The following is a 265,314-nucleotide window of genomic DNA, read 5'->3' as shown; positions in this document are numbered from 1 at the left end:
GGATTTTAAGGGCATTTTGAATTGGGGGGGTATAGAAATTCAGGTGAAAAGCCAGTGAGAAAGAAGCAAAGCTCTCTTAGGACAGCACCTTCCGAGATCAAACAACACATTTTCGCAGCAATTAACCATGAGAGATAATGACAGCAAGAATTGGATCAGTTAATTAACTGATCTTTTAACCTCTATTTCTGTCTGTCATTATTCATTGAAAACCACAGCTGACTATGTTTAAAAGTGTGAGTCAGTGCTTCACAAACTCTCATTGTGACCAGAAACTTTATTTGTTGATAAGAAATCATACATTGAACAAAGATATTCATCAGAGTAAAGGCCAATAAATTATTAACCAAACAAAACTCATGGTCAGCTCTTCCTAACTGAGCTGTGGGTTCAGACACTCTGCTCCGTGAGAACTTGTCTGTTTTGCCAAAGTGAAATTTGTCTTTCTGTTGTTCCACTTTGGTTTTGTTACTGATACGATTAAAGTAGGCGCTTTCCAATTGGAAGTAATGGTTATGGGTGATGTTCTGCAGACTCTCAGTCACGGAGCAGCTCCCCTTGTACACCGGAGTGAGATTTACTCACTGCTTTGATGATCATCACATCAGATTTTCCATTAGATTGGGGATAGTGTGTGGATGATGTTTGGGATTGAATTTCTCAGTCTTTACTATGTGTACATTTGCCTTCATCCCGATTGTTGGAATGCTGGAGCAGCTGAAGTTGTGTTTTCTCAGGCAGCCTACAGTCCCATTGGTATTTGCTGAAGTCAGTGAATCGAGCTCCCAGTTCCTCTGGATCGACATCACTGGGACCATGAGAGATTGAAGAGGTTTACTCCCAGTTTCATCTGTGCTCTCTCTAGATTTGCGTGGGCCTCTTTAGTTTCCTGAGTCAAGTCTTCACAGTCACTGGCTGATGGGCTGTTTATTGCTTGTGTTTGGTCAGTAGAGCTTCCCTCAGACTAGACTCAATCCCCAATGGCTCAGTTGGAGATGTTTCAGTATCTCTCTTCTCATCTCCTTAAGGATAATGACTATTTCCTTTCTACAGAACATCACCTCAGGTTATTCCTTCTGCCATGCTGCCCAGTCTAGTGGAGTTATCCCTTCCTTGATTATTCTTTTTCAGCTCATGTTCAGGCTGAGCAATGTTGGAATCTTCCTCAGGTGGTACCATGGTGCTCTCACTCTCATCGACTTAGAGTCATAGAGTCATAGAGAGGTACAGCACGGAAACAGACCCTTTGGTCCAACCCGTCCATGCCGACCAGATAACCCAATCGAATTTAGTCCCACCTGCCAGCACCCAGCCCATATACCTCCAAACCCTTCCTATTCATATACCCATCCAAATGCCTCTTCAATGCTGTAATTGTACCAGCCTTGTCCATTTCCTCTGGCAGCTCATTCCATACACGCACCCATTCCATACATACTTTCCCCTCTCACCCTAAACCTATGCCCTTTAGTTCTGGACTCCCCACAGCATAGACAGAGAACACAGGGGGCCAACACCTTCAACATATTGTCTAGCTATCACCATTGTTAACAGCTAACCCGAGAATGCAACTTTTTAAAAAAAAGGTTTTGTGATTTACACATGAAAGAAGTGAAACTATCACTGTATTCTAACAGGTGAAAGGCTTAACAGACAATCAGTTTTTCAATGTATAATTTCAGTTACATTACACTGTAAATGTTTGCTATAAATTCTGTGTTACGATCGAGCCCTCCACAATCACCTGATGAAGGAGCATCGCTCCGAAAGCTAGTGTGCTTCCAATTAAACCTGTTGGACTATAACCTGGTGCTGTGTGATTTTTAACTGTGTACACCCCAGTCCAACACTGGCATCTCCAAATCGTAATAAGTCAGTTTCCAGTTGTTCAAACTGGCCGGATTGTGCTATTAGTGCAGACACCTGGTCAATAGCCTCCTTCTCCCCTTATGTTCTGACATTGAACACACAGCTCTCATAAGCAAGATTAAAATGGGCTTTAAAGGATGTTTTTAACACTTTCAAAATCTCTCCTGTTTCATTAATTTGATCTGAATTTGAAGCACTCATTCCCTTGCACTGAAATGAGGCTGGATACTCTTGTTTTATTTAAATCTGTAACTAGTTCATAGATTTGCTATTGAGAGTAGAAAAACTTCTAATTCTGTCTGACACTTTCTTTACCACATAAATAGGGGGCGGAAAGTTCAGACCTATTCTGACATCCACAGACACTTACAGTTGTAGATTTAGCTTAGATAGTTAGACTGTGCTGTTACTAACACATGTCATGGGTTCAATCCCCACCCTAACCAGGTGTATCACTGGGGTCTGCATGTTGTGTGTTCATACGTGAAGGATGTATGTGTTTCTTTACTCAGAGAGTAGTAGGGATATGGAACACCCTGCCTGCAACAGGAGTAGACTCACCAACTTTAAGGGCATTTAAATGGTCATTGGATAAACATGTGGATGAGAATGGAACAGTGTAGGATGGATGGGCTTCAGATTGGTTACACAAGTTGGTGTAGCATCAAGGGTCGAAGGGCCTGTACTGCGCTGTAATGTTCTATGTTTATTTTGTTTTATTTCACAATAGCTGGTTCTGACGTTTCACACAATCTCAGTTGCACATTTCTGACATCATGTGACATACAATGTGTTTAATGGATTCCCATAATGCTAAGTTGCAGACAGGGAGAGCTCATGGGCTAACAACAAGGCAATGATCTATAAAAGCCAGGGTGACTGCTCTCCCGAGTACAGCAGCTGAGACTCTCCCCAGGTTCAAACCTATCCCAGGGAGAGCTGCCAGCATCTGGATGAGCATGAGATAGGTCCCCAGGCTGTCAGCGACTGGCAGCCAATCAGAGGTCTTCCAGGTTCAGAGAGGGCAGCTGGCTGTGAGGGAGGTAAGTATCAGAGAGGGACTTTAACAAGTGCGATGCTCCCTCCCAACTCCTTGTAAATGTGATTAAAATAGACAACAAATTACCATTGCTGCCTTGGGTGGAGGCAGCTCTCTACAGAATGGCCTTTAGCCGCACTCAGACCCAAAGAGCCTGGGGGCAGGGGGGTCCCTCTCTGTCCCCCACATCCCCACCCGAGGCAGTAAAACCATCCCCCGACAAGTGGAGCGACTGCAGGCTGATTGGGACATCACACTGAACAGAGATCTTCACGAGTCTGCTTCGTGGTTTGTTGAAGTCAGTCTGGAATTTCTGAGCTACCGTCACCTTGTCCACACTTTCCACAGTCTGGGTCATTGACTAAATCAGAAACAGTTGTTTCCTGTTGTGACTCACAAAACCATACCAGTCAACAAGAATAATCGCCTGTAAGGAAGTGAAGCACTTTTTTAAAAAAAATCAATGAATCAATTAATATTAATGCTTCAGCATCAGGGCAGATGGTGTTGTTATGACAATGTCACTGGAGGAGTAATGCTGAACCCCAGACTAATATCCTGGGGTACATGGGTTCACATCTTACTCAGGCAAATTGTGAAATTGGAATTCAGTTAGAAATCTGAAATAAAAAGATAGTCAAATGGTGAACATGAAACCATTATCAACTTTTGTAAAAACTCACCTGGTTCACAAATGTCCTTTAGGGAAGGAAATTACCATCCTCACCCAGTACCACGGGGCTGTGACTCCAGACTCTCAGTAATGTGGTTAATTCTGAATCTTCCTCTAAGACAGCCCAGAAAATTCAAGGGGCAATTAGGGACAGATAATATACGCTGGCTGAGCCCATATCTAGAACATAGAACATTACAGCGCAGCACAGGCCCTTCGGCCCTCGATGTTGCGCCGCCCTGTCATACCAGTCTGAAGCCCATCCCACCTACACTATTCCATGTACGTCCATTTGCCTGTCCAATGACGACTTAAATGCACTTAAACTTGGCAAATCTACTACTGTTGCAAGCAAAGCATTCCATACCCTTACTACTCTCTGAGTAAAGATACTACCTCTGACATCTGTCTTATACCTACTGCCCCTCACTTTAAAGTTGTGTCCCTTTGTGGTCGCCGTCCTCATACTTGGAAAAAGGCTCTCCCTGTCCACCCTATCTAATCCTCTGATTATCTTAAATGTCTCTATTAAGTCACCTCTCAACCTTCTTCTCTCTAACGAGAACAGCCTCAAGGCCCTCAGCCTTTCCTCATAAGACATTCCTTCAATACCAGGCAACATCCCAGTAAATCTCCTCTGTACCCTTTCCAAAGCTTCCACATCCTTCCTATAATGCAGTGACCAGAACTGTACACAATTCTCCAAGTGTGGCCATACCAGAGTTTTGTACAGTTGCAGCATAACCTCCTGGTTCTGGAACTCAATCCCTCTATTAATAAAGGCCAAAACACTCTACGCCTTCTTAACAACCCTGTCAATCTGGGTGGCAACTTTCGGGGATCTGTGTACACGGACACCGAGATCTCTCTGCTCTCCCAAGAATCTTACCATTAGCCCAGTACTTTGCATTCCGATTACTACATCCAAATTGTATCACCTCATACTTGTCCACATTAAACTCCATTTGCCACCTCTCAGCCCAGCTCTGCATCCTATCTATGTCTCTCTGCAACCTACTACATCCTTTGTCACTATCCACAACTCCACCGGCCTTAGTGTCATCTGCAAATTTACTAACCCACCCTTCTACACCCTCATCCAGGCCATTTATAAAAATGACAAACAGCAGTGGACCTAACACCGACCCTTGCGGTACACCACTGGTAACTGGACTCCAGGATGAACATTCCCCATCAACCACCACCTTCTGTCTTCTTTCAGCAAGCCAATTACTGATCCAAACTGCTATATCTCCCACAATCCCATTCCTCTGCATTTTGTACAATAGCCTACTGTGGGGAACCTTATTGAACGCCTTGCTGAAATCCATATACACCACATCAACCGGTTTACTCTCATCTACCTGTTTGCTCACTTTGTCAAAAAACTCAATAAGATTCATGAGGCACGACCTACCCTTCACAAAACCATGATGACTGTCCCTGATCAGATTATTCTTTTCTAAATGGTTATAAATCCTATCTCTTATAACCTTTTCCAACACTTTACCAACAACTGAAGTGAGACTCACTGGTCTGTAATTCCCAGGGTTGTCTCTACTACCCTTTTTGAACAAGGGAACCACATTTGCTATCCTCCAGTCCTCAGGCACTATTCCTGTAGACAATGATGATTTGAAGATCAATACCAAAGGCTCGGCAATCTCTTCCCTTGCTTCCCAGAGGATCCTAGGATAGATCCCATCCGGCCCAGGGGACTTGTCTATTTTCACACTCTGCAGTATTTCTAATACCTCTTCCTTGTGAACCTCAATCTCTTCTAGTCTAGATGCAAGGATCTCTGTATCTTCCTCGCCAACATTTTCATTTTCTATAGTGAACATTGTCGAAAAATATTTATTTAGTGCTTCCCCTATCTCCTCTGACTCCACACACAACTTCCCACTATTATCCTTGATTGGCCCTAATTTTTTTTAATAGATATTTTTATTGGAAATTTAACATTTTGACAAATTTACAAAAATAAGCAGAATTTTCAAGCGCAAACATTAATATAAAAATAGATCTTAAATATATAATCATCAAAATTCAACTAATCCACAATCATCCAGAGTGTATAGTTGAGTCGCTTACATCCTTCAAATAAGAGACAATGTTCTCTAATACACTCATAACAATATGATAAAAAGGAAGTTATTTCCAAACAATAAGAACAAAAAATTAAACATGTTTGAATGGAGATCTTCCCCCTTGTTCTCAGGGGGCCTTACTACCTTTCCAACGTTCCACCATATCCTCTCCCAAACAGTGTCCCACCCTCGACCCGGGCGCTCCTTAATAGGATTTAGATATAATACCGAGCTAGAGTTAACAGTGAGCGCCGCACCCCCACCCCTCCCCACCCATACCTGAGTATATCTGATAGCATCAATGCCACGTACAAACACACATAACTATAAAATTACAACTCCAACAGATTACAGTTAAGTATAATAACATAAGATAGCAAGGAAGACAACCCCGCTCCCAGAGGCAAAAGTAAAGTAGAATAAAGTATCCATTTCTCCCCACGGAGTGTGGGAGAGGCAAGCCAACATAAATTGTCTCTTACGATTTATTTAACCGAGTCTAAAAGTTTCTTGGCCTGTTCTGGTGATCTAAAATTATACTCGGATCCTTCGTGGGTAAAGCATAACGTCGCTGGGTAGCGTAAGGTGTATTGAATATTTAAGTTCCTGAGACATTTCTTCACCTCATCAAACGCCTTCCTTCTTCGTGCCAAAGCCAGGGAGAAGTCCTGAAATAACATAATCTTGGATCCTTCATGAATCATAGCTTTAGGATCCTTTCCAAGCTTTCTGGAGGCATCCAGAAGTATCTGCCTCTCCCGATAACTCTGCAGCCGGAACAGGACCGGGCGTGGGCGCTGGTTTGGGCCAGATCCACGTACTGCGACCCGGTGGGCCCACTCCACCCTTACCCGGTCAGTTTCAGCCCGCAGGTTTAAAAGCTGGGGCAGCCATCGCTCCAGAAATGCTGCTAGCTGTCCCTTCCCTTCTTGCTCGGGAAGGCCCAGCAACCGAATATTCTTTCTCCGATTTCTGTTGTCAATATCATCGATGTAAATTTCAAAGGCCCTGATTCTCTGCTCCAGAGCTCGCACCTGTTCTGCAGCTGTTTGTGCTGCAGCCTCGGAGGTCGTGGCCTTTAGTTCCGCCCCCTCCACTCGGCCCTGTAGTTCCCCGATGGTTTGATTCTGTTTTTGCAGCTTTTCTTCGAATGCATTCCACCTCTGTCGGGATTCTGCGATGAAATTGACGAGTGTCGATTCCAATCTGGCAATCATCTCTATAAGGCCTGTTTTTACATCAGCTGCAGCCGGAGGAGAGGAGGGTGGGGGAGGGGTCTTTGTTTTCTGAGAGCTGTGGGGTCCCTTTGATTTACTCATTATCCACTCAGTATTAGACTGTTTAAATATAATATTCAGCAGCTAATTAAGATTAAAGAAATTTTTTGGGTGGTTTGGCAAGTGTGGTGGGGGCAGGTAACCCACTTTGTCCAGGTTTTGGGAAGGGCTCTGTAGACTCAGACTTGCTGAGTCACCGCCGTCTTGGATCTCCTCCGATTGGCCCTAATTTAACTCTCGTCATTCTTTTATTCCTGACATACCTATGAAAAGCCTTAGGGTTAACCCTGATCCTATCCACCAACAACTTCTCATGTCTCCTCCTGGCTCTTTTGAGCTCTCTTTTTAGGTCTTTCCTGACTTCCTTGTAACCCTCAAGAGCCCAACTGAGTTTTCACATTTTGTCCTAACATAAGCCGCCTTCTTCTTCTTGATCAGGGATTCCACTTCCTTAGTAAACCACAGCTCACACGTTCTATATCTTCCTCCCTGTCTGACAGGTGCATACTTATCTAGGACTCACAGGAGCTTTTCCTTGAATAAGCTCCACATTTTTAATGTGCTCATCCCCTGCAGTTACCTTCCCCATTCTACGCTTCCTAAATCTTTCCTAATTGCATCGTAATTTCCCTTCCCCCAGCTGTAACTCTTGCTCGGTGGAGTACACCTATCCCTTTCCATCACTAAAATAAACCTGACAGAATTGTGATCACTGTCTCCAAAGTGTTCACCTAATTCCAAATCTAACACCTGGCCAGGCTCGTTACCCAGTACTAAATCTAAAGTGGTTTCGCCCCTTGTTGGCCTCTCTACATACTGTGTCAGGAAGCCCTCCTGCACACACCGGACAAAAACTGACCCATCTATAGTACTCGTACTGTAGTGATCCCAGTCAGTATTTGGATTGTTGAAGTTCCCTGTGATAACTACCCTGCCTCTCTCACTCTTATCGAGAATCATCTTTGCTATCCTTTCCTCTACATCTCTGGGACTATTCGGAGGCCTATAGAAAACTCCCAGCATGGTGACTTCTCTTTTCCTGTTTCTAACCTCAGCCCATACTCCTCAGTTAACGAGTCCCCAAACATCCTTTCTACAACTGTAATATTGTCCCTGATCAACAATGCCACACCTCCCCCTCTTTTACCATCTTTTCTGTTCTTACTGAAACATCTGAATCCCAGAACCTGCAACAGCCATTCCTGTCCCTGCTCTATCCATGTCTCTGTAATGGCCACAACATCGAAGTCCCAGGTACCAGCCCACGCTGCCAGTTCACCCACTTTATTTCAGATGCTCCTCACGTTGAAATACACACACTTCAAACCAGGTCCCCCCTTGCCAGTGTCAGATACTTGATTTTGGAACTCCCTACTCTCATCCTCTTCTGTACCTGTCCTACAATTTTGGTTCCCACCCTCCTACTGTATTAGTTTAAATCCACCTTAATAGCTGTAGTGAATTTCCCCCCCAGGATATTGGTGCCCCTCTGGTTTAGATGAAGACCATCCTGCTTGTAGAGGTCCCACCCACCCCAGAAAGAGCTCCAATTATCCAAAAACCCGAAACCCTCCCTCCTGCACCATCTCTGTAGCCATGTGTTCAACTCCTTTCCTATTCCCCACCTCACTGGCACGTGGCACGGGCAGCAAACCAGAGAAAACAACTCTGTTTGTCCTAGCTCTAAGCTTCCATCCTAGCTCCCTGAATTTCTGCCTCAAGTCCCCACCTCTCTTCCGACCTATGTCGTTGGTGCCAATGTGGACCACAACTTGGGGCTGCTCTTCCCCCCCCCCCACCCACCGAGGATCCCAAAAACACGATCAGGGACATCACGGACCGTGGCACCCATGAGGCAACACACCAACCGTGAGTCTCTTTTGTCCCCACAGAACCTCCTATCTGTCCCTCTAACTATTGAGTCCCTAATGACTACTGCTCTGCTCCTCTTCCCCCTTCCCTCTGAGCAATCATGCAAATATAAACTGTTCTACTTACCCTTCCCAGAAGTCCTTTGTTCGCTCCTCCCTCGCTGGCCTGAAGTAAGAAGTTTAAATGTACTGACCGGCCTTCCCGACAATCACCTCGCTCCAACGTCACCTCCTCCCGGCTCCCGCCTCTCGCTGTTCCTCAAAGATTTTTTTGAAAATGCCAGCCTGATCCCTCACTGATACTTTTTGATTGTATTTGTAGTTTCTGTGGGATGGAGTGGGATTGCTGACTGTGTTATCCAGGACAGACTGTATCAGCCATTGCTCTGGAACTGAAACTGGATCCAGCCAGCTCAGTCAATACACTGCTGTCTCATTCAGCTGAGCTGGCTTGATTAATGCTTTGGATGGTTAGCTGAGGGATGTCCTCTCCCACTCACCCCATGGTTCCAGTGAATAAACATCAGGCCTGAGCTACCTCAGAGAAACACAAACAACGTGAACAAGTAAGACAAGCCTTGGGCACAGCTGCTTTGGGAAGACTCTGTGATTTGGATCCATGTCAGTGCCTGTGAGGGTGTGGTTCACTTTTCTGCCCTTTCACATTTCCTGCTGTACATTATCACTTCTTTTAGTTCACGGGATTTGAGCATTTATTGCCCGTCCCTAGTTGCCCCTTGAGAAAGTGGGGTTCCACTGCAGTCCGTGTGCTGTGGGTAGACCCACAATGCCCTTAGGGAGGGAATTCCAGGATTCTGACCCAGTGACAGTGAAGGAACAGTGATATATTTCCAAGTCAGGATGGTGAGTGGCTCGGAGGGGAACTTGCAGGGGGTGGTGTTCCCATGGATCTGCTGCTCTGGTCCTTCAAGATGGAAGTGGTCGGGGGTTTGGAAGATTCTGTCTGAGGAAACTACAAAGTACAGTTTGAGGAGACTTTGAGAAGGAGAAAATATTTCAAAACACTCCACTATATTGTGAATTCAGCATGAACCATCAATGCAGCTGTGTTTGATAGCATTTGTTACTTTTACTTCCCCTTTTGCAGTGACTGCGGTGATGGTAACTGACCACCAGTGTCATCAGCAGAGATTCCAGTACAGGAATTCAGTGACAGTGGCCTCATTGTCTACGATACCATTGGCAGTTCCTCAAATACTGAAACAGTCCATGTCCACACCCAGGCTTGGTCAGACAAGTGGCAAATAAAATCCCAACAGTACAGATAGAGGCGGTTTAGACCTTTGGGTCTGCACTGACCTTGCACAGAGCATCCCATCCAGACCCAGACCCAGACCCAGACCCAGACCCCTACCCTGACCGATCCACCCAACCTGCACACCTTTGGATCGTGGGAGGAAATAGTTCTTGGATAATGGAACTCTTTCAGGGGAAGGTGGGACCTCTCCAGGATGGTCTACACCTGAACCAGAGGGGTACCAATATCCTGGGGGATGAAATTTTTAATGCTCTTCGGATGGGTTTAAGCAAATGCAGCGGGGGATAGGAATCTGAATTGCAGTTCCAGTGTACAGGAGGTTGAGGATAGTGAGGTCAGGGATAGGTTTACAAGGTCACGAGAGGGCACCGGCAATTAGGATGTTGGTTTGAAATGTGTGTGCGTCAATGCCAGGAGCGTCCGGAATAAGGTGGGTGAACCTTCAGCATGAGTTGGTACCTGGGATTTTGATTAGATTAGATTACTTACAGTATGGAAACAGGCCCTTCGGCCCAACAAGCCCACACCAACCCGCCGATGCGCAACCCACCCATACCCCTACATTTACCCCTTTTACCTAACACTGCAGGCAATTTATCCTGGCCAATTCACCTAACCTGCACATCTTTGGACTGTGGGAGGAAACCGGAGCACCCGGAGGAAACCCACACAGACACGGGGAGAATGTGCAAACTCCACACAGTCAGTCGCCTGAGTCGGGAATTGAACTTGGGTCCCCGGCGCTGTGAGGCAGCAGTGCTAACCACTGTGCCACCGTGCCACCCATGGTGGCCATTTCAGAGACATGGCTAGAGGGACAGGAATGGTTGTTGCAGATTCCAGGATTTAGATGTTTCAGTAAGAGCAGAGAAGATGGTAAAAGAGGTGGGGGTGTGGCGCTGTTAATCAAGGGTAGTATTACAGCAGCTGAGAGAATGTTTGAGGACTCAGCCACTGAGGGAGTTTGGGCTGAGGTTAGAAACAGGAAAGGAGAAGTCACCCTGTTGAGAGTTTTCTATAGGCCTCTGAATTGTTCCAGGGATGTAGAGGAAAGGATAGTAAAGATGATTCTTGATAGGAGTGAGAGTAACAGGGTAGTTGTTATGGGGGACTTTAACATCCCCAATATTGACTGGGAATACTATAGTAGAAGTAGTTTAGATGGGTCAGTTTTTGCTCAATGTGTGCAGGAGGGTTTTCTGACACAGTATGTAGACAGGCCACTAAAGGGTGACATCATATTGGATTTGGTGCTGGAGAACAAATGCAACCAGGTGTTAGATTTGGAGGTAGGGGAGCACTTTGGCAATAGTGACCATAATTTGGTTATGTTTACAATAGCAATGGGCAGGGATAGGTGTATACTGCAGGGTAAGAGGTATAACTGGGGAAAGGCAATTATGATGTGATTAGGCAAGATTTAGGATGCATTGGATGGGGAAGGAAACTCCAGGGGATGGACACTCTTGTAACGTGGAGCTTACTGAAGGAACAACTACTGCAGGTCCTTGATAAGTATATACCTATCAGACAGGGAGGTAGTTGTCGAGAGAGAGAGAGAGAGAGACAGCTGTGGTTTACTAAAGAGGTTGAAGCTCTTGTCAAGAGGAAGAGGAAAGCTTATGTGAGGATGAGGCATGAAGGCTCAGTTAGGGGGCTTGAGAGTTATAAGTTAGCCAGAAAAGATCTAAAGAGAGGGCTAAGAAGAGCCAGGAGGGGACATGAGAAGTTATTGGCAGATAGAATCAAGTAAAACCCTAAAGCCTTATAGGTATATCAGGAATCAAAGAATGACTAGAGTAAGATTCGGGCTAATCAAAGATAGTGGTGCAAAGTTGTGTGTGGAATCTGAGGACATTGGGGAAGTGCTTAATGAATACTTTTCATCAGTATTCACATCGGAAAAGGGCAATGTTAGTGAGAATACAGAGATACAGGCTACTAGATTAGATGGGATTGAGGTTCACAGAGAGGAGGCTTTAGCAATTTTGAAAGATCTGAAAATAGATAAGACCCCTGGGCTGGATGGGATTTATCCTCGGATTCTCCGGGAGGTTAGGGAGGAGATTGCAGAGGCTTTGACTTTGATCTTTATGTCATCATTGTCAACAGGAGTAGTGCCAGAAGACTGGAAGGTAGCAAATGTTGTTCCCTTGTTTAAGAAGGGGAGTCAGGACAACCCTGGTAATTATAGACCAGTGAGCCGTACTTCAGTTGTGGGTAAGGTGTTGGAAGAGGTTATAAGAGATAGGATTTATAATCATCTGGAAAGGAATAATTTGATTAGGGGATAGTCAACATGGTTTTGTGAAGGGTAGGTCGTGCCTCACTAACCTTATTGAGCTCTGCGAGAAGGTGATAAAACAGGTGGATGAAGGTAAGGTGGTTGATGTGGTGTATATGGACCTCAGTAAGACATTTGATAAAATTCCACATAGTGGGCTATTGTACAAAATAGAGAGTTTCAGGATTGAAGGTGATTTAGCGGTTTGGATCAGAAATTGGCTAACTGAAACAAGACAGAGGGTGGTGGTTGATGGAAGATCAAGATTAAATGGTGCTGGAAAAGCACAGCAGGTCAGGCAGCATCCAAGGAGCAGGAAAATCAACATTTTGGGCAGGCGTCCTTCATCAGGAATGAGGCAGGGAGCCTTTGGGGTGGAGAGATTTATGGTATCAGATTATTTTCACTGGTCAGCACAACAATAAGGGCTGAAGGGCCTGTTCTGTGCTTTTCCAGCATCTGCAGTCCTCACTTTCACCTGGTTGATGGGAGTTGTTCATCCTGGAGTTTAGTTCCTAGTGGCGTACCACAAGGATCTGTTTTGGGGCCACTGTGGTTTGTCATTTTTATAAATGATTTGGATGTGGATGTAGAAGGATGGGTTAGTCAATTTGCGAATGATACTAAGGTAGGCAGAGTTGAGGATAGTGTTGAAGGAAGTTGTGGGTTACAAAGGGACGTAGATAAGATGCAGAGCTGGGCTGAGAAGTGGTAAATGGGGTTTAATGCAGAAAAGTGTGAGGTAGTTCACTTCGGAACAAGTAACAATGAGAACGTCTAGAGCCTTAAAACTTGTTTTTAAACATTCAGACTAAAATGTAATGATGAATTATAGAGCTCATTTACTACTTTAATAGACAGGCTCATAAAAAGGGGGGAACTTGAGGAATGCAGAAGATAGGGATATCTGGGCTCACCGAGTGAGAACAGGATGCTGTAAGGCAATGAAGAACATTTGCCTCAGCATCGGTGGATCTGTGTGAACAGGACACCGAGTGATAACATTCACAGCCGGTCCCTTGTGAAATTAATGACAGTGTCTGATTCTGACCCTGAAATGAAACTCAGTATTATCAAAAGCTTTGGAATTAATGGTCAGATGATGTCAATTATAATGGATTCTTATTACTCCTTGCAAGCGGGCAGACACAGAGAGAAAAAACTTTGCTGTTACAAAACCCTGACGTGAGAGTTCAAAAGGACATTAGAGAGAGAGAGACCATTTTAGTGCTGACGCTGTTGGAGCCAATAGAAAATTAACTCTTAGTGCTTATCTTAGCTCTTAGTGGATTGAATTTAATTGCATTTTGGGACTTTATGATGATATTGAGTAGCCATTACCGATTATTAAATACAAACTCCGTAAAAGGTAATATTAATGAAGCCTTAACTTACTTGCTGTACTTACCGACCACTCTACAGACCGCCCCTCTGTTAATTCTAACCAATCAGATCTTATTTGGATTTGACTCACAACCCTGAAAAGAAAGCATGTTTAATTCAAAGGCTAATGAGTCAGTTTAAATGTAACCTGACAATAACATCTCAGCCTCAGGTACAAAATGATTCAGGGCTTAAAAAGCAGGAGTCTGCTCCTAGCTTAGAAATTATTCTCGGCCAAACATTGAAGAGATTCTGGCACAATGTGTCAGGGAGCCATTTTATGGTCAAATGTTTGTGCTCTTTACTAAGAAGCCATTTTGTAAAATAATTATATCAGACATGTGAGCTGTGCAAGGATACCTTATGAACTCTCCAATTAGCTCAGACTGGTACCTCTTTATGCTAGGAGTTTATCTCGCCAGCAGGCACCGGACTCGGCTGGGTATGTTTTTCCCACCTGATGAATGGCTTAGGCCTGTAGGAGTGACACAGACCTGTCAGTTCACTTTTCTTGTCTTTCACTGTTATCTGTCTAATTAAGAACACGCAATGTTTTAGTAAACTTTTCTATAAAGGAAGGCACTTTGTATCAGTACGTCAGAGTAACCTGCTGGGGCACCTGAACAGCTGCTACCCTCCTCTCCGAGGTTATCAGAACCTAGTTAGTTTAGCTTATAGGTATCAGTGTTATGTTGTAACAGTGATGCTATAGGTAAATAAAGGAGGTGACTAAAATTAAACTAAACTGTCTGTAAGAGGCTTTTATTCCAGACTTCCAAAGAGTACGATCTCGAGATGAACCAAGAGAGAGGTTTTACAGGTCTGATTACACAAGGGATTCCCTGGGCCGCCTCAAATATTCACTTTAACAACAGGAATGCAGAGTACTGGGCTAATGGTAAAACTCTTGGTCGTGTAGATGAACAGAGAGATCTCGGTGTCCAGGTGCATAAGACCCTGAAAGGTGCCACCCAGACAGATAGGGTTGTTAAGAAGGCATATGGTGTTTATTAGTAGGGAGATTGTTCGGCCGCACCTGGAGTATTGTGTACAGTTCTGGTCACCGCATTATAAGAAGGATGTGGAAGCTTTGGCAAGGGTTCAGAGGAGATTTACTGGGATGTTCCCTGGTATGGAAGGAAGGTCTTATGAGGAAAGGCTGAAGGACTTGAGGCTGTTTTGTTAGAGAGAAGAAGGTTGAGAGGTGACTTAATCGAGACGTATAACATAATCAGAGGGTTAGATAGGGTGGACAGGGAGGGCCTTTTTCCTTGGATGGTGATGGCGAGCACGAGGGGGCATAGCTTTAAATTGATAGATTTAGCACAGATATCAGAGTTAGTTTCTTCACTCAGAGTAGTAGGGGTGTGGAACGGCCTGCCTGCAAAAGTAGTAGACTCATCGACATTAAGGGCATTTAAATGGGCATTGGACATAGATATGTATAATAATGGAATGGTACAGATTAGATGGGCATCAGATTATTTTCACAAGTCGGTGCAACATCGAGGGCTGAAGGGCCTGTTCTGGGCATGAGGAGAATGTGTAAACTCCGCACAAACGGTGGTCTGAGGGTGGACTTGAACCTGAGTCCCTGCGGCTGTGAGGTAATAGTGCTAACCACTGAGCCACCGTGCCGCCCAAATAACAAGAAGACAAAGTCGTGAATGAGGAAGGAACAAAAGGAAAAGCCAAGGGGGTGAGATGAGACTGACATCAGCAACAGACACACAAATGTCAGGCAATGATCATCTCCAGCAAGAGAGAATCTATCATCCCTTGACATTCAATGGTGTTAAAATCACTGAACCCCCCCACCATCAACATCCTGAGGGTTATTATTGACCAGAAACTGAAACATTATAGCCCAAGGTCCTCTGACAGAACATAACTTGGACATGTTCTGAAATGCTGGCCTCTGCTTTGGTAGGTGAGTTCACCTTGTACACGAATTCTCAGATGGTTTTCAGATATTGCTGATGGCAATGGGAGCTATTGTAAAGTCAGCCACTTGCAGATGTCGCTACCTGTCCACAGTCACTTCACACATATAACCTTCCTCGAGCAGTGGGGTCACCTTTCAGAAAGGCTTGGTCAGTTTAGAAACAATGAGCAGTTTCAGCAGCTTTTAGTGAAATTAGATTCCTGTCAAATTCCATTCGGCATCTTTGCATCGAGTTCTGTGACTGAACTATTTGGAATTTTCACCTGCTATTGACAGGATGACATCAACGCAAGCCCGAGATTCCTGAAACTCCGGCTAAAACCTGCTCTTCTAGGTTTTGGAACATTCCTTCAGGATCTTTACAGCAATCACTGGAAACTTCAAGAGATTTTGTTTTTCTTAACCCCTCGTTTCTCAATGGGATCAGCTGTGGCCTCCTTTTATTTAAAGAGAAAGAGTTGATGCAATGTGGGATTGGATATAGAAAGACAATCACAGTCTTACCAAATTGTGGAACATGCTCAAGGGTCCAAATGGCCCACTTTTACTTGTAATTCATATGTTTGAGATCTTTACAGAAAACAGAAGCTTGAGTAACTTGCCACCATCCAGGATAAAGCAGCCCACCTGGTTGGAACTGCATCCATTCCCTCCACCACCAATGCTCAGGAGTAGCAGTGTGCACCATCTACAAGATGCGCTGCAGAAATGTGTCAATGTTCCTGTACCATCTCAAAGGGACTACTGCAGAGATGCTCAGTCATTGATTTTTATCTGACAGAGCTCAGTGGATCAAAACAGAAATTGCTGGAGAAACTCTGCAGGTCTGGAAGCATCTGTGGTGAGAGAAAAACTGTTAATGTTTTGAGTCTGGTGATATTTCTTCAGGATGGATGGTAGCTGGGAAAAGTTTGCTGAAGGTAGGGGGGAGACAGAGAGAAGGAAAGTATAGGTCAAGATAGAGCCCAGAGACAGAATAGCATTTGGATAGACAAAGGAGTGAGTAAAGGTCAGAATGGGGACGATTAGGGGCTGACTATGGATTGATTGTGGGAGCAGCCCATGTGATGACAGGGCTTGGTTTGTGGGAGTTGGGCTAACAACATGGAAGAAGGTACTCAGCCTTAAAATTATTGAAACAAAAACAGAAATTGATGGAAAGGTTCAGCAGGTCTGGCAGCATTAGATTAGATTACTTATAGTGTGGAAACAGGCCCTTCGGCCCAACAAGTCCACACCGACCCACCGAAGATCAACCCACCCAGACCCATTCCCCTTTATTTAGCATGGCTAATTCACCTAACCTGAACATCTTTGGACTGTGGGAAGAAACCCACGCTAACACGGGGAGAACGTGCAAACTCCACACAGACAGTTGCCTGAGCCGGGTATTGAACCCAGGTCTCTGGCGCTGTGAGGCAGCAGTGCTAACCACTGTGCCACCATGCTGGGGAGAAATCAAAGTTAATATTTTCAGGTAAGTGACCCTACCTCAGAAGTAAAATGATATTGGGTCTAGAAGGTTGCAGGGTCTCTAAGCAGAAAACAAGTTGGTGTTCCTCCCACTTGCACTAAGCTTCACTGGAGCACTGCAGCAACCCTGAGCCAGGGATGATGGCCTGGGAACAGGGCAGAGTTAAAGTAGCAGCAACTGGACATTCAGGATCATTTGACCTCAGTAGATCTTTAATCTCAGGGGAATCAAGGGATGTGGAGCTGAATAGCAAGGTGAAGATCATGTAGAGGATCAGCCGTGATTGTAGTGAATATTGGAACAGATTCGAGGTGACAAACGGCTGGCTCCAGTTTCTAAATATTATGGACTAAATATCCTGGATTTGAGCCTTTGGCGACTCTCGATAGGCAGAGACTGAGAATTTCTTGACCTGCAGCCATCTTGCTGAAGACTATTACAGTCAGACTGCTCCACACATCTCAAAGCCAGACAATCCTTTAATTTGGGGCCAGTCTATTCTTCATAAATTTGCAATGAACACTTTATACTCTGCAATGCCAATGAATCAGAATAATCTTTTTAAATGTAAGCTTCTTGAAGTCAAGTTAATTATCCAAAGTTTATAGAAAGAGATGAACTGTACAATTTGAAAAAAGTCCCAAGAGCTATAGGAAGAATATTATTAAATTAGAGAGGATTCAGAAAAGGTTTACCACAACGTTCCTGGAATGGAGGTTTCGAGTTTAGGGAGAGGCTGTATAGGCTGGGATGTTTTTCCATTGGAATGTAGGAGGTTGAGGGGTGACCTTATAGAGGTTTATAGAATCATGAGAGGGTTAGATAAGGTGCATAGCATTTGTCTTTTCCCTACGGTGGGGCATTTCAAGACTGGGGGATATATCTTTAAGGTCAAGAGGAGAAAGATTTTAAAAAGACAGGAGAGGCAATTTTTTTTTACACAAAGAGTAGTTTGTGAGTGGGATGAACTTCCAGAGGAAGTGTTGGATATGAACACAGTTACAATGTTTAAAAGACATTTAGATAAGTTCATGAACAGGAAAGGTTTGGAGGGATAGGGACTACGCACAGGGGTTTAGTTTGGGATTACAGTCGGCATGAACTGGTTGGACCGAAAAGCCTACTCTAGACTTGATACAAATTGATCTTCTTTGTTTTGGAAATACCCATGACAGTAAATGTTTGTTGAGGTTTGCTCTAACCTCTTTGACCAGTTGCTCAAAAGGCTGTGGTGTGTGCAGAGTTGTGGTTTTGAACTGAGTTACAGACTCATTGCCTCCAGATCTCTGTCACAGACGCAGCCTGGAAATGAAGTCTCTACGAATAATCGTACTGTTTGTTCTGGTCAGTTGTTTGACAAACTGCTTGGCCACCGAAGGTACCAAAGGTAAAGAAAAGATTTTTGTTTCAAGAAAGATCTGTGAACTATTTTTGCAACTTCTTAATCAATAAAAGTTACATTGTGGAGATGTGTAATTCCAACAGTCCAAGTCCAAGTCTAGAATGTTCCATCTCCAGAATCAATGTTGAGAAACTCCGTACAGATCAATAATTTGATATGAACTATTCTGTTGCTATTTTATTTAGAATATCAAATCCAGAGTCTTTTGTCTTATGATGAGGTTTGAATTTATGTCATTACTTTGTGTGATTCATGGAAATATGAGAGAGCTCGGAAAATTGACATTATTAAAATAATTGATCCATAGAAAGTTCCGAAGCAGATACTGTCACTTGGTCACTTATCGGACAGGAGTAGCAATATTAAAATCAGTCCTTTAATTGTCAGTAATATTTCATTCTGAGCAGTTAAGTAATCACTGTGGTAAAAGATGGTTGTGGAACTGAAAGTTGTCCCTAGTCTGAGCTCCACATCAGCTTCAATGAGGAGCTCTCAGTCCAGGAAGCAGCTGCAGCCCACCATTCCCTGCTGTCTGCTGATGTCAGCAAAGAGGAACTCAGTGTAAATAAGGCATTGTGACATTGTCCACAAAAACAGTCACTATGTTGTAGCCTTTTACCAGAATCATATGACCTTTCACTTGGCAACAGGAGATGATTCAGCTCCTCAAATCTGTTCCAGAATTCAATGAGGTTTTTTCATTCACTTCTGGGATGTGGGTGTCGCTGACTGGGCCAGCGGTTACTCCCCTTCCCTAATTGCCCTTGAGAAGGTGGGGATGACCTGCCTCTTGAACCGTGGCAGTCCATGTGCTGTAGGTTGACCCACAACACCTTTAAGGAGGGAATTCCAGGATTTTGACCCAGCGATACTGAAGGAATGATGATATGTTTCCAAGTCAGAATGGTGAGGGTCTTGGAGGGGAACTTACAGAGGGTGGTATTCCCAGGTGTCTGCTCCCTTGTCTTTCCAAATGGAAGTGGTCATGGGTTTGGAAGGTGCTACCTGAGTATGTTTGGTGAATGTTTGCAGTGCAACTTGTACCATTTACTGCAGCTACTGAGCGTTGATGGTGAAGGGTGTGGGTGTTTGTGGTTGTGGTACCAATCAAGTGGGCTGCTTTATCCTGGATGGCTTCTTGAATATTGTTGGAGCTACATCCATCCAGGCAAGTGGGGAGTATTCCATAACACTCCTGACTTAGAGTCATAGAGATATACAGCACGGAAACAAACCTTTCAGTCCAACTCGTCCATGCTGACCAGATATCCTAAACTAATCTAGTCCCATTTGCCAGCACTTGGCCCATATCCCTCTAACCCCCTCCTATTCATATACCCATCCAGATGCCTTTCTGTCGGTATAACAGGAATAAAAGGATAACAAGAGTAAGATTAGGGCCAATTGAGGACAGGAGTGGGAAGCTGTGCGTGGAGGTCTGAGGAGACAGGGGAAGCACTAAATGAATATTTTTCATCAGTATTCACCCAGGGAAAAAACAATGTTATTGAGGAGAATACTGATTTACAGGCTACTAGACTAGATGGGATTCAGATTCACAAGGAGGAGATGTTAGCAATTCTGGAAAGTGTGAAAATAAGTAGGTCCCCTGGGCCGGATGGGATTTATCCTTGGATTCTCTGGGAAGCCAGGGAGGAGATTCCAGAGCCTTTGGCTTTGATCTTTATGTCATCATTGTCGACAGGAATACTGTCAGGAGACTGAAGGATAGCAAATGTTGTTCCCTTGTTCAAGAAGGGGAGTAGGGACAACCCTGGTAATTATAGACCTGTGAGCTTTACTTCAGTTGTTGGTAAAGTATTGGAAAAGGTTATAAGAGATAGGATTTATAATCATCTAGAAAGAAATAAGCTGATTAGGGATAGTCAACATGGTTTTGTGAAGGGTAGGTTGTGCTTCACAAACCTTATTGAGATCTTAGAGAAAGTGACCAAACAGGTGGATGGGGGTAAAGCGGTTGATGTGGTGGATATGGATTTCAGTACGGTGTATGATAAGGTTCCCCACGGTAGGCTGTGGAACAAAATACGGAGACATGGGATTGAGGGTGATTTAGCGGTTTGGATCAGAAGTTGACTAGCTGAAAGAAGACAGAGGGTGGTGATTGATAGGAATTGTTTATCTTGGGGTTAAGTGACTAGTGGTGTACAACAAGGGTCTGTTTTGGGACCACTGCTGTTTGTCATTTTTATAAATGACCTGGATGAGGACGTAGAAGGGTGAGTTAGTAAATTTGCAGATGACACTAAGGTCGATGGAGTTGTGAATAGTGCTGAAGGATAATTTAGGTTAAAGAGAGACATAGATAAGCTGCAGAACTACATATGTGTGCACATACAGCCCCACATGCACACATACACATATACGTTTGTGGGGTGGATTTGTACTTGCAGAGTTACATTGTACTTTGCTCAAAAACTACATGAATCGATGTAAGACTCTGTTATCTCACCTTTTAGATTAGAATCAGTCTAAACATTATGGCACAGACAGGGAACACAGGGGGCTAACACCTTCAACATACTGTCTGGCTAACACCAATTGTTACAGTTAACCTGAGAATTTAACTTTTTAAAAACGTTTTGTGATTTACACATGAAAGAAGTGAAGCTATCATGGTCATTCTAACAAATGAGAGACTCTACAAACAATCAAGGTATTTTTCAATGTATAATTTCAGTTACATCACATTGTAAACTTTTGCTATAAATTCTGTGTCTTACACTTGTGTCCTCCACAACCACCTGAAGGAGCAGCGCTCCGAAAGCTACTGTTTCCAAATAAACCTGTTGGACTATAACCTGGTGTTGGGGGATTTGTAACTTTGTACACCCCAGTCCAACACTGACATCTCTAAATCAGAGCTAGTAGTAAGATCCTTTGTAATGTGGATGAGCAGAGAGATCTCGGTGTCCATGTATAAAGATCCCTGAAAGTTGACACCCAGGTTGATAGGGTGGTTAAGAAGATATATGGTGTGCTTTTATTGATAGAGGGATTGAGTTTCAGAGCCATGAGGTCATGCTATAGTTCTGGTTACTGCATTATAGGAAGGATGTGGAAACTTTGGAAACGGTTCAAAGGAGATTTACTGGATGTTGCCTGGTATGGAGGGAAGGTCTTATGAGGAAAGGCTGAGGGACTTGAGGCTGTTTTCATTAGAGAGAAGAAGGTTGAGAGGTGACTTAGTTGAGACATATAAGATAATCAGAGGGTTAGATAGGGTGGACAGTGAGAGCCTTTTTCCAAGTATGGGGACGGCAAACAGAGGGGACATAGCTTTAAATTGAGGAGTGATAGATATAGGACAGATGTCAGAGGTAGTTTCTTTACTTAGAGTGTAGTAAGGGTATGGAATGCTTTGCCTGCAACGGTAGTAGATTCGCCAACTTTAAGGGCATTTAAATGGGCATTGGATAAAAATATGGATGAAAACGGAATAGTGTCAGAGAGATGGGCTTCAAATTGGTTCCACAGGTTGTTGCAACATTGAGGCCCTGTACTGTGCTATAATGTTCTATGTTTTATATGCTCTATGTTCTAAATGTTGTAATCGTACCAGCCTCCACCACTTCCTCTGGCAGCTCATTACATACATGCACCACCCTCTGTGTGAAAATCTTGCCCCTTAGGTTCCTCTTTGATCTTTCCCCTCTCACCTTAAACCAATGCTCTCTAGTTTTGGACTCCCCTACCATTTAGGGAAAATAACTTGACCATTCACACTACTCATGCCCCTCACGTTTTCATAAACCTCTGTAATGTCACCCCTCAGCCTCTGACTCTCCAGGGAATACAGCCCTAGCCTATTCAGCCTCTCCCTAATGCTCAAATCCTCCAACCCCAGTAAATCCGTGTAAATCATTTCTGAACTCTTTCAAGGTTTACAATATCCTTCCTAAAGGCGGGAGACCAGAATTGCAGACAGTATTCCAAAAGTGGCCTAACCCATGTCCAAACTCAGTGCATTGACCAATAAAGGAAAGCATACCAAACGCCTTCTTCACTATCCCATCTACCTGCGACTCCACTTTCAATAAACTATGAACCTGCACTCCAAGGTCTCTTTGTTCAGCAACACTCCCGAGGACCTTACCATTAAGTGTATAAGTCCTGCCCTGAATGCCTTTCCAAAATGCAGCACCTCGTATTTATCTAAACGAAACTCCATCTGCCACTCCTCATCCCATTGGCCCATCTGATCAGGATCCTGTTATACTCTGAGGTAACCTTCTTTGCTGTCCACTACACTTCCAAATTTGGTATCATCAGCAAACTTATTAACTGCACCCCCTATGTTCACAACCAAATCATTTATATAAATGATGAAAAGTACTGGACCCAGCACCAATCCTTGTAGCACTCCACTGGTCACAGGCCTCCAGTCTGAAAAACAACCCTCCACCACCACCCTCTGTCTTCTACCTTTGAGCCAGTTCTGTATCCAAATGGCTATTTCTCCCTTTATTTCATGAGATCTAACCTTGCTAATCAGTCTCCCATGGGGAACCTTGTTGAATGCCTTACTGAAGTCCATATAGATCACATCTACCGCTCTGCCCTCATCAATCCTCTTTGTTACTTCCTCAAAAAACTCAATCAAGTCAGTGAGACACGATTTTCCATACACAAAGCCATGCTGACTATCCCTAATCAGTTCTTGCTTTTCCAAATACATGTAAATCCTGTCCCACAGAATCCCCTCCAACAACTTACCCACCAACGACAACACTCCCTGGTGGACTTGTGCCTTGTAGATGATGGACAGGCTCTGGGGAGTCAGGAGGTGAGTTACTTGCCGGAGTATTCCGAGCCTCTGACCTGCTCTTGTAGCCACCGTGTTTATGTGGCAAATCCAATTAGGTTTCTGGTCAATGTAACTCTCAGGATGTTGATGGTGGGGGATTCAATGACAGTAACACCATTCAAGAGATGTCCTTTATCCTAAGTTAATTTGTATGCCACCATCCACCCCAGGGTTTACTGTCCTACATCTGCTAATGGCAGCAATATGCATTGTATAGGGCTAAGCAATCCCATGGATCTGAGTAGAATTTTAGATATAACTTTACAATACAGAAGGCCATTTGGCCCACTGTGTCTGTACTAGCTCCTGAAAGAGTACACAGCTAATCCCATTCCCCAGCACTATCTCCATTGCTCTCTAACTTTACCCCTTTCAAATAAAGATGCAACTCTGTTTTGAAACCTTCAGTGGAATCTGCCTCCACCCCTCTCCCAGGCAGTGCCTTCCAAATCCTAACAACTCTCTAAGTAAAGATGTTTCTCATCTCACTCCTAGCTTTCTTGCTGACAATCTTGAAGTTGTGAGCCCTAATTACTGATATACCAACCAGCGAAACAGAATATCCTTCTTTACCCTGTTCAAAATGATGAACAATTTTAACACCTCAATAAGGTCAGTTTTTAATCTTCTCTGCTCCAAGGAGAATAAGTCCAATCTCTCTAATCTTTTCTCATTCCTGGGATCATTCTAGTAAATCTCCTTTCAACTCTCTCCAGGGCTTTAACAAGCTTTCTTACCTAAAGTGCTCAGAACTGAACACAATGCTCCAAATGTGATCTGACCAATAATTTGTAGAGGTGTAGCATCACTTCCTTTCTTTTATATTCTATGCCCCTATTTATAAACCGAAGGATCCAACAAGCATTCTTAACAACTGTTTCAACTTGTTGGCCACCTTCGAGAATCATCCACACGAACCCTGAGGTCCCTCTGCTCCAGTACTCCCCTCAGAGTTGTCCCATTGAGGCCTGTATGATCTCTCTGTGTGTCTTCCAACAAAATGTATTCCCTCACATTTCCCTACATTGTAATTCATCTGCCAGGTCACCCTGTCAATGTCCCTCTGAAGTCACTCGGCATTCTCATCACAATCACATTCTCCAGAGTTTAGTACCATCTGCCCGTTTAAGGATTTTGCCCTAAACACCAGTCTCCAATTAATGTATCTAATTTAGAAAAAGCAGGGTCCAAATGTGAATCCCTGGGGAACACCACTTTCAACTCTGCAACAAATAAATGGTGATGGGCAATTAAATGATTAACTGGAGGTCGTGTCTCAGTGTAAAAGATAAGGCTAAAACATTGCAATAAGGTCTAACCTGAAGTGGTGACTGGATGATCTATCTCGGCCATCTCCAGTAGTTCCCAGCATCACAAACCTTCAGCGATTTCGGTCCACTCCACATCTCATAAAATGGCTGAAAGCTGAAAGCTGAAGCCAGGAGACGTGGCAATATTCTGGCAATTGTACTGGATCGGTAAAGACAGTGTTTAAAACGTGTTGGGGGTTTGTCACTTTTATTTGTGAACAAATTCAACAAGATGATCTCAGTGATATTGCCCTGGGCTGTACATTCCCACCAGCCTCACCCTAAAGTAAAGCCAAATGCTCAGGGACAAGGATCATCAATTTATTTTCTCTATTTCACATTTCCTGATTGTCCGACAGATTCAAACTTGAAATGTTTTGGCTAATCCAGTCAATTTCTAAAATCCTGGAATTCCATTTGTTGGGAAAATTGAACTTTCTATCTTGTAACACAATGACACTTGGTGTTAGGGCCACCAGCTCTGTACACCGTTCCATACACTAACCTTACTCCCTGTAAACGTTCCTCTGCCCTTCCTTTTTCCTATCTGTGTTTCATTTATCATTAAACTCTCGATTAGACAGAGGGACTGTGGGTTGAAAATTCACTCATTGTTGGATGGATTAGTAATTACTGCCCGTCCCTAGTTACCCCTTGAGAAGGTGGGGGTGAGCAGTCTTCTTGAACCGCTGCAGCCCACGTGATGTGGGTTAACCCACAATGCCCTGAGGGAGGGAATTCCAGGATTTTGACCCAGTGGCACTGAAGGCATGGCGATATATTTCCAAGTCAGAATGGTAGTGGATTGGAGGGGAACTTGTAGATGGTGATATTCCCATGTATTTGCTGCCCTTGTCCTTCTGGACTATGGGGGTGGTGGGTTTGATATTATCACAGGAGTCTTGGGGAGTTTCTATGATGTAATCTGTGGATCAAGCTTGTCCAGCCTCTTCACACAGGGACCGAACACACAGAGGGCATAACTCTGTGACTATATAGACACAGGGACTGTACTCACACAGGGACCGTATATGCACATGGACTGCACTCACAGAGGGACCGTACACACAGAGGGACTGTTTCTGCGCACAGAGACTGTACGCACACAGGGACTTTATACACACACAGACCGTATACACACAGGGACTATGTTTTCAGATTTCACTTCAGATGCTGGTTGCAAATTTCAGAAAACTAAGAGTTGCCAAACAGTGAACATGAATTGTTGGTGAAAAACAATAGATTTATAGCTTAGGGGGATCATTCATAAAAATTGCACATTGAAAAATTCCAGGCATCAGACCTAACAAGTCAAACTTCTTTCTTCCTTTTCAGGTTATGGAACAGACTACAATACTGAGGGGACTTGAATATAAAAGCAGGAATGTATTTCTGAGGCTCTATAAGGCTCTAGTCAGACCACATTTGGAGTGTTGCGCACAGTTTTCAGGCCCATACCTCAGGAAGGATGTACTGGCCGTGGACTGTGTTCAGAGGAGGTTCATGAGAATGGTGCCAGGAATGAAAAACTTAACATATGAGGAATGTTTGAAGAACTGTGGGTCGAAATTTGATGGAGTTTAGAAAGATGAGGGGTATGGTACTTTCAGAATACTGAATGGCCTGGACAGAGTAGTTGTTGGAAAGATGTTTCCTTTGGTAGGAGAGACTTACAGTAAAGGGAAGACATTTTGGAACACAGATAAGGATAAACTTCTTCACCCCTGGTTAAAAATGGAATTCACTGCCACAGAAGGCTGTGGAGGCGAGGTCATCGAGTATATTTAAGGCGGAGATAGATAGGTTCTTGAGTATCAAGGGGATCAAAGGTTACGGGGGGAAAGTGGGAGAATGAGATTGATAAACTTACCAGCCATGATTGAATGGCGGAGCAGACTCGATGGGCTGAATGGCCTAACTTCTGCTCCAAAATCTAATGGCCTTACAAGGAAGAGACAGATGGGGCCCCAAGTCAAGATCTTGGGGCCTACTTCCACCTAGGAACCCTCCAACCACATGAGATGAACTCAGATTTCTCCAGTTTCCTCATTTCCCCTCCCCCCACCTTGTCTCAGTCCCAACCCTCGAACTCAGCACCACCTTCCTAACCTGCAATCTTCTTCCTGACCTCTCCGCCCCCACCCCCACCCCCACCCCGGCCTATCACCCTCACCTTAACCTCCTTCCACCCATTGCATTTTCAATGCCCCTCCCCCAAGTCCCTCCTCCCTCCCTTTTATCTTAGCCTGATGGACACACTCTCCTCATTCATGAAGAAGGGCTCATGCCCGAAACGTCGATTCTCCTGTTCCTTGGATGCTGCCTGACCTGCTGCACTTTTCCAGCAACACATTTTCAGCTCCGATCTCCAGCATCTGCAGACCTCACTTTTGCCCAAGTCAAGATCATCAGGGAAGGGGATGAGTGAAGTCTTACCCTCTGGTGGGACACACACTCAACTGGAGGGCAGGCCTGGACCTGCAGGTGACTGTGTCCTGTTAAGCTGACACTCACCACCACCACCATACCCCCACACCCCCACCCCTCCCCCGACACTCACTCTACCGGCCCTCCAAGTTAGGAAGAAAATTGGTGGGGCCCCTTGTAGAAATATTTGTATCATCTATAACTACGGGTGAGGTGCCAAGTGATTGCAGAGTGGTTGACGTAGTGCCTTTGTTCGAGAACAGATGTGAGGAGAAGCCTGGAAACTATAGGCCTATGAGCCTGACCTCAGTGGTGGGTAGGTTATTAGAAGTGATTCTGAAAGCTAGGATTTATATGTATTTGGAGAAGTGGGGAGTGATTATTGGCATGGTTGTGTGTGAGAAATCGTATCTCACAAACTTGATTCAATCTTTTGAGGAAGTAACCAAGGAGATTGATGGAGGTCAGAGAGGTAGACATAGAACATTACAGCGCAGTACAGGCCCTTCGGCCCTCGATGTTGCACCGCCCTGTCATACTAATCTGAAGCCCATCCCACCTACACTACTTCATGTACGTCAAGTTGTCTGTCCAATGACGACTTAAATGCACTTAAACTTGGCGAATCTACTACCGTTGCAGGCAAAGCATTCCATAGGAGAAAGTGAGGACTGCAGATGCTGGAGATCAGAGCTGAAAATGTGTTGCTGGAAAAGCACAGCAGGCCAGGCCGCATCCAAGGAGCAGGAGAATCGACGCCCCGGGCACGAGCCCCTCCCCAGGAACGAAGAAGCCCTTCTTCATTTCTGAAGAAGGGACCATGCCCGAAACGTCAACCCCCCCCCGCTCCCCAAATGCTCCCCGACGCGCTGTGCCTCTCCAGCAACACATCCCCAGCAAAGCATTCCATACCCTTATTACTCTGAGTAAAGAAACTACCTTTGACATCTGTCTTACACCTATCTACCCTCACTTTTTAAAGTTGTGTCCCCTCGTGTTTGCCGTCCCCATACTTGGGAAAAGGCTCTCCCTGTCCACCCTATCTAACCCTCTAATTATCTTATATGTCTCTATTACGTTATCTCTCAACCTTCTTCTCTCTAATGAGAACAGCTTCAAGGCCCTCAGCCTTTCCTCGTCAGACATTCCTTCCATACTAGGCAGCATCCTTGTAAATCTCCTCTGCACCCTATCCAGGGTGCTGAGGGAGGATATTCCCAGGAGAGATAGGTATATCGTTGGTTCCAATGTGGACAACGACCTCCTGCTGGCCCCTCTCCCCGTGAGAACATTCTGCACCCTCTCGGAGACATCCTTGATCCTGGCACCAGGGAAACAACACACCATTCTGCTTTTTCTCTGCTGGCCACAGAAACGTCTGTCTGTACCTTGGACTACAGAATCCTCTAACACAGTTGATCTCTTGAAAGCCGACATATCCCTCGTTGCATTACAGCCAGTCTCAATACCAGAAACTTGGCTGTTCGTGCTGTGTTCTCCTGAGAATCCATCACCCCCTACATTTCATTAGGGACATTTAAGCGACTGCTGGACATGCACATGGATAGCAGTGAAATGAGGGGTGCGTAGGTTAAGTTATTATATTTTATATTAGGATTAATCCTCAGCACAACATCGTGAGCCAAAGGGCCTGTTCTGCACTGTATTGTTCTATGTTCTGTGTGCTAATATGACATTGCTGCAGCCTTGAGTTACTTTGTATCCTGAGGCCAGTTCAAACTTGTTGGAGATACTCATGAGTCTGCTCTTGGAGGCACAGTACTTATATGGCCAGCAGTGTTCACTTCCGTTTCTGATCAATAGTAACCCCAGGATAGTGATTGGGAGGTGGGCTTCAATGATGCTGAGTCAAAGAAGGTGGTGCTGAAAAAGCACAGACGGTCAGGCAGCATCCAAGGAGCAGGGGAATCGACGTGTTGAGTATTAGCTCTTCATCAGCTTATGCTTGATTCTCCTACTCCCCGGATGCTGCCCGACCTGCTGCGCTTTTCCAGCATCACACTCTTCGACTCTGATCTCCAGCATCTGCAGTCTTCACTTTCACCCCCTTTAATGATGCAACCATCAAATGCCAAAGGTCAACATATTGTCAAACATTGTATACTTTGACTTTAGTAAACCCTTTCACAAGGTTTGGCATGATAAAGTAATTAGTAAAGTTAGATCACATGGGATTGTCAATTGGATACAAAATTGGCTTGTTAGTAGAAGACAAAGAGTGTGGTGGCGGTGGGTTGCTTTTCAGACTGGAGGCCTGTGACCAGCAGGATTCCCCAGGGATCAATATTGTGTCCAGTTTTGACTGTAATTTATATAAATAATTTGGATGAGAATGTAAAAAGCATGGTTAATAAATTTGCAAGTGACACCAAGATTTGATAGTATTGTGGGCAGTGAAAAAGGTTATTTATGATTGTAAAGAAAGCTTGGATCAATGGGCTGAAGAGTGGCAGATTGAGTTTAATTTGGATAAATGTGAGGTGTTGCAGACAAAGGCCAGGCTTATACAATTAAAAGTAGGGCTTTGGTAATGGTGTAACACAGAGAGACCCAGAGGTTCAGGTTAATAATTCATTGATATTTGCATCACACAGAGGCAGAGTGGTTTAGAAGGCATTTAGCACACGCCTTTATTATTCAAGCCTTTTGAGTATAGGAGTTAGGACATTATGTTTAGGTTATACAGGATATTGGTGAGGCCTCTTCAGGAGTACAGTGTCCAGTTCTGGTCTCCCTGATACAGGAAGGATATTATTAAGCTGGAGAGGGTTCAGAAGACATTTACCAGGATGTAGCAGTGAATGGAGGTTTGAGTTATAAGGAAAGGCTGGAACTTTTACCACTGAAGCTTAGGAGGTTGAGAGGTGACCATAGATATTTATAAAATCATAAGGGGTATAGATAAGGTGAATGACAGGTCCTTTCCCGAGGATGGGGAATTTCAAGACTAGGAGGCTATTTTTTAAGGTGAGAGGAGAAAGATTTACTCAAGATACGTGGTTAGCGTGTGGAATGAACTTCCAGGGAAAGTGGCAAAAGTGAGGACTGCAGATGCTGGAAACCAGAGTTTAAATCAGAGTGGTGCTGGAAAAGCACAGCAGGTTCCTGCTCCTCGGAGGCTGCCTTACCTGCTGTGCCTTTCCAGCACCATGCTGGTCTAAACTTCCAGAGAAAGTGGCAGATGTGAGTACCATTACGGTGCTTAAAAGACATTTAGATAAGTATATGAGGAAGTAACATTTGGAAGGCATTGGGCCTAGCACAGGCAGTGGAACTAGTTTAGTTTACGTTCGGCATGGACTGGTTGGACCAAAGTGTTTGTTTCCGTGCTGTAGGACTCTGACTGCAGCCCTGATGCTCTCTTGGACAACATCCCCATCTCATTCCCAGGAGGTTTGCTGACCAGGTGAAACAGTTGAGTTGCCAATAGCTGCTCCCTTTCCACTGATGCACACTCACGTCAGTGGGTACACTCTGCTGCCATTGAGGAGATACTGATCTCATGTCCACAGTTTAAACTCTTCAGTCTTATCAATTCTCAATGAAACAAAATGTAGACCAGGGCCTGCCAATCTTTCCCCTTGTAATCTATCCTCATTGTTGGTAACATGTTTTCTTGCTTAAATCACAGAGTGTATAAGGAAGAAAGATGCAAGTGGCAGCCGAAGATTCCCCATCATTCAGGAGCAAAACAAAACAATCAACACCTTCAAAGATTCAACTCCAATGTACCTGAAAAGTGCACTCACCACAGTCCTGCTCCCCTGCCTTTACCTCTTGGTGCTCAGCATTGGCCTTCCAGCCAACGCCTTGGCTCTCTGGGTCCTGCTCACTCGAATTAAAAAGCTGCCCTCTACCATCTTCCTGTTGAACCTGGCATTGGCTGACCTCCTCCTGACCCTTTCCCTTCCTTTCAGAGTTTCCTACTATCTACTGGGAAACAACTGGCTCTTTGGAGAGCTGTTGTGTCGGGCCTGCACTGTGCTGTTCTATGGAAATGTCTACAGTTCCATTCTGTTCCTAACTTGCATCAGTGTTGACCGGTACCTGGCTGTTGTACATCCCTTCCTCTCAAAGGAAGTCCGGAGGACACGCTCTGCATATTGCGTCAGTGCCACAGTCTGGCTCCTGGTCATTCTCGGCCTGCTGCCTTTTTACATTAACCAGCAGGCCTATCGGATCCACACTCTCAATATCACCACCTGTAATGATGCACTCCCAGATGACGCACTGTCTGGTTATTACTTCTATTACACTGCTTGTCAGGTGGTTTTAGGTTTTGCAATTCCCTGTTTAATCACTGTCTTTTGCTATGTGTCAGTCATTGCCACACTGGTGTCAAATGGCAAGCAATATGCCCAAGCAATAAAGGTCACACTGTTGGTTCTGCTAGTATTCCTGCTGTGCCTTACTCCATTTCACGTGATCTTGTTAGTCCAGTCCAACACACGCAACAGTGACACTTATGCTTACACCATGATCTGCCAAGTGCTCAGCACCTTCAATAACTGCATTGATCCATTCATCTACTATTACATCTCTGAGGAGTTCAGAAATAAACTGAGAACAGCAATCTCTACCCTGAGAAATGAAACAAGCTCTGGAAAGTCATCTCAGAGTCTCATTCAGAGCAACCAGAAACCATAAGAATTATTGTGGAACATACAGGCTCATCAGATTCAAAACCTTTCTACTTTTTTGAAACTTCAATTGGATGATCTTAAATGCTTCTGCAGTTTTAAGTGCATCATCTGCCAGAGTAACATCAGCCCTTTTGGAAGTTAAACCTTTGACCCTGCCATTTCAGAGAGCACACCTTAGATCACAATCAGTCACTGTTGCACACTTACATAACAGAAAAAAGGCCCTTTAGATTCCATGCTGTTCAAAAGCAATTGTAATCTCATTTCCCAGCATTTAGCCCACAGCCTCCTATACCTTGACATCCAACGTGCACCATCTAAATACTGAACTGTTGAGGGCTCCTGCCTCTAGCACCCTCTGGTGGGAGGAGTTTTTTCTCCTCATGTCTCTGTGAAACGTTCTAGCTCTTACCTCAACATTATGCACCCTGGTCACTGATCCCCTCGACAAGGTCTGTACTGATCAATTTTGTAAATTTCAATCGTATACCACTAATTCGCAACCATCGGATTCCTTTTGCCACTACTCTGCTTCACCATTAAAGAAGAGTCAAGACTTCAATAAAGAGAAGCAGCTTCTGCTGGAGGGAATCTACCGAAGGAGAATCACATCAAAATCCAAGCTCAGTCATTCGGACAATTACCCCACAAAGCTGGGAATTGGGTACACAACTGAAACTAGAAGGATGGAGGAGTTGCTGGGTCAGGGAGCTATCCCCATGATGGATTGGACAATTTTTAACCAGGGAAAGATATGAACAATGTTGATTATGAGAACATTGCTGGGTTTGAGGGGGTTTAATTGCCTTTAATACTGCAAAGTCTGGTTGTGAAGAGCCGGAGTTTGTGCTGACTGTTAACAAGCGACCCTGCCTGGACACATTGTTTCACAAACCCAGGATATCATGAGAAAGAAAAGGTGACACTGCAATTCTCTCGGTTAAAATAATTGAAAAGCTGAGTTTCCACATCTCATTTCTTGCTAATGAACTGTGATATTTTCATAAAACTGGGAACCGATCGGATTTCAATTAGAACTGAATCTTAGATCATCCATCTGCTTTGCACTAGAATTAAGGGGAACAGTCTTCAATTGGTTTACAGGTAGGGAAATAGATGGTGACATCTTGCAAAATATCCAGATTACAGAGGAGGAAGTGCTGGATGCCTTGAAATTGTTAAAGGTGGATAAATCCCCAGGACCTGATCAGGTGTACCCGAGAACTCTGTGGGAAGCTAGAGAAGTGATTGCTGGTCCTTGTGCTGAGATATTTGTATCATCGATAGTCACAGGTGAGGTGCCGGAAGACTGGAGGTTGGCAAACATGGTGCCACTGTTTAAGAAGGGTGGTAAGTACGAGCCAGGGAACTATAGACCAGTGAGCCTAACCTCGGTGGTGGACAAGTTGTTGGAGGGAATCCTGAGGGCTAGGATATACATGCATTTGGAAAGCCAAGGACTGATTCAGGACAGTCAACGTGGCTTTGTGCGTGGGAAATCATGTCTCACAAACTTGATTGAGTTTTTTTGAAGTAACAAAGAAGATTGAGGAGGGCAGAGCAGTAGATGTGATGTAAATGGACTTCAGTAAGGCGTTCGACAATGTTCCCATGGGAGACTGATTAGCAAGGTTAGATCTCATGGAATACAGGGAGAACTAGCCATTTGGATACAGAACTGGCTCAAAGGTAGAAGACAGAGGGTGGTCGTGGTGGGGAGTTGTTTTTCAGACTGGAGGCCTGTGACCAGTGGAGTGCCACAAGGATCGGTGCTGGGCCCTCTACTTTTTATTATTTACATAAATGATTTGGATGCAAGCATAAGAGGTACAGTTAGTAAGTTTGCAGATGACACCAAAATTGGAGATGTAGTGGACAACAAAGAGGGTTACCGCAGATTACAACAGGATCTGGACCAAATGGGCCAATAGGCTGAGAAGTGGCAGGTAGAGTTTAATTCAGATAAATGCAAGGTGCTGCATTTTGAGAAAGCAAATCTTAGCAGGACTTATACACTTAATGGTAAGGTCCCAGGGAGTGTTGCTGAACAAAGAGACCTTTGAGTGCAGGTTCATAGCTCCTTGAAAGTGGAGTCACAGGTAGGTAGGATAGTGAAGGCATTTGGTATGCTTTCCTTTATTGGTCAGAGTATTGAGCACAGGAGTTGGGAGGTCATATTGCGGCTGTACAGGACATTGGTTAGGCCACTGTTGGAATATTGCGTGCAATTCTGGTCTCCTTCCTATCAGAAAGATGTTGTGAAACTTGAAAGGGTTCAGAAAAGATTTACAAGAATGTTGCCAGGGTTGGAGGATTTGAGCTACAGGGAGAGGCTGAACAGGCTGGGGCTGTTTTCCCTGGAGCATCAGAGGCTGAGGGGTGACTTTATAGAGGTTTCCAAAATCATGAGGGGCATGGATAGGATAAACAGACAAAGTCTTTTCCCTGGGGTTGAGGAATCCAAAACTAGAGGGCATAGGTTTAGGGTGAGTTGAAAGATATAAGAGAGACCTAAGGGGCAACTTCACACAGAGGGTGGTACATGTGTGAATTGAGCTGCCAGAGGAAGTGGTGGAGGCTGGCACAATTGCAACATTTAAGAGGCATTTGGATGGGTATATGAATAGGAAGGGTTTGGAGGGATATGGGCCAGGTGCTGGCGGGTGGGACTGGATTGGGTTGGGATATCTGGTTTGCACGGACAGGTTGGACCAAAGGATCTGTTTCCGTGCTGTACATCTCCAGGACACTATATTAACCTAGTTGTCACTTGCCTCAGTTTTGGATTGTAATAAAATCAATTTAGTTAAACAGCCTCATGAAATTATTTTATTCTGGATAGCCCAGAGCCCCCACACCATAACACCCTCCCAGTCAGACTGATGCACAAAGATACAGCAACTGAGTGATGCAACGCACACTTTTATTGGAGATTTAGCTCAAACACAAACATGCCGAGGACACCATCCCCAACAGTTACTTCAGCTTCTTCTTCGGGCGCAGGTTGTTTGTGTGGCCACATTTTTTTTTACGACAATTTGATGCGCGAGGGTGGAGGCGTGCATAGCACCTGTTTGGGACAGGGGGGAAAAAGCAGACAGTTAGAGATTAAATAAGCAAAGCTTCACCTGTTACATTCCTCAGAGTGGTCGTTTCTCCCAAACTAAAGCCTACAGCTTTCACTAACTGGCAGCACATCTTTGATTGGTGACTTTGTACTGCTAGATCCTTTCCTTCTGCTACTTCACAGACTTGAGCTTCCACATAATGTGACCTCTGGTTTTAAAACAAAACAATCCATTTTTCTGTGCAGAAATTCTTTTCCCACTGTGCCCATTCTGCAAGCTTATGATCATCCTTAATTTACTGCATGCTTGCTCTGCACAGATTCATCAATAGTATACGATTTCCAATTCAAACGTCTGTCAGAAATTATTAAATGAGATTGGGGGAACATTGTTGATCCCCCTCAATTTCAGACTGGGCAAGTGAAGGATACTCAAGATACACAAGAGGCAAACCCGGAAATGCAGATACGAAGGCCTGACTGCGCATTTGAAGTTTGTCATATTTGACTCTAATTAGAGTCACATTGAGCTCAAAACACCCGAGTTACTCACTTCCTGCTGTTTTGTTTCATGATCTCCATATTCAATTGGAAAGGGTGCAGAATAGATGACCAGGCACGTCACCAAGACTGGAGGGTTTGTGTGAGAAGGTGAGCTGAAGAGGCTGGGACTTTTTCCAGTTGAGCATAAGGGATTGAGGGGTGACCTTATAGAGGTCACCTTATGAGTGATACAAGGTGAACAGTAAAAGGTCTTTTCCCCAGGGTCAGGAGAGTTCAAATCTAGAGAGGGCACAGGTTTAAGGTGAGGGGGAAGATTTAATGAAACCTCTGGCAATGTTTTCCACATTGCATGGTTCATATGAATGAACTGCCAGAGAAGGTGGCAGATGCAGGTTCAGTTTAAAGGCATTTGGACAGGTGCATGAATGGTAAAGGTTTAGAGGGATATGGAACAAACAAGCAAATGGGCCTTGTTTGGGAAACCTGGCTAGCATGGCAGAGTTGGGCTGAAGGGTCGGTTTGTGCTCGAAGACCATTTTTGTTTTTCTAATAGGCAGCTGAACGCAGACGGAATCAGAATTCACCCACAAGGGGAAAACCCAAGGGGTGATCCAAATCAGGGACTTTAGGGGATTAGTCAGTCAATGAATTCATCACCTGGATTTTCAGAGGGGGCCTGAGGGGTGTAAGAAAGGATGCAAAACAAGGAGGCAGAGCCTTTTCCTAAAAAAAAACCACCCAGGCTGCTCATAGGCAATGTCAAAAACATCAGCCCTTACAAAAGGCAGTGGAAGTCTAAGTGACAGCATGTTAGTGCAGGTTAGGGGCTGCGTGAATCCCCTCCTTTTCCTCTTGCAGCTAGGGAACCACCTCCACTCCACAACCCCCCCCCCCCAAAATCCTGCATAACCTTTTCCTTCAAAGGAAAGAATCGACCACATCACTGAGCAAGTCTCTCCAGCTACTCACTTGCGGCAGATCATCTTGTCACAGTTATATTTCTGAGCGAGAATGCGGAGGGACGGGTCCAAAACACCACCTCGCAGACGCAGCACCAGATGGAGAGTGGACTCTGAATGGAAATTTAAACAATGCCAATGGAGTCAGATAAAACTAACATTGTGCTGTCAAGTTGAACCCAACAGCCACAGCCCCTAATTGGAGCAAACCCCCCGGTGAACTGACCTTTCTGGATGTTGTAATCAGACAGGGTGCGGCCATCCTCCAGTTGCTTCCCAGCGAAGATTAAACGCTGTTGATCCGGGGGGATCCCTACACAAACATGGGGTTAATGACCAAATGCACAAACACCCCAATAAAATCCTGGTCACTGACAAATTCACTACACCTTTAAAACACTCAGGTTCCCCTTTGTTAACCTGTTGTTCACATCCTGTTCTTCCCTGAATTCGACATCCTCAATTAATGCCTTTAAATCCCAGACAACCTGGCTGTTTATCTTATGGCTGCCAACCAGGCAGGTTTCACTCTGGCTGAGAGAGAGGGTAATGTCCCTTGAGCTACACTGTTGCACTGCTCCAATTCTTTCCACTAATGAGCTCAAATCAACAATCTTGTAAATGCCTGACTCACTGTACACCATCTTCAATTTAACACTTTGCAGCTTCAGTTTTATTCTGGAGAGAGAGTGTTTTGCTTCTCCTTCCTGAGGAAGGCAATGGAAACCAGTGAGTCTCCAGTCCCCACTATCCCCACACACAATACCCAAATCACCCTCAATAAATCAGGGGGGGGCATCAGCAGCACAAAGCTGCGGTACCTCACCCTCAGACAGAACCCCCAGAGGTGCCCCCAGCCCACCTGTTCCCCAACCATGCCCCCCCGCACCCACCTGTCTCACAGCCCATCAGACAAGAGCAGAAATTCCACTGAATGGTGGAACAGGCTCAATTATGGCTGATGTGTTTCTCAAACCCCATTCTCCTGCTTTCTCCCCATAATCCTTGATCTCCTTGATACTCAAGAACCTCTCAGTCTTAAATATACTCCATGACCTGGCCTCCACAGCTGTCTGTGGTAATGATTTCCATAGATTGACCACACTGGCTGAAGTTTCTCCTTATCTCCACTCTAAAGGATCTTCCCTTTACTCTCAGGCTGTGCCCTTGGGTCCTAGTCTCTCTGACCAATGGGGAGATCTTCCCAACATCCTCTCTGTTCCAGCCATTTTGAATGTTTCAATTAGATTCTACTACCCCACCCCCAAATCCTTCAAGTCTGACTGTCTACTCTATCTATTCCCCTGATCTTATAAACCTCAATCAAGTCACCCCTCATCCTTCACCATTCCAATGAGAAAAGGCCTAGCACTTTCAACCTATCCTTGTACGACCTATTCTCCATTCCAGGCAACATCCTGGTAAATCTCCTCTGCATCCTCCCCAAAGCTTCCACATCTTTCCTGAAGTGAGGGGACAAGAACTGTACATAGTACTCCAAATGTGGCCTTACCAAGGTCCTGAACAGCTAGCTGAAAATGCAATAGGGAGATGAAGGTGAGGGAGAAGGTGATAGGTCAGAGGGGAGGATGGAGCAGAGATGGGAAAGGTGATCAACAGGTCAGGAGGGTGGTGCAGAGTTGGAGGTTTGGGACCAGGATAATGTAGGGGGAGTAGAATGGAGGAAACTGTTTAAATCCACGTTGTTGCCACACGGTTGCAGGGTCCCAAGGCAGAATGAGACATCCTTCCTCCAGACGTCAGGTGGTTAGGATTTGGCAGTGGATGAAGCTCAGGACCTGCATGTTTCTGATTTGGGGGGGGGGGGGGGGGGGGGGGAGGAGAGGAGAGAGGAGGAGGAGATTAAGTGTTCAGCCACAGGGCAGAGGGGTTGGTTGGTGCAAGAGTCTCATCTCAGAGATGATCTCCAATGGGCAAGTAGGCATCCTGTCCTCCCCAGTGAGAGGGGATCTGGGCGAAGGTTTTTGCATAACAGGGGAAGGTGCTGGAAATCAGGCATGGAACTGACAAGGGAGCTGGAGGGAATGGTCTCTCCAGAACACTGATACAGACGGGGAAGGAAAAATATATGGTGGTAGGGTCTGTTTGTAGGTGACAGAAACGGAAGAGGCTGAAGCGATATTTGCAAATGTTGGTGGGGTGGAAGGTGAGGGCTGGTGGTGGTGGGTGTCCTTATTGGGAGGGGTGGGGTTCAAAGGCAGTGGTGTAGGAAGTGGAGATGTGCTGGAGGGCATCATCAACCATGTGGGAAGGGAAATTGTGATCTTGGAAGGAGACGACCACCTGGGATTTTCTACGGTGGAACTGGTCATCCTGGGAACAGATGTGGCAGAGTAATTGGGAATAAAGGGTGGCGAAGGTGGTAGCCGGTGGGCTTGCATTAAATGCCCGTGGTTAGTCGGTCGCTAGAGATGGAAGTGTCCAGGAAGGGAAGGAAGGTGTCCAAAACAGTCAAGGTGAATTTGAGGTCAGGGGGAAAGGAGCTGGTGAAGTTGATGAACTGTTCAACCTTCCTGTGGGAGCACAAGATAGCACCAATACATCACGTGGCAGAGGAACAGATGGCAGGTGGGGCCAGTGTAACTGCAGAAGATGGACAGTTCCACATACCTGACAAAGATGCAGACATAGCCAGGTCCCACAAGGGTGGTCATCACTGCCTGTTAAGGATTCCTTCACCGTAAGCTCCTTTATTAAGTTTGCTTCATTGCGCAACACTAAATCCAGTATTGCTGTTCCCTAATGGGCTCCACTACAAACTGCTCGAGTTTTCCCAGTCCACCTGCATATTGAAATCCCCCATGATCACTAACTTTGCCTTCCCTTCATATCTATTCATCTTGGGCCCCAGCTCCTAACTACTACGGGGAGCCCTATGTAACTCCAACCATAGTTTTTACTCACCCATGCAGTTCCTCAATTCTATCCACACAGATTCTATACCACCTGAAATTTTGTTTTTTTACTATGATTTAATTTCATTTCTTGAGAATGGCAACACCACCTCCTCTACCCACCTGCCCTTCTTTTCAATAGGACGTACACCCTTTAATATTCAGCTCCCAATCCTGATCCCCTTGCAATCAGGTCTGAATTCCCACCATGTCATACCTGGTGGGCAATTCCAGTCTGCGCCACAAGCTCCTTTACCTTATTCCTTATACCGTATGCATTCACATAACACATTCAGTCCTGTAGTAACCATCCCCCTTCACACTGTCATTAGTTTATCCAGCATACTTTGCTTGCTAACCCTTTCCCTACACCACTGTCTGTATTTGAGATTTTAACCACCTCAAACTCTGCACTCCTACCCCTCTTCATTCAGGTTTTCTAATTTTCCCCGATAACAGGAGCTCCCCCACCCACCTCCAGCCCCACTCATGCACTTCATTAAGACCCTGGTCCCAAAACAATTTGAGTAAAAAATGAGGTCTGCAGATGCTGGAGATCACAGCTACAAATGTGTTGCTGGTCAAAGCACAGCAGGCCAGGCAGCATCTCAGGAATAGAGAATTCGACGTTTTGAGCATAAGCCCTTCATCAGGAATCATTCCTGATGAAGGGCTTATGCTCGAAACGTCGAATTCTCTATTCCTGAGATGCTGCCTGGCCTGCTGTGCTTTGACCAGCAACACATTTGCAGCCCAAAACAATTTGGATGAGGATCATTCCATCAAAACAGGTCCTTTCTTGCTCAGTACTGGGGCCAATGCCCCCACCCTCACCCTCCTTATCCTGGATCTTGGCTTTCACATTCTCGATCGTGTCGCTGGGTTCCACCTCCAAAGTGATGGTCTTCCCGGTCAGAGTCTTCACAAAAATCTGCATCGTGCCTGCAACAGGGACACAGGGTCAGAGGGTGAAGGGGGGCACAGGGCCAGGGTCAGAGGGTGAAGGGCCAGGGTCAGAGGGTGAGGGGGGGGGGGGGGGGGGGGGGGGGAAGAGAAGAGAAGAGAGAGACACAGGGCTAGGGTCAGAGGGTGAGGGGCCAGGGTCAGAGGGTGAGGGGGGCACAGGGCCAGGGTCAGAGGGTGAGGGGGGCACAGGGCCAGGGTCAGAGGGTAAGGGGGGCACAGGGCCAGGGTCAGAGGGTGAGGGCCAGGGTCAGAGGGTGAGGGGAGGGGGGGGACACAGGGCCAGAGGGTGAAGGGGGGGGTGAAGAAGACACAGGGCCAGGGTCAGAGGGTGAAGGGCCAGGGTCAGAGGGTAAGGGGGACACAGGGCCAGGGTCAGGGTCAGGGTCAGAGGGTGAGGGTGAGGGGTCATCCCCTGGGGCTCGCGCCGCCGCCGGAAAGGCCCAGATTAAAGGCCGCTGCCGCGTGTCCGCCATCGGCCCCGGGAGGGGGCTACCTATACTCAGAGGTGGCGGTGGTTGTTGTTGTAGTCACCGCCGCGCGCTCTCACCGTGGGACAAGGGGCGGGTTATTAATGGGGTAGCGGTTATACCGGGGGACGGGGTGGGGGTTATTCATATTCGGAGGTTGTTGTTGTACTCACCACCGCGCGAGACGCCGTATCAGAAAGAGAGAAGATGGCGGCCGGGCGGAAGCGGAAATATAGGGCAAGAGCACGTGCTATTGTGTCATCATTTCCGGCGGCGCGCGGCCCGCCTCCGGGGGCCATCTTTGAGACTGGCGCTGCATCCGGGTCTTCCCTCCCCCCCTCCCCGGGGGAGGAGCAAACAAAGGCAGAAAAACCAATAAAACTCTGCACAGGATCCAGCCTGTAACTTTATAAAAGCAGCAAACACGGACTGCACCCTAAACCAGCCGGGGCCTGCACCCACAGCCGGGGCCTGCACCCACAGCCGGGGCCTGCACCCACAGCCGGGGCCTGGGCCCTGTAACAGCCGGGGCCTGCACCCACAGCCGGGGCCCGGGCCCTGTAACAGCCGGGGCCTGCACCCACAGCCGGGGCCTGCACCCACAGCCGGGGCCTTGATCATGTGACAGCCCCATCACTAACCCAGCTCATGGGGGGGAACTAAAACAGACATTGGGCAGAGAATCAGACCCAGGGACCCTCCCTCAGAATTGGAGCCAGGGTTAACATTCACCTGGTTAACAATCACATCACCAGGTTATAGTCCCACAGGTTTATTTGGAAACACTAGCTTTCAGAGCGCTGCTCCATCCGGTGGCTGTGGAGCAGAATCATAAGACACAGAATTTATAGCAAAAGCTGACAGTGTCATGGAATGAAATAGAATCTAATTTTAAACTAATTTAACTTAAGTCTTTCATCTTTTAGAATGATCATATTAGTTTTGGCTCCTTCATACATAAATTCCAGAACTTTTTTAAAGTTACATTCTCAGGATAGCTTTTAACAATAAATGCCATCTCAGCTCAGATAATGTACTGAAGGTGTGAGGTTAAAGTCTGTCTGTGTCCCAATGTTGGGTCAGACTGATTCTATTTCTAAAGTGGGATTTACAGAATCTTATGTGGATTTATGCAGTTTTTGAGCAAAATAAAATGTAATTATGCAAGTACAACTTCACCCCACAAACTTATATGTGTGTGTGCAAGGGATACCATGTGAGTGTGAGTGATCTGTGTGAGAGTGTGTATCTGTGTGTGTGTAATGGAGTATAAGTCTGTGAGAGGGTGTGTGTGTGGTTGTGACTAGGGGGAGGGTGTATGAGAGAGGGTCTGCGTGTGGGTCTGTAAGACTGTGTGTATCTGTGTGTGTGTAATGGAGTATACGTCTGTGAGACTGTGTGTGTGTGTGTGTGTGTGTAGTGCAATGAGGTCACCTGTAGTGTGACATGAACCCAAGGTCCTGGTTGAGGCCCTCCCCATGGATACCGAACTTGGCTATCAGCCTCTGCTCGGCCACTTTGCATTGTTGCCTGTCCCGAAGTCCACCTTGAAGGTCACCCAAAGGTCCAAGGCCGAATGTCACAGACAGCTGTAGTGTTCCCTGACTGTGAAAGAACACTCCTGTCTGTTGATTGTCGTGCGGTGTCCATTCATCCATTGCCGCAGACTCTGCTCAGTCACGGCAGAAGCTGCAAAACATGTCAGAGTGTTGACATGGATACCACCATTACACGTGGAGAGACCACCATGTATGCGGCAGGTACTCATGTGACTCGGTTAATATTGTCTATCTCATTTGTTGCAGGCAAGGATGCCCTGAGGCCTGGTACATTGGCGACACCAAGCCTAATAAGCTCACTCTGTTTTATCACTTGCTGCAAAGTCTCAATAAAGAAATAAAACGGTATGGACAACTTGACATTGATCTAAGCACCGGAAAAGACAATGACATAAAACAGCCCTGATGACCCTACAAAGTTCTCCTTACTAACATCTGGGAGTTAGTGCCAAACTTGGGAAAGCTGTCTCATAGATAACCTGGCACAGTCATACTCATGGAATCAAACCTTAGAGACAATGTCCCAGACACCACCACTCCTGAATATGGCAGGATAGACCCAGCAGAGGTGGCGGCACAGTGGGATACAGTAAGGAGGGAGTTGCCCTGGGTATCCTCAACATTGACTGCTGACCCCATGAGGGCTTCAGGTTAACATGGGCATGGAAACCTCCTGCTGATCACCCCGTACTGTCCTCCCTCAGCTGATATATCTTTACTCCTCCATGTGCAACAACACTGGGAGGAAACACTGAGGATGGTAAGGCCATAGAACATACTCTATGGGGGATTTCCATGCTCATCAGCAAGAGTGGCTGGGCAGCAGCATTACTGATGGAGTTGGTCAGGTCCTAAAGGACATCACTGCTAGACCGGGTCTGCAGCAGGTGGTGGGGGAACCAAAAGACAGAGAAACATACCTGACCTCATCGTCACCAATCTTCCGGCTGCAGATGCATCTGTCCGTGACTGTATCGGTAAGAGTGACTGCCACACTGCCCTCGTGGAGATGAAGTCCCAATTTCACAGAGAGAATAACCTCCATCATGTTGTGTGGCATTATTACATGCTCAATGGGGCAGACTTCAAACAGATCTGGGAACCGAAAACTGAAGCACTGTGAGCCATTGACAGCAGCAAAATTATACTGCAGCACAGCCCGGAACTGACCAGCGGGAACTGACCACTGGAACTGACCAGCGGGAACTGGCCCGGAACTGACCAGCGGGAGCTGGCCTGGAACTGACCAGCGGGCCGAAGCGGTGACAGCAGTAAACAGCGGCCTCATGTATTCTGGATTGTGACTCTCTGCTGTAGAGAGCCCTTGGACCGAGAGTGCGATGTTTGTCTTTTTAACTTGCTTCTTGTTTTTCTGTCCTATGGTTATACTGTGCTGTATGTTATTTTCTTCATTTCTCTGTTCTGAAACTAAGATTGTACCTAGGTACCCCATACCTAAGATGGTGCTGTAAATGGTGAATTATAAACATGTGTATATGTGACAATAAACTAATTCAATTCAACTCACGCCCAGCATGTCAACCATTGCTATCAAACCAGAGCATCCACCCTGGTTCAATGGAGAGCACAGGAGGGCATGCCAGCAGCTGCACTAGGCACATGTGAAAGTGAGATGTCAGCCTGGTGAAGCCACCAAACAGGACTACTTGTGTGGCAAATAGCATAAACAGCAAGTGATAGACTGAGCAAAACGATCCCACAACCAATGGATCAGATCCAAGTTCTGCAGTCCTATCACATCCAGTTGTGAATGCCGGTGGAGAATTAGAAAACTCACTGGAAGGTGAGCCTCTACAAATGTCCCAACTCTCAATGATGGAGGAGCCCAGCACATCAGTGCAAAAGATAAGGCTGAAGCATTTGCAACAATATTCAGCCAGAAGTGCCAAATGGATGATCCATCTTGGCCGCCTCCAATAGTCCCTAACATTAGTCTTCAGCCAATTTGATTCACTGCACGTGATATCCAGTCATGGTTGGAGGCACTGGATACTTCCTGACAATAGTACTGAAGACTTGTGTTCCAGAACATGCTCCTCCTAGCCAAGCTTTGAGTACAGCTACAACACACACCTTATTGGCTGGGCCAGCATGTAAAGAACAATACAGCACAGGAACAGATCCTTCAGCCCTCCGAGCCTGCACTGACACATTTTGCCCTTCCATTCTAAAACTGTCTTCACGTGCTGGATCCGTATCCCTCTATTCCCTTCCTATTCATCCAGGTGCTTCTTGAATGCTGCTGTCGTGTCTGCTTCCAACACCTCCTCCTCTGGCACTCATCACCTTTTGTGTGAAAAACATGCCTCACACATCTCTTTTAAATGTTCCCCCTTGTACCTTGAATATGTGTTCCCTAGTAATTGACCCCTCCACCCTGGGAAAAAGCCTCATATTTTCCACTCTATCTATGTCATTCACTATCTTATAAACATCTATCAGGTCTTCCCGCAATCTCCTGTGATCCAGTGAAAACAAACCCAGTAAATCCAGCCTTTTTTTCATTGCTACAATCCCCCAGACCAGGCAACATCCTGGTAAACCTTTCCTCTACCCTCTCCAAAATGTCCACATCCTTCTGGGAGTGTGGTGACCAGAACTGTACACAATATTCCAAGTGCGGCCTAACTAAAGTTCTATGAAGCCGCAGCGTAGCTTGTCTATGAAAGCAAGCATGCCATAGGCCTTTTTAACTACCTTATTTACCTGATCTGCCAACTTCAGAGATCTGTGCACCTGCATATCCAGGTCTCTCTGCACATCAATATTCCTAAGGGTTCTACCCTAATACTTTTTAAGATGCACATCTTTGGGCCGCACGGTGGTACAGTGGTTAGCACTGCTGCCTCACAGCGCCAGGGACCTGGGTTCAACTCCTGCCTCAGGCGACTGACTGTGTGGAGTTTGCACATTCTCCCCATGACTGCGTGGGTTTGCTCCGGGTGCTCCGGTTTCCTCCCACAGTCCAAAGATGTGCGGGTCAGGTGAATTGGCCAAGCTAAATTGCCCGTAGTGTTAGGTAAGGGGTATATGTAGGGGTACGGGTGGGTTGCGCGTCGGTATGGACTTGTTGGGCCGAAGGACCTGTTTCCACACTGTAAGAAATCTAATCTAATCTCTTCCTTTTCAACAACAATTTGGCTTAGAAATTCGACCTACCCTTTCCCTGAGATCGTTCTCCACCAAGTCCTTCTGTTTGGTGAATACTGACACCCAAAAGTATTTGTTAAGGATTTTGCCTTCTCTTCGGGCTCCCCACATGGATTCCCACCTTTGTCCTTGAGTGGGTCAGCCCTTTCCCTGGCTACCCTCTTGCTTTTTATATTTGTATAAAAAGCCTTGGGATTCTCCTTAATCTTGTTTGCTAATGACTTTTCATGAGCCCTTTTGTCCTTCTAATTTCTTGTTTAAGATCTTTCCCACTTTTCTTATATACTTCAACGGCTTTGTCAGTTCCCATATTCCAAGAGCTTACATATGCTTCCTTTTTCTTTTTGACCAAGTTTATAACATTCCTGGTGGTTTCAGAAGGGCATTGGGAAAAGGTGTTTTCACTGCCAGCAGGTGGGGCACATAAAAACACAGGGCTGGTCGTTAAGGAAAGGCGCTGTGGGAAAAGAAGCAAAGCCAGTGGCATTGTGAAAGTGATAAAGGAGACCCCCCAAGAAGAGCCGAGGAGCTGCAGGAGAGTGTACAGCCCAGGCAGGGGCAGGGTATGGAGTTAGTACCTGATCTCTACAAAGAATTTGCCTCTATGATAAAGAACAGGGGGAGAAAGACAGAATTTGAAAGATACAGGATCTAACCAGTCACTGATAGTAAGGGATGAATGAATTTGCATTCTTTCTGATCTGTTACCCGAGAGTGTGGTAATTTGAGGGATAGATAGACAGAAATTTAGCGTTCCCCTTTGTAAGGTCAGGTTGGAGAACCAACTCAAGACTGAGGAAGTTACAGTGGGAGTGATTGACAGAGTGTCAGTTCCAGGAATACAGTTTGTTCTTGGGAATGATTTGGCAGGATCCAAGGTGGGAGTGATACCCTTGTTGTGGAGAAACCCAAGGAAGACCAAGAAACTGAGGAGTTAAAACAGAAATATCCTGGTATTTCCCCAGACTGTGTGGTAACCAGATCCCACTGTCATAAGTCACAGCATGAAGTGAAAAGTAAAGAGAAAGATGAAGGAGTTGAGGTTCAGTTAGCGGACACCCTGCTTGACGGAATGGTGCAGGAAAAACCCTGAACAGGCAGAGGGTCAGACAGAGGTATTTACTCCTGACAGGCTAAGGGACTTGCAACGGCAAGACAAGACGATAAAAGATATATCTGTGGGTGTGTACTCCGAAAAGGAGGCAGAGAATATTCCTGAGGGTTATTTTTCAGGGTATAATTTAAACTGATTGGTCTAATTCAAATCTGTTTTGTTGTTTCCAGGCAATCAGCTAATCAAGTTGTTCGATCAAACGTTACATTTTATTTTAGAACACTTGATTCTGTCAGGTAGTTCTGTTGCTTTGAGCTCTCTTAAAGGTACAGTACACCCACATCTTCATAACTCCTTTCCAGCACCACACTGTTTAACCCAATGTAACCCCTTCCCTGGTTAGACTGGTTACTTCTGTGTCAAGAATCCCTCCTGAATGGTCCTTACAAATTCTGCTTCATCCAACTCTCCAGCACAAAGTGAGTCCCAGTCAACACATGGCAAATTAAAATCAGCCACCACAACAACCCTGCGGTTTTTACATCTTTCCATAATCTGTCTACATCTTCTCTCCTCTCTCTCTCCCTCTGGTTGTTGGGAGGCCTGTAGTATATCCCCAGCATTGTGATTTCACCTGTCCTACTCCTGAATTCTACCCACATTGTTTCACTACAGGAGCCCTCTGATGAATTTTCATTCAGTACAGCTGTAAGCTATTCCTTTTTCAGTAATACAACTCCCCCAGCCCTTTTACCCTCCCCCCCCCTCCTTTGTATCATACAAATCCTGGAACTGTCAGTCCTGTCCCATTTTCACTGGTCTCCATAATTGCAATAACGTCATTGTTCCAAGTACGAACCAATGCTCTGAGTTCATCTACCTTGTCTATTATACTTCTCGCAGTGAAACACTTGTATTTCAAAGACCACCACCCCAGTTCCATTCAGCAGTGTTTTCCTGTCTGTTCTTGTTCTTAGTCATGTTTTCTTTGGTTTCTACCTCTCCCCCGATTTCTGTACCTACTGCCCTACTCTCCTAGTTCTCATCCTGCTGCTGCCATACCAGTTTAATCCCTCTCCAAACACTGCACCATGTATCCTGCAAAGGACATCAGTCCTGATCTGCCTCCGTGTAACCCGTCCAGTTTGTACGGGTCTCACCTCCAGAACCAGTCCCATTGCCCCACGAATCTGCAACTCTACCTCCTCACCACCTTTCAGCTACATGTTCATCCAATATATCCTGTTGTTTTGACTCTGACTAGTTTGTGGCACTGGTAGTAATCCTGAGATGACTTTGAGGTCCTACATTTCAATTTTCTTCCTAGTTCTCCATTCTCTGCTTTCAGGACCTCATCCCTTTTTTTTAAACGTATGTTGTTAGTACCAACGTGTACCAGGACTGTGGGCTGTTCACCCTCCCCCTCCAGATGCCCTGCAACTGCTCAGAGTCATAGAGTCATAGAGATGTACAGCACAGAAACAGATCCTTCGGTCTAACCCGTCCATGCCAACCAGATATCCCAAACCAAATTAGTCCCACCAGCCAGCAACTGGCCCATATCCCTCCAAACCCTTCCTATTTATATACTCATCCAAATGCCTTTTAAATGTTGCAATTGTACCAGCCTCCACCACATCCTCTGGCAGCTCATTCCATACACGTACCACCCTCTCATCCAGGACCTAGCCCCAGGGAATCAACACACTATCCTGGACACTTCTTTCTGGCTCCTTGAAAATGATTCACAGATGGATAGGATTGTGAAGAAGGTGTTTGGTATGTTTGCCTTTATTGGTCAGAGTGTTGAGTACAGGAGTTGGAAGGTCATTTTGTGGCTGTACAGGACATTGGTTAGGCCACTTTTGGAATATTGTGTGCAATTCTGATCTCTCTACTATAGGAACGATGTTGTGAAGCTTGAAAGGGTTCAGAAAAGATTTACAAGGATGTTGCCAGGGTTGGAAGGTTTGAGCTATAGGGAGAGGCTGAACAGGCTGGGGCTGTTTTCCCTGGAGCATCGGAGGCTAAGGGGTGACTTTATAGAGGTTTATAAAATCATGAGGGGCATGGATAGGATAAATAGCCAAGGACATTTCCCAGGGTCGGGGAGTCCAAAACTAGAGGGCATAGATTCAAGGTGAGAGGGCAAAGATTTAAAAGGGACCTAAGAGACAATGTTTTCACACAGAGGGTGGTGCAGTGTATGGAACGAGCTGCCAGAGGAAGTGGTGGAGGCTGGTACAATTACAGCATTTAAAAGGCATCTGGATGGGTATATGAATCGGAAGGGTTTGGAGGGATATGGTCCAAATACTGGCAAATGGGGCTAGATTTATTTCGGATATCTGGTTGGCATGGACGAGTTGGATTTAAGGGTCTGTTTCTGTTCGGTATATCTCTCAGACTCTATCACTACTGTATTTCTATGCCTAATCCTCCCACTCTCTGCAGCAAAGCCATGCTGTTGCTGTTATCCCGAGAGACCATTCCCCTCAACAGTATCCAAAACGGAATATCTGTTTTCCAGGGGATAAGCCACAGGAGGTCCCTGCACTGCCTGCGTAGCCCTCCTGCTCTTCCTGATGATTATGCTTTCCCTTCCTGCCGGTGGAGTCTGATCTGCGGTGTGACCACCTCTCTGTACGTGCTGCCCACGATACTGTCTTGCCTCGCAGCTGCTCCACAGTGTCCCCAGACACCGCCCCTACTCTGAAACACGGCCTTCCAGGAGCTGCTGCTGGAAGACACTTGCTGCACACATGTAGGTTCCAGGCTCTGGAAATGTGCCCGGCTTCCCACATCGAGCAAGAGGAGCAGACTATGATTTGGAGCTCTCCTGCCATGGCTGACCCTGTGACCTTCATTAATCCTCACAATGTCAGTGACATTTAATACGAACTAGAAGCTGCTGATGCTCTCTGCTCCAACAACAATTCCTTGAAATGTATCCATTTCTCACCAACAATGGTTTCAAGAATCAGTTTAGGCTCATGCTCATTTACCCCCTGGTACTCTCACTGTCAACCTTCCTCACACACTGTTCTATATCTTCCTCTCTGAATTTATTATCTGCCATGAGTTAATGATGGTGATGATGATTTATATATACAATAAAAAACAATGAAAAGCTTCAACACTCACCAAAATCTGGTGTCATTCTGAATAATTCCAGAATAAATAGGATAAATGATATAACGGAAAGAGAATAGTTGCCTCTTGAGATGGCGGGGGTGATCTAGTTGCCCCTTGACAGGGTAGAAGTGACCTGCAGTCCATGTACTGTGGGTTGACCCACAATGTCCCTTGAGGGGGATTTCCATGACTTTGACCCAGTGACACTGAAGGAATGGTGACCTATTTCCAAGTCAAGATGGTGAGTGGCTCAGAGGGGAACTTGCAGCTGGTGATGTATTTACTGCCCTTGTCCTTCTAGATGGAAGTGGACATGGGTTAAATTGATCTGTTATAGATAAAATAGTGAAGTGAGGGAAAAGCTTTTCACTCAGCAAGTAATTAGAGTCCATCATGTACTGCCTGGAAATGTGGCAGGGAATAGGTTCAATTACAGCATTCAAGAGGAGCAATGGATGACTATTTGGATAAAAATATTATGGAAGGAGATGGGGAGAAACAGGAGATTAGCACTGGGTAATTGTTTAATAAGCTGGTGCTGGATCAATTGCCAAATGGTCTCCTCCAGTATTGTCGAGAGTGAGGTACTGGAGGAGCACAGACAGTCAGGCAGCATCGGAGGAGCAGGAGAATTGACATTTCAGGCATAAGTCCTTCATCAGGAATGAGGCTGTGAGCCGAGGGAGTGGAGAAATAAATGGGAGGGGGGTGGGGCTGGGAGCAAGGTAGCTGAGAGTGTGATAGGTGGATGGAGGTGGGGTAATAGTGATAGGCCGGAGAGGAGGGTGGAACGGATAGGTGGGAAGGACAATGGACAGGTAGGACAGTTCAAGAGGGTGGTGCCCAGTTGGAAAGTTGGAACTGGGATAAAGGCAGAGGGAGGGGAAATGATGAAACTGGTGAAATCCACATGGATCTCATGTGGTTGCAGGGTCCCAACCTCAACCTCTGACCTGCTCTTGCTGCTTCGGATCAGGGTAATAGTGGAGAAGTTAACTTTGTCTTTTACTCATTATGGAAGACCAATTGAGGTGCAGTTGATCAAGGAACTAATTTTATAGAGTCATAGAGTCCTACAGCACGGAGACAGGCCCTTCGGCCCAAACTGATCCATGCTGACCAAAATGTCCATAACACTAACCTCATTTCCCTGCATTTGGCCCATATCCTTTTAAACCTTTCCTATTCATGCATTTGTCCAAATGTCTTCTCAATGTTGTTAATGGTATTACCTCAATCACTTCCACCTGTCTAAAGTTTTCCAGGAAATCATCAACAGCTTGGGAATAAATCAATTTAATTCAGCTGCATATTATCCAGAAACAGGGGGAGGTTCAGACAGACACCATCTGACTCTCAAAACTATGACGAAGCCAAATTGTCACAAATATCCATATGACTGGGGGAAGGGATTAGATTTTTTTTATTGCGCTGCCAGGGACTCCCCAAGTGAATCACAGATTAGTTACGGCACAGAAGGAGACCATTTGGCCCATCATGTCTGCACTGCCTCTTCAAATGAGCAATATTCCATTGTGCCAGTCTCCCGCCTTGTCCTGTGTCCCTGTACATTATATCTAAATAATCAGCAAGTAATCATTGCATGTCCCTCTTGAATGCCGTTGTCGAACCTGAGGCCATTGGTTCCCAGGCTATGAATTCCAGACCCTCACTCCTTGCTTCATTTACATCATTTTAAATTCACTAAATCTCCATTTGTTTGTTCTTTTTTGGAATCTCCATTTGATTAACTCCATTTGAATTGATTGACGGCCATGAGATTAGAGATCCATTAAAATTGATTACGGGAATGTTTGAGACAAAAAAATGTAATCTCCAAAGTTGGATTATGTATCCGTATTTTGAGAGAAGTGACCATAAGACCATAAGATAAAGGAGCAGACTTAGACCATTTGGCCCATCAATTCTGCTCCACCATTCAATCATGGCTGATATGTTTCTCAACCCCATTCTCCTGCCTTCTCCCCATAACCCTTGATCCCCTTATTCATCAAGAAACTATCTACCTCTGTCTTAAATACACACAATGACGTGGCCTCCACAGCCCTCTGTGCCAATGAGTTCCATTAATCCCCACCCTCTGGCTGAAGAAAACAGAAATTGCTGGGAAGGCTGAGCAGGTCTGGCAGAGTCTGTGGAGAGAAACCCCAGTTAACCATTTGGGTCGAGTGACCCTCCCTCAGAATTGATAGTAGCTGGAAAATGCCGGTTTTTATACAGAAGATAGGGTGGGGGAGGGGCTAAGGAGTAAGTGATAGATGGGGATAGAGCCCAAAGAGAGAGATGACAGTTGGACAGACACAGGGGTTGATAACAATTTGGCTGGAAGGGTGAATAGCTGTTCATAGGAAGTGTTAGAGGCTAATAGAATAGCTATTAATAGCTATTTACCCTCCTAGCCAGATCATGATCCATCTTGGCCTCCTCCAATGGTACCCAAATGAATTAAGCCTCCATTCCTTCCACCACTGACGGTCAGTAGCAGTAGTGTGTGCTATCTACAAGATGTACTGCAGAAATTCACCAAAGATCCTCAGACAGCACCTTCCAAACCCACAACCACTTCCCTCTGGAAGAACAAGGGCAGCAGATACATGGGAACACCACTCCCTGCAAGTTCCCTTCCAAGCCACTCCCCATCCTTATGTGGAAATGTATCGTTATTCCTTCAGCTTTGCTGGGTCAGAATCCTGGAATTCCCTCCCTAAGGGCATTGTGGGTCAACCCACAGCAGGTAGTGGTTCAGGAAGGCAGCTCACCCCCACCTTCTCAAGGGCACGTGAGGGATGGGTGACAAATGCTGGCATTGCCAGCGATGCCTACATCCCACAAATGAATCAAAACTAGTCCCCAAATCCACTCGATGCAACACAGACTACAGAAAAATAAATGCAATAATGAAAACAGATTCCAATCGAAATCCTGGGTGGGAACATTGTAATGGCAGTATTGGCAATGCCTCATTTCTTATTAAAATTGCTGTGTGGTAGGGATATGGACAAGTACCACAAACATCACAAGCTAAAGGAGCAGCCAGCTTGGTTACACTGAGAGGATTATATTGATGCCAAATGGTGCCATTTTGGTTTAAATGTGCACCAGCTACATTCCAAAGACTAATGAATCAAGAGTTTGCTGAAATATCTAACTATGTAATTTATTTACAAAAAGGCATAATATACAGTAACACATGGGAAAAGCAAAAGACCTGTCTAAACAATTGCAGTTGCCAGCGTTAGTAATAAATCTGAGGAATAGAGGTTCTGGATGGCAGCAGAGTCGGGCTCCTGAACCCCAGAGCTCATCCACACCACTGGCTTTTCTTTATTTTCCTCTCTATTTTCTCTTTTTGCTTCTTCTTTTATTTATCCTCTTGTGAAGAGCTCAATGATGGTGATGGGATCAGCGGTGGTGAGGTGGGCCCAGTGCAGACTCATGGAGCTGGTGGCAGAGATGAGCTTAGGCCCAGGATGAGGCCTGGCAGCATCAGCAATGGATGGATTAGTGAGGTCCAGTGATCCCTCATGGTGGTGGCAGTGCCAGTGAGGTGAGATGGCACCAGACAGTGATGATTCTTGTTCCAGTGACACAGCGAGAGCACACATGGCTGCTCCATGCCCAGGGCTGAGCTCCTAACAAGAAGAGCCACTGTTGAACTTTAGGTCTGTACTTTTCTGACTTTATATTTGATGTTTTGGTTTCTTTTTCTGGGATTTTAAGATGGCGCCAGAGAGTGGCAACACTATGTGACACTCACGTAAAATAATACACGTGACAATAAAAAATCAAATCAAATCAAAATCAAAGTCTGGCCAAACGTGAATGAACAGAAGAAAAGGTAACTTACCTGGGACAGGGGAAGGATTGCTAAAAACAGCAACAGTGAGGGCTCTGACTGAATTCCCTGTTCCTAACACCAAGTGGGAAATTATGAGATGTTTAGCAATGTGTGGGTTTTATTGGAAATTTGTGCCTAACTTAGCACAATAACTTGAACAGATGAGTTACAGAAATTAGGCGAGGCTACTCTGGTCAGCAGAATGTCAAGCAGCCCTTGAGAAGCTGTAGGAATCCAAATAAATGACCCCGTTTTGGCTGCTCCTGACTTTTCCAAACCTTTCAAAGTAGCAACTGAAAGACTCTGGTGATTCTCCTTCCCCGAACACACACACACACACACACACACACACACACAATACTTATCTCTCTAAATATCTGTTTGTATATGTATGGGAATGTTTAAAAAGGGGTAAAGTTTACATTATCATGTTATAAATGAGAAACTTATACTTCTTTCTTGTCAGTGCTTGAATGGCTTAAAATAAGTAGCTATTTCCTGGTTAATAGGGAAAAAAAGCAATTTTTAAAATTCAGTTATTGAGTGTGGGTGTCGCTGGCTGGGCCCAGTATTTATTGCCCGTCCCTAGTTTCCTTGAGAAGGTGGGGGTGAGCTGGCTTCTTGAACTGCTGCTCTCTACCTGTGTAATTTTTTTTAACTTTAATTAGATGGTAAAGTAAAATTGGGGCAATTTGGTGATTTAATTAAATGTTCACATTTGTGACGACTCCAGAATTATTGGAAATTGACTTCCTACAGATTATCACAATGTGCCGTGTCCAGGGAGATGGTTAGATTGTCTCTTATTGGAAATGCCTGGATTTGTGTGGCTCAAATTTTACTTCTCATTTGTTAGCCCATATCTGGATAGTGGCCAGTTCTTGCTGCATTTGGGCACAGACTCCTTCAGTATCCGAGGAGTGGCGAATGGTGCTGAACACTGCAATCATCAGTGAACATCCCCACTACTGGGTGAAAGTGAGGTCTGCAGATACTGGAGATCAGAGTCAAGATCAGAGTGGTGCTGGAAAAGCACAGCAGGTCAGGCAGCATCCGAGGAGCAGGAAAATCAAAGTTTCAGGCCAAAACCCTTCATCAGGAATGAGGCTGGGATCCTCGGGGGTGGAGAGAAAAATGGGAGGGAGGTGGAGGTGGGGAAAAGGTAGCTACGAGTGCAATAGGTGGATGGAGGTGGGGGTATTGGGGATAGGTCAGAGAGAAGGTGGAGTGGATAGGTGGGAAGGAAGATTGACAGGTGGAACAGGTCATGAGGGCGGTGCTGAGCTGGATGGTTGGAACTGGGGTAAGGTGGGGGAGGGGAAATGAGGAAACTGGTGAAGTCCACATTGATGCCCTGGGGTTGAAGGATTCTGAGGCGGAAGATGAGGCATTCTTCCTACATGCGTCGGGTGGTGAGGGAGCGGTGGTGGAGGAGGCCCAGGACCTCCATGTCCTCGGCAGAGTGGGAGAGGGAGTTGAAATGTTGAGACACAGGGTAGTGGGGTTGATTGGTGCGGGTGTCCCAGAGATGTTCCCTAACGTGCTCTGCTTAAGAGGCGTCCAGTCTCTGTACAGGAGACTGCATCGGGAGCAATGGATATAATCAATGATATTAGTGGATGTGCAGGTAAAACTTTGATGGATGTGGAAGGCTCCTTTAGGGCCTTGGATGGAGGTGAGGGAGGAGGTGTGGGCACAGGTTTTACAGTTCCTGCGGTGGCAGGGGAAGGTGCCAGGATGGGAGGGTGGGTTGTTCGGGGGGCGTGGACCTGACCAGGTAGTCACAGAGGGAATGGTCTTTGCGGAAGGCGGAAAGGGGTGGGGAGGGAAATATATCTCTGGTGGTGAGGTCTGTTTGGAGGTGGCGGAAATGGTGGAGGATGATGCGATGTATACGGGGATTGGTGGGGTGGAAGGTGAGGACCAGGGGGTTCTGTCTTTGTTACAGTTGGAGGGGTGAGGTTTGTGGGCTGAGGTGCAGGATGTGGATGAGATGCGTTGGAGGGCATCTTTAACCACGGGGGGGGTGGGGGGGGGGGGGGGGGGAAATTGCGGTATCTGGTGTGTCCTGTGGTGGAACTGGTCCTCCTGGGAGCAGATACGGCGGAGGCGGAGGAAATGGGAATACAGGATCGTATTTTTGCAGGAGGCAGGTGGGAGGAGGTGTAATCCAGGTAGCTGTGGGAGTCAGTGGGTTTGTAAAAAATGTCAGTGTTGAGTCGGTCACCGTTGATGGAAATGGAGTGGTCCCGCAAGGGGAGAGAGGTGTCAGAGATGGTCCAGGTGAACTTAAGGTGGGGATGGAAAGCGTTATGATGTTGATGAACTGTTCAACCTTCTCGCGGGAGCACGAGGTGGCGCTGATGCAGTCATCAATGTAGCAGAAGAAGAGGTGGGGAGTGGTGCTGGTGTAACTATGGAAGATGGACTGTTCTATGTAGCCAATAAAGAGACAGGCATAGCTGGGGCCCATATGGGTGCCCATGGCTACCACTTTGGCCTGGAGGAAGTGGGAGGATTTGAAAGAGAAATTGTTGAGGGTGAGGACCAGTTCAGCCAAACAAATGAGTGTCGGTGGAAGGGTACTGTTGGGGACATCGGGAGAGGAAGAAACGGAGGGCTTGGGGATCCTGGTCATGGCGGATGGAGGTGTAGCGGGACTGGGTATCCATGATGAAGATGAGGCTTTAGAGGCCGGGGAAATGGAAGTCTTGGAGGAGGTGCCCCTACTGCTTCCTTGACCATGATTTCACCCCCTATCACCAAACCATCACCTCCCAGACCGTACACAATCACATCACCTCAGGAGATCTCCCACCCACAGCTTCCAACCTCATAGTCCAGGAACCCCACACTGCCTGATTCTACCACCTTCCCAAGATCCACAAGCCTGCCCGGCCGACCCATTGTCTCAGCATGCTCCTACCCCACTGAACTCATCTCTACCTACCTTGACACTGTCCTTTCCCCCCCTAGTCCAGGAACTCCCCACATATGTTCGAGACACCACCCACATCCTCCACCTCCTCCAAGACTTCCGTTTCCCCTGTCCCCAATACCTCATCTTCACCATGGACATCCAATCCCTCTACACTTCTATCCGCCATGACCAGGGCCTCCAAGCTCTCTGTTTCTTCCTCTCCCAACATCCCCAACAGTACCCTTCCACCGACACTCTAATTCTGGAGGTGTACAGGGAATGTAGGGGTTTACTGAAGAAGGACATCAGGAGGGTGAAAAGAGGGCATGAGATAGCTTTGGCTGAGAAGATTAGGGTGAATCCAAAGAGGTTCTTTAAGTATGTTAAAGGAAAAAGAATAGGATCCCCTCAAGGACCAAAGGGGACATGCATGTGTGGAATCGCAAGGAGATAGGTGAGGTCCTTAATGAATATTTCTCCTCTTTGTTTACTGTGGAGAATGACATGAAGACTTGGGAACTTGGGGAAATTAGTGCTGATATCTTGAGAACAGTCCATATCACAGTACGGGAGGTGTTGGATGTATTAGAATGTATGAAGGTGGATAAAACTCCTGCTCCTGATCAGATATATCCAAGCACCCTGCAAGAGGCAAGAGAAGGAATTACAGGAGCCCTGGTTGAGATTCTTGCATCATCGTTAACCATGGATGAGGTCCCGGAAGACTGGAAGGTAGCAAATGTTGTGCCCTTATTCAAGAAGGGCTGCAAAGAAAGCTTGGAAACTATAGACCAGTAAACCCAGCATCTGTGATGGGTAAGTTACTTGAGAAGATGCTGAGAGATAAGAGATACATGCATTTGGAAAGATAGGGTTTGATTAGGAGCAGTCAGTATGGCTTTGTGTGTGGGAGATCATGCCTCATAAATTTGGTAGAGTTCTTTGATGAAGTGACTAGGAAGATTGATGAGGGCAAGGTGGTAGACATGGATTTCAGTAAGGCCTTTGATAAGGTTCCACATGGTAGGCTGCTCTGGAAGGTTAGATCCCATGGAATCCAGGGGAAGCTGGTAAATTGGATACAAAATTGGCTTGATGGTAGGAAGCAGAGGGTAATAGTGGAAGGATGTTTGTTGGACTGGAGGCCTGTGACTAGTGGAGTGCCTCAGGGGTCGGTGCTGGGCCCATTACTGTTTGTTGACTACATCAATGATTTGGATGAGAATGTACAAGGCATGATTAGTAAGTTTGGAGGTGCTACTGAAATAGGAGGCATTGTGAGCAGTGAGAATGGTCATCGGAAATTATAGCAGGATGTTGATCAGCTGGGAGAGTGGGCCGAGAAATGGCAAATGGAGTTTAATGTAGATAAGTGTGAGGTCTTGCATTTTGGAAAGTCAAATCAAGGCAGGAATTTCCTGGTGAATGGTAGGGTCTTAAGGATGTAGTGATACAGCGGGACCTTGGAGTTCAGGTTCACAGTTTTCTGAAAGTGGAGTCACAGGTTGACAGGGCAATGAAGAAGGCATTTCGCCTACTGGCCTTCATCAATCAGGGCATTGAGTATAGAAGTTGGGAAGTTATATTGCAGTTATACAGGACATTGGTGAGGCCAAACTTGGAATATTGTGTTCGAGAAAAGCACAGTAGGTCAGGCAGCATCCAAAGAGCTGGAGAGTCAATGTTTTGAGCATAAGCCCTTCATCAGGAATCCTGATGATTAGCGGAGTGCCTCAGGGGTCGGTGCTGATTCACCTGCTCCTCGGATGCTGCCTGACCTGCTGTGCTTTTCCAGCTAAAAACAATGACTGCAGATGCTGGAAACCAGATTCTGGATTAGTGTGGTGTTGGAAAAGCACAGCAGTTCAGGCAGCATCCAAGGAGCAGGAAAATCGAGAAAAATCCTTCATCAGGAATACAGACAGAGTGCCTGAAGGGTGGAGAGATAAATGAGAGGAGGGTGGGGGTGGAGAGAAAGTAGCCTGCCTTGAAGAAGTTTTTCTCCTCACTGTACAAGTTCCTCTCCCACTACAACTCCCAGGTCATCTATTGTACTCTATGCTACTTGCTCCCCACCCCACCTTCCTCTCATTTATCTCTCCACTTTGCAGGCACTCTGATAAAGGGCTTTTGCCCGAAACGTCAATTTTCCTGCTCCTCAGATGCTGCCTGAACTGCTGTGCTTTTCCAGCACCACTCTAATCCAGAATATGCTTTTCTAGCACCACACTCTCGACTCTGATCTCCAGCATCTGCAGTCCTCACTTTCAATACACTTGAAATTTGGTCACCTTGCTATAGGAAGGATGTTATTAAACTGGAAAGAGTTCAGAAGAAATTTACGATGATGTTGCCTGGACTCAATGGTCTGAATTATAGGGAGAGGTTGGACAAGTTAGGACATATTTCTTTAGAGCATAGGAGACTGAGGGAGGGGGGGGGACCTCACAGAGAAGTATAAGATCATGAGATGCATGGATAGGGTGAATGCACTCAATCTTTTTCCCAGGGTTGGGAAATCCAGGACTAGAGGGCATCAGTTTAAGGTTAGAGAGGAAAAAGGGAACCTGAGGGGCAACATTTTTACACTAAGGGTATTATGCATACGGAATGAGTTGCCAGTGGAAGTGGTTGAGGCGGGTACATTAACAACATTTAAAAGGCATTCGGACAAATACATGGATAGGAAAGGATTAGAAGGATATGGGCCATGTGCAGGGAAATGGGTTAGTGTGGATGGATATTTTGATTGGCATGGACCAATTTGGGCCAATGGGCCTGTCTCTGTGCTGTAGGACTCTATGACTGTATGATATGCAGGGCTAGAGTTTGCAGATTGGGTGGAGTATAATTTTGCTGCAGTTGATGACCCACAGTTCCTCATGGATGGAGAGTTAAAAATCACACAACACGAGGTTATAGTCCAACAGATTTATTTGGAAGCACAAGCTTTTGAAGTGCTGCTCCTTTATCATGTAGCTGTGGAACAGGATCATAAGACACAGAATCTATAGCAAAAGATCACAGGGTCACGCAACTGAAATGAGATATTGAATAAATCTAGATTGCTTCCAATTAAACCTGTTGGACTCTAACCTGGTATTACGTGATTTTTAACTTTGTACACACTAGTCCAACACTGCCATGTCAGTCTAACATCAGATGTTAGACCTGTTCCAAGTCTGACCTATTTAACACAGTGATGGTGCTACCTGGGTCTGAGAGGTTGCTATACCTTCGATGGGACATACCTCGGTCTTTCCCTCTGTTCAATTTCAAGTTGTGGATTGGATTGTACACTAAAGGAGTAGAGAATCCAGAAGCATTTATGTTAGTTAAGGTTATTGATAAGCAACATGCTGCATCTTTCCATTCCATTGCTGTTTTTGAAATGTTGGGGGTGAATATTGGCTTGGAAAGCAAAATGGACCATTTCTCAAAAGTAATTCATTGGCTGAAAATGTTTTTAGGTGTCCCTGTGGAATTCTCTTCCCAGTGAAGCAGTTGACGCTACCTGGTTGAATGTTTTAAGGTAATGTCAGACAGATGTTTGAACAGGAAAGGAATGAAAGGCTCTGGTGAGTGGAGCTGAGTCCACAACAAGATCAGGCCTGATCTTATTGAATGATGGAACAGACTCGACAGGCCAGATGGCCCTCTCCCGCTCCTATTTCTGATGTTACTCTGTCTCGAGCATGTGAATGGTGATACAGAAATGCAGGTTCCTGTTATATCAAACAGATGTTCCCCCTTGTGGGACAGTCTTGAACAAGAGGTCATGGGTATAGGGTGAGAGGAGGTCAGTTCAAACCTGAGAATAAGAGAAACTCTTTCTCCCAGAGGGTTGTGAATCAGTGACCTCACTGGGCCCAGAGTGCACTGGGGGCAGAATCAAACAACACATTAAAGAAAGAAATAGATATGTTTCTGATGAAAAGTGGGATAGAGGGCTACGGGGAGCAGGCAGGAAAGTGGAGTTGAGACCAGGATAAAATGAGCCAAGATCATGTTCAATGGTAGAGCAGGGCTTGAAGGGCTGAATTGCCTACTTCCCCTTTTCATTCCCGTGTTCGTTACATTCACTCCAGCAGGTGCCAAACTTTGCTGCATGTGAGAAGCATTTTAAATTATTTCAACACGTGGTAACCAGTGACACCATCAAAGGGGAGCCCTAGACTGTTCCACAGATTCCCAACCCTCTGAGAGAAGTAGTTTCTCCTCATCTCAGTTTTGAAGCTACCTCCTCTCTCTCTATATCTATGACCTCTTGTCCAAGATTGTCCAGGATCAGTATTGAAGAATACCACACTGTTGAAAGGTCAGTGCTGAGCAAGTGTTGCACTATCACAGGATCTGTGCTGAGGGAGTGCTGCACTGTCAGAGGGTCAGTGCTAAGGAAGTGCCGCACTACCAGAGAGTCAGTACTGAGTGACTGCTGGACTGTCAGAGAGTCATTGCTAAGGGAATGCTGCACTGTCAGAAAGTCAGTGCTAAGGGAGTGCTGCACTGTTAGAGGGTCAGTACTGAGGGAGAGCTGCACTGTTGGAGTAAGATCAGTACTGCACTGTTTGATGAGCCATATATAAAATGAGACATTGAAGTGGAGTTATTCTGCCGTTCCAGGTGAATCAAATTGATGTCATGTCTATATTCAATAATTGTGGTGGTCAATTAGCTTGGACAGCTGGTTTGTGATATACAGTGACACTGACAGCTTGGGTTTAATTCCTGTACTGGCTAAAGTTACCATCAATGATTCTCCTTCCCAACCTCTCCCTCACCCTCAGGTTAAACCACCACCCACTGTCTCCCTATAATGAGAGAGCAGCCCTATGGTCCACTTACAGAATGGGGACTTTGCTGATTCAAATAATGACTGGCAGATTTATTTTGTGTCCTAGCCAATATTTATGAATAAAATTTTAAAACACAGGACCTATTCCTCTTTGCTGTTCGTGTGAGTATGCTATGCAGAGTCTGATTGTGACTTTACCATGTTAAAAATCACACAACACCAGGGTTATAGTCCAACAGGTTTAATAGGAAGCACTAGCTTTCGGAGCGTTGCTCCTTCATCAGGTGGTTGTGGAGTACAAGATCGTAAGACGCAGAATTTATAGCAAAAGTTTACAGTGATGTAACTGAAATTATATATTGTAAAAGAGCTGAACTATTTGTTAAGTCTCTCATCTTTTAGAATGAACACGTTGGTTTCAGTTCTTTCATATGTAAGTCACAGAACATTTAAAAGTTACATTCTCAAGCAAACTTTAACAATTGGTGTCATGTCTGCCCAGATCAGAATCAGTCTGACCATTGTGGCACAGACAGCCTCACACAGGGCACCTCACACCTTCAATGCATTATCTGGGATGACATAGCACCAATTGTTAAAGTTCGTTTGAGAACGTAACTTTTAAATGTTTTGCAACTTACGTATGAAAGAACTGAAACTAACGTGTTCATTCTAAAAGATGAGAGACTTAACAAACAATTCATGTCCTTTTCAATGTATAATTTCAGTTATATCACACTGTAAACTTTTGCTTTAAATTCAATGTCTAATGATCTTGTACTCCACAACCACCTGATGTAGGAGCAGCGCTCCGAAAGCTAGTGCTTCCAAATAAACCTGTTGGACAATAGTGTGATTTTTAACATTGTCCACCCCAGTCCAACACCGGCATGTCCACATCATGCTACTTTACCTACATTTCAACAGTGACTGCATCTCACTGTCCCACTTGGGTTGCAAAGCAACTTGGAAAGTCCTGAGTGTGTGAAAGGTGCTATAGAAACTCAAATTTCACTTTCCTGTGCAGACACAGTTGAATCTGCCCTGACCCAAAATACAGCAGAGTAATGGGGTTTGGGAGACTCTGGGCCTAAGTGTCATTGGCTTGAATGTGCTGCGATATAGAATGGATTTACCCCCCAGCCCAATGTATGCCCACTATCCCAGGGCAGGACCTCACTTGCAGTTACTGAAGGTTTGCTGTGATTTTTTATTTTTCTACATGAACTCAGATAAAATGTAGCTACTTGAGCCTCAGCTACATTGCTGGCTGGGCTGTGCACAGTCAGTTTTCAGCACTCTGCCAAACCACTGACCGATAACTTGTTTGCTGGATGAACAGCACCGAGAGCAGCTGGACAGGAAGAGGGTTGTTCAGATCCTGCCAGTCGATTGTGATGTTCCTGCACTGTGGGTGTGTTTCATGGGGGTTCAGAAAGTTTTCACTCTCTGTAGGTTTGGTTGTCAGAGTAACTGAGAACAGACACTGTTTTTATTGACTGCCACACCCTGTAAGAAAATGAGTAACGATCACGATCTCTTGCACTATCTCAGTAATTTCCCCGCTCAAAACTAATGTCAATGTTGAGAATGCAACATTGCTTTTTCTAAAAAGTAATCATTGATTTAACTTGGTGTTTAACCTTCTTCCCTGTAAAAAAAAACTTAGTGTTAGCACGCCATTTTAATTCTGCATTTGTTGAAACTTGCCAACTTGGATAGGGGCCTATGCTGGAAGCTCTGACTCATTCCATTCTTTAGACAGAATGTTCCATTTTTTTAAGGGGAAGCAGATTTTCAGCAACTCAAAGCAACTTCATCAAACTCTTTACAATAAAATCCCGAAACTTGGACTTAAACAGGTCACTAACTCCATTTGTTCAAGTCTGGAGGCTTGAGCATGAATCTTATCAAATCTGTATGAAAATCTCACAGTGACAATATTAATCCCATTCTTGGGGGGATTATGGAACCATTGTGTCTAATTTAATTAAGCCTTTGACTGTAACTGAGAAATGACTGGAATGGAACTGAGGCAGGGAGAGACCTTGTCCAAGGAGTTTGTGACTAACCATTTGCCCTGGGTGTGATTAATGAGGGACAATGTAGAAAGAGCTTTACTCTGTATGTACACCCTGTGGTCCCTGTCCTGGGAAGGTTTGATGGAGGGACAGTATCGAGAGAGCTTTACTTTGTATCTAAACCCATGCTGTCCCTGTACCGGGAGTATTTGATGGGGGGGACAGTGTAGAAGGACCTTTACTCTGTACCTAAACCTGTGCTATCTCTGTCCTAGGAGTATTTGATGGGACAATGTAGAGAGAGCTTTACTTTGTACCTAACCATGTGTTGGCCCTGTCTTGGGAGAATTTGCATGGTGGACAGTGTAGAAGGAGCTTTGCTCTGTATCCAATCCTATGCTGTCCCTGTTCCTGGAAGTGTTTAATGGGGACGGTGTATAGTTAGATTTACTCTGTATCTAACCACGCTATATGTATGAGGCTCTGTCATTTTGCCATGAGCTGGGAGTGAAGTTGTACTATGTACAAATCTTTGGCACTAACCGTCCACAGTCAGTGATGCAATGAAACTGACCTAACAGGGAATTGGCATATTATATTGATTGCACAATTTGAATTTGGGATTTTCAGGCAGTTTGAGTAATGGGCTGTGTCCTTGCTGATTTCCCCTGTGTGTGAATGTTCATCCATCAATCATAGCTTCATTTTTGTCTTTGTCTTGTGAAGAAAATGTTGATAAGAAGATTTGTGCTTCTCTCGATCTGTTGCTTCCAAATGGGTTGTACAGATTTTGCTTTTTCTTTGCAGGAAAAGTTGGAGATTAAACTCTGCAAATTCTTTCAGCCATGAGTCAGGTTTAGGGAGGGCAGAACCAGTGAGGAGCCTCCTGTCTGAGTGACAAAGCAGCCAGGGCTGGGCTGGGCTGAGATGGGCTGGGCTCCCTATAAACTCAGCAACTGCTGCACATCTGGGTAAGAAACTGGAAAGCCAGCAGCTCCGAGCCGGGTTCCGTGCGGATATTATTCTTTCAGAAGGCAATTTCACCCCAGATTCGATATTGTCCTGCGATCTGCCGCTGAAGTTTGTTCATTTTCTTTGCCTGTTATTGGAGATTCTGCCCTGGGGTTTGACTCGGAATTGCGGGAGAAAAATGGGGGTTTATTATGGGCTGTTGGGGGTTGTTTCTGAGTTGGGGGTTTATTATGGGCTGTGGGGGGTTTGTTTCTGAGTTGGGGGTTTATTATGGGCTGTTGGGGGTTGTTTCTGAGTTGGGGGTTTATTATGGGCTGTGGGCTGTGGGAACTGCACACGCTTGGTCAAAGTTACGGGAGTTTATGTTAGTTTTCGATGAAGTTCAATGCGACTGAAATCACGGACTGGAAATGTACCCCCCCCCCCCCCCCCGAGTCTGACCAGCTCAGGGATTGGGGGGGGGGGAGGTCGGAGGGAGGGGTGAAGTCTGACCAGCTCCAGGTTTGGAGGGTGGGATGGAATTTGTTTAGCGCCGGGTTTGGGGGGGAGGGGATGGAATTTGCCTAGCGCCGGGTTTGGCGGGGGTGGGTGGGGTGGAGTTTGCCTAGCGCCGGGTTTGGGGGAAGGAATGGAATTTGACTAGCGCCGGGTTTGGTGGGGGTGGGTGGGGTGGAGTTTGCCTAGCGCCGGGTTGGGGGGTGGGGGGGGAAGAGGGGGTGGAGTTTGCCTAGCGCCAGATTTACTAACCCCAGTCTCTCTGCCTCCAGCAGCATCCTTCATCATGACGGTTCCAAGTAAAACCGAGGTGGCCATGCAGAACCTGATAGAAGTTTTCCATCATTTTGCCAAAAATGATAAACACACCCTGAACAAACCCCAGATGAAACAGTTCATGGAAGCAGAGCTCAGTGGGCTGTGTAAGGTAGGCACACTGAAACTTCATTCCCCATGCCCAGCCTCACCCCTCACCCCTGCCACAGTCCCAATCCTACCAAGCATCTAACCTACCCTAACCTCACACCAACATCTACAAAACCGTCACGCTTTCATCTGCTCACACCCTCCTCCTGGCCCACCCACACCCCTTGCCCCAACACACACACAATCAGTGTGAACAGGCTGAACTGTAGGCTGGGTCTGATGATTCAGAATGCTCTATTTGTTCAGACAGCAAACTCTCAATGATCTCATCATTTTTAGAAAGGAAAGCTCCCAAACAGATCATTGGGTGATTGTTTAACATATTCCTGCCCTCCGGATCCAGATCAATCCTCCCAGAATTACACAGAACATTAATCGCAATTCGCTTTTTAAAAAAAAACCATCGGTGGCACATTGCTGCCTCACAGCGCCTGAGACCCGGGTTCAATTCCCGCCTCAGGCGACTGACTGTGTGGAGTTTGCACGTTCTCCCCTGTCTGCGTGGGTTTCCTCCGGGTGCTCTGGTTCCCTACCACAGTCCAAAGATGTATGGGGTTATGTGAAATGGCCATGCTAAATTACTTGTACTGTTAGGTAAGGGGTAAACGTAGGGGTATGGGTGGGTTGCGGGTCGGTGTGGACTTGTTGGGCCGAAGGGCCTGTTTCCACACTGTAAGTAATCTAATCAATAATTCCATGGTCACCACCCCAAGACTAGTTTTATACTTCAGATTTATTAACTGTAATCCAAAATCTCCCAGCTGAGTCTGTGGGATTTGAACCTGCCTTTGTGGAGTAGGAATGGATTACAACCTCACCACTATCTCCCTTCTGCTATTCAGTTATTGCTGGTCTTTAAGGAGTCCTTTGAAGGATGAAAGATGACCAAAGTTTGTGCGAAGATTTGTAGCTCGGGTGCTTGTTGTTGTGGTTCTGTTCGCCAAGCTGGAAGTTTTTGTTGCAAACGTTTCATCCCCTGGCTAGGAGACATCATCAGTGCTCTGGAGCCTCCTGAGAAGCGCTTCTTTGATGTTTCTTCCGGTATTTATAGTGGTGGAATAAATACCGCTGTAAATGCCGGAAGAAACATCAAAGCAGCGCTTCTCAGGAGGCTCCAGAGCACTGATGATGTCTCCTAGCCAGGGGACGAAACGTTTGCAACAAAAACTTCCAGCTCGGCGAACAGAACCACTACGATGAAAGATGATGTTGAGACATTTTGGGATGGAGTTGCAGCAGTTAGGCTGCAGTTGGTTTCAGGTATTACTGCCAATGATCAAGCAATTTAAAAATGACCGATGTCGCAGGGGCTTGGGAAGGATATAGGGCTGGAAGAAATGACAGGGGTGGTTAGAATGATGGGTTTGAAAGAAACAGATGGACTGGGAACCAGTGTCAGTCAGTGCACGGTCAGGGTTAAACAGCACTTGATGTCAATCAAGACATGTGGGAAGCAGAGGTTTGGATGTCATGCAGATTACAGAACTTGAATGTGGCAATAGGCCAGGCATATGTTGGAGGAATCGAGTCCAGAGGTAACAGGGTTTCAGCAGCAGAGCAACCAATGGGTGTGGCGAGGTGATGTGATGGAGGGGGAAACAATTGAGAGACGTGCAGGGCTTGTGATCAGTAATCTGTCACAGTATTAAATATTAAGGTTGTGAACAATCTTATTATGTGTCTGACAATTGCCAACGGGGTTGGAGTTTAGACCATAAGAAGACCATAAGACATAGGAGTGGAAGTAAGGCCATTCGGCCCATCGAATCCACTCTGCCATTCAATCATGGCTGATGGGCATTTCAACTTCACTTACCAGCGTTCTCCCCGTAGCCCTAATTCCTCGAGACAACAAGAATCTATCAATCTCAGCCTTGAAGACATTTAGCGTCCCGTCTTCCACTGCACTCTGCGGCAATGAATTCCACAGGCCCACCACCCTCTGGCTGAAGAAATGCCTCCGCATTTCTGTTCTGAATTGACCCCCTCTAATTCTAAGGCTGTGTCCACGGGTCCTAGTCTCCTCGCCTAATGGAAACAATTTCCTAGCGTACACCCTTTCCAAGCCAAGTTTGTGACAGGCCTGAAGACAATGACTTCACTGGCCTTAACATCCTGTCCTGGTTGTCGGACAAGCAGACTTTTAAAATAATGAACAAAGGCAGATTGAGGTTGTGATGAGAAAGAGGTTCTGGGTGTTGGACATGTGGAAACTAACATTGTACTTTTAGATGATGTTGTTGAGAGGTAGAGTGTGGCTGAAAAATGAGGCCACGGGCAGATTAGATTCCCTACAGTGTGGAAACAGGCCCTTTGGCCTAACAAGTCCACACCGACCCGCCGAAGCGCAACCCACCCATACCCCTACATTTACCCCTTACCTAACACTACGGGCAATTTAGCATGGCCAATTCACCCTAATCTGCACATCTTTGGACTGTGGGAGGAAACCGGAGCACCCGGAGGAAACCCACGCAGACACGGGGAGAACGTGCAAACTCCACACAGTCAGTTGTCTGAGTCGGGAATTGAACCCAGGTCTCAGGCGCTTGTGAGGCAGCAGTGCTAACCCCTGTGCCACCGTGCTGCTCACTACCACCGTGCCGCCCACAATGTAGCAGTGCCAACCACTGAGCCACTGTGCCACCCCCTGGGGAATACCAGAATATATGTATCATTCCCAAGGGTAAATAATGGTATGGTTCTGTGTTGAGGTTGTATGGGCAGAATGACCATTAGTTAAATTAACTGTATCCTGAAAATAGTCACCTCTGCATTTTGGAGCTGACTCCAGTGCTAAGTGCAGGAATAGGTAGTAATTTGGGTCCAACTTGCAAATCAGGGTGAATGTACAGAGCAGGCATTTCACAAGTAGTTCGATCTGTGGTAGAAGAATTAATATTCAATAGGTTTGGGAATGTTTAGAATGAGGGTGTGGTTTCTAGGAAAGAAGCCAAGACTGAACAATGAGAAACACTGAGTAGTAGTTCAGTCAGGCCAATCCAAACAAATCCACAGCAGCACAGCAGGACGCTTCGTATCTGGACTTGCCTGACTCCATTCCAGCAGTGTGTTGTAGACAGACAAAACCTCTCAGCACTTTGGGTCCTGGGGGGTGGGGGTGCTGGTTGGTTTTAATGTCCTGACCAGCGTCGACTGTGACCAATTAAGATGAAACAGTTTGCACCTCCTGTGATCCTCTGCTCCCAGTATCCAATTTAACCCCGTCCTTGGAGAGGTGGGGCTATGGAGAAAAAAGCTCAAGGATAGAGCCTCTGTGGAATCATGAAACTGTTATGGCATGGAATGGGCCCATGATATCTGTGCTGGCTCTCTGTTCATCCTGTCCTGCTTCCTTTCCCTGTATCCTTGCAATTTAGATTAGATTACTTACAGTGTGAAAACAGGCCCTTCGGCCCAACAAGTCCACACCAACCCTCCGAAGAGCAACCCACCCAGACCCATTCCCCTACATTTACTTCACCTGACACTATGGGCAATTTAGTATGGCCAATTCACCTAACCTGCACGTTTTTGGACTCTGGGAGGAAACTGGAGCACCCAGAGGAAACCCGCACAAACACGGGGAGAACGTGCAAATTCCACACAGACAGTTGCCTGAGGTGGGAATTGAACCTGGATCTTTGCTGCTGTGAAGCAGCAGTGCTAACCAATGTACCACCGTGCTACCCACAATGTTTTTCTTCAGTGTCGAACGGTCCCATCTTCACCCACTTCAGGCTGTGCATTCCTGATCCCACCCATTCGTGTTGTCATCGCTTTTCTGTTTGCCAATGACCTTAAATCAATATCCTCTCTCTTTCTTTTTCAACTTTTACACCAATAGGAATATTTTGTCCCTAACCATTCTGTCCAGAACCTGCATGGTTTAGAAAACCTCAATCAATTAATCTTTCTTCTCCATGGAAAACAGTCCCAACTTATTTAATTTATCCACTAAGCTGAAGTCTCTTATTCCCTGGAACCATTCTTGTATTTCTTTTCTACATCTTCTTACATCCCTCCTAAGTCCAGTGTCCGGCAAGACACAGTACTCCATACACATCTCACAGAACTGCCCCTGTACAGTATGCCTCTGTAAAGTCCAGGTTACTGTCTGATTCACTAACTGTGCTAAACAGTCAGGGACCACTGCTCCTACACCCCCTATAGAGTTAAATATCTTATGTGGTTTCTCTTTCCATTGATCGTAAAAATAAGGATGTAACACTTCAGTAGCACAGGGTATTGTCCTAATTTAAGGAAGAAAGTAAATACATTGAAGGCAGTCCACTGGATTGATACCTGAAATGACTGTTGTCTTAGGAGGACAGGTTGGGCAGACTGGGCTTGTTCCCCTAGAGTTTGGAAGAGTGGGGGTGACCTGATTAAACTGTGTAAGATCCTGAATCATCTTGACAAAGTTGACATGGAAAGACTGTTTCCTTTTGTAGGTCATACTAGACTCTGGGTACTGTCTCAAAAGTATACGTCACTTTTTTAAGGTACAGTCATACAGTTGACAGTGTGGTGCTGGAAAAGCACAGCAGATTTGACAGCATCTGAGGGCAGGAGAATTAATATTTCAGACATAAGCTCTTCCTGATGAAGGCCATATTGCAGAAACATCGATTCTCCTGCTCCTCGGATGCTGCCTGACCTGCTGTGCTTTTCCAGCATCACACTCTCAACTCCGATCTCCAGCATCTGCAGTCCTCATTTTCTCCTTCAGACTCAAACAGTCATCCAGCACAGAAACAGACCCTTCTATCCAACTTGGTCATGAGGAATTATATTCTCTTAAAACTTTGGAATTCTGTGCCCAGGATGGGTGAAGGCTGAGGTAGATAGGTTCTCATTAGGTAGGGGAGTCAGGGAATGTGGAATTTGAAACACAAAACAGATCAGCAGTGATCTCATTGAATTGCAGAGCAGCTATGAAGTGCTGAATGGATTCTTTCAGCTCCTATGTTGAATGTTCATTCTTTCCACTAAATCGGAATAACTTTCCACCTCCTTATATTTTTGCTTTTCTTCCATCTCTTCGCAGAATCAGAAGAACATTGAATCTTTTGACAAAATGATGAAAGATCTAGATTTTGACGGTGATGGGCAACTGAATTTTGAAGAGTTTGTGTCGTTCGTTGCTGGTGTGATGTTTTCCTGTAATGAAATTTATGTCAAAAGGAGGGAGCAACAAGCAAAAGGAGGAACCTGCCAAGTCACAAAATGAACAGTGACTGGTTCCTAAACCATGTGACAATATGTGAGAATGATCAGCTTACAATCCAAGCAGCATCCTTGCTTGCTTCTCATCTTTTTGTAAAATACAAATTAATGAAATAAAAATGGTTCAACCAACTGTTTTAAATGTCATGTCCTTTTTAAATCTTTCTTCTCTCACCTTAAAAACATGCTACCTAGTTTTGAACTCCTCAACCCTAGAGAAAAGACCATTGCTATTCACCTTATCTATACCCCTTATGATTTTATAAACCTCTAAGGTCACCCCTTAACCTCCTACTCTAAAGTGAAGAGTCACAATCTATTTTTATAGTTCAAGCTCTCTATTCCCGCTACATCCTGGTAAATCTTTTCTGAACGCAATTTAAGTTGCTGATGATACAGACCAACCTCTGGGTGAAAGATTTTTACAAAAAAAACCTCCTGACCTTTCACCTTAAAATTATGCCCCCTTGTTATTGACCGTTCAACTAAGGGGAACAGTCACTTCCTTTCCAAAATTAGCTGCTTTCCTGATGTATGAGCCTTGGTGACTTGTTGTGGTACATCTTATAGAGGTACACTGTTGCCATGATAACTGATGGGGAAGGCTGTGAATGTCCAAGATGGTGTTTGGAGTCCAATCAAGCAATCTACTTTGTTGTGGATGGTGCCTAGTTTTTTGTGAGCATTGTTGGAGCTGCACTCATTCAGTGGAGGTTGGAGATCGGCTTTAGCAGTCAGCAGGAGATTCTTTGCTGCAGGATTCCTAGCCTCTGACCTGCTCTTGTAGTCACAGTATTTATATGGCTAGTCCAGTTCTGGTCAACAATAACCCCCATGATACTGAAAATGGGGAATTCAATCGTGATAATTTCATTGAGTGTCAAGAGGTGATTGTTAGATTTTTCTCTTTAACTCCCCCTCCCACTCCACCGAGGAAATGCAGGTCCTTGGACTCCTCCACCGGCAGAACACAACTACACGACGGCTGGAGGAGGAGCGCCTCATCTTCCGCCTGGGAACCCTCCAACCACAAGGTATGAATTCAGATTTCTCCAGTTTCCTCATTTCCCCTCCCCTCACCTTGTCTCAGTCGGTTCCCTCAACTCAGCACCGCCCTCCTAACCTGCAATCCTCTTCCTGACCTCTCCGCCCCCCACCCCACTCCGGCCTATCACCCTCACCTTGACCTCCTTCCACCTATCCCACCTCCATCGCCCCTCCCCCTAGTCCCTCCTCCCTACCTTTTATCTTAGCCTGCTTGGCTCTCTCTCTCTTATTCCTGATGAAGGGCTTATGCTCGAAACGTCAAATTCTCTATTCCTGAGATGCTGCCTGGCCTGCTGTGCTTTGACCAGCAACACATTTGCAGCTGTGATCTCCAGCATCTGCAGACCTCATTTTTTACTCGAAGATTTTTCTCTTGTTGGAGATGGTCATTGTTTGACAGTGTATGGTGCAAATGTAACTTCTCAGCCCAAGCCTGGATATTGTCCAGGTTTCACTGCATTTGGACCTGGAGACTTTATAGAATCAAGTGCATCAGTTGTTTTTTGATATCAGGTGCAGTGAATAGAATGTGTAGAAGACTGGTATCCATGAAGCTAGAATGCTAAGGAGGATCTGAGATTGACCAGCACTTCTGACTGAAGATAAATGCAAATACTTCAGCCATATCTTTTGCCCAGATGTATCATTGAGAATGGGGTTTATGCATGGAGCTTCCTCCCCTCATGAATTGCTTAGTTGACAACTAGCATTCACGACCAGTTGTGGCAGGACTGCAGAGCTAGATGTGATCTGGTGAGTGTGGGACAGCCTGGCCCCAGTTATCACTTGCTGGTTTTGCTGCTGGGGTGTGTCAGTGGTTCTGTAGCTTCACTGATTGTCAAACTCATTTTTAGAATGCCTGTGGCTGTGATGAGAGACTGGGTAATTACTGTCTATATTTTCTGGATAGTAAAAGAGAGAGAGTTTTTCCTCAGTAATGCGTAATGGTAGACCATGCAAGGTTGTTTCGTTGACTGTGGAATCTATACATAGCTGCAAATGTGTTGCTGGTCAAAGCACAGCAGGTTAGGCAGCATCTCAGGAATAGAGAATTCGACGTTTCGAGCATAAGCCCTTCATCAGGAATAAGAGAGAGAGAGCCAAGCCGGCTGAGATAAAAGGTAGGGAGGAGGGACTAGGGGGAGGGGCGATGGAGGTGGGATAGGTGGAAGGAGGTCAAGGTGAGGGTGATAGGCCGGAGTGGGGTGGGGGCGGAGAGGTCAGGAAGAGGATTGCAGGTTAGGAGGGCGGTGCTGAGTTGAGGGAACCGACTGAGACAAGGTGGGGGGAGGGGAAATGAGGAAGCTGGAGAAATCTGAATTCATACCTTGTGGTTGGAGGGTTCCCAGGCGGAAGATGAGGCGCTCCTCCTCCAGCCGTCGTGTAGTTGTGTTCTGCCGGTGGAGGAGTCCAAGGACCTGCATGTCCTCGGTGGAGTGGGAGGGGGAGTTAAAGTGTTGAGCCACGGGGTGATTGGGTTGGTTGGTTCGGGCGGCCCAGAGGTGTTCTCTGAAGCGTTCCGCAAGTAAGCGGCCTGTCTCACCAATATAGAGGAGGCCACATCGGGTGCAGCGGATGCAATAGATGATGTGTGTGGAGGTACAGGTGAACTTGTGGCGGATATGGAAGGATCCCTTGGGGCCTTGGAGGGAAGTGAGTGTGGAGGTGTGGGCGCAAGTTTTACATTTCCTGCGGTTGCAGGGGAAGGTGCCGGGGGTGGAGGTTGGGTTGGTGGGGGGTGTGGATCTGACAAGGGAGTCACGAAGGGAGTGGTCCTTGCGGAACGCTGATAGGGGAGGGGAGGGAAATATATCCTTGGTGGTGGGGTCCGTTTGGAGGTGGCGGAAATGGCGGCGGATAATACGTTGTATGCGCAGGTTGGTGGGGTGGTAGGTGAGAATTTCCGCCACCTCCAAACGGACCCCACCACCAAGGAATTTCCGCCACCTCCAAACGGACCCCACCACCAAGGAATTTCCGCCACCTCCAAACGGACCCCACCACCAAGGAATTTCCGCCACCTCCAAACGGACCCCACCACCAAGGATATATTTCCCTCCCCTCCCCTATCAGCGTTCCGCAAGGACCACTCCCTTCGTGACTCCCTTGTCAGATCCACACCCCCCACCAACCCAACCTCCACCCCCGGCACCTTCCCCTGCAACCGCAGGAAATGTAAAACTTGCGCCCACACCTCCACACTCACTTCCCTCCAAGGCCCCAAGGGATCCTTCCATATCCGCCACAAGTTCACCTGTACCTCCACACACATCATCTATTGCATCCGCTGCACCCGATGTGGCCTCCTCTATATTGGTGAGACAGGCCGCTTACTTGCGGAACGCTTCAGAGAACACCTCTGGGCCGCCCGAACCAACCAACCCAATCACCCCGTGGCTCAACACTTTAACTCCCCCTCCCACTCCACCGAGGACATGCAGGTCCTTGGACTCCTCCACCGGCAGAACACAACTACACGACGGCTGGAGGAGGAGCGCCTCATCTTCCGCCTGGGAACCCTCCAACCACAAGGTATGAATTCAGATTTCTCCAGCTTCCTCATTTCCCCTCCCCCCACCTTGTCTCAGTCGGTTCCCTCAACTCAGCACCGCCCTCCTAACCTGCAATCCTCTTCCTGACCTCTCCGCCCCCACCCCACTCCGGCCTATCACCCTCACCTTGACCTCCTTCCACCTATCCCACCTCCATCGCCCCTCCCCCTAGTCCCTCCTCCCTACCTTTTATCTCAGCCGGCTTGGCTCTCTCTCTCTTATTCCTGATGAAGGGCTTATGCTCGAAACGTCGAATTCTCTATTCCTGAGATGCTGCCTAACCTGCTGTGCTTTGACCAGCAACACATTTGCAGCTGTGATCTCCAGCATCTGCAGACCTCATTTTTTACTCGAATCTATACATAGGTCTTTTTGGGAGGAGGGCAAGAAACTAGACGAGGAGAAATATCTAATCCCAGTGAGTTGGAAACCCCTGCTTCAGAGAATTGGGGATGCTCCATTGTTAAATCTATCTAAGGCATGGACAGAGAGATTTTTGAGGATATGCAGACTGAGAGGAGAAGTGGAACTGAATGCAAAGATCAGCTCTAATGCATTGAGGATTGGAGCAGCCTCAATGGGCTGAATGGTCTGCTCCGACTCAGACTTCATGTGCCACATTCTGACTAAAGATAGCAGCCAAGAAGTTGAAGTATTTCAAAGGTGGTCCATTGGGAGAGTTTTCCATTTAAGACTACAGCCGTCTCCATGGTCACTGTCTCAGCTTGAATCAGGTTATTCCTGACTACACGATCCTGAATAGGCCCAAACTGAATTTTCAACTTGATATAACTCTCCTTTACTCAGACCACCCTCTGCCATTGCTGTCATATCATCTGCTTCAACTCCTGCCCGTGGTCAGCCACGAATGAAACCTCAGCTCATCAAAACACAGACCAATCCCATTCACTCACAGCCCTACGGTCATTAGTCAAAAGGTGTAGTGCTGGAAAAGCACAGCCAGTCAGGCAGCATCCAAACAGCAGGAGTATCGATGTTTCAAACATAAGCTCTTCATCAGGAATTCCTGAAGAGCCTATGCTTGAAACATTGATTCTCCTGCTCCTCGGATGCTGCCTGACTGGCTGTGCTTTTCCTGCGCCACACTTTTTGACTTTGATCTCCAGCATTTGCAGTCGCCACTTTCGCCTTCCCTGAGTTCACTAACCTACACTACTGTCCAGCTCACCAACATCTCAAATCTTAAATTCTCTTCACTCATCTGTAACTTCCTCCAATCCTAAAACCTCCCAACATCTTGCCACGCCTCCAGCTTTGGAAACCTGAGCACCTTTGAGATGAATTCTGAGATTTTAACTGCTCCACTGATGCCGGTCTTGGCTTCAGTTGCCTGGGTCCTAAACTCTGGAATTCATGCCTGAAACCTCCTGGCCTCTACTGCATTTCCTACATTACAATATTGGCTACACTGCAGAAGTGCTATACTGTGCAAGTTGCCATATATATTAAAAAAAGAGTCCTTCCTTTATCTCTTTTCCCACCTTTAAGATACTCTATAATATGCAATTCTTTGACCATGATATTGATTACCTGTCCTAACATCTACATGAATAAAAATGGAAAGAAATGTAGATGCTGAAAATCAGGAACAGAAACAGAAATCAGCAGGTCTGGCAGCATCCGTGGAGAGAAATCAAAGTTCACATTCTGCGTCCAGTGACCCTTCCTCAGAACATCTACGTGGTTTGGTTCGTTTTGACAATTGCTCATGTGAAGTGCTTGAGGATATTTCACTGCACTATGTCAAAATGTAATGCATTCTGTTCTCATCAAGTTAGTGCAGTGATGGATGGGAGCAGCCCAGCTTTGGACAAAGGTGAGCAATTCCTCTTCCAGAAACTTCTGTGTTGAGAAAGCAATGAAAACCAAACTTCTTAATGAGAGTGCCAAAAACAAGTAAGAGTATAATTAACAAGCAGTAATGTAACAACAACTAGCAGCAGTTTACCAACTGGCAGTGTAAACATAACCAGTAACTTTAACATTCTTCTTCCTGGATAGGAGTGGGCAAGCTTAGGACCAAAGCAGAGTTAAGGAAACAGATCATGTAGACTCCCCATCAAGCTAGAATCCTGTGCACAGTGAGAGTTCAGCCTTGGAATAGTCTTCACACCCTGCTTTCCCCTTTTCCACTCACACTGGCAGGAATTCCCAACTGTTTGGGAGTCTTGTCATTCCTGAGGATTATCATAATGATTGTTAATTATTGCCAGTTCCTGTTTCATAAAGAGAGAATTCAAATTACATTGCTAACCAGCTGCTCTAGTTGTCACAGCATCCCATCATTCCTCGAGTGGACATGCTGAGGGGTTTAAGGAATGACTGGTCAATAAATCCTTGATGTTCTGACTGCGACAGTCTTCACAGATCAACAAAGAACCATCCCACCCCACGTTTCATCCCATCAGCTGCAGTGATGTTGACGTTTTATTTTCTCACATTTTACATTTTAACATAAATCCAAATTGTGCAAATCCTACAGTAACAGAGTGAACATGTCACAGCATGTTTCACCATTAAACCCCTAGGATCACACAGTGAGTGGGGTTCACCGAATGTTGTGGGAAAGAGTAATCCACACTGCAATAAAAAAAACAAAAGAAAACAGGAAATGTTTGAAGACAGTTCATGTTTCCTTAGGCATTTGCCTCAGTGTCTGCTCTAACAGCAACAGGTAAGAGTTTCATCAAAGAAAGCCCGTCCAGCTCCTTGGGCCTGGTCTCAGGCTGTTTTCACCCTCCCACTCTGAGGAGACATTTTATCCAGGTGCAGTTTGAAGATTATTCTTCCCCATCTTCTCTGACAGGCTGCTCATGCCCATCAATCTGTCCCTGAATCGGCAGGGCATCTGCGAGTCCCCGTGATGCATCTTCCGAATCCCCACTTGCTCCAGTAGACAATAAAGTTGGGCTGGTATTACTGGAGTCAGAACTCAGCTCCAAAGTGGAGGACAGTGGCAACGAACCCTTTGGGATTGAATCAAAATCCTCGTCGTCATCTGCAACCAGGGAATTGTAGGTACCTATCCCCCAAAAACAGAATCATGTATCAGTAAGATCCGGTTACATGTTAACCCCGCCAATATACTTCAGTTATCGACCACTGCACTTTATACAAGGTATAACTCATCCAGCTCTAACTCATTCTATCCCCACCCAAGTCATTCCTACTTCCATCTTGCAACTCCAACATCTATTCCCCCCATTTCCCAGCTTTCCTCCATATCTGACTCCATCAGAGTTCTCTCCTACTCACCACTCAGTAAACACTGTTGGGGTCAAGAAACATTCCCTGGCAAGTCCAAGGGTGTTAACTCAGGCCCAACCATCCCATAGCACACTATCGCATACAATGCTGCTCAGGTTAATCAGATACATCACAAATGCAGCATTTCACAGCCTGTTGAATAACTGAAGAGAACTCTTTCAAGCTGATATCTTCAGGCATTGTTGGCCTTTCCTTCCTCTGGGTATGTGTTGTTTCCTCCATATCCCCAGCAATTCTCTACTTAATGTGGGCATTCCTCGAGCAGCAGGTCATATGCTGGCAAATTGCCCAGAATCACATGGAGTCTTACAACAAGCTTTCAGCACAGAAACATGCCATTTCATCTAACTAGTCCACACACTGCCTATGTTCCACAATACCCCCCCTTTCACCCTATTAGCATATTCTTCTAGTCCTAATAACATAATCGAAATAGGGGTTGCAAAAGGCTAGAGAATGACCTTTTCTCTCAAAGGGTTGTTGGAGAACAGTACAGGCTGACAAGAGAGCTGAGAATTATGGGCATGACAGAAAAGTAGTGTTAAGGTAATAACTAGATCATTCCTGATCTTATTGAATGGTGAAGGAGGTTCGAGGGCCTGAACAGCCTAACCCTGCTCTTATGTTTCAGTATTCCATCTCCCTTCTGACTTCAATATTGGAGTTATGATTGCAGTTTTCTCATCAACTGGGGCTCTTACACTGTCCCATTTTGCTTGTTTCTGACCATTATTTGCCAAGTTTCTCCCTTTAAGCGACCAACATTCACTTCAGATTCTTTCTTTTTATACATTTGTAGAAGCTTTAACTGACAGTTTTTATTCTCCTTTGCTCCAATTCTTCTTTTCTTTTTCAATGGAAAGTATCTGGAAAACAGTTTGTCTTTCACCATCAGAACAATTCTCAAGAAATACCAATAAAGGGAAAAACAATCCTTATTCTTGTTGTGGTTCTGTTCGCCGAGCTGGAAGTTTTTGCTGCAAACGTTTCGTTCCCTGGCTAGGGAACATCATCAGTGCTATTGGAGCCTCCTGTGAAGTGCTGCTTCGATGTTTCTTCCGGTATTTATAGTGGTTTGTTCTTGCCGCTTCCGGGTGTCAGTTTCAGCTGTAGTAGTTTGTATGTGGGGTCCAGGTCGATGTGTCTGTTGATGGATCTTCTTGCCGTTTCCGGGTGTCAGTTTCAGCTGTAGTGGTTTGTATATGGGGTCCAGGTCCATGTGTCTGTTAATGGAGTTTGTGGACGAATGCCATGCCTCTAGGAATTCCCTGGCTGTTCTCTGTCTGGCTTGTCCTATGATGGTAGTGTTTTCCCAGTCAAATTCATGTTCCTGGTTGTCTGAGTGTATGGCTACTAGGGATAGCTGGTCGTGTCGTTTTGTGGCTAGCTGATGTTCGTGGATGCGGATTGTTAGCTGTCTTCCTGTTTGTCCTATATAGTGTTTTGTGCAGTCCTTGCATGGTATTTTGTAGACTACGTTAGTTTGGCTCGTGCTGGCTATTGGGTCCTTTGTTCTAGTGAGTTGTTGTCTGAGTGTGGAAGTTGGCTTGTGGGCTGTTATGAGTCCTAAGGGTCGCAGTAGTCTGGCTGTCAGTTCTGAGACGCTCCTGACGTATGGTAGTGTGGCTAATCCTTTTGGTTGTGGCATGTCCTCGTTCCGTGGTCTATCTCTTAGGCATCTGGTGATAAAGTTGCGTGGGTATCCGTTTTTGGCGAATACCTTGTATAGGTGTTCCTCTTCCTCTTTTCGCAGTTCTGGTGTACTGCAGTGTATTGTGGCTCTTTTGAATAGTGTCCTGATGCAGCTTCGTTTGTGTGTGTTGGGGTGGTTACTTTCATAGTTTAGGACTTGGTCTGTGTGTGTTGGTTTCCTGTGTACCCTTGTGGTGAATTCTCCGTTGGGTGTTCTCTCTACTAACACGTCTAGGAATGGGAGTTGGCTATCCTATTCCTCTTCTCTCATGGATCGTATTCCTGTGAGTGTGGCGTTGATGATTCGGTGTGGTTTTTCTATGTCTGTGTTTTTGATGATTACAAAGGTGTCATCGACGTATCTGATCCAGAGTTTGGGTTGGATTTGTGGTAGGGCTGTATGTTCTAACCTTTGCATAACTGCCTCTGCTATGAGTCCCGAGATTGGTGATCCCATGGGTGTTCCGTTGATTTGTTCGTATATCTGATTGTTGAATGTAAAGTGTGTGGTGAGGCACAGGTCTAGTAGTTTAAGTATGCCGTCCTTGTTGATAGGTTCGGCCTCCTGTGTTCTGTTATGTATGTCCAGTAGGTTGGCTATTGTTTCTCTGGCTAGGGTTTTGTCAATTGATGTGAACAGTGCCGTCACGTCGAATGATACCATGGTTTCTTCTTTGACGGCACTGTTCACATCAATTGACAAAACCCTAGCCAGAGAAACAATAGCCAACCTACTGGACATACATAACAGAACACAGGAGGCCGAACCTATCAACAAGGACGGCATACTTAAACTACTGGACCTGTGCCTCACCACACACTTTACATTCAACAATCAGATATACGAACAAATCAACGGAACACCCATGGGATCACCAATCTCGGGACTCATAGCAGAGGCAGTTATGCAAAGGTTAGAACATACAGCCCTACCACAAATCCAACCCAAACTCTGGATCAGATACGTCGATGACACCTTTGTAATCATCAAAAACACAGACATAGAAAAAACACACCGAATCATCAACGCCACACTCACAGGAATACGATTCACGAGAGAAGAGGAAAAGGATAGCCAACTCCCATTCCTAGACGTGTTAGTAGAGAGAACACCCAACGGAGAATTCACCACAAGGGTACACAGGAAACCAACACACACAGACCAAGTCCTAAACTATGAAAGTAACCACCCCAACACACACAAACGAAGCTGCATCAGGACACTATTCAAAAGAGCCACAACACACTGCAGTACACCAGAACTGCGAAAAGAGGAAGAGGAACACCTATACAAGGTATTCGCCAAAAACGGATACCCACACAACTTCATCACCAGATGCCTAAGAGATAGACCACGGAACGAGGACATGCCACAACCAAAAGGATTAGCCACTCTACCATATGTCAGGAGCGTCTCAGAACTGACAGCCAGACTACTGCGACCCTTAGGACTCATAACAGCACACAAGCCAACATCCACGCTCAGACAACAACTCACTAGAACAAAGGACCCAATAGCCAGCACGAGCCAAATTAACGTAGTCTACAAAATACCATGCAAGGACTGCACAAAACACTATATAGGACAAACAGGAAGACAGCTAACAATCCGCATCCACGAACATCAGCTAGCCACAAAACGACACGACCAGCTATCCCTAGTAGCCATACATTCAGACAACCAGGAACATGAATTTGACTGGGAAAACACTACCATCATAGGACAAGCCAGACAGAGAACAGCCAGGGAATTCCTAGAGGCATGGCATTCATCCACAAACTCCATTAACAGACACATAGACCTGGACCCAATATACAAACCAGTACAGCTGAAACTGACACCCGGAAACGGCAAGAAGATCCATCAACAGACACATCAACCTGGACCCCACATACAAACTACTACAGCTGAAACTGACACCCGGAAGCGGCAAGAACAAACCACTATAAATACCGGAAGAAACATCAAAGCAGCGCTTCACACGAGGCTCCAATAGCACTGATGATGTTCCCTAGCCAGGGAACGAAACGTTTGCAGCAAAAACTTCCAGCTCGGCGAACAGAACCACAACAACGGACACCCGAGCTACAAATCTTCAACCAGACTTTAAATCCTTATTCTGTATGAGAAAACGTGTGCTGATTGATTGGACTCTGATTGGTAGGAATGTTGCCATGGAAAATGCAGCAGTTAATGATGGTTGACAGTTAACTGTCAAGTTTAACGGTTAGACTTCAAACCAGCTCAGTTGACTCTGCTTGGTCATTTCTTAGGACAATGTCCTAACCAGCAAATGGCTGTCATCTATTTGGTTGAGATTTTAAAAAATGTGTTATAATGTGGGCATGCCAGACAAAGCCAACATTCATTGCCCATTCCTAATTGCCCTTGAAACGTGTGGCTTATTGAACCATCTCAGAGGGCCATTATGAATCAACCAAACTGGTGTGGATTTTGAGTCACATGCAAGCCAGACCAACTAAGGACAGCAGATTTCTTTCTTTAAAAGGATATTAGTGAACCAGATGGGTTTTCATGACAATCACAATGGTTATATGGCCATCTTTAGGTAATCTAGATTTTAAAATATTATTGAATTCAAATTTCATCATGTTCCATGTTGGATTTGAACCAAGTCCCAGAACATTAGCCTGCTTTACTAATCCAGTGATATTACTATATACACCACTCCTTTTGGTCTGCACAGAACAGGGCCCTGTTTATTATTACATGTAGCTTCCTGTACATTCAAACATATCAATAATCCCTAAATTGGTTATCACTGTAATTCAGAGTCAGAGAAATGTACAGCACAATAACAGACCCTTCAGTCCAACTTGTCCAGGCTGACCAGATATCCTAATCTAATCTAGTCCCATTTGCCAGCACTTGGTCCATATCTCTCTAAACCCTTCCTATTCATATGCCCATCCAGATGCCTTTTATATGCTACAATTGTACACTTCCTCTGGCAGCTCATTCCATACACGCACCACTCTCTGCATGTTAACCCTTGGGTCCTTTTTAGATCGTTCCCCTCTCACCCTAAACCTATGCCCTCTAGCTCTGGACTCCCTCAACACAGGGAAAAGACTTTGTCTGCTTGTCCTATTGTCCTACCCATGCCCCTCATGATTTATAAACCTCTAGAAGTCAACACTCAGCCTCAGATGCTCAAGGGAAAACAGCCCCAACCTATTCAGTCTTTCCCTATAGCTCAAATCCACCTTCCCTAGCATCATTTAGAGATGCCGGTGTTGGACTGGGGTGTACAAAGCTAAAAATCACACAACATCAGGTTATAGTCCAACAGGTTTAATTGGAAGCACACTAGCTTTCGGAGCGATGCTTTTCATCAGGTGATTGTGGAGGGATCGATCGTAATACAGAATTTATAGCAAAAATTTGCAGTGTGATGTAACTGAAATTATACATTGAAAAACTGATTGTCTGTGAAGCCTTTCATCTGTTAGAATACAGTGATAGCTTCACTTCTTTCATGTAAACCACAAAACCTTTCTTTTTAAAGTTGCATTCTTGGGTTAGCTGCTAACAATGGTGATAGCTAGGCAATATATTGAAGGTGTTAGCCCCGTGTTCTCTGTCCATGACCTGATGTTTAGATTGATTCTCATCTAATAAGTGAGATAAAAGTTTTACATACATTCCTGCAGGTTTTGAGCAAAGTGCAATGTAACTCTGCAATACAAATTCACCACACACAATATGTATGTGCATGTGTGTGTCTGTCTGTCTCTGGGGTGGGGGCTGAGAGTGTGAGAATGTGTGTGTGTGTGTGTGTGTGTGTGTGTGTGTGTGTGTATTGTGCGTTCAGAGTGTTTTAAGTCTGCAAGGGGGTGCATGTGTGAGCGTGGGAGTGTGTGTGTGGGTGTCTGTGTGTACCTGTGTCCATGTGTATGTGAGTGTGTGTGTGTAGAAGTGTGTGTGTGTGTGTGTGTAGAAGTGTGTGTGTGTGTGTAGAAGTGTGTGTGTGTGTGTGTGTGTGTGTGAGAGTGAGAGAGAGAGAGAGAGTGTGTGTAGTGCAATGGTGATCACCTGTAATGTGAAATGAACCCAAGATCCCGGTTGAGGCTCTCCCTATGGGTACCTATGCTTACAATTCTGGTCTTAGTCTTGTGAATCTTTTTTGCACTTTTACAAGTGCTCCTATATATTTTTTCTTGGATAGACTAGCGTGATATAATTAAGGTTGTCTATAAGTTTAAAATAATTTCTCAGCTTTTCAATTGTATGCTTTGGTATTTTAAAAAAATTATTAGGTAGCGACATTACTTTTAATGATTCATGGCTTAGGTGAAGATAGCAAGGGCACAGGAGCTAAATTCAAAGAAGTAACTAAGACAGGTGGGAGAATGTGTTGTGAAGACGACATAATGAGTTTGCAGGTGGATACAGACGGGTGAAGCGAGTTAACAAAAGTCTGGCAGATGGAATATAATGGGGGAAGAATTAAGAAAGCAAAAATCACTTCATGGAGATTAAATTCTGAAATGCAGAGGAGTTAGATGTTCTAGTGCATGAGTCACAAAAGATTAGCGTGCAAGCACAGCACGGAATCAAGAAGGCTAATGAGAGGCTCTTTTATGATGACAGAAATTGAACATAAAAGTAGGGATGCTATGTTTCAGTTATACAGAGCATTGGGGAGACCACATCTTGAGCAACGCAGACAATGTCAGTCTCCTTATTCGAGGAAGAATGTAAAATGCACCGGAGCTGGTTCAGAGGGAGTTTATGAGACTAAATGCTGGAATGAAAACATTGACTTCTGAGGATAGGTTGGACAAAGTTAAAAATCACAACACCAGGTTCTAGTCCAACAGGTTTATTCAGAAGCACTAGCTTTTGAGGCACTGATCCCTTCTTTGTCCACCTAGCTAGAACACCACGTGACTTTACTTTCTCGATTAGATTACCATGGCGAACCTTATCAAACACCTTACTAAAGTCTATGTATATGACATCAACAGCCCTTCCTTCATCTATCAACTTGGTCACTTCCTCAAAGAGTCTGGTTGGGCAGGGCAATAAAGGGTTATTGAGGGTAGATAAGAATGTGGAATTTTAAAACACAAACAGGTCAGCCAATATCTTTCTGAATGGTGCAGCAGGCTTAAGGGGCTGAATGGTCTACTCCTGCTCCTATTTCATACGATCGCAAATATCTGCAGTTCCCTGATTCCTGTTACTCTCTGTACCATTTAGACTCCGAATTCCCAGGCAGTTTGCAATTTCCTTTTGCTTCCTACCACAAGGTACAGCCTCACACTTCTCTGTGTTGCAAGTCATTTGCCAATTACACAGGGTAAAGAGAAGGGCTGCAGATGCTGGAAACCAGAGTCTAAATTAGAGTGGTGCTGGAAAAGCACAGCAGGTCAGGCAGCATCAGGAATCCTGATGAAGGGTTTTTACCCGAAACATCGATTTTCCTGTTCCTTGGAATGCCTGACCTGCTGTGCTTTTCCAGCAACACTCTAATCTTGACATTTGCCAATTAAATATCCGTTCTATTTATTCATTAACATTTTTCTGAATTTTGCCACATTGTTCCCCCAGATTAACGTACAGGCAGAGAATTACAAATATCCATAACCCACTAATGAAAATATTTAGAAACATAGACACTGAGAGCAAGAGTTGGTCCTTTGGACCTTTGAGCCTGCTCCACCTTCAATAAGACATTGGCTGATCAGTTTGATTTCAAATTCCACATTCCAATCTCTCAAAGTAGAAGATTTCGGTGTCCTACCTGATAAAGGTCAATGGGCTTCTCTGACAAGTCTCATAGCTAGACAAACGACACTAATCTGAGAAAAATGTACATCCCACCTGAAGATACTTACTGCTGAATGCTTCTGGATGTTGTTTTGCAAGCTTGTCCTTCAGAATCCTAAAGGGAAAAACAAACGATCAAGTGATCAAGACTCTAGAAGCCACATTCAGAAATATTCTCCTTCGGTTAGACCTTTGTTGGTGCCAGTTGATAAGACTTTCTTCATCTCAGATTATCTGCATCCTCTTGTAACTTACACATGACAATACTGTGCATCAGGACACTCAGACATGGAAACCGTTTATACCTGACAAAAATATTGCATGCACATACAAACAGTGATATCATACAAACCTACTTACAATGTACTCTCCAACTTGAGACTTCATCTGGAGGACCGGGTGACCAAGACTCCGCTCAAGACACCAACTCCAAGTCCGGAGACATAGAACATAAAACAGTGCAGCACAGTACAGGTCCTTCAGCCCTTGATGTTGGGCCGACTTTTTATGATACTCTAAGATCAAACTAACCTACATATCCTTCATTTTACTACCCTCCATGAGCCTATCCAAGAGTCACTTAAATGTCCCTAATGTATCTGACTCTACTCCCACTGCTGGAAGTGCATTCTGTGCACCTACCACTCTGTGTAAAGAACTGACCTCTGACATCACCCCTAAACTTACCTTCAATTACATTAAAATTATGCTCCCTTGTTATAGCATTTCCACCCTGGGAAAATGTCTCTGGCTATCCACTCTATCTATGCCTCTCATTATCCTGTGCACCTCTATCAAGTCACATCTCATCCTTCCTCGCTCCAATGAGAAAAGCCCTAGCTCCCTCAACCTTTCTTCATAAGACATGCCCTCCAGTCCAGGCAGATCCTGGTAAATCTCCTCTGGACCCTCTCTGAAGCTTCCACATCCTTCCTGTAATGAGCCGACCAGAACTGAACACAATATTCCAACTGTGGTCTCATCATGGTTCTACACTGCTGCAACGTAACCTCGCGGCTCTTAAATTCAATCCCCCTGCTATCGAAAGACAACACACCATACGCCTTCTTAACAACTATCACCTTGGGTGGCAGCTTTGAGGGATCTATTGATGTGTACCCCAAGATCTCTCTGTTCCTCCACAATGCCAAGAATCCTGCCTTTAACCCTGTATTCTGCATTCAAATTCAACCTTTCAAAATGAATCACTTCACACTTTTCCAGGTTGAACTCCATCTGCCACTTCTCAGCCCAGCTCCGGATCCTGTCAATGTCCCGTTGCAATCTACAACAGCCCTCCATTTTATCCACAACTCCACCAAACTTCATGTCATCAGCAAACTTCCACTTCCTCAACCAAGTCATTTATAAAGGTCACAAAGAGCAGAGATCCCAGAACACCACTGGTTACTGAACACCAGGCTGAATATTTTCCATCTACCACCACCCTCTGTCTTCTATGGGCCAGTCAATTCTGTATCCAGACAGTCAGGTTTCCTATATCCCATGCCTCCTTACTTTCTGAATGAGCCTACCATGGGGAACCTTATCAAACGCCTTGCTAAATCCATAAATCACATCCACTCCTCTACTTTCATCAATGCGTTTTGTCACATCCTCAAAGAATTGAATAAGGCTTGTGAGGCATGACCTGCCCCTCACAAAGCCATGCTGACTATCTCTAATCAAACTATGCTTTTCCAAATAATCATGAATCCTGTCTCTCAGAATCCTCTCTAAAGATTTGTCCACTACTGACCTAAGACTGACTGGCCTGTAATTCTCAGGGTTATCCCTATTTCCTTTCTTGGACAAGGGAAAACATTAGTCATCCTCCAATCATCTGGTAGTACTCCAGTCGACAGTGAGGGTGCAAAGATCATCATCAAAAGTGCAGCAATCTCCTCCCTTGCTTCCCGCCGTTACCTTGGGTATATCCCTTCTGGCTCAGTGGACTTATCTATCCTCATGTTTTTCAAAATTTCCAGCTCATCCTCCTTAACATCAACCTGTTCGGGAGTATCAGCCTGTTTCACACTGTCCTCACAAATGAGAAGATCCCACTCACGAGTGAATATTAAAGCAAAGTTAGCAGGTTTTGAGAAGATTTGTAGCTCAAGTTGAGGTTCTGGATGTAGCTTTGCTCACTGGGCTGGAAGGTTAATTTCCAGACGTTGCGTCACCCTACTAGGTAACATCTTCAGTGAGTCAGGCAGCATCCGAGGAGCAGGAAAATTGATGCTCGAAGATACCTCCTCCTACTGCACCCTCGACCATGACCTCAGCCCCCATCACCAAACCATCATCTTCAGACCATACACAACCTCACCATCTCAGGAGATCTCCCATCCACAGCTTCCAACCTCATAGTCCGGAACCCCGCACCGCCCAATTCTACCTCCTTCCTAAGATCCACAAGCCTGACCACCCTGACTGACCCACTGTCTCAGCCTGCTCCTGCCCCACCGAACTCATCTCCACCTATCTCGATACTGTCCCTTCCCCCCACTAGTCCAGGAACTCCCCACATACGTTCGAGACACCATCCATGCCCTCCACCTCCTCCAAGACTCCCGTTTCCCCAGCCCCCAACACCTCTTCTTCACCATGGACATCCAATCCCTCTGTGCCTCCATGACCAGGGCCTCCAAGCCCTCCGTTTCTTCCTCTCCCGTCATCCCCAACAGTACCCTTCCACCGACACTCTCATTCGTTTGGCCGAACTGGTCCTCACCCTTAGCAATTTCTCCTTCGAATCCTCCCACTTCCTCCAGAGCAAAGGGGTAGCCATGGGCACCCGTATGGGCCCCAGCTATGCCTGTCTCTTTGTCGGCTAAGTAGAACAGCTCATCTTTCGTAGTTACACTGGCACCACTCCTCACCTCTTCCTCTGCTACATCGATGACTGCATCAGTGCCACCTCGTGCTCCCACAAAGAGCTTGAGCAGTTCATCAACTTCACCAACACATTCCACCCACACCTTAAGTTCACCTGGACCATCTCTGACTCCTCCCTCCCGTTCCTGGACCTCTCCATCTCCAACAATGACAACCAACTTGACACTGACTTCTTTTTAACAAACCCACCGACTCCCACAACTACCTGGATTACACCTCTTCCCACCCTACCTCCTGCAAAAATGTTATCCTGTATTCCCAATTCCTCTGCCTCCGCCGTATCTGCTCCCAGGAGGACCAGTTCCACCACAGATGGCCTCCTTCTTTCAAGACCGCAATTTCCATTCCCGAGTGGTTGAAGATGTCCTCCAATGCATCTCATTCATATCCCGCACCTCCGCCCTCAGACCCCACCCCTCCAACCATAACAAGGACAGACTCCCCTGGTCTTCACCTTCCACCCTACCAACCTTCGCATTAACCGCCTCATCCACCGACATTTCCACCATCTCCAAACAGACCCCACCACCAGGGATATATTTCTCTCCCCACCCTGCTCTCGTTCCTTGCCACACTAGCCTGTGGCACCAGTAGCAATCTTGAGATTACTACTCTGCTCATCCTGTCTTTTAACTTCAAACCTTCCCTATATTCATTTTTCACCAATATCAGACCCAGAGACATCAAGACAACGAGACTGGGCCTCCGGACAGAGTAGTTGAGCACTGACAGTCGGTGAGGAAAGGAATTGGGGAAAGTGGGGAACAAGGTCCATCTTTACCTGTCTTCAATTTTTTCACCCTGTATGATTGGTTCTTAACCTACTACAGGAAAGAAGCTAGCTGCTGGTAATTATTTAAGGTAGACAGGCAGGAGGCTGGAGGAACACAGCAAGCCAGGCAGCATCAGGAAGTGGAGAAGTCAATGTTTCAGGTGTATCCCTTCTTCAGGAGTGGGGGTGGGTGTTGAGGGGAGCTGCAGATAAAGGGGGTAATGGGGGTAGATGAGGTGAGGATAGGTGGAGACAGGTAGAGGGTACAACCTGATTGGTCAATGGGCGGAATGAATCCAGAAGGTGGCTGGGAGGAGTGGAAGGGAGAAGGAGGGGCTGGGAAGGGAGTCAGGGGATGGGAAGGGTGGTTATTTGAAATTAGAGACCTCATTATTGAATCCTCTGGGTTATAGGCTGCCCAGGCGGAAGATGAGATGTTGTTCCTCCAATTTGTGGTTTAATTCAATCTGGCAAGGGAGGAGGCCAAGGATGGTCATGTCAGAAAGGGAGTAGGAAGGGGAATTAAAGAGGGTGGTGACTGGGATGTCCGGTAGGCCCCTGCAGGCCTGCCTGTGATGCTCGGTGAAACGTTCCCTTAGTTTAAGTTTGGTCTCCCCAACGTAGAGTGTTTAAGGTTTATTTTACGCCTACCATTCAAAATAGTATAGGAACTGGTGATAAGGTTAACAAAACTAAACAATTGAGTAAATTAATTACATAATAATTAAAACACATTGGAGATGGCAGGTCAGGTGATGTGTCACAGCTATAGCATGAGGAAGCTCCTGGATGCTGGTGCAAACTTGGGCAAATACACCTGCAATCAGTGCTTGCAACTCAAGAAGCTTCAGTTGCTATGATCTGGAAGCTGAACTACAGACACGACACCACAATCCATCAGTGAGGGGAAAGTTTCCTAGATGCTTTGCGCAAGGAAGCAGTCACACTTCTTGGAATAGACCTTTTTGAATTAGTCAGTGCTTGGGGACAGGAGTGTGCAACTGCAAGGAAGGCAGATATGGTTCCTGGAGGGCAGAGGTGCAAGAGTCTCAGCCTTCACAATTGCCCAACAGATTTCAGGCCATGTCATGTTTGGGTGAAAGTGTATGCACATGATAGTATAGTTAAAAGGGTTAACACTGTTCTCTGCAGAAGGTTGCATTGCATGCACGGTGTCAAAATTTGGTAATTCAGAGCTTCAAAAAAAATAGACAGATGGAGGGGTGGAACCAATTCTCACAGTCCATGTCGGCAGGATGAAGGAGGAGGTTCTGAATAGCCAGTAGGAGGACCTCACTACCAGATTACACAGTAGACTCTCAAATGATAATATTGTGTACACCATTACCTGAGTGACATACAAACTGCAATACTGCAAATCAAATCAGAAAGGTGATTGCATGGCTCAAAGACTGGTATGGGAGAATTGGGCTCCATTTCACAAGCCAATGGTATTGGGAGGATGCCAATTGTCCTGTTGGGATTGTCCACACCTGATCTATACTGGGGCTCATATTGTAGTGAGCCATGTAACTGCAGAAGCCAAGAGGATTTAAAATAAATCGGTGGCAGATGGAATTTAACTCAGAAAACTGGAGGTGATGTACTTTGGAAGAAGTAACAAGACAAGGGAGTACTCAGTGAATGGCAGGACATCCGGAAGCTCAGAGGAACAGAGGGAGCTTGGAGTGCTTGTCCACAGTTCCCTGAAGGCAGCACACAGGTTAACAGGGTTGGAAAAAGAAATATGGGACACTTGTCTCTATCCATCATGGCAAAGTTTATAAAAGCAGGGAGGTTATTTTGGAGCTATACAAAACTCTGGTGAGGCCATGGCTGGCCATGTGCAGTTCTGGTTGGTCACTTCACTCTTGGAAGGATGTGATTGTACTGAAGAGAGCGCAAAGGAGATTCACCAGGATATTGCCAGAGGTGGAGCATTTTAGTGATGGGGAGAGGCTGGATAAGCTTCTTTACATTGGAGAAGTTGAGGCAGGCAGGCTGGGATCTAGTGGGGCTGCATAAGATTATGACAGGGTGGATAGGAAGCAACTGTTTCCCTTAGATGAGGAGTCAATAATGAGGGGGCATAACTTTAAGGTTTAGAGAGGATTTGAGGAAAAGCATTTTTTCACCAAGACAGTGATGAGGAATCTGGAAAGCACTGCCTGGTAGGGTAGATGAAGTGGGAAACCTCCCAATCTGTACAAAGGTACATGGCTACAAGGATGAGAATAGATTGGAGAAGTTAGGAGACAATGGCCCAGTGGTACTATTGCTGGACTATTAATCGAGAAACCCAGGAACGTACTGGGGACCTGGGTTCAAATCTCGCCATGGCAGTTGGGTTGAGAGTGGAAAAAGGTTTGAAACAATTATTAAATACGTTATAGAAAAAGTCTGAGATAATCAAACAGAGTCAACATGGTTTTGTGAAATGGAAATCATGTTTAACCAATTTATTGGAGTTCTTAGTGGAAGTAAAATGATGTACTGTAGATGTCCAGAAGGGATTGAATAAGGTACCACATCAATGGTTACTGAAGAAGATAAAGGCTTGTGGTATAGGGGTGGCATCGTGGATAGACAATTGGCTGGACAACAGGAAACAAAGTAGGCAAAAATTGGTCTCCTTTTGGTTGACAAGATGGAAGAAGTGGTGTGCCACAGGGATCAGTGCCAGGACCTCAACTATTACATAGAACGTTACAGTGCTGTACAGGCCCTTCGGCACTCGATGTGACACCAACTTGTAAAATTAATCTGATGCCCATCTAACCTATACCATTCCATTATTATTCATATGTATATCCAATGCCCATTTAAATGCCCTTAACGTCGGTGAGTCTACTACTGTTCCAGGCAGGCCGTTCCATGTCCCTACTTCTCTCTGAGTAAAGAGACTACCTAGATAAGTATCCTAAATCTATCAATATAAAGCTAAGTCCCCTAATGTTAGCCTTCACCATCCCTGTCCACATTATCTAACCTCCTGATTATCTTATATGTCTCAATAAGTCACCTCTCAACCTTCTTCTCTCCGACGAAAACAGCCTCAGTTCCCTCAGCCTTTCCTCGTAAGAGCTTCCCTCCATATCAGGCAATGACCTAGCACATCTCCTCTGAACCCTTTCCAAAGCTTCCATATCCTTCCTATAATGCGGTGACCAGAACTGTACACAATACTCCAGGAGTGGCCGAATCAGTGTCTTGTACAGCTGAAGCATGACATCATGGCTCCAAAACTCAATCCCCCTACCGATAAACGCCAACACACCACATGCCTTTTTAACAACCCGATCAACCTGGGTGGCAACTTTCAGGGATTTATGCACCTGGACAGAGATTTCTCTGTTCATCTATACGGCCAAGAATTTTACCATTAACCCAGTACTCTGCATTCCTGTTACTGCTTCTGAAGTGAACTACCTCACTTTTCTGCATTAAACTCCAGTTGCCACTTCTCAGCCCAGCTCTGCATCTATGTCTCTCTGAAACCTGCAACATTCTTCGGTATTATCCACAAATCTACTGACCTTAGCGTCATCTGCAAATTGACTAACTGACCCTTCTACACCCACAACCAAATCATTTATAAAAATGACAAATAGCAGTGGCCCCAAAACAGATCCTTGCGGCACACCACTGGTAACTGAGCTCCAGGATGAACACTTCCATCAACCACCACCCTGTCTTCTTTCAGCTCGCCAATTTCTGATCCAAACCACTAAATCACCTTCAATCCCAAAACTCTATTTTGTGCAATAGCCAACCATGTGGAACCTTATCAAACACCTTACTGAAGCCCATATACACCACATCAACCTCTTTACCTTCATCCACCTGTTTTGTCACCTTCTCAATAAGGTTAGAACTCAATAAAATTAGTTAGGCATGACCTACCCTTCACAAACTGTTAATTTATATCAATGACATGAATGAAGAGATAGAAGGCATTGTTGCTAAATTTGAAGACACAAAAATAGGTTTAAAAATTGTGAAGAGCATCTAAGGAGGTTACAAAATGATATAGATAGGTTAGGTGAGCGAGCAGAGAGCTGGTAAATGCAATATAATAGAAAAATGTGAAACTGACTATTTTGACACCATGGAGAAAGTGAGAACTGCAGATACTGGAGGTCAGAGTCGAGAGTATGGTGCTGGAAAAGCACAGCAGGTCAGGCAGCATCCGAGGAACAGGAGAATCGACATTTTGGGCATAACCTCTTCATCAGGAATGAGGCCACTATGTTATCTAAACAGAGAGAGATTGCAGAGTTCTGAAATTCTGAGTGACCCAATTGTTTTGAGTATGAATTGAAAAAGATTAGTTTGTAGGTACAGCAAGAAATCAGAATAATTAATAGAATGTTATTTTTTTATTGCAAGAGGAACCGAACACAAAAAAAGGGAGGTGATCCTTCAATTATACTGGGCATGAGTGAGAAGCATCTGGAGTACTGTGTACATTATTGGTCTCCGTATTTAAGGAAGGATATATGTGCTTTGATACTATGATAAGCCTCAAGATGAAAATTCTGCAACGATTTGATATTTGTATTTGCCTCAAGCACCTGCTCCCTCCAGTGGCACAATACCTCAATACAGGAGCTGAAAGAAATTCCTTAATGGCATGAGAATATTTTGGCAGAGAACAAGATTTCCTTTATTCCCATTTCAAACAATAAATCAAGACAAAATGAATATTCCTGATATATGTTAATGAGCTTGGGATCAGGGTACATATTTCAAACGTTGCAGATGATACAAAACTTGGAACATTGTGAACTGTGTGGAGGGCAGTGTAGAGTTTCAGAAAAATAAACAGGTGAAATGAGCAGAGAAATGTCAGATTCTGGATCAGTGGTGCTGGAAGAGCACAGCAGGTCAGGCAGCATCCAACATGCAGCGAAATCGACGTTTCGGGCAAAAGCCCTTCATCAGGAATAAAGGCAGTGAGCCTGACGCGTGGAGAGATAAGCGAGAGGAGGGTGGGGGTGGGGAGCCTCCGAGCTTACTTTCACAATCAGGACTCCTGCCCACCTTCCGAGGACCCCTTCACCCACCTCCAACACACTGCATCCACCTGGACACCCCGCGCTGGCCTATTACCTGCCCTCGACCTCTTCATTTCCAACTGCCGCCGGGACATTAACCGCCTCAACCTGTCTCCCCCCCTCCCCCACTCTAACCTCTCACTCTCATGACGCGTAGCCCTCCAATCCCTCTGCTCCAATCCCAACCTCACCATCAAGCCAGCGGATAAAGGAGGCGCAGTGGTAGTCTGGCGCACTGACCTCTACACCGCTGAAGCCAAACGCCAACTCAAGGACACCTCTTCCTACTGCCCCCTCGACCATGACCCCACCCCCCATCACCAAACCATCATCTCCCAGACCATACAGAAGCTCATCACCTCAGGAGATCTCCCACCCACAGCTTCCAACCTCATAGTCCGGGAACCCCGCACTGCCCGGTTCTACCTCCTTCCCAAGATCCACAAGCCTGACCACCCTGGCCGATCCATTGTCTCAGCATGCTCCTGCCCCACTGAACTCATCTCTACCTACCTCAACACTGCCCTATCCCCCTAGTCCAGGAACTCCCCACATACGTTCGAGACACCACCCACGCCCTCCACCTCCTCCAAGACTTCCGTTTCCCCGGCCCCCAACGCCTCATCTTCACCATGGATATCCAATCCCTCTACACCTCCATCCACCATGACCAGGGCCTCTAAGCCCTCTGCTTTTTCCTCTCCAGACGTCCCCAACAGTACCCTTCCACCGACACTCTCATTCGTTTGGCCGAACTGGTCCTCACCCTTAACAATTTCTCCTTTGAATCCTCCCACTTCCTCCAGACCAAAGGGGTAGCCATGGGCACACGTATGGGCCCCAGCTATGCCTGTCTCTTTGTTGGCTACGGAGAACAGTTGATCTTCCGTAATTACACCGGCACCACTCCCCACCTCTTCCTCCGCTACATTGATGACTGCATTGGCGCCACCTCATGCTCCCGCGAGGAGGTTGAGCAATTCATCAACGTCACCAACACATTCCACCCTGACCTTAAATTTACCTGGACCATCTCTGACACCTCCCTCCCCTTCCTGGACCTCTCCATCTCCATTAATGACGACCGACTTGACACTGACATTTTTTTTTACAAACCCACCGACTCCCACAGCTACCTGGATTATACCTCTTCCCATCCTACCTCTTGCAAAAAATGCCATCCCGTATTCCCAATTCCTCTGCCTCCACCGTATCTGCTCCCAGGAGGACCAGTTCCACCACAGAACACACCAGATGGCTTCCTTCTTTAGAGACCGCAATTTCCCTTCCCACATGGTTAAAGATGCCCTCCAATGCATCTCATCCACATCCCCACCTCCGCCCTCAGACCCCACCCCTCCAACTGTAACAAGGACAGAACGCCCCTGGTGCTCACCTTCCACCCTACCAACCTTCGCATAAACCAAGTCATCCGCCAACACTTCCGCCACCTCCAAAAAGACCCCACCACCAGGGATATATTTCCCTCCCCACCCCTTTCCGCCTTCCACAAAGACCGTTCCCTCCGTGACTACCTGGTCAGGTCCATGCCCCCCTACGACCCACCCTCCCATCCTGGCACTTTCCCCTGCCACCGCAGGAACTGTAAACCCTGTGCCCACACCTCCTCCCTCACCTCTATCCAAGGCCCTAAAGGAGCCTTCCACATCCAAAGTTTTACCTGCACATCCACTAATATCATTTATTGTATCCGTTGCTCCCGATGCGGTCTCCTCTACATTGGGGAGACTGGGCGCCTCCTAGCAGAGTGCTTTAGGTAACATGTTCGAGACACCCGCACCAATCAACCACACCGCCCTGTGGCCCAACATTTCAACTCCCCCTCCCACTCTGCCAAGGACATGGAAGCCCTGGGCCTCCTTCACCGCCGCTCCCTCACCACCAGACACCTGGAGGAAGAACGCCTCATCTTCCGCTTCGGAACACTTCAACCCCAGGGCATCAATGTGGACTTCAACAGCTTCCTCAATTCCCCTTCACCCACCTCATCCGAGTTCCAAACTTCCGGCTCAGCACTGTCCCCATGACTTGTCCTGACCTGCCTAGCTCCTTTTCCACCTATCCACTCCACCCTCTCCTCCCTGACCTATCACCTTCATCCCCTCTCCCACTCACCCATTGTACTCTATGCTACTTTCTCCCCACCCCCACCCTCCTCTAGCTTATCCCTCCATGCTTCAGGCTCACTGCCTTTATGTAGTGGTTCTGTTCGCCGAGCTGGAAGTTTTTGTTGCAAACGTTTCGTCCCCTGGCTAGGAGACATCATCAGTGCTCTGGAGCCTCCTGCGAAGCGCTTCTTTGATGTTTCTTCCGGTATTTATAGTGGTCTGTCCTCGCCGCTTCCGGGTGTCAGTTTCAGCTGTCCGCTGTAGTGGTTGGTATATTGGGTCCAGGTCGATGTGTTTGTTGATGGAGTTTGTGGATGAATGCCATGCCTCTAGGAATTCTCTGGCTGTTCTGTGTCTGGCTTGCCCTATGATAGTAGTGTTTTCCCAGTCGAATTCATGTTGCTTGTTGTCTGAGTGTGTGGCTACTATAGGACAAACAGGAAGACAGCTAACAATCCGCATACATGAACACCAACTAGCCACGAAACGACACAACCAGCTATCCCTAGTAGCCACACACTCAGACAACAAGCAACATGAATTCGACTGGGAAAACACTACTATCATAGGGCAAGCCAGACAGAGAACAGCCAGGGAATTCCTAGAGGCATGGCATTCATTCACAAACTCCATCAACAAACACATCGACCTGGACCCAATATACCAACCACTACAGCGGACAGCTGAAACTGACACCCGGAAGCAGCAAGGACAGACCACTATAAATGCCGGAAGAAACATCAAAGAAGCGCTTCGCAGGAGGCTCCAGAGCATTGATGATGTCTCCTAGCCAGGGGACGAAACGTTTGCAACAAAAACTTCCAGCTCGGCGAACAGAACCACTACAACAAGCACCCGAGCTACAAATCTTCGCACAAACTTTGATCACTGCCTTTATTCCTGATGAAGGATTTTTGCCCGAAACGTCGATTTCACTGCACTTTGGATGCTGAATGAACTGCTGTGCTCTTCCAGCACCACTGATCCAGAATCTGGTTTCCAGCATCTGCAGTCACTGTTTTTACCCAGAGAAATGTCAACTGCAATTCAATGCAGAGAAGTGTGAAATGAGGAAAATTCCTATTCAGAGAGCCAGCACAGGCATGACAGTTTAAATGGCCTCCTTTTGTGCCGTACCTATTCTGTGATTCTAGGAAATCTGTTCTTATCCCTAAAGGGCACTTTATGGTATATTCCTCCAGGGGAGCTCCCCACTGATAACTCATCACGTTTCCCTATTGGCAACAACTGCTGTCAGTTTGTCCAACTACAGGGAGATAGTCCTGTCGTCAATGACTGGGATCAGGATTGCAAACTCCAGCTGACCTGCTCACTCAACTGGAGATAAAGGTGAGAAGAGGAGGATTTTAGGGAGTTGTTGATAGAAGGAGTTAGAGAGGAAACCACAAAATGCAGTGGAATATGCCCGAAGGCTCTGCCATTGAGCTGATGCAGAGGATGCATTGAGGAGATCAGAATTGGAAAGACAGGAGAGAGTGTTACAGTTTGGAGGTAGTGACGACAGAGAAAGCTGTAAACAAGGTTAAGATTTTGAAATCATTGTGATAAGGAACAGTGGCAACAAAGTTGGCAAGGGTGAGGGTCAGTGAGTGTACAGCCATTTCTCTACCGAAGCATAACACGCGATCATTTGCTAACAATGTACCTTATTCGCCGAAAGATGTTGTCAAGATCCTTCTTCATGTCCACAAGTGCCCTGGTATGATGCTGGTATCGTTCTGTCATCTGGTTTAGCCTCACATTCGACAGATTATTGAAATTCAGTAACATCTCATTTGTCTTCTCAAAACGGTCCAACCTGAAGGAGGACAAATGTTGGTAAGTGTTGGGCCCTGACCTGTGGTACTGAGATTCTGCTACATTTATTCAGAGGTTCAAATATGGAACAACCAAATGCAATAACTTTCAAACACCTCTCCAGCTGCATTGAAACCTCTCTCTTCATACAGTGAAATATAAACAGCAAATCCAGCGAGAGTCAGCGTGTATAGAACTTGTACAACAGTGGGAGTCAGTGTGCATGGGAGCCATTCCCCAGTGAGAGGGTGTGAGTGTGTGTTTGGGTGGATGGGGGTGGGGGAGGGGAAAGAAACCCTGTCCCCAAGCGAGAGTCAGTGTGTGGCAGGAGAGGGAGAGGGAGAGGGAGAGACCCATACCCCAGTGAGAGTCAGCGTCTGCATACCATTTCCCAGAAACAAGTCAGTGTTGGTATGGGACTCCTATTCCACTGAGAATCTGTTTGTGTGGGAACAATTGTGACATTGCGTTTGGAAACCCATTGCCCAGTAACAAGTCTATGTCTTAATCTTGACCGTAGTAAGGGTCAGTCTGAGTGAAATCCATATCCATTGAGACTCAGTGTGTAAAATTGCTGAGAGTCTATGTGTGGACCCTGTCCCCAGTGAGAATTACCTGGCTGACAGTAACACTAGACAATTCAGAATTCCAGAGTGAGATCTGGCTTGAAAAATCAAATTAAAAAAAAAACTATTTGGGTAATAGCGGTCAGACACTTAAGATTTTCTTAAGAGTCTGCCAATGTACTTTCAACAAAAAAAAGATTATTCAACAAAGGGGTAAAAGCATAAACTTTTCTACACTGTGCAGGAACTAGTTATTACACCAATTAGAAGTAAAGATTCAATGCTTTTCTACTCAAAAATAATCCTACAGATACTCAAACCTCAGTGAAAGCACACCCTATTTCCACTCTAAAGTTCCTTCTTCAGGGCAACAGCTGATTTTGGTTTCTTTTCAATCAAGTTCAGCATTCACTTCTTCAGCTAGTGTCTCTTCATGAGACTCAAACTACGACCGCAATTCACTTTCTTAACAAGGATTCCTTAATCTCCTCTTTCATAATCTTCTGTTTTTAGATCTTTCTCTTCTACTCACAAAAATCACACAGGACTTCAGTTCTTGCACCCTGGCTACTCTGGAGGTTGCTAAGCTAGCCACAGTTCTGCACATTCACTCAAAAAAACTGTCTGATGACTGTCTATTTAAAAAGAATGATTTTTGTGTCTGTCCTCAATTCCCACCCCCGTGCCATAAGACACTTAGCCCAATATTCTTTCTTTTTACTCTTTGTTTCCTTAAATGTTATTAAATTATTCACTGTCGGTTTTAACAGCCTCACTTAAATACATATAAACCCATTTCGAGACACCCTATCACCACTACAGACTTGGTAGTCATTACAACTTTCAAGATGTCAAAGGCACTCTGGTATTCTTTTGTCCATTCAAATTTCAGATCTGTTTTGAAAAAAACCTTGTCAAAGGAGCAATTAAAGTTTTGAAATTTGGAAACCTGATAAAATTGCCTTGTTCCAATATACCAAGATGATTCTCTTTTTGTTAAAGGAATGGGAAGATCCAAGTTAACTTTATTTTTGGCTTTTCTTGGTATTGTGCCTTGTAACACAGTGTGCCCACTTAATGCACTTTCCCTTTGAAAATTCAAATTCAAATCAGTTTAATTTTCATTCAAATTGATGACCAAATTGGCTTTTTGTAACCAAGCAAACGATTAAAGAGTTGGACTTGTTCTTTGCAAGTTTGTCTAAACACAAACCAAGTTGTCAAATTTACAACTTCCGTAAAAATTTAAAATTATAATTTTTCAAGCACCTCTGTGTTAACTAATCTGATTTTGAGGAGGGTTAACTTTTTAATTTTCAATTTCTGATTTATTCTTTTATCATTCTGACATTTTAACTTCACTCCCCATTTCTTTTACCGTTGTAAATATACTTCTCTCCATTACCGTGACACTTTAACAAATGACCCAATTCCTATTAGAACACAGAACAGGCCCTTTGGCCCACGATGTTGTGCAGAGGTTTAATCTTCGTGTAAAATATAGTAACTTAACCTCTGCACCCCTCAACCCACTGCTGTCCATGTGCATATCCAGCAGTTGCTTAAACGTCTCCAATGACTCTGCTTCCACCACCACCACTGACCACGCATTCCATGCATTTACAACTTTCTGCATAAGAACCTACCTCTGATGTCTCCTCTATACCTTCCTCCTAATATCTTCAAACTATGACCCCTCATATCAGTCAATCCTGCCTTGGGGAGAAGTCTCTGGCTACTGGCTCTATTCCTCACACTATCTTGTATACCTCGATCAGGTCACCTCTCCTCCTCCTCCTCTCCAGAGAGGAAAGTCCAAGCTTAGTCAACCTTTCTTCCTAAGGCAAGCCCTCCAGTCCAGGCAGCATCCTGGTAAACCTTCTTTGCACCCTCTCCAAAGCCTCTGTATCTTTCCTATCGTAGGGCAACCAGAACTGGACACAATATTCCAAGTGTGGTCTCACCAGGGATTTGTAGAGCTGCAGCAAAACCTCGCGGCTCTTAAACTCAACCCCCTGTTAATGAAAGCCAAAACACCATATGCTTTCTTAACAACCCTATTGGCTTGGGTGGCAACTTTGAGGGATCTATGTACCTGCACACCCAGAACCTGCTGTTCCTCCACACTGCCAAGAATCCTGTCTTGAATCCTATATTCAGCATTCGAGTTCAACCTTCCAAAATGCATCACTTCACATTTATCCAGGTTGAACTCCACCTGCCATTTCTCAGTCCAGCTCTACATCCTGTCTATGTAACGCTGCAGCCTGCAACGATCCTTGTTACTATCAACGGCACCTCCAACCTTTGTGTCATCTGCAAATTTACTAACCCACCCCTCAACCCCCTCATCCAAGTCATTTACAAAAACTACAAAGAGCAGAGGCCCAAGAACAGAGCCCTGCGGGACCCCACTCATCACTGACCTCCAGGCAGAATACTTTCCATCTCCAACCAATTCTGAATCCAGATAGCCAAATCTCCCTGTATCCCATACTTCCTGACTTTATGAATGAGCCTACTATGGGGAATCTTATCAAATGCCTTTATCAAATGCCTTGCTGAAGTCCATATACACCACATCCACTGCTTAATCTGTCTTGACACTTCCTCAAATAACTCAATAATATTTGTGAGGCATGCCCTGTCCCTCACAAAGCCATGCTGACTGCCTTTAATCTCACTATGCTTTGCCAAATAGTCATAAATTCTATTCCTCAGAATTCTTTCCAAAACTTTGCTGACCACAGACGCAAGACTGACTGGTCTGTAATTGCCAGGGATTTCCCTATTACCTTTCTTGAAAAGAGGAACAACATTTGCCTCCTTCTAATCCTCCAGTACGACTCCCGTAGAGAGTGAGGAGGCAAAGATCCTCGCCAGCAGCTTAGCAACCTCCTTTCTCGCTTCCTGGAGCAGCCTAGAATAAATGTGGTCTGGCCCTGGGGACTTATCAATCTTAAAGTTTTCTAAAATTTCCAGCACATCAACTTCATCAATCCTGATCTGGTCAAGCCTGTATCCCAGCTCCTCAAAGTTTTCATTCACAACAAGGTCCTATTCCTTAGTGAAAACAGAAGCAAAAAACTCAGTTGGGGTTCCCTATCTGCTCAGACTCTGCTCTTCCTGTCTGAAGTGCAGATTACATTATTAAATCAAAAAGAGACACAATGATATGAATTATGTCCAGTGAACTTTGCTTCCCACGGTTCCAGATAACTGTACTAGATAACCTTCTCTGCAATGATAAAAGTCTGAGTTTTGGTCTTTTTATCTGTTCTAACTTTCATGGTTTGTTTTACATTCTTCATGTGGTTTTTGGCCAACTCACAGTGGTTAGTTTTTCTCAGAAACTTGACACATAGACTGGGCATGTAGTCTGAGAGTTTTGGTTCATACATTTTCTTTAATTAATTTAACAGATCTTCTCAACCCACATCTGTATATCAGTTCAAAAAGACTAAATCCTGTGGACTCTTCAGAAGCACCCCTAACTGAAAAATGTTGTGTCTTTCACATAAGACACGTCTGACAATAAACTCTAATGGTGCTCTTTAAAGTTTGATGCTATCTTTCTGACACTCCTTAAGATTGTTGATAAAAAGCTGAATACGTAAAATATTTTATTTGAAAATTATTCATTATTTCTTTTAAGCTTTGTAACATAAAATTGTATCGTAATCCCATGGTCTTTAGAACATAGAACATATAACAGTGCAGCATAGTATAGGCCCTTCGGCTTTCAATGTTGTGCCGGCTTAGATCAGACTAACCTACATACCCTGCGTTGTACTATCTTCCACGTGCCTATCCAAGAGTTGCTTAAATGTCCCTAATGTATCTGTGGACATGGACCCCAAGATCCCTCCATTCCTCCACACTGCCAAGAATCCTACCTTTAACCCTGTAACCTGCATTCAAATTAAACTCCATCTGCCACTTCGCAGCCCAGCTTTGCATCCTGTCAATGTCCCGTTGCAACGTACAACAGATGTCTACACTATCCACAACTCCACCAACCATTGTGTCAACTTACTAGCGCACACTTGCAATTTCTTTGTGTAATCCATGTCTTGTAAAAAGTTGAACTAACTTCACCACTATGATTTTTGCCATAATTTCCCCCAAAGGCACTGCTTCAGAAAGTCTCTTATAAACTTCTATAACTATTAAAAGAAATAAATCCCATTCTTGCTTTTAGATAAGGGGCTCTTATAAATGAAGATGGTTCTTGGAAAGCTGGTAGCAAAATGAAAGGTGTAGTTTTAACTGATGGTTAGGTTATTTCCACAACTCCACTATGTTGTTAAGTTATCCCGAGGCAATTGAAATATTACAGTTTTTAACCTGCTTTCTTCTAAATGCCCTGCCAGCGGAACTTTATGAGCCACTTGTAAAGTCTCATTCTGGTACTCAGGAGGAACAACCATCTGCTGGATGAGTGCATGTTACTCCTTGACTGGAATTTTTGAGGTGGTCTCCATTTACTTAGTAATTCTTTGTCACAGGTATTGGTTCTGATACAATTTTTGAGTATGCTGTTTGATACGGTTCATAATTCAGCATCTACATGTTGCATTTCTATTAAAGATGATGGACTAAGCATGTCAGGTTCATTCTTATATCCATCCTTTGTCAATTAGGTTTTCAAAAAAAACGTCAGATAATTAAATTTCCAAATCAAACACTTTCACAGAAATGTAGGTGATAGGAGCAGGAGTTCAGCCCCTCTAGCCTGCTCCGCCATTCAATCATTGATCATCATTGAGCTCAATACCCTAATCCTACTCTCCCCTGAAACTCCGTGGTCCCTTTTGACTCAAGGGACATATCTACCACTTCCTGGAAATCACATTTTGCCCTCAACAACTTTTTGTGGTCGTGAATTTCACCCATCCCTGGATGAAGAACTTTCTCCTCTTTTCAGTCTGATTAAAGTTTACCCTTTATTCTTAAACTGAGACCCCTGGTTCTGGAGTCCCCCTACCATCAGGAACATCTTCCCAGCATCTAACCTGTCTAGACCAGTTGGAATTTTATTAGGTTTTGATGAGATTCCCCTCCCCCTCCACACCCCCCAACTTATTCTTCCAACTTCCAGTGACTACAATCCTAACTGAATCAATTGCTCATTTATCATCCTGCCATTCCCTGGAATCAATTTGGTAAACTTTCACTGCACTCCCTTTATCACAAAAACATCAATCCTCAGAAAAGACCAAAACTGCACACAAGACTCCACACGTGGCCTCACCAATGCCCTGTATAACTGCAACAAGAAATCTCTGTTTCTGTCCTCGAACCCTCTCGCTATGGAGGCCAATGTACAGTTTCTCTTCTTTACTGCCTGCTGCTTACTTTCAACAACTCTTGTACAATATACCCAGGTCTCAGGGAACACTCTCCTTTCTCAATTTACAGCCAAACATAATCTGCCTTCCTATTTTTGCCACTAAACAGCATAACTTCACATTTATTCACATTGTACTGCATCTACCGTAAATCTGCCCAGTCCCTCACCCTGTCCAAATCACACTGCAAAATATCTGCATTCTGCTCACAGCTCTCCCCATCATCCAGCTTTGTGTCATCGGCAAATTTTGTGACATCACACTTAGTTCCCTCATCTAAATCATTAAATTATATTGTGAACAGCTGGGGTCCTAATATCAATCCTACTATAGTCCACATCACTGCCTGCCATTCAGGGGAAAAAAAATTAAATCCTACTGTTTCTGGTCTGCTAACTAATTCTCTATTTATTTCAATACACTATCCCTAATCCCATGTGCTTTAATTTTACACATTAATCTCTTATGAGAGAGCAAACTATTCCTGTTCCTGTTTAATTCTATGAGTTTGTAATATAGTTACAACACAATCAGGAAACAATCCAAGACATTATTCCTGTATCTTCTCATTTTCTTTTACTTCTGCTGCTTATTCCAATATTCTCAGCAAAGTCAATATATTTGAATCCACCAGATCATTCCCCAAAGTAAAATTATTTCTTCATTCGGAATTTTTTGTTATCCCTACAACAAATGTTGCTGTTAGGGTGGCACGGTGGCTCAGTGGTTAGCACTGCTGCCTCACAGCACCAGGGTCCCAGATCCAATTCCAGTCCCTGGTGACTGTCTGTGTGGTATTTGCACATTCTCCCCGTGTCTGCATGGGTTTCCTCCAGGAGCTCCATTTTCCTCCCACAGTCCAAAAATATGCAGGTCAGGTGAACTGGCCATGCTAAATTGCCCATTGTGTTAGGTGCATTAGTCAGAGGGAAATGGCTCTGGGTGGGTTACTCGTCGGAGGATTGGTGTGAACTTGTTGGGCCGAAGGGCCTGTTTCCACACTATAGGGAATCTAATCCAATACAAAAGGCATGGTAGCTACAATTTTTATTTGACTCAAAGACAGATTGGAATGTATGTTGTGAAGAAGCAAAGAGCTTGCAGAAAGACAAACAGGTTGAGTGAGTGGGCAACAATCTGGCAGATAGACCATAATGTGGACTTACGCGAAGTTAAAATAAATCACACAGCACCAGGTTATAGTCCAACAGGTTTAATTGGAAGCACTAGCTTTTGGAGCGCCTCTCCTTCACCAGGTGATTGTGGAGGACAGAGTTGTAAGGCACAGAATTTATAGCAAAACTTTACAGTGTGATGTAACTGAAATTATATATTGTAAAATACCTTGATTGTCTGTTGAGTTCTTTCATCTGTTTGAATACCATGTTGGCTTCACTTCTTTCATGTGTAAATCACAAAACCTTTTTTTTTTACCTACCATGTACATGGTGGGAGGTGTCCCCATGTGTAATGGTGGTATCCAGGTCCACACTCTGACTCGCCTTGCAGCACCTACTGTGACAGGGTTGTATGGAGTTGTCCTGAGAGCCGGGCAGCTTGCTATGAACAATGATTTGTTTGAGGTTTGACGGTTGTTTAAAGGCAAGTAGTGGAGGTGTGAGGAAGGTCTTGGTGAGGTGCTCATCCTCATTGATAATGTGTTGCAGGCCGCGAAGAACATGGTGTAGTGTTTCAGCTCCTGGGAAGTACTGAACAATAAGGGGTACCTTGTCGGTTGCAGCACGTGTCTGTCTCCTGAGGAGGTCATTAAGGTTCCTTGCCGAGGCATGTCGGAACTGGCAGTCGATGAGTTGAGCATCGTATCCAGTTCTTGTGAGGGCATCCCTGAGCACTTCCAGGTGCCCGTCACGTTCCTCTTCATCTGAGCAGATCCGGTGTACACGTAGGGCTTGTCCATAGGAGATGGCTGTTTCAATATGTTTTGGGTGAAAGCTGGAGAAGTGTAGCATTGTGAGGTTATCCGAGGGTTTATGGTAGAGTGTGGTGCTGAGGTATCCATCCTTGATGGAGATGCATGTGTCCATGAATGAGACAGATAGTAGAGAGTAGTCCATGGTGGGTTTGATGGTGGGATGAAACTCGTTGATATCACTGTGTAGTTTTATCAGTGACTCCTCGCCATGGGTCCAGAAGTCTTGTTCGAACCTGTGAATGAAGATGTTGGCATATTGGGGTGCAAATTTAGTCCCCACGGCTCTTCCATGTGTCTGGATGAAGAACTGGTTGTCAAAGTGAAGACATGGTGATCGAGGATAAAGTGGATGAGTTGTAGGACGGTGTTTGGAGTTTGGCAGTTGCTGGTGTTGAGGACTTAGGCTTTTGCCGTGATGCAGTCATTGTGGGGGATGCTGGTGTAGAGTGCTGAAACATCCATTGTGACAAGGAATGTTCCTATCATGGTATTTGAACAGATGAAAGAACTCAACAAACAATCAAGGTATTTTTCAATATATAATTTCAGTTACATCACACTGTAAAGTTTTGCTATAAATTCTGTGCCTTACAATTGTGTCCTCCACAACCACCTGATGAAGGAGCGGCGCTCCAAAAGCTAGTGCTTCCAATTAAACCGGTTGGACTATAACCTGGTATTGTGTGATTTTTAACTTTGTACACCCCAGCCCAACACCGGCATCTCCAAACCATTACGTGAAGTTGTTCACTTTGTCAAGAAGAAATTTAAAAAATAGTATTGTTTTAATGCAGAATGACGGTGGAAATCTGAGGTGCCGAGGGATTTAGATATTCTTGTTCATGAATCACAAAAAGTTAGTAGACAGTTAAAGTATGTAATCAAGAAGGCTAATGGGAATGCTTACCTTTACTGAGAGAAATTAAAACTAAAAGGACGTTTCTCAGTTATGCAGGTTATTGATGAGGCAATATCTTGAATACCATATACATTTTAGGTCTCCTTATTGAAGGAAGGATGTAAAGTAGTTTAGAGGATATTTGCTAGCTTGATACCTGGAATGAGTGGCTCATCTTAGGAGAAAGATTGGACAGATTGAGCTTATTTCCATTGCAGAAAAATGAAGAGTGACTTGACTGAAGTTTAAAAGTGAGGTCCTGAAGATCCTGAAGTGTTTTTGGCAAGGTACATATGGAGAGGATGTTTGCTCTTGTGGGTAAAAAAAAGTTAGGGGTTGCCCTTACAGGACAGTGGTAAGGAGAATTTCTTTTTCTCTCAGAGAGTTGTATAACTTTAGAATGTTTGCCTCAGAAAGCAGTGAAGAGAGCACTGCTGAATATTTTTAAGACAGAGGCAGATAGACTCTCCTTACACAGGAGAATCGAGGGCTGAAGAAGGCAGATGAGAAGTGGAATTCAAAATACAAACAGATCAGCAATAATCTTATTGATTGGGGAGCAGTTTCAAAGGGTCAAACTTTGGGATCTACTTTTGTTTTTATTTCCTAAGTTCATAATTGCTACTTCTTAGATCTTTGATGCTCATCAATGGAGGCCTTAAGGGTTACTGGAATACAATTTATGAACTTTTCCGCAGTCACGATTTTCCACCAATTCCCAAATTTTAATTTCAATGATCAAAACTATAAATCCTACAGCATTTGTTTTCTTCTTGAAAATTCTACAAATGTCTGCTTAGGTTTATTTCTTGGAGTTTAAATTTAATTAATACGCATGGAGTATTACTTTGTTAACAGCTTCATAGTTTGCAGATTGTTCTTCGGATAAACTGGTGTATGTAACACCTAGCTTACATATTAGGGTACTCTGGAACATTAAGGAACAAACATTTCTTGGCCACTTCAATTTTGCAGCGACCTTTACAAATAATGTGAAATATATTTAACTCCATCCTCTGTATATTTATGTACTGAATATAGATTTCAAGTAAAAATCAAATCCCCCAATGAGACAAGAACTAAACTACTACTTTTTTCTTCTTTCACTCCAACCAAGTAACATAGTCTGAGTTCCCTACTTGGAGTTTAGGCTTTTTAAAATTCCTGTGTGATGGAAAACTCTCCACTAGCCTGGATGGATGCAGTTCCAACAACACTCAGGAAGCTTGACACCATTCAGGACAAAGCAGCCCACCTGAAGTGTAACACATCCACAAACATCCACTTACTCCACCACCCAAGCTCAGTAGCAGCAGTGAGTATTACCTACAATGCGCACTGCAGAACTCACCAAAGATTCTTGGGGAGCACCTTCTAAAACCAAGACCACTTCCATCTGGAAGGATAAGCACAGCAGATACATGGGAATACCACCCCCTGAAAGTTCCCATCTAAGCCACTCACCATCCCGACTGTTTCATCACTGTTTCTTCACTGTTGCTGTGTCAAAATCCTGGAACTCCCTCCCTAACAGTATTATGCGGCACATGGGCTGAGCAGTTCAAGAAGGCAGCTCACCACCACCTTCTCAAGGGCAACTAGGGATGATCAGCCAGCAATGCCTACATTCCACAAGAAAAGAAATATTTTCTTTTCTTTCTCCTCTATTGCCAACCAAAACCTTTTCTTTTACTAACATTAAACAACTCAGCACTTATTTTCTCTTGGCCTGCTCTGGAGGCTTCTAAGCTAACACTATCTTTTTTTTTGTCAGTACAGCAAACTCCCTGAAAAAAGTTTCTGGATGGTTCGTTCTTTTGAAAAGTGATTTTTCTTTCTCTCAGGCAGAGGCATTGGACACCTTCTTGCCAGACAAGAGACGAATTTGTTCTCTCTCATCTGTATTTTGTTCTCAAAGCACTGAACCATTCATGTAAAGGCTTTTAATAGCCTCACATAAATGCATGCAAATATCCTGGGGTTTATCATTGCAATGACACACCAAATCTCCTTCAATGAAAAGTAAAAAACTATGACCATCTAGAAGGACAAGGGCAGCAGATACGTGGGAAGACCACTGCCTGCAAGTTCCCCTCCAAACCACTCACCATCCTGACTTGGAAACATATCACTGTACCTTCACTGTCACTGGGTCAAAAAACCTGGAATTCCCTCCCTAAGGGCATTGTGGGTCAACCCACAGCACATGCACTGCTGCAGTTCAAGAAGGCAGCTCACCCCCACCTTCTCATGCAGAGTGGGCGATAAATACTGCCCAAACTAATCACACCCACATTCCTTGAACAAATAAAAAAGTTAGATTTTGTTGGCTTGTTCTTTGAAACTGGCTATCTTTGCTTTCTCATTGCCTCAGGCCTGTTACTGCTTTAAGTCCTTTGCAGACTCGCACTGGGCCTTCTCTAAGCTTTTCATTTATTTATTTATACATTTCCAAACTTCAGCTGTAATTTGCTGAAGTTTACTTTCATTAGATCAACAAAGCATGTCAGTGATAAATCACAGTAAAAGACTGGCAAAAAGCTAAATGTTTTCAGTGCAACAGAAATCTTTAATCAATAACAAACAAACAGTGTAATAGATGACGGAGCATTGTTGGCATTGCTACCTTTGTCCAGTTGGTAACTCATTGACGAGTAAAAGTTAATTAGATTGAGTAACTAGTTAGACGTTGGATGAAGATTAAACACTCTTCACTGTTCCCAGGGCCCAGCAAGCAACTGAGAAATTGACTTCATGAAGCCTTCAAAGCTAATGTTTTCTCATTCAGTCTGCTGCAACTGTCAGTGTGGAGTCTGCACATTCTCCCAGTGTCTATGTGAATTTCCTCCGGGTGCTCTGGTTTCCTCCCACAATCCAAAGATGCGCAGGTCAGGTGAATTGGCCATGCTAAATTGCCCATAGTGATGGGTGCATTAGTCAGAGGTAAATGGGTTTGGGTGGGTTACTCTTTGGAAGGTCAGTGAGGACTTGTTGGGCCAAAGGACCTGTTTCCACACTGTAGGGAATCTAATCTAATCTAAACTACTTCCAGATATGACATTGCTGCTCTCAAACTCAAAAATGCACCTATATCCACATTTCTTAACCCACACAATGTAAAATCATACATCAAACCTTAAGCTATACATAGTTCTGTCCAAATGACAACCCAAGTTTCCAAATAGAGAAGTGTAATATTTCTCATGACCATTCTTCACAGTACTCCAATAAGAGTCAGGTTATCTGGAACCCAAACCCCACTGATAGTCAGCATCGCACGACTGCATTGAAAGTAAATGTTCTCAAAAGTACATAGTGAAGGACACCTGTGAAGCCAGGGCCTGCATCAACCTGGTACTTACATGTGTCTTTGTGCCTGTACAATAGCATTAACATCCTCACGGTTCACCATACTCAGCATCCTGCTGCAGAACACAGCGGAGGCAGAGGCCTCCATTCTGGGTGAACCTGAAAAACACACATTTTATTACATAGAATTGATCACTCAATGCTGGAGTACATACCAACCCTGGCATTATTCTGTTACAGTGACAGATCTGTCCACATGAGTACTGTAATCCAGTGTTAGACTGCGATGGACCCGCCCCACCAATACTATAGCCATTTGCTAGATAGTGCCAAACCCGACCCCACCAGAACTGTAGCCCCATGTTACACTGCAACAGATACGTCTCACCAGTGCTACAATCCAGTGTTGCATAGTACCAGATCTGTGCCCACTAGTACTGTATCCCATTTTTATACAGTGATGTACCTGTTCCCACTAGTACCACAGCCATATGCTATAATGCGACAGATCTGTCCCCAACAGTACTATAATCCAGAAGAAAATTAGGACTACAGATGCTAGAGATCAGAGTTGAGAATGCAGTGCTGGAAAAGCACAGCAGGTCAGGCAGCATCCGAGGGGCAGGAGAATTGACTTCTCGGGCAGAAGACCATTCCTGATAAGGGCTTATGCCCGAAACATTGATTCTCCTGCTCCTCGGATGCTGCCTGACATGCTGTGGTTTTCCGGCACCACACTCAGCACTGTAAGCCAGTGTTACATACTGACAGATCTGTCTCCACTCGAACTATACCCAGTGTTATATACTAACAATACTGTACTCCAGTGTCATACATTAACAGACCGGTCCCAACCAGTACTGTACCCCAGGGTTATAAAGAGACAGTCCTTCTCCACCAGTACTGTACCCCAGTGACATACAGAGACAGACCTGTCCCCATCAGTACTGTACCCCATACAGACCTGTCCCCATCAGTACTGTACCCCAGTGTTATCAATGTGTAGATGCTCCGGCTAGAGGAGCAAATATAGACCTTCTTTTGTGCAATAAGGCAGGGTAGGTGACGGAAGTAAAAGTGTGGGAATACTATGGGTCATAATTCTTAGTTTCAAAATAGTAATAGAGTCATAGAGATATACAGCATATACATACAGCATACCCTTCAGTCCAACCCGTCTATGCCGACCAGATATCCCAACCCAATATAGTCCCACCTGCCAGCACCCGGCCCATATCCCTCCAAACCCTTCCTATTCATATACCCATCCAAATGCCTCTTAAATGTTGCAATTGTACCAGCCTCCACCATATCCTCTGGCAGCTTATTCCATACACGTACCACCCTCTGCGTGAAAAAGTTTCCCCTTAGGTCTCTTTTATATCTTTCCCCTCTCTCCCTAAACCTAAGCCCTCAAGTTCTGGACTCCCCGACCCCAGGGAGTAGACTTGGTCTATTTATCCTATCCTTGCCCCTCATAATTTTGTAAATCTCTATAAGGTCACCCCTCAGCCTCTGACACTCCAGGGAAAACAGCCCCAGTCTGTTCAGCCTCCTCTGTAGCTCAGATCCTCCAACCCTGGCAACATCTATGTAAATCTTTTCTGAACCCTTTCAAGTTTCATAACATCTTTCCGATAGGAAGGAGACCAGAATTACATGCAACATTCCAACAGTGGCCTAACCAATGTCCTGTATAGCCGCAACATGACCTCCCAACTCCTGTACTCAATACTCTGACCAATAAAGGAAAGCATACCAAATACCGCCTTCACTATCCTATCTACCTGCGACTCCACTTTCAAGGAGCTATGAACCTGCACTCCAAGGTCTCTTTGTTCAGCAACACTCCATAAGACCTTACCATTAAGTGCATCAGTCCTGCTAAGATTTGCTTTCCCAAAATGCAGCACCTCACATTTATCTGAATTAAACTCCATCTGCCACCTCTCAGCCCATTGGCCCATCTGGTCCAGATCCTGTTGTCATCTGAGGTAACCCTCTTCGCTGTCCACTCCACCTCCAATTTTGGTGTCATCTGCAAACTTACTAACTGTACCTCTTATGCTCGCATCCAAATCATTTATGTAAATGACAAAAAGTAGAAGGCCCAGCACCGATCCTTGTGGCACTCCTCTGATCACAGGCCTCCAGTCTGAAAAACAACCCTCCACCACCACCCTCTGTCTTCTACCTTTGAGCCAGTTCTGTATCCAAATGGCTAGTTCTCCCTGTATTCCATGAGTTCTAACCTTGCTAATCAGTCTCCCGTGGGGAACCTTGTCAAACGCCTCACTGAAGTCCACATAGATCACATCTAATGCTCTGCCCTCATCAATCCTCTTTGTAACTTCTCAAAAAACTCAACCGAGTTTGAGACATGATTTCCCATGCACAAAGCCATGTTGGCTAACCCTAATCAGTCCTTGCCTTTCCAAATACATGGACATCCTGTCCCTCAGGATTCCCGCCAACAACTTGCCCACCACAGAGGTCAGGCTCACTGGTCTATAGTTCCCTGGCTTGTCTTTACCACCCTTCTTAAACAGTGGCACCACGTTTGCCAACCTCCAGTCTTCCGGCACCTCACCTGTGACTATCGATGATACAAATATCTCAGCAAGAGGCCCAGCAATCACTTCTCTAGCTTCCCACAGAGTTCTCAGGTACACCTGATCAGTTCCTGGCGATTTATCCACCTTTAACCGTTTCAAGACATCCAGCACTTCCTCCTCTGTAATCTGGACATTTTTCAAGATGTCACCATCTATTTCCCTACAGTCTAGATCTTCCATATCCTTTTCCACAGTAAATATGGATGCAAAATATTCATTTAGTATCTCCCTCATTTTCTGTGGCTCCACATAAAGGCCACCTTGCTGATCTTTGAGGGGACCTATTCTCCCCCTAGTTACACTTTTGTTCTTAATATATTTGTTAAGACGCTTTGGACTCTCCTTAATTCTATTTGCCAAAGCTATGTCCCCGTTTTGACCTCCTGATTTCCCTCTTAAGTATACTCCTACTGCCTTTATGTTCTTCTAAGGATTCACTCGATCTATCCTGTCTGTACCTGACATATGCTTCCTTTTTTTTCTTAACCAAACCCTCAATTTCTTTAGTCATCCAGCATTCTCTATACCTACCAGCCTTCCTTTTCACCCTGATAGGAATATATTTCTCTGGATTCTTGTTATCTCATTTCTGAAGGCTTCCCATTTCCCAGCCGTCCCTTTACCTGCGAACATCTGCCTCCAATCAGCTTTCGAAAGTTCTTGCCTAATACCGTCAAAATTGGCCTTTCTACAATTTAGAACTTCAACTTTTAGATCTGATCTATCCTTTTCCATCACTATTTTAAAACTAATAGAATTATGATCGCTGGCCCCAAAGTGCTCCCCCACTGACACCTCAGTCACCTGCCCTGCCTTATTTCCCAAGAGTAGGTCAAGTTTTGCACCTTCTCTAGTAGGTACATCCACATACTGAATCAGAAAGTTTTCTTGTACACACTTAACAAATTCTTCACCATCTAAACCTTTAACACTATGGCAGTCCCAGTCGATGTTTGGAAAGTTAAAATCCTCTACCATAACTACCCTATTATTCTTACAGATAGCTGAGATCTCCTTACAAGTTTGTTTCTCAATTTCCCTCTGACTATTGGGGGGTCTATAATACAGTCCCAATAAGGTGATCATCCCTTTCTTATTTCTCAGTTCCACTCAGTTCAACTTCCCTGGATATATTTCCAGGAATATCCTCCCTCAGCACAGCTGTAATGCTATCCCTTATCAAAAATGCCACTCCCCCTCCTCTCTTGCCTCCCTTTCTGTCCTTCCTGTAGCATTTGTATCCTGGAAAATTAAGCTGCCAGTCCTGCCCATCCCTGAGCCATGTTTCTGTAATTGCTATGATATCCCAGTCCCATGATCCTAACTATGCCCTGAGTTCATCTGCCTTCCCTGTTAGGCCCATTGCATTGAAATAAATGCAGTTTAATTTAGTAGTCCCATTTTGTCCCTGCCTGCCCTGACTGTTTGACTCACTTCTGTTCTCAGCTGCACCCGTCTCAGATCGATCTCTTTCCTCACTATCTCCCTGGGTCCCACCCTCCTGTCTTACTAGTTTAGATCCTCCCAAGCAGTTCTAGCAAATCTCCCTGCCAGTATATTAGTCCCCTTCCAATTTAGGTGCAATCCATCCTTCTTGTACAGGTCACTTCTACCCCAAAAGAGATTCCAATGATCCAAAAAGTGAATCCTTCTCCCATACACCAGCTCCTCAGCCATGCATTCATCTGCTCTATCCTCCTATTCCTGTCCTCACTTGCTCGTAGCACGGGGAGTAATCCAGATATTACTACCCTTGAGGACCTCTTTTTTAAATTTCTGCCTAACTCTCTGTAATCTCCCTTCAGAATCTCAACCTTTTCCCTTCCAATAACGGTGGTTCCAATGTGGACAATGACCTCCCGCTGGCCCCTCTCCCCCGTGAGAACATTCTGCACCCTCTCTGAGACATCCTTGATCCTGGCACCAGGGAAATAACACACCATTCTGCTTTTTCTCTGCTGGCCACAGAAACATCTGTCTGTACCTCTGACTACAGAATCCCCAAACACAGTTGATCTCTTGGAAGCCGACGTACCCCTCGTTGCATTAGAACCAGTCTCAATACCAGAAACTTGGCTGTTTGTGCTACGTTGTGAAAAGATTCCTGATGAAGGGCTTATGCCCGAAACATCGAATTTCCTATTCCTTGGATGCTGCCTAACCTGCTGTGCTTTAACCAGCAACACATTTTCAGCTCTGATCTCCAGCATCTGCAGACCTCATTTTTTACCCTGTTTGTGCTACGTTCCCCTGAGAATCCATCACCCTCTAAATTTTCCAAAACAGCGTACCTGTTTGAAATAGGTATATCCACAAAAGACTCCTGCACTAGCTGCCTACCTCTCTTACCTTTCCTGGAGTTAACCCATCTATGTGACTGTATCTGAGACTTTCCCCTCTTCCTGTAACTGCCATCCGTCAAATAATGTTGCTGCTGCAAATTCCTCATCGCTTCTATCTGTCTCTCCAACTGATCCACTCAATCTGGCAAGATTTGCATCCAACAGCATTTAGGGCAGATATAATCCGCAGTAACCCTTAAACTCTCTTTAAACTCCCACATCTGACAAGAAGTGCATATCACTTCACAATCTACAGACCCAGAAAATAACGTCGTCTTATTCCTCTACAAACACTGCCCCAGGTTAAATTAATAGCTATGGCTTATATTTTAAGTTTAATCAAGAGAGACTTATCTCCAAAAACATATAATCAAGAAAGAATCCACTACACTCACTACTGCAGCCTCTCTCTTGGACAGACTTAAAACAACAAGTAACTTATCTGATTCTGAGCTGTGAACTTCGCCCAACAGTTCCTCCAAGATTAGTTGTAAAATTTCACTGTTTGTTAATTTTCCCAGATGCACTCCGATGTCCCAGCGATACACGAATTCAAACAGCAAAGGCGGGAACTGTGCAGGTTCTCTCTCCTCTCTCCCCTGCACTGCCCTCACCATGTGCTTCCTTTGTCTGCTCTTCTCCCTTTTAAACTGCTGTTGATTTGACTTTTTTTCCCAAAGTTCCAAAACAAACAGTAATTGCTGCTCCTGGAATTTGAGGAAATCACCTCCAACACCTAAAATACCTCAAAAAAAAGGAGCAGCTCTTAAAACCAGAAATGCTTCCCGTCCTCCATCTTGGATTACCCAGAATCATGAAAAGCATAAACCTTCCATTAAAGTTATTAATTTTAAGGCAAATTTTAATGATGCAAGACTTTCAAATGTTGATTAGAGTAGACTGTTCACAGATAGAAGGATGTCTGACAAGTGAGTATTAGAGAGTGTGATGAGGAGTGTTCAGAGGCATTTTGTTCCTGTTTGAGTGAAGGGAAGGTTGGTGACATTAAGAAACAATGGATGAATAAAGATGTTGAGGTTCTCGTCAAGAATAAAGGACGATCAACTTGGTTCAAGTGAATCTGTTAATCAATATAAAGAGGGGAGGGGCATTCATAAGAGAGAAGTGAGGAAGGCAAAGAGGGGATCTGAGATAATATTGGCAGATAAGGCGAAGGATAATCCAAAGAGATTCTACAAGAAGAAGCAAGAGCAAGAGGTTAACTAGAGAGAGGGTAGGGCCTCTTAACATAACCTATACCTCCACCAAGACTTCAGTTTTCCCGGCCCCCAACGTCTCATCTTCACCATGGATATCCAGTCCCTCTAAACCTCCACCTGCCATGACCAGGGCCTCCATGCCTTCCATTTCTTCCTCTCCCGACATCCCCAACAGTACCCTTCCAGTGACACTCATTTGTTTGGCTGAACTGGTCCTCACCCTCAACAATTTCTCCTTCGAATCCTCCCACCTTCTCCAGACCAAAGGGGTAGCCATGGGCACACGTATGCGCCCCAGCTATGCCTGTCTCTTTGTTGGCTACATAGAACAGTCCATCTTCTGTAGTTACACCGGCACCACTCCCCACCTCTTCCTCCGCTACATTGATGAGTGCATCGGCACCACCACGTGCTCCCGCGAGGAGGTTGAGCAGTTCATCAACTTTACCAACACATTCCACCCTGACCTTAAGTTCACCTGGACCATCTCTGACACCTCCCTCCCTTTCCTGGACCTCTCCATCTCCATTAATGACGACCGACAGGACACTGATTTTTTTTATTACAAACCCACCGACTCACACAGCTACCTGGATTACACCTCTTCCCACCCTACCTCCTGCAAAAATGCCATCCGGTATTCCCAATTCCTCCACCTCTGCCGTATCTGCTCCCAGGAGGACCAGTTCCACCACAGAACACACCAGATGGCCTCCTTTTAAGCCCACAATTTCCCTTCCCAAGTGGTTGAAGATGCCCTCCAACGCATCTCATCCACATTCCACACCTCCGTTCTCCAACCGTAACAAGGACTGAACCCCCCGGTCCTCAACTTCTACCTCACCAACCTTCGCATAAACCACACTGACATTTCCACCACCTCAAACAGACCCACCAACACAGATATATGTCCCTCCCTACCCCTTTCCGTTTTCCGCAAAGACCGTTCCCTCCGTGACTACGTGGTCAGGACCATGCCCCCCTACAACCCACCCTCTCTTCCTGGCATCCTCCCTTGCCACCGCAGTAATTGCAAAACCTGCGCCCACACCTCCTCCCTCACCTCCATCCAAGGCCCTAAAGGAGCCTTCCACATCCATCCCGTTTTACCTGCACATCCACCAATGTCATTTAATGTATCCGTTGTTCCCGATGCGGTCTCCTCTACATTGGGGAGACTGGATGCCCCCTCGCAGAGTGCTTTAGGGAACATCTCTGGGACACCCGCACCAATCAACCCCACCACCCCGTGGCCCAACGTTTCAACTCCCACTCCCACTCTGCCGAGGACATGCAGATCCTGGGCCTCCTCCACTGCCACTCCCACACCACCTGACGCCTGGGAGGAAGAACGCCTCATCTTCTGCCTCGGAACACTTCAAGCCCAGGGCATCAATGTGGACTTCACCAGTTTCCCAATTTCCCTTCCCCCAACCTTACCCCAGTTCCTAACTTCCAGCTCAGCACCACCCTCATCACCTGTCCTACCTGCCAAACTCCCTTCCCATCTATCCGTCCCATCCTCCCCTCTGACCTATCACCTCCATCCACCCACTGTACTCTTTGCTACCTTCTCCCCAGCACCCCCCTCCCCCATTTCTCTCTCCACCCTGGAGGCTCCCTGCCTCCATTCCTGATGAAGGGCTTTTGCCCAAAACATCATTTTCCTGCTCCATGGATGCTGCCTGACCTGCTGTGCTTTTCCAGCACCACTCTAACCTAGACTCTGGTTTCCAGCATCTGCAGTCCTCACTTTTGCCTCTTAATGATCAAGGAGGTCATCTTTGTGTTGAACCTCAGGAGATGGGAGAGTCACTAAATGAATAATTCATCTCAGTTTTTACTGTGGAAAAAGAAATGGTGTCTGCAGAACGCAGAGAAATAAACTTTGATGTTTTAAAACAGTTCATATTACAGAAGACAAAGTTTATAAGGTTTAGAGAATATCAAGGTCAATAAACTTCCGGAACATTGTGGGAAGTAAGGGAGGAAATTACAAGATCCCTTGCAGAAATATTTGCATCATCCATAACTATTGTCAAGAGAAAAATTGTCAAGAGAAACCAGGGAACAATAGACCTGAGAGTCTGACTTTGGTCGTGGGTAAATTGTTGGAGGTGATAATAAAAGACAAGATTTATGAACATTTAGAGAGGCAAAAAAAATTAGGAATAGAAAGCATGGTTTTGTGTGAGGAAAATCATGCCTCACAACTTGATTGAGTTTTTTCAGGAAGTTACTAAAAAAGTTGATGATGGCAGAGCAGCAGACATTGTTTATTTGGATTTTTGTAAAGCCTTTGACAAGGTTCCGCATGGTAGACTAATTAGTAAACTTAGTTCACATGGAATTCAGGGTGAGCTTGCCAATTGGCTAAACAGCAGAAGACAGAGTAATGGTGGAGGGTTGGTTATTGGACGGGAGGCCTGTGACAAGCTGTATTTCACAAGAGATTGTTCTGGGTCCTCTTTTATATAAATGATTTGGATGAGAATAAAGGCGGCCTGGTTAGTAAGCTTGGACTCTGGCTCGATTCCAGCCTCGGGCGACTGTCTGTGTGGAGTTGCACATTCTCCCCGTGTCTGCGTGGGTTTTCTCCAGGTACTCCGGATTCCTCCCACAGTCCAAAGTGGTGCAGGTTAGGTGAATCGGCCATGCTAAACTGCCCGTAGTGTTAGGTGCATCAGTCAGAGGGAAATGGGCCTCTCTCGGAGGGTCGGTGTGAACTTCTTAGGCCGAAGAGCCTGTTTCCACACGGTAGGGAATGTAATCTAATCACCACCAGTACTGTAGCCCACTGTTATATAGTGACAGATCTGTCCACACCAGTACTGTACCACAGTGTTATATGGTAACAGACCTGTCCCCACCAGTATTGTACCCCAGGGTAATACAGGGACAGACCTGTCCCCACCAGAACGGTACCCCAGTGTTACACAGGGACAGACCTGTCCCCACCAGTACTGTATCCCAGTGATAAAAAGTGAATGACCTGTCCCAACCAGTACCGTACCCCAGTGTTATATAGGGACAGACCTGTCCCCACAGTCCTGTACCCCAGTGTTATACAGTAACTGACCTGTCCGCACCAGTACTGTACCCCAGTGTTATACAGAGACAGACCAGTCCCCACCAGTACTGCACCCCAGTGTTATACAGGGACAGACTTGTCCCCACCAGTACTGTACCCCAGTGTTATACAGGGACAGCCCTTTCCGCACAAGTACTGTACCCCAGTGTTATACAGGGACAGCCCTTTCCGCACAAGTACTGTACCCCAGTGTTATACAGAGACAGACCAGTCCCCACCAGTACCGTACCCCAGTGTTATATAGGGACAGACCTGTCCCCACAGTCCTGTACCCCAGTGTTATACAGTAACTGACCTGTCCGCACCAGTACTGTACCACAGTGTTATACAGGGACAGACCTGGCCCCACCAGTACTGTACCCCAGTGTTATACAGAGACAGACCAGTCCCCACCAGTACTGCACCCCAGTGTTATACAGGGACAGACTTGTCCCCACCAGTACTGTACCCCAGTGTTATACAGGGACAGCCCTTTCCGCACAAGTACTGTACCCCAGTGTTATACAGGGACAGCCCTTTCCGCACAAGTACTGTACCCCAGTGTTATACAGAGACAGACCAGTCCCCACCAGTACTGTGCCCCAGTGTTATACATGGCAGACCTGTCCCCACCAGTACTGTACCCCAGTGTTATACAGCGACAGACCTGTCCAAACCAGTACTGTACCCCAGTGTTATACAAGGACAGACCGTTCCCCATCAGTACTGTACCCCAGTGTTACACAGGGACAGCCCTGTCCCCACCAGTCCTGTACCCCAGTGTTACACAGCGACAGACCTGTCCCCACCAGTACTGTACCCCAGTGTTATACAGAGACAGACATGTCCCCACCAGTACTGTGCCCCAGTGTTATACAGGGACAGACCTGTCCCCACCAGTACTGTACCCCAGTGTTCTACAGAGACAGACCTGTCCCCACCAGTACTGTACCCCAGTGTTCTACAGAGACAGACCTGTCCCCACCAGTACTGTACCCCAGTGTTATACAGGGACAGACCTGTCCCCACCAGTACTGTACCCCAGTGTTATACAGGGACAGACCTGTCCCGACCAGTACTGTACCCCAGTGTTATACAGTGACAGACCTGTCCCCACAGTACTGTACCCCAGTGTTATACAGTGACAGACCTGTCCCCACCAGTACTGTACCCCAGTGTTATACAGTGACAGACCTGTCCCCACAGTACTGTACCCCAGTGTTACACAGTGACAGACCTGTCCCCACAGTACTGTACCCCAGTGTTATACAGTGACAGACCAGTCCCCACCAGTACTGTACCCCAGAGTTATACAGGGACAGACCTGTCCCCACCAGTATGGTACCCCAGTGTTATACAGTGACAGACCTGTCCCCACAGTACTGTACCCGTGTTATACAGTGACAGACCTGTCCCCACCAGTACTGTACCCCAGTGTTATACAGGGACAGACCTGTCCCCACAGTCCTGTGCCCCAGTGTTATACAGTAACTGACCTGTCCCCACCAGTACTGTACCTCCGTGTTACACAGGGACAGACCTGTCCCCACCAGTACTGAACCAAAGTGTTAGACAGTGACAAACTCCTGTCCCGACCAGTACTGTACCCCAGTGTTATACAGCGATAGACCTGTCCCAACCAGTACTATACCCCAGTGTTATACAGGGACAGACCTGTCCCCACCAGTACTGTGTACCCCAGTGTTATACAGGGACAAACCTGTCCCCACCAGTACTGTACCCCAGTGTTATACAGGGACAGACCTGTCCCCACAGTCCTGTGCCCCAGTGTTATACAGGGACAGACCTGTCCCCACCAGTACTGTACCTCCGTGTTATACAGGGACAGACCTGTCCCCACCAGTACTGTACCTCCGTGTTACACAGGGACAGGCCTGTCCCGACCAGTACTGCACCCCAGTGTTATACAGTGACAGACCTGTCCCCACAGTACTGTACCCCAGTGTTACACAGTGACAGACCTGTCCCCACCAGTACTGTACCCCAGTGTTATACAGTGACAAACTCCTGTCCCCACCAGTACTGTACCCCAGTGTTATACAGGGACAGACCTGTCCCCACAGTCCTGTGCCCCAGTGTTATACAGTAACTGACCTGTCCCCACCAGTACTGTACCTCCGTGTTACACAGGGACAGACCTGTCCCCACCAGTACTGTACCCCAGTGTTATACAGCGACAGACCTGTCCCAACCAGTACTGTACCCCAGTGTTATACAAGGACAGACCTGTCCCCATCAGTACTGAACCAAAGTGTTATACAGGGACAGACCTGTCCCCATCAGTACTGAACCAAAGTGTTAGACAGTGACAAACTCCTGTCCCGACCAGTACTGTACCCCAGTGTTATACAGCGATAGACCTGTCCCAACCAGTACTATACCCCAGTGTTATACAGGGACAGACCTGTCCCCACCAGTACTGTGCCCCAGTGTTATACAGGGACAAACCTGTCCCCACCAGTACTGTACCCCAGTGTTATACAGGGACAGACCTGTCCCCACAGTCCTGTGCCCCAGTGTTATACAGGGACAGACCTGTCCCCACCAGTACTGTACCTCCGTGTTATACAGGGACAGACCTGTCCCCACCAGTACTGTACCTCCGTGTTACACAGGGACAGGCCTGTCCCGACCAGTACTGCACCCCAGTGTTATACAGTGACAGACCTGTCCCCACAGTACTGTACCCCAGTGTTACACAGTGACAGACCTGTCCCCACCAGTACTGTACCCCAGTGTTATACAGTGACAGACCTGTCCCCACCAGTACTGTACCCCAGTGTTATACAGTGACAGACCTGTCCCCTCCAGTACTGTACCCCACTGTTATACAGGGACAGACCTGTCCCCACAGTACTGTACCCGTGTTATACAGTGACAGACCTGTCCCCACCAGTACTGTACCCCAGTGTTATACAGGGACAGACTTGTCCCCACCAGTACTGTACCCCAGTGTTACACAGGGACAGACCTGTCCCGACCAGTACTGCACCCCAGTGTTATACAGTGACAGACCTGTCCCCACAGTACTGTACCCCAGTGTTACACAGTGACAGACCTGTCCCCACCAGTACTGTACCCCAGTGTTATACAGTGACAGCCCTTTCCGCACAAGTACTGTACCCCAGTGTTATACAGGGACAGCCCTTTCCGCACAAGTACTGTACCCCAGTGTTATACAGAGACAGACCAGTCCCCACCAGTACTGCACCCCAGTGTTATACACGGCAGACCTGTCCCGACCAGTACTGTACCCTAGTGTTATACAGCGATAGACCTGTCCCAACCAGTACTGTGCCCCAGTGTTATACAGGGACAGACCTGTCCCCACCAGTACTGTACCCCAGTGTTCTACAGGGACAAACCTGTCCCCACCAGTACTGTACCCCAGTGTTATACAGGGACAGACCTGTCCCCACAGTCCTGTGCCCCAGTGTTATACAGGGACAAACCTGTCCCCACCGGTACTGTACCTCCGTGTTATACAGGGACAGACCTGTCCCCACCAGTACTGTACCCCAGTGTTATACAGCGACAGACCTGTCCACACCAATACTGTACCCCAGTGTTACACAGCGACAGACCTATCCCCACCAGTACTGTACCCCAGTGTTACACAGGGACAGGCCTGTCCCCACCAGTACTGTACCTCAGTGTTATACAGGGACAGACTTGCCCCCACCAGTACTGTACCCCAGTGTTATACAGGGACAGACTTGTCCCCACCAGTACTGTACCCCAGTGTTATACAGGGACAGCCCTTTCCGCACAAGTACTGTACACCAGTGTTATACAGAGACAGACCAGTCCCCACCAGTACTGCACCCCAGTGTTATACATGGCAGACCTGTCCCCATCAGTACTGTACCCCAGTGTTATACAGGGACAGCCCTGTCCCCACCAGTACTATACCCCAGTGTTATACAGGGACAGACCTGTCCCCACCAGTACTGTGCCCCAGTGTTATACAGGGACAGACCTGTCCCCACCAGTACTGTACCCCAGTGTTATACAGGGACAGACCTGTCCCCACCAGTACTGTACCCCAGTGTTATACACAGACAGACCTGTCCCCACCAGTACTGTGCCCCAGTGTTATACAGGGACAGACCTGTCCCCACCAGTACTGTACCCCAGTGTTATACAAGGACAGACCTGTCCCCATCAGTACTGAACCAAAGTGTTATACAAGGACAGACCTGTCCCGATCAGTACTGAACCAAAGTGTTACACAGTGACAAACTCCTGTCCCGACCAGCACTGTACCCCAGTGTTATACAGGGACAGACCTGTCCCCACCAGTACTGTACCCCAGTGTTATACAGGGACAGACCTGTCCCCACCAGTACTGTACCCCAGTGTTATACAGAGACAGACCTGTCCCCACCAGTACTGTACCCCAGTGTTACACAGGGACAGACCTGTCCCCATCAGTACTGAACCAAAGTGTTATACAGTGACAAACTCCTGTCCCGACCAGTACTGTACCACAGTGTTATACAGGGACAGACCTGGCCCCACCAGTACTGTACCCCAGTGTTATACAGAGACAGACCAGTCCCCACCAGTACTGCACCCCAGTGTTATACAGGGACAGACTTGTCCCCACCAGTACTGTACCCCAGTGTTATACAGGGACAGCCCTTTCCGCACAAGTACTGTACACCAGTGTTATACAGGGACAGCCCTTTCCGCACAAGTACTGTACCCCAGTGTTATACAGAGACAGACCAGTCCCCACCAGTACTGCACCCCAGTGTTATACATGGCAGACCTGTCCCCACCAGTACTGTACCCCAGTGTTATACAGCGACAGACCTGTCCCAACCAGTACTGTACCCCAGTGTTATACAAGGACAGACATGTCCCCATCAGTACTGTACCCCAGTGTTACACAGGGACAGCCCTGTCCCCACCAGTCCTGTACCCCAGTGTTACACAGCGACAGACCTGTCCCCACCAGTACTGTACCCCAGTGTTATACAGAGACAGACATGTCCCCACCAGTACTGTACCCCAGTGTTATACAAGGACAGACATGTCCCCATCAGTACTGTACCCCAGTGTTACACAGGGACAGCCCTGTCCCCACCAGTCCTGTACCCCAGTGTTACACAGCGACAGACCTGTCCCCACCAGTACTGTACCCCAGTGTTATACAGAGACAGACATGTCCCCACCAGTACTGTGCCCCAGTGTTATACAGGGACAGACCTGTCCCCACCAGTACTGTACCCCAGTGTTCTACAGAGACAGACCTGTCCCCACAGTACTGTACCCCAGTGTTACACAGTGACAGACCTGTCCCCACAGTACTGTACCCCAGTGTTATACAGTGACAGACCAGTCCCCACCAGTACTGTACCCCAGAGTTATACAGGGACAGAACTGTCCCCACCAGTACGGTACCCCAGTGTTATACAGTGACAGACCTGTCCCCACAGTACTGTACCCGTGTTATACAGTGACAGACCTGTCCCCACCAGTACTGTACCCCAGTGTTATACAGTGACAAACTCCTGTCCCCACCAGTACTGTACCCCAGTGTTATACAGGGACAGACCTGTCCCGACCAGTACTGTACCCCAGTGTTATACAGTGACAGACCTGTCCCCACAGTACTGTAACCCAGTGTTACACAGTGACAGACCTGTCCCCTCCAGTACTGTACCCCAGTGTTATACAGGGACAGACCTGTCCCCACAGTACTGTACCCGTGTTATACAGTGACAGACCTGTCCCCACCAGTACTGTACCCCAGTGTTATCCAGGGACAGACTTGTCCCCACCAGTACTGTACCCCAGTGTTATACAGGGACAGCCCTTTCCGCACAAGTACTGTACCCCAGTGTTATACAGGGACAGCCCTTTCCGCACAAGTACTGTACCCCAGTGTTATACAGAGACAGACCAGTCCCCACCAGTACTGCACCCCAGTGTTATACACGGCAGACCTGTCCCCACCAGTACTGTACCCCAGTGTTATACAGCGACAGACCTGTCCCAACCAGTACTGTACCCCAGTGTTATACAAGGACAGACCTGTCCCCATCAGTACTGAACCAAAGTGTTATACAGGGACAGACCTGTCCCCATCAGTACTGAACCAAAGTGTTAGACAGTGACAAACTCCTGTCCCGACCAGTACTGTACCCCAGTGTTATACAGGGACAGACCTGTCCCGACCAGTACTGTACCCCAGTGTTATACAGGGACAGACCTGTCCCCACAGTACTGTACCCCAGTGTTATACAGTGACAGACCTGTCCCCACAGTACTGTACCCCAGTGTTATACAGTGACAGACCTGTCCCCACCAGTACTGTACCCCAGTGTTATACAGTGACAGACCTGTCCCCACAGCACTGTACCCCAGTGTTACACAGTGACAGACCTGTCCCCACAGTACTGTACCCCAGTGTTATACAGTGACAGACCAGTCCCCACCAGTACTGTACCCCAGAGTTATACAGGGACAGACCTGTCCCCACCAGTACGGTACCCCAGTGTTATACAGTGACAGACCTGTCCCCACAGTACTGTACCCGTGTTATACAGTGACAGACCTGTCCCCACCAGTACTGTACCCCAGTGTTATACAGGGACAGACCTGTCCCCACAGTCCTGTGCCCCAGTGTTATACAGTAACTGACCTGTCCCCACCAGTACTGTACCTCCGTGTTACACAGGGACAGGCATGTCCCCACCAGTACTGCACCCCAGTGTTATACAGGGACAGCCCTTTCCGCACAAGTACTGTACCCCAGTGTTATACAGGGACAGCCCTTTCCGCACAAGTACTGTACCCCAGTGTTATACAGAGACAGACCAGTCCCCACCAGTACTGCACCCCAGTGTTATACACGGCAGACCTGTCCCCACCAGTACTGTACCCCAGTGTTATACAGCGACAGACCTGTCCCAACCAGTACTGTACCCCAGTGTTATACAAGGACAGACCTGTCCCCATCAGTACTGAACCAAAGTGTTATACAGGGACAGACCTGTCCCCATCAGTACTGAACCAAAGTGTTAGACAGTGACAAACTCCTGTCCCGACCAGTACTGTACCCCAGTGTTATACAGCGATAGACCTGTCCCAACCAGTACTATACCCCAGTGTTATACAGGGACAGACCTGTCCCCACCAGTACTGTGCCCCAGTGTTATACAGGGACAGACCTGTCCCCACCAGTACTGTACCTCCGTGTTACACAGGGACAGGCCTGTCCCGACCAGTACTGCACCCCAGTGTTATACAGTGACAGACCTGTCCCCACAGTACTGTACCCCAGTGTTACACAGTGACAGACCTGTCCCCACCAGTACTGTACCCCAGTGTTATACAGTGACAGACCTGTCCCCACCAGTACTGTACCCCAGTGTTATACAGTGACAGACCTGTCCCCACCAGTACTGTGCCCCAGTGTTATACAGGGACAGACCTGTCCCCACCAGTACTGTACCCCAGTGTTCTACAGGGACAGACCTGTCCCCACAGTCCTGTGCCCCAGTGTTATACAGGGACAAACCTGTCCCCACCAGTACTGTACCTCCGTGTTATACAGGGACAGACCTGTCCCCACCAGTACTGTACCCCAGTGTTATACAGCGACAGACCTGTCCACACCAATACTGTACCCCAGTGTTACACAGCGACAGACCTATCCCCACCAGTACTGTACCCCAGTGTTACACAGGGACAGGCCTGTCCCCACCAGTACTGTACCCCAGTGTTACACAGCGACAGACCTGTCCCCACCAGTACTGTACCCCAGTGTTATACAGGGACAGACTTGCCCCCACCAGTACTGTACCCCAGTGTTATACAGGGACAGACTTGTCCCCACCAGTACTGTACCCCAGTGTTATACAGGGACAGCCCTTTCCGCACAAGTACTGTACCCCAGTGTTATACAGAGACAGACCAGTCCCCACCAGTACTGCACCCCAGTGTTATACATGGCAGACCTGTCCCCACCAGTACTGTACCCCTGTGTTATACAGTGACAGACCTGTCCCCATCAGTACTGTACCCCAGTGTTATACAGGGACAGCCCTGTCCCCACCAGTACTATACCCCAGTGTTATACAGAGACAGACCTGTCCCCACCAGTACTGTGCCCCAGTGTTATACAGGGACAGACCTGTCCCCACCAGTACTGTACCCCAATGTTATACAGGGACAGACCTGTCCCCACCAGTACTGTACCCCAGTGTTATACAGAGACAGACCTGTCCCCACCAGTACTGTACCCCAGTGTTACACAGGGACAGACCTGTCCCCATCAGTACTGAACCAAAGTGTTATACAGTGACAAACTCCTGTCCCGACCAGTACTGTACCCCAGTGTTACACAGCGACAGACCCTGTCCCCACCAGTACTGTACCCCAGTGTTATACAGGGACAGACTTGCCCCCACCAGTACTGTACCCCAGTGTTATACAGGGACAGACTTGTCCCCACCAGTACTGTACCCCAGTGTTATACAGTGACAGACATGTCCCCACAGTCCTGTACCCCAGTGTTATACAGTGACAGACCTGTTCCCACAGTCCTGGACCCCAGTGTTATACAGTGACAGACATGTCCCCACCAGTACTGTACCCCAGTGTTATACAGTGACAGACATGTCCCCACCAGTACTGTACCCCAGTGTTATACAGTGACAGACCTGTCCCCACAGTCCTGTACCCCAGTGTTATACAGGGACAGACTTGCCCCCACCAGTACTGTACCCCAGTGTTATACAGGGACAGCCCTGTCCCCACCAGTACTATACCCCAGTGTTATACAGGGACAGACCTGTCCCCACCAGTACTGTGCCCCAGTGTTATACAGGGACAGACCTGTCCCCACCAGTACTGTACCCCAGTGTTATACAGGGACAGACCTGTCCCCATCAGTACTGAACCAAAGTGTTATACAAGGACAGACCTGTCCCGATCAGTACTGAACCAAAGTGTTACACAGTGACAAACTCCTGTCCCGACCAGTACTGTACCCCAGTGTTATACAGGGACAGACCTGTCCCCACCAGTACTGTACCCCAGTGTTATACAGAGACAGACCTGTCCCCACCAGTACTGTGCCCCAGTGTTATACAGGGACAGACCTGTCCCCACCAGTACTGTACCCCAATGTTATACAGGGACAGACCTGTCCCCACCAGTACTGTACCCCAGTGTTATACAGAGACAGACCTGTCCCCACCAGTACTGTACCCCAGTGTTACACAGGGACAGACCTGTCCCCATCAGTACTGAACCAAAGTGTTATACAGTGACAAACTCCTGTCCCGACCAGTACTGTACCCCAGTGTTACACAGGGACAGACCTGTCCCCACAGTCCTGTACCCCAGTGTTATACAGTGACAGACCTGTCCCCACAGTCCTGTACCCCAGTGTTATACAGTGACAGACATGTCCCCACAGTCCTGTACCCCAGTGTTATACAGTGACAGACCTGTCCCCACAGTCCTGGACCCCAGTGTTATACAGTGACAGACATGTCCCCACCAGTACTGTACCCCAGTGTTATACAGTGACAGACATGTCCCCACCAGTACTGTACCCCAGTGTTATACAGTGACAGACATGTCCCCACAGTCCTGTACCCCACTGTTATACAGTGACAGACATGTCCCCACCAGTATTGTACCCCAGTGTTATACAGTGACAGACATGTCCCCACCAGTACTGTACACTACTGTTATACAGTGACAGACATGTCCCCACCAGTACTGTACCCCACTGTTATACAGTGACAGACCTGTCCCCATCAGTACTGTACCCCAGTGTTATACAGGGACAGACCTGTCCCCACCAGTACTGTACCCCAGTGTCATACAGTGACAGACCTGTCCCCACCAGTACTGTACCCCAGTGTTATACAGTGACAGACCTGTCCCCACAGTCCTGTAGCCCAGTGTTATACAGTGACAGACATGTCCCCACCAGTACTGTACCCCAGTGTTATACAGGGACAGACCTGTCCCCACCAGTACTGTACACCAGTGTTATACAGTGACAGACCTGTCCCCATCAGTACTGTACCCCAGTGTTATACAGTGACAGACCTGTCCCCACCAGTACTGTACCCCAGTGTTATACAGTGACAGACCTGTCCCCACCAGTACTGTACCCCAGTGTTATACAGTGACAGACATGTCCCCACCAGTACTGTACACCACTGTTATACAGTGACAGACATGTCCCCACCAGTACTGTACCCCACTGTTATACAGTGACAGACCTGTCCCCATCAGTACTGTACCCCAGTGTTATACAGGGACAGACCTGTCCCCATCAGTACTGTACCCTAGTGTTATACAGTGACAGACCTGTCCCCACCAGTACTGTACACCAGTGTCATACAGTGACAGACCTGTCCCCACCAGTACTGTACCCCAGTGTTATACAGTGACAGACCTGTCCCCACAGTCCTGTACCCCAGTGTTATACAGTGACAGACATATCCCCACCAATACTGTACCCCAGTGTTATACAGTGACAGACCTGTCCCCACCAGTACTGTACCCCAGTGTTATACAGGGACAGACCTGTCCCCACCAGTACTGTACCCCAGTGTTACACAGTGACAGACATGTCCCCACCAGTACTGTACACCAGTGTTATACAGTGACTGACCTGTCCTCACCAGTACTGTACCCCAGTGTTATACAGTGACAGACCTGTCCCCACAGTCCTGTACCCCACTGTTATACAGTGACAGACATGTCCCCACCAGTACTGTACCCCAGTGTTATACAGTGACAGACATGTCCCCACCAGTCCTGTACACCAGTGTTATACAGTGACTGACCTGTCCCCACCAGTACTGTACCCCAGTGTTATACAGTGACAGACATGTCCCCACAGTCCTGTACCCCACTGTTACACAGTGACAGACATGTCCCCACCAGTACTGTACCCCAGTGTTATACAGTGACAGACATGTCCCCACCAGTCCTGAACCCCAGTGTTATACAGTGACAGACATGTCCCCACCAGTCCTGTACCCCAGTGTTATACAGTGATAGACATGTCCCCACAGTCCTGTACCACACTGTTATACAGTGACAGACATGTCCCCACCAGTACTGTACCCCAGTGTTATACAGTGACAGACATGTCCCCACCAGTACTGTACCCCACTGTTATACAGTGACAGACATGTCCCCACCAGTACTGTACCCCAGTGTTATACAGTGACAGACATGTCCCCACCAGTACTGTACCCCAGTGTTATACAGTGACAGACATGTCCCCACCAGTACTGTACCCCAGTGTTATACCGGGACAGACCTGTCCCCACCAGTACTGTACCCCAGTGTTACACAGTGACAGACCTGTACCCACCAGTACTGTACCCCAGGGTTATACAGTGACAGACCTGTCCCCACCAGTACTGTACCCCAATGTTATACAGTGACAGACCTGTCCCCACCAGTACTGTACCCCAGTGTTATACAGGGACAGACATGTCCCCACCAGTACTGTACCCCAGTGTTATACAGTGACAGACATGTCCCCACCAGTACTGTACCCCAGTGTTATACAGGGACAGACCTGTCCCCATCAGTACTGAACCAAAGTGTTATACAAGGACAGACCTGTCCCGATCAGTACTGAACCAAAGTGTTACACAGTGACAAACTCCTGTCCCGACCAGTACTGTACCCCAGTGTTATACAGGGACAGACCTGTCCCCACCAGTACTGTACCCCAGTGTTATACAGAGACAGACCTGTCCCCACCAGTACTGTACCCCAGTGTTATACAGTGACAGACCTGTCCCCACAGTCCTGTACCCCAGTGTTATACAGTGACAGACATGTCCCCACCAGTACTGTACCCCAGTGTTATACAGGGACAGACCTGTCCCCACCAGTACTGTACCCCAGTGTTATACAGTGACAGACCTGTCCCCATCAGTACTGTACCCTAGTGTTATACAGTGACAGACCTGTCCCCACCAGTACTGTACACCAGTGTCATACAGTGACAGACCTGTCCCCACCAGTACTGTACCCCAGTGTTATACAGTGACAGACCTGTCCCCACAGTCCTGTACCCCAGTGTTATACAGTGACAGACATGTCCCCACCAGTACTATACCCCAGTGTTATACAGGGACAGACCTGTCCCCACCAGTACTGTACACCAGTGTTATACAGTGACAGACCTGTCCCCATCAGTACTGTACCCCAGTGTTATACAGGGACACACCTGTCCCCACCAGTACTGTACCCCAGTGTTATACAGTGACAGACCTGTCCCCACCAGTACTGTACCCCAGTGTTATACAGGGACAGACCTGTCCCCACAGTCCTGTACCCCATTGTTATACAGTGACAGACATGTCCCCACCAGTACTGTACCCCAGTGTTATACAGGGACAGACCTGTCCCCACCAGTACTGTACACCAGTCTTATACAGTGACAGACATGTCCCCACCAGTACTGTACCCCAGTGTTACACAGTGACAGACATGTCCCCACCAGTACTGTACACCAGTGTTATACAGTGACTGACCTGTCCCCACCAGTACTGTACCCCAGTGTTATACAGTGACAGACCTGTCCCCACAGTCCTGTACCCCACTGTTATACAGTGACAGACATGTCCCCACCAGTACTGTACCCCAGTGTTATACAGTGACAGACATGTCCCCACCAGTCCTGTACACCAGTGTTATACAGTGACTGACCTGTCCCCACCAGTACTGTACCCCAGTGTTATACAGTGACAGACATGTCCCCACAGTCCTGTACCCCACTGTTATACAGTGACAGACATGTCCCCACCAGTACTGTATCCCAGTGTTATACAGTGACAGACATGTCCCCACCAGTCCTGTACCCCAGTGTTATACAGTGACAGACATGTCCCCACCAGTCCTGTACCACACTGTTATACAGTGACAGACATGTCCCCACCAGTACTGTACCCCAGTGTTATACAGTGACAGACATGTCCCCACCAGTACTGTACCCCAGTGTTATACAGTGACAGACATGTCCCCACCAGTACTGTACCCCAGTGTTATACAGGGACAGACCTGTCCCCACCAGTACTGTACCCCAGTGTTACACAGTGACAGACCTGTACCCACCAGTACTGTACCCCAGGGTTATACAGTGACAGACCTGTCCCCAACAGTACTGTACACCAGTGTTATACAGTGACAGACATGTCCCCACCAGTACTGTACCCCAGTGTTATACAGGGACAGACCTGTCCCCACCAGTACTGTACCCCAGTGTTATACAGTGACAGACCTGTCCCCACCAGTACTGTACCCCAGTGTTATACAGGGACAGACATGTCCCCACCAGTACTGTACCCCAGTGTTATACAGTGACAGACCTGTCCCCATCAGTACTGTACCCCAGTGTTATACAGTGACTGACCTGTCCCCACCAGTACTGTACCCCAGTGTTATACAGTGACAGACCTGTCCCCACAGTCCTGTACCCCAGTGTTATACAGTGACAGACATGTCCCCACCAGTCCTGTACCCCAGTGTTATACAGTGACAGACATGTCCCCACCAGTCCTGTACCCCAGTGTTATACAGTGACAGACATGTCCCCACCAGTCCTGTACCCCAGTGTTATACAGTGACAGACATGTCCCCACAGTCCTGTACCCCACTGTTATACAGGGACAGACATGTCCCCACCAGTACTGTACCCCAGTGTTATACAGTGACAGACATGTCCCCACCAGTACTGTACCCCAGTGATATACAGTGACAGACCTGTCCCCACAGTACTGTACCCCAGTGTTATACAGTGACAGACCAGTCCCCACCAGTACTGAACCAAAGTGTTATACAAGGACAGACCTGTCCCGATCAGTACTGAACCAAAGTGTTACACAGTGACAAACTCCTGTCCCGACCAGTACTGTACCCCAGTGTTATACAGGGACAGACCTGTCCCCACCAGTACTGTACCCCAGTGTTATACAGAGACAGACCTGTCCCCACCAGTACTGTGCCCCAGTGTTATACAGGGACAGACCTGTCCCCACCAGTACTGTACCCCAATGTTATACAGGGACAGACCTGTCCCCACCAGTACTGTACCCCAGTGTTATACAGTGACAAACTCCTGTCCCGACCAGTACTGTACCCCAGTGTTACACAGGGACAGACCTGTCCCCACAGTCCTGTACCCCCAGTGTTGTACAGTGACAGACCTGCCCCCACAGTCCTGTACCCCAGTGTTATACAGTGATAGACATGTCCCCACCAGTACTGTACCCCAGTGTTATACAGTGACAGACCTGTCCCCACAGTCCTGTACCCCAGTGTTATACAGTGACAGACATGTCCCCACCAGTCCTGTACCCCAGTGTTATACAGTGACAGACATGTCCCCACAGTCCTGTACCCCAGTGTTATACAGTGACAGACATGTCCCCACAGTCCTGTACCCCACTGTTATACAGTGACAGACATGTCCCCACAGTCCTGTACCCCACTGTTATACAGTGACAGACATGTCCCCACCAGTACTGTACACCAGTGTTATACAGTGACAGACATGTCCCCACCAGTACTGTACCCCACTGTTATACAGTGACAGACATGTCCCCACCAGTACTGTACCCCACTGTTACACAGGGACAGACCTGTCCCCATCAGTACTGTACCCCAGTGTTATACAGGGACAGACCTGTCCCCATCAGTACTGTACCCCAGTGTTATACAGGGACAGACCTGTCCCCACCAGTACTGTACCCCAGTGTTACACAGGGACAGACCTGTCCCCATCAGTACTGAACCAAAGTGTTATACAGTGACAAACTCCTGTCCCGAACAGTACTGTACCCCAGTGTTATACAGGGACAGACCTGTCCCCATCAGTACTGTACCCCAGTGTTATACAGTGACAGACCTGTCCCCACCAGTCCTGTACCCCAGTGTTATACAGTGACAGACATGTCCCCACCAGTCCTGTACCCCAGTGTTATACAGGGACAGACATGTCCCCACCAGTACTGTACCCCACTGTTATACAGTGACAGACATGTCCCCACCAGTACTGTACCCCAGTGTTATACAGTGACAGACATGTCCCCACCAGTACTGTACCCCACTGTTATACAGAGACAGACCTGTCCCCATCAGTACTGTACCCCAGTGTTATACAGGGACAGACCTGTCCCCATCAGTACTGTACCCCAGTGTTATACAGGGACAGACCTGTCCCCATCAGTACTGTACCCCAGTGTTATACAGTGACAGACCTGTCCCCACCAGTACTGTACCCCAGTGTTATACAGTGACAGACCTGTCCCCACCAGTACTGTACCCCAGTGTTATACAGTGACAGACATGTCCCCACCAGTACTGTACCCCAGTGTTATACAGGGACAGACCTGTCCCCACCAGTACTGTACACCAGTCTTATACAGTGACAGACCTGTCCCCATCAGTACTGTACCCCAGTGTTATACAGTGACAGACCTGTCCCCACCAGTACTGTACCCCAGTGTTATACAGTGACAGACCTGTCCCCACCAGTACTGTACCCCAGTGTTATACAGTGACAGACCTGTCCCCACAGTCCTGTACCCCAGTGTTATACAGTGACAGACATGTCCCCACCAGTACTGTACCCCAGTGTTATACAGGGACAGACCTGTCCCCACCAGTACTGTACACCAGTCTTATACAGTGACAGACCTGTCCCCACCAGTACTGTACCCCAGTGTTATACAGTGACAGACCTGTCCCCACCAGTACTGTACACCAGTGTTATACAGTGACAGACATGTCCCCACCAGTCCTGTACACCAGTGTTATACAGTGACTGACCTGTCCCCACCAGTACTGTACCCCAGTGTTATACAGTGACAGACCTGTCCCCACAGTCCTGTACCCCACTGTTATACAGTGACAGACATGTCCCCACCAGTACTGTACCCCAGTGTTATACAGTGACAGACATGTCCCCACCAGTCCTGTACCCCAGTGTTATACAGTGACAGACATGTCCCCACCAGTACTGTACACCAGTCTTATACAGTGACAGACATGTCCCCACCAGTACTGTACCCCAGTGTTATACAGTGACAGACCTGTCCCCACCAGTACTGTACCCCAGTGTTATACAGTGACAGACCTGTCCCCACAGTCCTGTACCCCAGTGTTATACAGGGACAGACCTGTCCCCACCAGTACTGTACACCAGTCTTATACAGTGACAGACCTGTCCCCACCAGTACTGTACCCCAGTGTTATACAGTGACAGACCTGTCCCCACCAGTACTGTACACCAGTGTTATACAGTGACAGACATGTCCCCACCAGTCCTGTACACCAGTGTTATACAGTGACTGACCTGTCCCCACCAGTACTGTACCCCAGTGTTATACAGTGACAGACATGTCCCCACCAGTACTGTACCCCAGTGTTATACAGGGACAGACATGTCCCCACCAGTACTGTACCCCAGTGTTATACAGGGACACACCTGTCCCCACCAGTACTGTACACCAGTCTTATACAGTGACAGACATGTCCCCACCAGTACTGTACCCCAGTGTTATACAGTGACAGACCTGTCCCCACCAGTACTGTACCCCAGTGTTATACAGTGACAGACCTGTCCCCACAGTCCTGTACCCCAGTGTTATACAGTGACAGACATGTCCCCACCAGTACTGTACCCCAGTGTTATACAGTGACAGACATGTCCCCACCAGTAATGTACCCCAGTGTTATACAGTGACAGACATGTCCCCACCAGTACTGTACCCCAGTGTTATACAGTGACAGACATGTCCCCACCAGTACTGTACCCCAGTGTTATACAGGGACAGACATGTCCCCACCAGTACTGTACCCCAGTGTTATACAGGGACACACCTGTCCCCACCAGTACTGTACACCAGTCTTATACAGTGACAGACCTGTCCCCATCAGTACTGTACCCCAGTGTTATACAGTGACAGACCTGTCCCCACCAGTACTGTACCCCAGTGTTATACAGTGACAGACCTGTCCCCACAGTCCTGTACCCCAGTGTTATACAGTGACAGACATGTCCCCACCAGTACTGTACCCCAGTGTTATACAGGGACAGACCTGTCCCCACCAGTCCTGTACCCCAGTGTTATACAGTGACAGACCTGTCCCCACAGTCCTGTACCCCAGTGTTATACAGTGACAGACATGTCCCCACCAGTACTGTACCCCAGTGTTATACAGTGACAGACATGTCCCTACCAGACCTGTACACCAGTGTTATACAGTGACAGACATGTCCCCACCAGTCCTGTACACCAGTGTTATACAGTGACAGACCTGTCCCCACCAGTCCTGTACCCCAGTGTTATACAGTGACAGACCTGTCCCCACAGTACTGTACCCCAGTGTTATACAGTGACAGACATGTCCCCACCAGTACTGTACCCCAGTGTTATACAGTGACAGACATGTCCCTACCAATCCTGTACACCAGTGTTATACAGTGACAGACATGTCCCCACCAGTCCTGTACACCAGTGTTATACAGTGACTGACCTGTCCCCACCAGTACTGTACCCCAGTGTTATACAGTGACAGACATGTCCCCACAGTCCTGTACCCCAGTGTTATACAGTGACAGACATGTCCCCACCAGTACTGTACCCCAGTGTTATACAGTGACAGACATGTCCCCACAGTACTGTACCCCACTGTTATACAGTGACAGACATGTCCCCACCAGTACTGTACCCCAGTGTTATACAGTGACAGACATGTCCCCACCAGTACTGTACCCCAGTGTTATACAGTGACAGACATGTCCCCACCAGTACTGTACCCCAGTGTTATACAGTGACAGACATGTCCCCACCAGTACTGTACCCCACTGTTATACAGTGACAGACATGTCCCCACCAGTACTGTACCCCACTGTTATACAGTGACAGACATGTCCCCACCAGTACTGTACCCCAGTGTTATACAGAGACAGACCTGTCCCCACCAGTACTGTACCCCAGTGTTATACAGGGACAGACCTGTCCCCACCAGTACTGTACCCCAGTGTTATACAGGGACAGACCTGTCCCCATCAGTACTGTACCCCAGTGTTATACAGTGACAGACCTGTCCCCACCAGTACTGTACCCCAGTGTTATACAGTGACAGACATGTCCCCACCAGTACTGTACCCCAGTGTTATACAGGGACAGACCTGTCCCCACCAGTACTGTACACCAGTCTTATACAGTGACAGACCTGTCCCCACCAGTACTGTACCCCAGTGTTATACAGTGACAGACCTGTCCCCACCAGTACTGTACCCCAGTGTTATACAGTGACAGACCTGTCCCCACAGTCCTGTACCCCAGTGTTATACAGTGACAGACATGTCCCCACCAGTACTGTACCCCAGTGTTATACAGGGACAGACCTGTCCCCACCAGTACTGTACACCAGTCTTATACAGTGACAGACATGTCCCCACCAGTACTGTACCCCAGTGTTATACAGTGACAGACCTGTCCCCACCAGTACTGTACACCAGTGTTATACAGTGACAGACATGTCCCCACCAGTACTGTACACCAGTGTTATACAGTGACTGACCTGTCCCCACCAGTACTGTACCCCAGTGTTATACAGTGACAGACCTGTCCCCACAGTACTGTACCCCACTGTTATACAGTGACAGACATGTCCCCACCAGTACTGTACCCCAGTGTTATACAGTGACAGACATGTCCCCACCAGTACTGTACCCCAGTGTTATACAGTGACAGACATGTCCCCACCAGTACTGTACCCCAGTGTTATACAGTGACAGACATGTCCCCACCAGTACTGTACCCCAGTGTTATACAGGGACAGACCTGTCCCCACCAGTACTGTACCCCAGTGTTATACAGTGACAGACCTGTCCCCACCAGTACTATACCCCAGTGTTATACAGCGACAGACCTGTCCCCACCAGTACTGTACCCCAGTGTTATACAGGGACAGACCTGTCCCCACCAGTACTGTACCCCAGTGTTATACAGGGACAGACATGTCCCCACCAGTACTGTACCCCAGTGTTATACAGTGACAGACCTGTCCCCACCAGTACTGTACCCCAGTGTTATACAGCGACAGACCTGTCCCCACCAGTACTGTACCCCAGTGTTATACAGGGAAAGACATGTCCCCACCACAACTGTACCCCAGTGTTATACAGTGACAGACATGTCCCCACCAGTACTGTACCCCAGTGTTATACAGTGACAGACATGTCCCCACCAGTACTGTACCCCAGTGTTATACAGTGACAGACATGTCCCCACCAGTACTGTACCCCAGTGTTATACAGGGAAAGACATGTCCCCACCAGAACTGTACCCCACTGTTATACAGTGACAGACATGTCCCCACCAGTACTGTACCCCAGTGTTATACAGTGACAGACATGTCCCCACCAGTACTGTACCCCAGTGTTATACAGTGACAGACATGTCCCCACCAGTACTGTACCCCAGTGTTATACAGGGACAGACATGTCCCCACCAGTACTGTACCCCAGTGTTATACAGGGACAGACCTGTCCCCACCAGTACTGTACCCCAGTGTTATACAGGGACAGACATGTCCCCACCAGTACTGTACCCCAGTGTTATACAGCGACAGACCTGTCCCCACCAGTACTGTACACCAGTGTTATACAGGGACAGACATGTCCCCACCAGTACTGTACCCCAGTGTTATACAGTGACAGACATGTCCCCACCAGTACTGTACCCCAGTGTTATACAGTGACAGACATGTCCCCACCAGTACTGTACCCCAGTGTTATACAGGGACAGACCTGTCCCCACCAGTACTGTACCCCAGTGTTATACAGTGACAGACCTGTCCCCACCAGTACTGTACCCCAGTGTTATACAGGGACAGACATGTCCCCACCAGTACAGTACCCCAGTGTTATACAGTGACAGACATGTCCCCACCAGTACAGTACCCCAGTGTTATACAGTGACAGACCTGTCCCCACCAGTACTGTACCCCAGTGTTATACAGCGACAGACCTGTCCCCACCAGTACTGTACCCCAGTGTTATACAGGGACAGACCTGTCCCCACCAGTACTGTACCCCAGTGTTATACAGGGACAGACATGTCCCCACCAGTACTGTACCCCAGTGTTATACAGGGACAGACCTGTCCCCACCAGTACTGTACCCCAGTGTTATACAGGGACAGACATGTCCCCACCAGTACTGTACCCCAGTGTTATACAGTGACAGACCTGTCCCCACAGTACTGTACCCCAGTGTTATACAGTGACAGACATGTCCCCACCAGTACTGTACCCCAGTGTTATACAGGGACAGACCTGTCCCCACCAGTACTGTACACCAGTCTTATACAGTGACAGACATGTCCCCACCAGTACTGTACCCCAGTGTTATACAGTGACAGACCTGTCCCCACCAGTACTGTACCCCAGTGTTATACAGTGACAGACCTGTCCCCACAGTACTGTACCCCAGTGTTATACAGTGACAGACATGCCCCCACCAGTACTGTACCCCAGTGTTATACAGTGACAGACCTGTCCCCACCAGTACTGTACCCCAGTGTTATACAGTGACAGACATGTCCCCACCAGTACTGTACCCCAGTGTTATACAGTGACAGACATGTCCCCACCAGTACTGTACCCCAGTGTTATACAGTGACAGACCTGTCCCCACCAGTACTGTACCCCAGTGTTATACAGTGACAGACCTGTCCCCACCAGTACTGTACCCCAGTGTTATACAGTGACAGACCTGTCCCCACCAGTACTGTACCCCAGTGTTATACAGTGACAGACCTGTCCCCACCAGTACTGTACCCCAGTGTTATACAGTGACAGACATGTCCCCACCAGTACTGTACCCCAGTGTTATACAGTGACAGACCTGTCCCCACAGTACTGTACCCCAGTGTTATACAGGGACAGACCTGTCCCCACCAGTACTGTACACCAGTGTTATACAGTGACAGACCTGTCCCCACCAGTACTGTACCCCAGTGTTATACAGTGACAGACCTGTCCCCACCAGTACTGTACCCAGTGTTATACAGTGACAGACATGTCCCCACCAGTCCTGTACACCAGTGTTATACAGTGACAGACATGTCCCCACCAGTACTGTACCCCAGTGTTATACAGTGACAGACATGTCCCCACCAGTACTGTACCCCAGTGTTATACAGTGACAGACCTGTCCCCACCAGTACTGTACCCCAGTGTTATACAGGGACAGACCTGTCCCCACCAGTACTGTACCCCAGTGTTATACAGGGACAGACATGTCCCCACCAGTACTGTACCCCAGTGTTATACAGGGACAGACCTGTCCCCACCAGTACTGTACCCCAGTGTTATACAGTGACAGACCTGTCCCCACCAGTACTGTACCCCAGTGTTATACAGTGACAGACCTGTCCCCACCAGTACTGTACCCCAGTGTTATACAGTGACAGACCTGTCCCCACAGTACTGTACCCCAGTGTTATACAGTGACAGACATGTCCCCACCAGTACTGTACCCCAGTGTTATACAGTGACAGACATGTCCCCACCAGTACTGTACCCCAGTGTTATACAGTGACAGACCTGTCCCCACCAGTACTGTACCCCAGTGTTATACAGTGACAGACCTGTCCCCACCAGTACTGTACCCCAGTGTTATACAGTGACAGACCTGTCCCCACCAGTACTGTACCCCAGTGTTATACAGTGACAGACCTGTCCCCACCAGTACTGTACCCCAGTGTTATACAGTGACAGACCTGTCCCCACAGTACTGTACCCCAGTGTTATACAGTGACAGACCTGTCCCCACCAGTACTGTACCCCAGTGTTATACAGGGACAGACCTGTCCCCACCAGTACTGTACACCAGTGTTATACAGTGACAGACCTGTCCCCACCAGTACTGTACCCCAGTGTTATACAGTGACAGACCTGTCCCCACCAGTACTGTACCCCAGTGTTATACAGTGACAGACCTGTCCCCACCAGTACTGTACCCCAGTGTTATACAGTGACAGACCTGTCCCCACCAGTACTGTACCCCAGTGTTATACAGTGACAGACCTGTCCCCACCAGTACTGTACCCCAGTGTTATACAGTGACAGACATGTCCCCACCAGTACTGTACCCCAGTGTTATACAGGGACAGACCTGTCCCCACCAGTACTGTACCCCAGTGTTATACAGGGACAGACCTGTCCCCACCAGTACTGTACACCAGTGTTATACAGTGACAGACCTGTCCCCACCAGTACTGTACCCCAGTGTTATACAGTGACAGACCTGTCCCCACCAGTACTGTACCCCAGTGTTATACAGTGACAGACCTGTCCCCACAGTACTGTACACCAGTGTTATACAGTGACAGACATGTCCCCACCAGTACTGTACCCCAGTGTTATACAGGGACAGACCTGTCCCCACCAGTACTGTACACCAGTGTTATACAGTGACAGACCTGTCCCCACCAGTACTGTACCCCAGTGTTATACAGTGACAGACCTGTCCCCACCAGTACTGTACCCCAGTGTTATACAGTGACAGACCTGTCCCCACCAGTACTGTACCCCAGTGTTATACAGTGACAGACCTGTCCCCACCAGTACTGTACCCCAGTGTTATACAGTGACAGACCTGTCCCCACCAGTACTGTACCCCAGTGTTATACAGTGACAGACCTGTCCCCACCAGTACTGTACCCCAGTGTTATACAGGGACAGACCTGTCCCCACCAGTACTGTACCCCAGTGTTATACAGGGACAGACCTGTCCCCACCAGTACTGTACACCAGTGTTATACAGTGACAGACCTGTCCCCACCAGTACTGTACCCCAGTGTTATACAGTGACAGACCTGTCCCCACCAGTACTGTACCCCAGTGTTATACAGTGACAGACCTGTCCCCACCAGTACTGTACCCCAGTGTTATACAGTGACAGACCTGTCCCCACCAGTACTGTACCCCAGTGTTATAGTGACAGACCTGTCCCCACCAGTACTGTACCCCAGTGTTATACAGGGACAGACCTGTCCCCACCAGTACTGTACCCCAGTGTTATACAGTGACAGACCTGTCCCCACCAGTACTGTACCCCAGTGTTATACAGTGACAGACCTGTCCCCACCAGTACTGTACCCCAGTGTTATACAGTGACAGACCTGTCCCCACAGTACTGTACCCCAGTGTTATACAGTGACAGACCTGTCCCCACCAGTACTGTACCCCAGTGTTATACAGTGACAGACCTGTCCCCACCAGTCCTGTACCCAGTGTTATACAGTGACAGACATGTCCCCACCAGTCCTGTACCCCAGTGTTATACAGTGACAGACCTGTCCCCACCAGTACTGTACCCCAGTGTTATACAGTGACAGACCTGTCCCCACCAGTACTGTAACCCAGTGTTATACAGTGACAGACCTGTCCCCACCAGTACTGTACCCCAGTGTTATACAGTGACAGACATGTCCCCACAGTACTGTACCCCACTGTTATACAGTGACAGACATGTCCCCACCAGTACTGTACCCCAGTGTTATACAGTGACAGACCTGTCCCCACCAGTACTGTACCCCAGTGTTATACAGTGACAGACTGTCCCCACCAGTACTGTACCCCAGTGTTATACAGGACAGACCTGTCCCCACCAGTACTGTACCCCAGTGTTATACAGGGACAGACCTGTCCCCACCAGTACTGTACCCCAGTGTTATACAGGGACAGACCTGTCCCCACCAGTACTGTACCCCAGTGTTATACAGGGACAGACCTGTCCCCACCAGTACTGTACCCCAGTGTTATACAGGGACAGACCTGTCCCCACCAGTACTGTACCCCAGTGTTATACAGTGACAGACTGTCCCCACCAGTACTGTACCCCAGTGTTATACAGTGACAGACCTGTCCCCACCAGTACTGTACCCCAGTGTTATACAGGGACAGACCTGTCCCCACCAGTACTGTACACCAGTGTTATACAGGGAAAGACCTGTCCCCACCAGTACTGTACCCCACTGTTATACAGTGACAGACATGTCCCCACCAGTACTGTACCCCAGTGTTATACAGTGACAGACCTGTCCCCACCAGTACTGTACCCCAGTGTTATACAGTGACAGACCTGTCCCCACCAGTACTGTACCCCAGTGTTATACAGGGACAGACCTGTCCCCACCAGTACTGTACCCCAGTGTTATACAGGGACAGACCTGTCCCCACCAGTACTGTACCCCAGTGTTATACAGGGACAGACCTGTCCCCACCAGTACTGTACCCCAGTGTTATACAGTGACAGACCTGTCCCCACCAGTACTGTACCCCAGTGTTATACAGGACAGACCTGTCCCCACCAGTACTGTACCCCAGTGTTATACAGTGACAGACCTGTCCCCACCAGTACTGTACCCCAGTGTTATACAGTGACAGACCTGTCCCCACCAGTACTGTACCCCAGTGTTATACAGGGACAGACCTGTCCCCACCAGTACTGTACCCCAGTGTTATACAGTGACAGACCTGTCCCCACCAGTACTGTACCCCAGTGTTATACAGTGACAGACCTGTCCCCACCAGTACTGTACCCCAGTGTTATACAGGGACAGACCTGTCCCCACCAGTACTGTACCCCAGTGTTATACAGGGACAGACCTGTCCCCACCAGTACTGTACCCCAGTGTTATACAGTGACAGACCTGTCCCCACCAGTACTGTACACCAGTGTTATACAGGGACAGACATGTCCCCACCAGTACTGTACCCCACTGTTACACAGTGACAGACCTGTCACCCCCAGTACTGTACCCCAGTGTTATACAGTGACAGACATGTCCCCACCAGTACTGTACCCCAGTGTTATACAGTGACAGACCTGTCCCCACCAGTACTGTACCCCAGTGTTATACAGGGACAGACCTGTCCCCACCAGTACTGTACCCCAGTGTTATACAGTGACAGACCTGTCCCCACCAGTACTGTACCCCAGTGTTATACAGGGACAGACCTGTCCCCACCAGTACTGTACACCAGTCTTATACAGTGACAGACCTGTCCCCACCAGTACTGTACGCCAGTGTTATACAGGGACAGACCTGTCCCCACCAGTACTGTACACCAGTGTTATACAGTGACAGACCTGTCCCCACCAGTACTGTACCCCAGTGTTATACAGTGACAGACCTGTCCCCACCAGTACTGTACCCCAGTGTTATACAGTGACAGACCTGTCCCCACCAGTACTGTACCCCAGTGTTATACAGTGACAGACCTGTCCCCACCAGTACTGTACCCCAGTGTTATACAGTGACAGACCTGTCCCCACAGTACTGTACCCCAGTGTTATACAGTGACAGACCTGTCCCCACCAGTACTGTACCCCAGTGTTATACAGTGACAGACCTGTCCCCACCAGTACTGTACCCCAGTGTTATACAGGGACAGACCTGTCCCCACCAGTACTGTACCCCAGTGTTATACAGGGACAGACCTGTCCCCACCAGTACTGTACACCAGTCTTATACAGTGACAGACCTGTCCCCACCAGTACTGTACCCCAGTGTTATACAGTGACAGACCTGTCCCCACCAGTACTGTACCCCAGTGTTATACAGTGACAGACCTGTCCCCACAGTACTGTACCCCAGTGTTATACAGTGACAGACCTGTCCCCACCAGTACTGTACCCCAGTGTTATACAGTGACAGACCTGTCCCCACCAGTACTGTACACCAGTGTTATACAGGGACAGACCTGTCCCCACCAGTACTGTACACCAGTGTTATACAGTGACAGACCTGTCCCCACCAGTACTGTACCCCAGTGTTATACAGTGACAGACATGTCCCCACCAGTACTGTACCCAGTGTTATACAGTGACTGACCTGTCCCCACCAGTCCTGTACCCCAGTGTTATACAGTGACAGACCTGTCCCCACAGTACTGTACCCCAGTGTTATACAGTGACAGACCTGTCCCCACCAGTACTGTACCCCAGTGTTATACAGTGACAGACCTGTCCCCACCAGTACTGTACCCCAGTGTTATACAGTGACAGACCTGTCCCCACCAGTACTGTACCCCAGTGTTATACAGTGACAGACCTGTCCCCACCAGTACTGTACCCCAGTGTTATACAGTGACAGACCTGTCCCCACCAGTACTGTAACCCAGTGTTATACAGTGACAGACCTGTCCCCACCAGTACTGTACCCCAGTGTTATACAGTGACAGACCTGTCCCCACCAGTACTGTACCCCAGTGTTATACAGTGACAGACCTGTCCCCACCAGTACTGTACCCCAGTGTTATACAGGGACAGACCTGTCCCCACCAGTACTGTACCCCAGTGTTATACAGTGACAGACCTGTCCCCACCAGTACTGTACCCCAGTGTTATACAGGGACAGACCTGTCCCCACCAGTACTGTACCCCAGTGTTATACAGTGACAGACCTGTCCCCACCAGTACTGTACCCCAGTGTTATACAGTGACAGACCTGTCCCCACCAGTACTGTACCCCAGTGTTATACAGTGACAGACCTGTCCCCACCAGTACTGTACCCCAGTGTTATACAGGGACAGACCTGTCCCCACCAGTACTGTACCCCAGTGTTATAGAGGGACAGACCTGTCCCCACCAGTACTGTACCCCAGTGTTATACAGTGACAGACCTGTCCCCACCAGAACTGTACCCCAGTGTTATACAGTGACAGACCTGTCCCCACCAGTACTGTACCCCAGTGTTATACAGTGACAGACCTGTCCCCACCAGTACTGTACCCCAGTGTTATACAGTGACAGACCTGTCCCCACCAGTACTGTACCCCAGTGTTATACAGGGACAGACCTGTCCCCACCAGTACTGTACCCCAGTGTTATACAGTGACAGACCTGTCCCCACCAGTACTGTACCCCAGTGTTATACAGGGACAGACCTGTCCCCACCAGTACTGTACCCCAGTGTTATACAGGGACAGACCTGTCCCCACCAGTACTGTACCCCAGTGTTATACAGGGTCAGACCTGTCCCCACCAGTACTGTACCCCAGTGTTATACAGGGACAGACCTGTCCCCACCAGTACTGTACCCCAGTGTTATACAGTGACAGACCTGTCCCCACCAGTACTGTACCCCAGTGTTATACAGTGACAGACCTGTCCCCACCAGTACTGTACCCCAGTGTTATACAGGGACAGACCTGTCCCCACCAGTACTGTACCCCAGTGTTATACAGGGACAGACCTGTCCCCACCAGTACTGTACCCCAGTGTTATACAGGGACAGACCTGTCCCCACCAGTACTGTACCCCAGTGTTATACAGTGACAGACCTGTCCCCACCAGTACTGTACCCCAGTGTTATACAGGGACAGACCTGTCCCCACCAGTACTGTACCCCAGTGTTATACAGTGACAGACCTGTCCCCACCAGTACTGTACCCCAGTGTTATACAGTGACAGACCTGTCCCCACCAGTACTGTACCCCAGTGTTATACAGTGACAGACCTGTCCCCACCAGTACTGTACCCCAGTGTTATACAGTGACAGACCTGTCCCCACCAGTACTGTACCCCAGTGTTATACAGTGACAGACCTGTCCCCACCAGTACTGTACCCCAGTGTTATACAGTGACAGACCTGTCCCCACCAGTACTGTACCCCAGTGTTATACAGTGACAGACCTGTCCCCACCAGTACTGTACCCCAGTGTTATACAGTGACAGACATGTCCCCACCAGTACTGTACCCCAGTGTTATACAGTGACAGACCTGTCCCCACCAGTACTGTACCCCAGTGTTATACAGGGACAGACCTGTCCCCACCAGTACTGTACCCCAGTGTTATACAGGGACAGACCTGTCCCCACCAGTACTGTACACCAGTCTTATACAGTGACAGACCTGTCCCCACCAGTACTGTACCCCAGTGTTATACAGTGACAGACCTGTCCCCACCAGTACTGTACCCCAGTGTTATACAGTGACAGACCTGTCCCCACAGTACTGTACCCCAGTGTTATACAGTGACAGACTGTCCCCACCAGTACTGTACCCCAGTGTTATACAGTGACAGACCTGTCCCCACCAGTACTGTACCCCAGTGTTATACAGGGACAGACCTGTCCCCACCAGTACTGTACACCAGTGTTATACAGTGACAGACCAGTCCCCACCAGTACTGTACCCCAGTGTTATACAGTGACAGACCTGTCCCCACCAGTACTGTACCCCAGTGTTATACAGTGACAGACCTGTCCCCACCAGTACTGTACCCCAGTGTTATACAGTGACAGACCTGTCCCCACAGTACTGGACCCCAGTGTTATACAGTGACAGACATGTCCCCACCAGTACTGTACCCCAGTGTTATACAGTGACAGACCTGTCCCCACCAGTACTGTACCCCAGTGTTATACAGTGACAGACCTGTCCCCACCAGTACTGTACCCCAGTGTTATACAGTGACAGACCTGTCCCCACCAGTACTGTACCCCAGTGTTATACAGTGACAGACCTGTCCCCACCAGTACTGTAACCCAGTGTTATACAGTGACAGACCTGTCCCCACCAGTACTGTACACCAGTGTTATACAGTGACAGACATGTCCCCACAGTACTGTACCCCACTGATATACAGTGACAGACATGTCCCCACCAGTACTGTACCCCAGTGTTATACAGGGAAAGACCTGTCCCCACCAGTACTGTACCCCACTGTTACACAGTGACAGACATGTCACCACCAGTACTGTACCCCAGTGTTATACAGTGACAGACCTGTCCCCACCAGTACTGTACCCCAGTGTTATACAGTGACAGACCTGTCCCCACCAGTACTGTACCCCAGTGTTATACAGGGACAGACCTGTCCCCACCAGTACTGTACCCCAGTGTTATACAGGGACAGACCTGTCCCCACCAGTACTGTACCCCAGTGTTATACAGTGACAGACCTGTCCCCACCAGTACTGTACCCCAGTGTTATACAGGGACAGACCTGTCCCCACCAGTACTGTACCCCAGTGTTATACAGTGACAGACCTGTCCCCACCAGTACTGTACCCCAGTGTTATACAGGGACAGACCTGTCCCCACCAGTACTGTACACCAGTCTTATACAGTGACAGACCTGTCCCCACCAGTACTGTACGCCAGTGTTATACAGGGACAGACCTGTCCCCACCAGTACTGTACACCAGTGTTATACAGTGACAGACCTGTCCCCACCAGTACTGTACCCCAGTGTTATACAGTGACAGACCTGTCCCCACCAGTACTGTACCCCAGTGTTATACAGTGACAGACCTGTCCCCACCAGTACTGTACACCAGTGTTATACAGTGACAGACCTGTCCCCACCAGTACTGTACCCCAGTGTTATACAGTGACAGACCTGTCCCCACCAGTACTGTACCCCAGTGTTATACAGTGACAGACCTGTCCCCACCAGTACTGTACCCCAGTGTTATACAGTGACAGACATGTCCCCACCAGTACTGTACCCCAGTGTTATACAGGGACAGACCTGTCCCCACCAGTACTGTACCCCAGTGTTATACAGGGACAGACCTGTCCCCACCAGTACTGTACACCAGTCTTATACAGTGACAGACCTGTCCCCACCAGTACTGTACCCCAGTGTTATACAGTGACAGACCTGTCCCCACCAGTACTGTACCCCAGTGTTATACAGTGACAGACCTGTCCCCACAGTACTGTACCCCAGTGTTATACAGTGACAGACCTGTCCCCACCAGTACTGTACCCCAGTGTTATACAGTGACAGACCTGTCCCCACCAGTACTGTACCCCAGTGTTATACAGGGACAGACCTGTCCCCACCAGTACTGTACACCAGTGTTATACAGTGACAGACATGTCCCCACCAGTAATGTACCCCAGTGTTATACAGTGACTGACCTGTCCCCACCAGTCCTGTACCCCAGTGTTATACAGTGACAGACCTGTCCCCACAGTACTGTACCCCAGTGTTATACAGTGACAGACCTGTCCCCACCAGTACTGTACCCCAGTGTTATACAGTGACAGACCTGTCCCCACCAGTACTGTACCCCAGTGTTATACAGTGACAGACATGTCCCCACCAGTACTGTACCCCAGTGTTATACAGTGACAGACCTGTCCCCACCAGTACTGTACCCCAGTGTTATACAGTGACAGACCTGTCCCCACCAGTACTGTAACCCAGTGTTATACAGTGACAGACCTGTCCCCACCAGTACTGTACCCCAGTGTTATACAGTGACAGACCTGTCCCCACCAGTACTGTACCCCAGTGTTATACAGTGACAGACCTGTCCCCACCAGTACTGTACCCCAGTGTTATACAGGGACAGACCTGTCCCCACCAGTACTGTACCCCAGTGTTATACAGTGACAGACCTGTCCCCACCAGTACTGTACCCCAGTGTTATACAGGGACAGACCTGTCCCCACCAGTACTGTACCCCAGTGTTATACAGTGACAGACCTGTCCCCACCAGTACTGTACCCCAGTGTTATACAGTGACAGACCTGTCCCCACCAGTACTGTACCCCAGTGTTATACAGTGACAGACCTGTCCCCACCAGTACTGTACCCCAGTGTTATACAGTGACAGACCTGTCCCCACCAGTACTGTACCCCAGTGTTATACAGTGACAGACCTGTCCCCACCAGTACTGTACCCCAGTGTTATACAGGGACAGACCTGTCCCCACCAGTACTGTACCCCAGTGTTATACAGTGACAGACCTGTCCCCACCAGTACTGTACCCCAGTGTTATACAGGGACAGACCTGTCCCCACCAGTACTGTACCCAAATGTTTACAGTGACAGACCTGTCCCCACCAGTACTGTACCCCAGTGTTATACAGCGACAGACCTGTCCCCACCAGTACTGTACACCAGTGTTATACAGGGACAGACATGTCCCCACCAGTACTGTACCCCACTGTTATACAGTGACAGACATGTCCCCACCAGTACTGTACCCCAGTGTTATACAGTGACAGACATGTCCCCACCAGTACTGTACCCCAGTGTTATACAGGACAGACCTGTCCCCACCAGTACTGTACCCCAGTGTTATACAGGGACAGACCTGTCCCCACCAGTACTGTACCCCAGTGTTATACAGGGACAGACCTGTCCCCACCAGTACTGTACCCCAGTGTTATACAGTGACAGACCTGTCCCCACCAGTACTGTACCCCAGTGTTATACAGGGACAGACCTGTCCCCACCAGTACTGTACCCCAGTGTTATACAGTGACAGACCTGTCCCCACCAGTACTGTACCCCAGTGTTATACAGTGACAGACATGTCCCCACCAGTACTGTACACCAGTGTTATACAGTGACAGACATGTCCCCACCAGTACTGTACCCCAGTGTTATACAGTGACAGACCTGTCCCCACCAGTACTGTACCCCAGTGTTATACAGTGACAGACCTGTCCCCACCAGTACTGTACCCCAGTGTTATACAGTGACAGACATGTCCCCACCAGTACTGTACCCCAGTGTTATACAGTGACAGACATGTCCCCACCAGTACTGTACCCCAGTGTTATACAGTGACAGACCTGTCCCCACCAGTACTGTACCCCAGTGTTATACAGTGACAGACATGTCCCCACCAGTACTGTACCCCAGTGTTATACAGGGACAGACCTGTCCCCACCAGTACTGTACCCCAGTGTTATACAGGGACAGACCTGTCCCCACCAGTACTGTACCCCAGTGTTATACAGTGACAGACCTGTCCCCACCAGTACTGTACCCCAGTGTTATACAGTGACAGACCTGTCCCCACCAGTACTGTACACCAGTGTTATACAGTGACAGACCTGTCCCCACCAGTACTGTACCCCAGTGTTATACAGGGACAGACCTGTCCCCACCAGTACTGTACACCAGTGTTATACAGTGACAGACCTGTCCCCACCAGTACTGTACCCCAGTGTTATACAGTGACAGACATGTCCCCACCAGTACTGTACCCAGTGTTATACAGTGACAGACCTGTCCCCACCAGTCCTGTACCCCAGTGTTATACAGTGACAGACCTGTCCCCACCAGTACTGGACCCCAGTGTTATACAGTGACAGACCTGTCCCCACCAGTACTGTACCCCAGTGTTATACAGTGACAGACCTGTCCCCACCAGTACTGTACACCAGTGTTATACAGTGACAGACATGTCCCCACCAGTACTGTACACCAGTGTTATACAGTGACAGACCTGTCCCCACCAGTACTGTACCCCAGTGTTATACAGTGACAGACATGTCCCCACCAGTCCTGTACCCAGTGTTATACAGTGACAGACATGTCCCCACCAGTCCTGTACCCAGTGTTATACAGTGACAGACATGTCCCCACCAGTCCTGTACCCCACTGTTATACAGTGACAGACCTGTCCCCACCAGTACTGTACCCCAGTGTTATACAGTGACAGACATGTCCCCACCAGTACTGTACCCCAGTGTTATACAGGGACAGACCTGTCCCCACCAGTACTGTACACCAGTGTTATACAGTGACAGACCTGTCCCCACCAGTACTGTACCCCAGTGTTATACAGTGACAGACCTGTCCCCACCAGTACTGTACCCAGTGTTATACAGGGAAAGACCTGTCCCCACCAGTACTGTACCCCAGTGTTATACAGTGACAGACCTGTCCCCACCAGTACTGTACCCCAGTGTTATACAGTGACAGACCTGTCCCCACCAGTACTGTACCCCAGTGTTATACAGGGACAGACCTGTCCCCACCAGTACTGTACCCCAGTGTTATACAGGGACAGACATGTCCCCACCAGTACTGTACCCCAGTGTTATACAGTGACAGACCTGTCCCCACCAGTACTGTACCCCAGTGTTATACAGCGACAGACCCGACCCCACCAGTACTGCACCCCAGTGTTATACAGGACAGACCCGTCCCCACCAGTACTGTACCCCAGTGTTATACAGTGACAGACCTGTCCCCACCAGTACTGTACCCCAGTGTTATACAGTGACAGACCTGTCCCCACCAGTACTGTACCCCAGTGTTATACAGGGACAGACCTGTCCCCACCAGTACTGTACCCCAGTGTTATACAGGACAGACCTGTCCCCACCAGTACTGTACCCCAGTGTTATACAGTGACAGACCTGTCCCCACCAGTACTGTACCCCAGTGTTATACAGGGACAGACCTGTCCCCACCAGTACTGTACCCCAGTGTTATACAGGGACAGACCTGTCCCCACCAGTACTGTACCCCAGTGTTATACAGTGACAGACCTGTCCCCACCAGTACTGTACCCCAGTGTTATACAGTGACAGACCTGTCCCCACCAGTACTGTACCCCAGTGTTATACAGGGACAGACCTGTCCCCACCAGTACTGTACCCCAGTGTTATACAGTGACAGACCTGTCCCCACCAGTACTGTACCCCAGTGTTATACAGTGACAGACCTGTCCCCACCAGTACTGTACCCCAGTGTTATACAGTGACAGACATGTCCCCACCAGTAATGTACCCCAGTGTTATACAGTGACTGACCTGTCCCCACCAGTCCTGTACCCCAGTGTTATACAGTGACAGACCTGTCCCCACCAGTACTGGACCCCAGTGTTATACAGTGACAGACCTGTCCCCACCAGTACTGTACCCCAGTGTTATACAGTGACAGACCTGTCCCCACCAGTCCTGTACCCCAGTGTTATACAGTGACAGACATGTCCCCACCAGTACTGTACACCAGTGTTATACAGTGACAGACCTGTCCCCACCAGTACCCCAGTGTTATACAGTGACAGACCTGTCCCCACCAGTACTGTACACCAGTGTTATACAGGGAAAGACCTGTCCCCACCAGTACTGTACCCCAGTGTTATACAGTGACAGACATGTCCCCACCAGTACTGTACCCCAGTGTTATACAGTGACAGACCTGTCCCCACCAGTACTGTACCCCAGTGTTATACAGGGACAGACATGTCCCCACCAGTACTGTACCCCAGTGTTATACAGGGACAGACATGTCCCCACCAGTACTGTACCCCAGTGTTATACAGTGACAGACATGTCCCCACCAGTACTGTACCCCAGTGTTATACAGTGACAGACCTGTCCCCACCAGTACTGTACCCCAGTGTTATACAGGGACAGACCTGTCCCCACCAGTACTGTACCCCAGTGTTATACAGCGACAGACCTGTCCCCACCAGTACTGTACCCCAGTGTTATACAGTGACAGACATGTCCCCACCAGTACTGTACCCCAGTGTTATACAGGGACAGACCTGTCCCCACCAGTACTGTACACCAGTGTTATACAGTGACAGACCTGTCCCCACCAGTACTGTACCCCAGTGTTATACAGTGACAGACATGTCCCCACCAGTACTGTACACCAGTGTTATACAGTGACAGACCTGTCCCCACCAGTACTGTACATGAGAGTTATACAGTGACAGACCTGTCCCCACAGTACTGGACCCCAGTGTTATACAGTGACAGACCTGTCCCCACCAGTACTGTACCCCAGTGTTATACAGTGACAGACCTGTCCCCACCAGTACTGTACCCCAGTGTTATACAGTGACAGACATGTCCCCACCAGTACTGTACACCAGTGTTATACAGTGACAGACCTGTCCCCACCAGTACTGTACCCCAGTGTTATACAGTGACAGACATGTCCCCACCAGTACTGTAACCCAGTGTTATACAGTGACAGACATGTCCCCACCAGTACTGTACACCAGTGTTATACAGTGACAGACATGTCCCCACAGTACTGTACCCCACTGTTATACAGTGACAGACATGTCCCCACCAGTACTGTACCCCAGTGTTATACAGTGACAGACATGTCCCCACCAGTACTGTACCCCAGTGTTATACAGTAACAGACATGTCCCCACCAGTACTGTACCCCAGTGTTATACAGTGACAGACATGTCCCCACCAGTACTGTACCCCAGTGTTATACAGGGACAGACCTGTCCCCACCAGTACTGTACCCCAGTGTTACACAGTGACAGACCTGTCCCCACCAGTACTGTACCCCAGTGTTATACAGTGACAGACCTGTCCCCACCAGTACTGTACCCCAGTGTTATACAGGGACAGACCTGTCCCCACCAGTACTGTACCCCAGTGTTATACAGCGACAGACCTGTCCCCACCAGTACTGTACCCCAGTGTTATACAGGGACAGACCTGTCCCCACCAGTACTGTACCCCAGTGTTATACAGGGACAGACATGTCCCCACCAGTACTGTACACCAGTGTTATACAGTGACAGACCTGTCCCCACCAGTACTGTACCCCAGTGTTATACAGCGACAGACCTGTCCCCACCAGTACTGTACCCAGTGTTATACAGGGAAAGACATGTCCCCACCAGTACTGTACCCCAGTGTTATACAGTGACAGACATGTCCCCACCAGTACTGTACCCCAGTGTTATACAGTGACAGACCTGTCCCCACCAGTACTGTACCCCAGTGTTATACAGGGACAGACATGTCCCCACCAGTACTGTACCCCAGTGTTATACAGGGACAGACATGTCCCCACCAGTACTGTACCCCAGTGTTATACAGTGACAGACCTGTCCCCACCAGTACTGTACCCCAGTGTTATACAGCGACAGACCTGTCCCCACCAGTACTGTACACCAGTGTTATACAGGGACAGACATGTCCCCACCAGTACTGTACCCCAGTGTTATACAGTGACAGACATGTCCCCACCAGTACTGTACCCCAGTGTTATACAGTGACAGACATGTCCCCACCAGTACTGTACCCCAGTGTTATACAGGGACAGACCTGTCCCCACCAGTACTGTACCCCAGTGTTATACAGCGACAGACCTGTCCCCACCAGTACTGTACCCCAGTGTTATACAGCGACAGACCTGTCCCCACCAGTACTGTACCCCAGTGTTATACAGGGACAGACCTGTCCCCACCAGTACTGTACCCCAGTGTTATACAGGGACAGACATGTCCCCACCAGTACTGTACCCCAGTGTTATACAGTGACAGACATGTCCCCACCAGTACTGTACCCCAGTGTTATACAGTGACAGACATGTCCCCACCAGTACTGTACCCCAGTGTTATACAGGGACAGACCTGTCCCCACCAGTACTGTACACCAGTGTTATACAGTGACAGACCTGTCCCCACCAGTACTGTACCCCAGTGTTATACAGTGACAGACATGTCCCCACCAGTACTGTACACCAGTGTTATACAGTGACAGACCTGTCCCCACCAGTACTGTACCCCAGTGTTATACAGTGACAGACCTGTCCCCACCAGTACTGTACACCAGTGTTATACAGTGACAGACATGTCCCCACCAGTACTGTACACCAGTGTTATACAGTGACAGACCTGTCCCCACCAGTACTGTACCCCAGTGTTATACAGTGACAGACATGTCCCCACCAGTACTGTAACCCAGTGTTATACAGTGACAGACATGTCCCCACCAGTACTGTACACCAGTGTTATACAGTGACAGACATGTCCCCACAGTACTGTACCCCACTGTTATACAGTGACAGACATGTCCCCACCAGTACTGTAACCCAGTGTTATACAGTGACAGACATGTCCCCACCAGTACTGTACCCCAGTGTTATACAGTAACAGACATGTCCCCACCAGTACTGTACCCCAGTGTTATACAGTGACAGACATGTCCCCACCAGTACTGTACCCCAGTGTTATACAGGGACAGACCTGTCCCCACCAGTACTGTACCCCAGTGTTACACAGTGACAGACCTGTCCCCACCAGTACTGTACCCCAGGGTTATACAGTGACAGACCTGTCCCCACCAGTACTGTACCCCAGTGTTATACAGCGACAGACCTGTCCCCACCAGTACTGTACCCCAGTGTTATACAGGGACAGACATGTCCCCACCAGTACTGTACCCCAGTGTTATACAGGGACAGACATGTCCCCACCAGTACTGTACCCCAGTGTTATACAGTGACAGACCTGTCCCCACCAGTACTGTACCCCAGTGTTATACAGCGACAGACCTGTCCCCACCAGTACTGTACACCAGTGTTATACAGGGAAAGACATGTCCCCACCAGTACTGTACCCCAGTGTTATACAGTGACAGACATGTCCCCACCAGTACTGTACCCCAGTGTTATACAGTGACAGACATGTCCCCACCAGTACTGTACCCCAGTGTTATACAGGGACACACCTGTCCCCACCAGTACTGTACCCCAGTGTTATACAGTGACAGACCTGTCCTCACCAGTACTGTACACCAGTGTTATACAGTGACAGACATGTCCCCACCAGTACTGTACCCCAGTGTTATACAGTGACAGACCTGTCCCCACCAGTACTGTACCCCAGTGTTATACAGCGACAGACCTGTCCCCACCAGTACTGTACCCCAGTGTTATACAGGGACAGACATGTCCCCACCAGTACTGTACCCCAGTGTTATACAGGGACAGACATGTCCCCACCAGTACTGTACCCCAGTGTTATACAGTGACAGACCTGTCCCCACCAGTACTGTACCCCAGTGTTATACAGCGACAGACCTGTCCCCACCAGTACTGTACACCAGTGTTATACAGGGAAAGACATGTCCCCACCAGTACTGTACCCCAGTGTTATACAGTGACAGACATGTCCCCACCAGTACTGTACCCCAGTGTTATACAGTGACAGACATGTCCCCACCAGTACTGTACCCCAGTGTTATACAGGGACAGACCTGTCCCCACCAGTACTGTACCCCAGTGTTATACAGGGACAGACATGTCCCCACCAGTACTGTACCCCAGTGTTATACAGTGACAGACCTGTCCCCACCAGTACTGTATCCCAGTGTTATACAGCGACAGACCTGTCCCCACCAGTACTGTACACCAGTGTTATACAGGGACAGACATGTCCCCACCAGTACTGTACCCCACTGTTATACAGTGACAGACATGTCCCCACCAGTACTGTACCCCAGTGTTATACAGTGACAGACATGTCCCCACCAGTACTGTACCCCACTGTTATACAGGGACAGACATGTCCCCACCAGTACTGTACCCCAGTGTTATACAGGGACAGACCTGTCCCCACCAGTACTGTACCCCAGTGTTACACAGTGACAGACCTGTCCCCACCAGTACTGTACCCCAGTGTTATACAGTGACAGACCTGTCCCCACCAGTACTGTACACCAGTGTTATACAGTGACAGACATGTCCCCACCAGTACTGTACCCCAGTGTTATACAGTGACAGACCTGTCCCCACCAGTACTGTACCCCAGTGTTATACAGTGACAGACATGTCCCCACCAGTACTGTACCCCAGTGTTATACAGTGACAGACATGTCCCCACCAGTACTGTACCCCAGTGTTATACAGTGACAGACATGTCCCCACCAGTACTGTACCCCAGTGTTACACAGTGACAGACCTGTCCCCACCAGTACTGTACACCAGTGTTATACAATGACAGACCTGTCCCCACCAGTACTGTACACCAGTGTTATACAGTGACAGACATGTCCCCACCAGTACTGTACCCCAGTGTTATACAGCGACAGACCTGTCCCCACCAGTACTGTACCCCAGTGTTATACAGGGACACACCTGTCCCCACCAGTACTGTACCCCAGTGTTATACAGGGACAGACCTGTCCCCACCAGTACTGTACCCCAGTGTTATACAGCGACAGACCTGTCCCCACCAGTACTGTACACCAGTGTTATACAGGGACAGACATGTCCCCACCAGTACTGTACCCCACTGTTATACAGTGACAGACATGTCCCCACCAGTACTGTACCCCAGTGTTATACAGTGACAGACATGTCCCCACCAGTACTGTACCCCAGTGTTATACAGGGACACACCTGTCCCCACCAGTACTGTACCCCACTGTTATACAGTGACAGACCTGTCCCCACCAGTACTGTACCCCAGCGTTATACAGGGACAGACATGTCCCCACCAGTACTGTACCCCAGTGTTATACAGTGACAGACATGTCCCCACCAGTACTGTACCCCAGTGTTATACAGTGACAGACCTGTCCCCACCAGTACTATACCCCAGTGTTATACAGCGACAGACCTGTCCCCACCAGTACTGTACCCCAGTGTTATACAGGGACACACCTGTCCCCACCAGTACTGTACCCCAGTGTTATACAGGGACAGACATGTCCCCACCAGTACTGTACCCCAGTGTTATACAGCGACAGACCTGTCCCCACCAGTACTGTACACCAGTGTTATACAGGGACAGACATGTCCCCACCAGTACTGTACCCCAGTGTTATACAGTGACAGACATGTCCCCACCAGTACTGTACCCCAGTGTTATACAGTGACAGACATGTCCCCACCAGTACTGTACCCCAGTGTTATACAGGGACACACCTGTCCCCACCAGTACTGTACCCCAGTGTTATACAGGGACAGACATGTCCCCACCAGTACTGTACCCCAGTGTTATACAGTGACAGACCTGTCCCCACCAGTACTGTACCCCAGTGTTATACAGCGACAGACATGTCCCCACCAGTACTGTACCCCAGTGTTATACAGTGACAGACATGTCCCCACCAGTACTGTACCCCAGTGTTATACAATGACAGACCTGTCCCCACCAGTACTGTACCCCAGTGTTATACAGGGACAGACCTGTCCCCACCAGTACTGTACCGCAGTGTTATACAGTGACAGACCTGTCCCCACCAGTACTGTACCCCAGTGTTATACAGGGACAGACCTGTCCCCACCAGTACTGTACCCCAGTGTTACACAGTGACAGACCTGTCCCCACCAGTACTGTACCCCAGTGTTATACAATGACAGACCTGTCCCCACCAGTACTGTACACCAGTGTTATACAGGGACAGACCTGTCCCCACCAGTACTGTACCCCACTGTTATACAGTGACAGACCTGTCCCCACCAGTACTGTACCCCAGTGTTATACAGGGACAGACATGTCCCCACCAGTACTGTACCCCAGTGTTATACAGTGACAGACATGTCCTCACCAGTACTGTACCCCAGTGTTATACAGTGACAGACCTGTCCCCACCAGTACTGTACCCCAGTGTTATACAGGGACAGACCTGTCCCCACCAGTACTGTACCCCAGTGTTATACAGTGACAGACCTGTCCCCACCAGTACTGTACCCCAGTGTTATACAGGGACACACCTGTCCCCACCAGTACTGTACCCCAGTGTTATACAGGGACAGACATGTCCCCACCAGTACTGTACCCCAGTGTTATACAGGGACAGACATGTCCCCACCATTACTGTACCCCAGTGTTATACAGGGACAGACCTGTCCCCACCAGTACTGTACCCCAGTGTTATACAGTGACAGACCTGTCCCCACCAGTACTGTACCCCAGTGTTATACAGGGACACACCTGTCCCCACCAGTACTGTACCCCAGTGTTATACAGGGACAGACATGTCCCCACCAGTACTGTACCCCAGTGTTACACAGTGACAGACCTGTCCCCACCAGTACTGTACCCCAGGGTTATACAGTGACAGACCTGTCCCCACCAGTACTGTACCCCAGGGTTATACAGTGACAGACCTGTCCCCACCAGTACTGTACACCAGTGTTATACAGTGACAGACATGTCCCCACCAGTACTGTACCCCAGTGTTATACAGGGACAGACCTGTCCCCACCAGTACTGTACCCCAGTGTTATACAGTGACAGACCTGTCCCCACCAGTACTGTACCCCAGTGTTATACAGGGACAGACCTGTCCCCACCAGTACTGTACACCAGTGTTATACAGCGACAGACCTGTCCCCACCAGTACTGTACCCCAGTGTTATACAGCGACAGACCTGTCCCCACCAGTACTGTACACCAGTGTTATACAGGGACAGACATGTCCCCACCAGTACTGTACCCCACTGTTATACAGTGACAGACATGTCCCCACCAGTACTGTACCCCAGTGTTATACAGTGACAGACATGTCCCCACCAGTACTGTACCCCAGTGTTATACAGTGACAGACATGTCCCCACCAGTACTGTACCCCAGTGTTATACAGGGACAGACCTATCCCCACCAGTACTGTACCCCAGTGTTATACAGGGACAGACCTGTCCCCACCAGTACTGTACCCCAGTGTTATACAGGGACAGACATGTCCCCACCAGTACTGTACCCCAGTGTTATACAGTGACAGACCTGTCCCCACCAGTACTATACCCCAGTGTTATACAGCGACAGACATGTCCCCACCAGTACTGTACCCCAGTGTTATACAGTGACAGACATGTCCCCACCAGTACTGTACTCCAGTGTTATACAGTGACAGACATGTCCCCACCAGTCCTGTACACCAGTGTTATACAGTGACTGACCTGTCCCCACCAGTACTGTACCCCAGTGTTATACAGTGACAGACATGTCCCCACCAGTCCTGTACCCCAGTGTTATACAGTGACAGACATGTCCCCACAATCCTGTACCCCACTGTTATACAGTGACAGACATGTCCCCACCAGTACTGTACCCCAGTGTTATACAGTGACAGACATGTCCCCACCAGTACTGTACCCCAGTGTTATACAGTGACAGACATGTCCCCACCAGTACTGTACCCCAGTGTTATACAGTGACAGACATGTCCCCACCAGTACTGTACCCCAGTGTTATACAGGGACAGACATGTCCCCACCAGTACTGTACCCCAGTGTTATACAGGGACAGACCTGTCCCCACCAGTACTGTACACCAGTCTTATACAGTGACAGACCTGTCCCCATCAGTACTGTACCCCAGTGTTATACAGTGACAGACCTGTCCCCACCAGTACTGTACACCAGTGTTATACAGTGACAGACCTGTCCCCACCAGTACTGTACCCCAGTGTTATACAGGGACAGACCTGTCCCCACCAGTACTGTACACCAGTGTTATACAGTGACAGACCTGTCCCCACCAGTACTGTACCCCAGTGTTATACAGTGACAGACATGTCCCCACCAGTAATGTACACCAGTGTTATACAGTGACTGACCTGTCCCCACCAGTCCTGTACCCCAGTGTTATACAGTGACAGACCTGTCCCCACAGTCCTGGACCCCAGTGTTATACAGTGACAGACATGTCCCCACCAGTACTGTACCCCAGTGTTATACAGTGACAGACCTGTCCCCACCAGTCCTGTACACCAGTGTTATACAGTGACAGACATGTCCCCACCAGTCCTGTACACCAGTGTTATACAGTGACTGACCTGTCCCCACCAGTACTGTACCCCAGTGTTATACAGTGACAGACATGTCCCCACCAGTCCTGTAACCCAGTGTTATACAGTGACAGACATGTCCCCACCAGTCCTGTACACCAGTGTTATACAGTGACAGACATGTCCCCACAGTCCTGTACCCCACTGATATACAGTGACAGACATGTCCCCACCAGTACTGTACCCCAGTGTTATACAGTGACAGACATGTCCCCACCAGTACTGTACCCCAGTGTTATACAGGGACAGACCTGTCCCCACCAGTACTGTACACCAGTGTTATACAGTGACAGACCTGTCCCCACCAGTACTGTACCCCAGTGTTATACAGTGACAGACCTGTCCCCACCAGTACTGTACACCAGTGTTATACAGGGAAAGACATGTCCCCACCAGTACTGCACCCCACTGTTATACAGTGACAGACATGTCCCCACCAGTACTGTACCCCAGTGTTATACAGTGACAGACCTGTCCCCACCAGTACTGTACCCCAGTGTTATACAGGGACAGACATGTCCCCACCAGTACTGTACCCCAGTGTTATACAGGGACAGACATGTCCCCACCAGTACTGTACCCCAGTGTTATACAGTGACAGACCTGTCCCCACCAGTACTATACCCCAGTGTTATACAGCGACAGACCTGTCCCCACCAGTACTGTACACCAGTGTTATACAGGGACAGACATGTCCCCACCAGTACTGTACCCCACTGTTATACAGTGACAGACATGTCCCCACCAGTACTGTACCCCAGTGTTATACAGTGACAGACATGTCCCCACCAGTACTGTACCCCAGTGTTATACAGGGACAGACCTGTCCCCACCAGTACTGTACCCCAGTGTTATACAGCGACAGACCTGTCCCCACCAGTACTATACCCCAGTGTTATACAGCGACAGACCTGTCCCCACCAGTACTGTACCCCAGTGTTATACAGGGACACACCTGTCCCCACCAGTACTGTACCCCAGTGTTATACAGGGACAGACATGTCCCCACCAGTACTGTACCCCAGTGTTATACAGTGACAGACATGTCCCCACCAGTACTGTACCCCAGTGTTATACAGTGACAGACATGTCCCCACCAGTACTGTACCCCAGTGTTATACAGGGACAGACCTGTCCCCACCAGTACTGTACACCAGTGTTATACAGTGACAGACCTGTCCCCACCAGTACTGTACCCCAGTGTTATACAGTGACAGACATGTCCCCACCAGTAATGTACACCAGTGTTATACAGTGACTGACCTGTCCCCACCAGTCCTGTACCCCAGTGTTATACAGTGACAGACCTGTCCCCACAGTCCTGGACCCCAGTGTTATACAGTGACAGACATGTCCCCACCAGTACTGTACCCCAGTGTTATACAGTGACAGACCTGTCCCCACCAGTCCTGTACACCAGTGTTATACAGTGACAGACATGTCCCCACCAGTCCTGTACACCAGTGTTATACAGTGACTGACCTGTCCCCACCAGTACTGTACCCCAGTGTTATACAGCGACAGACCTGTCCCCACCAGTACTGTACACCAGTGTTATACAGGGAAAGACATGTCCCCACCAGTACTGCACCCCACTGTTATACAGTGACAGACATGTCCCCACCAGTACTGTACCCCAGTGTTATACAGTGACAGACCTGTCCCCACCAGTACTGTACCCCAGTGTTATACAGGGACAGACATGTCCCCACCAGTACTGTACCCCAGTGTTATACAGGGACAGACATGTCCCCACCAGTACTGTACCCCACTGTTATACAGTGACAGACATGTCCCCACCAGTACTGTACCCCAGTGTTATACAGTGACAGACATGTCCCCACCAGTACTGTACCCCAGTGTTATACAGGGACAGACCTGTCCCCACCAGTACTGTACCCCAGTGTTATACAGCGACAGACCTGTCCCCACCAGTACTATACCCCAGTGTTATACAGTGACAGACATGTCCCCACCAGTACTGTACCCCAGTGTTATACAGGGACAGACCTGTCCCCACCAGTACTGTACACCAGTGTTATACAGTGACAGACCTGTCCCCACCAGTACTGTACCCCAGTGTTATACAGTGACAGACATGTCCCCACCAGTAATGTACACCAGTGTTATACAGTGACTGACCTGTCCCCACCAGTCCTGTACCCCAGTGTTATACAGTGACAGACCTGTCCCCACAGTCCTGGACCCCAGTGTTATACAGTGACAGACATGTCCCCACCAGTACTGTACCCCAGTGTTATACAGTGACAGACCTGTCCCCACCAGTCCTGTACACCAGTGTTATACAGTGACAGACATGTCCCCACCAGTCCTGTACACCAGTGTTATACAGTGACTGACCTGTCCCCACCAGTACTGTACCCCAGTGTTATACAGTGACAGACATGTCCCCACCAGTCCTGTAACCCAGTGTTATACAGTGACAGACATGTCCCCACCAGTCCTGTACACCAGTGTTATACAGTGACAGACATGTCCCCACAGTCCTGTACCCCACTGATATACAGTGACAGACATGTCCCCACCAGTACTGTACCCCAGTGTTATACAGTGACAGACATGTCCCCACCAGTACTGTACCCCACTGTTATACAGTAACAGACATGTCCCCACCAGTACTGTACCCCAGTGTTATACAGTGACAGACATGTCCCCACCAGTACTGTACCCCAGTGTTATACAGGGACAGACCTGTCCCCACCAGTACTGTACCCCAGTGTTACACAGTGACAGACCTGTCCCCACCAGTACTGTACCCCAGGGTTATACAGTGACAGACCTGTCCTCACCAGTACTGTACCCCAGTGTTATACAGGGACAGACCTGTCCCCACCAGTACTATACCCCAGTGTTATACAGCGACAGACCTGTCCCCACCAGTACTGTACCCCAGTGTTATACAGGGACAGACATGTCCCCACCAGTACTGTACCCCAGTGTTATACAGGGACAGACATGTCCCCACCAGTACTGTACACCAGTGTTATACAGTGACAGACCTGTCCCCACCAGTACTGTACCCCAGTGTTATACAGCGACAGACCTGTCCCCACCAGTACTGTACACCAGTGTTATACAGGGAAAGACATGTCCCCACCAGTACTGCACCCCACTGTTATACAGTGACAGACATGTCCCCACCAGTACTGTACCCCAGTGTTATACAGTGACAGACCTGTCCCCACCAGTACTGTACCCCAGTGTTATACAGGGACAGACATGTCCCCACCAGTACTGTACCCCAGTGTTATACAGGGACAGACATGTCCCCACCAGTACTGTACCCCAGTGTTATACAGTGACAGACCTGTCCCCACCAGTACTATACCCCAGTGTTATACAGCGACAGACCTGTCCCCACCAGTACTGTACACCAGTGTTATACAGGGACAGACATGTCCCCACCAGTACTGTACCCCACTGTTATACAGTGACAGACATGTCCCCACCAGTACTGTACCCCAGTGTTATACAGTGACAGACATGTCCCCACCAGTACTGTACCCCAGTGTTATACAGGGACAGACCTGTCCCCACCAGTACTGTACCCCAGTGTTATACAGCGACAGACCTGTCCCCACCAGTACTATACCCCAGTGTTATACAGCGACAGACCTGTCCCCACCAGTACTGTACCCCAGTGTTATACAGGGACACACCTGTCCCCACCAGTACTGTACCCCAGTGTTATACAGGGACAGACATGTCCCCACCAGTACTGTACCCCAGTGTTATACAGTGACAGACATGTCCCCACCAGTACTGTACCCCAGTGTTATACAGTGACAGACATGTCCCCACCAGTACTGTACCCCAGTGTTATACAGGGACAGACCTGTCCCCACCAGTACTGTACACCAGTGTTATACAGTGACAGACCTGTCCCCACCAGTACTGTACCCCAGTGTTATACAGTGACAGACATGTCCCCACCAGTAATGTACACCAGTGTTATACAGTGACTGACCTGTCCCCACCAGTCCTGTACCCCAGTGTTATACAGTGACAGACCTGTCCCCACCAGTCCTGTACACCAGTGTTATACAGTGACAGACATGTCCCCACCAGTCCTGTACACCAGTGTTATACAGTGACTGACCTGTCCCCACCAGTACTGTACCCCAGTGTTATACAGTGACAGACATGTCCCCACCAGTCCTGTAACCCAGTGTTATACAGTGACAGACATGTCCCCACCAGTCCTGTACACCAGTGTTATACAGTGACAGACATGTCCCCACAGTCCTGTACCCCACTGATATACAGTGACAGACATGTCCCCACCAGTACTGTACCCCAGTGTTATACAGTGACAGACATGTCCCCACCAGTACTGTACCCCACTGTTATACAGTAACAGACATGTCCCCACCAGTACTGTACCCCAGTGTTATACAGTGACAGACATGTCCCCACCAGTACTGTACCCCAGTGTTATACAGGGACAGACCTGTCCCCACCAGTACTGTACCCCAGTGTTACACAGTGACAGACCTGTCCCCACCAGTACTGTACCCCAGGGTTATACAGTGACAGACCTGTCCCCACCAGTACTGTACCCCAGTGTTATACAGCGACAGACCTGTCCCCACCAGTACTGTACCCCAGTGTTATACAGGGACAGACATGTCCCCACCAGTACTGTACCCCAGTGTTATACAGGGACAGACATGTCCCCACCAGTACTGTACCCCAGTGTTATACAGTGACAGACCTGTCCCCACCAGTACTGTACCCCAGTGTTATACAGCGACAGACCTGTCCCCACCAGTACTGTACACCAGTGTTATACAGGGAAAGACATGTCCCCACCAGTACTGTACCCCACTGTTATACAGTGACAGACATGTCCCCACCAGTACTGTACCCCAGTGTTATACAGTGACAGACATGTCCCCACCAGTACTGTACCCCAGTGTTATACAGGGACACACCTGTCCCCACCAGTACTGTACCCCAGTGTTATACAGTGACAGACCTGTCCTCACCAGTACTGTACACCAGTGTTATACAGTGACAGACATGTCCCCACCAGTACTGTACCCCAGTGTTATACAGTGACAGACCTGTCCCCACCAGTACTGTACCCCAGTGTTATACAGCGACAGACCTGTCCCCACCAGTACTGTACCCCAGTGTTATACAGGGACAGACATGTCCCCACCAGTACTGTACCCCAGTGTTATACAGGGACAGACATGTCCCCACCAGTACTGTACCCCAGTGTTATACAGTGACAGACCTGTCCCCACCAGTACTGTACCCCAGTGTTATACAGCGACAGACCTGTCCCCACCAGTACTGTACACCAGTGTTATACAGGGAAAGACATGTCCCCACCAGTACTGTACCCCACTGTTATACAGTGACAGACATGTCCCCACCAGTACTGTACCCCAGTGTTATACAGTGACAGACATGTCCCCACCAGTACTGTACCCCAGTGTTATACAGGGACACACCTGTCCCCACCAGTACTGTACCCCAGTGTTATACAGGGACAGACATGTCCCCACCAGTACTGTACCCCAGTGTTATACAGTGACAGACCTGTCCCCACCAGTACTATATCCCAGTGTTATACAGCGACAGACCTGTCCCCACCAGTACTGTACACCAGTGTTATACAGGGACAGACATGTCCCCACCAGTACTGTACCCCACTGTTATACAGTGACAGACATGTCCCCACCAGTACTGTACCCCAGTGTTATACAGTGACAGACATGTCCCCACCAGTACTGTACCCCACTGTTATACAGGGACAGACATGTCCCCACCAGTACTGTACCCCAGTGTTATACAGGGACAGACCTGTCCCCACCAGTACTGTACCCCAGTGTTACACAGTGACAGACCTGTCCCCACCAGTACTGTACCCCAGGGTTATACAGTGACAGACCTGTCCCCACCAGTACTGTACACCAGTGTTATACAGTGACAGACATGTCCCCACCAGTACTGTACCCCAGGGTTATACAGTGACAGACCTGTCCCCACCAGTACTGTACCCCAGTGTTATACAGTGACAGACATGTCCCCACCAGTACTGTACCCCACTGTTATACAGTGACAGACATGTCCCCACCAGTACTGTACCCCAGTGTTATACAGTGACAGACATGTCCCCACCAGTACTGTACCCCAGTGTTACACAGTGACAGACCTGTCCCCACCAGTACTGTACACCAGTGTTATACAATGACAGACCTGTCCCCACCAGTACTGTACACCAGTGTTATACAGTGACAGACATGTCCCCACCAGTACTATACCCCAGTGTTATACAGCGACAGACCTGTCCCCACCAGTACTGTACCCCAGTGTTATACAGGGACACACCTGTCCCCACCAGTACTGTACCCCAGTGTTATACAGGGACAGACCTGTCCCCACCAGTACTGTACCCCAGTGTTATACAGCGACAGACCTGTCCCCACCAGTACTGTACACCAGTGTTATACAGGGACAGACATGTCCCCACCAGTACTGTACCCCACTGTTATACAGTGACAGACATGTCCCCACCAGTACTGTACCCCAGTGTTATACAGTGACAGACATGTCCCCACCAGTACTGTACCCCAGTGTTATACAGGGACACACCTGTCCCCACCAGTACTGTACCCCACTGTTATACAGTGACAGACCTGTCCCCACCAGTACTGTACCCCAGCGTTATACAGGGACAGACATGTCCCCACCAGTACTGTACCCCAGTGTTATACAGTGACAGACATGTCCTCACCAGTACTGTACCCCAGTGTTATACAGTGACAGACCTGTCCCCACCAGTACTATACCCCAGTGTTATACAGCGACAGACCTGTCCCCACCAGTACTGTACCCCAGTGTTATACAGGGACACACCTGTCCCCACCAGTACTGTACCCCAGTGTTATACAGGGACAGACATGTCCCCACCAGTACTGTACCCCAGTGTTATACAGCGACAGACCTGTCCCCACCAGTACTGTACACCAGTGTTATACAGGGACAGACATGTCCCCACCAGTACTGTACCCCACTGTTATACAGTGACAGACATGTCCCCACCAGTACTGTACCCCAGTGTTATACAGTGACAGACATGTCCCCACCAGTACTGTACCCCAGTGTTATACAGGGACACACCTGTCCCCACCAGTACTGTACCCCAGTGTTATACAGGGACAGACATGTCCCCACCAGTACTGTACCCCAGTGTTATACAGTGACAGACCTGTCCCCACCAGTACTGTACCCCAGTGTTATACAGCGACAGACATGTCCCCACCAGTACTGTACCCCAGTGTTATACAGTGACAGACATGTCCCCACCAGTACTGTACCCCAGTGTTATACAATGACAGACCTGTCCCCACCAGTACTGTACCCCAGTGTTATACAGGGACAGACCTGTCCCCACCAGTACTGTACCGCAGTGTTATACAGTGACAGACCTGTCCCCACCAGTACTGTACCCCAGTGTTATACAGGGACAGACCTGTCCCCACCAGTACTGTACCCCAGTGTTACACAGTGACAGACCTGTCCCCACCAGTACTGTACCCCAGGGTTATACAATGACAGACCTGTCCCCACCAGTACTGTACACCAGTGTTATACAGGGACAGACCTGTCCCCACCAGTACTGTACCCCACTGTTATACAGTGACAGACCTGTCCCCACCAGTACTGTACCCCAGTGTTATACAGGGACAGACATGTCCCCACCAGTACTGTACCCCAGTGTTATACAGTGACAGACATGTCCTCACCAGTACTGTACCCCAGTGTTATACAGTGACAGACCTGTCCCCACCAGTACTGTACCCCAGTGTTATACAGGGACAGACCTGTCCCCACCAGTACTGTACCCCAGTGTTATACAGTGACAGACCTGTCCCCACCAGTACTGTACCCCAGTGTTATACAGGGACAGACATGTCCCCACCAGTACTGTACCCCAGTGTTATACAGTGACAGACCTGTCCCCACCAGTACTGTACCCCAGTGTTATACAGGGACAGACCTGTCCCCACCAGTACTGTACCCCAGTGTTATACAGGGACAGACCTGTCCCCACCAGTACTGTACCCCAGTGTTATACAGGGACAGACATGTCCCCACCAGTACTGTACCCCAGTGTTATACAGGGACAGACCTGTCCCCACCAGTACTGTACCCCAGTGTTATACAGGGACAGACCTGTCCCCACCAGTACTGTACCCCAGTGTTATACAGGGACAGACATGTCCTCACCAGTACTGTACCCCAGTGTTATACAGTGACAGACCTGTCCCCACCAGTACTGTACCCCAGTGTTATACAGGGACAGACCTGTCCCCACCAGTACTGTACCCCAGTGTTATACAGGGACAGACCTGTCCCCACCAGTACTGTACCCCAGTGTTATACAGGGACAGACATGTCCCCACCAGTACTGTACCCCAGTGTTATACAGTGACAGACCTGTCCCCACCAGTACTGTACCCCAGTGTTATACAGGGACACACCTGTCCCCACCAGTACTGTACCCCAGTGTTATACAGGGACAGACATGTCCCCACCAGTACTGTACCCCAGTGTTATACAGGGACACACCTGTCCCCACCAGTACTGTACCCCAGTGTTATACAGTGACAGACATGTCCCCATCAGTACTGTACCCCAGTGTTATACAGGGACACACCTGTCCCCATCAGTACTGTACCCCAGTGTTATACAGGGACACACCTGTCCCCACCATTACTGTACCCCAGTGTTATACAGGGACAGACATGTCCCCATCAGTACTGCACCCCAGTGTTATACAGAGAGACAGCTGCACAATAGTACCTCCGGGTCACTTTAACTGCATGATAATATATTGGAGATCGAGTGGTCAGTAATATACTATTCGCGGTTTGAAGTTGAACAGACAATTAAGTTCAAACCTGTTCTCACGGAGCCCGTGGCCTCCTGAAGCAAATGGCGGCGCGCATGTGCAGTCCCGACAGGGCGGAGGCCAAGCGGCGGGGCCTCTGTCGTTGAGGGGCGGGGCCTGGGTGAGGGGCGGGGCCTGATTGAAGGGCGCGCTCTGGGTGAGGAGCGCGGTCAGGTTGAGGGGCGGGGTCAGGTGGAGGGGCGGGGCCAGGGTGGTGGATGTTCAATGTCATCTCATTGAGGGGCGGGGCCATTGTCATAACTCGGGCGGTCACCGTAACGTCAGCACCGTGACGGATGGAGGGCGGAGCCAGGCCTCCGTTGGGCGGGCAGTGGTTAACGTGGGGCGGGGTGGTGGTCGCTGAGCGATGTAGACAGCGTCCCCCTGGGTGAGAGTTTTGAAGCGGAAGGTTCATGGCGTGAGAATGGCGCCTGTCATTTTGGGAGAGTGTTTGGGCCAAGTGATTGTGGGCGGGATCCGAGTGGAGTGGGATGGGGCGGGGGCGGGGGCGGGGGCGGGGTCAGGGTTCGGGTTGACCTAGCCGTTGCTGGGAGACGGATCTCCCTGTCCCCTCCCCCACCCTGACACAGCATCTGCATCTCCCCTTCCCCAGTTGGACTGAATTTGTTGGGCAGAGGAGTGGCAGGTGGAGTTTAATTTAGATAAATGTGAAGTGCTGTATTTTGAAAGGCAAATCAGGGCAGGACTTATACACTTTAATGGTTAGGATGTGGGGAGCTGCTAAACAGAGAGATCTTAAAGTGTAGGTTCATTGTTCCTTCAGATTGGAGTCACAGGAGTCAGGGTCGTGAAGAAGGCATTTGATATGCTTACCTTTATTGGTCAGTGCATTGAATGTAGCAGTTGGGAGATCATGTGTTATGCAGGACATTGGTTGGGCCACTTGTGGGATGCCGTGTTCTGGTTCTGCTCCCTGGGATGCACACCTAGACGAACATCACCTGCGCCTGGAAGATAATCAACTTGGTAAAAGATGCTCTTTGGTTTGTTTGAAACTTGCTGGTCTTCCAATTGAAGGAGTTAACCCTAATTGAGTGTTGCAGACCTGCACGTTCCAAGGTCCAGGACCATGTTCTGAGGGAGGCACTGAAGCTTGGGGCAGCTGCTGCCAAGGCGCGATGAGGAAAGACCACCATGTAAGGTCCCTCGCCAAAGAATAAGTGGGGGGGGTGCCCATTCAGTAATTGGGCCCCGCTATCACCTCAGCTATAGGTCAAGCGGTTGCCTGTAAATAGAGTATGGTGAACATTGGAGACTTAATTTGTCATCTGTAAGTAAAAGAGTATAGATCTGAGTGGCTTCATTAACTCTCCATGTACCAGAGATTTACTTATTCTATGTCTAAGGTATATTTTTGATATTAAATAAAAGGTCAGGCCACTTTTAGAGTAGTGCATTCAATTCCCTCACTTCTCCCCATGCTTTTCTTTTACCCTTTCCGTTCTATTGCCCTCCTTCCCTTTCAGCCCTTCCACTTCCTTTCCCCTTCCACCATTCTCTGTCTTCGTACCCCATTCCCCCTGCCCCCTTCTCCCTCCCTCCCCATCCACCTCTTCCCATTTCCTCTTCCTCTCTGTCTCCCCGGTGTATCTAAATTTCCAAAAGGCTTTCGACAAGGTGCCACACATGAGGTTGCTGCATAAGCTAAGGATGCATGGTGTTAGAGATAGAGCATTAGAGTGGACAGAGGATTGGTTGACTGACAGGAAGCAAAGAGTGGGGATAAATGAGTGCTATTCTGGCAAACAATCAGTGATGAGTGGTATGCCTCTGGGATCAGTGTTGGGACCACAATTATTTACAATTTATATAGATGATTTCAGTCGGGGACTATGTATACGGTGTCAAAATTTACTGAAGACGCTAAGATGAGTGGCAGAGCAAAGTGTGCAGAGGACTGTGAAACTTTGCAGAGGAGCACAGATACATAGAGTAAGTGGGCAAAGGTCTGGCAGATGGAATACAATGTTAGTAAGACTATTACTCGAATGGTAAAAAGTTGCAGCATGTTGATTTGCAGAGGGACCTGGGTGTCCTTGTGCATGAAATACAGAAGGTTGGTCTACAGGTACAAGTAATTAGGAAGCAAATGGAATTTTGTCCTACGTTGCTAAAGGAGTTGAGTTTAAAGGCAGAGATGTAATGTTATAGCTGTACAAGGTGCTGGTGAGGCCACACCTGGAGTACTGTATGCAGATTTGGTCTCCTTACTTAAGAAAGGATGTACAGGTACTGGAGGGGATGCAGAGGAGGTTCACTAGGATTGATTCCAGAATTGAGGAGGTTGGATTATGAGGAGAGACTGAGTAAATTGGGATTATATTCTTTGGAATTTAGAAGAATGAGGGAGAATCTTATAGAAATATATAAAATTATGAAGGGAATTGATAAAATAGAAATAGATGTTTCCACTGGTGGGTGAAACCAGGACAAGAGGGCATGGCCTCAAGATTAGAGGAAGCAGGTTTAGAATTGAACTGAGAAGGAACTTCTTCACCCAGAGGGTTGTTCATCTATGGAATTCCTTGCCCAGGGAAGTAGTTGACACTACTTCAGAAATCACTTTTAAAGCTAAGGTTGATACTTCTTTTAAAAATAAAGGAATTGAAGGATATGGTGAAAATTTCCTGGAGCGTCGGAGGCTGAGGGGTGACGTTATAGAGGTTTACAAAATTATGAGGGGCAAGGATAGGATAAATAGACCAAGTCTGTTCCCTGGGTTTGGGGAGTCCAGAACTAGAGGGCTTAGGTTTAGGGTGAGAGGGGAAAGATATAAAAGAGACCTAAGGGGCAACTTTTTCACGCAGAGGATGGTACGTGTATGGAATGAGCTGCCAGAGGATGTGGTGGAGGCTGGTACAATTGCAACATTTAAGAGGCATTTGGATAAGTATATGAATAGGAAGGGTTTGGAGGGATATGGGCTGGGCGCTGGCAGGTGGGACTAGATTGGGTTGGGATATCTGGTTGGCATGGATGGGTTGGACTGAAGGGTCTGTTTCCATGCTGTACATCTCTGACTCTAAGTGGAGCTGAGTCCATGAAAAGATCAGCCATGACCTTATTGAGTGGCAGAGCAGGCTCGAAGGGCTGGATGGCCTACTCCTGCTCCCAGTTCTTATGTTCATCCTCCCATCTCTCACTCCTCCCTTCCCTTTCTCCTCCACCACCCTCACTTTTTCTCCCCACACCCCCCCCCCCCCCCCCCATTCCCACTTCTTCCCCCCGTCTTGTTGGTGTTGTGCCTGGACCCAGGCCTCTCCCCCTTCTGCTGCTGGTATTGACATTTTTTTTAATCTTTCTGTTTGCACTATTCCCACAATTCTGCTTCTGCAAGGGGCCTGCCTATTCCATCCGAAACTAGCTCGGATTGTATACCCACTGATGAAATTAATGACCAGGATGAAAGGACAAAGATATGGTTTCAAAGTTTGCTGCTGACACAAAGATACTAAGGAAAGTAAGTTGTGAAGAGGACACCAGCTTGCAGATTGGGATATGTTAAAGTGATTGGATAAAGATCTGGCAAATGGTAAATATTGTGTGGAAAATGTGAAATTGTCAATTTTGAGAAGAATTTAAGAAAAACATATCTAAATAGTTTCAGATTGCAAAGCTGTGCAATTTGGAGGGAGGCAAATTCAGAGATGATTTTGGACTAATACCTAGAATGGGAGTGGGGTGGATGTCTTATTTGGAAACATTGTATAGGTTTGCCTGATATCTGCTGGAATTCAGAAGATTAAAAGATAATTTGAGTGAAACATATGTGATAATGAAGGGTCTTGACAGGGTAGGTGAGGAGATATCGCCTCTTACGGGAGAATCTAGAAGTAAAGGTTACTGTTAGATACACAGTAAGTAACCCTTATCCTGCTGAATAAATATTGTCTCTGTACAGTTACACAGTGCGTGAGCTATACCCTGCTGAATAATTACATGGTGAGTGATCGTCATTGTACTCATGTTTGACAATCTAAGATCTGAGTTTTGATCATGAAAGAAACAGATGTCAGGATAGTTTGATGAATGCACTTTATTTGTTTGTTCAGAGAAAGACTTCTACAATTCTTTCAACTTTTAAAAGGCTTATATAGGATTGGATTATTAACAGGTTATCAGTCAAAATTAGAATCTCGCAGTCTGAAGCTAAGTGTTGATATGATATGTTCTGCTTCATATAAATATTGTAGATACTGAATGCATGAAATACGGTTAGTATAATCAAATACACTACCCAGAGATCGTACATATTGTGTACATATGGCACATAAACCTCTCTGCTGCTGTCTAAAGCACACATTCTGCCTCCATGTATACTGCAAACATGTCACGTACACAATTGTTGATGTGCTATGTATAGCCTATGTACTGTACCCAATGTGTCCTGATTATAAATTGCAGAATTTAATGAATCTCTAATATGTTGACAAAGTTCAGTTTATTTTATACAAATGTCAAAGTCCTCTAGTGATTCTATAGTAATTATTAATTCTAATTATTTATCAAAGGAATAAATACCATATAATTTCTGATCTAAACAATTTTGAGAGTTTTAACACAAAGTTTGATGATTGGTGTGTAGCCTGACTGCTCATTGGTCCAGGGTCTGATTGGGATGTAGTTTCCAGGTGACTCTGTTTTATTTAGATCCCATATGAATTTATGGCTGAAGGAGGGTGCCACTTTTTATGAAGACCAGACATAATTGTTGCTCCAGTGTAGTTGGGAGTTGCACCTGGGGCCTCAATGGAATTCCCATGTAGCAGACTCTGAAGTCATTGCCCTGGAAATTGAATATTCCGCTGGGCAATTCCTCTATGCGGGTACTGTTTGAAAGTATCCATTTAAATTGGAGAGATTTAAATTGGATTCCAATGAAAATATGTAAATAATTCTCAGGAGCAGTTAGACTTTTAAACATATAGTGTAACTCCTAACAATTTAGTTACCATCATACTTACCTCTTCAGACCCCTTACAGTCTCAGTCTCTGACCTGACACTCCACCCTGCTTTGAATCTGACTTACTCTGGACCTGAATAGCCCCTGTCAGACCAGACTTCTCCCACCCATCCCAACCCACCCTAAATACTGCATCACTCAGTTGGGCCACTTGCCACCTTGCATTCTAGCCCAAAGCACCCTACCCCATACCCCCTCCAACACTCTCTCCTCACATTCATCATTTGACAGACGCTGTCAAAATGGCTGTCTCTGATGCTGGATCTTTAAGAACATGGCTGCTGGCTGCTGTGAAAATGGAGCATGGTTTGCATTTCCCTGACAGTTCTGCACTATGGGAGAAATGTCAGAATGGAACTTCGGCTCCTAATTTGTGAGTGAGCCCTCAGCCTGTCAGAAATGTGGAGCTCTTGTTTCTCATAAAAAATGGACGAAGTGGCAACTTGTGTTTTATAGAATTGGGTTTATAGCATCGGGGATCAGGTGGGTGAGAAGATTGGGGTTTGAGGATAAGCTCTGTTTGTTTAGGAATTATTTCTACATTTTAAGAAAAGCCTAATTCTTAGTGTTCAACTTGAGAGTCTTTGGCTTGGAAAATGAAAGAAGTTCATCATTTTAGACTGCCAATCATTTAAAAAATTTGGTAAATAAGAGGGGATTAGCAAAGTGAACATTTTTCCTTTGCCACTGGAAGCAACAAAATGCAAATGGCTCCCAGGAGCATTGAGTTCCAGGAACCAATACTGACTCTAATACCAGTGACAGGCAGGACACAGTTCATTCTGATAGCTCATGCAGAGCTCCAACATGGCATCATAGGAAGACAGGAACATGGAGAGAGAGAGAGAGAGACACGTTAAACCTGTTGATGAGTCACTATTTAACCAGTATTACAGTTCCAATCTAAATTGCACAGCAGTGGTCACTGGCCAGTGATCGAGAGCAGAGCCACTACCTAATTTCCCTTCTCTCTCTAATCTAAAGTTCACTGAGTATTGATAAGGAGCAGGAATGCTGGGTGACAGTTACCACTCAAACTATAACCTCATATCTACCCGACGTGACTCAATAAACTTGCTGAAACACTGACGAAGATCAAGATTAACTTTACAGGTTAAGGTTTATTTAAGAAATAGAAACCAGGTTGACGTAGTCACTTGCAGAAATCAGACACTTAATTAAATCTATTTTCGCGGTCAGATCAGCAATCCATTTCATCTGATCCCTGACAATCACTGTTTGGGATTCTGAGCTCCAAGTTCTAATCCTCCATAAAAGCAAACTTCACTCTGACAAAGCTGCACAGTACATTAAGCTACATTAATTAAAATGTACAGCTCAGTAATCAAACTTGAATACACATCTAATGCTACATAAATCTATGTTCTCCATCACTTACTTACTAACTATACTAGTCTGCTGCCACCTATAAACAAGGTCACAGAACCTTTGGGGATTAATTCATAAACCTTAGCACACACATCATAAACAGCTGTGTGAATCATTAAAAACACAGTACATATAAATGACACTGAGAACCAGTAATCAGAGATATTTGACCCTAGGACATTGAAAAGATCCTTGATAAAATACCATATCATTGGCTTGTTAACAAAATTGTAGCCATGGCTTTAAAGAAATACTGGCAGCACAGACAAGAAACTGGCTAAAAGTCAGAAAGTAGATGGTTGTAGTGAGTGGGTGTTTCTCAGACTGGAGGCATGTTGTTTTCTTATTCATTCACAGGACATAGGCTCAGTATACTCTGGTATTCCCCAGGGATAGGTGTTGGGATCACTGCTCTTTTTGATATGTACTCAGGGCTTGCACTTGGGAATACAGAGTATAATTTCAAATTTTGCAAATAATACAAACGTAATTGCAGTGAAAAATGAAGCGGCTAATACTAGAGTTCACAAGGACACAGACTGTCAGGCAATGCAATATACCGTAGTGCAGAAAAATGTGAAATGTTATATTTTGGTGGGAAGAATAATGAAAGGCAAAATAAACTAAATTATACAATTTTAAAAGGACTGCAGAAACCGAGAGAGACCTGGAAGTGTGTATTTAAATCTTTAAAGCAGAGTACAATGACAAAGTAAGGGATCCTGTGCTATATTTAAAAAGACAAAGTACAAGGATAAGGAAGTTATGCTGAACCTTTATAAATCAGTGAATGTGAGAGACCTAAAGAGGCTGACAGTGTTCTCTTTGCAACAGAGAACAGTAAGAGAAGTTTTAATTAAAATGTTCAACATTTTAAAGAGTATTGAAAGAGTAAATTGATTGAATTCAATCAATGAACCTGGAATAGTGAGCCATTCTCAGTGATGGTGATCATGAAGCTCTCATTGCTTATTATAAATCCATAATGTCTTTTAGGGAAGGAAATCTTCTACCCTTAAATGATCTGGTTTACATGTGACTTCAGACCCACAACAATGTGGTTGACTCCTAGCTGTCCTCAGAAATGATCGAGAGACATAAAACAGTTCAAATGAAACTTGGAATAGGCAACAAATGCTGCTGCTATCATGCTCGCCAGTGATGCCTACATCCCATTAAAGAACAAAGGAAATAAATAAGGATGAACTGTTTCGTGGCAGGTGAATCAGTTACCAGTGACACAGTTTGAAGGCTTAAAAATAAAAAGTACTGAAGAAACTCAGCAGGTCTGGCAGCAACTGTAGAGAGAGAGACAGTAAATGGCCTGTTAGTTTTAGATAGAATTGGGATGAATCAATAAAATACATGATAGCCATTTAAGTAATATCAGACATTCTTGTTTCATTCCTCCGATTAATGTACCAATCTGCCTGGTTTACTATTTAATGAAAGCTCTACAGTTAACTGTCAGTCATCATTAGGAAGCCTGGAAACATACAAAATAGGAACAGTAATAGGTCATTTGGCCTATCAAACACAGTCCACCATTCAGTATAGTCATGGCTGATCCTCCATCTTATTGCAGTCTCTTAGTCTCTCATTATGCCATTTGATACCTTTTAGTGTTTAGAAATCTAGCATTTTTAAAAAAATATATTCAGTGACTTCGTCACCACAGCTTTGTGTTAGAGAATTCCACAGGTTCACCACCCTTTCAGTCAAGAAATTTCTTCCCATCTCAATTGAAATGGCATATCCTGTATCCTGAGACCATGACCCCTTATTTGAGAACTCCCCTCCCAAACCGGGACGGGGGGGGGGGGAGAGGGGGCAACACATCCAGTCATGTCAGAACTTTCTGTGTTTCAATTAGAGTGCCTCTACACTCCGTGAATAAAGTTGATGCACTCTCTCCTCATATGATGAGCTGCCACTGTATATCCTTACTTTGGTAGAGACTAAAACAGCATTAAATACTACAGGTGTGGTCTCACCAAAACCTGGTACAATTGCAAGAAGACTTACTTCTTTACTCTCATCCCCTTGCAATGAAAACCAACATATAATTTGCCTTCTTAACTACTTAGTACGCCGACATTCTTGCTTTCAGTGATTTGTGTACAAGGACACCTAGGTCCCTTTGTGCATCAATGTATCTATCCAATCTATCACCATTTATATGATCTTCTGACATTTCAGTATTTCCTCCCAAAGTGGATAACTCCATACTTATCCACATTAGCCTGCAGCTGGCATATATTTGCCCACTCACTCAACTTATGTATATTACTGGTAAGCCTTCTATTTTCCTCAAAAAGCAGTGAAAGCAGTTTTTGAACATTTTAAGGCAGGGGTAGTTGGATCCTTGATGAGCAGTGGGGGGAACAATTATTAGGGCTGATGGGAATGTGGAGTAACCAGAGTGCCCGTGATAGGATTGAATGTCGGAGCAGGTTTGTGGGACCAACTGATCTGCTCTTAATCCCATTTCTTCTGTTTGACACATTTATTGGCTGCAATATGGAGAACTTTTTAAACATCAACAAATAATTTCTTCAACATTTTTTCTACACATCCAATCTTCAATGCTTCTATGTAGTGGGTGAATGGACATTGAAGTGCCATAGCCTGGCATAGGATCATGGATTGTTTGAGGTATCATAACTAGGCATTAAGCAGCATATAGGGCCATGGGGGCCTGAGCTAATAGACGAAATACATGAAGAGGAAGAGCTGGTGAGGGAACATGAAGGCTTTTCTGTTATTATGGTGACTGAGAGACCGCTCCTTTTAAAGATCTGGCAGGCCCTTTGGCTGGCCCTGAACTTTCTTCAGGAGCACCCCGCCTGACTGCAGCCATCATCTGCTCTCCAGCAATGAGGAATCCATCATTACAGATACTTTCAATTTCCCAACACCCACAACCCAACTTGAGATTGAAATTCTGACTGAAGGTGTAGTGTCAAATGTGTGACAGGGATGGGGGATATATCAGAGTGCTCCAGCGAAGGGTGTGGGGTACATCAGAGTGTAACAATGAGGGATGTAGGTCTTGCTGACTGGTTTATTTTATCAAGTTCATGTTGTGTCATCTTGAACAAAGTGTCTTCTGAGAATGAAATTGGGCCATTTGCTCACTTACTGAATGGCCAGTAAGCTCACTCAGTTATAGATGTGAAAGGAGATTTGAATGAACAGAAGAAGCATTTCAGAGTAATTGATATAAGCAAAACAGCCATTGAGGAATTAGTTGATTGGAAGCCAAGAGTGAACCACGGCAGGGATAAGCTGCAGCTTTGGATTTGCACCTTCTGGACCTGGCGGTGAAATGCTGATTCACAGAAATACCTGAGAGGTCAGTGCTATTGCTGCTCAGACCCTGTGACCTCATCTGAGTTGGTGAAACAGAAGTGAATGTAAAGTAGTATGATGGGAATGGGGATCATTGATTGATGATATTGAGGAGATTGCTGAGATTGAGGAACAACGGACATCAAAGTGAAACAATTGATGCGCTGCTCTCAGGCCAGTCATACATTTCAAGACTTTTCCTCCTTCTCAGCAATTTTAGCTAAACCATGTCGCAAATCGTTCAATTCATAAAGCTTGACGTCAAGGATATCCAGCAGCTTTCGTGCATCGCACTGAATCCTCTCTCGATCATTCACACAGTCAACCAGTGTCTGCTCCACATCCTGTAGCTGCTGCTCCAGATCAGCATTCCGGCTCTCAACTTCCTGAGAAAAACCGTCAAACATTCAGTGAGATTCAGTAAGATGCTGCACTGTCCAGGCACACAGCCTGGTCTACTTGCTGATTATAGAGCTCTTGTAGGAAGTGAACTGGACAACACATCAAACACACAACCCAACCTCCACTTCTGACTGTACCTGAAGTCTGAGCAGGGCTTCCTCCCGGTCACTTTCTAAATCAGTTACATCAGACTTCTGGCTTCTCAGCATCTGGATCTCCTGTGAGAATCAAAATAATCAAGCACAAAGAGTTTTTAACACCGGGGAGATCATGTTACCAAGGGGGAGGACAGACTTTTCTGGAGCCAGGGGTGGGCCCTTTGCTGCGCAGAGAACACAATGTCACGGGACAGGGAAACTGGACTCCGATACCAGACTCCTATGTTCAATAAATCTCTTTGGATTCTTACTAGATCATGTTTCTCTTCTTTGCTCAGCTCACGACTCAAAACATGCAGATAGCCTGAACTCATCACAGACAAATGGCGTGTTTACACACACCAAGGGACAAAGCATAGCTTCCTAAATGAGACAGTGTATAGAACTCAAACCAGCTTTTTGTTTCAACTGCTGCAGGCTAGTGTTTATGATCTGTACAGTTCAATTTAGAGACATGATATCATTGCCCTTAGTGTTTCAGAGGGGTGAGACCATTAGACCATAAAATATAGGATTGGAATTTGATCATTTAGCCCATTGGATCAGCTTAGCCATTCAATCACGGCTGATATATTTCTTAACTCCATTCTGCTTTCTCCCATAACCTTCGATCCCCTTACTAATTAAGAGCCAACCTATCTCTGTCTTCAATACAGTCAATGATTTGGCCTCCACAGCCCTCTGTGGCAATGAGTTCCACAGAGTTACCGCACTCTGGCTGAAGAAATTCCTCCTCATCGCGCCAGGGACCCAGGTTCAAATCCCGCCTTGGGTGACTGTATGGAGTTTGCACATTCTCCCCCTGTCTGCGTGGGTTTCCTCCAGGTGCTCCGGTTTCCCCTCTCAGTCCAAAGATGTGCAGGTTAGGTGAATTGGCCGTGCTAAATTGCCCATAGTGTTAGGTGCTTCAGTAAATGTAGGGTAGGGGAATGGGTCTGGGTGGGTTAATCTTCAGAGGGTCGGTGTGGACTTGTTGGGCCGAAGGGCCTGTTTCCGTACTGTAGGGAAACTAATCTAAAAAAAAATTCTAAAGGGTTGTCCCTTCACTTTGTGGTTTCTGTCTCTCCTACTACTAGAAATGCCTTTCCACATCCACTCTTTCCAGGCCCTCGGAATCCTGTTAATTTCAATGAGACTGCCTCTCATCTTTCTGAACTCCGTTCAGTACAGATCCAGAGTCCTCAACTGCTTCTCGTCTGATAAGTCCATAATCCCTGGTATCATTCTTTATAGCTCCTCTGAATCCCCTCTAACACCAGCATATCATTCCTTAGCTGTGGTGCCCAAAACTGCTCTCGATAATCCAAATGTGGTCTGAACAGCCTCAGCAGTATATTTCTGTCTTATGTTCTAGCCCATCTTGAATTTCAAACATTGCATTTGCCTTGTTGCCAACTAACTTGCATGTCAATCTTAAGAGAATCCTGAATCTGAACTCCCAAGTCCCTTGGTGCTGCAGATTTCTGAAGCCTTTTCCCATTTTGAAAACAACCTGCATCTCTCATTCTACCAAAGTGTGTAATCTCACACATCCATATTATATTATCACTTCTTTGCCCCTCTCCTATCTTGTCTGAATCCTTCTGCAGCCTTCCCACTTCCTCAATACTAAATGTCCCTCCACCTAAGTTTGTGTCATCTACAAACTTAGCAACAATGCCCTGATAGTTCCTTTGTGCAGTTTGTTAACTTATAATGTGAATAGTTGTGGTCCCAACATGGACTCCTGTAGAGATTATTGCCCTGAGTGTTTCAGTGATGTCAGAGAGGTGAGATTACCTCTTCCTTTTCCTTTAACAGCGTCTCAAGCTCTTCCACTGATTGGCTGAGGTCCGTATTTCGAGTTGCGACTGTTACAACTGCCTCACCTTGTGATTCGAGCTCAATAACCTGCAGTTGGTGTGTGGATAGGAGAGGGGTGGGACAGGGGTAGGAGAGGAGGAAGAAGAGAAGTGTGAGGTGTAGTGGATGGGACAGGATTAAGAGTGAAGGGTAGAAAAGTGAGAAAGGTATAGGGGTGGAGAAAGGTGTGTGTGGGGTAAGAGGCAGAGGATAGAAAGGATAGGAGATGGCAAGTGAGGGGGAGAAAACAATGAGAAATTATTAGCTACCAGCAGAAAAACACTTATTTCACTCTGCTGGGGGTGTTTGTGGGGATGCACACTCTCACACAAAAGTTTATGGGTGAATTTGTATTTGCAGAATATTTGCAGATATATTCTATTTTGCTCAAAAAATGCACAACCTGCAGGCAGTCAATATATATAATAATTTGTAAATTCCACTTTGGAAATAGAACCAGTCTGACTCAAGATTGGGATACAGACAGACTCTAACCTCACACCTTTAATGCATTGTCTGAGCGAGATGTCACCTTTTGTTATAAAACCTCAACTTGTCTCAAGAAGGCGTGATGTGCTACTGAGACTTTATAAAGACTTTATAAAAGAAGGTGACTTAAATGAAGTTCTGGGATTTACAAATTAATGAACTGAAATCTGCAACCCATTCTAAAAGATAGAAAACTGAACAACAATCCAGGTTTGTTCCAATATCATTTCAGTTGCATAATGCTGTCATCTTTTGCTATAAATTTTATCGTTATGATCTTATAGTCCACAACCACCTGATGAAGGGGCAGTGCTCCAAAAGCTAGTGATTCCAAACTGTTTGTGATTTTTTGGGGGTTGGTGGGGGGGGGGGGGGGGGGGGGGGGTGCTTGCCAAAGTCCGAGTCCTTGCCAAAGTCCATCTCGTATTAACAGCAGCAAAGGGATGTCGCTAACTCAGTAACGTTTTTCTTCAGCTTGTGATAGATCATCTGGCTCCAGTTATGCAAAGAGATGTCAGGGGCCAGGCACCGAGCTGGCATGGAATGGATAAATCCGGGGTACAAGAGTGTTGTTCCATTACCCCGCCCACAGAGCCACAGGTGTTCCTGCAGTAAAACTCTCACCCGGTCTCGCAGTTTTTCTGTCTCTTCTTTATAAGCTGACAGCTGTTTTTTCCATTGCTCAACAGTGACATTTGACTCATGCAGTGCCTGAACCAGCTTCGCGTTGCTCTCCTGCAGTGCAAACAGCTCCAACTCCCACTGTGACTCCCCAATAGAGCTGGAGACGGAGAGAGGGACAGAGTATCAGTAACATCAGAATGGTGAGATTATTGATGGGAGGAGGTGGGGGGGGATGTGAGATTCAATACAAAGAGTGATCTGCAGAATGCAGTTCACGCCTGACCCTCTAGAAATTATTTCAACCTCTCCCTCAAGCCAGCAAACAGCCCAACATCAATAACCATTTCGCAGACAAATCAGACAACTCTAAAATCAGCATTCCCACCCCAACCAGGACATTGGCAGTTCTGTACCAGTTAGGTGCTTATTTGAACAGCACAGACTCAATGGATGGAAGGGCCTTTTTCTGTGGTGTAGACCTGTATAGTAACTGGAGTACCAGACATAATTTGGTCACCTTACTCAAGCAGAAACATAACTGCAATAGAAACAGTTCAAATATTTGTCTTATAAAGAAAAGTTGAGCAGTTGAGGTCTATATTCTTGGAGTTTAGAAGAATGAGAGAAGTGATTTTATTAAAACGTATTCTGATGGGGCTGGGCAGGAGAGATGCTATGAGTATGTTTCCATCGTGAGGAAATTAGGAATTAGATGACAAGAGTTTCAAAATACATAGAAATGTAGACGATAAGAGGAACAAGCCAAACTCTGCCCAATTAGCTTGCTCTGCCATTCATTATGATCCCACTCAGTCCCCTATTTCTGCTTTCACCCCATGCCCTTTGAATCCTTTAGCCTTCGGAATTATATCTAACTCCTTCTTGTAAACAGTCAATGTTTTGCGCTCAGCCTGTTTTGGGTCAGCTATTGTTCCTAACATATAAATGGTTTGGAAGAGAATTACCAGGGGACATAGAACCCCGACAGTGCAGAAAAAGGCCATTTGATCCATCGAACCTGCATATACCCAGACCCAGCTCCCCACCCTAACCTTATAATCTTGTTTTTATCATGGCTAATCCACCTAATCTGCACATCGTTGGAGTGTGGGGGGAAACCGGAGCACCCAGTGGAAACACATGCAGACTCGGAGAACGTGCAAGCTCCACGCAAACTGGAATCAAACCTTGGCACTGTGAGGCAGAAGTACCAACCACTGTGCTGCCCCAGGTTTAGGATAGAAGGGGGTATGTTTTAAAGATGATGTGAGGGGCAAGCTTTTATTCCACAGAGGGTGGTGAGTGCCTGGAATGTACAGCCAGAGGAGGTGGTGGAAATGGATATGAGAGCAACGTTCAAGAGCCATCTTGACAGATACATGAATAGGCAGGGAATAGAGGGATTGTGGACCACAAGGCAACATAAGGTTTTCAGTTTAGAAACGCATCATGTGTTGGTGCAGTCTCGGTGGGCTGAAAGGCTATACCTGTGCTCTACTGTTCTTTGCCCAAATCACACTGAAGTATCTCTGCACTGTTCACTCTCTCACCCAGCTTTATATTAGCCTGCAAACTTGGAATATTATATTTAGTTATCTAATCTAAATCATTATATTGTGAATAACTGGGATCCAAATACTGATCCCTGCAGTACAACACTAGTAACTGGCTGCCACACGGAAAAAGGTCACTTTATTGCAACTCTTGTTTCCTGTCTGCCAACCAGTTCTCTAACCCTGTCAAGTACACCATCCCCAATCCCATGAACTTTAATGTATAACATGACTGCTCAGTGGTTAGCACTGCTGCCTCACAGCACCAAGGACCCAGGTTATATCCAGCTTCAGGCAACTGCCTGTGTGGAGTTTGTACGTTCTCCCAGTGTCTGCATGGGTTTCTGCCGGGTGCTCTGGTTTCCTCCCACAGTCCAAAGGTGTGTAGGTTAGGTGGACTGGTCATGATAAATTGCCCGTAGTGATCAGGGATTAGCCACTAGAATATGGGATTACAGGGTTAGGGGTGGGGGCTGGAGTCTGCGTTTGGAGGGTCAGTACAAACTCTGAGCTGAATAGTCTCTTTCTGTACTGTAACGATTCTATTTTATTCTAATTTTACATGTTAGTCTGTTATGTGGGACTTTACCAAAAGCCTTGTGAATGTTCAAATAAACCACATCTGCTAGCTCCTTAATTAACTTTATTAGTGACATCCTCAAAAGATTTCAGTACATTAATCAAAAACATAATTTCCGTTTTGTAAATCCAAGCTGACACTATCCAATCTCGCTGCTGTTTTTCAAGTGGTCTGGTATTAAATCTTCAACATTGGACTCTACTACCGATGATAGACTAACCGGACAATAATTTCCTGCTTTTCCTTACCTCCTTTTTTACCATTCCATTAATTCTAGGATCTTGAAAGGTGAACACCAACACATACACTATTTTGACAGCCACTTCCTTATGTACTTTGGAATGTAGATTATTGGGTCATGGGGATTTATCGATCTTTAATCCCATCAGTTTACCCAACCCTATTTCACTACAAATACTGATTTCCTCCCTCTCCCTACACACCTTGTGTTCCCCAATATTTTTGAAACATTATTTGTGTCCTTCTTGTGAACACAGAAGCAAAATATGTATTTAATTGGTTTGCCTTCCCTTTGCTCCCCATTATAATTTTCTTTGTTAGTGATTGTAAGGGACCTACATTTGTCAAATAAGGGAACAGCTTGTTTAAACAGGATAAGACTTGAGATGAGCAGGAATTTCTTCTTTCAGCGGATTGTTAATATATGGAATTCTCTCCCCAGAGAAAAGCAGAAGCTGAGTCATTAAATGTAATGACTGTCAGGTTTGAGAGACTTTTCATTAAAAAGGCAGGGAGTCAATGATGATGGGAGGCCACTGTCAGATTTGCCTTGATTTTATTGAATGGTGGCTCATGAGGTCGATTTTTCCCCTTCAAGCTGGACCTCATCCTGACCTGGAACCATATTGTTGCTGTTCCTTCACAATCGCTGGGTAAAGCTGCTGGAACTCTTTTGCTAACACTACTGAAGGTGTTCCTATTCCCCAAGGACTGCAGGGAGGTGGCTTATAGCTGGGCATTAAAGGCTGGCCCTGTCTATGATGCCCTCATCCTATGAATGAATTTTTAAAAATTGAGCTATCATAGAGCTGAACAACACAGTCCAAATTTGTCCATGCCGACCAGATATCCTAAATTAATCTAGTTCCGTTTGCAGCACTTGGCCTATATCCCTCTAAACCCTTCCTCTCATGCACCCATCTAGATGCCTTTTAAATGTTATAATTGTATCAGCCTCCACCAATTCCTCTCATTGCAATCAGAATTGGAATACCAAATTGAACGTCTCTCCTGAACCATTAGAGTCATAGAGATGTATAGCATGGAAATAGACCCTTCGGTCCAACTCGTCCATGCCGACCAGATATCCCAACCAATCTAGTCCCACCTGCCAGCAAATGGTCCACATCCCTCTCAACCCTTCCTATTCATATACCCATCCAAATGCCTTTTAAATGTTGCAATTGTACCAGCCTCCACCACTTCCTCTGGCAGCTCATTCCATACACACAGATAACAGCTTAACCAGCTTCAGGTAGAAGTGGAACCTGGGCCCCTCTTGCATGTGCAAACTTAGTGCCATGACATTAGATACAGCATATTCATAATCAGCACCCATTTCCTGAGTATTGCAATGAGTGTTAGGCAAGAGGAAAATTTAAAATATTTCAGAGTGATCCAGCACTTCCTAACAGTACTGACATAATTGAGGAGAGGTTGTTACCATTTCCTGTCTGTATGTCAACTGACAGTTATGTGTGGTTACACATGATTGGGAACACAGACTAAGATGACAGATACTTACCCCTGGGCGAAGAGTGTCTTAAGACGAGCACTATCCAGCATCACTTCCCCATCACAGCTCTCTGAGTGGTACAGTTTTGGACCACTGCTCCCATTCGCACTGCCTGGTTGCAATGGAGGTGAATGAAGATCTCCTGACAATTCCTAAAGCAGAGCAGACATTTAACAGATTGATCCTTACCACCATAGACAAACACTAAAATAGGGCAAGAGACATGGGAGGCCAATCATAACACTCATCAACATTCCAAGAACACAGGAATCTCAACACGAGAACACATGCTGATGTATAAACCATGGGAGCAACAGGAAATATTTTAGGAGATTTAGCATAAGACAAGAGTCAAGAGATAAACAAGTGAGAGACAAAGAATTAGGAAGAGGATAAAGAGACAGAAGGCAAGACAGAAAACAGAAGAATAGGAATATGGGGAGGGGTAGAGAGGGAGAGGGAGAGGGACACACACATACAAGGTTCGAGCCACAGAAAGAGAAACACTTAAAGAAATTTAGAAGAGATACAAAGAAAATGCATAGAGAAATAAACAAAACATCACAGTTTCAGGGATAAACTGCCAGATGAGGAGAGGTGTCTTTAGTAACATGGTTGTGCGTTTGGATTTCTCTACCACAGGAGTTTGTCGATGTTAAGTTGTTCAATATATTCAAGACAGAGGTCATCCATTGATATCATCTGGGTTGAATTGGCTGAAGACTGGTATGTGAGATACTGGGGACCACTGGAGGCGGCCGAGATCGATCATCCACTCAATTCTGGCTGAAGGTTGTTGCAAATGCTTCAGCCTTATCTTTTGAACCGATGGGCTGGGCTCTTCCCTCATCGAGGATGGGGATATTTGTGGAGGCTCTTCTTCCAGTGAGTTGTTTAATTGAGGTTGTAGGCTTGCTGGCTGAGCTGGCAGGTTTGTTTTCAAGATGTTTCATCACCATGCTAGGTAACACCATCAGGGAACCTCCGGTGAAGCGCTGGTGTTCTGTCCCGCTTTCTGTTTATGTGTCTTGGTTTGTTAAGGTGGGTGATATCATTTCTGTTTTTTTTTCTCAGAGGTTGGTAAATGGGGTCCAAATCAATGTGTTTATTGATGGAGTTCTGATTTGAATGACAGGCCTGTAGGAATTCCCGTGTGTGTCTCTGTTTGGTCTGTCCTAGGATGGATGTGTTGACCCAGTCAATGTGGTGTTTTTTTTGTGTATGTAAGGATACTAGTGATAGTGAGTCATGTCCTTTGGTGGCTAGTTGGTGTTCATGTAATCTGGTAGCAGTTTTCTGCCTGTCTGTCCGATGTAGTGTTTGTTACAGTCCTTGCAGGGTATTTTGTAAATGAACTGAAATAATTCCTGATGAACCTAAAGGACCCTATACCAACAACCAGCAAAACTAATGTCATTTACAAAATACTCTATAGGGACTGTAACAAACGCTACATTGGACAGACGGGCAGGAAGCTAACTACCAGGATACACAAACACCAACTCGCCACCAAAAGACATGACCCACTATCACTAGCATCCTTACATACAGACGAAGAAAAGCACCAGTTTGACTGGGACAACACATCCATCCTAGGACAGGCTACACAGAGAAATGCACGGGAATTCCTAGAGGCCTGGAATTCCATCAATAAGCACATCAATTTGGACTCCATTTACCAACTGCTGAGAAAAGAACCAGAAATGATATCACCCATCTTAACAGACCAAGAGACACCAACAGAAAATGGGACAGAACACCAGTGCTTCACTGGAAGCTCACTGATGATGTTATCTAACATGGTGACAAAACATCTGAAAACAACCCTTACCACTCAGCGAGCACAGTTACAACCTGAACCTCATCCTGAGCTACAAATCTGCTCAAAAATTGATTGTTTGTCACCATTCACAACTGGATGAGGCAGCATAGCCAATCTTACATCTGATCTGTTAGTTGTGGGATCACTTAGTCCTGTCTATCACTTGCTGCTTATGCTGTTTAGCATACGAGTAATCCTGTTTTGTAGCTTCACCAGGAGGACCTCTCATTTTTGTTTTCAGTAAGCCTGGTGCTGCTCCTGGCATGCCCTCCTGCATTCTCCATTGAAGCAGGTTTGATTCCTTGGCTCAATGGAAATGGTAGAGCTAGTGATATGCCAGGCTTTGAGGCTGCATTGGAATGTGATGCTAGTGCTGACGGTCCATAGTGCCCCGTGGATGCCCAGGCTTGGGTTGTTAGAGGTCTGTCTCATTTATTGATATTGCCACACAACTTGATGTATAACACAGAACACTACAGCACAGTACAATCCCTTCAGCCCTCAATATTGTGCCGACCTGTGGAACTAATCTGAAGCCTATCTGACATACACTATTCCATTCTCGTCCATATGTCTATCCAATGACCATTTTAATGCCCTTAAAGTTGGCAAGTCTGCTACTGTTGCAGACAGTGCATTCCACACCCCTACTACTCTCTGAGAAAATAAACTATCTCTGACATTTATCTATATCTATCACCCCTCAATTTAAAGCTGTGTTCCTTCGTGCTAGCCATCACCATCAGAGGAAAAAGGCTCTCACTGATTATCTTATGTGTCTTGATTAAATCACCTCTCAACCTTCTCTCTAAAGAAAACAGCCTCAGGTCCCTCAGCCTTTCCTCGTAAGGCCCTCCCTCCATACCAGGCAACATCTTAGTAAGTTTCCACATCGTTCGTAAAATGCAGTGACCAGAACTGTATGCAACACTCCAAATGTGGCCGCACCAGAGTTTTGTACAGCTGTAGTATGATCTCATGGTTCCGAAATTCAATCTCTCTACCAATAAATGCCGATACACCGTATGCCTTCTTAACAACCCTATCAACCTGGATGGCAACTTTCAAGGATCTGTGTACCTGGACACTGAGATCTCTCTGCTCATCTATACTGCCAAGAATCTCATCATTAGCCCAGTACTCTGCATTCCTGTTACTCCTTCCAAAGTGAATCACCTTTTCCGCATTAAACTCCACTTGCCACCTCTCAACCCAGCTCAGCTCTGCAGCTTATCTATCTCTCTATAACCTACAACATTAGATTAGATTAGATTACTTGCAGTGTGGAAACAGGCCCTTCGGCCCAACAAGTCCACACCGACCCGCTGAAGCGCAACCCACTCATACCCCTACATTTACCCCTTACCTAACACTACGGGCAATTTAGCATGGCCAATTCACCTGACCCGCACATCTTTGTGACTGTGGGAGGAAACCAGAGCACCCGGAGGAAACCCACGCAGACACGGGGAGAACATGCAAACTCCACACAGTCAGTTGCCTGAGTCGGGAATTGAACCCGGGTCTCAGGCGCTGTGAGGCAGCAGTGCTAACCACTGTGTCACCGTGCCGCCCAAGTTTTCATCATTATCCACAACTCTACCGACCTTAGTGTCATCTGCAAATTTGCTAACCCATACTTCTAGGCCCTCGTCCAGATCATTTATATAAATGACAAACAATAGTGCTCCCAAAACAGATCCTTGCGGTACCCAGTAACTGAACTCCAGGATGAATATTTCCCATCAACCACTACCCTCTGTCTTCTTTCAGCAAACCAATTTCTGATCCAAACTGCTAAATCACACTCAATCCCAGCCTCTGTATTTTGTACAATAGCTTACCGTGTGGAACCTTATCAAACGCCTTATTGGAATTCATATACATCACATCAACCACTTTACCTCATATACCTGTTGATCACCTTCTCAAAGATCTCAATAAGGTTAGTGAGGCACGACCTACCCTTCACAAAACCGTGTTGACTATCCCTAATCAATTTATTCCTCTCTGGATGATTAAAAATCCTAACTCATAGAATCCTTGCCAACACCTTACCTACAACCGAAGTAAGGCTCACAAGGTCTATAATTTCCAGGGTTGTCCCAACTCCCCTTCTTGAACAAGGGAACAACATTTGCTATCCTCCAGTCTTATGGCACTATTCCTGTAGACAATGACAACATAGAGCAAAACCAAAGGCTCAGCAATCTCCTCCCGGGCTTCCCAGAGAATCGGAGGATAAATCCCATTCCGCCCAGGGGACTTATTTGTTGTTACACTTTCCAGAATTGCTAACAACTCCTTCTTATACACCCTTATCCCATCTAGTCTAGTAGCCTGTATCTCAGTTTTCTCCTTGACCACATTGTCATTTTCCAGTGGGAATACTGACGAAAAGTATTCATATAGCACTTCCCCTATCTCCTCTGACTCCACACACAACTTCCCTCTACTATGCTTGATTGGCCCTAATCTTACTCTAGTTATTCTTTTATTCCTAATCTAGCTATAGAAAGACTTAGGATCTTCCTTGCTCCTATCTGTCAATGACTTTCCCTGTCTCCTCCTGGCTCTTCTTAGCTCTCTCTTTAGGTCTTTCCTTGCTAACTTATAACTCTCAAGCCCCCTAAATGAGCCATCATATATCATCTAAACATAAGCCTCCTTCTTCCTCTTGACGAGATTCAACTTCCTTTGTAAACCATGGCTCCTGTGCTTGACAACTCCCTCCCTGCCTGACAGGTACATACTTATCAAGGATCCGCAGTAGCTGTTCCTTGAATAAGCTCCACATTTCAATTGTGTCCATCCCCTGCAGTTTCCTTCCTCATCCTATGCATCCTAAATCTTGCCTAATCACATTGTAATTGCCTTTCTCCCAGCTATAACTCTTGCCCAGTGATATATACCTATCCCTTTCTATTACTAAAGCAAACATAACCAAATTGTGGTCACCATTATGAAAGTGCTCACCTACCTCCAAATCTAACACCTGGCCGGGTTCATTCCCCAGTACCAAATGTAAAGTGGCCTAGCCCCTTGTTGGCCTGTCTACATACTGTGTCAAGAAACCCTCCTGCACACATTGAACAAAAACTGACCCATCTAAAGTACTTGAACTATAGTATTCCCAGTCAATATCTGGATAGTTAACACCCACCAAAACAACTACCCTGTCACTCTCGCTCATATTGAGGATCATCTTTGCCATGCTTTCCTCTACATCTCTGGAACTATTCAGAGCTCTATAGAAAACTCCCAACAGGGTGACCTCTCCTTTCCTGTTTCTAACCTCAGCCCATACTACCTCAGTAGGCAAGTCCACAAATGTCCTCTCTGCCACCGTAATATTGTCCTTGACTAGTAATGCCACAACTCCCCCTCTTTTACCATCTTCTCTGTTTTTATTGAAACATCTAAATCCTGGAATCTGCAACAACCATTCATGCTCCTGCTCTACCCATGTCTCTGAAATGGCCACAACATTGAAATCCCAGATACCAACCCATGCTACAAGCTCACTCACCTTATTCCATATGCTCCTGGTGTTGAAGTTGACACATTTCAGACCATCTTCCTGCTGCCGGTGAACTCTTGTGATCTTTAAATCTTATTTCTGATCTCACTACTCTCAACCTCCCGTATACTTGAACTACAATTTCAGTTCCCATTCGAAGAACATTAGCAAATATCCCCCCCACTGGATATTGGTACCCCTCTGGTTCAGGTGAAGACCATCCTGATTGTAGATATCCCACCTTCTGCAGAAAGAGTTCCAATTATCCAGGAATCCAAAGCCCTCCCTCCTGCACCATCCTGTAGCCCCGTATTCAACTCTTCTCTCTCCCTTATTCCTCACCTCGTTAGCATGTGGCATGGGTAACAAACCGGAGATAGCAGCTCTGTTTGTTCTAGCTCTAAGCTTCCATCTGAATTTCTGCCTTAAATCCCCACCTCTCTTCCTACCTATGTTGTTGGTGCCTATGTGGACCATGACTTGGGCTTCCCCTCCCCCTAAGGATCCTGAAAATATGATCAGGGACATCATGAACCATGGCACCTGGGAGACAACACACCAATCATGAGTCTCTGTCTGGTACCCAACAGAACCTCCCGTCTGTCCCCTAACTATAGAATCCCCAATGACTAATGCTCTGCTCCTCTTCCCCCTTCCCTTCTGAGCAACAGGGACAGAGTGTGTTCCAGAGGTCTGTGCCCCATTGCTTACCCCTGGTAAGTCATTCTCTTTTCCCCCCCTCTACCACCCATTCCCCCCCCCAACCTCAAACATTATCCAAAATGCTACACTTGTTATTGAGGGGAATGGCCACAGGGATCCTTGTACTACCTATTGGTTCCCTTTCTGACCCCTGACAATAACCCATCTACCTTCTTCACGTGGCTGTGGAATAACTACCTCCCTGTAACTCCTCTCAATAACCCCACCTGCCTCCCTGTGAGGTGGGATCAATGGGTTTTAGATGGACACTGCAGTGGTCACTCTTACTGATACTGTTATGGACACATCTGTAGCCCACAGATTGGTAAGGTTGAGGTCAAGTGTGTCTTTCCCTCTTGTTGGTTCCTTCACCACCTGCCCCAGATCCAGTCTAGCAGCTATGGCCTTTAGGACTTGACAGATTGGGTAGTGCTACTACCAAGCCACTGTTGGTGATTGACAGTGAATCCACCACCACCAGGGGCAGGCAATAAGTGCTGGCCCAGCCAGTGATACTCATGTCCCATGAATGAATGTAAAGTGAGTGATCAATAGATTAAGACATTGTTAGACACAGTGTGGGTGTATATTAGAGATAAGTTTTCATGACTGTGAGAAAGAGTATGATCATACTCAAGTAAAGGAGAGAACATTGAGTCAGAGAGTCTGAACTCGTTAAGAGTGCAAAAGAGTGCAGGATAGTTAGAGATGGACACGTGCATTAGATTTGAGATAAAGTAAAGTAGTGTGAGATGGTGAAAATGTATTGAGAGAGTGTAAATGTCTGGATGCTGAGAGTGTGTGCGTGTGAGTGAGACAGAGAGAAACTGTAAGAGAGTGTGAGTGTGACAAAGTAAGACAGATGGGTTGTACTCAGTAAGATCTGGATATATTTCAGTAGCAGTACTTCCTTTCCTGAGCCAGCACCATTTCATTCACGCTGAGAGATCAGTGAGCACAACTGCTGTGCAGTGACAGGGAAAAGCAGAGACAGAAAGGAACTAAGAGACAGAGACAAGGAAGTGGGGAAACTGCAGGTGTTGGAGTGGGCAAGAGGGCAGTCACTTTGGGCTCCATATTACATCAGGAAATATTCTGATAAATATTTTTCTTCATGTCGAGATGTTGTATTGCAAAGTTGCACCAAGTCCCTGTGGAATAGGTTTTACCCAGGAGATGGCTGGGCTCAGATGCTACAGCTGCTGGTTCCTCAGTCCGGACTCCCTAATCCTGATCGCTGGTCTTGTCGGTGAGGATTATCTGATACTCTTCAGAGCTCTACATTAACATGATCACATAATCTGATAGGAAAACATAATGGGACACAGACTCCTGCAGGGAGCTATTATTTGCCACACATTCTTCCCTGTCCTATCTTTCATGACCTCATTAATAAATCAGAAAGAACCGGCCACAGGAAGAAAAGAAGAGCAGTTTCTGAGACTCTGATCATAATTCATTTAATGGTGTCAGTAACATATTTATGCTGGTATGTTTACTGAAAACAGCATCGAGTGAGCTCTACTCTGAATCTAACCCCATGCTGTCCCTGTCCTGGGAGTGTTTGATGGGGACAGTAAGAAAGAGCCTTACTCTCGGTGTAAAAGTGTGGAGAAAGCTCACTTTTTTTATTTTCAAAGAGTAGAGGCAAGTTTACTTAGAGCTTTATTCTGTATCAAAACCCATTCTGTCCATGTTCTGGGAGTGCTTTATGGGGCAAGAGTCTTTTATGGGAGACAGCTTTCCACTGTATCTAAATACCTAATCCCAATGTTCTGAATCTGCTGGCTCAGGATTCTGGTAGATGTGATTGCATTTTATTTTACTCTGTGTCTAGGGTAAAAGATCAGATTATTTTTGGGTCTTGTCCTATATAGCTGACTCAAGTGAGATGAATGAATTGTGGGACTGAGGTTTATTGCAGCAGCTGATCCACGTGAATGAGTCTGTGACCCACTAAATCGCCAGCTTGACTGTGCTTAAATTCTTTCTCATTGTTTTTAAGACACAGAATGAGGAGCAACAAGGATTAGGGAATCCCAGTCCAGCCAGATCCCCACAGATCTCAGTGCCTGACCAGCAGCAATCCTAGTCTTGAGTTTGGTCACTGTCACTTGTTCGTTCTTGCTGTGAGGCTCAGTTGGGCATTCCTGGTCAGAGTGGTTCAGTCCCATTCCTCAGTCAGTTTTCCTCTTCTGTCTATCCTCTGCCTCTCACCTGGGTCCCCCTTGTCACCCCATCCCTACCTCACACTCTACCACTTGTCACTCTTGGCTCTCCCAGCGTCCTTTTTTTTGGTCAAATTCTTTCTATCGGTAAGTCATTTCACTCAGCCGGTCACTCCCAGTGCAGCTCTCTATTCTCTCAATGAGAAATGAATGCAAAATGTAGCCAGATTTGTACTGCTGAGGCTGCATAGGCTCTGGTTAGACTGCATTTGGAACATTACAAGTTCCATATCTAAGGAAGGATGTATTGGCATTGGAGGGTGTCCAGTGGAGGATTACAAGAATGATTCTGGGCTGAAGGACTTGTCATATGAGGATGGGTTGAGGGCTCTGAGTCTGAAATCAGTGAAGGGTGAGGGGGAATTTGATTGAAACTTCCAGGATACGGAGAAGCCTGGACGGAGTGGATGTGGAGAGGTTTCCATTTGAAGGAGTAACTAGGACCCAAGGGCACAGCCTCCGGGTGAAGAGACGAGTCTTCAGACTTGACATGAAGAGGAAAGTTTTCAGCCAGAGGGCAATGACTCTGTGGAACCCATTGCCGCAGAGAGCTGTGGAGGCCAAGTTATTGAGTGTAGTTAAGACAGAAATAGATGAGTTCTTGATCAAGGGTCACAGGGAGAAGATATGAGAATAGGGTTAAGAACTATGGCAGCCATGATTGAATGGTGGAACAGTCTTGATGGACTGAATGGTCTAATTCTGCTCCTATATCTCATGGCCGCCTTTTGCTGCTGAAACTTGTTTGATTAGAAATCACCAACAGACACAGTGGTATTGAATTTGACAGGAGGGACATTAACTCTGTTTGTCCTAAAAGATAGGTCATAAATTCCACAGATTCACCACGCTCTGGCTGAAGCAATTCCATCTCATCTCAGTTCAAAAGGGTTGTCCCTTTACTCGGGTTGTTCCCTCAGGTCCTAGTCTGTCCTATTAGTAAAAACATCTTCTCCACATTCACTCGTTCTAGGCCCTTCTGTATTCTGTAAGCTTCAGTGAGACTCCCCACTCACGCTTCTAAACTTTGAGTATGGATCCACAGTGCTAAGCCGCTCCTTATATGATGGGCCCTTCAGCCTAGGCATCTGATGGGGTAAGGGCTTGGTGTTTTGGAGGACAGGTGGGTAGGACCTAAGGTACTTTGCCCACGATGCGTACAGTGCGCTCCATGAAGGATGTCCAGCCTGCCTTTTGATTGCTGATGTTTCGAAAACAGCCTGCCCATGCCCAACCTCATTATTCAGGTCAGTTGGTTTGGCAACAAGTTCAATTGCCTGTTATTTATTAAAATAAGTGGATAGACTGCCAATTTTGCCACCTGCCCTGCACCTTATTATGGGGAAGGCTGGGGCGGCTAGGAAAGCACAGATTGGACACATTGCACTCTTTGGTAGAGGTTTTACAGACACGGAGTGGGATTTATGGTGTAATTTTTATGCGATGATGGTACTAAAACTCTCAGTTTCCCGGTTGATTGTCGTTACCTGTGGGGCTGCAATGTCCAGTGCAGGGTTTGTTAACTCAGTTTTATCCTGGGATTTCTCTCTTGTTAATCGTGCAGCTTCTTTAACCTCTTGAAACCTTTCTGCAAACTTTAACAGAACAGAATCATCAGAAATCTCTTCATTCCACAGACGCTTGGCTTTAATCTTCTGATTCCACTGCCTCACTCTGTGCACCACCAACAATATCATTTTAAACAGTAACTCTTTAGCTCTGAGACATCCTGGAGTTGTGAAAGTGGTGAGAAAAATATAAGATTTTCATTGACATTTCAACATATTGTATAATCTGCAACTCCCTTTTTCTGTTCCAATCCTTGAAGCCGTGGAATGTTTGATGTCCCCAATAATCAGCAGTGTTAGAATTGTTATACCACATCACGTCACTCACTTCACACCAAACTTAGGCTAAAGAGATGGCAGTAAAACTGTCTCCTAAGCTCTGACTGTGCAGACCTCCACCTGATCTGTTGATCTGTTCCTATTTCACACCAATCCACGGTACTTTGCCCACAGTCTTTCTAATTTCTGCATCCTTTGCAAGCCTTATATCCTGCACACATTCAGTGGCCATCTATCTTTCTGATCTCATCCTGTTCTGACCTGCTGCCCCTCTTATATGTGATTGAGATAAACAGCAAGGAAACAGACCCTTTGGTCCATTCGGCCATGCTGATCAGATATCCTAAATTAATGTCATCTAACTTGCCAGCATTTGGCCCATATCCCTCCAAACCTTCCTATTCATATACCATCCAAATGCCTTCTCAATGTTGGATTGTACAGCCTCCACGACTTCTTCTGGCAGCTCATTTCTTCCACGCACCACCCTCTGGTATATATTAAAAAATTGCCTCTTCGGTCCTTATTAAATCTTTTCCCTCTCACCTTAAATCTATGCCCTCTAGCTTTGGACTCCCTGACCCTGGGGAAAAGACCCTAACTATTCACCCTATTCATGCCACTCATGATTTTATGAACTTCTGTAAGTCACCCTTCAGCCTCTGACACTTCAGTGAAAATAGCCCCCCAGATTATTCCGCCTCTCATAATAAATCAATTCCCCCAACCCTGGCAACATCCTTGTAAATCTTTTCTGAACCCTTTCACGTTTCACAGCATCCTTCTTAGAGCAGGAAATCCAGAATTGAACGCAAAATTCCAATTGTGGCCTAACCAAGGTCCTGTACAGCCACAACATGACCTCCCAATTCTATACTCAATGCACTGACCAATAAAGGCAAGCACACCAAATACCTTCACTATCCTAACTACCAGTGACTCCACTTTCAAGGAACAATGAATCTGCACTCCAAGGTCTGCTTGTTCAGCACCACTCCCTAAGGCCCCACCATTAATTGTATAAGTCCTGCCCAATATGTCTTTCAAAAATGCAGCACATCACAGTTATCTCCCAATCCTTGGTCTAGGGTGCTTTGCTTCATTACAACACTGTTGAATATAAGTTGCTGCTGTTCTCACTCCTTGTGGGGAATCGAGTTCCTGGCTCTTTACTCTGATTACTCGGTTGCGATAATCACAGAAGGTACCTGTGAAAGCTGCTGCTCTGAGTTGAAGCCTAGACCATAAACGGTGTTGGCACGGCTATCAGCCCATTGGCCAAATTTTTGCGAGGTTTTGGTGAATGACATATTTGGGGTGATGGTGCTGTTGATAATTGCCTGAAATCAAAAGAATTCATTAAATTAGGATTACAGTAAATTAATTCCAGACTAATTCTGATCTTCTTCCTGAGATTCAGTTGGGCAGAAAAAAAATGGTGAATTTGATGATGGTACTGGTAAGGACTGACCCTATAGAGGGGACGAATAACTGTGAAAGTGGAGTGATTTGATTGTGGACGGCGAGTATTAGACTATCATAGAAAGCTACAGCAGAGAGAAAATATCTTTAGCTTATTGAGACTGCGCTAGTGAAAATCCTGCACCTCTTCTCATCCCATTTTCTTGTACTTGGCCTATTGTCTTGTTTGCCTTAGCATTGTAAGTGCACATTTGACCAGACCGTTTATACTCTCCTGTAATCTAAAGCTATACTCCTCCTTAATTAGACTCAGTTTTTTTAGTCATCTGTGATTACTGATCAACCCTCCCACCTTCAATTCTAAATCATTTACATATACCACAAACAACAAGGGCCCCAACGCTGATTCCTGTGGGATCCCACTGGACACAGGTTTTCAGTCACAAAAATACCTTCAACTAGCACCCTTTGCTTCTTGCTACTCAGCCAATTCTGGATCCAATTTGCCAATTTTCCTTCATGGGATCCCATGAGCTCTTCCTCTCACCATCAGTCTCCCAGATAGGACCTCATCAGCCTTGCTGAAGTTCAAGTAGGCCAAGTCAAAAGCATTGTTCTTATCTACACATCTGGTCACCTCTTCAAAAAATTCAATCAAGTTGGTCAAACATGACCTGCCTTGAATAAAACCATGCTGACTTCTTGATTAATCCCTGCCTCTCCGATTGTAGATTAATTATGTCCCTCAGACAGTAATGTAAGACATAACAGGAGAACCAGGCCATGCAGTCCATCACTGACATGTTTCAATCATAGCTGATATGTTTCTCAAGGCAAAAGTGAGACTGCAGATGCTGGAGATCAAATTCAAGAGTGTGGTGCTGGAAAAGCCGGTCAGGCAGCATTCGAAGAGCAGGAGAATCAAAGTTTCGAGCAAAAGCCCTTCATCAGGAATGAGGCTTGTGAGCCAAGGGGGTGGAGAGATAAATGGGAAGGGGGGGTGGGGCTAGGAGCAAGGTAGCTGAGAGTGTGATAGGTAGATGGAGGGGGTGGGGTTAATGGTGATAGATTGGAGAGGAGGGTGGAACAGATAGACGGGAAGGATGATGGACAGGTAGGACAGTTCAAGAGGGCGGTGTCGAGTTGGAAGGTTGGAACTGGAATAAGATGGGGGGAGGGAAAATGCGGAAACTGGTGAAATCCACATTGATCCCACGTGGTTGGAGGGTCCCAAGGTGGAAGATGAGGCGCTGGGTGGTTAGCAGTTTGGAACTCCCCCATCCTAGGGAAAAGACCTTTGCTATTCACCCCATCTATGCCCTGACACCTGCACCAACCAGCCCCACCGTTCCATGGCCAAACGCTTCAACTCCCCTCCCACTCCGCCAAGGACATGCAACATCCTGGGCTTCCTCCATTGCCACACCTACACGCGATGCCTGGACGAAGAACGTCACATTTTCCGCCGTGCGATCCTCCAACCACACGGCATCAATGTGGATTTCACCAGTTTACTCATCTCCCCCCACCATCCCATTTCCAAACTTCCAACTCGGGACTGCCCTCTTGAACTGTCCTACCTGTCCATCTTTCTTCCCGCCTATCTGCTCCACCCTCCTCTCCAACCTATCACCATTAACCCCACCCCCACCATCTACCTATCTCACACTCAGCTACCTTGCTCCCAGCCCCACCCCCTTGGCTCACAAGTCTCATTCCTGATGAAGGGCTTATGCCCAAAACGTCGATTCTCCTGCTCGTCGGATGCTGCCTGACCTTTTGTACTTTTCCAGCACCACACTCTCGACACTGACATGTTTCTCAACCCCATTCTCTTGCCTTCTCCCCTTAACTCTTGATTCCCTTACTAATCAAGAACCTCTATTTCTGTCTGAAATACACTCAATGTCTTGGCCTCCATAGCTTTTTATGGCAAAGAGTTCTACAGATTCACCATTCTCCAGCTGATGAAATTCCTCATCTCAGTTCTAAAAGGAAATTTCTGACTCTAGCGATTCCTGAAAGCTCACTATCAATGTCATGACAATCTCCTCAGCTGTCTTCTTCAAATTCTGGTGTGTAATCCATCTAGTCTGGGTGACTTATCCACCTTCAGACCTTTCAGTTTCCCCAGCACCTCCTTAGTGATGGTCACTACACTCACTTCTGCCTTCTGACTCTCAAAGTTCTGAAAAACTGCTAATATCTTCTGCTGTGAAAATTGATGCAAAGTATCTATTCAGTTCCTCCACCATTTCTTTATTCCCCAATATTACTTATCCAGCCTCAGTTTCCAGCAGTACAATGCCCACTCTTGCCTCTCTGTTACCTTCTCGATAGCTTAAAAAAAGTTTGCAATCTTATTTTATACTACTAGCTAGTTTACTCTCATATTTCATTTTCTCCCCCATTTTTAAATTATCCTGTGGTTTTTAAAGGCTTCCCACTAATTTTATACCATCCCTGACTTCCTTTGTCAGTAATAGTTGCCTCATCCTCTCCTTCAATTGTTTCTTCACCCTTGGGATGAATCTCTACTGTGCCTCCTGAATTATCTGCACAGATACCTGCTATTGCTGTTCCTCTGTCTTCCCTGCTAGGCTCCCCTTTCAAATCAACTGTGGCCATCTCCTCCCTCATGACTTCACAGTTACCTTTACTCAATTTGTGATACCATTATAAGTGATTCCAGCTTCTCCCTCTCAAACTGCAGAATGGATTCTATCATACTATGGTCACTGCTCCCTAGGGGTTCCTTCACATCAAGCTCCTTAATCCAGTCCTGCCTCATTACATATCACCAAATCCAGAAGTCTGATTCCCTGGTTGGCTATACCACCATTTGCTCTAAAACAAGATCTGCTATCAATCTGATTTAGAGTGGTGCTGAAAAAGCACAGCAGGTCAGGCAGCATCAGAGGAGCAGGAAATCGATGTTTCAGGCAAAAGCCTTTCATCAGGATTCCTGCTCCTCGGATGCTGCCTGACCTGCTGTGCTTTTCCAGCACCACTCTAATATTGACTCTAATCTCCAGTGTCTGCAGTTCTCACTTTTGCCTACCTATTTGATTTTCCCAGTCCACCATTACTTCCAATAGTTTCCCACTGCTGAGGTTAATTGACTGGCTCTCTTGCAATCATCTGGCATTTCTCCTGTGGCCAAAGAGGAAGTGAAAATTAATGCCAGTGCCCCTGTCATTTCTTTCCATGTCTCACTGAACAGCCTGGAGATTTATATAGTTTTAAGCCTACGAAACCATTCAGAATCTCCATTCTGTCTATACTAATTTCTTTAATTATATCACAGTGCTTCTTCCTGATTTCGGAACCAACATTGTCCCTCTCACTGGTGAACAGTGACACAAAGTATTCATTTCAAATCCAACTGACGATCTCCAGCTCCATGCCCTAACTACCACTGTTGACCTAATGGACCCTATCTACTCTTACCCACAGTTCCCATTTTACTCTTAATATACTTCTAAAAGAATTTGGGATTTTTCTTTAGTTTACATGCCATTATCCTTTCATGTCTTTTTTTTTTGCTCTCCTAATTTCGTTTGTATGTTCTTCCTTACATATTCTACACTCTCTTTAGTCTTCTGCTGTTTTGAATCCTTGGTATCTGCCATAAGCTTCCCCTTTTTCTCTTTTATCAAATCCTGATATCCAGGTTTTGCTGGATTTATTAGTGTCATCATTTATCTTCATTGGAACATGCTTGCCCTGTAATCTCCCGGTTTCCTTCCTGAATGTGTCCAACTAATCTGACCCAGATTTACATACAGGTGTGGATTGACAGTGATCGCAGTGCGGATGGAGACTGGAGTGACTGTACTGTTTACAGGGATGTGGTGTGGGTACAAGGATCCAGAAGAGTTTACTGCCATTATCTGGGGTGACTTCAGTTCCTGGGTCCTCTCATCCCTTGATACCTTAGTTCCACCGACACTAATGATCCGATAAACGTTGCGTGTACTGTCGTAGAAGAAGGAGACGGTAACAGCATGCTTGCTAGCTGGAATCCAGTTTCGTTTGGTTGCTGGGTCAATCTGGAAAACATGGGCCCGTGCACTGAAAATCGGCTGCTCCCTACAACAAGAAACCAAGATTCAAACACTGACTGTAAAATCCGAAAGTTACCGTCACCGAAAACAACCCATCTCCAAAACTTCTCAACATTAAAATGATCAGTCATATCCCGAGAACTCTCACACTTTTAGACACTACCATTTGGATCCAGATCTCTCTCACTCTCGTTGGGATATAGGAATCTTCTATAATTAACTACCCATTTCCGACTGAGACTAGAGATAGTGATTTTAAAACATCACTGGGGATTTATATTGATTTTCCTCTGTTTGGGCTCAATTTAAACAGTAGCATTTTCAACAGAAAAATGCTGGATTCAACCTTAAGCAAGACATTAAACTCAGGCTCCTATCCACCCTCTCAGGTGGTTGAAAAATAATTCCACAGGACTATTTTGAAGAGGAATAGGTCAGTTTATCATGGTGTGGTCTGGAGAATCCCTCACCAACATTAAAGGCTGACACTGTATACTTGGGAGTCCAAGTCATTGAAGGCTCTGGACCAAGTGCTGGAAATGGATTAGAATAGTTTGATGGGTCTTTTTGACCAGCACAGACTCAATGAGCCAAAGGGGCTTTTTCTGTACTGGAGACCTCTATTACTCTAGGGTCTATTTCTTATCATGCTGCATGAGATGCACATTGCTGTAATATTCCCTACATTTCCACAGTGACTACAACTCAAATAAAAAAGTATTATGCCCTGAAGGCATGAAAGGTGCTAAATGAATGCAAATCTGTCCCTGATCTTAGTGGTCTGTTTATCCTATGTAGATGAGGGGAATTGTTGAATCATTGAACTTTTTCCAAACAAGTAAGCACTTTAACCAACAAACTAATCAATGATTTGAACATGCAGCAGAGAATGGTGATAGAGCAAACTGGGTATTGATATTGAACCAGCGACCCTGGAAAACACAAAAGAGGGAGAAATAAGCTCCAAGTTTACACCAAATACATCCTCCGCATGGAAAAAGGAGCAAGTTCACCAAGACCGGCACAACCAAACACCGAGACCAGGGAGAACACCCATGTACTGTCCACACACACTCACAAAGACAAATTTCTCTTTGCTCACTTCCCCGGTGCCTCTGATGCAGTTGCTTTGATAGATGGTACTGATTCCAAGTGAAATCTGCTGCTCATTCATTGGCTTTAAAATACTGCCTCTGCACATCACAAAACCCCTAAATTTTTCCCAAGTCCCTCAAAAAAACTCACTACTTTTAACCAGAGAACCTTATAGGGCAGTACTGCTATTAAACTGGCGATGCTATTCATGGCAGAGCTGCTCTTTGTTCCGAGTTATCTAGACTGTACTTAAACTGGGAGCAAATATCCCTGAATCCCCACACAAGTAAAAATGGGCTGAAGTATCAATAACTCCCACCACATTCCATCAAATCCCATCTTCTCGACTCTGGGGAGCAGTGGTGAACAGGGGTGGCCAGTGAAGACCATAAGACTAGAAGGTAAAAGGAGCAAAATTAGGCCATTAGGTCCATTTAGTCTGTTCCATCATTCGATTATGGCTGATATGTTTCTCAATTCCATTCTCCTTCCTTCTCTCATGGCTCTTGATCCCCCTACTAATCAAGAACCTAATCTATCTCTGTCTTAAAGACTGACTTGGCATCCACTGCCTTCTGCAGCAATGGATTGCAAAGATTCACCACCCTCTGCCTGAAGAAATTCCCTCATCTCGGTCATAAATGGTTGTCCCTTCACTCTGAGGCTGTGCCCTCGGGTCCTAGTCTTTTATTTTAAGATTAGATTAGATTACTTACAGTGTGGAAACAGGCCCTTCGGCCCAACAAGTCCACACCGACCCACCGAAGCACACCCACTCAGACCCATTCCCCTACGTTTACTCCTGCACCTAACACTACGGGCAACTTAGTATGATCAATTCACCTAACCTGCACATTTTTGGACTGTGGGAGGAAACCGGAGCACCCGGTGAGAATGTGCTAACTCCACACAGTCTTTTCTACTAGCGGAAACATCTTTTCTATGTCCACTTGTTACAGGCCTCTCAGTAACCCATAAGTTGCAATCAAATCCACCCCCATCTTTCTAAACTCCATCAAATACAGACCCAGAATCCTCAACCACTCCTCGTATGACAAGCCTTTCATTCCCAGGATTGTTCTTCTCAACCTCTCCGAGATTCGCTCCAATGCTAGTATATCCTGTTCAAAAAGGGAAGGAGGCAAAAGGGGGGTATTGTAACTATAGGTCATTAGCCTCATATCTGTTGTTGGAAAAGTATTGGTATCACTTATTAAGAAAGTAATAGCAGAATATTTAAAAAAACATCAAGCAATCAGCATGGATTCATGAAAGGGAAATAGTACCTGACTATTAGTTTTCCGAAGATAGGGGGGAGCCAGAAGATGGGCTGTATATAGACTTCCAAAAGGTGTTCGACAAGATACTTCACACAAGGTTAAGTGATAAGAGTCCATGGGGTTGGAGGCAGAAACAGCGATGGGTATGGGGGTCTTTTCAGATTGATAACCATGATAAGGAGTTCCACAGGGTTCCATGCTGAGACTGCAACTATTCACCATATACATATTAATGACTTGGAGAAGGGAAATGAATGGACTGAACCAACTTCGCAGACGACACAAAAACAGGTGGAAAGGCAGGGACTGTTTATATATGGATATGTTAAGGAAGTGGGCAAAAACTGGGCAAATAGAATATTACGTGGAAAATGCGGTGTAGTTCATTTATGAATATTATTTAAATTGAGAAAAACTACAGAAAGCTAAACAAAAGGACTTGGGGGGTATTAGACACGAAACACAAAAACTAGTTTACAGGAGCCAGCAGGGAATTGGGAAGGCCAATGGAATGTTGGCCCTTATTTCAAGGTGGTTGGAGTGTAAGAGTTGGGAAGTCTTACTGTAACTGTACAAGGTGCTGAGGAGACCACACCCGGAGTACCGTGAGCAGTTTTGGTCCCCTTATTTAAGGATAAACATCATTTCATTGGAGGCAGTTCAGAGAAGCTTCACTAGGATGGCCCCTGGTGTGGAGGAATTGTCTTATGAGCAAAGGTTAAACAGGTTGGGACTCTACCCACTGGGTTTAGAAGAATGAGAAGTGATCTCGTTGAAACATATCGGACTCTTAAAGGGCCTGACATGGTAAATGCTAAGAATGATTAGACACTGAACCCAAAATGTTAATTCTACTTTCTCTCAACAGATGCTATCAGACCTCCTGAATCTTTCCAGCAATTAGGGGCAGCACAGTGGCTCAGTGGTTAGCACTGTTGCCTCACAGCGTGAGGACCCAGGTTCAATTTCAACCACAGGCATCAGTCTGTGCGGAGTTTGTGTATTTTCCCAGTGTCTGCATGGGTTTCCTCTGGGTGCTCCAGTTTCCTCCCACACTCCAAAGATGTGCAGGTCAGGTGAATTGGACATGCTAAATTACTCGTACTGTTAGGTGCGTTAGTCAGAGGGAAATGAGTCTGGGTGGGTTACTCTTCGGAGGATTGGTATGGTCTTGTTGAGCAAAGGGCCTGTTTCCACAGTGGAGGGAATCTAATCTTAAAAAAAGTCTACAAACCATCAATGATGCATTCACTGAGGATGTGTCTCAGATTACACATTCTGAAGGGAAAGGTTTGTGACCAACTCAGTCCTGCTACGCTACCCTGAGTCCCCAACCATCAAAATCCACAGCAAGCCCCTGGACAACGTGGATCATTTCCATGCAACTGGAGTCTCCTTTCAGTGTGACCAGACATTGGTGATAAATCCAACATTGACTTGATTTTGACAATATTAGGCAAGAACTTTCAAAAGCTGATTAGGGGCAGACGTTCGCAGGTAAAGGGATGGCTGGAAAATGGGAAGCCTTCAGAAATGAGATAACAAGAATCCAGAGAAAGTATATTCCTGTTAGGATGAAAGGAAAGGCTGGTAGGAATAGGGAATGCTGGATGACTAAAGAAATTGAGGGTTTGGTTTAGGAAAAGAGGGAAGCATATGTCAGGCATAGACAGGAGAGATCGAGTGAATCCTTAGAAGAGTATAAAGGAAGTAGGAGTATACTTAAGAGAGAAATCAGGAGGGCAAAAAGGGGACATGAGATAGCTTTGGCAAACATAGTTAAGGAGAATCCAAAGGGATTTTATAAATACATTAAGGACAAAAAGGTAACTAGGGAGAGAATAGGGCCCGTCAAAGATCAGCAAGGCGGCCTTTGCGTGGAGTTGCAGAGAATGGGGGAGATACTAAACGAGTACTTTGCATCAGTATTTACTGTGGAAAAGGAAATGGAAGATACAGAATGTGGGAAATAGACGGTGACATCTTGAAAAATGTCCATATTACAGAGGAGGAAGTGCTGGATGTCTTGAAACGGTTAAAGGTGAATAAATCCCCTGATCAGGTGTACCTTAGAACTCTGTGGGAAGCTCGGGAAGTGATTGTTGGGCCTCTTGCTGAGATATTTGTATCATTGATAGTCACAGGTGAGGTGCCGAAAGACTAGAGGTTGGCTAACGTGGTGCCGCTGTTTAAGAAGGGTAGTAAGGACAAGCCAGGAAACTATAGACCAGTGAGCCTGACATCGGTGGTGGGCAAGTTGTTGGAGGGAATCCTGAGGGACAGAATGTACGTGTATTTGGAAAGGCAAGGACTTATTAGGGATAATCAACATGGTTTTATACATGGGAAATCATGTCTCATTAACTTGATTGAGCTTTTTGAAGAAGTAACCAAGAGAACTGATGAGGGCAGAACGGTAGATGTGATCTATATGGACTTTGACAAGGTTCCCCATGGGAGACTGGTGAGCAAGGTTAGATCTCATGGAATACAGGAAGAACTAGCCATTTGGATACAGACCTGGCTCGAAGATAGAAGACAGAGGGTGGTGGTGGAGGGTTGTTTTTCAGACTGGAGGCCTGTGACCAGTGGAGTGCCACAAGATCTGTGCTGGGTCCACTACTTTTCGTTATTTATATAAATGATTTGGACTTGCACTTAAGAGGTATAGTTAGTAAGTTTGCAGATGACACCAAAATTGGAGGTGTAGTGGACAGCGAAAAGGGTTATTTCAAATTACAACGGTGGCATATTAGTTAGCACTGCTACCTCTCAGCGCCAGAGACCCGGGTTCAATTCCCACCTCAGGCATCTCTCTGTGTGGAGTTTGCACATTCTCCCCGTGTCTGCGTGGGTTTCCTCCGGGTGCTCCGGTTTCCTTCCACAGTCCAAAAATGTGCAGGTTAGGTGAATTGGCCATGTAAATTGCCCGTAGTGTTAGGTGAAGGGGTAAATGTAGAGGAATGGTCTGGGTGGGTTGTGCTTCGGCAGGTTGGTGTGGACTTGTTGGGTCGAAGGGCCTGTTTCCACAGTGTAAGTAATCTAATCTAATCTTGATCAGATGGGCCAATGGGCTGAGAAGTGGCAGATGGAGTTTAATTTAGATAAATGTGAGGTGCTGCATTTCGGGAAAGCAAATCTTAGCAGGATTTATACACTTAATGCTAAGGACCTGGATAGTGTTGCTGAACAAAGAGACCTTGGAGTGCAGGTTCATAGCTCCTTGAAAGTAGAGTCACAGGTAAATTGGATAATGAAGGAGGAGTTGGTATGCTTTCCTTTATTGGTCAGAGCATTGAGTACAGGGGTTGGGAGGTCATGTTGTGGCTGTAGAGGACATTGGTTAGGCCACTTTTGGAATATTGCGTGCAATTCTGTCTCCTTCCTATTGGAAGGACAGTGTGAAACTTGAAAGGGTTCAGAAAAGATTTACAAGGATGTTGCCAGGGTTGGAGGATTTGAGCTATAGGGATAGGTTGAATAGGCTAAGGCTGTTTTCCCTAGAGCATCAAAGGCTGAGAGGTGACCTGAAAGAGGTTTATAAACTCATGATGGGCATAGATAGGATAAACAGAACAATGTCTTTTACCTGACTTAGGGGAGTCCATAACTAGAGGGCATAGGTTTAGGGTGAGAGGGGAAAGATATAAAAGAGACCAAAGGGGCAACGTTTCACACAGAGGGTGGTGCGTGTATGGAATGACTGCCAGAGGAAGTGGTGGAGGTTAGTACAATTGCAACATTTAAGAGGCATTTGGATGGGTATATGAATAAGAAGGGTTTGGAGGGATATGGGCTGGGTGCTGGTAGGTGGGACTAGATCGGGTTGGGATATCTGGTCGGCATGTACAGGTCAGACCGAAGGGCCTGTTTCTGTATGGAACATCTCTTTGACTATCTGACATCAAAGGGACAATGCAGACTTTGGACTCCACTGGAGTAAAGTATTCAAAGTTCAGTATGTCAAACCCAGCAACGGGCTCATGGCCTACACAGCAGTCATGGCACCCATCTTACTGTGTACATGCCAAATATAGACCAGGTATAGCAGACCCCTCAAACCTCTGGAGTGTTGCCACCTGCACTGTCTTTGCAAAATCCTGCAAATGCACTGCCAGGAAAGGTATACCAACATAAGTGTCCTCTCCCAGGCCAATATTCCCAGCTCTGAGATGTGCAGAGCACGTTATCTCCATGCCTGACACAAGACTCCCTCAACGAGTGCTCTATCTGAACTCTGCAATGCTAAGTGATCACTAGAAAGGCAGAAGAAATGCTACATAGACATCCTGAATACTTCTCTAAACAATGCAACATCCCATGTGGAAATTGCTTGCTCCCTAGAATGCACAAATTAGGGAAGAAGCATCCATTTTGAACACCAGAGGCAGATCAAGAACAAGTATGGAAACAGAGCATCCTACTTTCCCACCTCCTCAGACACCATCTGCTCTTCCTGAGGCAGTCTGTGACTCCAGAATTGGACTATTCAACTACCTGGCGTGGAAGCAGGTCATCCTTGACCCTGAGGGATTGCCAAAGAAGAAACATGGGAAATCTAACTGAGACTCTTGTGGGGATTTGATCAGGTTAAAAGTCTGGGAGCACTGGTGATTATCACAGTTACTGCAGACTCTGAATTGGTTGGAAATATTTTTAATCACCCTGTTCAGAGATGTTCTGACACTCCTCTGGACAGAAGGGAGTTCTTTTATTCATTTATGGGATGAGGGCATCACTGGCTAAGCCAGCATTTATTGCCCATCCCTAAATAGCCAGAGAGCAGTTAAGAATCTGGAGTGGATCTGGAGTCGAGATAGATAGGTTACCTACAGTGTGGAAACAGGCCCTTTGGCCCAACAAGTCCACACCGATCCTCTGAAGACCAACCCACCCAGACCCATTACCTTACATCTAACACTATGGGCAATTTAGCTAACCTGCACATCTTTGGACTGTGGGAGGAAACCGGAGCACCCGGAGGAAACCCACGCAGACACGGGAAGAATGTGCAGACTCCACAGACAGTTGCCTGAGGCGGGAAGGATGAGGGGGTATCTCTTTGAAACTTACAGACTACTGATAGGCTTGAATAGCTATTTCCACTAGCAAGAGATACTCGGACCTGAGGGCACAGACTCAGAGTGAAGGGTCAACCCTTTAGAACCGAGATGAGGAGGAATTTCTTCAGCCAGAAGGTGGTGCCACACAAGACTTTGGAGGCTAAATGTTGAGTGTACTTAAGACAGAGATAGGTAGATTCTTGATTGGTAAGGACATCGAGGATTATAGGCAGTTTCCTTCCCTAAAGGACATGAGTGAACCAGGTGGATTTTTCCGATAATTGATAACGGATTCATGGTCATCATCAACTCTTAATTCCAGATTTTTAGTGAATTCAAATTCCACCGTCTGCCCTGGCAGAAATCAAACCCAGGTCCCTGAAACATGGGTTAACAGCTTTGTGATAATATCAATCGATCATCACCTCCCCTGGTTCTGGGCTTCTTAGCCCAAGGTGGGGACACTACTATTGTACCAGAGGACCCTCCTGAACTGGTCAAACTATTATTGCAGTGTCTTCTATGATCACTGATCAATGAATCCAGTAATATACACCACTCCCGAGGGCACTTATAGCACATAATATCCATATCTCTGAGCCAGGAGGTCTGGGTTCAACTCCCCCTCCCATAATACCCAGACATCCTCTCTCTCAAAGGCCCCCTCTCACTCCTTTATTCTGACCAAAATTACTATTCACTAGCCCCACAATTAACACTCACTCTTTCCACAATCACCCCCCAAATTACTCCGACAATTATACTTCATATCTTGGCAGTTACCTGTCCCCTCATCCTCCCAACCATCACTACTTACTCCAACCTTCAATCTACCCCTCCCTCCATCCCACAAATAACCCTCACCATCTGAACAATTCACCCTCAAGTGCCCCCACAATTTCCTGTCACCAACCATAATCACCCCCTCACTCCTCCCCTCCACTTCCCTCCTCTCAACTGCCCCTTCCACTCCTACCCACAACTACCCTCACTCCCTCCCCAGTGACCTCTCACCTGTCCTCCCCAACCACCAGTACTCAGTCAACCCCCATTATCCCTCACTCCACTCATAATCAACCCTCTTATTGCCCCCAATCACCCCTTTCACTTCCTACTACAAATATACTCCCTCACTCCAACCTAACCATCCTCCTCCCCCAACAGTTACACCTCATTGCCTCCAATAATTATCCCTTACCTCCAACAATCAGCACTCACTCCTCGACCCCACAATTGCCCCTTGCTCCTCCTCCCCAGTTGCCCCTCCCTCCTCCAACCTCCCACAACTGCTGCTCACTTCTCCCCATAACTGACCTTCCAACTGCACCCCCTCCCACCAAAGTCTGCATCTGAGATTTCTCAAAGCTGCAATTATGAAAATCAAAGCTGAATTGAAAAGCTCAGCTGTTGTCCTGGTTTCTAATCCCCAATTGGGCTGAGTGTCTTGTGACATTCAAAAGTCACATGTCTAAGAATCTGTGTTACACAGAAACATTATCTATGTCAGTGATGGAGAGTAGTGAAGATACAGGTCAATGGATCACAGCCTGAGAGACAGATGGAGTGAGATAGAGAGAAAATGAGAGAGAGAAGTTGCAAGAGAATAGGACAGAGGAAGAGGCCATGTTAAGAAGAGTGGGTGAGAGATGCACATTCAGACAGAAAAGAAACACACTGTCGAAAATTCAGAAAGATAATAGCAAGAAACAGAATGGGAGGAGTGGATCAAGAGTCTGCCATTTCTGACAGAGTGAGGCCTGAGGTTACAGATTATAGGATCACTTATTGTATGCAGACAATTCCACAAATTCAATGGAGTTTGTGGCTGCTGTTTGCAGTCCCTGCACTGCTTCCTGTAGTATGTTCAGACCTAAAAGGTCCACAACTTCTGTTCCCTCTAAAAAGATATACCTCTGCAACTGAGCATGATGGAGACGCAGTCCCTTACTGTATCAATAGGTCAGAGAACGAAGGAAATCAACCAGGCTTCCTGCTCCTGATCACTGACTCCCTCTCGCCAGGAACCACTGGACAGTGGTCAGAAGCAGGAAACCTAGCTGATATTATTTTCTCAAATGCAGGGGTGAATTTATTACTCTCTTCTTTGACAATTCCTCAGCATCGAGGATAACTTGCATTCACTCCAGAAAGGGGTGGGCAGAGTTATGTGCTGGTAGAATAGTTTAATCTTGGAGCCACAGACTCTGCCATAGGAGGGGCAGGTGGTTTTCAGGAGATGGGAGAGTGGAAGCTCTGGATTTTGCTCGCTGGTTCCATGGCCTGTGCTCGGCCTGCACGTGCTCCACTTGGTGATACTTGAAATTAATCAGAGTATCCCCACTGTGCAGATAGAGGCCAGTCGGCCCATCGACTCTCCAAACAGCATTCCTCAGGACCCCCATCTAATCCACATAACCCGTCATTTACCATGGCTAATCCATCTAGCCTGCACATCCCTGGACACTATGGGGTAATTCAGCATGGCAAATCTACCTAAATGTCACATCTTTGGACTGTGGAAAGAAATTGGAACACCAGGAGGAAACCTGCGCAGACATGGGGAGAATGTACAAACGCCACACAGTTGCCCAAGGCTGGAATCGAATCCGGGTCCCTGGCGCTGTGAGGCAGCAGTGCTAACCACTGAGAAACCATGCTGGAAATGGTTGGCATGTTCACAGATGCTTTTTCCCTATTTGTGTATTCTAGAGTAATCGATTCACACGTCGATGGGATATTGCATTTGTTTAGGGAGGGTTTCAGGGTGGAGAAAGTGAGGACTGCAGATGCTGGAGATCAGAGCTGAAAAATGTGTTGCTGGAAAAGCGCAGGAACCAGGGAGCAGCATCCAAGGAACAGGAGATTTGACGTTTCGGGCATAAGCCCTTCTTCAGGAATGAGGAAGGTGTGCCAAGCAGGCTAAGATAAAAGGTAGGAAGGAGGGACTTGGGGGAGGGGCGTTGGGAATGCGATAGGTGGAAGGAGGTTAAAGTGAGGGTGATAGGCTGGGGAGGGAGTGGCGATGGAGAGGTCGGGAAGAAGATTGCAGGTCAAGAAGGCGGTGCTGAGTCCGAAGGTTAGGTTGAGATAAGGTGGTGGTGGTGGTGGTGGTTTGGGGGGGGGGGTGTGGGGAATGAGGAAGCTGGAGAAATCTGCATTCATCCCTTGTGGTTGGAGGATTCCTAGGCAGAAGATGAGGCGCTCTTCCTCCAGCCATCGTGTTGCCATGGTCTGGCGATGGAGGAGGCTAAGAACCTGCATGTCCTTGGCGGAGTGGGAGGGGGAATTAAAGTGTTGAGCCACGGGGCGGTTGGGTTGGTTGGTCCGGGTGTCCCAGAGGTGTTCTCTGAAACATTCCGCAAGTAGGCGGCCTGTCTCCCCAATATAGAGGAGGCCACATCGGGTGCAACGGATGCAGTAAATGATGTGTGTGGAGGTGCAGGTGAATTTCTGACGGATATGGAAGGATCCGGCCTTGGAGGGAAGTGAGGGGGGAAATGTGGGCGCATGTTTTGCATTTCTTGCAGTTGCAGGGGAAGGTGCCGGGAGTGGAGGTTGGGTCGGTGGGGGGTGTGGACCTGACAAGGGAGTCGCAGAGGGAGTGGTCTTTCCGGAACACTGATAGGGGAGGGGAGGGAAATATATATCTGGTGGTGGGGTCCGTTTGGAGGTGGCGGAAATGACGACGGATGATATTATGTGTCTGGAGGTTGGTGGGGTGGTAGGTGAGGACCAGTGGGGTTCTGTCCTTGTGGTGATTGGAGGGGCGGGGTTCAAGGGCAGAGGAGCGGAATGGAGGAGATGCGGTGGAGAGCATCGTCAACCACGTCTGAGGGGAAATTGCGGTCTTTGAAGAGGGAGGCCATCTGGGTTGTACGATATTGGAATTGGTCCTCCTGGGAGCAGATGCGGCGGAGGCGAAGGAATTGGGAATATGGGATGGCGCTTTTACAGGGGGCAAGGTGGGAGGAGGTGTAATCTAGATAGCTGTGGGAGTCGGTCGGTTTATAGTAAATGTCCGTGTTAAGGGTTTCAGGGTGGCCAAGTAGTGTTTCTTCTGTCCTCCTAGTGATCACTAACCAAAAGCACTTTTGTAAATACAATGTGCCCTCACCTTCACAGCTGGTCGTGCATGACCATTACTATAATAGTGTGAGAAGACACGAATGTTGGTATGCCTTTTCTGCCAATGGATTTTTAGGATTTTGTGAAGACAATACTGGTAATAACTCTCCAGAGACCCGAGGGGTCTGTTCTACATGGTCCATGTTTCTGGTATCTAAAGGAAGGTGGGGGCCGAGGCTGCTCTGTACAGTGTGAGCCTGTTGCTGGGTTTACACACAGGAAGTTTGAACACACTGTTCCTCAGGCATCTGAAGGCTACACTGATGCATTAGATCAATGTTGGATTTCATCAACAATGTCTGTTCCCACTGAGAGGCTGCTGCTGTAGTATGGCAAATGACCCACATTGTCCAGGAGCTTGCTGTGGGTTTTGATGGTTAGGGGGCAGTGTTGTGTGGCAGCAGCGAATTGGTGCTCTACTTTCCAGATGTTTAGCCTGAGTCCCATTCTCTTATAAGCCTCAGTGAATGCATTAACAATCGTTTGGAGTTGGATCTCAGTGTGCACAGACCCTGGTGATGTCTGGGTACTACAGCTCCATGACAGACATTGGGATTGTCTTGGTTCGGACCTAGAGGCAAAGGTGGGACAGTTTCCCGCTTGTCCTGTCCTCTTATTACTGTCTGTCTAAGGTCAACAAATTCAGTGTTCATTACTAAAAGTCCGAACTGCTGTTATGTGGGCTTCTAACGTCTTTAACGCCAAACTGCCCATGTTCCCCAGGATAAGCCATGTGTCATGATTGAATCAATTAAAAACTTTCTTAGCCTTTTCTGCTGTGCAGTCTAAAATGCCCTGTTTACTCTGTGTCATCAAATTTCTTCTCCTGTTCTGCTTCTAGCAAAGTGCCCGATCATCTTGCTATTTACAGGCAGTATACTATCCTAGTAGCAATTCTGGACAATAGTTGTCATTTGCCCCATTTGTCTCTCTCTCTCTCTCTATACCTACTACCCCACAGAACCTTAAACTGCTCCCATACAATCGTCTCACCATCACAGAACCCAGCCTCAGTGACACTCCCCAACAAGCCTACTTCCTGTAGCAACCTGTACCTACAGCCATTGAGTTCCTTGCAGCCCAGGGAATTATTCTGCCATTTGACATCACGGCAACTCTCCTTAGAGCAATAGAGTTAATCCCACTCCATCTTTGTGACCCTGCAAGTGCTCAAGCACTCATCCAGTTTCCTGTTGAAGTCATTGTCTCTGCTTTCATCCCTCTCTTGGCAGTGAGCTCCAACTCATTACCACCTGCTTCTCTAAAACATTCACCCTCACATTCTCTAGCCCCATCACGTCTGCCAGCAGTCACTCCTCTAGCTTTCCACAGCGTTCTAGGGTATACCTGATCAGATCCTGGGGACTTATAAATTTTTATGTGTTTCAAGACACCCAGCACTTCCTCCTGTGTAATATGGACATTTTTCAGGATGTCACCATCTATTTCCCTACATTCTATATCTTCCATGTCTTTTTCCACAGTAAATACTGATGCAAAATATTCATTTAGTATCTCCCCCATCTCCTGCAGCTCCACTCACAGGCCACCTTGCTGATCTTTGAGGGGCCCTATTCTCTCCCATTTAGACTTTGTCAGCAAAAAAAGCATTCAATTAAAAGCAAGACCTCTTTTTGCATTTCACACATTGTGCATACAATAAACTGGATTATTATAGCATAATTTGTGTCAAAATTAAATTCAAATCTACTTTATAATGAGTCAAAATTGGATGCTGTCACAGAGAAAGAGTATTAGGAGAACTAACTAAAAGCCTCATAGATGTAGTTTTTAAGAGGTGACTTAAAGGAGGTGAAAGATTGGGCGATGGAGAGGTTTTGTGAGGTAAGCCCAAAGTCTAGGGCCCAGAAAGTTAAAGAGAAAATTGTCCATGGTGGAGATAGTTACAATTGGAAAGTGCACTGGATGCTAGAAATAAACAGAGATCCTGGAATCAGAGATTCTACAGAATCAGGGAAGGGAGAGGGCTGAAGAAATTTGGATTCAAACATGAGCATTTTACATGGGCAGAACCTGCTGGGTTAGGAGCCTAGACACTGTCGCTGAACATGGGGTGAAGGCATCACAAGATGTGATTAACTTGATCGACAGGATTATCTTGAGAAAGTCTGAACCCATTTGAGGTGCTTAAATCCAGTGACGTGAAAACAGGTTATCAGCCTTACTCTCTATCCAATCCTATGCTGTCCTTGTCTTGAGGGTGCTTGAAGTGGATTGTGTGGAATGATTTTAATTTTAAAAGAGTAGAGAAAGCTTTACCCCGTACCTAACCCTATAGTGTCCCTGTCTTGGGAGTGTTTCACGGGGACAATGTTGAGGAAGCTTTACTTTCAATTTAAAAGACAGAGAAAGCTTTGTTTTGTATTCTTCACCGTGTTGTAATTGTCCTTGGGGGAGTGCTTGATGGGTAGTGTAGACCTAGCTTTACTCTGTATCTAATGCCATGCTGTCCCTGTTCTTAGAATAGATAGAATCCCTTTCAGCCCAACAAGTCCAACCCAACTGTCCAATGAGTCTCCCACCCAGGCTCACCCCCTACTCTATCCCTGGAATCCTGCTTTTCCTATGGCCAATCCACCTAACCTACACATCTTTGGACTATGCAGCTAGAGGAAACCCACGCAGACACAGGGAGAACATGCAAACTCCATACAGACAGTCACCTGAGGCTAGAATTGAACCTGGGTCCCCGGTGCTGTGAGGCTGCAGTGCTAACCACTGAGCCACTGTGCGGCCCAACAAGTCCACACCCACTTACCAAAGAGCATCCCACCTAGACTCACCTCCCTACCCTACAACCCTGCATTTTCCAGGCTAACTCACCTAACTTATACATCCCACCTGCACACCTTTGGACTGTGGGAGGAAACCAGAGCACACAGAGAAAACCCACACTGACAAATTTCACACAGTCACCCAAGACCGGAATCGAACCCAGGTCCCTGGCACTGAGAGGCTGCAGTCCTAACCACTGAGCTACCATGCCACTCTGATCTGCAAGTGCTTGATGAGGACAGTAAAGGGGGAACTTCACCTGGTTTCATAGAGTAGACTTAATTTTGATACTAATCCCATGTCCTGGGATGTTTGATGGGAACAGTGTGAGAGAGCTTTAATTTCATTTTGAAAAGTGGTAGTTTTACTAACCCTGTGGGTTTTTGGTATGGACACTGTGGAATAGATTCATAGTCAGACAGCACACAAAAGGCCCTTCAGTCCATCAGGTCTGCACCAACATAATGACCACTCATGGTGTGCGAATCCCAGTTTCCTGCACTTATTCCATATCCTTGCATGTTATGATATCTGAAGCACTTATCCAAGTATTTTTTAAAGGAACTAAGTTTTCTTGCCTCCTTACTTTCCCAGACAGTGCATTCCAGATTCCTACTACCAGCTGAGTGGCAAGATTTTTTCCGAAAACCCCTCTGAATCTCCTAACCCTTACCGTAAAACTTTGTCTCCTTGTGATTGACCCCTCCACCAAGGGCTACAGTTACTCTCTATTCACCCTCTGAACCCCTCAATCATATATACTCATTCATGACCCCCCTCAGTGTTCTCTGCTTGAAAGAAAACAATCAAAGCTTATTTAGTCTATCCTTATAGCTCAATTTCTCCAACCCAGGCAACATCCTAGTGAACCTCCTCTTTCCCCCCTGCATCATATCCTTCCTGTACTGAGGTGATCAGAACTGCATACAGTACTCCAGTTGTGGCCTGACTAGTGCTCTGTCTAACTCCAACATTACCTCCCTGCTCTTAAACTCTATGCCATTTTCTGATGAAAGCAAGTGTCCCATTTGCCTTCTTAACCATCCTATTCACCTGCTCTGCTGACATCAGGGGTCTGTGAATAATTTATCTGTTTCTCTAAGCTGCCCAGTGTCCTGCCATTCATTAAATACTCCCTCATCTTGTTTCTTCTTCCAAAATACATCACCTCACACGTATCAGGGTTAAATACCATTGCCCATCTGACCAACACACCGTTATCTTCCTGTAACCTACAACCATCTTTGCTATTAACCACATGACCAAATCTTGGTGTCATCTGCAAATTTGCTTAACATTCTCCCCTCATTTTCATCTACATCATTGATGTATATAACAAACAATAAGGGTCTGAAGCGACTGGGCTTGTATACCCTTGAGTTTAGAAGACTGAGAGGGGATCTGATTGAGACATATAAGATCATGAAAGGATTGGACACTATGGCAGCAGGAAACATGTTTCCGCTGATGGGTGAGTGCCGAACCAGAGGACACAGCTTAAAAATACGGGGTAGACCATTTAGGACAGAGCTGAGGAGAAACGTCTTCACCCAGAGAGTGGTGGCTGTGTGGAATACTCTGCCCCAGAGGCCAGTGGAGGCCCAGTCTCTGGATTCATTTAAGAAAGAGTTGGATAGAGCTCTCAAGGATAGTGGAATCAAGGGTTATAGAGATAAGGCAGGAAGCAGATACTGACTAGGAATGATCAGCCATGATCATATTGAATGGCGGTGCAGGCTCGAAGGGCTGAATGGCCTACTCCTGCACCTATTGTCTATTGATCTTTGTGGTATATCACTGGATACCAGTCTCCAGTTATTCGAACAGCTTTCTACCACTACCGTAGTGTCCTATTGGTAAGGCAGTTTCTGATCAATCTCGACAAGTTTCCCTCAATTCCATGCAGTTTAACCTTTGCAATCAGTCTCTCATATGGAACCTTGTCAAAAGCTTTGTTAAACTACATCGACTGAGCTTCCCTCATCCACACTCTTGATCACATTTTCAAAAACATTCTAACAAATTTGTTAGGCATGACCTCCCTCTGACAAAGCCACACTATCTCTGGTTAACCCATACTATTCCAAGTGGATATTAATTCACTTCTTCAGAATTTTTTCCATTACTTTCCCCACCACAGAGGTCTGTAATTTCCTGGTTCATCTCTACCAGCCTTCTTGAAAAGTGGAACCACATTAGCCATCCTCCAGCATTTCACCTATGACCAGAGAGAAATTAAACATTTGTGTCAGAACCTCTGCAACTTCCTGCTTCACCTCCCATGGCAACCTGGGTTGCAATTCATCTGGCCTAGGGGATTTGACCATCCTTAAACCTGACAGAGTCTCCAATACTTCCACATTTTCTATGTCAAACTCTACAAGCTCCCTACAGTCCCTTTCCATGAATTCCACACCTATGTTCTCCGTTTCCAGAGTGAAGACTGAAGAGAAGTATTCATTTAACACCCTTCTAATATCCTGAAGCGACACACATAGGTTGCTCCCTTGGTCTCTAATGGGCTGTACACTTCCTCTGGTCAACCTCTTCCCTTAAAGTATTCATAAAATATCTTAGGTTTCTGCCTAATGCTGTTTGCGAGTCCTTTCTCATGTCCCCTTTTCGTTCTTCTATTTGCTTTCTTAAGTTCCCTCTTGCACTTCCTGTTCCTCTGGGGTTGCAGCTGAATTGCTCCCTTTGGACTTGCTAAAGGCCCTACTCATCATCTTATTTCAGTTCTGAATTGTGCTAGACACACAGGGTTCTCGGAACTTATTGTTCCTACATTTCCATCTAAAAGAGTAAATATTGGACCTGCACTGTGCTCAGTTCCTTATTGAATGCTCCCACTATTGCTCTGTTTTAGACTTACCCACAAGGAGCTTTTCCCAGTTTACTGGGAGACAGTGGGGACTGCAGATGCTGGAGATCAGAGTTGAGAGAGTGGTGCTGGAAAAGCACAGCAGGTCAGGCAGCATCTGAGAAGCAGGAGAATCGACATTTCGGGCATAAGCTGCATTCCTGATGATGAGGTTATGCTCACAATGTCAACTCTCCTGCTCCTCGGATGCTGCCTGACCTGCTGTGTTTTGTCAGCACCACTCTCTCAACCCCAGATTACTGCAGCCAGATCCTGCTTTATTTTAATGAAATCTGCCTTCTCCCAAACCTGTCCTGAGAGTATTTGTGGGCACAGTGTACAAGAAGCTTTAATTTCAGTTTAAAAGAATAGAGGGAGATTTACTCCCAGTCTAACCCTCTGCTGTCCCAGTCCAACCCTCTGCTGTCCCAGTCCTGTGTGTATTTGATGTGGACAGTATGGAGGGAGTTTTAATTTCAGTTTAACAGAGCAGAGAGCACTTTACTTAATCTAACCCCATGCTATCCCTGTGCTGGAGTGTTCAATGGGGATAGTGTAGACAGAGCCTTATTCTGCATCTAACCCAGCACGAGACATGTCTGATAGCTGTGAATTCAATTGCAGTTGTCACAGTGGTTCAATAATCAATTCATGTTCTATTTTCACAACAGAATGTGAGATGATTCAGAGGGATTTTATTGAATTGCTACCTCAAATGAATGGGTTGTCTTATGAGGAGAGGGAGGAGTGAGATGATTTAATTTGTTTTATTGTCGCATGTACCAAGACAAAAGTAAAGTGTTGTTTTGTGTGCTAACCTGACAAATCATACCTTCCATGAGTACATCAGGGTAATAGAACAGAATGCAGAATATAGTGTCACAGCTACAGAGAACGATCAACTCTAATATACGAGAGGTCCATTCAGCAGTCTAAAAACAGCAGGGAAGAAGCTGTTCTTGAATCTGTGGGTCCGTATATTTAAGCTTTTGTATCTTCTGCCTGATGAAAGAGGCTGTAAGAGAGTATAGCTGGCGGGGGGGAGGGGGGGATCTTTGATGATGTCGGCTGCTTTCCTGAGGCAGCGGGAAGGATAGATGGAGTCAATGGATGAGAGGCTGATTTTTGTGACGGACTGTGCTGCTTTCATAGCTCCCTTGCAATTTCTTGTGATCTTGGGCACAGCAGTTGCCATTGCAAGCGGAAATGCATCCAGGTAAGATGTTTTCTATGGTGCATCTCTGAAAATTGCGAAGAGTCTTTGTGGAGCTGCCACATTTCCTTATTGCCATGGTGGATGTGGAAAGGATGTTTCCTCTGTGGATAAGTCCCAAAGCTGTGTTGAGCGGGGGAGGAAACACTGTTGGGATGATTTTTTTTTCTCTCAGAGAGCATGTGCAACCTTGGACCTCTCTGCATGTGAAGACAATGGGGGTGGGGTCATTGAATCTTTTTAAGGCAGTGAAAGATTGATTCTCCTGCTTATCAAGAAACTAGGTTATTGTGGGTCAATGAGAATGTGCAATTCAAACACAAACAGATCAGCCATGATCTTACTGAATGGTGGAGTGGGCTTGGGCCGAATGGCCCAGACCAGCTCCTCATTTGTTTGTTTGTGTGTGATGGAGGAGGAGTAACCGCTGGAATCACATCTGAGAACACCAACATGGAGGGAAACCAACATTAGCCATTTACATCCCTCTCACAGATGATCCCAGTCAGAACATTTAATTACTAAGTTATTTTAAACTTTAATGATCAGTCAGGCACCATAATGCAAACCTTGGAGCTCCAGAACTGAACGGGGTCATGGGTTTGAGTGTGTGTACAGAGTAAAGTCTGAGTAATCAGACTAGTTACTCCCCTCACTCAATCTTTGGAGACTTTAATTCAAGTTAGACCCACAAATGGATGAGCAAAATAAGAAAATATTAATTAATTTGGGCAAGAGAATAATTCAAGAGTCTCATGAGATTAGACGGGGGATGGGCAATGAGAAGAGTCTCAGTAAAAGCAATTAAAACCTTCAATAAGCATCTCTGAAATACGGTTAGATCATTTCGAACAGTAGCCCTCTGTGAGATGTTCTAGTTTTGGTTAGTCAAGGTTATCAGAGATAGGACTGGAATTTAGAACATAAAAAATCCAGGATTTGACTGCTAGTGCAGTACTGAGGGATGACAAAACTGTCTAAGGTTCAGTACTGAGGGGAATGCTGTACTGTCAGATGGTTAGTCCTGAAGGAGTGCTGCACTGTTGGAGGGTCAATACTGAGGATCAGTGCTGAGGGAGCACTGCACTGACGGAGGATCAATACTGAGGGAGCGCTGCACTGATGGAGGATCAATACTGAGGGAGTGCTGCACTGTCGGAGGGTCAGTGCTGAGGGAATACTGCACTATCGAAGGGTCAGTGCTGAGAGAATGCTGCACTGACGGAGGATCAATCCTGAGGGAGTGCTGTACTGTCGGAGGGTCAGTGCTGAGGGAGTGCTGCACTGTTGCAGGGTCAGTGCTGAGGGAGTGCTGCACAGATGGAGGATCAGTGCTGAGGGAGTGCCGCACTGTCGGAGGGTCAGTGCTGAGGGAGCGCCATGCTGTTGGAGGGTCAGTGCTGAGGGAGTGCCGCACTGTTGCAGGAACAATACTGAGGGAGCATCAAATTGTAAGAGATGCTGCTTTTCTGAGACATTAAACCAATAGCCCATTTACCCACGTGAAAAAAGTCCTATGACACTCTTTGGAAAAAACAATAGGAAAATTCTACATGGCAAATAACTACTTGTAAGTCAACATTACAAAGACAAATCAGGTCATTGTCACATCGTATCCCTCCAGTCTCGTGTCTCTGGGCCTCACTACCCTGCTTCATCACTCCCTGCATTTATCCTGCCTCGTCCTGTTAAATTTTATGTAATTTTATGAGATCCCCTCTCATTCATTTAAGCTCTATTAAAATAAACAAAAACAGAAGTTTGCTGGAAAAGCTCAGCAGGTGTGGCAGCATCTGTGAAGCAAAATCAGAGTTAACATTTTCTTAGAAAAGCTAACTCTGCTTTCTCTCCACAGATGTTGCCAGACCTGTTGAGATTTCCATTGGCTTTCTGGGTTAATAGTCTAGCAATAATAGCACCAGAACATCACCTTACATGATATCCCTTCTCCTGCACTCAAATCCTCTCGCTCAGAAGGCCAACATCCCATTTGCCTTTCTCCACGCCTGCTGGCCCTGCATGCTTACTTTCTGCAACTGGTGTAAAAGGAGACCCAGGTCTTGTTGCACCTTCCCCTTTCCCAAACTATCACAATTCAGTTAATAATCTTCCTTCCTGTTTTTGCTACATCACATTAATTCATATTATATTACATCTTCCATGCATTTGCTAACTCACTCAACTTGTCCAAATCACATCGAAGCATCTCTGCATCCTCTTCACTGCTTACTCTCCCACCCAGCTTTGTGTCTGCAAACTTGGGGATATTAAATTTAGTTCCCTCATCTAGACCACTAATATAGATTGGGAATCGCTAGGGACTAAGCACTGATCCCAGAAGTACTCCAATACTCACTGCCTACCACTCAGAACAAGAGCTGTTTCTTCCTCGTCTTTCTTTCTTGTCTGCCATTGTCAAAAGCCTTTAGGAAAGTCCAAGTAAATCCCATCCACTGGCTTCCCTTATCAGCTCAATGAATTACATCTTGAAACACTTCAGTACAAGGTGCTAGCATGGATAGAGGCTTCGCTGTCTGCCAGAAAGCAGAGAATGGGTATAAAAGGGTCCTTCTCAGGATGGCAGCTGGTGTCAAGTGGCGTTCTACAAGGATCACAACTTTTCACTTTATACATTAAAGATCAGAATAAAGGAACTGAGGACATTCTGGCTAAGTTTGCAGATGATACAAAATAGGTGGAGGGACAGGTAGCATTGAGGTGGTAGAGAGGCTGCAGAAAGATTTGGACAAGTTAGGAGAGTGGGCAAAGAAGGGGCAGATGGAGTACAACGTGGGAAATGCACTTTGGTCAGAAGAATAGAGGAATGGACTATTTTCTAAATGGAGAGAAAATTCAGAAGTCTGAATTGCAGAGACTTGAGAATTCTAGTCCAGGATTCTCTCAAGGTTGAGTCAGTAGTTAGGAAGGCAAATGCAATGTCAGCATTTATTTTGAGAGGACTTGAATAGAAAAGCAGGGGTGTACGTCTGAGGGTCTATAAGGCTCTGGTCAGACCACATTTGGAATATCCTGTGCAGTTTTGGGCCCCATATCTCAGGAAGGATGTACTGACCCTGGACTGTGTTTAGAAGAGATTCATGAGAAGGTGCCAGGAATGGAAAACTTAACACATAAGCAATGTTTGAGGACTCTGGGTCTATACTTGATGGCATTTAGAAGAATGAAGGTGGATTTAATTGAAACATACAGAATACTGAATGGCCTGGAAAGAGTAGATTTTGTGAAGATGTTTATATTGGTAGGAGTGACTAGGACCCGAGAGCACAGCCTTAGACTAAAAAGACCTTTTAGAATGGAGATAAGGAAAAACTTCTTTAGCCAGAGAGTGGTGAATCTATGGAATTCATTGCCACAGAAGGCTGTGGAGGCCAGGTCAGTGAGTATATTTAAGACGGAGATAGATAGGTCCTTGAGTATCAAGGGGATCATGGGTTACAGGGAGAAAGTGGGAGAATGGGGTTTGAGAAACCTATCAGCCATGATTGAATGGGAGAGCAGACTCAATGGGCTGAATGGTCTAATTTCTGCCCCTATGTCTTATGGCCTCTTATTTGTCAACTATGATGAATCCATACTGATTCTGTTGAATCCTGCCACTGTTTTCCAAGCGCTCTGCTATTAAATCTTTTATCATAGATTTTAGCACTTTCTCCATTATTAAAATCAGACTTACCTGTTTTCTCTCTGATTCTGTTTTATAAATAGTGGGGTTACGTTGGCTTGCCTCTAATCTGTAGGTACTGTTCTAGAGCTTACAGAATCCTGGAAGATGACTATTAATGCATCAATATTTCTATGGTCACTTCTTTAAGTACTCGGAGATGTAAACTGTTGCATCCTGGGGATTGGTCCGCCTTTAGTCCTATCAACTTCATCAACAACATTTCCCTACAAATACTGATCTCTTTCAGTTCCTCTGTCACAAGACCACGCATTCCCCAAGATGCTTGGAACATTACAGAAGAACCTCGATTATCTGGCAAGATCATAATGTTCCAAGGCTCGGCTAAACTATGTTATCTGGAATTTGATTAACCGAGCAAAATACTGTGTCCTTTGGATAATCAAGGTTCCTCAGTATTTGTGTCCTTGTTTGTGAAGACGGAACCGAAACATGTGTTTAATTAGTCTACCATCTCTTTCTTCCTATTATACTATCCCGTTTCTGATTGTAAAGCACCTACATTTGGTTTTATTGATCTTTTACTCTTTTCACCCCTACAGAAACTTTTACAATCTGTCTGTATGTTTCATGCAAGCTTACTCATACTCTATCTTGTCCCTCTTAATCAATATCTTTATCCCACTTTGCTGCAACCTACAACAGCTGCTAATCCGCAGGCGTGCTGCTGTTTTTTGCCACTTGCTTGATCTAATGCTATCCCTAACTTCCCTTGTTAGCCACTGCTGAGTCACCTTTCTTATTTTTTTTGCGATAGACAGAAATGAACTGTCTGTTGCAGTTGCTCCATGCACTTATTCAAAGTTTGCTATTGCTTATCGTTCCTTTAAATTTTCCAATTTATTGTAGCCAACTTGCACCTCATACCATTGTAGTTTCCTCTACTTAGATTCAAGACCTCAATCTCAGAATCAACTATACCACTCTCCGCCTTATCGTATTACAGTCACTTGTCCCCTAGGGGTCTTGCACAACGAGGTTATTCCTTTCTCATTACACAATCCATAGTCTAGAATGGCCTGTTCTCAACCTCAATATCTTGATCCAGAAAACCAGCTCGTACACATTCCAGTAATTCCAACTTTATTGGTATTCTTGCTGATTTCACCTGCCCAATTTATTCACAGATTAAAGTTGTTCATAATCACAGTTGTACCTTTATGGCTTGGTGTCTCTCATTTCTTCCCTAATATTATCACTGTAATTTGGGGAAACAATTTTTTTCTACCCCTTGGTGGAGAGAGTCTCATTGGGCAGCACTTCAGCCAATGAATACCGTTGCTGGAGGAGAAGCTTTTTGCCCCAATTTCTCTGGATTCTTGGAGGAGATTATGCTTAAACTGGAAGCAAAAACCTCTGGACTCATCTTCTCTCCCTCTATCTCCTTTTTTATTTCTCTCTCAATCTCTCTATCTCTGTCTCTCTCTCTTTCTACTTGTCTCACTTTCTCTCTCCCTTTTTTTCCATAGAAATAGGAATAGGAGTTAACCATTCAGCCCCTCACGCCTACTCTGCCATTCAGAGGGATCATGGATAATCCAGCATTCATCCCATCCACTCCCTTATTTTTTCCCAGTAATCCTCAATTCTGCTCCTGATCAAGAACCTGTCTATGCCAAATTTAAATATACATAAAGACTCTGTCCCCACAGCTTTCTGTGGCAAGGAGTTCCAAATCTTCAAAGAGAAGTCTTAAGTTGGCACCCCTTTATTCTGAGACTATGCCCTCTGATCTTCAACATGTTGAATGTGATCTATATGACTTCAGTAAGGCATTCGAAAAGATTACAGGGAAAACTAGCCATTCGGATACAGATCTGGTTTGAAGGGAGAAGACCAGAGGATGGTGGTGGAAGGTTACTTTTCAGGCTGGAGGCCTGTGACCAGTAGAGTGCCACAAGGATCGGTGCTGGGTTCACTGCTTTTCCTCATTTATATAAATGATTTGAATGTGAACATAGGAGGGAGAGTTAGTAAGTTTACAGATGATACCAACGTTGAGGTGTGGTGGACAGCGAAGAAGGTTACCTCAGATTACAACAGGATCTTAAGAGTAAAGGAATACCTTTTAGAACAGCAATATGGAGAAGCTTCTTCAGCCAGAGAGTGGTGAATCTATGGAATTCACTGCCACAGAAGGCTGTGGAGGCCAGGTCGGTGAGTATATTTAAGACAGAGGTGGATAGATTCTTGAGTATCAAGGGGATCATGGGTTACCGGGAGAAAGTGGGAGGATGAGATTGAGAAACTTATTAGCCATGATTGAATGGGAGAGCAGACTCAATGGGTGAGTGGTCTAATTCCTGCTCCTATGGTCATATCATAATCAGATGGGCCAAATGGCCAAGGAATGGCAGATGGAATTTAATTTAGATAAATGTGAGGTGATGCATTTTGGAAAGGCAAATCAGGACAGGACTTACACACTTAATGGGAAGGTTCCGGGGAGTGGAAGTTCATAGTTCCTGGAAAGTGGAATCTCAAATAGACAGGGTATTGAAGAAGGCGTTTGGTATGCTTGCCTTTTTTGATCAGTACATTGAGTACAATATAGGAGTTTGGAGGTTGTGTTACGGCTTTACAGGATATGGGTTAAGCCACTTTTGGAATATTGTATTCAATTCTGGTCTCTCTACTATAGGAAGGATATTGTTAAATTTGAAAGGGTTCAGAAAAGATTTACAAGGATGTTGCCAGAGTTGGAACGTTTGAGCCTCAGGGAGAGGCTGAACAGGCTGGGGCTGTTTTTCCTGGGGCCTCAGAGACTGATGGGTAACCTTATAGGGGTTTATAAAATCATGAGGGGCATGGATAGGGTGCCAAGGTCTTTTGCCTGGGGTGGGGGAGTACAAAAAGAGAAGGCATAGGTTTAAGGTAAGAGGCTAAAGATTTAAAAGGGAGCTAAGGGGCAACTTTTTCACACAGAGGGTAATGAATGTATGGAATGAGCTGCCAGAGGAAGTGGTGGAGACTGGTACAATTACAATATTTAAGAGGCATCTGGATGAGTATACAGATAGGAAGGGTTTAGAGGGATATAGGCCACATGCTGGCAAATGGGACGAGATTAATTTAGGAGATCTGGTTGGCATGGAAAAGTTGGACCGAAGGGTCTGTTTCATTTTCTACAGTTCTATGACTCTCCTATAAGGGGAATCATCTGTCTAGCATTTATCCTGTCACACCCTTTAAGAATCTACGTTTCAATGAGACCACCTCTCATCTGTCTAAATTCCACTGAGTAGAGTCCCGATCTGTTTCGCCTTTGCTTTTAAGACAATCCCTCCATTTCAGTCACCAACTCAGTTAACCTTCTTTCAATGGCACCCTATGATATTATCTTGTTCTCTTAAATAAGGAGACCAAATCTGCTCTCAGTACTCCAGGTGTGGTGTCACCAGCACTTTATACAATTACAGTAAGTTAGAAATCACACAACACCAGGTTATAATCCAGCAGGATTATTGGGAAGCACTGCTCCTTCATCAGGTGGTTGTGGATCTTACAATCTTATACTCCACAACCACCTGATGAAGGAGTAACGCTCTGAAAGCTAGTGCTCCCAAATAAACCTGTTGGACTATAACCTACTGTTGTGTCATTTTTAACTGTTCACCCCAATCCAACACTGGTACCTCCAAGTCACAGTTACAGTAAGACTTCCCGACTTTTATACTGCAACCCCACTGAGATAAGGGAAAACATTCCAAAGCCGTCCTGATTCCCTGCTGTCTGTGTGCTGGCTTTCACTGTTTCATGCACAAGATTCCCCCAGGTCCATCTTTGTCCCTGCACCTCACCCCCGCTCTATCCCTTGCACCCTCTCTCTATCCCTCACCCTCTCCCTGTTCCTGTACCTCGCACCTCTCCCTGTACCTCGCACCCTCTCCCTCTCTCTATCCCTCGCACCCTCTCCCTCTCACCTTCACCCTCTCCCTCACACCCTCTCCCTGTCTCTGTCCCTTGCACCCTCTCTCCCTGTCTCTGTCCCTTGCACCCTCTCCCTCAAACCCTCCCTCTGTCCCTTGCACCCCGTCCCTGTCCCTCGCACCCTCTCTCTTCCCGTCCCTTGCACCCTACCCTCTCCCTCTATGTCCCTCACACCCTTTCTCTGTCCCCTCGCACCCTCTCCCTCGCACCCTTTCCCTCTCCCTCACACCATCTCCCTGTCCCTGGCACCCTCTCCCCGTCACTGCCCCTGGCACCCTCTCCTGTCCCTATCCCTCGCACCCTCTCTCTGTCCCTCGCACCCTCTTTGTCCCTCACACCCTCTCCCTCACCCTCACCTCCTCTCCCTGTCCCTGGCACCCTCTCCCCGTCACTGTCCCTCGCACCCTCTCCTGTCCCTATCCCTTGCACCCTCTCCCTGTCCCTCGCACCCTCTCCCTCTCCCTGTCCCTCGCACCCTCTCCCTCTCCCTCTCCCTGTCCCTGTCTGTCTCTCGCATTATCTCGGTGTGTTTTTTCTCTTTCTCTGTTTCGCTATTATCTTTCTCCCCTCTTTATATTTCTCCTCTTGTTTTTCTTTCTCTGTTTCCCACTCTCTCCCTCTCTCCCTGTCTCTCTAACTCACTTTCTCTCTTTGCGGAGTTGGCCATCCTGACTCCGTTAGGAAACCCCCCACTGCGATTTCTTTTTGCTCTTGTTTCTGTTTCTGTTCCCGTTCCCTTTCTCTCTCCGAGTTGTTCCTCTCCCCCTCCTCCCTCACCCCCCTGTCCCTCCCTCTCCCTCTCCCCCCTGTCCCTCCCTCTCCCCCACCCTCACCCCCCTGTCCCTCCCTCTCCCCCACCCTCTCCCCCCTCTCCCCCTTACCCCATGTTTAGCTCCAGGAGCCGTTTCCTTTCTCGCCTTTTCCGCGAGTCTCTCCGCTCCGAGTCCCGCCGCCGGTTGCCGGGGTTCGGGTTGTCCCGCTCCCTCTCCCGGGCCCCCGGCTCCCCCTCCGCAGCCGCCGGCTGCCCGTTGCCTGTCCCCGGGCTCCGAGCCGCCGCTCCGCCCGCTCCCTGCATCGGGACCCGGCAACTAACGGTCCCCGAGAGCAACTCAGTGCCGCCGCCTGCAGGAGGGCTCCCGGGGCCGGGCTCTGACACGGACGGAGGGAGGGGGACAGGAGTGGGTGGGGAGACAGAGAGGGGTGGGGAGAGAGGGACAGGAGGGTGGGGAGAGAGGGGGACAGACAGGATGGTGGGGAGACAGAGGGACAGGAGTGGGTGGGGAGACAGAGGGACAGGAGTGGGGGGGGAGACAGAGGGACAGGATGGTGGGGAGACAGAGGGACAGGAGTGGGTGGGGAGACAGAGGGACAGGAGTGGGGGGGGAGAGAGGGAGGGAGAGGGACAGGAGTGGGGGGGGAGAGAGGGAGGGAGAGGGACAGGAGTGGGAGGGAGAGGGACAGGAGTGGGTGGGGAGAGGGACAGGAGTGGGTGAGGAGAGGGACGGGAGAGGGACAGGAGAGGGAGGGAGAGGGACAGGAGTGGGGGGGGAGAGAGGAGGGAGAGGGACAGGAGTGGGAGGGAGAGGGACAGGAGTGGGTGGGGAGAGGGACAGGAGTGGGTGAGGAGAGGGACGGGTGGGGGGAGGGACGGAGAGAGACAGGAGGGTGGGGAGACAGGGAAGGAGGGGGAGAGATGGAGGGAGGGAGGTGGAGAGAGGAAGGGGGGAGGAGGAGAGATGCAGAGAGGGATGGAAGGAGGGAGGGGGAGCAAGGGAGAGAGGTGGAAAGCGCGACGGAGGGAGGGAAGGGGAAATGGAGGGGAAGGAAGAGGGAGGGAGAGAGGAAGGGAAGGGGAGAGAGAGAGGGAGGTGGTGGGAAGATGGGAGGGTCAGAGGGAGAGAGGCAGGAATGGAGGTGAAGAAAGGGGGAAGGAATAGAGAGAGGGAGGGGGATAAAGGAAGGGAGAGTGGGCATGGAGAGGGAGAACAAGAGGAAGGTAGGAGAAGGGGTTGGAGGGAGTGAGTGAGAGAGAGGGGGGAAGGAGAGGGGGAGGGAGGGAGGGAAGGGGAGAGAGTGGGTGGAGGGAGGGGGAGAGGGGGTGTAGTGAGAGAGGATAGAGGGAATGGAGATGGGGTGGAGGGAGGAAGGGGGTGTGTGGGTGGAGGGAAGTAGAGAGTGAGTGGAGGTACGGTGGGAGGGAGGGCGGGAGAGGAGGTGAAGGAGAGGGAGGGGTAGGGAATGAGAGTGGGAGGGGGAGGGCAAGGTGGGTGAGGCGCATGGGAGAGGGGAGAGAGGTGGAGAAAGGGAGGGAAGGGGAAAAAGGCGGGGAGGAAGATGTGAGGGAGAGTGGGGGTGGAATAGAGGGAAAGGGAGGGGGGAGAGAGGATGGGAGTGAGAGGTTGGGAGAATGAGGACAGATGTGGAGGGAAGGGGAGGGAGAACTAGGAGCTGTGAGAGAGAGAGGGTGAGATGGACCGATAGAGAAAGAGAGAGAGAAGGGCTCGGAGGGTGAGACAGACAGAGAGAGAGAGAGGCAGCATTGGGGGTGAAGAGCAGGGAGGGAGGGATGAAGAGGGGATGAGGGAGGGAGGGGGTTTGGAAGGGAGAGTGGAGGAGAAGGAGCAATGGGGAGAGAGGGAAGCATGGGAAGGAATAGAGAGAGAGGGGGAAGGGAAGAGAGAAGTTGAGAGAGAGGGAGTTGGTCTGAGGGGGCATGAGAAATCAAGGGAGGGATGAGGAGAGCAAGGGAGAAGACAGAGGAAATGAATGAGGGGTAGAGAGAAGGAGAGGGTTAGAGAAAGGGAAGAGGAGAGAGAGAGTTGGAGGAGCTAAGGGACAGAGAGAGAAACGTAAAAGATAGGAGGAGGCCATTAGGCCCTTCACATCTCCTCCACCATTCATCAGGATCGTAGCTGATCATCCAACTGATGTCAGAGGTAGGTTCTTTACACAGAGAGTGGTGGGTGCGTGGGATGCACTGCCAGCGGTGGGAGTAGAGTGAGATACATTAGGGACATTTAAGCGAGACTTGGATAGGCACATGGATGATAGTAAAATGAAGGATATGTAGGTTAATTTGATCTTGGAGTAAGATAAAAGATCAGCACAACATCGAGGGCTGAAGGGCCTGTATTGTGCTGTACTGTTCTATGTTCAACAGCCTAATCCTGCTTTCTCCCCATAACCTTTGATCCCATCTGCCCCAAGTGTATATCTAGCTGCCTGTTGCATACTTGTAATGTTTTAGCATCAACTACACCCTGTGGTAATGAAATCCACAGGCTCCCCACTCTTTGGGTGAAAGAATGTCTCTTCATCCCCATCCTAAATGGTCCACCCTGAATCATCAGACTGTGACCCTTGGTTCTGAATGCACCCACCATCGGGAACATCCTCCCTGCATCTAATCCTGTTAGAATTTTATAAGTCTGTGTGAGATTTCCCCCTGATTCACCTGAACTCCAGTGAAAGCAATCCAAACTAGTCAATCTCTCCAGAATCAGCCTGGAACAACTTTGCTGAGGGTACAGAGAGATAGGGAGGGAGGGGGTGAGAGGGATGGAGGGGGTGAGAGGGATGGAGGGAGGGAGGGGGTGAGAGGGATGGAGGGAGGGAGGGGGTGAGAGGGATGGAGGGAGGGAGGGGGTGAGAGGGATGGGGGGAGGGAAGGGAAGAGAGGGATGGAGGGAGGGAGGGGGTGAGAGGGAGGGGGTGAGAGGGATGGAGGGAGAGAAGGGGTGACAGGGATGGAAGGAGAGAGAAAAGATGAGAGGGATGAATAAGTAAGAGGGAGGGAAAAAGGAGTGAGGAATAGGTTTGGGAGGGGTGAAGGAGAACGGATCAGAGAGAGAGGAAAAAGGGAAGGGGTAGGGGAAAAGGAAGGTAGATCAATAGGTAAGGAAGGGATAGAAGGAGGAGAGGCAGAGAACGGGAGGGGTCTTGTGAGAAACCAATGGACTGAGAACAGAGAAACTGAGGGAGGAAATGTGAGTGAGAGAACAGAGTGAATGGGAGGGCATGAGAAAGAACAGAGAGAGAGGTAATGTGGAGAGGGAGGGAGAGTTTCAATTCAGGGATTGGCAATGACAAACACAACCCTATGGACTGATATCTGAGAGCTAGTGCCAACATTTCTGAGGTCAGATCGATGAAGGCCATGTACAGTGGCTGGTGGTGTTCCTATTTGTGACATTTGTCTTGGAGTTGCCTAAGAGTGAAAATCATGTTCATGGTCAAAAGCCATATTGGCTTTCAAGGAAGGAATTCCTCAGAGAATGGGAGAAAGCTCCTGCTGAGGATTCAGGTGTTGATCTTGTCAGTGATGGAGAGTAGGAAGACTCCTCGGTAGTTCCCACAATCCACATTGCCTCCTTTCTTGAAGACAGTAATGATGGCAGCAACCCTGGGATCAGTGGGAATTTCTACTTGATTCCAGATTTTCAGGAACAGTTGGTGGTGATGATGGGTAGGCTCTGCTTATCCAAGTTTGAAAATCTCCGTTGGAATCCCATCTACTCCTGCAGCTTTTCCATTCCTCATGTGTCTAATGTCAGCATCAACTTCTGCCACATGCAGTGGCGTCAAAGATCATCTTTGGGAGTTGGAAAATTTCCTGAAACACATATAGCAGAGGTGTTATTAAACTTGAAAAGGTTCAGAAAAGATTTACAAGGATGTTGCCAGGACTGAAGGGTTTGACCCAAAGGGAGAGGCTGAATAGACTGGGGCTGTTTTCCCTGGAGCGTCAGAGGCTGAGGGGTGACCTTATAAGAGGTTTCAAAATCATGATGGGAGTGGATAGGGTAAATAGACAAGGTCTTTTCTCTGGAGTGGGGGAGTCCAGAACTAGAGGGCATAAGTTTAGGGTGAGAGGGGAAAGGTACCTTTTAAATCTAAGGGGAAACTTTTTCACGCAGAGGGTGGTGTGTGTGTATGAAGTGAACTGCCAGCAGAAGTGATGGAGGCTGGTACAATTACAGCATTTAAAGGGTATCTGAATGGACACATGAGTAGGAAGGGTTTAGAGGGATATGGACTAAATTCTGGTAAATGGAACTAGATCAGTTTAGGATGTCTGGTAGGCATGGGAGAGTTGGACTTAAGGGTCTGTTTCTGTGCTGTATAACTGAAGTGACTCTATGACATCCTTGTGGATAATTGTATCAGAGTTTAGGAGTTGTCGGATTGTCTCCATTGGTGGTTGATGTTTCCTCTTTCTGTCAAAAGGATTCCATCCTTATTCTGCACCAGTTTAAGGCCAAGGGTTTTGGGTTGGTATGTTGTGTTGATGTCACTGATCCCAGATATTGTGCTAATCAGCAAGGAGTTACAACTCCTTCCCTCTCTTAGTCCACCATTGGTTTCATTCGTTCTTCATTGTACCTCCGTTTTTGCAGTCTGATGGTTCTTCACTTTCCCTCGCTGGTGTTTGGCAAGGCCACGCAGAGCTTTCCTCTTCTTGTCAATGAGGTTTTGGATCATGTGGGATTCTCGTCAAACCAGATACAGTGTTTCCTCATCTTCTCGCTGATGGTTTCTTCACAGCATGAGCTGAGGAATGTCTTCAACTCTTTCCAGGCTTCTTCCACTCCATTAAAATGAGCACTTTGGAGATTTTGGTGAAGACATCATTGGATGTTTGCCAGTCTCCTTGGCTCATGAAGCTGCTCAATGTTGAGTTTTTTTCTGAACTGTTTCTTCACCTTCAGCATTTCATGGACATTGAGGAGCAGATGAGTTAGTGGTTATCCAGCAGCTGCAACTCCTTCCTATCCAACGGTTTCTTTTCAGAATTGGGCATCCTCTAATCCTGGTGTTAAAGTCCACAGGGATAATAATGTTATCTTCCTTCAGGATGTTGTCGAGTGTGGTGTCCAGGGTGGAAGCAGAAGCCTTCTTTGGACTCACCTTATGGCAAAATGGTTGGAGCATTAGCACAGATTCCTGTTGTTTGCAGGTTCTTGGAAAGTTGTAGATGACGAGTCATGAGCTGAAAATGTGTTGCTGGAAAAGCGCAGCAGGTCATCCAGCATCCAAGGAGCAGGAGAATCGACGTTTCAGGCATGAGCCCTTCTTCAGCATTTGCAGTCCTCACTTTCTCCGATGGAGAGTCATGAGGCAATAATTGATGCCAACAGGGAGTCCCATGAGTCAGTGGATGAGTTTGTTTTTCGTGGTGAATCTGATTTCGTGCTTCCTGGGTTGTTCCTTGGATTTTTCTCTCCAGGTGAAAGTGTAACCGTCACTTCCTGCGTTTTGCTGGTTTTCACCTGCTCTTCAAGTCTCCATCAGAGCAAGCGTATCAATAGACAATAGACAATAGGTGCAGGAGTAGGCCATTCAGCCCTTCGAGCCTGCACCGCCATTCAATTTGATCATGGCTGATCATTCCTAATCAGTATCCTCTTCCTGCCTTATCTCCATAACCCTTAATTCCACTATCAATGTTGAGGATCCTGAGTTCATGGTAACAAGAGCAGTTCTTTATTCCAAATGATTGTTTTATTTGTTGTTCGTAAGGCCTTGTAACTTCAGGACCTGAGATTGAGTCTGATTTTGGTTTTTAGATACAGGTAGATGAGCTGCTGGATGCGGTTCACCAGTCGTGTTGGTGACAGAACAGACTATTTCCAGGGCACCCTTTCTAGCTCCTTCCCCAAGTGGGGTTAGCAGAATGGGTTCTGAAGAGAGCTGCTCAGTCATGAACAAAACTGCTCAAATACTCTCCTGTTCCTATTCCAAGAGTGAAACAGCAGACTCCCACTCCACTGCCTATGTGCTGGTCTGAAGCTCAGGCCTTCCTGACCTGACAATCCTCTCCCTGTCACCTCTAACCAGCGCCGTTTGTGTTATGTGTGGGGAGGGAGTTGAATTTCTCTATGCGAACATCTTGTGCAGGATATCTTACTGTGGTAATGCTGCTGCACATCAGCAAACACACGGTTGTTGATAGAAAGTAGACCCAGGCAAGGAAACCTGGGCACCTTCTGACTTCTGCATTCTTCACACACTGTTACTTTGTGGATAATTCACAAATACCTTGTGCCTGGATCACTGTTGAAGACTTGTTCAGGATTGTGATTTGTCTGGTTTCCTCCCATTGGACCTTACTGTCACGGTTGACCCTGCCTAGTTTGAGAATTCCTGATGGCGTCATTCTTGGGATCGATGGAGTATTTAACTCCTCCACCCCAGAAAGGTGACAGTCCACTGAAAGGCTTTCTCACTATTAATCTTTTCATTAACGCTCAATTTGGTGATGCAGGGGAACTCAGTACATGATTAATTTTATTACAATCTTAGTCCAATCCTGAATAAAAGAAATGGGTGACCTTATAGACGTTTACAAAATTATGAGGGGTAAATAGGCGAAGTCTTTTCCCTGGTGTCAGGGAGTCCAGAACTAGAGAGCATAGGTTTAGGATGAGAGGGGAAAGATATAAAAGAGAGCTACGGGGCAACTGTTTCACACAAAAGGTGGTACGTGTATGGAATGAGTTGCCAGAGGAAGTGGTGGAGGCTGGTACAATTGCAACATTTAGGAAGCATTTGGATGAGTATACGAATAGGAAGGGTTTGGAGGGATATGGACCAGGTGCTGGCTGGTGGGACTAGATTGGGTTGGGATATCTGGTCGGCATGGACGGGCTGGATCGAACGGTCTGTTTCCATGCTGTACATCTCTATGACTGTGAAATTCAGAAGTCAATTGAGAGTGAGTGCCCTTTACATTGAGACAGCAATTCGACTGACTGTGGCATTTAAGAGTGTGATCCAAACTGGTGAAGGGGCAGTGCTCCGAAAGCTTGTGATTTCAAATAAACCTGTTGGACTGTAACCCGGTGTCATGTGACTTCTGCCTTTGTCCACCCCAGTCCAATGCTGGCATCTCCACGTCATAAGGACTGTGCAGAGAGGTGGCACACTATCACCTTCTGCAGGGGAATTAAGAATTGGCAGCTTACATCAAATGAACAAATATAAAAGCAGGAGGGAGAAAGAACAAAAGGGAGAGAATGTTGTTTAGTCTGGGGGGCCAAAAGTAGATTTGAATAAATTAAGATATATGTTAGCCATTTTTAGGAGTTCTTTCAATGTATTCACTAAAAAAGCTAACAGGGTCAAGGCTCCACTTGGGAACCATTTTGTGACTTTCACAGTCCAACAATCACCATCTCATTAAGAATATCAACGACTATTATTGTAGAATACAAGCTGATAATTATACTGGGAGTGCGGCCTCAATAATGTTGTAATGAGAGAGTGAGTCATTAACAAGTAACTAATAAAGTTTAGGTCTTTTTTCAAAGTTCTTGTGTCAGAATTAAAATATGAATTTACATCAGGTTCTCATTAAAATGTACTACCAAGCCAAGAGATCAGGCAGCCACCCAGTCATTCTAGCCTGTCCTTGGACAATGAACAGCAGTGTCCATAATGAATTGGACTTTGTGTAATTTTCGGTCAAGGGTACATCATGAAATGCTACATTGTCTTAAATATAAAGAAATGTAGACAAATGGTGAAATCCAGTTAAATTAACCTCACAACAGCATTGACCAATTGGCTGTTAATAATAGATTCTCAACAAGGTGAGGTAGTTCCAGGATAATTATTGAAAGTAGGGTTTGAGAATTATTGTATCCAGTCTAAGAGAAGGGTGTAAGTGTACATTGCAGTCCTGAGGGAGAGAGTAGTTGCTTTGGATGGGCTTTATATTTCTGACGACAGGAGTTTGGAAACCTGATCATTGCAGAGACCTGAGTTTGTTTACACTTTTACCCAATTGTAAAGTCTGTTTTTATGTTTTCAATAAGTACATCATTTCCTTTTATAAAAAGAAGCTCTGATTTTTTTTGCCATTTCAGTGTCTTTTTTATCTGATGGTTAAGTCTCTGAAACTAAAACAGTTTTAAGGCTTAATTTGGAAATGATATTTAAGCTGTGCACAACTAAATGCAACTAAGTCCACATTTTAAATTTGATATCCATTTCAAAATTGCAGTTCTTGGCAAGCAGAAATGTCAGAGAGTGAAAGGCTCAGAACTGAGTACTAATATATCACAACTGGGAGGCAAGACCTAACAGGTCATTCACAGCAAAGATATATTAGAACACCGACAGGATAATTGTTGTTGTAGATGTTTTGATTCAATTTCCAAAGTGCTCAAATTGTCCCTTTTATTACTACTTTCTGAAATAAAAGAGTCTTTCATCAAGTTTCTTCAATTAACAAAAATAACATTGTTTATTATATTAAAAAACTCATTACAAGTAACAAAACTGGTTAACAACTGAGTTACATTCTAGAGTTAAATAATATCTGTTTCACATACAAACTAAACAATGTAGCTCTGAAAAGACGTCACTTTTTAAAGAAAAAAGCAGAAGAAAACACCCCAAGGATCCAAACATTAAAGATAAAATGGGATGTTTCCTGACTTTCCTGGTGATGAGATCAAAATTCTGATTGCCATGGAGTGATGGAAAATCTTCAGACCAGCCTTTAGTCGAGACGTTGAGTCAGTTGGACTTAAATCTTTTAGTAAACTTAACAGCTAGGCTTCCAGTGTATTTGAGGTCATCAAAGAGACTGATTCCAGGTTCCCAGGATCCCAGGAATATTTTACTGAGAAAGAGGTCCTGTTAGTCAGTCCTGCTCTTGGTCCAAGATAGAGGACAGGAAAAATTTCTGGCTGTAACAGGCTGCTCCTTTTTTGAGGTATTTTAGATGTTGGAAGTCGTTTCTTCAAATTCCAGGAGCAACATTACTGTTTTATTTGCTGTTGCATTGTTTTGGAACTGAAGAGAAAAAAAAAGTCAAAACAAGAGCACTTTTAGAAAGGAGAGGAACAGACAAAGGCAGCACATGGTGAGGTCAGTACACAGAGAGAGAGAGAAAAACCCACACTGCTAACTGACACAGTAGTGAACCTGCACAGTTACAGCCTTTGCTGTTTGAATTCATGTATCGCTGGACATCGGGAAAATTAACAAACAGTGAAATTCACAACTGATCTTGGAGGAATCTGTTTGAGTAATATCTGGATTACTCCCGGTGCTACGAGCTAGTGAGAGTAGGAATAAGAGGATAGAGCTGACGGATGTGTGGTTGTGGAGCTGGTGTATAGGGGGAGGATTTACATTTTTGGATCATTGGAATCTCTTCTGGGGTAGAAGTGACCTATACAAGAAGGACGGATTGCACCTAATTAGGACTAATAGAGCTGCTCGGGAGGATCTAAACCAGGAAGATGGGAGTTGGAACCCAAGGAGATAGTGAGGAAAGAGATCAATCTGAGACTGGTACAGTTGAGAACAGAAGCGAGTTAACAGTCAGGGCAGGCAGGGACAAATCAGAGGACAAAATAGGACTGATAAATTAAACTGCATTTATTTCAATGCAAGGGGCCTAACAGGGAAGGAAGATGAACTCAGGGCATGGTTAGGAACATGGGACTGGGATATCATAGCAATTATGGAAACATGGCTCAGGGATGGGCAGGACTGGCAGCTTAATGTTCCAGGATACAAATGCTACAGGAAGGACAGAAAGGGAGGCAAGAGAAGAAGGAGACTGATGTTTTTGATAAGGGATAACATTACATTCTACTTAGGGAGGATATTCCTGGAAATACATCCAGGGACGTTATTTGGGTGGAACTGAGAAATAAGAAAGGGATGATCACCTTATTGGGATTGTATTATAGACCCCCTATTATTAAGTGTGGCCTTGCAGTTATTAGTTTTAAAATAGTGATGGAAAAGGAGAGACAAGATCTAAAAGTTGAAGTTTTAAACTGGAGGAAGGCTAACTTTGACAGTATTAGGCAAGAACTTTCAAAATGGGTAAAAAATGAGGTCTGCAGATGCTGGAGATCACAGTTGAAAATGTGTTGCTGGTTAAAGCACAGCAGGCAGCATCCAAGGAATAGGAAATTCGACGTTTCGGGCTAAGCTGATTGAGTGCAGATGTTCGCAGGTAAAGGGACAGCTGGAAAATGGGAAGCCTTCAGAAATGAGATAGTGAGAGTCCAGAGACAGTATGTTCCTGTTAGGGTGAAAGGAAAGGCTGATAGATATAGGGAATGCTGGATGACTAAAGAAATTGAGAGTTTGGTTAAGAAAAAGAATGAAGCACATGTCAGGTATAGGCATGATAGATTGAATGAATCCTTAGAAGAGTATAAAGGCAGTAGGAGTATACTTAAGATGGAAATCAGGAGGGCAAAAAGGGGACATGAGATAGCTTTAGCAAACAGAGTTAAGGAGAATCCAAAGGGTTTTTACAAATATATTAAGGACAAAAGGGTAACAAAAGAGAGAATAGGGCCCCTCAAAGATCAGCAAGGCAGCCTTTGTGTGGAACCGCAGGAGATGTTTAACGTGGAAAGGGCATGGAAGATATCAAATGTAGGGAAATAGATGGTGACATCTTGAAAAATGTCCATATTACAGAAGAGGAAGTGCTGGATGTCTTGATACACATAAAAGTGGATAAATCCCCAGGAACTGATCAGGTGTACCCTCGAATTCTGTGGGAAGCTTGGGAAGTAATTGCTGGGCCCCTTGCTGAGATATTTGTACCATCAATAGTCACAGGGGAGGTGCAGGAAGACTCATATAGTGCCACTGTTTAAGAAGGGTGGTAAGGACAAGCCAGGGAACTATAGACCAGTGAGCCTGACGTCAGTGTTGGGCAAGTTGTTGGAGGGAATCCTGCAGGACACTGATTAGAGATAGTCAACATGGCTTTTTGTGTGGGAAATCATGTCTCACTAACTTGATTGAGATTTTTGAAGTAACAAAGAGGATTGATGAGGGCAGAGCAGTAGACGTGATCTATATGGACTTCAGTAAGGCGTTCGACACAGCTCCTCACGGGAGACTGGTTAGCAAGGTTAGAGCTCATGGAATACAAGGAGAACTAGCCATTTGGATCCAGAACTAGTTGATAGGTAGAAGTTAGAGTGTGGTGGTGGAGGGTTGTTTTTCAGACTGGAGGTCTGTGACCATTGGAGTGCCACAAGGATCGTTGCTAGGTCCACTACTTTTTGTCATTTATATCAATGATTTGGATGTGAGCTTAAGGGATATAGTTAATAAGTTTTCAGATGACACCAATATTAGAGGTGTAGTGGACAGTGAAGAAGGTTACCTCAGATTACAATGGGATCTTGATCAGATGGGCCAATGGGTTGACAAGTGACAGATGGATGTAATTTAGATAAATGTGAGGTGCTGCATTTTGGGAAAGAAATCTTAGCAGGACTTATACACTTAATGGTAAGGTCCCAAGGAGTGTTGCTGAACAAAGAGATCTTGGAGTGCAGGTTCATAGCTCCTTGAAAGTGGAGTTGCAGGTAGATAGGATAATGAAGGCGGCGTTTGGTATGCTTCCCTTTATTGGTCAGAGTATTGAGTACAGGAGTTGGGAGGTCATGTTGTGGCTGTACAGCACATTGGTTAGGAATACTGTTGGAATATTGCGTGCAATTCTGGTCTCCTTCCTAACGGAAAGATGTTGTGAAACTTGAAAGGGTTCAGAAAAGATTTACAAGGATGTTGCCAGGGTTGGAGGATTTGAACGATAGGGAGAGGCTGAACAGGCTGGGGCTGTTTTTCCTGGAGCGTCGGAGGCTGAGGGGTGACCTTATAGAGGTTTTTAAAATCATGAAGGGCATGGATAGGATAAGTAGACAAAGTCTCTTCCCTGGGGTGGGGCAGTCCAGAACCAAAGGGCATAGGTTTAGGGTGAGAGGGAAAAGATATAAAAGAGACCTAAGAGGCAACCTTTTCACACAGAGGGTGGTACGTGTATGGAATGAGCTGCCAGAGGAAGTGGTGGAGGCTGGTACAATTGCAGCATTTAAGAGGCATTTGGATAGGTATATGAATAGGAAGGGTTTGGAGGGATATGGGCCGGGTGCTGGCAGGTGGGACTAGTTTGGGTTGGGATATCTGGTCGGCATGGAGGGGTTGGACTGAAGATTCTGTTTCCGTGCTGTACATCTCTATGATTCTGTGACTCTATGTTTTGAAATGTTTTGCTTTTTTTTCCTGAGAGTGAGAGAGAGAGACAGACTTGTTTCGTGTACACTTTGGATGCATTTCCTTCTACTGACTCACCAAGGTGTCCACTGGAAAATACAAACCAGCTCCAGAAGAATGTTGCTAGGCAACGTCCAATACACAGGCCACATTTCTTCCAAACCAAGTTTCTCCACAAATTAAAGCAATTAATCTCACCTCTTATCTTTCTCAACATGAGTTAATTGGGAGGATTGTGATGATAATTGTGCCGCACAGTTCCACAAGCCAGTACAGAATATATAAAGTCCCAAAGAGACCACCGAGATGACCGGTTGCCCCGATGGACTGCAATTCAGAACAAAAGTAGTTCACACCAGGTTTCATCATTACATAAAAAAAACTGTCTCCATTGTAAACACATTAAATGGCAGAGAAACAAAGGATTTCTAATCCACTTCCATGCAACTACATCCTTTCAAACCCCCCGAATACACAATCTAAATTATGGTCAAACAGGCAAAAATGATAAAATGATTGAAAAAGAATACAGAGAGGTTAAACAAAATTCTGAAGATGAAAAACCCAGACCATAAGTCAGAAAGTGATTTGCACACAGTCCTCCTGATTTTAGCAATGATGACATGCTGTTGTCTGTAGGTTTTGTAATTCAATCATGAGGGCTATACTGGCTAGGCCAGCATTTATTATGGAATGACACTGTAACTTTAAGAGGTGTATTTTGTCCTTTTTTTCGAAGAGAGGTTTTAAGGTTCCTGATTCAATATGTAGATCAGCTGACTCAGAGGGAGGCCGTATTGGATTTGGTGCTTGGCAATGAATCATGACAGATTTCTCGGTGGGAGAGCATTTCAGTGACAGTGATCAACCTCCCTGACTTTTACTTATGGAGAGGGATAGGAGCAGATGGTATGGGAAAGTATTTAATTGGGGGAGTGAGAATTTCATTACTATTCGGCAGGAACTGGGGAACCTAATTTGGGAACACATTCTCAGGGAAATGCACGAGAGAAATGTGGAGGTTGTTCAGGGAGCAGTTTCTAATAGTGCTGGACAAACATGTCACACTATGGCAAGGAAGAGATGGTAGATTGAAAGAAACATGGTGACAATGGATGTAGAACATCTAGGCAAGAGGAAGAAGGAAGCTGACATAAGGTTGAGGAGGCAAGGACCAGACAGGGCTCTAGAGGGCTACATGGTAACCAGGAAAGGACTGAAGAATAGACTTAGATGAGCTGGAAGGGGGCATGAAAAAGCCTTGGCAGGTAGGATTAAGGAAAACCCTGATACATTCTACGCTTATGTGAAGAACAAGAGAATGGCTAGAGTGAGGGTAGGGCTGATAAGGGATAATGGAGGGAACTCATGCCCGGAGTCAGAGGAGGTAGGGGTGGTCCTTAATGAATAATTTGCTTCAGTTTTCACTACTGAGAGGGACCTTGACTTTTCTGAGGACAGCATGAAACAGATTGATAGGCTTGAACAGGTTGATGTTAAGAAGGAGGTGTGCTGAAAATTTTGAAAAAACATGAGATAGATAAGTCCCCTGGGCCAGACGGGATATACCCAAGGTGACTACAGGAAGCAAGGGAAGAGATTGCTGCACCTTTGGTAATGATCTTTGCATCCTCACTTCCACTGGAGTAGTACCAACTGATTGGAGGGCAGTGATGCTATCCTATCATCAAAGAAAGGGAATAGGGTTAATCCTGGGAATTACAGACCAGTCAGTCTTATGACTGTGGTGGGGAAATTATTTGATAGAATTCTGAGAAGCAGGATTTATGATTATTTGGAAAACCATAGTTTGATTAGAAATAGTCAGCATACCTTTGTGAGGGGCAGGTCATGCCTCACAAAACCTAGTGAATTATTTGATGATGTGACAAAACACATTGATCAAGGTAGAGCAGTGGATGTGGTGTGCGTGGATTTTAGCAAGGCGTTTGATAAGGTTCCCCACAGTAGGCTCATTCAGAAAGTAAGGAGACATGGGATACAGGGAAATCTAGCTATCTGGATACAGAATTGACTGGCCCATTGAAGACAGAGAGTGGTGGTAGATGGAAAGTATTCAGCCTAGAGCTCGGTGACCAATGGTGTTCTGCAGGGATCTGGTCTAGGACCTCTGCTCTTCATGATTTTTATAAACGATTTGGATGAGGAAGTGGAAAGGTGGGTTCGTAAGTTTGCTTACGAAGGTTGATGGAGTTGTGGATAGTGTGGAGGGCTGTTGTACGTTGCAACGGGACATTGACAGGATGCAGAGCTGGGCTGCGAAGTGGCAGATGGAGTTCAACCTGGATAAATGCGAAGTGATGCATTTTAGAATGTTGATTTTGAATGCAGAATACAGGGTTAAAGGCAGGATTCTTGGCACTGTGGAGAAACAGAGGGATTTTGGGGTACACGTCCATAGATTCCCTCAAAGTTGCCACTCAAGTTGATAGAGTTGTTAAGAAGGTATATGGTACATCGGCTTTCATTATCAGGGGTATTGAATTTAAGAGCCATGAGGTTGTGCTGCAACTTTATAAAGCCCTATTTAGATCACACTTGGAATATTGTGTTCAGTTTTGGTCGCCTCATTATAGAAAGGATGTGGAAGCTTTAGACAGGGAGCAGAGGAGATTTACCAGGATGCTGCCTGCTCCAGAGGGAATGTCTTATGAAGGTTGAGAAAGCTAGGGCTTTTCTCATTGGAGTGATGAAGGATGAGAGATGACTTGATAGAGGTATACAAGATGATTAGAGGCATAGATAGAGTGGATAGCCAGAGACTTTTCCCAGGGTGGAAATAGCAAACATGAGGGGGCATAATTTTAAGGTGATTAGAGGAAGATTGAGCAGAGATGTCAGAGGTAGGTTCTTTACACAGAGCGTGGTGGGTGTGTGGAATGCATTGTCAGGGTTGGTAGTAGAGTCAGAAACATTAGGGACATTTAAGTAACTCTTGGACAGGCATATGGAGGATAGTATAATGAAGGGTATGTAGGTTAGTTTGATCTTAGAGTAGAATAAAAGTTCAGCACAACATCAGGGACTGAAGGGCCTGTACTGTGCTGTACTGTTCCATGTTTTATGTTCTAAGACAGTGGTGCAGAGCAGTTTACTAGAGCCACTAGGATAAACAGCTTATGAGGCCTTGGGGTTTTTAAAAAAATGTTGGAACAATAGAAGCAGCTGGAATGGGTGTGGTCAAGCTCTCACTGAACCAAGATTTTCAATTTAGCAGTAGCAGCAGTTGTTGCTAGGGGCTCAGCAGTGTTGGAAGCTGCAATAAATTCCTCTCAGCTGCTACACACTTTCAGAATTTTCTCTTGGTGTTTTCTCTCCAGTTGCAGGAGTTGCATGTGAGACAAACTGTTTCCTGAATTTAGCTGAAAGATGTGTTGCTGAAAAAGCGCAGCAGGTCAGGCAGCATCCAAGGAACAGGAGAATCGACATTTCAGGCATAAGCCCTTCTTCAGCCTTTCTCCTGCTCCTTGGATGCTGCCTGACCTGCTGCGCTTTTCCAGCAACACATTTTTCAACTCTGATCTCTAGCATCTGCAGTTCTCACTTGCTCCCTGTTTCCTGAATTTGCCTTTTGACAAAGGTGCGTTTATAGGCTGTTGCTGTATTGGAACAATCAATTAGTAATAGTTACTGTATCTATTATTCTCTTAAGTTTTCCAGTAGAGGTACGTTATTCCAATTCCTTCTACCTTTTATTATATTTTGATTACAGTGGATGAATAAAGTCTGTTTTTCATAAAATCCAGTAGTTTTAACAATTGAATTGCATCTGGAATGCAATACCCTTACGTTTACATTTAAAATAAGAAACGATTAGGGTCTAGCGAATATTTTGAGGATGGTTAGACTGGTCCAGAACATTTTCCCATTCCCAATTGCTCTGAAAACAGTTGAGAGTCAAGCACATTACCATGGGTCTAGAGTCACACAAGGCCAGAGCAGGTAAGGATGAAGGTTCCTTCCCTAAAGGGCATTTGTGAATGAGACGGGTTTTTCCTGACAATCAACAATAGTCATCATTAGATTCTTAATTCCAGATTTTCACTGAATTCAAATTCTATCATCTGTCATGGCAGGATTTGAACCAAGGCCACAAAACATTACCTGGGTCTCCAGATTAACAGATCAGTGATAATGCCACTGGGCCATCAGAGGTTCTGCTCACTCTAGAGCTGGCTGTGTGTCTAATTAAAGGGTAACTGGAGAAACTGGATTGGTTAAGAATATATTCACTGGAACTTAGAAGAATGAGGGGGGTCTCATAGAAACTGATAAAATTCAAACAGGACTACACAGAGTAAACCTATCAAGGATGTTCCTGATGGCTACGGTTTCCAGAACCATTGGATCACAGGCTATGGATTCGGGATAGGCCACGTTGGACTGAGGTGAGGCAAAATTTCTTCACCCAGAGAGTGGTGAGCCTGTGGAATTCTCTGCCACAGAAAATGATTGAGGTCAAAACATTGAATGCTTTCAAGAAGAAGACAGATTCAGTTCTTAGGGATGAAGGGATCAAAGAGTGTGGTGAGAAAGCAGGAACGGGGGACTGAGTTGGATGATCAGCCATGATCATATCAAATAGTGCAGCAGGCTCAAAGGGCAGAATGGCCTACTCCTGCTCCTGGTTTCTATGTTCCTATGAAACCAAGTGCTAGCCAGCAGAAGAATCATAAAAATCATCTCAACAACAAAACCTGGGAATAAAGACAACGGAACTGTCTTTCCAGTCTGGATCATAACCAATTTTTGTTATGTTTGTTTTTGTGTTTATAAGGAGGGGTTATTGTGGTTTAGAGTTTTAACTGGGTAGTGTTATATGCTGGCAGTGTATAACTGTTTACCTGCAGCTACAGTCTGATTAATTGTAATAAATAGTGATTTTATTCCACACAGAAACCTGGTCCATACTTTCTGAAAACCTGGATCTGAAAAATTCAGACAAATTGGGAAAGTTTGTGTATTTTGAAAAAAATCTTTAACTTTTGTGCCGAGCCAGGAGTAGTGGAGCTTGATTTTGATTTTCAGCGTGCTGCCACAATGTTCACTTTTATTAACTGGGTCATTTTAACCCGAAATTATTTACCCTTGATTTGGAGATGCTGGTATTGGACTGGAAGGCTCTGCCATCTGCAGGAAGACTTTCCAGTGCCTCTTTCCTTTAATTCTAAACTTGGTGTGCCCTTTAATTCTTTATCATTCATAAATTCATAGAGTCATACATCATAGAAACAGACCCTTTAGTTCAATCTAATGCCAACCGTAATCCCAAACTAAATTAGACCCAACTGACTGCGCTTCACCCAATCGCTCCAAACATTTCTTATTCACATACTTTTCTAAATGTCTTTTAACCATTGTGACTGTATCTGCATCCACCACTCCCTCTGGAACTTCATACCACATATGAACCACTGTATATAAAAAAAAAATTGCCTCCATGTCTTTTTAACATCTTTCTCTTCTCACCTTCAAAATGTGTCCTGGTCTTGATATCCCCCACCCTAGACAAATTAGATTAGACTTACAGTATGGAAACAGGCCCTTCGGCCCAACACGTCCACACCGACCCGCCGAAGCGCAACCCACCCATACCCCTACATATACCCCTTACCTAACACTACGGGCAATTTAGCATGGCCAATTCACCTGACCCGCACATCTTTGGATTGTGGGAGGAAACTGGAGCACCCGGAGGAAACCCACGCAGACACGTGATACCTGACTTTCACATGATCTATACTCATGATTTTATAAACCTCTATAAGGTCACCCCTCAACTGCCCATACTCCAGTGAAAATAGTCCCAGCCTATCCAGCCTCTCCCTATAACTTAAACCCTCCGTTCCCAGCAACATCCTGGTAAATCTCTTTGCAACCGTCTCCAGCTTAATAATCTCCTTCTTATTACGTATTAACTCCAGATCTATATCTCTGTTACCTTTTTACCAAAATAATCCCAGCAAGAGCCCCCGCTCTCATGTCACAAGCCACTTGGGAAAGTGCACTGGTAGGGAAGTTCCACTATTTCTGGCTCATCACAAAAGTTCAAGATTCAATCAAATGAGACAAAAATATCTAACTCTCCTATGAACAAACACAGATTAAAACAAACAATTCATTACATTTTTGCAAAACTCCGATTTATTACAAATAAATCTACTACCTTGGTCATTAGTAAGATTTTAGAGTGCATTATTAAGGCTGAGATTGCGGGGCACTTGGAAGTGACTGGTATAATAGGGATGAATCAGCACAGCTTTGTCAAGGGAGGTCATGCCTAATAAGACCATAAGAAATAGGAGTGGACCCATTGAGTCCAGTCCGCCATTCAATCATGGCTGATGGGCATTTCAACTCCACTTACCCACACTCTCCCTATAGCCTTTAATTCCTTGCGAGATTAAGAATTTATCAATCTCTGCCTTGACGACATTTAACGTCCCGAACTCCACTGCATTCCATGGCAGTGAATTCCACAGGCCCACCACTCTCTGGCTGAAGAAATGTCTCCTCATTTCCATTTTAAATTGACCCCCTCTAATTCTAAGGCTATGCCCACGAGTCCTAGTATCCTCGCCTGACGCAAACAATTTCTCAGCATCCACCCTTTCTAAACCATCTTGTAAGTTTCTATTAGATCTCTCCTCAACCTTGCGAACTCTAACGAATACAATCCCAGGATCCTCAGCTGTTCATCGTATGTTAGGCCTACCATTCCAGGGATCATCCATGTGAATTTCCGTTGGACACGCTCCAGTGCCAATATGTCCTTCCTGAGGTGTGGAGCCCAAAACTGGACACACAGTTCTAAATGGGGCCTAACCAGAGCTTTATAAATTTTACATTCCTACCCTCTTGAAATAAATGACAATGTTACATTTGCTTTCTTAACCACGGACTCAACCTGCGAGTCAACCTTTAGATAATCCTGTACGAGCACTCCCAGATCCCTCTGTACTTTGGCTTTATGAATTTTCTCACCGTTTATAAAAATAGTTCTTGCCTGTGTCATTTTTGCCAAACTGCAAGACCTTGTATTTGCGTTCAAATTCTTTGAGCAGGTAATGAGCAAGTTAGACAAAGGAGAGTCAATGGATGCGATTGGAGTGACATGGTGGTTCAGTGGTTAGCACTGCTACCTCACAATGCCAGAGACCTGGGTTTGATTCCTACTTTGGGTGACTGTCTGTATGGAGTTTGCACATTCTCCCTTTGTCTTTGCAGGTTTCCTCCCACAACCCAAAGATGTACCAGTCAGGTGAAATGGCCATGCTAAATTGCCTATATTGTTCGGTGCATTGGTCAGGGGTAAATATAGGGTAGGGGAATGGGTCTGGGTGGGTTACTCTTTGGAGGGTCAGTTGGGCCAAAGGGCCTGTTTCCACACTGTAGGGAGTCTAATCTTTTTGGATTTCCAGAAGGCCTTTGACAAGGTGCCATGCAGGAGGCTGCTAAATATGGTAAGAACTCAGAGTGTTAAGGGACAAGGTACTGGCATGAGTAGAGGACTGGCTGACTGGCAGGAGAAGGAAAGTGGGGATAAAGGGATCTTTTTCAGGATTAAAATTATAGCCCAATAGGTTTAATTGGAGCACACTAGCTTTCGGAGCGCTGCTCCTTCATCAGGTGGTTGTGGAGGACACAATTGTAAGACACAGAATTTATAGCAAAAATTTACAGTGTGGTGCAATTGAAATTATACATTGTTTGTTAAGTCTCTCATCTGTTAGAATGACCATGTTGGTTTCAGTTCTTTCTTATGTAAATCACAAAACTTTTTTTAAAAAATTACATTCTCAGGTTAACTGTAACAATTGGTGTCAGCCCAGATAATGTGTTGGTGTTAGCCCCTTGTGTGCTGCTGTCTGTGCCATAATGTTAAGACTGATTCTAATGTAAAAAAAACTAACAGAATCTTACATGGATTCATGCAATTTTTGAGCAAGTACAATGTAACTTTGCAAGAACAAATTCACCCCACAAACATATATATGTGTCTGTGTGTGTGTGTATGTGGGTTTGTGTGTGTGTGTGTAAATATATATAGTGCAATGGTGGTCACCTGTAATGTGACATGAACCCAAGGTCCCGGTTGAGGCCCTCCCTATGGGTACCGAACTTAGCTATCAGCCTCTGCTCAGCCACTTTTCGCTGCTACCTGTCCTGAAGTCCACCTTGGAGGATGGTCACCTGAAGGTCCGAGGCTGAACGTCCTGGACCACTGAAGTGTTCCCCAACGGGGAGGGAACACTCCTGTCTGTTGATTGTTGTGCGGTGCCCATTCATCTGTTGCCATTGCCTCTTCTGGGTTTCCCCAATGTACCATGCCTCAGGGCATCCTTGCCTGCAGTGTGTGAGTAGACAACGTTGGCTGAGTCACATGAGTACCTGCCATGTATATGGTGAGAGGTGCCCCCACGTATAATGGTGGTATCCCTGTTGACACTGACACGTCTTGCAGCGTCTGCCATGACAGGGTTATATGGAGTTGTCCTGAAAACTGGGCAGTTTGCTATGAACAATAATCTGTTTGAGGTTTGGCGGTTGTTTAAAGATGAGCAGTGAAGGTGTGGGAAAGGTGTTGGCGAGATGCTCATCCTCATAGATAATGTGTTGCAGGTCACGAAGAACACGGTGTCGTTTTTCAGCCCGAGAAGTACTGAACAATGAGGGGTACCCTGTCAGTTGCAGCACGTGTCTGTCTCCTGAGGAGGTCATTACGGTTCCTTGCTGTGGCACGTCAGAACTGGTGGTCAATGACTTAGGCATCGTACCCCGTTCTTGTGAGGGCATCCTTGAGTACTTCCAGGTGTCCATCACGTTCCTCCTCATCTGAGCAGATCCGGTGTACACATAGGGCTTGTCCATAGGGAATGGCTGTTTTAATATGTTTTGGGTGGAAGCTGCAGAAGTGTAGCATTGTGAGGTTGTCTGTGGGTTTGCGGTAGAGCGTGGTGCTGAGGTATCCGTCCTTGATGGAGACGCATGTGTCCAAGAATGAGACAGACAGTCAAGCGTAGTCCATGGTGGGTTTGATGGTGGGATGAAACTTGTTGATGTCACTATGTAGTTTTATCAGTGAGTCCTCGCCATGGGTCCAGAGGAAGAAAGTGTCATCAATGTACCTGGTGTATAGTGTTGGTTGGAGGTCCTGCATAGAGAAGCAGTCTTGTTCGAGCCTGTACATGAAAATGTTGGCATATTGGGGTGCAAGTTTGGTCCTCCTGGCTGTTCCATGTGTCTGGATGAAGAATTGGTTGTCAATGGTGAAGACGTTGGGATTAAAGATAAAGCGGATGAGTTGTAGGATGGTGATCGGACATTGGCAGTTGTTAGTGTTGAGTACTGAGGCTGTTATCGTGATGCCATCATTGTGGGGAATGCTGGTGTAGAATGCGGAAACGTCCATTGTGATGAGGAATGTTCCCGGTTCTCACACAAAATCCCATTGCCTGATACGATGGGACATCCTGGTGTGTTGGCTTTGTGTATCTTTGGAAGGCAGTAGAAGTCACCTACGTGAGAAATACGTGGGATGTGGGCACGTTGGATGGTGGTTGGAGACTAGTGGAGTTTTGCAGAGATCATGTTGGCACCATAACTATTCCCATTATACCTTAATGTCCTGTACGAAGGAGCTGAGGGTATTGTTGCTGAGTTTGCAGATGACACAAAACTAGATGGATGGACAGGTAGTGTTGAGGAAGCAGGGTGGATGCAGAAAGACTGGACAGGCTAGAAGAGTGGGCAAAGAAGTGGCAGACGGAATACAGTGTGTGGAAATGTGAGGTTATGCACTTTCATAAAAGGCATAAACTATTTTCAGAAATTTGAAGTACAATAGACAATAGGTGCAGGAGTCGGCCATTCTGCCCTTTGAGCCTGCACCACCATTCAATATGATCATGGCTGATCATCCTTAATCAGTATCCTGTTCCTGCCTTATCTCCATAACCCTTGATTCCACTATCCTTGAGAGCTCTATCAAACTCTTTCTTAAATGAATCCAGAGACTGGGCCTCCATTGCCCTCTGGGGCAGAGCATTCCACACACCACCACTCTCTGGGTGAAGAAATTTCTGCTCATCTCTGTCCTAAAGGGTCTACCCCGTATTTTTAAGCTGTGTCCTCTGGTTTGGCACTCACCCATCAGCGGAAACATGTTTCCTGCTGCCAGAGTGTCCAATCCTCTAATAATCTTATACGTCTCAATCAGATCCCCTCTCAGTCTTCTAAACTCAAGGGTATACAAGGCCATCGCTTCAGTCTTTCAGTGTAAGATCGTCCTGCCATTCCAGGAATTGACCTCGTGAACCTACGCTGCACTCCCTCAATAGCCAGAATGTCTTTCCTCAAATTTGGAGACCAGAACTGCACACAGTACTCCAGGTGTGGTCTCACCAGGGCCCTGTACAGCTGCAGAAGAACCTCTTTGCTTCTATACTCAATCCCTCTTGTTATGAAGGCCAGCATGCTATTAGCCTTCTTCACTACCTGCTGTACCTGCATGCTTGCCTCCATTAACTGGTGTACAAGAACACCCAGATCTCTTTGTACTGCCCCTTTACCTAAATTGATTCCATTTCGGTAGTAATCTGCCTTCCTGTTCTTGCCACCAAAGTGGATAACCATACATTTATCCACATTAAACTGCATCTGCCATGCATCTGACCACTCACCTAACCTGTCCAGGTCACCCTGTAATCTCCTAACATCCTCCTCACATTTCACCCTGCCACCCAGCTTAGTATCATCAGCAAAGTTGCTCATGTTATTACTACTACCATCTTTGATATCATTAATACATATTGTAAAAAGCTGCGGTCCCAGCACTGATCCCTGTGGTACCCCACTGGTCACTGCCTACCATTCCGAAATTGAGCCGTTTATCACTACTCTTTGTTTCTGGTCAGCCAACCAACTTTCAGTCCAAGTTAGTACTTTGCCCCCAATACCATGCACCCTAATTTTGCTCACTAACCTCCTATGTGGGACTTTATCAAAAGCTTTCTGAAAGTCCAGGTACACTACATCTATTGGATCTCCCTCGTCCATCTTCAGCGTTACATCCTCAAAAAATTCCAGAAGATTAGTCAAACATGATTTCCCCTTCATAAATCTATGCTGACTCTGACCTATCCTGTTACTACTATTCAGATGTGTCGTAATTTCATCCTTTATAATAGACTCCAGCATCTTTCCCACCACTGAGGTCAGACTAACTGGTCTATAATTTCCTGCTTTCTCTCTCCCACCTTTCTTGAAAAGTGGTACAACATTAGCCACCCTCCAATCCGCAGGAACTGATCCCGAATCTATCAAACTCTGGAAAATAATCACCATCGCATCCACAATTTCCCGAGCCACCTCCTTCAGGACCCTGGGATGTAGACTATCAGGCCCCGGGAACTTATCAACCTTCAGACCTAACAGTCTCTCCAACACCAATTCCTGGCAAATATAAATTCCCTTCAATTCAGGTCCTTCAGCCACTGTTACCTCAGGGAGATTGCTTGTGTCTTCCCCAGTGAACACAGATCTGAAGTACCAATTCAATTCTTCTGCCATTTCTTTGTTCCCCATAATATATTCCCCTGTTTCTGTCTTCAAGGCCCCAATTTTAGTCTAAACAATTTTTTTGCCTTTCACATACCTAAAAAAGCTTTTACTATCCTCCTTTATATTTTTGGCCAGTTTACCTTCGTGCCTCATTTTTTCTCTGTGTATTTCCTTCTTAGTAATCCTCTGTTGTTCTTTAAAAGCTTCCCAGTCCTCTGTTTTCCCACTTATCTTTGCTATGTTGTACTTTTTCTCTTTTAACTTTATATGTTTCTTAACTTCCCTTGTCAGCCACGACCGTCCATGCCTCCTCCTGGGATCTTTCTTCCTTTTTGGAATGAACTGATCCTGCATCTTCTGCATTATACATAGAAATATTTGCCATTGTTCCTCCACTGTCATCCCTGCTAAGGTATTGCACCATTGAACTTTTGCCAGCTCCTCCCTCATAGCTCCATAGTTCCCTTTATTCAACTGAAATATTGTCACTTCCAATTATACCCTCTCCCTCTCAAATTGCAGATTGGAGCTTATTGTAATATGGTCACTACTTCCCAATGGCTCTTTCACTTCGAGGTCCCTGATCAATTCTGGTTCGTTACACAATACCAGATCCAGAATTGCCTTCTCCCTGGTCGGCTCCAGCACCAGCTGTTCTAAGAACCCATCTCAGAGGCACTCCACAAACTCCCTTTCTTGGGGTCCAGTACCATCCTGATTCTCCCAGTCTACCTGCATGTTGAAATCCCCCATAACAACTGTAGTAACATCTTTGCGACAGGCCAATTTCAGCTCCTGATTCAACTTACATCCAACATCCAGACTACTGTTTGGGGACCTGTAGCTAAGTCCCAAAAGGGTCTTTTTACCCTTAGAATTTCTCAGCTGTATCCACACTGACTCTACATCCCCTGATTCTAGGTCCTGAATATCATCCCTTACCAACATGGCCACCCCACCCCTTCTGCCCGTCAGTCTGTCCTTACGATAGCACGTGTAGCCTTGAATATTCATTTCCCAGGCCCTGTCTACTTGAAGCCACGTCTCAGTTATCCCCACAATATCGTATCTGCCAATTTCCAAAAGAGCCTCAAGCTCATCCCTCTTATTTCTAATGCTTCTTGCATTCATATATAGTATTTTTAATTTGTTACTGCCCTCACCCTTCCCATCAAGTACGAAGGGACTTGGGAGTCCTAGTTCAGGGTAGCTCATGGGATCCAAAGAAAATTGACAAATTGGATCCAGAATTGGCTGAGTGACAGGAAGATGAGGGTAATGATTGAGGAATGTTTTTGCGACTGGAAGCCTGGATCTAGTGGGGCACTGCAGGGAGCAGTATTGGGGCGCTTGCAGTTTATGGTATATACAAATGATTTAGAATGTGGGAGAGTTTTTCAGGAAGTTTGCAGATGATATGCAACCTTGCCACTCAGGTTGATAGTGCTGTTAAAAAGGCAAATGGTGTGTTAGGTTTTATTGGGAGAGGGATTGAGACCTGGAGCCGTAATGTCAGACTGCAACTATACAAAACGCTAGTGCGGCCACACTTGGAATATTGTTTACAGTTCTGGTTGCTCCATTACAGGAAGGTTGTGGAAACATTGGAAAAAGGTGCAGAGGAGATTTACCAGGATGTTGCCTGGTCTGGAGGGAAGGTCTTATGGGGAAAGGCTGACGGACTTGGGTTTGTTCTCATTGGAAAGAAGAAGGCTAAGAGGGGATTTGATAGAGGCATACAAGATGATCAGAAGATTAGATAGTAGACAGTGAAAGTCTTTTTCTGAGGATGATGATGTCAACTTGTACGAGGGGGCATAGCTACAAATTGAGGGGTGATAGATTTAAGACAGATGTCAGAGGCAGGTTCTTTACTCAGAGAGTGGTAAGGGTGTGGAATGCCCTACCTGCCAATGTAGTTACCTCAGACACATTAGGGGGATTTAAACAATCCTTGGATAAGCACATGGATGATGATGGGATAGTGTAGGTCAGTGCAACATCGAGAGCCAAAGGGCCTGTTCTGAGTTGTATTGATCTATGTTCTATGAAAATTGATTGGGTGATAAACAGTGAAAAAAAAAAGCTTTAGATTACAGGCGGATATAGATAGCTGGTCAGACAGGCTGGTCAGAGGTAACTGGAATTCAATCTGAATAAATGTGAGGTAATGCACCTGTGCAGGACAAACAAGGCAAGGGAATACATGATAAATGGTAGCACTGGGGAAGCACTGAGGATCAGAGGGATCTTGGTGTGCATGTCCACTGATACTTTCAGGTTACGAGACGGGTAGATAAAGTGGCTAAGAGGTTAAATGTGACTTTTGCCTTTATGAGCTAGGGCAAAACCATACTGACTGTGTTTGATTAATCCTTATCTTTGTAATCCTCTTCCTCACAGTGTCTTCCAGTGAGTGCTCTTGCAACTTGAGAGTCTCACAAAACAGATATCATTTGGTGACTGCCTGTTCCCATAACCAGGCTGTCTGCTCATTTTGGAGCTTAGTCTGTCATCAAAGGGAAATGATAGCCTAATGGTTTTATTCCTCAATTATTAATCCAGAAATGGAGGTAATGTTCTGGGGACCTGGGTTTGAATCTTACCATGACATCTGGAATTAAGAGTCTAATGATAACTGTGAATCAATTGTTGATTGTTGGAAAAACCTATCAGGTTCACTCATGTCCTTTAGGGAAGGGAATTGCCATTCTCACCTGGTCTGGCCTACATCTGACTCCAAGCCCCCAGCAATGTGGTTAACCCTTAACAATTAGGGATAGACAATAAATGCTAACCCAGACAACGATGCCCACATTGTGGGCGGCATGGTGGCACAGTGGTTAGCACTGCACCAGAGATCCAGGTTCAATTCCCAACTCAGGCGACTGACTGTGTGGAGTTTGCACATTCTCTGTGTCTGCATGGGTTTACTCCGGGTGCTCCAAAGATGTCTGGGTCAGGTGAATTGGCCATGCTAAATTGCCTGTAGTGTTAGGTAAAGGGGTAAATGTAGGGGAATGTGTGGGTTGCACTTCAGCGGGTCGGTGTGGACTTGTTGGGCCGAAGGGCCTGTTTCCACACTGTACGTAATCTAATCTATTCTAACATCCTGTGAATGAATGTATAAAGTCTGGAATTTAAAACTTGCAAAGTTTTTTTTTGAAAGTCCAGAGAAACAATATTCAGCTCGATTGGAAAACATGTCACACACTGACATTGTAGTCAACCTTAAACAGCTTGTGCCAGTGTAAATTTACAGGTATCTCTACCTGTCCATCTATAGGAAACTTCCACAAAACAAGTTTAAATGCTGTACTTTGATAGGAGCTCTCCAGAAAGGCTGTATCCTGAAGGGATGGACGATACCTGTCCTGTGTGTGAACATCATCTGCTAGCAATGTCTTGGATGGTACACTTTACACACGTCAAAGATTTACTAGATATCATTCTCCACTAACATGCACTCTACTGACACTGCCAATGAAGCTTGGACAGTCTGTTGTCTCTTGAGGACAATGCAGAAGGTGGTAAACTAGTTGAAGGTGTGTACTGTATCTTTAAGAGAGAGCAACGGCCATCGAGACAAAAAGTCCTGGAGAGGTAACCACTTGCTCTCCAAGAAATTAAGACACACACTCTATCAAAGATACCTTTTCATATGAAACGTATTTGCAGTAAAAAGAAAGAAGATGACCCAGAAAGAAGAAACACACAGAAGATGACAGCGGATGTGTGGTTTTGAAATTAAGTTGATCCAATTTTAAGGAATGTCTTATTGGAACAGCATATTGTTATGGAGTTGGAGGTAGATAGAAAGTAGTTAAGAAAGAGGAAGGCTTAGAGTTATGAATAGTTGTTGTTTAATGTTCACTTTTGAGTTAAAGAATAAATTGATGTTAGTTTCTTTAAATAGTGGAATTTGGGAGTCCTCTGTCACTCAGATTAACAGAATATGAGGCGAGGTGAGCTTTTCTGGGTGTTTGGTTTAATTGTTCCTCTTTTCAAAGAGGGGAGTAGGGAAATCCCTGGCGATTACAGACCGGTCAGTCTCACAGCTGTGGTCAGCAAGGGTTTGGAAAGGATTCTGAGGGATAGGATTTATGACTATTTGGAAAAGCATAGTGTGATTAATACAGTCAGCATGGCTTTGTGAGGGACAGGTCATGCCTCACAAATCTTATTGAGTTCTTTGAGGACGTGACAAGACATCGAGCAGTGGATATGGAGTATATGGACTTCAGCAAGGCACTTGGTAAGGTTTCCCATGGTAGGCTCATTCATAAAGTCAGGAAGTATGGGATAGAGGGAGATTTGGCTATCTGGATTCAGAATTGGCTGGCTAACAAGGCAGAGAGTGGTTGTCGATGGAAACTATTTTGCTGGAGGTCAGTATTGAGTGGGGTCCCGCGGGGCTCTGTTCTTGGGCCTCTGCTCTTTGTAGTTTTTATAAATGACTTGGATGAGGAGGTTGAGGGGTGGGTTAGTAAAATTGCCAATGACACAGAGGTTGCAGGTGCCGATAGTATAGAGGGTTACTGCAGGCTGCAGCGCAATAGATAGGGTGCAGAGCTGGGCTGAGAAATAGCAGATGGAGTTTAACCTGGATAAATGCGAAGTGATGCATTTTGGAAGGTCGAACTCGAATGCTGAATATAGGATTAAAGACAGGATTCTTGGCAGTGTGGAGGAACAGAGGGATCTGGGTGTTCAAGTGCATAGATCCCTCAAAGTTGCCACCCAAGAGGATAGGGTTGTTAAGAAAGCATATGGTGTGTTGGCTTTCATTAACAGGGGGATCGAGTTTAAGAGCCACGAGGTTTTGCTACAGCTCTGCAAGTCCCTGGTGAGACCACACTTGGAATATTGTGTCCAGTTCTGGTCGCCCTACTATAGGAAAGATACAGAGGCTTTGGAGAGGGTGCAAAGAAGGTTTACCAGGATGCTGCCTGGACTGGAGGGCTTGTTTTATGAAGAAAGGTTGACTAAGCTCAGACTTTTCTCTCTGGAGAGAAGGAGGAAGAGAGGAGATCTGATTGAAGTGTACAAAATAACGAGAGGAATAGATAGAGTCAACAGCCAGAGACTTTGCCCCAGGGCAGGATTGACTGGTACGAGGAGTCGTGGTTTTCAGATATTAGGAGGAAGGTGTGGAGGAGACGTCAGAGGTAGGTTCTTTACACAGAGAGTAGTGAATGTATGGAATGCGTTGCCAGCGGTGGTGGTGGGAGCAGAGTCATTAGGGACATTTAAGCGACTGCTGGACATGCACATGGACAGCAGTGAGTTGAGGGGTGCATAAGTTACGTTATTTTATTTTAGATTAGGAATAATCTTTGGCACAACATCGTGGGCCGAAGGGCCTGTTCTGTGCTGTACTTTTCTATGTTCCATTAACTAAGGGGTTCACCACTGTAACAGTTTGGGGACTCAGGTCCAAGATTTGGATGGATCCAGTCTGAGATTTGAACAGATTTGGGGTACAAAAGATCCCAGCAGATTTAAACACTTGCCAATTTGTATCCTAGATCTTTAAATAAAATGTAGTTGAGAAAATTTGTTGAATTTTGGTTCCTTGTGGTTGGTTAAATTAAAAGTGAGGGAAATGGCTCTTAAGATTGCAAAAGAGGTTCTTGGGTTTGAAGATGCTTCCCAAATTTGCTAAAAACGTTCAGAAAGACAGAGAAAGGATATATGTTTAGAATTAACAAATGGGTTCGAATTGGATTTAACCAAAAACAAAAGGGAAGCTGAAATTGTAATGGAGTTGGTCAAGCACTTAAATGTATCAGAGAAACAGACAAGTGCAGGAGAGTTAGAAAAAAACTAAATTGAGGCAAATGGAGTTGGAAGATAAAGAAAGGAAAGAAGAGCCATGCTAGAGGAAAAAGAGAAAGAGTTATAGAGATAGAACATAGATAGAACATAGAACATAGAAGGATACAGCGCAGTACAGGCCCTTCGGCCCTCGATGTTGCGCCGACCGAATCCTACCTAACCTATACTAGCCCAATAACTTCCAAATGCCTATCCAATGCCCGCTTAAATGACCATAAAGAAGGAGAGTTCACCACTGATACGGGCAGGGCATTCCATGAACTCACAACCCGCTGTGTGAAGAATCTACCCCTAACATCTGTCCTATACCTACCACCCCTTAATTTAAAGCTATGTCCCCTAGTAACACCTGCCTCCATTAGCGGTAAAAGGTTCTTAGTATCTACCCTATCTAAACCCCTAATCATCTTATACACTTCTATCAGATCTCCCCTAAACCTTCTCTTCTCCAATGAGAACAGCCCCAAGTGCCTCAGCCTTTCCTCATAAGATTTTCCTACCATTCCAGGCAACATCCTGGTAAACCTCCTCTGCACTCGTTCTAAAGCTTCCACATCCTTCCTATAGTATGGCGACCAAAACTGCACACAATACTCCAGATGAGGCCGCACCAGAGTCTTATACAGTTGCAACATGACCTCAGGACTCCGGAACTCAATTCCTCTGCCAATAAAGCCCAGTACACCATATGCCTTCCTCACAGCACTATTTACCTGGGTGGCAACTTTCAGAGATCTGTGTACATGGACACCAAGATCCCTCTGCTCATCCACACTACCAAGTAGCCTACCATTAGCCCAGTAATCCATCATCTTGTTATTCCTACCAAAGTGAACGACTTCGCACTTAGCTACATTGAATTCCATTTGCCACATTTCCGCCCAGCTCTGCAACTTATCTATATCCCGCTGTAACCTACCACTTCCTTCCTCACTATCCACAACTCCACCGACTTTTGTGTCATCCGCAAACTTGCTTACCCAGCTTTCAAGTCCTTCCTCTAGATCATTTATAAAGATAACAAAAAGCAATGGTCCCAAAACAGATCCTTGTGGTACACCGCTAGTAACTGCACTCCAAGATGAACATAATCCATCAACTACTACCCTCTGTCTCCTTCCAGCCAGCCAATTCCTAATCCAAACCTCTAATGTATCCTCAATGCCATACCTCCGAAGTTTTAGCATTAGCCTACCATGGGGAACCTTATCGAACGCTTTACTAAAATCCATATACACAACATCTACTGCTTTACCCTCATCCACTTCCTTAGTCACCTTCTCGAAGAACTCAATAAGGTTTGTGAGGCACGACCTGCCCTTTACAAAACCATGCTGGCTATCCCTGATCACGTTATTCCTACCCAGATGTTCATAAATCTTATCCCTTACCATTCTCTCTAAGACTTTGCCCACCACTGAAGTCAGACTCACTGGCCTATAGTTGCTAGGGCTATCCCTACTCCCTTTCTTGAACAATGGGACCACATTCGCTATCCTCCAGTCCTCTGGTACTATTCCTGTTGACAACGACGACATAAAAATCCAGGCCAATGGCTCTGCTATCTCCTCCCTAGCTTCCCATAGGATCCTGGGGTAAATGCCATCAGGCCCAGGAGACTTATCTATATTCATCCTTTCCAATATTCCCAAAACCTCTTCCCTGCATACTTCCAGGGCATCCATTCTAATTATTTGTGATTCCATATTCACATCAGCAACAGTGTCCTGTTCCTGAGTGAATACTGATGAAAAGTACTGATTTAATGTCTCTCCAATCTCCTCCGCCTCCACACACAACTTCCCACTACTATCCTTGACTGGACCGATACCTACCCTAGTCATCCTTTTATTCTTGACGTACCTATAGAAAGCCTTTGGGTTTTCCCTAATCCTACCAGCTAAAGACTTTTCATGTCCCCTTCTCGCTTCTCTTAGCTCCCTCTTTAGCTCCTTCCTGGCTACCTTATAACTCTCAATCGCCCCTACTGAACCTTCACGCCTCATCTTTACATATGCTGCCTTCTTCCCTTTCACAAGGGACTCCAATTCCTTACTAAACCACGGCTGCCTCACAAGGCCCTTTACGCCATGCCTGACTGGTACATACCTATCGAGGACACGCAGTAGCTGCTCCTTGAACACTCCCCACATCTCATTAGTGTTCTTCTCTTGAAGCCTGTTTTTCCAATCCACACATCCTAAGTCATGCCTCACTGCATCATAATTTCCCTGCCCCCAGCTATAGCTCTTGCCCTGCGGCACACGATTATCCCTCTCCATCACTAAAGTAAAAGTCACCGAGTTGTGGTCACTGTCCCCGAAGTGCTCACCTACCTCCAAGTCTAACACCTGGCCTGGTTCATTACCTAGAACCAAATCCAATATAGCCTCCCCTCTTGTTGGCCTGTCGACATATTGTGTCAGGAAACCCTCCTGCACACATTGTACAAACACCGACCCATCTAATGAACTCGAGCTATAGCTCTCCCAGTCAATATCTGGGAAGTTAAAGTCCCCCATAACAACCACCCTGCTACCTTCACTCTTTTCCTGAATCATCCTCGCAATATTATCCTCTACTTCTCTAGGACTATTAGGAGGCCTGTAGAAAACACCTAACAGGGTGACCTCACCTTTCCTATTTCTAACCTCAGCCCAAACTACCTCAGATGGCAAGTCCTCTTCCATCGTCCATTCCACTGCTGTGATACTGGAAGAGCCATGCTAGAGGAAAAAGAGAAAGAGTTATAGAGATGTACAGCACAGAATCAGACCCTTCGGTTCAACTCATCCATGCTGACCCAGATATCCCAACCCAATCTAGTCCCATTTGCCAGCACTTAGCCTATGTCCCTCCAAACCCTCCCTATTCACATACCCATCCAGATGCCTCTTAAATGTTGCAATTGTACCAGTCTCCACCACTTCCTCTGGTAGTTCATTCCATGCACGCACCACCTCTTTGTGAAAAGGTTGCCGCTCAGAACCATTGCATATCTTTCCCCTCTCACCCTAAACCTATGCCCTCTGGTTCTGGACTCCGTCACCCCAGGGAAAAGACCTTGTCTATTTATCCTATCCGTGTCCCTCTTGATTTTACAAACCTTTATAAGGTCACCCCTCAGCCTTTGACGATCCAGGGAAAACAGCCTCTCCCTGTAACTCAAATCCTCCAACCCTGGCAACATCCTTGTAAATCTTTGCTGAATCCTTTCAAGTTTCACAACATCTTTCCAACAGGAAGGAGACCAGAATTGCACACGATATTCAAAAAGTGGCCTAACCAATGTCCTATACAGCCTCAACATGATGTCCCAACTCCTGTACTCAATGCTCTGAACTACCTGCAGGATATTACCTAGGGTATGAAAGACTTAGGCTAAGGTATAAAAACATTTCTATTGCCCTGGATTACACAGGGATGTGGTTAACGTTTTCTGTACGAGTCACACATGCCAAATGGTGGGTAAGCCACAGACGGTAATAAAACCAGCCCCTTTGTTGTCAATTCATGCATTTGGAGGATTTTTCATGCGGGTTATGATTGGTTGTGTAGGTCCCCTCCCAAGAACTAAAAGTGGGAACCAGTACTGGTTAACCATAATGGATGTGTTGCTGGAAAAGCGCAGCAGGTCAGGCAGCATCCAAGGAACAGGAGATTCGACATTTCGGGCATAAGCCCTTCTTCCTGATGAAGGGCTTATGCCCGAAACGTCAAATCTCCTGTTCCTTGGATACTGCCTGACCTGCTGCGCTTTTCCAGCAACACAATTTCAGCTCTGATCTCCAGCATCTGCAGACCTCACTTTCTCCTCCAACCATAATGGATGTGTCTCACAGATTTCTGGAGACAATTCTATTAAGGAATATTAAGGCAAAAAAGAGTGGTAGAGGAGTCAGTAGCTTTCATCACACGGTATGGGCTACCCAGAGAGATTCAGTCGAACCAAGGATCTAATTTTACCATTGGGTTGTTTAAGGCAATTGTGGATAGTTGAGGAGCACATCTGGTGCGTACCATCCTGAATGCCAGGGAGCTTTCAGAAAGGTGGCATCAGACCCTGAAGACCATATTAACAGCGTACTGTCAGGATTACCAGAATGATGGGGCTCAGTCGTACTGTTTACCATTAGAGATGCCCCAAATGAATCTACTCAGTTTACTCCCTTCCCTTTGAGTTAATATTTGGACATGAAGTCAGAGGGCCTTTGAAATTAATTAAAGACAAATTGATATGTGAGTTAGCTAAACAGCATCTGAAGAGGACACAGCGTAGAATGAAGCAGTTGGCAGATGAAAACAGTAAAAATCAGTCGTTTTCTCGTGGGGATGACGTATTAGTATTGTTACCAGTGGTAGGGGATCCCTTCAAAGTGAAGTTTCATGTTCCCTATCAAATTGAGAAGAAGTTGTGTCAGGTAAACTATCTGGTAAAGATGCTGGATAGAAAAATATCTGTATCGGGTATGTTATATGAACATGTTGAAACCTTCCTATCACTGAGACAGGGAACTGGAGAAACAGGTGTGAGTTACTATCCTGCAGAATGAGGAATCAAATCTGGGTGTTGTGAGGTTTGATGTGCCACAAAATACATTGAATAATGCGGAAGTCCTTGAGGAGTGGGATAGGTTAGTGAACTATTTGTCTCAGGAGCAAAGAATCCATTGAAAGGTTTGTTGTGGCAGTATGAGAACATAGAGTTGTACAGTACGGAAACAGACCCTTCGGTCCAGGCTGACCAGATATTCCAACCCAATCTAGTCCCACCTGCCAGCACCCACCCCATTATCCCTCCAACCTCTTCCTATTCATATACCCATCCAGATGCCTTTTAAATGTTGCAATTGTACCAGCCTCCACCACTTCCTCTAGCAGCTCATTCCATACATGTACCACCCTCTGTGTGAAAAGATTGCCCCGTAGATCTCTTTTATATCTTTCCCCTCTCACCCAAAACCTATGCCCTCTAGTTCTGGACTACCCCACCCCAGGGAAAAGACTTTTGTCTATTTATCCTATCCATGCATCTCATGATTTTCTAAACCTCTATAAAGTCACCCCTCAGCCTCCGACGATCCAGGGAAAACAGACCCAGCCTGTTCAGCCTCTCCCTGTAGCTCAAATCCTCCAACCCTAGCAACATCCTTGTAAATCATTTCTGAACCCTTTCAAGTTTCACAACATCTTTCTGATAGGAAGGAGACCAGAATTGCACACAATATTCCCAACAGTGACCTAACCAATGTCCTGTACAACCACAACATGACCTCCCAACTCCTGTACTCAATACTCTGACCAATAAAGGAAAGCATACCAAACGCCTTCTTCACTATCCTATCTACCTGCAACTCTACTTTCAAGGAGCTATGAACCTGCACTCTAACGTCTCTTTGTTCAGCAACACTCCCCAGCACCTTACCATTAGGTGTGTAAGTCCTGCTAACATTTGCTTTCCCAAATCACCTCACATCTGCCACTTCTCAGGCTATTAGCCCATCTGGTCAAGATCCTGTTGTAATCTGAGGTAACCCTCTTCACTGTCCACTACACCTCCAATTTTGGTGTCATCTGAAAACTTACTAACTATACCTCTTATGTTTGCATCATTTATATAAATGATAAAAGGTTAGTGGACCCAGCACCGATCCTTGTGGCACTCCACTGGTCACAGGCCTCCAATCTGAAAAACAACCCACCACCACCACCCTCTGTCTTCTACCTTTGAGCCAGTTCTGTATCCAAATGGCTAGTTCTCCCTGTATTCCATGAGATCTAACCTTGCCAATCAGTCTCCCATGGGGAACCTTGTCAAACGCCTTACTGAAGTCCACATAGATCACATCTACTGCTCTGCCCTCATTAATCCTCTTTGTTACTGCTTTAAAAAATTCAGTCAAGTTTGTGAGACATGATTTCCCACGCACAAAGCCATATTGACTGTCCCGAATCAGTCCTTGCCTTTCCAAATACACATACATCCTGTCCCTCAGGATTCCCTCCAAAACTCGCCCACCACCGAGGTCAGGCTCACCGGT

At 46.4% G+C, this 265,314-nt stretch overlaps 5 protein-coding genes across 7 annotated transcripts; 2 read left to right on the top strand and 3 right to left on the bottom strand.

Annotated features, from left to right (window-relative positions):
* Positions 1-18,471: 18,471 nt before the first annotated feature.
* On the top strand, positions 18,472-34,626 carry LOC132829163 (proteinase-activated receptor 3-like). The gene is made up of 2 exons (XM_060846505.1): positions 18,472-18,571; positions 30,804-34,626. Exons 1-2 carry the CDS (start codon positions 18,493-18,495, stop codon positions 31,817-31,819), a joined length of 1,095 nt encoding a protein of 364 aa, XP_060702488.1. The 5' UTR covers positions 18,472-18,492; the 3' UTR covers positions 31,820-34,626.
* A 91-nt stretch (positions 34,627-34,717) lies between these two features.
* uba52 (ubiquitin A-52 residue ribosomal protein fusion product 1) lies at positions 34,718-40,972 on the bottom strand. Its single transcript, XM_060846506.1, has 5 exons — positions 40,867-40,972; positions 40,095-40,202; positions 36,572-36,658; positions 36,356-36,458; positions 34,718-34,885 (listed from the first exon to the last, which is right to left on the bottom strand). The coding sequence occupies exons 2-5, from the start codon at positions 40,195-40,197 to the stop codon at positions 34,792-34,794; spliced, it is 387 nt and encodes a 128-aa protein (XP_060702489.1). The 5' UTR covers positions 40,198-40,202; positions 40,867-40,972; the 3' UTR covers positions 34,718-34,791.
* A 23,135-nt stretch (positions 40,973-64,107) lies between these two features.
* On the top strand, positions 64,108-70,461 carry LOC132829058 (protein S100-A1-like). 3 transcript variants are annotated; one of them, XM_060846349.1, is made up of 3 exons: positions 64,108-64,178; positions 64,950-65,101; positions 70,151-70,461. In XM_060846349.1, exons 2-3 carry the CDS (start codon positions 64,961-64,963, stop codon positions 70,331-70,333), a joined length of 324 nt encoding a protein of 107 aa, XP_060702332.1. In that variant the 5' UTR covers positions 64,108-64,178; positions 64,950-64,960; the 3' UTR covers positions 70,334-70,461. The 3 variants fall into 3 exon arrangements, with proteins under 3 accessions (XP_060702332.1, XP_060702330.1, XP_060702331.1); XM_060846347.1 differs by lacking the exon at positions 64,108-64,178 and adding an exon at positions 64,185-64,287; XM_060846348.1 differs by lacking the exon at positions 64,108-64,178 and adding an exon at positions 64,185-64,287 and having other exon boundaries at positions 64,947-65,101.
* A 5,902-nt stretch (positions 70,462-76,363) lies between these two features.
* On the bottom strand, positions 76,364-170,063 carry kxd1 (KxDL motif containing 1). Its single transcript, XM_060846542.1, has 5 exons — positions 170,011-170,063; positions 109,490-109,595; positions 97,228-97,380; positions 84,774-84,820; positions 76,364-76,971 (listed from the first exon to the last, which is right to left on the bottom strand). The coding sequence occupies exons 2-5, from the start codon at positions 109,582-109,584 to the stop codon at positions 76,730-76,732; spliced, it is 537 nt and encodes a 178-aa protein (XP_060702525.1). The 5' UTR covers positions 109,585-109,595; positions 170,011-170,063; the 3' UTR covers positions 76,364-76,729.
* Positions 170,064-176,086: 6,023 nt separating this feature from the next.
* Positions 176,087-229,947, bottom strand: LOC132828818 (homer protein homolog 3-like). The gene is made up of 9 exons (XM_060845963.1): positions 229,684-229,947; positions 202,606-202,762; positions 198,457-198,588; positions 196,889-196,996; positions 187,139-187,281; positions 183,241-183,397; positions 182,065-182,175; positions 180,265-180,345; positions 176,087-180,111 (listed from the first exon to the last, which is right to left on the bottom strand). Exons 1-9 carry the CDS (start codon positions 229,875-229,877, stop codon positions 179,914-179,916), a joined length of 1,281 nt encoding a protein of 426 aa, XP_060701946.1. The 5' UTR covers positions 229,878-229,947; the 3' UTR covers positions 176,087-179,913.
* Positions 229,948-265,314: the final 35,367 nt, after the last annotated feature.

The sequence above is a fragment of the Hemiscyllium ocellatum genome, chromosome 28 (assembly GCF_020745735.1).
Source record: "Hemiscyllium ocellatum isolate sHemOce1 chromosome 28, sHemOce1.pat.X.cur, whole genome shotgun sequence".
NCBI classification, from domain to species: domain Eukaryota; kingdom Metazoa; phylum Chordata; class Chondrichthyes; order Orectolobiformes; family Hemiscylliidae; genus Hemiscyllium; species Hemiscyllium ocellatum.
Note: the sequence above shows the minus strand (reverse complement) of the source record. Positions and strands in the feature narration are given on the sequence as shown.

Excerpts from the sequence above, each read along its gene's own strand:
- uba52 (XM_060846506.1), bottom strand. The coding sequence starts at position 40,197 with ATGCAGATTTTTGTGAAGACTCTGACCGGGAAGACCATCACTTTGGAG. Across the intron at positions 36,659-40,094 it reads CAAGATCCAGGATAAGGAGG|GGATCCCCCCGGATCAACAG; the intron begins GTGAGGGTGGGG and ends ATGTTTGTGTAG. Across the intron at positions 34,886-36,355 it reads GACAAGATGATCTGCCGCAA|GTGCTATGCACGCCTCCACC; the intron begins GTGAGTAGCTGG and ends TGTCCCAAACAG.
- LOC132829058 (XM_060846349.1), top strand. The coding sequence starts at position 64,961 with ATGACGGTTCCAAGTAAAACCGAGGTGGCCATGCAGAACCTGATAGAA. Across the intron at positions 65,102-70,150 it reads AGCTCAGTGGGCTGTGTAAG|AATCAGAAGAACATTGAATC; the intron begins GTAGGCACACTG and ends ATCTCTTCGCAG.
- kxd1 (XM_060846542.1), bottom strand. The coding sequence starts at position 109,584 with ATGGAGGCCTCTGCCTCCGCTGTGTTCTGCAGCAGGATGCTGAGTATG. Across the intron at positions 97,381-109,489 it reads GTACAGGCACAAAGACACAT|GTTGGACCGTTTTGAGAAGA; the intron begins GTAAGTACCAGG and ends GTCCTCCTTCAG. Across the intron at positions 84,821-97,227 it reads AACATCTTTCGGCGAATAAG|GATTCTGAAGGACAAGCTTG; the intron begins GTACATTGTTAG and ends TTTTCCCTTTAG.
- LOC132828818 (XM_060845963.1), bottom strand. The coding sequence starts at position 229,877 with ATGCAGGGAGCGGGCGGAGCGGCGGCTCGGAGCCCGGGGACAGGCAAC. Across the intron at positions 198,589-202,605 it reads TTAGTGTCGGTGGAACTAAG|GCAATTATCAACAGCACCAT; the intron begins GTATCAAGGGAT and ends TTTTGATTTCAG. Across the intron at positions 180,346-182,064 it reads TGTTAAAGGAAAAGGAAGAG|GAGATCCAGATGCTGAGAAG; the intron begins GTAATCTCACCT and ends TGATTCTCACAG.
- LOC132829163 (XM_060846505.1), top strand. The coding sequence starts at position 18,493 with ATGAAGTCTCTACGAATAATCGTACTGTTTGTTCTGGTCAGTTGTTTG. Across the intron at positions 18,572-30,803 it reads GGCCACCGAAGGTACCAAAG|AGTGTATAAGGAAGAAAGAT; the intron begins GTAAAGAAAAGA and ends CTTAAATCACAG.